Source organism: Hemitrygon akajei, chromosome 6 (genome assembly GCF_048418815.1).
Source record: "Hemitrygon akajei chromosome 6, sHemAka1.3, whole genome shotgun sequence".
In the NCBI taxonomy this organism is placed as follows: domain Eukaryota; kingdom Metazoa; phylum Chordata; class Chondrichthyes; order Myliobatiformes; family Dasyatidae; genus Hemitrygon; species Hemitrygon akajei.
In genome coordinates, this window is record NC_133129.1 from 91,787,284 (window position 1) to 92,044,254 (window position 256,971).

At 44.8% G+C, this 256,971-nt stretch overlaps 1 protein-coding gene across 2 annotated transcripts; it reads right to left on the bottom strand.

Moving 5' to 3' along the window:
• Positions 1–17,895: 17,895 nt before the first annotated feature.
• LOC140729269 (vigilin-like) lies at positions 17,896–229,746 on the bottom strand. Of its 2 annotated transcripts, none has more exons than XM_073048850.1 (28): positions 229,630–229,746; positions 158,729–158,810; positions 156,505–156,617; positions 153,589–153,737; positions 136,654–136,869; positions 123,235–123,441; positions 120,123–120,338; positions 111,109–111,315; positions 105,678–105,785; positions 103,729–103,833; positions 98,045–98,123; positions 91,767–91,906; positions 85,405–85,509; positions 77,510–77,623; positions 75,081–75,167; positions 74,213–74,344; positions 70,022–70,240; positions 64,139–64,360; positions 61,520–61,738; positions 57,976–58,114; positions 49,385–49,521; positions 47,376–47,480; positions 42,579–42,713; positions 38,867–39,010; positions 33,769–33,948; positions 31,537–31,653; positions 27,585–27,716; positions 17,896–23,800 (listed from the first exon to the last, which is right to left on the bottom strand). In XM_073048850.1, the coding sequence occupies exons 3-28, from the start codon at positions 156,578–156,580 to the stop codon at positions 23,708–23,710; spliced, it is 3,783 nt and encodes a 1,260-aa protein (XP_072904951.1). In that variant the 5' UTR covers positions 156,581–156,617; positions 158,729–158,810; positions 229,630–229,746; the 3' UTR covers positions 17,896–23,707. The 2 variants fall into 2 exon arrangements, with proteins under 2 accessions (XP_072904951.1, XP_072904952.1); XM_073048851.1 differs by lacking the exon at positions 229,630–229,746 and adding an exon at positions 205,172–205,192.
• Positions 229,747–256,971: the final 27,225 nt, after the last annotated feature.

Sequence of the window (256,971 nt, forward strand, 5' to 3'; positions counted from 1 at the left end):
GGGAGAGGTTCCGGAGGACTGGAGGGTTGCAGATGTTGTCCCTTGTTCAAGAATTGGAGTAGAGATGGCCCAGGAAATTATAGACCAGTGATTTTTACTTCAGTAGTGGGCAAGTTGTTGGAGAAGATCCTGAGAGGCAGGATTTATGAGCATTTAGAGAGACTTAACCTGATTAGGGATAGTTAGCACGGCTTTGTCAAGTGCCTTACGAGCCTGATTGAATTCTTTGAGGATGCAACAGAACACATTAATGAAGGTAGAGCAGTGGGTGTAGTGAACATGGATTTCAGTAAAGCATTTTATAAAGTTCCCCGTGCAAGGCTCATTCAGAAAGTAATGAGGCATGGGATCCAAGAAGACCTTGCTTTGTGGATCCAGAATTGGCTTGCCCACAGAAGGCAAAGGGTCATTGTAGTTGGGTCATATTCTGCATGGAGGTCGGTGACCAGTGGTGTTCTGAAGGGATCTGTTCTGGAACCATTCCTCTTCGTGATTTTAATAAATGACCTGAATGAGGAAGTAGAAGAGTGGGTTAGTAAGTTTGCTGACGACACAAAAGTTGGGGGTGTTGTGGATAGTCTGGAGGGTTGTTAGAGGTTACAAAGTGACATCGATAGGATGTAGAACTAGGCTGAGAAATGGCAGATGGAGTTCAACCCAGATAAGTGTGAAGTGGTTTAGTTTGGTAGGTCAAATTTGAAGACAGAATATAATATTAATGGCAGTGTCAAGGATCAGAGCGATCTTGGGGTCCATGTCCATAGGACACTCAAAGCTGCTGCGCAGGTTGTTGCTGCTAAGAAAGCGTATGGTGTGTTGGCCTTCATCATCTGTGGGATTGAGTGCAAGAGCTGTGAGGTAATGTTGATGCTATATAAGACCTTAATAAGACCTCACTTGGAGCACTGTGTTCAGGGCTGAGCAGTGGCAGATGGAGTTCAACCCAGAGAAGTGTGAGGTGGTACACTTTGGAAGGACAAACTGCAAGGCAGAGTACAAAGTAAATGGCAGGATACTTGGTAGTGTGGAGGAGCAGAAGGATCTGGGGGTACATGTCTACAGATTCCTGAAAGTTGCCTCACAGGTAGATAGGGTAACTAAGAAAGCTTATGGGGTGTTAGCTTTCATAAGTCGAGGGATAGAGTTTAAGAGACGTGATGTAATGATGCAGCTCTATAAAACTCTAGTTAGTCCACACTTGGAGTACTGTGTCCAGTTCTGGTCGCCTCACTATAGGAAGGATGTGGAAGCATTGGAAAGGGTACAGAGGAGATTTACCAGGATGCTGCCTGGTTTAGAGAGTATGGATTATGATCAGAGATTAAGGGAGCTAGGGCTTTACTCTTTGGAGAGAAGGAGGATGAGAGGAGATATGATAGAGGTGTACAAGATATTAAGAGGAATAGACAGAGTGGACAGCCAGCACCTCTTCCGCAGGGCACCACTGCTCAGTACAAGAGGACATGGCTTTAAGGTAAGGGGTGGGAAGTTCAAGGGGGATATTAGAGGAAGGTTTTTCACTCAGAGAGTGGTTGGTGCGTGGAATGCACTGCCTGAGTCAGTGGTAGAGGCAGATACACTAGTGAAGTTTAGGAGACTACTAGACAAGTATATGGAGGAATTTAAGGTGGGGGGTTATATGGGAAGCAGGGTTTGAGGGTCGGCACAACATTGTGGGCCGAAGGGGCTGTAACGTGCTGTACTGTTCTATGTTCTATGGTAAGAGGCAGCTCTTGGGGGTTCGTTGATGGCGTTGACTTCGGTATGTTAGAACCCTGCTTCTAAAAATGAGGAGCTGGACTTGGTGCTGGTTGTGCTGCTGCCTGCGTCACAGAAGCCTCGGGAGGAATCAGTGCAGGAAGGTGATAAGCAGTCTTACAGCGAGTGATCGCTAGATCCTGTTCCAGTGTTGTGTGCTGCAAGTCTGATTCGCTGATTTATTGGTGGGTAATGGGGGAGTTGCGTGGCCTTGGTCACAGCGAAGACTAGACCTTACGGCACGGTGTTGCATGTTTATAGTCACCCAGGAGAGAGGCACATCACCAGATGCAGGGTGGCACGGCTGGAGTCGGTGCTGCCCCCAGTATTCACTCTGCAGAAGACAAGCTGTAATATGTTTAACTACAGGCTGCTGCCACATTCATAGATCAGGGACTTGGACTCTATATCTTTCTATGTGAATGTACATGCTTGCTATCTTACACGTGCTTTGTGTGGTTGTTGATACTGTGGTTTGCACCTTGGCCCCAGAGGAAAGCTGCTTGTTTCACCGTACGCATGGGTGTTCATGTGACAATCAAACTTGAACTTGACCACGTAATCTCTTGCTAACCCACTGGTTTCTTGAACTCTGCCAGAAGCACATTCCAGTTGTTAAAAAGCAATTTAACACTTCTGTATTTGGCTTAGCATGAGAAATCTGGACTGAAGGTTTTGTGGTATTTCCGGGCCCATTATTGCCGCTCATTACTGCAGTACAGTGTTAGCGAGTACAATTTCCACTCTAATCACAATGCTTGTGAATTAGGGTATAGTGTTCACTCGGGGTGAAGTTCAGAATTTGCCCTTTTCAATTGTCTTAACCTAACTTTTCTTGCCCATGACCCAATTGCTGCCCCACTTTATGTACCTTCGGGCAGTCAGCTTTTACCAGAGTTATGATGAAGTCATGACTTTCTCCTTTATTTATTGCAGTGCTTGAGGTTGGACATAAACACTGTGTGGTTGACAGTGACATTAATCTGTAATGGAATGGCAGAAGCAGACACAAACAACAAAGTGTAGACAGTATAGTGTGAAGTATCTGAAATATTAATTTACACTGTTACGAAGGTGGAGCAACTCTGAGGGGCCGAAGGGTACAAAGTCGCCCCCTCCTTTTTGAGAATCGCAAGATCGCTATTAATTCGGGTCTGAGACCCAGGAAATGAGAGAGAGTGACATCCAGAATACACAAGGTTTGGAATGTGTCCTGACATCAGCGGAACGGAACCACTGATAAAATGCCATTGTCTCTTGGAGACGGAATTGTGTATTGAGTACTGTACTATTCATTGAAGCCCCTCACGGGACAACCAGCATGGGCTGGTTGAGGGATTGCATCATCCCAACCTGATTGACATCTGAGACCCCGTGAATAAGGATAAAAGAGGGGTCTGGGGAACAACCCCTTCAGACGCACCAGGAGAAACACTAGAAATCCCGTGGCAGCGTTTAATAGCGATAGCCGGTGAGAGCTCGTGTGCGTCCTCCCTTGCCAGGGTGGCGGGGCTCATCACGGAAGAACAGTTTAGCTAAAGGAGAGGTCACAATTGAACGGCCACGGCAACGAGACACCTGACGGATCGAAATCATAAAGGAAGGTTGGAAAAAAAACCCATAGCGGTAACTGTTCCCATCCTATCTCTCTCTCTCTCTCCAACCATTGCAACATAGCGGTCCCCAACGGCTGCAGCCTGCATGAACTGAGTGAACTTTATATTTCCATCGGACAATACATTATCCCCTAGACAACGATAGAGCTTATTTCTTATTGATTATTATTATACCCGCACTTTTAGATTTAGTATTGACGACGTATATTATCTGTATATTTGCATTGATATTATTTTTGTGTATTTTTACTAATAAATACTGTTAAAAATAGTATCCTCAGACTTAAACGACGTCTCTATCTTTGCTGGTAAGTGACCCAGTTACGGGGTTCGTAACAACACCAGTCCCAAGCAATTAACAGCAGTCAATGTGCCTGCTGTGTGAAAAAGTTTTTATCAAACGAGGCAATGAACCTGACCAGGCTCCTTAAACATTTGAAGAGAACACACTCTGATAAAGTACACAAGAACTTGGCTTGTTTTCAGTCACTCCGTCAAAACCTTCAGCAACGGAAAACACTTAAAAATATATTTGCCAACTCTTCACAACAAAGCAGTGATGGTTTGCGTGCTTCGTACAACATTTCACTGCTCATTGCTAAATCTGGAAAGCCCCGTACAATTGGAGAAGAACAGATTCTTCCAGGAATAAGGGAGGTTTGAGTACAGCTTTGCATAAGTCACCAGACTAAATAAAAAAGAGATTCCACTCAGTGAAATCTTCGTTCAAAAATGAACAGATGTAATGTGGACGATACATTGTGCAATATACTTAGGACAACAGAATTTGCTCTAGAATTGGATGAGTCGACTTTACCAGGCAATGAATCTTTCCTTCTTGGTTATGGTTGCCTCAAATAGATGAAAGCACGGTCCAAGAGTTATTTCAAGGGGAATAGAAACAGATACAAAAGGGGAGGCAATATTTCAGATTGTTGAGCAATTTTTCAAAGAGAACGACATTGAGGGAAAGTGAAGCAGTGGTAGCCAGGAGCTACAGGGAGGTAATCCCAAGGCTACAAAAGACAGATAAATGGGTGACTATCAGGAGAGGGAAGGGAAAATGTCAGATAGTGGAGAGCACCCCCGTGGCCGTCCCCCTCAACAATAAGTTCTGCATTTTGAATACTTACCTGGGGAAGTAACAGTGGCCGCGCCTCTGGCACTGAATCTGGCCCTGTGGCTCAGAAGGGTAGGGAACTGAAGAGGGTAACAGCAGTTATAGGGGACTCTACAGTCAGGGGGACAGATAGGTGATTCTGTGGGTGCAAAAAGGAAATACAGATGATAGTTTGCCTCCTAGGGGCCAGGGTCCAAGAAGTTTCTGGACTCATTCACAATATGAGATTCCTGCATGTGCCACACAATAGTGAGGATAGGAGTAGAATAAGATGGCAGATAAATGCATGGCTGAAGAATTGGAGCTGGGGCAGGGATTCAGATTTCTGGATAATTGGGACTTCTTCGGGGTAGATGGGTCCTGTACAAAAGGGACGGGATGTACTTGAATCCAAGAGGGACCAATATTCTTGCGGGCAGGTTTACTAGAGCTGTTGGGAGTGGTTTAAACTAATATGGCAGGGGGAAGGGAACCAGTAAGATAGAGCTGAGGATGAGTCAGCAGGTCTACAAGTAGATGATGGGTGTAACATGAATGTAAGGAAGGGCAAGGCAATGATTGGGTACAACTGCAATAGACAATAGACAATAGGGGCAGGAGTAAGCCATTCGGCCCTTCAAGCCAGCATCGCCATTCAATGTGATGATGGCTGATCATCCACAATCAGTACCCCATTCCTGCCTTCTCCCCATATCCCTTGACTCTGCTATCTTTAAGAGCTCGATCTAACTCTTTCTTGAAAGCATCCAGAGAATTGGCCTCCACTGCCTTCCGAGGCAGAGCATTCCATAGATCCACAACTCTCTGGGTGAAAAAGTTTTTCCTGAACTCCGTTCTAAATGGCCTACCCCTTATTCTTAAACTGTGGCCTCTGGTTCTGGACTCCCCCAACATCGGGAACATGTTTCCTGCCTCTAGCATGTTCAATCCCTTAAATAATCTTATATGTTTCAATCAGATCCCCTTTCATCCTTCTAACTTCCAGTGTATACAAGCCCAAGCAGAGGCAAAATTGAAAAGGGAAAAGAATGTAGGACTGAAAGTACTGTATTTAAATGCGAATAGCATTCAGAATAAGGTGGACAAACTTGTGACATAATTAGAGATTGGTTGGTAATGGCATTGTGGGTATTACAGAGTTGTGGCTGAAAGAAGGCCATAGTTGGGAGTTTAACATCAAAGCATAGGTGGTGGTGTGGTAAGAGATGGAATTGCATCTTTGGATTAGAGAATGTTGAATCTTTGTGGACGGAGTTAAGAAACGGCAAGTGCAAAAAAAATTCTGGGAATCATATATAGACCTCCAATTAGTTGCCGAGATATGGGGTTGAGATTGCAAAGGAAGCTGGAAAAGGGTAATGACACAATTGTAATGTGGATTGGGAAAATCGGGTTGCTGTCGGATCACAAGAGAGGGAGTTTGTTAAATGCCTACAAGATGACTTTTTGGAGCAGCTTGTGCTTGAGCCTACTCGGGGAAAGGCTGTCTTAGACTGGGTGTTGTGTCATAACCCAGATCTTATTAGGGAGCTTAACGTAAAGGAACCCTTTAGGAGACTGTAATCATAATATGATTGAATTCATACTGCAATTTGAAGGGGAGAAGCATCAAGTCAGATGTATCAGTATCCAATGGAACAAAAGGAGTTACAGAGGCATGAGGGAGGAACTTGCCCAGGTGGACTGGAGGAGGATACTGGTGGGGATGATGGAAGAGCAGAGATGGCTGAAGTTTCTGGGATTAGTTCACAAGGTGCAGGATAAACATGTCCCACCGCGGAAGAAGTTCTCAAACAGCAGGGGCAGGCAACCGTGGATGACAAGGGAAGTTAAGGACTGCATAAAAGCCAAAGAAAGGGCCTATAAGGTAGCAAAAGTGAGTGGGAAGTTGAATGATTGGGAGGCGTTTAAAATCCAATGAAAGGCTACTAAAAATGCTATAAGAAGGGAAAACATGAAATATGAGGACAGACTAACCAATAATATAAAACAGGACACCAGAAGTTTTTTCATTTACATAAGGAGTGAAAGAGAGGTGAGAGTTGAATATTGAACCACTGGAAAATGATGCTGGTGAGGTAGTAATCTGGGACAAAGAAATGGCTAATGAACTTAATGGGTACTTTGCATCAGTCTTAACTGTGCAAGACATTAGTAGTGTGATAGAGGTCCGTGAGTGACAGGGAGTAGGAATGAGTGCCATTGTTATTACAAAGGAAAATGTGCTTGGCATACTCAAAAGGTCTTAAAGTATTAAGTCACCTGGGCCAGATGGACTACATCCGAAGTCCTAAGAGAGGTTGCTGAAGAGATAATGCATGCATTGGTCATGATCCTTCAAGAATCACTTGATTCTGGCATGGTCCCAGAGGACTGGAAGATTTCAAATGTCACTCCACTCTTTAAGAAGGGAAGAAGGCAAAAGAAAGGAAATTAAAGGCCAGTTAGCCTAACTTCAGTGGGTGGGAATGTGTTGGACTCCATTATTAAGGATGAGGTTTCGGGGTACTTGGAGACTAATGATAAAATAAGTCAAAGTCAGCATGGCTTCTGTAAAGGGAAATCTTGTCTGACAAATCTGTTAGAGTTATTTGAGGAAGTAACAAGCAGGGTGGACAAAGGAGAGGCAGTGGATGTCATTTACTTGGATTTTCAGAAGGCATTTGATAAGGTGCCACACATGAGGCTGCTTAACAAGGTAAAATCCTGTGGTGTTACAGGAAAGATTCTGGCACGGATAGTGGAATGGCTGACATGAGGAGGCAGCAAGTGGGAATAAAAGGGGCCTTTTCTGGTTGGCTGCCGTGACTAGTGGTTTTTCTCAGTGGTCAGTATCGGGACTGCTACTTTTCACAGTGTCTGTCATTGATTTGGATAATGGAATTGATGGCTTTGTGGCAAAGTTTGTAGATGGTATGAAGATAGGTGGAGGGGTAGGTAGTGCTGATGAAGCAATGCGATTGCAGCAGGACTTAGACAAATGGGAAGAATGGGCAAAAAAATGGCAGATGGAATATAGTGTAGAGAAATGTATGACAATGCACTTTGGTCAAAGAAACAATAGTGTGGACTATTATCTAAGTGGGGAGAAGATTCAAACATCAGAGGTGCAGAGGGACTTAGGAGTCCTCGTGCAAAACTCCCAGAAGGTTAATTTATAAGTTGAGTCTGTGGTAAGGAAGGCAAATGCAATGTTGTTGTTTCTTTCAAGGGGAATCGAATGTAAAAGGAAGAAGATATTGCTGAGGCTTTAGAAGACACTAGTAAGGTCCCACTTGGAGTATTGTCAACAGTTTTGGGCCCCATATCTCAGAAAGCATGTGTTGTCATTGGAGAGAGACCAGAGGAGGTTCACGAGGATGATTCCAGGAATGAAGGGGTTGATATATGAGGAGCATTTGTCAGCTCTGGGCCTGTACTCACAGGAATTTAGAAGAATGCGTGGGGATTTCATTGAAACCTACTGAATGTTGAAAGGACTAGATAGGGTGGGTATGGAAAGCAAGTTTCCTATGGTGGAGGTATCCAGAACTAGAGGGTACAGCCTTAAAACTTAGGGGCGACTCTTTAGAACAGAGATAAAGAGGAATTTTTTTTCAGAGAGTAGTAAATCTATGGAATGCTCTGAATAGACTGTGGTGGAGGCTAAGTCCGTGGGTATATTTAAGGTGGAAATTGATAGTTTCCTGATTGGTCAGGGCTTCAAAGGATATGGTGAGAGGGCAGGTATATGGGGTTGAGTGGGATCCAGGATCAGCCATGCTGGGATGGCAGAACAGACTTGATGGGCTGAATGGCCTAATTTTGCTCCTATGTCTTATGGGCATTCTGCTCATCAACATTCTTGCTTATGCAACATGTGGGGCACCATCAATGACAGGACACCACCGTAAGGTTATTATGTTCTGGAAAAAATCTTTACCTAACATATTTACCATTCTCTGTGTAACTTACAGGCAGCGTCTCAGAAACTCGAGTGATTGGTTGCACAAATTATTAACTACTGATATCACAGCAGCAAATGAAACCAAGTCCCATGCTCTCAATTCTTGGCTATTTCAGGAGCTTTGCATGGAGAATGATGAACAGTTTGAATGTTTGCTGTTGCACACAGAGGTCAGGTGGCTCTCAATAGGAATCAGCCTGAGACACTTCCATGTGCCTTTTGAAACCATGATGAAATTATTTGAAGATCGAGTGTTTAATTTAGCAATCAACTCAAGAATATTAGGCATGACACTTTTATTTGTCAGAATTATTCACAAAGTTTCATGAAATCAGTCTACAATTACAAGGAAATGATGTAAGCCTCATCAAAGTCAAATCAATAGTCTCTACATTTCTGTCCAAGTGAAATGGGGACACCTCTTTTTCCCTTATTAGGGAGAGAGACAGCCCGTGCTATGTCAGATTACCGGGTGAACGAGTAGTCTTTGGGGTACTGCAAGTCTGCGTCTTTATTGATGCTTTGCTGCATGCTTGAGAGCTCGATGGAGGGTGCCAATGCTTTTGTGCCGGTGGGGGGGGGGGGGGGGGGTTGTTGCTTTGTTGCTGCTTATGCATGGGAGGGGGGAGCTGGGGTTCCAACATTTAATTGTCATTCATTCTTTGGGGCACTCCTCTGTTTTCGTGGATCTTTGTGAAGAAAAAGAATTTCGGGCAGTGTGTTGTATGCATTTCTCTGACATTAAATGCACCTATTGAAACCTGCTGAAGTTAACCCTGTTTAAGTGCAGCACTGGCTGTTGTAAAATTCTCCAATTTCTGAGCCTCTTTGAGTTGGAAGAGAAAGATGATGATCTTGAAGTTTACTGTGGGCTGCATGAAGACATGTCAGAGAGGCTGAGGATCTTCCGTCCATCCAAATTCCAGACTGGGTAATCAATCCATTCCTGGACCCTTGCCGATGAGGAGTTAACAGGAAGGATGGGGGAAGAACTGATCTTGTACAAAATGACTTCGAGCTGAAGCCATGGTTCAGAAATCATTTCAAGTTATTTAGTTCCAGAGAGAAATCTCTGAACACTATCCTACACTGTGGAAAAAGGTCAAAGTGTTCTTTATTGCCTTCCCAAAATCATATTTAGTGGAACACAGCTTACAGTTAATCAATGTATTTCAAAGCAACATAACAGACTGCAAAAGACTGAATGTGGGGATCTGAGACTCCTGAGTGACATTCAGCCTGATGCTGAGGAGTCGCTATCACTGCATCAAGCCCAACCATCTCATTGAAAGGAGGAAAAGCAATGAAGTATTGACTAATTGGACTATTAATGTACGCTCTAAAATTGTTGATGAGAATTGTTTTTACCGTAATCAAGTAAAGAATTAATTTTATTAGTGGCTTTAAATAAATTTGAGTATTTTTTGCAATTGTTTGCATCTGTTATTGAATTTGCAGTTCAGATTTTTTTCCACTGTGCATCGCAAATCAAAATTCCTTATGGTTTTTGTGTAATGGCTGGAAAGGGAGGGGGGGCACTGGGGACGTGGCCTGAGAGCTAGGGGGGTAGTAACCCAAAAAGGTTTGGGAACCACTGATTTAGACAGAGAGTTAAATAGTGATAGGCAAAGGTACAGGGAAATTTGGTATAGATGTACAGAAAGGGTGGTATGGATATGACGATTCAAAGCGTCTACGCTATACCACACTCTGTGGATAATGTTGCTTGCTGTGGCAGCTTCCTCTACACAGACCAGCCATGTTTTCCACAGAGATTACATTTAGAAGTTTTGTTTGGGGACCACTTTGGGATTCCTGGGATTTGTTTTTTAACTACTGTATTGACCTAGGTAATGCTATACTACTACAGACCTTCAGGGATCTTCCCCCAGGCTAGGGTAGATTAAAAAGTACCTGGCTTCATGCCTGGTTAATTGGTGCTGGAGTATGTGACATAAAAATAACAGGGTTGTTATCATGGGTGACTTTAACTTCCCTAATATTGATTGGCACTTGATTAGTTCCAAGGGTTTAGATGGGGCAGAGTTTGTTAAGTGTGTCCAGGATGGATTCCTGTCACAGAATGTTGACAGGCCGACTAGGGGGAATGCCATACTAGATCTAGTATTAGGTAACGAACCGGGTCAGGTCACAGATCTGTCAGTGGGTGAGCATCTGGGGGACAGTGATCACCGCTCCCTGGTCTTTAGCATTATCATGGAAAAGGATAGAATCAGAGAGGACAGGAAATTTTTTAATTGGGGAAGGGCAAATTATGAGGCTATAAGGCTAGAACTTGCTGGTGTGAATTGGGATGATGTTTTTGCAGGGAAATGTACTATGGACATGTGGTCGATGTTTAAGGATCTCTTGCAGGATGTTAGGGATAAATTTGTCCCGGTGAGGAAGATAAAGAATGGCAGGGTGAAGGAACCATGGATGACAAGTGAGGTTCTAGTCAGGTGGAAGAAGACAGCATACATGAGGTTTAGGAAGCAAGGATCAGATGGGTCTATTGAGGAATATAGGGTAGCAAGAAAGGAGCTTAAGAAGGGGCTGAGAAGAGCAAGAAGGGGTCATGACAAGGCCTTGGCGAGTAGGGTAAAGGAAAACCCCAAGGCATTCTTCAATTATGTGAAGAACAAAAGGTTGACAGGAGTGAAGATAGGACTGATTAGAGATAAAGGTGGGAAGATGTGCCTGGAGGCTGTGGAAGTGAGCAAGGTCCTCAATGAATACTTCTCTTCAGTATTCACCACTGAGAGGGAACTTGATGACAGTGAGGACAATATGAGTGAGGTTGATGTTCTGGAGCATGTTGATATTAAGGGAGAGGAGGTGTTGGAGTTGTTAAAATACATTAGGATGGATACGTCCCCGGGGCCTGACGGAATATTCCCCAGGCTGCTCCACGAGGCGAGGGAAGAGATTGCTGAGCCTCTGGCTAGGATCTTTATGTCCTCATTGTCCACAGGAATGGTACCGGAGGATTGGAGGGAGGCGAATGTTGTCCCCTTGTTCAAAAAAGGTAGTAGGGATAGTCCGGGTAATTATAGACCAGTGAGCCTTACGTCTGTGGTGGGAAAGCTGTTGGAAAAGATTCTTAGAGATAGGATCTATGGGCATTTAGAGAATCATGGTCTGATCAGGGACAGTCAGCATGGCTTTGTGAAGGGCAGATCATGCCTAACAAGCCTGATAGAGTTCATTGAGGAGGTGACCAGGCATATAGATTAGGGTAGTGCAGTGGATGTGATCTACATGGATTTTAGTAAGGCATTTGACAAGGTTCCACATGGTAGGCTTATCCAGGGAAGTTTGGCCAGGTGGATTCAGAATTGGCTTGCCTGCAGAAGGCAGAGGGTCATGGTGGAGGGAGTACATTCAGATTGGAGGGTTGTGACTAGTGGTGTCCCACAAGGATCTGTTCTAGGACCTCTACTTTTCGTGATTTTTATTAACGACCTGGATGTGGGGGTAGAAGGGTGGGTTGGCAAGTTTGCAAACAACACAAAGATTGGTGGTGTTGTAGATAGTGTAGAGGATTGTCAAAGATTGCAGAGAGACATTGATAGGATGCAGAAGTGGGCTGAGCAGTGGCAGATGGAGTTCAACCCGGAGAAGTGTGAAGTGGTACACTTTGGAAGGACAAACTCCAAGGCAGAGTGCAAAGTAAATGGCAGGATACTTGGTAGTGTGGAGGAGCAGAGGGATCTGGGGGTACATGTCCACGGATCCCTGAAAGTTGCCTCACAGGTAGATAGGGTAGTTAAGAAAGCTTATGGGGTGTTAACTTTCATAAGTCGAGGGATAGAGTTTAAGAGACGCGATGTAATGATGCAGCTCTATAAAACTCTGGTTAGTCCACACTTGGAGTACTGTGTCCAGTTCTGGTCGCCTCACTATAGGAAGGATGTGGAAGCATTGGAAAGGGTACAGAGGAGATTTACCAGGATGCTGCCTGGTTTAAAGAGTATGGATTATGATCAGAGATTAAGGGAGCTGGGGCTTTACTCTTTGGAGAGGAGGAGGATGAGAGGAGACATGATAGAGGTGTACAAGATATTAAGAAGAATAGACAGAGTGGACAGCCAGCGCCTCTTCCCCAGGGCACCACTGCTCAGTACAAGAGGACATGGCTTTAAGTTAAGGGGACGGAAGTTCAAGGGGGATATTAGAGGAAGGTTTTTCACTCAGAGAGTGGTTGGTGCGTGGAATGCACTGCCTGAGTCAGTGGTGGAGGCAGATACACTAGTGAAGTTTAAGTGACTACTAGACAAGTATATGGAGGAATTTAAAGGGGGGGGGGTTATATGGGAGACAGGGTTTGAGGGTCGGCACAACATTGTGGGCCAAAGGGCCTGTAATGTGCTGTACTGTTCTATGTTCTATGTAATGGAATCAGGTCCCTGCTTTACCTCTGCATTGGAACAGCCTGTATGCTGTCAGAGAGCAGGGTATTTAAACAGGTGCCACTCACCCTCTAGTGAGACACAAATTAACTCATGCTCAGGTGAGAAAAGAACTTCCTGTCCTAACAAAAATGTTAACATCTTTGGCCAATAGAGTGCAAGTGGAGATATGTACTGGCTCTTTGGAAATGCTCTGTGCATGGAGTTTGCATGTTCACCCTCTGGCTGCGTGGGTTCCCCCCCCCCCCCCCCCCCCCCACCCCCGGGTGCTCCAGTTTCCTCCCACATCTCACGGACCTGCAGGGTTGATGGGTTAACTGGTCGCCGCAAATTATTTCTAGTGCTACACCAGAGCGACCTCTGCTGTACGCAGACAACAAGCGCCACTGATCATAGCCACCACTTACACTTCTTTAAAACAAAACTATAAAAGTTTATTTACAACACATATACACAAAGGTTCAGATGATTAATATTTACAAGACAGTAAGTATACTCAAATTAAAATACGGCTACTATCACTGATAAAACAGTCAATACCACGGGGGGACCACCGCTCACGGAAGTCCCCCAACACCGCCGTGACCACATGCTTCCTCTCCAAGGATAGTCGGGCACAAACATATCCTCGGAAAAGGGGCCTGCAGTCGGCCCAGGCAGTGTCCTCCACCTTCCACTGCCTAGAGCCCTGAATGGCCATCTTAGGAGAACATCATACTCAACTCGAGTGATCACACCTCTACTCCCAGTGTGAGTAAGTGGTGGAGTCTGGGGGCTGGGGAGAGAGTAAAGTGTTAGATTAGAGTAAATGAGCGTTGAATGAGCGTAAAGACTAGGTGGGCTGAAGGGCCTGTTCCCTTGTAACCTAATGACTGTAACCAAAGGATGGAATGTCCGCTGGGTTGACTGGCATGCGAAGTTGACTGTTCTGCAGTGGTAACAGGCATGACCGCCTTCATCTGGGTGTCTGTCCTTTAACTCCTGTTCCCTCACAACCACATCTGTCTCAACGGGAATCCAGCTTTGGGCATGTCCCAAAGATGTGGATGTTTGTAAATCTGATTTATGCACAACTATGCTTTCACCATTGTTGGTAGAGGGTTGCAGGGAAAATGAAAGCAGGAGCTGCCTATTCATCCCCATTTCACCATGCTACCCCACTGTGCCAATGATACGTCTCGGGAGCCTGTTCCTGACTTCTCAGTACCTTAATTTCAAGTAAGGGACAGGACAGGAATGGAGGACTATGGGCTGAGTGTGGGACAGTGGGACTAGGTGAGAGTAAGCATTTGACATGGACTAGAAGGGCCGAGATGGCCTGTTTCCATGCTGTAATTGTTATATGGTTTAATAGGTTGGTAGGTTAATTGGTCATTGTAAACTGTTCTGTGATTAGATGAGTGTTAAATAGGTGGGCGAGGTGGAGATGCGTTTCTACCAAAGGAGGCATAAGGAGCTTCTTCTTCCACTCACCTGCTTAGACCTCAACCCCGCCCCCACCCCCCACCCCCAATCAGGGTCATGTGAAGTCATGGGAGCAGGTGGTGGATGGTCGTACGAGCAGCCAGTGCATATCACAAGTTCTGGTTATGTGACCACTGACACCAGGCAGACAATCTCTGAATAGCACTGATAATGGCTGGGGTGTCTTTTGCCATCCCTATTCTTCTTAAAGGTGGCAAAAGACACCTTTACTGACCAGCACTAAACTAGGCTTGACAACTAGCCTCAGAGTACTGCAATGTTACGTTTATCCAGTTATGTTATATGGCTTAGAATGTTGGACAATATCTAGTAACATGAGGAAACTAATAGAAGCAGCAGAGATGTGGTTTTTGAGGAGGATGCAAAGAATATCATGGATGAAATGAATATCGAACAAGGTTGTCATGAACAAAGCAAGCACAAAAAGAGAAATAATGTATGAGATTGTGAAAAGGCAACGTAACTTCATTGGACTTGTGATTAGGAAAGAGGAGTTAGAATGCACGGTAATTATGGGAAAGATTGAAGGGAAGAAAGCAAGAGGAAGGCAAAGACAAATGATGATGGAGAAAGCAGCCAGAGAACTGGAAATGAATACCAATGAATTGATCCACTTGACCCGAAACAGGAGTGTGTGGGCCATGGCAGCCAAAGCTCAAACTGGGCACGGCACCTGATGATGATGATGAATGGCTGAGGTCACATGTCTTGCGAAGCCATTACCCAGAAGAAGGCAATGGCAAACCACTTCTGTAGAAAAATTTGCCAAGAACAATCATGGTTATGGAAAGACGGTGATCGTCCACGTCATGCGACACAGCAAATAACGGTGATGATGATGATAGTGGGGACTGAGGCTCATTGGGCTGGAAGGGCCTGTTCCATGCTGTACTCTAAATAAAAAATAAGTAAATAAAAGACCTCCCTGGTGCCAACTTCCCTTCAAACAGCAGAGGGCTGGAGCCATTTGGCACCAAGACAAAAATACAAATAAAGGATTCAAGGTTGCATTTACTATTGTTCAATTCTTTACTAATTCTTAAGTCTTATTGGCGTTAACACAAAGATTCTATTGACCATCAACACCTGTATTATTATAGTGCAATAAAGACTTTGAACATACACAAGGTCATCAAGTTGATCAATAACTGCATTCAACTGGTCAATTCTGTATGAAAATGCCATCTCCCTGATCAGACTTCAGAACAGTTTGGTGACGGGGGCCACGCCATTCTCCTTGTGCACAAGTAAATAAAGTGCATTTGAGGAATGAGTTCAAGTTTTCAGAGTCCAGTTAATCGCAATGGCTGTACCCTGGAGGGAACCTGTCATCTTCACCAGGAGGTGACCCCAGACCTTTCAAAATGATCAACTGGGATCTGGTGTGTGGGAGAGGAGTAGAATCTGGGGGGAGGGGGAGGGGGGAAGGAAGTTGATGGGAATTTTTGATGAATAAAATGTGTGCTTGATAGCATGGACTTGGTAGGCCAAAGGCCCAGTTTCTGTATTCTATCTCTTTCTGATCACTGCTGTGGGCCCTGGGTACTAGTGTGGGGGGTAAGGCAGTGTTTGGACAATTTAAATACTGGCCCAGATAGACTGAAAAGGCTGTCAGGACCAGAGGCGAGGGCCGGATTGTTCCCTCTCCACGGTACTGAGACTGTGAGACTGCTCCAGGCTTCGTATCTGTGAGTTTCATGGCGATTTGCACAGCTGTGTGAGAACCGAGGCTGAGGCTTACGGGCCTGCTCTGGGCTTTGGGTCTACGAACTCAATTTCGTGCTGAATGCTGTTGTTTGCTTTTATTGTTTGGACAGTTTTTTTCTCTCTCTCTGTACATAGGGTATTGGTCTTTTTTTTAGAATTAGTGGCCACTTTATTAGGTACACTAGCTCTCAAATGCAAATATCTAATCAGTTAATCATATGGCAGCAATTCAATGCGTAAAAGCATGCAGACATGGTCAAGGGGTTCAGTTGTTCAGATCAAACATCAGAACGGGGAAGAAATGTGATCTAAGTGACTCTGACCACGGAATGATTGTTGGTGCCAGATGGGGTGGTTTGAGTATCTCAGAAACTGCCGATCTCCGGGGATTTTCTCTGTATAGTTTACAGGGAATAGTGAAAATAACAAAAATCATCCAGTGGGAGGGGTGGTTCTGTGGGCAAAAAAGCTTTGTTAATGAGAGGTCAGGGGAGAATGGCCAGACTGGTTCAGGTTGACAGGAAGGCGACACGTTACAACAGTGGTATGCAGAAGAGCATCGCTGAGCACATAACACACCATGGATGGGTGGGCTACAGCATCAGACCATGAACATACACTTAGTGGCCACTTTATTAGGTACAGGATGTACCCAATAAAGTGGCCACTGAGTATAGTTTTAAGGTTAGAGGTGAAGGTTAATACAAACCTGAGCAGCAAAATTTTACACAATGGGTGGTAGATATATGGAACCAGCTGCCAGAGGAAGTGGTTGAGGGAGCAACATTAGATACATTTAAGTATGTGGATGACAAGAGTTTATAGAGATACAGGCCAAGTGCCGGTGAAATGGGATTAGCTTGAAGACACATCATGCTGGGTCTTTCTCCATGCTGCTGGCCATGCAGTAATCAAAATATGGAAGAAAACATCGAACTGGATGGGTCAGGTCGGTGGATGCAAACAAACCAATTGTCTTTGTTCTTGCCATGAAGCTGAAGGAATGGAGGCTGCCATTTTGTGAAGCTGCTCTGCATCCTCCATTTTGTGAACTGGTTTTTGCTTGGCTGAATCAGTGTTTTAAAGTAGACACAATAGGCAATCTACTGGACTAGAGATAATATCAAAATAAGAAGTTATTTGTGAGGTGCTCTTTGGTATGATATAACATGCAGGTTTGTGAATGGTGGGCTCTGTGTCTGTCCTGAATGATTCGAGCTGGTGACTGGTTTGGTAACTGATTTAGAACAAAGAGCCATGAACTGCCAGTTGTCACTTGTGGAAGAAGGGGAATAAATGGATGCTGGTTTGGACCAGAGCCACTAAGAAGGTGACATAGATCAGTCAGATGACCTTAAGCCAACAGGAATGTAACAGATCATTTCAACTGGTAAGTGTTTAGAATAAGGAGCTTCAAATGCAAAGGCACAACTCCGGAGACTAATCATTGCAAGAAGGACCCTGATGCCAGGGTCTGGGAAAAGAAACGATCAATCGTCTGGCCAATGGAGATCCCCTATTTCGGTGTTATACATTGAACAAACTGAGTGAGTATTGGTACAGCGGAAAAGTAGAATTCATGTTTTAAGTTGTTGGCCCAGGATCAACATAGTTACGTTGTTGTTTGTGCAGAGACAATAAAATGTGAGCTTTGATTAATTACGAGTTACGTAGTGGATTTCCTAACCTAGTTCCACTGATGAATGGTTAATAGTGGTGCATAACTCAGAGAGGGAAGAGCAGGGAGGTGATTCTGGTTCAGGAGCTGGGGTGGGTGCAATTCTTTCGACACTCACTGTCTAGCACTAGGCAAGAACAACTTGAGCTGATTCCGATGCACAGACACACAAGAATGTTTCATCCCAATTTATTTAGAATTATAAAAGTCCATTGTCACCTTGTGACCTATACATTTGCATATTCTTCAATCATATTTAAGGCCAATAGTGTTTAATTTATTTCCATCCTCGCGCTGTTTCTTTTTAACCACCTCTCACAGCAGAATTCCCAGTTCAGGCCATGAGATGGTTGGCTTGTATGTTAACTTAAAACCTAGAAAGTATTGTTTTTTTCCTCTTTTTTTCCAAAATAATTTAAAACCAGCTTAAATTTAATATCATCTATAAAATAAAATAAAACTAGTTTTTTATTTGGGTTTCACTTTTGTTCAGTTGCAATAGGCTGATGAAAAAAGTGCAAAGAAGTGAATTAAATATTTTCAGAGAAATAAAGGGGAGGGAGGGCAGGATGAGGGATGGAGGGAGAGGGCAGGGTAGAAGAAAGGGAGGGAGAGAGGTGAAGGGATGACAGGGAATGGAGGGAGAGAAGCTTGAAGGACAGGATTAGGAGGATGGATGCATGATGAGGAGAAGGGAGGAAAGGATGAGAGATGGAGGAAGAGGAAGAAGGGAAAGGGAGAGGGGAAGGGAGGGAAGGATGAGAAGGGCATAGAGGGGACGGTAGCAAGATGAGACAGAGGGGAGGGAGTGGAAGGAGGAGGGCAGGATGAGGATGACAGAGGGGGAGGGTGTGGTAATAGGGGGTTGAATAAGAGAGAGTTAGGGCTGGGGGTTAGAAGACAGGAGGGAGAAAATAAGTCGAGGGGATTAAGGGAGAGTGGGGAAATGCTGGGGATTCAGCCCTGTGTAACCTGCAGCTACCCCCATCTCCTGCCAGGGGTGGGGGCAATGCGGGCAGGAGCCCCGCAGGGACAAGCACAATGCAGTTGGACCACAGTCCCACTGAATTACAATTGTACACGTTTACCTTTGTAGGGGTGGGGGTATGGTTGTGGCAGGGTGCAGACCCTGTACCATCAAAATGCTTTCACAGTCAATGTTAAATATTCCTTGGTCAATGCTGCTTTATGAAGAGCTTCACATTGTGGGGGGTGGAGGTGAGGTGGGGAGGGGTGGGGGGGGGGGGTCTGAGGTGGCGCATGCTGTACCAAGTAGGGACGAGACAAAGAACAGAAAACAGTATCCTTGTTCCGTCTCTCCAAACCTACTGGGAGGGGAGAATAACCCCTTTCTTTTGTGTAATACGTTTTTCTGTGTGCTCTCTCACACACACAGCAGGCAGTAACTTTGTTTTTATGCATATGAAAACACACTAACTTGTACACGAGACAGCTATCACTAGAAAGCTGACAATGTAACAGATTCCTGAGACCTTTGGCCCCGATCCAGAGCGTGGGAGCCGAGGAAGGGAGCCACACTCCTGAACGAGGCCTCTGCTGGGGATCAGTGTAAACGTTCCTGTGTGACAGTAGGTGGGGAATTGTAGTGGGATTACAGCAGAATGGGAATTAGGGTTGGAAAAGGGGCAGGGATGATGGTGAGGTGGGTGTGGGGATGACAGCGAGGTGTATCGTGTGTAGGAGTACAGAGGGACAGTGGAGAGTCTGGAGATCACAGTGGGTGAGGATTAGCGTGGTTCTAACAACGTTCCACAAGTACGTGCCTGAGGGTATCTGGTTGCCGGCAGGAGGCATTGTTTGGAGTTCCTTCTAACAAAATGAGCAGGGTGCAGGGGTTTAATTGAACTGGTCACTCACTAAAGGGGACGAGATGTAATCCAACAATTTTGCTTTGACAACGGGGACTATTCTCTCTGCAGTGAACAGTGCTTTTAACGCCTTTGGATAAAGTGCTGCAGACAGGGATGGAGTTAGAATTTGGGCCAGAGAGGGTTTCGCAGGCTCTGAAAAGGGGATGGCGGCGAACTCTGTTAGTAATTTAAAGTGGAGAATGTAGGAATATTTCCCCAAGGCTCTCAAGGCCACGGAAAAGAAGCTTGGGGACGAACCACAATCTACCTTTCAAAGGGACAAATGGCCTCCTCACTGGGAAGCCTCGACTATACATCTTTACTGGACTGCTCTGGCCCACACACTGACCCACACTTCCTCAGGCCATTGTTCTGGGGATCTCAGGCCTCAGACAGATTTGCCCGGAGTGTGACAGAGGCTGAGGGATGACCATACAGGGGTTTGTATAATGGGTGGGGGGTGGCAAATGTAAGGTAGATGGTTGCAGGCTTTTCTTCCCCCACCACCGAGAGTCGGGGAATCTAAAACGAGAGGATATAGGTGTCAGGTGAAAGGGTGAAGACTTAAAGGACAACTTTTACACACAGAAGTTGGTCAGTGTATGGAACGCACTGCCAGATGGAGTGGTAGAGGTGGGTATAATTACAATGTTTAAAAGGCATTTGGATAGGTACATGGATAGGAAAGGTTCAGAGCAGGGGTTCCCAAAATTTTTTATGCTATGGACCAATACCATTCACCAAGGGGTTCGTGGACCTCTGGCTTAGCTTGATATGGGCCAAATGAGACAGGCTCAGGAAGGCACCCTGGCCAGCATGGGCAAGCTGGGTCGAAGTGTCTGTTATTGTACTGCATTAACCCGATGACACCATCTACCCATGGAAACCGGGGACGCGAGGCTGCGGATGCCAGAATCTGGAGCCGAGGACAGACAACTGGAAGGAACTCTGCAGATCAACACGGAGGACGGCTGGTGCCTTGAGTCAGGGCCCTGTACCAGGGTGTAGAGAAAAGGGAGTCAGTGGAAAGAGGGAAGGGGGAGACAGGGGCTGCGAGGTGACAGGTGCTGGAGGGAGAGAGGGGAGAGTTGAGACCCAGACTGGTAGGTGATAAGGGGAAAAAATCTGGCAGATGGCACCAGCTGGGAGAATGGGGGGGGGGGGGGGGGGGGGAGAGAGAGGACCAGACAAGGGAGGGATGATGGCAGACAGAATGAAGGTAGGAGGGGATAGGAAAAGGCGAACAAGGGAGAAGAAATGCGTGGGGGTGTGGGCGACAGGAAGGTAGAGCTGGGTGGACAGGTTGATGGGTTTGCGGAACCAGGGGAGGGGAAAAGGGAGCAAAGGGAGAGGGTACCTATGTCGACTGGTGGGGATGTGGTGGCGAGCAGAGAGGGAGTGGGTTAATGCGCCCCCTTTCCCTTGTTCCTTTCCCCATCTCACCAGTCTGCACAGGTTGTCTCTCCCTTTGCTCACCGCTTCCATCAGTTCCCCCCTCCCATGTTCCCCAGACCCATCACCCTCCCCCCACATGGTTCTGCCCGCCCCACCTACATACCCAGCCTCCCTTGGTTCACCCTTTCTAACCCCTCCACCATCCCTCCTCCCCTATCTGGTTTCATCTGTCACCCTCCATCTCAATATCAGCCCCCCCAACTGCCTTTTATTCCCCCTACCATCTGGTTCCACCCATCACCTACCAGCTCCTGCCTCTCCCTCCCAATTGTCAACCATCCCTCTACCTCCACAGACCCCGCTCGACCACAAGTCCCTCCAGACAGCTCTGCGGAGGTGAGGGTCAATTGGCCCAGGAGCTTTGGGTAAACCCCAGTGGACTGAGTCAGAAGCCTTACAAAGTCGGGGGGAGGGGGGGCAGAAAATTGGCCAAATAAACCCAGGAAATGGTGCCTATAGTAAGCACCTTTACATGCATAGAAAACCTGAAGACTTGGATTCCTTTGGTAGCAAAGTGCAGTAGGAACCTGTTCCAACTCTGCCACTGACAGGCACAGCTTTGGTTAAAGGGAAATCAGACCTGTGATAAACAAGGACCCAGCCTCTTTGTATAACCTGGGTTCAGAGCATCTCCTAAACCAGTTCTGTTTATAGGTTAGGCTTGACCACTGTCACCTCCCTGTCTCTCGACTTTTTAAACTGTAGCGAGAGCACTTTGGTTCAATATCTGATCAGATTCCCTGGACCCAGCTGACCTCCGCAGCTTGCTGGCTGAGCTGGTTCCAGATTCCTGCCTGCGGGCGCAAAAACCCGGTGGATGATATGTCTTGTGTTTTAAGTGTTAACAGGACAGTGGCTCCAAGATCTGGACCATCCAGCTAGCGGGTGGGGGTGAGGGTGTGTGCACGTGTTGTAGGAGGCTGGATCCGGCTGTGAAACAGTTAACCCCAAATCCCACTCCTTGTAAAAATGCCTCGAGCTGGTCTAAGTTATCCCTGCTCTTGGGAGATTAACAACTATATGGGAAAGAGGGAGAGGGGAATTGAAGAGGGAAAAATAGGGAGAGAAAAAGACAGTGATAGAGAGAAAAAGAGTGAAAACTGCACACAACAGAAAGGGAAACTGAGAGAAAGACACATGGCTACAGAGAAATCAGTGAGAGGGAGAGGTGGGGGGGGAGAGAGGGAAGAGCGGGGGGAGAGAAGGGTGGGGAAGAGAGAGAAAAGGAGAGAGGACAGAGATACACACAGCGAAACACAGCCAGAGAGAATGCATTGAGGGCGAGACACACATACACAGAGGAACGTACTGTATATGTTGGGGGTTTGACAAAGAGCACGAGTGAATCGAGAATCAAAGACTTCCCCAGCAGTTCTTGTTGCTGTACGACACCCCAATGCTGCTTTCCCAAATGTCCCTCTGTGTTTGATCATTTCAGTTTAAGATGAAATTTAGGCTCTACGTGCCTTTAACGCTGAAATAGGAAATCGCCAAAAATAGCCAAGCTATGCGGATTTCAGACAACCTGAGTACCCTTCTTCAAGTTGACAAATTGAACAAGATGTGGTTAAAATGGAACAGGGGGAATAAACAGGACACTATCCAGGCAGGCCTGTGTCCCAAGATGCTCCCTGTAGTGACCATTCCACCTGCTGCCGATGGGGAGGATACAGGAGGGGCTGTGGGAGGCAGAGGAAACAACTGCTTTGCTCCAGTGGGAGTGGCCTCAGGCTGAACCCTTCAGCCCCTGTTAGGTGGGTCAAGATGCAGCTGGTGGAGAAGGGCAGATTCCTATCTCTGACCCATTCTGACCGGGCCTCAAGAGCTGACATGATTTTATCCTGATGCTGAGTGGAGGGAGGGAGGGTGATCAGGGCGGATCAGAGGCCTTGAGGGTGGCTCAGCCTCCATCCTGATGCTAGTCTCCCTTGAGTCCGTCTTGGCACCACTCCCCAGACCAAGGGCTCCACCAGCTTCTCTCTCCCTTTCCCCCCTTGACTTCCTTCTGTTTTTCAGTCCCCACTTGTTCCCCATTACAACATACCCTCCCTCCACCAGTCAGACAACCTTAGAGAAGGGAGACTGGAATCACTTTATTTGCTGATGCCAGGACCTCTCCTCATTGTGCCCTTGGATCCGTGTCAGCAAGCAGGAGGGGAGGGGTTGGGGAAGGGTTAAAGGCTCCCACGCCCAAGGTCAGCATGATTCCAGATTGATACCGGCCTGAGAAGGTGGCTTCTCCCGGGCAGTGGAGCCACGATACTCGGGGACTTAACAGGGGAAGGGTGACTTGACTGGCTCACCAGCAGTGGTGACCTTGTCTTCAGGCGAGCAGACTTCTCCCCACTTCTTGACCCACTCCTCTTATCTATCAAAAACACTGGAGATGAGAAGCGGAGGTATTGGTGGGCTGGGAGGGGCTTCTCCTGGCCCCGGGGAACAAACGCTCACACGCAGGAACGGACTGCGTCCCCTTCCCTTCTTCTCAACAGATTGTACACAGGACAGTGGTTCTGCAGCTAATACTCTGGACATTTCAATTTTTATAGAAAACTGTCATGTCAAAGCTTCAGGGTGAGGGGAGGGGAGGGCGAAAACAAAAAAAAAATCTCCAAACTGGACAGGAAACTTTTTTTTTCCTGAAGTCACCAACTGGGATCTAGACTTTCTTAGGACCCCAGGCTGAGGCCTGGCGTGGAGCGACGACTGTTCCAAACATTGGGAATTCTTCAGCACTGCTCACGTCCGGAGCCTGTGGAGAGAACAGACAAGACAATCTCAGCAACCAATGGTGAACCCACTCTTCTTTTTGTGCTGTTTCATACTCCTCGTTGTAATTTATAGACGTTCCATGTACTGCAGCAGCAAAGTAACACATTTCACAACATGCCAGTGTTAATTCTCCCTCCCGCCCCTGTGGGCTCACGGCCGCTTGTGTCTCCTGCCCTTCCTTCATACCATAGGCTATCAATCCAGTTTAACCTCTGATAAACAGCCCTCCCTCCGTAGACTCTGACTACCTCAGTAAAGAAACCAGCATAATCAGAGAGCTCCCCACCCACCCCCAAACATTCTCTCTTCCTGGCTGCAGCCCGATCTGTTCAGAAATGAACGAGCTTGGTATGTGGGAGAGGGTCACAAAAACAGCAAGGACAGGAGAAGGGGCAGTCGTGGGAAGAGCCTCACTGGCCCAGTGACTCTGAGTCCGCTCAGTGCTCCCAGAACCGCCTGGCTCTGCCCTGCTCCCGACCGCTGTGCCTCAGGAGTGGCCCGGGTCAAGGCCCTTTCCCACCCGGCAGAAAATGCCTGCAGCAGCCGATAACTCTGTCCCTGTCCATCCCACCAGTCTCCGTATGTACCGCGTGTCCGTAAGTCATGCTTTGTAACACTGTAAAGAGCAGCTGCAGTGGGGGACAGGGAGAGGATTATCCATCACTCTCAGTAATAAGTAGGCGCAGGAGGAGGCCACTTTAGCCTGAAGTAGCAGAGGCTGCCAGCTTTCCGCACGAGATCTGGGCTGGTCACTTCTGCCTGCCAGGTAGGATCGCTGCCTCACAGTTCCAAAGACCCTGGTTTGATCCCAACTTCCGGCACCATTCGTGATGGAGTTTACACGTTCATGCCATTTCCCCCAAACATCCTTCCACTTCCCAAAGATGCATGAGCGGATCAAGGGACTGATTTAAATTACTCCCAGCCTGGAGGTAAATTCATAGCTCAGAATCAGGTTCATTGTTACTGACATAAGACATAGGAGCAGAATTAGGCTGTTCGGCCCATCAAATCTGCTCTGCCGTTCCATCGTGGCTGATTTGTTATCACTCTCAACCCCATTCCCCGATTTGGTGCTTGGACAGGGTACATGGATAGACAGACTGGATGAGACTAGAATTGAGGTCATGGGTTAAGGGTGTAAAGTGAAATGATTAAGGGAAATGTGATGGGGAACTTCTTTGCTCAGAGGCTGGTGAGAGTGTGGAACGAGCTGCCAGTGGAAGTGGTGGATGTGGGTTCAGTTTTAAAATTTAAGAGAAATCTGTATAGGTACATGGATGGGAGGGGTATGGAGGGCTGTGGCCTGGGTGCAGGTTGATGGGATTAGGTAGATTAATAGTTCTAGATGGGCTTGTCCTTACGCTAAAGAGGTCTATGATTCTGTAGGAAGTGTTTAGAGGGATAATGGCCTAATGCTGGCATTTGGGACTGCTTAGATGGGAATCTTGGTCGGCATGGATTAGTTGGGCCGAAGGGCCGGTTTCCATGCTGCGTGATTCTGACTCTCTCTACGGTTCCGATCTCTCTTTGGAGGCTCTGGAACCAAACCCCTTCACTCCATGTGGCAGAACCTCTTAAGTGACCATAAGACCATAGGAGCAGAATCAGGCCATTCGGCCCCTCGGTCTTCCGCCATTCCATCATGGTTGATTTATTATCCCTCTAAACCCATTCTCTGCCTTCTTTCCGTAACCTTCAACTGCCTGACTAATCAAGAACCTATCAACCCTCACTTTAAACATGCCCAATAAGTTGCCTCCACAGCGACAAAGAGGTCCACAGATTCACCACCCTCTGGCTTAAGAAATTCCTCCTCATCTCTGTTCTAAATGGATGTCCTTCAATTTTGAGGTTGTGTCCTTTGGTCCTAGATACCCCCATTAGAGGAAAGATCCTCTTCATGTCCACTCTATCAAAGCCTTTCAATATTCAGTAGATTTTGATGCGATTTCACCCCCCCCATTCTTCTAAACTCCAGCAAGTACAAGCTCTACACTCGTGATATTTGTTGTCTTGTGGCAGCAGTAGACAGTGGAGGCATAATGAATTACTATAAACATACAGCACAGTCCAGGCCCTTTGGCCCACAATGTTCTGTCAGACTTTTAAGTTACAATAATCAATAAGCAGTGCAAAGGAGGAACAGTGAGTTGGTCTTCATGATCTCATGGACTGTGGGGAGGAACTGACGAGTGGGATGGGTTCGATGGGATTGCTCTGAGAGCTGGCCTGAGCCCAGAGGGGCAAATGGCCTCTTGTATGTCATAATAAAGTAATTCAGGGAAACTGTGTTGTTGCAAACCCATCTCTCCACATTGACTTCATATCCCTTAATACTTAAAGCTAACCTCTATTTTGATACATCTTTTCACCGCTCTCTCAATAAGCCATTTCCACTCCATCTCTCCTCAGCAATATCCCAATCACGCAGACTTGCCATCCTCCCCTTCCTCAACCATCATAACCAAACCCCACTCCCTAACGTCCCCAGTTCCTCAACATTCAACCTCTGCTCCCTGATACCCAGCTTTCAAGTCAGCCTAATTTCCCTACCAACCTTCACTCCCCAACCACCTCCATCACCCTATCACCTCACCAACCTCCTTACATTCACCCACTCAACCACTGTCCCATCTCCAATACACAACCGGCATCTTCCCCAATCACCCTCATCTCACTCAACCAGATACCCCATCCCCCAAAACTTTCCTCAACCTGTCACCCCGGTATCCCACTGCTTCATCAGAATCAGAATCAGAATCAGACTTTAATCGCCAAGTACCTATGCACATACAAGGAATTTACTTCCGGCAGATGTTGTCTGTCTGCTCATAACAATAATAATGATAAATATAAATGAAAATATAGATTATACATACAGGTAGTGCAATCCAAGTAATAGTTAGCCGACAGTTAACCGGCAGTTAACTGTTCAGCAAAGTGACTGCAGTAGGGAAAAAACTTCTCCAGTGCCTATTAGTCTTAGTCTGGAGGGATCTGAAGCGCCTACCAGACGGAAGCAGATCAAACAGTCCGTGCGCAGGATGGGAAAATCTCACCGATTTTCCAACTTCCCCGACTGCCTCACATCTCCCAATCCCTCCAACCAATTCAGCCAACCTCTCCAACTGCCCCCAACCAATTGTCCCATCCCTCCAATTACCTCTCAGCCTCTCTGATCAACCTCCCCAACACCCACAAGAGGCAGCAGAGAGGAGACGACTCCAGATTTTCACCACCCTTGGTGTGCAGGTCATGGAGGCCCTTCGACCCACCACATCCATGCTAACCTTTCGTCCACCTACACTAATCCCATCTTCACGGTTTCCTCTGTGCCTTTCCAATTTAGTTATCTGTCTACAGGCCTCAGAAATGTGGCAATTGTATCTGCTTCCATCACCTTCTCTATCAACCACTGTCCAAAACATAGCCCTCCAGTCCCTGTTAAAACTCCTTCCTCTCACCTTAAACCTATACCCTCTTTTCTCCAGAAACAGCCTGGCTCCATAAATATCCTCCCCTCTGTTCTGGATTTGCTCGTCCCACCTCCATCCACTCCCCAGCCAGGGGAAACAACCGTCTGTCCACCTGTCAGATTTTATGTTCACCCCAAGTAATCAATCAACTGATTAGTTCACCTCTTAAGCTGGTTAACTGGCCCCGGTGACCTCTCCTGTCTCCCCAAGGCAGCCTTACCTTTGTGGAACAGGGCACTTTGGGACACAGTCCCAGCCCTCCCAGTTCCTGGCCCAAGTGCTCACCTTGTTGCAGGGGGCATTCCAAGGGGCATCCCGGACGACAAACCCTTTCGCCGAGCCTCGGGGTTCCTCCTCCACCTTCGAGGGCGGCTTCATGTAGGCTGCCATCGTCTCCGACTCTACGATCGCCATCATCTGCACCGCCGCGCCAAAGAAAGCAAGAGACACCATTACCACTTCAAGATATCCTGAAGCCCCCTTTTATAGCTGCTGCCTCATGCCTCCAGAGACAAAAGTTCGAGTGTGTGTGTGTGTGTGTGTGAGTGAGTATATACACACACGTGTCTGTGTTCGCCTATGGGTTTGCATGTCCACCCCATTCCCTCCCACCCCCAAGTGACCATATGGGTTTCCCTCAAGGGCTCTGGTTCCATAAGACATTATGACACAGCAGCAGAATTAGACCATTTGGCCCATTGTGTCTACTTGCCATTCGATCACACTGATTTATTATCCCTCACAACCCCATTCTCTTACCTTTTCCCCGTAAATTTTGACGGCCATACTCATCAAAAACCTATCGCTCTCTACTTTAAATATACCCAATGTCTTGGCCTCCACAGCCGTCAGTGGGAATGAAATCCACAGATTCACCACCCTGTGGTTCATATACATGTTACATATATGTTAATATAAAATATATATGTAACCTATGTGACATATACAGTGGCCACTTTATTGGGTACAGGTGTGGAACCCAGTAGCCATTCACTTCAAGGTTTGACGTGTTGAGCATTCAGAGATGCTCTTCTGTACACTGCTCTCGTAAAGTGTGGTTCTTTGAGTTACTGCCACCTTGATTCAGTCTGGCCATTCCCCTCTGACCTCTCTTATTAACAAGGCGTTTTCGCCCACAGGACCGCTCTTCACTGGATGTTCTTTTTTTGTTTATCACACCATTCTCTGTAAACTCTGGAGACTGTTGGATGTGAAAATCCCAGGAGATCAGCAGTTTCTCAGATACTCAAACCACCCCATCTGGCACCAACAATCATTCCACAGTCAATGTCAGTCAGATCACATTTCTTCCCCATTCTGATATTTGGTCTGAACAAGAACTGCTGGACCATGTCTGCATGCTTTTATACATTGAGTTGCTGCCACATGATTGGCTGATTAGATATTTGCATTAACGAGCAGGTGTACCTAATAAAGCGGCCACTGAGTGTATATTTTACCTGTAAATAAGCTTGCCACTCCCTAAAGATGTGTGGTGTCAGTGAGTTAATTGCCCCCTGTAAGATGTCTAGGGTGTGGGTGAAGGGTAGAGTCTGGGGGGGAGGAGTTGATAGGAATGCAGCACGAATGGGTTACAGGGAAATGGGACTGCTATGAACGGCGGCAGAGTCTCACAGAGCTGGAGTCGCAGTGCACAGAAAAACTGATTCAGCCCATTGTTTTCATGCTAGCCCTTTTGCTCATTTACATTGATCTCATTTGCTGCATTAGGTCTATATCAAGTCAAGTTTATTGTCATTTAACTATATACATGGATACTGTCAAACGAGACAATGTTTCTCTGGATCAGGGAGTAAAGCATTAACACGCAATAATTTAGGAAAGTAAGAGTTCAATCTACAAATGAATTATGCATAAATAAAAAAGTAAAGAGTTGTAGGGTACAGAACAGATTAACTGGTGATACTTCACATGCAGGAAGTTCAGAGGCTAAGTGGCTTGAAGGAAGAAACTGTTTTCCATCCTGACCATTCTTGTCTTTATGCATCGTAATACTGAGGGCCTGAGAACACAGCGCTCCTGATAAATGTCCTTAATGGATGATAGGTAGGCCATTCTCACAGTCCTTTGTAGGGACTTCTGGTCCAACACTTGGCTGCTCTCATACCAGATGGAGATGCAGCTCGTCACTTTCAGTAGCGCTCCTGTAAAATTCAGTTAGATTGGGGGGTGGGTGGGGGGAGGGAGTCTCACTTGCCTCAACCTCCTCAGGAAGTGGAGGCACTGCTGTGCCTTCTTACACAAGGGAGGTGACATCCTTCTACACCCCACCTGGTTAAGTGTCTGCCTAAATGCCTCCTAAGCAAAGAGATTGTATCTCATGCTGACCTCTCTCTGGCAGCATGTTCCGGATAGCAACCTCTCTTCGTGTTAAAAAAAACCTTCCTCCTTCAAATCCCCTTTAAAAATCCCTCCTCTCATCTTAAACCTGTGCCCTCTTGCTTTGGAAAGGGCTTCAGTGTTGTGGAAATACATAGGCTGATGGGGAAGATATATCACAGCCAAACAAGTGGTGCCAGTAACTATATTCCATTTCAACCCTCTCTTTACCTCTCACTATCCTCTTTCAACCCTCTCTTTACCTCTCACTATCCTCTCTACTCTTCCTCTTTACTGACTCTCCTCACTTCAACACTGCTCATAATTAGTTTCACCAGAGCTTCTCTGGAATTATCAACCACCACACATTCATGGCCCTCTTCTCAGTACGAACACCAGGAAGGAGGTCGGAGACCACGGGAGCAGAATCCGCCAATCCATCATGGCTGACCCATTTCCCTCTCAACTTCAGTCTCCTGCCTTCTCCCCATAAACTTTCTAATCAAGAACCCACTAACCTCTAACTTAAATGCACCCAGTGATCTAGCCTCTAAAGCTGCCTGTGGCAACAAATTTCACAGATCCACCACTCTCTCCGTTCTAAATGGACGTCTCTCTATTCTGAGGCTGTACCCTCTGGTCCCAGATTCCTTCACTAAAGGAAACATCCTCTTCACATCCACTCTATCTGAGGCATGAGGACAGACACTCAATGTTTTAGGAACAGCTTCTCGTCCTCTGTCATCAGATTTCTGACTGGTCCATCAACACTGCCTCATTATTTTGCTCTCTTGCAGAATATTTTTATATACTTCTCTAACAGTAATATTTTAAGTATTGCTCTGTACTGCTGCCACAAGATACATCAATGATAACAAACCTGATTTTTTCTCTCTAATATGCCCCTTACGACCTTGCTCCTGGGTGGTTATCTAACCTAACCTCCATATGTTTGTGTGCACGCTTGTTTTGTGCAGTCCTTCTCAGGCTGAGGATGTGAATGTTACACAGAAATGTGCATGAGATGTTTGCCTTTAGTCCCATGTCACCAGGTTCAAGAACAGCCTCTTTCCCTTCAATGCTGGCTCTGGTCAGGGTCCAAAGGAAGTTTATGAGAATGATCCTGGGAATGAAAAGGTTAACGCGCGAGGAATATTTGACGATTCTGGGTGTGTATTTGATGGAGTTTAGAAAAATGAGGGGAGGACCTCATTGAAACCTCACGAATAATGAATGGTCTGAATAGAGTGGGTGTGGAGTGGGAGAGTCTAGGACTAGAGGGCACAACCTCAAAATAGAAGGACTTCCGTTTAGAGCAGATATGGGGAGGAATCTCTTTAGCCAAAGGGCGGTGAATGTGTGGAATTTATTTCCACAGACACTGTGGAGACCAAGTTATTGGGTATATTTAAAGCAGAAGTTAACAAGCTCTTGATTAGTTAGGGCAGCAAAGGTTATGGTGGGGGTGGGGAGTAAGGCAGTAGAATGGGGTTGAGAGGGAAAATATTTCAGCCATGGTGGAACAGACTCAGTGGGCCGAATGGCCTAAATCCGCTCCTACGTTCATCATATGGTCAACCATTTGCTTCTTGAACCAACCTACACCCTAATCACCGCCTCAGTATGGCAAGACTATGACCACTTCAAACTACACCGATGGCTTTCTTGCATAATTGTGTATAATTTATGTTGAATTTCAGTTTTTCTTGTGTATGTTGTGCCTGTGGTGCTGCTGCAAGTTGGGTTTTAATGTAACTGTGCACGTGCCAGGAAACGGGACTGTAACTACAATACCCGCATTCACAACTCATTTGCACACCCTCATGCCCCACCTCAGGGTTCTGGTCATAGGTCCTTGGTCTTACCAGGAAATCTCAGCGAGCAAGTGGGGACTTACATATTCTTCCTCCAGGTTGAGGAGGTGATCGATGGCGTTATCGACATTGTCAGGTAGCCCAGTCACCGTGACGCGGTTTGGGTCATCCGAGCCGGGCGGCGGGAACCGGATGTCCACCTGCAAGGAAACAGCGGGAGCATCGCCAATGAAGCGCTGGGTCAGGGGGTCGCGTGTTAAGGAGTGGGAAGCAGGGGTGGGTTGCACGGCCCAGTGAGTGTCATCCACAATTCAGCGAGACCATGGCTTGACCTTCCCCCCTCAGCTCCATTCGAAAGATCGGCAGCACAGATCAGCCACGGTCCTACAGATGGTGGGGCAGGCTTGAAGGGCCGAGTGTCCTACGCAGACTTCTTATTTTCACAGAGAGCACACAAGAGCAGACTAACAAACTGGATAAGCATTCCACTTTCGTCAACGTGCAGACCAGCTAAATGAACTGGGTGCCACGGTAGCAACACTATTCTAGCTCGGTGAGCTCCCGAGTTCAATCCTGGCACTGCTCTGGAGGGAGTCTCTCCCTCCTCCACATGGAATGTGTGGTTTTCCCCAGGCGCTCTGGTTTCCTACTACAGTCCAAAGACAAACTGGGTAGGTTAACCGGTTGTTGTAAATTGTCCCATGATTAGGTTGGGGTTAACTGGGTTTGACAGGCCGGCACGGCTCGAAGGACCGGAAGGGCCTACGCTGTGCTGAATAAACTACTACTCACTAAACAAAAATAAAAACTTAAATAGCTTAAAATGATTACTGATTAATATTAATGATGACTTTCAGTAACAATCTCTGGTTCAGATTGCCTGCCTCAGTAATGCAGGCAGCATAATCCACCCATACGGATATTCTCTTCTCACCCTCTCCTCTCGGGCAGGAGGTCCAGAAGCCTGAAAGCAGATACCAGTCTTCCCCTCCACCATCAGATTTCTGAATTGACGATGAACCCATGAACACCACCTCAAAGTTTCCCCCTCTCTTTTTGCACTATTTAATTTTTAATATATATTTCCTATTGTAATCTATAGTATGCACTGGACCATTGCTGTAAAACAACCAATTCCAAGTCATAAGCCAATGATATTAAACTTGATTTTGACTCTGAGACTCTTGAATGGACGTCTTGCATGATAAATTGGACTCTTGGCCTTAAAATTTACCTCGTTATGATCTTACACCGCATTGTCTGCCTGCACTGCACTCTCTCTGTAGCTGTTACACTTTATTCTGCATTTTACTGTTTTACCTTGTTCTACTTTAATGTACTGCGTAATGATCCGATCTGTAGGAAAAATATACAAGACAAGACTGTACCTCGGTAGATGAGATGAGATGAGATGAGGCCTCCGTTGGTCAGGGTCGACGTGAATGTTGTATCCTGGCTGTCTAGATACACAAGCCTGGGCAGTACGATATGAAGAGCAAGCTGTTGCCCATGTAAACAATGCAGAATAAAGCGTAACAACTACAGGGAAAGGGCAGTGCAGGTAGACAATAAGGTGCAAGATTGTAATGAGGGAAAGACTCCATTTTATTGTATTAGGGACCCTCCAAATTGACAGCATGAATATTGATTTCTCTTTCTGGTAAACAAAAATCTCCCTTTCCTCTATTCTCCACGCTAACCTTTTACTTCTCAGCTGTCTATTACTTTCCCCTGGGTCCCCTCCTCCTTCCCTTTCTCCTATGGTTCACTCTCCTTTCCTATCAGATCCTTTCTTTTCCAGACTTGACCTTTCCCACCCACCTGGTTTCACCTATCACCTTGCAGCTAGCCTCTTTCCCCTCCCACTAACCTTTTAATTCAGGCAACTCATCCCCTTCTCTCTCTGTCCTGAACAAGGGTCTCGGCCAGAAATGTCAACTGTTTACTCTTTTCCATAGATGCTGCCTGGCCTGCTAAGTTCCTTCAGCATTTTGTGTGGTGATGCTTTGGATTTCCAGTATCTCGTCTTTATAATTAACCACTTCCCTTCATCTGGTTCTTATTACAGAGGGATAGAAGCTGGCCTTGAGCCTGGTGTTACATGCTTTCAGACTTCTGTATCTTTTGTTCTTTATATTTCTCTGTAGATCCTTGTATTTTGCATCTTTTAAAGAAAAGATTTCCTTTTCCATAAACCCAAAATGTTTAAGTCTCAGAGTTTAAAACTCAATACTTAAACCTAAAATTCAGGGTCAGAGTCACAGAGAGCAGCTTGCAAGGGGCAGCCATCGCTCCCAGTGAACCGGGAATCTCACCTTGAACTCCTCCATGATTTTGCGGATGGCCTTGCCCCTGCCCCCGATGATGCGGGCGTGCACCCGGTGGTCGAGGTTCACGTCCTCACTGACCATCTCCTCCAGGTCGGCGACAATCTTCATGATGGCGTCCCGGGCAGACTCGGTGTTTCTCTCGTAGCCTGTGATGGTGATCAGCTCCTGCAGGGAGAGGAAACTTACTTGAGTCAGCTCAGTTGGGAACACATGGGCAATGTGTCCAGGAATCCAGTCAGGGTCAGAATTAGGCTTAACATCACTGACAAATGTGGAATCTGTTGTTTTGCGGTAGCAGGACTGTGCAATATATAAATCATACTAAAAATGACAGAAATCTAGGGAAAAATTAAATAAGTAGTGCAAAAAGAGTCAAAAATAGTGAGGCAGTGTTTGTGGGTCCATTGTCTGTTCAGAAACCTGATGGTGGAGGGGAAGAAGCTGATCCTGAACTGTTGAGTATGTGCCTTTAGGCTCCTGTACCTCCTCTTCAATGGTAGCAGCGAGAAGAGAGCATGTCCTGGGTGATGGGGTCAGGATGGCATAAACAGATTAGATTAGTTTATTGTCATATTCCATCGATTGCTTGTATGGGGGGTGGGGAAGAGGGACCTACTTCACAGGATCCAAAATAAGCTGCAGAGAGTTGTAAACTCAGTCAGCCCCATCATGGGCACTACCCTCTGTAGTATCCAGGACATCTTTAAGGAGCAATGCCTCAGAAAGGTGGCTTCCAACATTAAGGACCCCCATCACCCAGGTCATGCCCTATTCTCATTGCTACCTTCAGGAAGGAGGTACAGAAGCCTGAAGACACACACACTCAGTGATTCAGGAACAGCTTCTTCCCCTCGGCCATCTGATTTCTGAATGGACATTGAACCCATAAACACTACCTCACTACTTTTTAACTTCTATTTCTGCACTATTTATTTAATTTAACGATTTAATATATAGCATACATACCCACTCTAATTCACGCTTTTCCCTCTATTATTATGTATTGCATTGTACTGCTGCTGCAAGGAGAACAAATTTCACGACATATGCCGGTGACATTAAATCTGATTCAGATTCAGGAAACGACAGCTGGAATTTCTAGGACATGTACTGTGGAAAGAGAAGCTCAAACATCTTGCAAAAATGATAGAAGAAGAAGTCGGGGTCGACAGGGCATGGCATTCATGAGTTACAACGAGGTTTGGACAAAGGTTTTGAAGAGTTTATCAGAATTTCTCAGATTAAAGAGGGATGGAAGACCATGATCGGCCATGTCATACGACACAGCACGCGATGACGATGGTGATGGTTGTCAGTGAAATTTCTTGTGAAGCTCAGGGAGTAAACCATGTATGTAACAATAATGAATATAACAAACAGAAAACAATAAAACTACAACAATAAATACAAAAAAAGTGCTAAATAGCAGAGCTTGTAGTGGAGCCTGAGGTAGTGCAAAAGAAAATGGTAAATAACAACAACAGCATAAGTGTGAAAGATAGGGTTCAAAGAACAAGAACACGGCAGCATCCCTGGGAAGGAGACGTGAAAGGGGTAACTAGTTCAGGAGTCTGATGGCAGTCGAGAAGTTGTCCTTGAGTTTGGGACATCTGGGCTTTCAAGCTCCCATATCGTCTCCAGAAAGTAGGAAAGAAAAACCTGAATGGCCATTTTAATTCCGATTCCCATTCCCCATCCCGACATGCCGATCCACAGCCTCCTCTTGTGCCAGAATTAGGGTGGAGGAGCAACACCTTATATTCCGTCTGGGTAACCTCCAATCTGATGATATGAATATTGATTTCTTCTTCCGGTGAATAAACCCCCCCCCCCCCTTCCTCTATTCCCCACTCTGACCTCACCTGCCTATCACTTCCTCTTGGGCCTCTCTTCCTTCCCTTTTTCCTATGGTACACACTCATCTCCTATCAGATTCTTCCTCCTCCAGCCCTTGACCTTTCCCATCCACCTGGCTTCATCTATCACCTTTCAGCCAGTTTCCTTCCCCACCCCCACAGGCATCTCACCCCCTTCCCTCGCAGTCTCAGCCCAAAGGCCCCGTTTACTCTTTTCCTCAGATGCTGCCTGACCTTCTGAGCTCCTCCAGCACTTTCTGTGTGTTGCAAGGGAACGGTCAGGGTGGGAGGCATCCCTGATGATATTGTTTGCCTCCCTGAAGTAGCACATGGTGAAGCTGTACTGGGTGGAAGGAAATGATAAATCTGGGATGAATTGGGCAATGTTTGCCACTCTCTTTAGGTTCAGTCAAGAGCAGAGAGTTCCCATACCAGGTGGAGGTGCAGACCTTCAGAATACTTCTAGACTGTAGATGTTCGACAGAATCCTTGTGAACGTGCCAAACCTTCTCAGATGCCTAAGAAAGCGAATATTCTAATGTGCTTTCTTGATCACCACATCAGGAAAGGCTGCTGGTGACGTGATGCCAAGGAACTTGTCGCTGTCTAACAACTCTACAGCAACTCCACTGAGGAGAACAGGGCTGTGCCCTCCCTCACTACTTCCCACCTCCACCACTTCCTTAGCTCAACAACCAGCTCTTTTGTCCTGCCGAGGTCAAGGGAGGGGTTGCTGCTCTGGCTCTGCGCTCTCCTGGAGGAAGGTGAACCTGTGCGACCAGAGGTTGTAGAGGCACCCTCTGGACTAGGTCGGATGGGAGGTCTGCCCCTGTACATACCGACCCACTGAATGTACAGAATCAGAATTAGGTTTAATATCACTGGCATATGTGGTGACATTTGTCAACTTTGCAGCAATACAATGCTAGATAGAGATATAAACTAATTAACCGCAGTAAGTAGATATATATGTATATTAAATAGTTAAACTAAAAATAGTGCAAAAACAGAAAAAATAGTGAGGTTGTGCTCATGGGTTCAATGTCCATTTAGGAATCGGATGGCAGAGGGGTAGAAGCTGTTCATGAATCGCTGAGTGTGTGCCTTCAGGCTCCTGTACCTCCTTCCTGATGGTAAAAAATAGAAGAGGGCATGTCCTGGGTGACGGGGTCCCTAATGACATTGCCTTGCTGAGGCACCGCTCCTTGACAATGTCTTGGAGACTACAGAGGCTAGTGCCCATGATGGAGCTGACTAATTTTACAGCTTTCTGTAGCATCTTACGATTCTGTGCAGTAGTCCCACCCACCGCCACCCCACCCCCCAGCAGAGGGTGATGCAGCCTGTCAGAATGTTCTCCATGGTACATCTGTAGAAGTTTTTGAGTTTTTTAGGTGACAAACCAAATCTGCTCAAACTCCTAATAAATATAGCCTTTGTCTTGCCTTCTTTATAGTTACATTGATATGCTGGGTCCAGGTTAGATCCTCAGAGATACTGACATGCAGGAACTTGAAATTGCTCACTCTCTCCACTTCTGATCCCTTTGCGAGGAATGTCTACGTTTGTGTACGAGCTTTGCCTACATTTCTGATTTACGGTGGTCCATCTGCCTGGCCACTAACAGGCTATCTTTAAAAATGTTTGTTCTTATCTTTGACCCTCTGCTCCCTTGTTTCACTCACACAAGGCTGCTGTTCAGGCCTTGTTCGGGGACCCCTGACTGACCCCTTGTCACTTCTCTCCCTCTTCAAACCTCCCTCATGGTCCGAGGAGTGTCCCTGAAACATTTCTTCTCGTCTGCCTCAGATTTCTGAGTGATGTCCCTGTGCTGCTAGGTATCAAATTTTGTTTGCTAACACAGTGGCCTCTTATGACTTTCTCTTTTAAGAGTACCTTATAAAGTAGCTCAACACCAAAAATATCATCTGTATATAATCCTCATTTCTCAGCTCTGAGTATCTCTCTTGGGTCTAACATATTGGTGCAATCAAAATGGCAGAGACTATGCAACGCACACAAAATGCTGGTCAGGCAGCATCTAAGGATCTAGTTGACACTTCAGGCCGAGACCCTTCATCAGGACTGGAAAGGAAGAGAGAAGTCAGAAGATGGGGGCGACGGGAGGAAGAAGTACAAGGTGGCAGGTGATAGGTGGAACTGGGAGAGAGGGAGGGGTGAAGTAAAGAGCTGGGAAGTTGATTGATGAAAGGGATAAAGGGTTGGAGAAGGGGGAATCTGATAGGAGAGGGCAAAAGACCATGGAAGAAAGGGAAGGGTGAGGAGCACCACATGGAGGTGTTGGGCAGGTAAGGAGAAGAGCTGAGAAGGGGAAACTGGAATGGTGAATGGGGGCAATTACTAGAAGTTCAAGAAATCAATGTTCATGCCATTATGTTGGAGACTACCGCCAGTTCATGGCCTCCTCAACTACTACGATGAGGCCACACTCAGGTTGGAGGAGCACTACACTGCCCATCCATTGAGATGTTCCCACAACCAATGATTTCACTTTCAAGGACTCTTTTATCTCACAACATCATATTCTTGTTATGTATTGCTATTTATTTATATTTGCATTTACAGTTTATTGTCTTCTGCACTCTGGTTGATCTTTCATTGATCCTGTTATAGTTACCAAGCCCACAGGACAATGAATCTCAGGGCTGTATGGGGTGACGTATATGTACTTTGGTAATAAAATTTACATTTGAAATTCTACTTTGAACTTCGCAGTACAGTAGAAGCCCAATAATCTGGCTCAATACACAATAAACAATCTGCTAGAGGAACTCACTGGGGGTTGGGGTGGGGGGGGAAGGAGGAGTGGAGAAGGAATAGTTAACATTGTGGGCCGAAACCCTACACCAGGGCTGAGAGAGGAGAGGAGAGATGGGCAGTATAGGGGGGGAAAGAGGAGTGGTGAGACGGGGATTATGGACTAAAGAGGGGTGAAAGATGACAGTCAGGTTATGCCAGGGAGGGGAATGGGATGGACGACGGGTAGATTATAGACAGAGAGAGACATAAATAAGAGAAGCGAGGTAGAAGGTAACAGATCTTTCATAATTTTGTGCACTTTTATCCCCTTTTGCTCTGAGGATAACCAACACACCCTCCTCAAAGGTAAGATGTATCTGTATGCAAAAACTCATTCAATCAAGCCTCTGTACCGATGGAGAAGTGTTACCACCAGTCCAGGGTTACCTCCACCAGTCCAGGGTTACCTGACTTTCATCGCCTTTGTCGGGAAACTGGATGTTGACATCATGGTCTTTCCGAATCTGCGAAATGACAGCTCCTTTCCTTCCAATGATCTTTGGGTGGTACTTGGGATCGACTGAGATGGTCAGCTTAAAGCCCCGTAAAGCCTAGAGGAAATATCGCAATGTTACCAAGAGGGTGGGTGGGGGGGGGGGGGGGGTTTCAAGTCCCACTCTGGATTAACATACTAGACCCCCAAAATGTTTCATTATGGAACAAACTTAATCTGATTTTCATTAGAATGACCACCAGGCTCCTGAACAGGCACGGATAACTTCACTCACCTCAACACTAAGCTGACCTATGGACTCACTTTCAAGGATGCTGCAACATGTGCTCTTAGTTTTATTTAATATATTGAATTGTTTGTCTTCTTTTGCACATTGTCAATCTTTATGCATAGTTTTTCATTGATACTATTGTATTGCTTTGTTCTACTGTGAATGCCTGCAAGTAAATTAATCTCAGGGCAGCAACAGATCGATCTCTAATCTATCTTTCTGCATAGCGTGGAATCAGCTTTTCTGGCCCTTTGGGCTGCGCCACCTCAATTTAATCACAATTACAATGACCAATCAGATTCAGATTCATTTATTGATCACATGCACGTCGAAACAGACAGTGAGATGCATCATTTATGTTAACGACCAACACGACCTAATGATGCGATGGGAGCTGTCTGTGAGTGACGCCACATGTTCCGTTATTTCCTCAAAAGACATTGGAGGCAGAGACTTTGAATACTTCTGAGGCAGAGTTTGTTTGATAGGTGAGACAGGAAGCACTTAGACATAGCTGAACAGGCAAGGAATGGAGGGATTATAATCCATTCACAGGCACTTGTGCAGTTTAAATTGGCATCATACACAGCACAAATATGGTGGGCCAAAGGACCAGCTCCTATGCCGTATTATCTGATGTGAGGGATCTCCAGTTCCCTTTGAGCTGGATGACTGATTCTATGCCCACCATCTTCCCCGACAGCAAGGGAACACATAGCAGTAAAACCTTGAGCTACCAGATCCAGACATTATGGAATGCACCTCCCAAACCACTCCATGGGTGTCAGGGTGGAGATATGTCTCTAGCACCCCCGATAAGGGTCACGTGAAGCCATGGGATCAGGTGGTGGATGGTCGTATGAGCAGCCGGTGCAGATCACAAGTCCTGGTTATCTAACATCAGACAGGCAATCTCTGAAGAGTACTGATAATGGCTGGGGTCACCCGTTTTGTAAAGACACTGCCCAGATGAAAGCAAATGGCAAAGCACTTCTGTAGAAAAATTTGCCAAGTACTATCATGGTCACCGAAAGACCATAATCATCCACGTCACATACGACACCAGCACATAACGAACGAACAAAACCTCTTTACCTCCACCCCTCTCTTCTTCATAACACACATTTGAGGCTGATATTTGAACCAGTCCTTCAACATCTGTGATTCACTATTTATTTTTCCTGATACCAGCTCCTGCACTGCGGGGTTCCTGCTTACCTCAACATAGACAAATGTACAAATCGCAGACATCCCACCCTGCAAAAACTCATGTCAGGGAGGTAGCACCCCCACCCCCCGCAACCCCATACCCCTCCCCCGACGACCTCCAAGTGTGTATGTAATACTTTATTTACTGATTTTGTCTCATCTGTAAACTAAGTTGGGTATATGCAGAAAATATGACCTAAAATATGTATTTATATTATCATGGAATTTAAATAACGTTAGCTATGCTAATGAACGAGTGACACCTGTTAAACTCACCTCAACATGTCTTTTACATTTTAACCCACCGTGGGCAATAGAAAAGTCACTGTTGCAAACACTGCAGCAAGCAACACTGTCATTATTTTTGAGGTCGACTGTAAAGCCCGCCCACAGAGAAAACTGATAGGTCTACTTAGCACGAAGACAGACCAATCAGGATGCTCCCTCCCCCTCTCAAAAAAATCGATTTCTGGGATATTTTATATAACGTGGGCGTCAGGGAGCCGCTATCAATATGCAGGAGACTCCCAGAACTTCCGGGAGAGGTGGGATGTCTGACAAATCAGGGAGAGGAATCAACTATTCAGTTCGATCTTGGATAATCCAGCAGCAGCCTCTCCCACCCTTTACCCACTCTGTCCATCAAGAATCTATTGATCACTGCCTTAAAAAGATTCACAAAACTCTGCTTCCACCCGCTTCTGAGACGGAGAGTAAGACTGCAGCCATCCGAAAGATAGAAAATTCACGTCAGCTTTTTAAAATGGATGGCCCCTTATTTTCAAGGACCAAGGATCAAATTTATTTGTGGGTGACTCCCTTGGATGTTTCTCTAATGATCACAAGACCCTGTTGGACATTAATAACGTAAAATGCCTCAGGCCTGTTTCCCTTGTTTGGTGGTGCGACAGACAGTGTGGGGAGTTGCCTGGCTTCGATTGTAGTGAGTCCACTAGGCCCCAAGATGCAGGCTTGCCTACTGCTGCAGTCCAGGAGAGGAGATGCTGGAGACAGGGTAGCATGGTGACCGTGGTTGATTGGGGGCAGGCCACCCCTGTTGGTGCTGCCCTCCAGTGTTCAACTGATGGAATGACATGCTGGATTGTGTGCATACCATCAATTTGCCCGACATGTCGCTCAAGTCAAGTCACTTTTTATTGTCATTTCGACCATAACTGTTGGTGCAGTAAACAGTAAAATCGAGACAACGTTTTTCAGGACCATGATGCTACATGAAACAATACAAAAACTACACTGAACTACGTAAAACAACACAAAAACTACACTAGACTATAGTCCTACCCAAGACTGCATAAAGTGCACAAAACAGTGTAGGCATTACAATAAATAATAAACAAGACAATAGGCACAGTAGAGGGCAGTAAGTTGGTGTCAGTCCAGGCTCTGGGTATTGAGGAGTCTGATAGCTTGGGGGAAGAAACTGTTACATAGTCTGGTTGTGAGAGCCCAGATGCTTTGGTGCCTTTTCCCAGACGGCAGGAGGGAGAAGAGTTTGTATGAGGGGTGCGCGGGGTCTTTCATAATGCCGTTTGCTTTGCGGATGCAGCGTGTGGTGTAAATGTCCGTGATGGCGGGAAGAGAGACCCCGATGATCTTCTCAGCTGACCTCACTATCCGCTGCAGGGTCTTGCGATCCAAGATGGTGTAATTTCCGAACCAGGCAGTGATGCAGTTGCTCAGGATGCTCTCAGTACAACCTCTGTGTAGAATGTGGTGAGGATGCTCATATATATACATATATATATATTTTTTTTAACATGACTGTGTTTTTCAGCTTGCTACTTTGAATGTGCTGCATATGCTTTGCACCTTGGCCCCAGAAGAACACTGTTTCGATTGTGGTGGTGCGTTGGTACAAGAGGTTAAAATAGGGAATAAAATGTGAATACATAAGTACTGGCATGTATTTACAATATAAACAGCAATATTAAATGTGGTTTGATGTCTAGTTCTAGATTTTAAGGGGAAACTTCCTCTTCATATCCACCCATCGAGACCTCTCAGGACTTTTGAGAGGGAGTTGTTCATTTGGCAGTGACGGGCAGGGGCTTGTACATTGAATGATGACCAACATGTGGCAGAGTTTTATTTCGCACTACAAACCTGGTTAACCTGGAGCAGTCGCGGTTGCTTCTATGCGACAACTGGGGGCTTGGGGACTTACCCGGTCCTCCTGCTCCGCCTGCAGCTCTCTGACCCGCTCCAGGACCCCGGCCCGAGCTCGCTCCAGGTTGGCCGTCAAGCCGGTGATCTTGATGACATCGGACTGTTGGTCTGGAGGGGGTACTGCGATATTCACCTGCAAAAGGCAGGGGCAGAAGGTGTTTGCTAGATTATTGAGTAAATTTAGAGTAACTGAGTCACAATCAGGGAGTCACAGACCACTACCTTCATGGGCCTAAAGACCCACACTCAGTGCATTAGGAACAGCTTTATCCCCTCGGCTATCAGATTTCTCAACGGTCTACATCACTATTCTGCTTTTACACTATTTATTTTTGTAACTTATAGTAATTTTTATGCCTTGCAAGGTACTGCTGATGCACAACAACAAACTTCATGACACGTCAAACACAGTAAACCTGATTCAGATACAGTACAGCAGGTTTCTCGGACCACCACAACACCCATGCCAAACCCTCTCTGCCCATCCTATTCCGCATATTTGGTTTATTCTGCCCTTGAGGCAACTGATTGTTTCTGAGCTTTTATTTTGAGTTTCAGACCTGTATTAGGTCACTTCCTGTGCAGTCAGGAAGTAGGAAAGCATTTCGATTGGCAAAAAGCCAGAGGTTTGTGATAGGAGTTAAAGAAGTTTCTACCTGTTGTTTACCCAGCAAAAGCCTTGCTTGTAAGTGGTAACCACGAGGAAATCTGCAGATGCTGGAAATTCAAACAACAACACACACAAAATGCTGGTGGAACACAGCAGGCTAGGCAGCATCTATAGGGAGAAGCGCTGTCGACGTTTCGGTTAGTCCTGACGAAGGGTCTCGGCCCGAAACGTCGACATCGCTTCTCCCTATAGATGCTGCCTAGCCTGCTGTGTTCCACCAGCATTTTGTGCTTGTAAGTGGTGTTATGTTTAGAAGTTAATCTAAAAATATCAATAAGATTTTGCTAAATATTAGTTATTTTTGAGTTTACTAGACACTAACCTAGATGCTAATGGTTTACACATATTATTTAACTGTAGTACTTGTCAGAATCTTATAATATTTAGCTGGAGGAAACTTAACTACGTTCTTACTTATCTGTGTATATTTACTTGTGTAAATGGAAGAAGCGTCGTTGTTTTTCAGTTTCACCCCTTATTCACCAAGTCAGCAATAAAACCAAGGAGCACGGAGACTACATCCTGACTCTCATGTCATCTTCGAGTGGAGTTTGGCTTACTGTCTAGTTGATGTTACAACACCTCAGTGAGGGCAGTACCAACACAGCATCCTCCGGTGCGTAAGTGCCCATAAGTGGTGTCTAAATACTGCTTACATATTGTGATTGTATCTGATCCCATAGGTGGCACCTGCCTCATGTCAGCCACTTTCTTATCCCTCAGATCCCCTTTAGAACTCCTTCCTCCCACCTTAAACCCCTGTCCTCTTGTTTTAATATAGGTATTGGTTTATTATTGTCACATGTACAGTGCTGTGCAAGTCTTAGGCACATAGTACATAGGATGCCTAAGACTATTGCACAGTACTGTATTTGTAAATGTGGAGAGGAGAGCGAGTTTCTAAATCTGGCAGGAGCCAAGCTTGTTGGGAACGGTGAGGGTGGAGCGCCACGGGAGGGGTGTGGGACAGGTGGCAAAGGAGTCCCAAGGGCAGGGGATGGGGGTGCCGACACACCCAGCCTTGAGACACTAGGCAAGGTCATTTGATTCCAAACAAATGGTTTATTATTACAGAATGTCTCTCTAGTGCTTCCCGGCCCCTCTCTTCCCCCCTCCCCAACCATGAATCCCCTCTCCCTGCCCCCTTCCCACTCTCAGTCCATAACAGAAACCCATGTCAGAATCAGGTTCTTCATCACTCACATGTATCATGAAATTTGTTATTTTTGGGGGACAGCCGTACAGTGCAATACATAATCTTGTATCAAGATACAGTTAAAAGCTGGCCTTGCATACTGTTCATGCAGATCAAATCATTACACGTTGGATTGAGGTACAACAAGGTAAAACAACAATGGAATACAGAGTGAAGTGCACAAATTACTGACCAAGTATAGTGCAGGAGAACAATAAGGTGCAAGATTATAACCAGGTAGATTGTGAGGCCGAGAATCTATTTTATTGCACAAGAAGGCCATACAGAGTCTGATAACAGTGGGGTGGAAGCTGTCCTTGAGCCTGGTGGCATGGGCTTTCAGGCTTTTGTATCTTTTGCCCAGTGGGAGAGGGAAGAGAGAATGCCCAGGGTAGGTGGGGTCTTTGATCATGCTGGCTGCTTTAACGAGGCAGAGAGTCCACACTTCTATTGATCCAGTCGTTGCCTCTCCTAATCTTATACCCTTCAGGTCACCCCTTAGCCTCCTTCGCTCCAGGATAAACAAGCCCAGCATGTCCAATCAATCCCCATCACTAAAGTTTCTCCAGTCCAAACAAGACCCTGGTGCTATTATACTGCCTTGTCCTGACAGCACCACCAAGTGGCCTGCAGTCCAACCTGATGTTCAACTTAAAGTTATAGAGAGATATAACACAGAAACAGGCTCTTTGACCCACTGAGACTGTGCTGACCCATCAACCACATCTGTAACCTTTCAACCCTCACCACCTGGAACATACCCTTTTCTCATTACTACCTCAAGAGGGCTTTAAGGACCCTCCCCATCTGGGACATACTCTCTTCTCGTTACTACCATCAGGGAGGAGGAACAGAAGCATGAAACTGCACACTCAACAATTCAGTAACAGCTTCTTCCCCTCTGCCACTGGAACCCACGAACACCAACACATCACTCCATTTTTTGCACAATTTACTTTTACACCTTGCACTGTACTGCTATCAAAAAAAAAAACACCAACAGGTTTTGCGACACATGTCAGTGATAATAAACCTGATTCTGAGTCTTGGGCAGTGTGAGAAGGATCAGATCTGGAATATAAATGGCTGCAGAACGACCACCAGCCACTTGGCGGTGCTGCTGTGCAGGGCAAGTCAATACAATGGCAAACCTTGTGAGAAAGCACATCTTCTTATGATGATAGATAGATAGATACTTTATATAGATGCAGGCTATTCTGCCCATCAAATCCATGCCAGTTGTCAGCAAAGCAATCCCTCTTTTCTATCTTGGCACCCCTGGAAACCATGCTCCCTCAGATGTTTAAAATCCACTTTAGAGGATTTGTACACACATAACTGGGCCTGCATTTACTGCCCTTGGGAAGGTGGCAGTGAGCTGCCTTCCTGAACTGCTGCTGCACGTTCAGACATATTCTGGAATTTGGGTACAGAGTAAACATTAACTTCAGCAACCAATCTTTAGACCTGAATGTGGATTGATGATTAAATTTAAAATGCAGCCCTGTTTCCTGGAGCTGTGGATGCGAACGAGGAGGTGTGAAAGATGTATGAAGTTCAAAGGAAGCATTGTGGATATATTGTAACTATAGAATTGTCCTTTGATCTTCAAGCATATAAAATATCATGTAATATCGTATCAAACAGGCCTCTTCCTCTGAAAGGGTCTCAATATGATGCCTGTTGCTCAACATTGTTGAATAAAACACTTCTATATCCAATAGCTTCAGTGTCTCTCTGGTGACTCTGTTCACGTTACAACACCTAGAGTGTAATGGAAGAGACACTCCCACAGTAGGGATCAAGTTCCAGGATTTAGAACTAGCACCAACAAGTGATTCTCTTGAACTTCTACAGGTTTGCTATAGACGGGTTATACTTTGTAAACACGAGATTCTGCAGATGCTGGAAATCCAGAGCAACACACACAAAGTGCTGGAGGAACCCAGCAGGTCAGGCAGGATCTATGGAAATGAATAGACAGTCACTCGTTCAAGTTGAGACCCTTCAATAAGGGACCGATGCCAGAATAAAAAGGTAGGGGGAGGAGAAAGAGAACAAGCTAGGTGATAGGGTGAAGCCAGGTGGGTGGGAGAGGGGGGATGAAGTAAGAAGCTGGGAGGTCATGGGTGGAAAGCCTGCTGTGGTAACAGCTCTGACCGGCTGAACTTGTGGAGAATGGATTGCTCAGCCCATCACAGGTCATCACTTCCTTCCATCCAGTCTAAATACAGCGCTTCAAGTGTATTGGGTGCTAGACTCCTCGAGCCTTACTAATTTTTATCGATGTACCATAGAAAATATTCGGTCTGGGCAGATAATGGATTGGTATGACAACTGGTCTGCACATGACCGCAAGCAACTGCTGAGAGCTGAGGACCCAACTCAGCACATCACAGGGAACAACCTCCCCTCCATGGACTCAGTCTACAGGTCTCACCATCTCAGTGAAGCAGTAAGCATAATCAAAGACCCTCTACCCACTCTCCCATCACAGGAGATACAAAAGCCTGAAAGCACACACCAGCAGGCTCAAGGACAACTTTTAACTGGTTTAAGACTTATTATATATAGCTCACTTGCTCCATAAGATAGACTCTTGATGTCACATAGTTCAAAGTACATCTATCATCGACGTATGTATCCATTACACAACCTTGAGATTCATCTAACAGGCTGCCACAAAACAAAGAAACTCAAAAGAACTCATATAAAAAAAAGACCCACAAGCATTCAACGAACAGAGAGAGGGAGGTGCTGAGCTGTGTCCAAAACACACTGCAGTTTCTTGTGGTTATGTGCAGAGCAGTTGCCGTGATTTGATCTGTATGAAAAGTGTGCAGATAAGCTTTGCGCTCTATTTTGGTACATATATAAGTGACAATAATAGTTGGTTTACTGGTTTCCAACCTTGTGCATTCTGTACATACCTCGTATTCTTCCATCATTTTGCGAATGCCGCTGCCCTTCTGCCCGATGATGTACCGATGCAGGTCAAATGGAACTTCAAGATCCACAGTGACAGGGACCAGGGCCTGGGCAATACAACAGCTGCATCAGGCTCAGCCTAAAGGATTGTCCTTCACTCAAAAACACGCACTCCATATTACTTTGATGCTCAGCAGATAAGCAGTGACAGCCCTCGTTTCTCAAATCAAAACTTCACCCAGGGAAAGGATAGAATGGGTCAGACACAGATTGAAGCTCCCTCTACACTGTCCAATCACACACTCCCAGGGTCAGACACAGAGTGAAGCTCCCTCTAAACTCTCCCATCACACACTCCCAGGGTCAGACACAGAGTGAAGCTCCCTCTAAACTCTCCCATCACACACTCCCAGGGTCAGACACAGAGTGAAGCTCCCTCTACACTGTCCCATCACACACTCCCAGGGTCAGACGCAGAGTGAAGCTCCCTCCACACTGTCCCATCACACACTCCCAGGGTCAGACACAGAGTGAAGCTCCCTCCACACTGTCCCATCACACACTCCCAGGGTCAAACACAGAGTGAAGCTCCCTCTACACTGACCCATCACACACTCCCAGGGTCAGACACAGAGTGAAGCTCCCTCCACACTGTCCCATCACACACTCTCAGGGTCAGACACAGAGTGAAGCTCCCTCCACACTGTCCCATCACACACTCTCAGGGTCAGACACAGAGTGAAGCTCCCTCTACACTGTCCCATCACACACTCCCAGGGTCAGACACAGAGTGAAACTCCCTCTACACTGTCCCATCACACACTCCCAGGGTCAGACACAGAGTGAAGCTCCCTCTACACTGTCCCATCACACACTCCCAGGGTCAGACACAGAGTGAAGCTCCCTCTACACTGTCCTTTCACAGTCCCAGGGTCAGACACAGAGTGAAGCTCCCTCTACACTGTCCTTTCACAGTCCCAAAGCACAGTGTAGAGAGGTCTCTACACCCATCACACAACTAGCAAGAGGAGCTTTCAGAGATGATCGTTCTTTATAGGAGCCCTCCTCAGCAATTTTGACAACTGATTTTTGTTGGCTCATGTTGTCCTGGACCTTGATGAGTCTGTATTCCATGTACACAAAGAAGGCAAGAGATTACAGGCTCTCAGTGACTATTTTAGGGACCTACCCTCTAAGTGGCACACTTTACCTCTAAAGCTCCTGGTCTTTGGCACCTGTTATGGAGGGAGGATAGGTTTGGGAATCTCATCAGTCTGCTCTGAGCCTTGCTGAGTACGTCCTGTTTGAAAATGACCACATTTTCCAACCTTGTGCTCTGCCTGGGCATCTTCCAAGGTTACGGCCCCATATGGGTGTCCCTGGGGAATGAGTACAGGGCAGCACAATAGCATACGCTATTACAGCGCCAGTGATCCAGGTTCAATTCTTCTGCTGTCTGTAAGGAACTCGTACGTTTTCCCTGTGACCACCAGATTCCCATCAGGTGCTCTGGTTTCCTCCCACATTCCAAACACATAGGACGAGTGAGTTGCTGGCATTGGAAGGGTGATGACACTGGCAGGCTGCCCCTCACCCACCACCCCCATATTCAGCCTCAGACTATGGTGGTTATTGACACAAATTGTGCATTTCACTGCACGTTTTTATGTACATATGACAAATAAAACTAATCTTTATCTCTATTCGATCTTTACATGATGTTTACTGGATTACACAGCGCGCACACACACACACACACACACAGAGTTAGATGACAATAAACTTGAATTTGAAATTGTGGCTGGGTTGGAGGGACGTCGGGAGAGCTAGATTTCCTCTTTTCTGTCCTGGAAGTTCCCCTCCAGACTGGGCCATGATGGAAGACGGTACCCCAGGAATCTCAGTATAGCCTGAAAGGTGGCAGACGCCAGCCGTCTGACTCTCAAGCACTGGCGAGATACCGGGACCAGGACAGCAGGCCCTTGGTTGCCTGGCTGACGGTATGACCTACCAGCAATGCTTCACGAGCTGCCTCGCACTTCTCCTTCCGGCCTGAGATCACGATGACGTCACACTTCCTGGGAGGGTGCTCCGTCTCCCGAAGGTCGGAGCTCAGGTCACCGTTCTCCTGAGGGTGCAGGTCTGGACCTGTTCAACAGATACCAGCACTGGTCAGACTGCCCCCATCACATTAGGCAGAGAGAGACTGGCACGTTAGACTATCCCTGTCTTGGCAGCCTGTGCCTCTGTCTGATTATATGTCTCAGGCTCCTTAAGGTTGTTATAGCCAGGGGTGGGAATGGGATCAAGCTCCCCTACCTCTTAAATACTCCCAATGGCGTGCGCCTCAAATAGCCTCTGACAGCCAAGTCCAGCTCCTGGCTTTCACGTGTAGCTTAGCTACTAAGCCCGGTGATTTTATTTCTACTGACAGGAGAAGGGACAAAGGTGGGTTACTGACACCTTAAAACCAGTCACTTTGGGCAGATGGGGCTCATCAGCTGTGGCTGGCAACTCATCTAGGAGAAGGAAAACTCTGATCTCAAACGTCTGCTGCTTTGCGGCCATATCCACTCCTGGGGAAGGTTTCAGGAGTAAGCTCCGAGGGAAAAATCTGGAGCTGGAGTCCCTCAAGCAGTCCTATGTTGAGTTCAACACTGACTGGCAACCCCTGATGTCAAACTGTATCGGTATCCACTGTCCCTCTGGATTCAGCAGCTGCGTGGAGAGGGGAAGCTTGCTCTCCATATCGTACTGCCCAGGCTTGCTTATCTACACAGCTAGGACACAACATCCATAGATGACTCTGACTGACGGTGGCCTCACGTTTACATGCCTGCATGTCGTAAGCCCATCCCTAGGGCCAAAAACAGCCTTCCTCTCCCAGCATTCACAGCTCCCTGGTGCTGACCTGCTGAGTTCCTCCAGGTGGGTGGGTGTGGGTGTGTGTTTTAATCTGGTTTCCACTGTTTTTTTAATGATGCACCAAACAGCAATGAAGGAGGCCCTTTGGACACAACAACCATTCAACACCCATTTACATTGACAGATCCGACTCCTCACCTACACACTTGGAGGAAATGTACAACAAACAATTAACCCACCACCCTGCACATCTTTGGGAGGTAGGGGAAAAGCCAAACTGTCACAGGGAGAACATATAAACTTGATGTGTTCTCCCCACAGTGTCGGAGGCTGAGGGGAGACCTGTGGGAAAGGAACAGGCCATTTGGCCCAAATGTTTTGCCAAACCAGTGAAGCAAATCAAAAACACATAAACACTAACCCCTCCTACCTACAGCATGTCCACATCCCTCCCTCCAGCCTCCTCACATCCAGGAGCCTTTCCAAACATCTCTTAAAAGCCTCCAATGTATTTGCCTCTACCACCATACCAGGCAGAGCATTCCAGACATCCACCATTCTCCGAGTAAAACACTTACCCCTCACATCTCCTTTGAACCTACCCCCTCTCACCTTCAATGCATGCCCTCTGGTATTAGACATTTCAACCCTGGGAAACATATTCTCTGTCCACTCTATCGATAATCTTATAAACCTCTGTCAGATCTCCCCTCAGCCTCTGCTTCTCCAGAGAAAACAAATTTGTTCAGCCTCGCTGGGGTGAATGGCCTAAGTCTGCTTGTATGTCTTATGGTCCAAACATCTAATACTAGAGGACATGCATTTAAGGTGAGAGGGGTGTAGGAGCCATGAATTTATTCCGTCCGTTGGGGCCATGTATCTATTTTCTGACAGCATTGTAGTTTGTGGCGCGTTTATTATGGTAATCTGTCATGTGGGTTGGGGCGCGGTGGAAGCGAATAAGTATAGTTATGTATTCTCATTTTGTTAGTTGTCTAGTTTAATCTAGTGGAGAGTAAGCCAATGACATTGGTTTTTTTTCTTGACTGTTAATTGTAACTTATTAGACAGTTTAAATACACTAACTTCGTTACTTTGCTACCAGATTGCTAATTGGGAAGTTATTAGAATGCTTAGCTATGCTAATTTGAACTCTACACCACCAATTTAGTTTTCTTTAAATCGCTACAAGATTGTTCCTCTTTGCTGGTTTCCATGAGGACCATAAAATATAGAAGCATTAGGCTGTCTGCTGCACCATTTCATCCTGGCTGATCCATTTTCTGTCTCAGCCTTCTCTCCATATCCTTTCAAACCCTGACTAATCAAGGATCAATCAACCTCTACCTTAAATAACATAGAGACTGGGTTTCCTGTGGCAATGAATTCCACAGATTCACCACTGTCTGGTGAATTCCTTCTTATCTCTTTTCTAAATGGATGTCTCTCTATCCAGAGGCTGACCCTCTGCTCTTAGACTCCCCACCACAGGAAACACCCTCTCCGCCATGGTTTCACTATAAAGGATCGAACGTACTTTTTATCGATTTGGAAGTTCGTTATTTGGAAGTGGGTCATATAGAGCCGAGTACCCTGGCTCAGTCTCTCAGGTCTTTTTTTTTGTTTTCAAGTAACTACGACAAGGGGGAAAAGTTTAAAGGAGATGTGCGGGGATAGTGGTGGAAGTAGATATGACAGGTTTTAAGAGGCATGTGAATATGCAGGGAATGGAGGGATAGGGACTGTGTGCAGGCAGAAGCGATTTAGATCAACATGGTTTCACGTTTGGAACAGACGGGATGGTGCAAAAGGCCTGTTTCTATGATGAACTGTCTTGTGTTCCTTGCTCCCCCAAACCTCCACTGAGCAGACAACCAACAGACGACACAATCTCAACTAACCAGGCCTGATACCCATTTAACTACACACTCTCCCATCTCCAAAACTAGACCTGTCCCCAGTTAGCTCCAACCTTCCCCTGAACTACACCCTCCTCTCCCAATCAAAATCAGCATCAGGTTTCATATCACTGGCATATGTCATGAAGTTTGTTGTCTTTGCGGCAGCAGTACAATGCAATTCATAATGACACACAGAAAAAACCCGAATTACAGCAATTATATATATTAAATAGTTAAATTAAATAAGTAGTGCAAAATAAAAAGAAATTTAAAAGAAGTAGTGAGGTAGTGTTCACGGGTTCAATGTCCATTCAGAAATCGGATGGCAGAGGGGACGAAGCCGTTCCTGAACTGTCGAGTGTTTGCTCCTGTATCTCCTCCTCGATGGTAGCAATGAGAACAGAGCATGTCCTGGGTGATGGGGTGGTCCTTAATGACAGATGCCGCCTTTTTAAGGCACCGCTCCTTGAAGATGTCTTGAATACTACGGAAGCTATGTCCTGGATGAAGGGGGTTCTTAATGATGGAGCTAACTAAGTTTACAACTCTCTGCAGCTTACTTTGATCCTGTGCAGTAGCTCCCACCCCCCACCATTCCAGACAATGATGCAGCCAGTCAGAATGCTCTCCACAGTATATCTGTAGAAACTTGCTCGTGTTTTTGGTGACATACCAAATCGTCTCAAACTCCTATTGAACTATGGCTGCTGTCGTGCCTTTTTTGTGGCTGCATCGACGTGTTGGGTCCAGGTGAGATCCTCAGAGATGTTGCCACCCAGGAACTTGAAATTGCTCACTCTCTCCACCTCTGATAGCCTCTATGAGGACTGGTGTGTGTTCCCTTCTCTGCAACCTTCCACAACACTGGAGTGTAGGAGGATGAGGGTGCATCCACAGCGGTGTATAAAAACACAAGGGGCAAGAGCAGAGTGAATGCACACTGTTTTCTTCCCACAGTTAAGGGAATCACAAACAGGAGGGCGTAGGTTTAAAATGAGAAAGGAGAAATTTGAAAGGAATTTGAGGTGTCAATATTTTCCCCCAAAGGGTGGTCAGTGTGGACAGAGCTGCCAGAGGAAGTGGTTGAGACAGGTATTTTAACAATATTTAGAAGGTACTTGGACAGGTATGTGAATAGACAGGTTGGGCGAGACTAGAACTAGAGGTCCTGGGCTAAAGGTGAAAGGGGAACTTGAGAGGGACCTTCTTCAACCAAATGGTGAGGAGAGTGTTAAATGAGCTGCCAGCAAAAGTGTTAGATACAAGTTCAATTTTAACACAACAGTATTTGGAAAGGTACATGGATGGGAGGGGTATGGAGGGCAATGGTCTGGGTGCAGGTCAATGGAGATAGTTCAACACAGACTAGATGGGCCGAAGGGCCTGGTTCTGTGCTGTAGCAGTCTATGACGCTATGGGAAAGGTTTAAAAGGGTCATTGCAGGCAAATAGGACTGTCTAAAATGGGAATCTTGGTCAGCATGAACCAGTTGGGCTGAAGGGTCGGTTTCCATGCTGTGTGACTCTGACTCTAACCCTCTGTGGTTCAGATCTCTCTTTGGTCTGGAACCAAACCCCTTCACTCCATGGGGCAGAACCTCTCGTGACCTCTACCCCCCCCCCCCCCTTTACCCCATATCATAACACCACCCTCTCCACTTGGTCTCACCCCAGAGTAGAGGTATTAGACAAATGTTTGATGGTTTGTACTTTTGCCAGGAAGACAATCGCGCTTACTGAGTTAAAGGGTTTATATCAGAGTCTGGGTCCCCATGTGTTGTAATTATAAGAGTCAAGCAGCTAAACAAATATCAGCCCATGTAAATGAGGCCGATCGCCTCATTAACATGTTGAAACCACCCTCAGTGGAGTGCTGAGTCCCCTGCTGACAAGCTATTTATAGGGAGCTTTCAACCTTTCAGTCATGGGCAATTAGGTTTTCAACACAGGGAAAAGCACCAAGATGCCAGTGTGATACTGCAGCATCGACCAGCTGTTCGTATGTTGCCCAACTGTAACACAGTCAAAGGTGCCTGAACAGGGGCTCACAGCTCGGGGTTCAGAGATTCTGCGTTCCAAGTGCATTTAGCAGAGAAGGAGGCCATTCGGCCCCATACATATGTGCTCGTGTTTGTTTTCCACATGGCTACTTGTCGACTTGGAACACCGAACATTACAACACTGTACAGTCCCTTCGGCCCACAATGTTGTACCTGCCTTTTAACCTACTCTGAGATCAAACCAACCCTTCCTTCCCACAGAGCCCTCCAGTTTTCTAACATTCATGCTGCCGATCTAAGAGTCTCAGGAATCCGTTACCACGGACGGCTGTGGAGGCCAAGTTACTGGGTATATTTAAAGAAGAGGTTAACTGGTTCTTGATTAGTCAGGGCATCAAAGGTTACAGGGAGAAGGTAGAGGAATGGGGTTGAGAGGGATAATAAATCAGCCATGGTGGAGCAGGCTTGATGGACCGAATGGCCTAATTCTGCACCTAAGTCTTATGGTCTCCTAAATGTCCCTAATGTATCTGCCTTTACTACCACCCCTGGCAGGGTTTTCCAAACACCTAGTACGGTCTTTGTAAAAAAAATTACCCCCCCCCCCCCCCATATGTTCTTCTAATCTATTTATTTATTGACATACAACATGGAGTAGGCTTTTCCAGCCCTTTGAGCCCAGCAATCCCCCAATTTAATACCACAGGACAATTTACAATGACCTACCAGCTAGTACGTCTTTGGACTGTGGGAGGAAACCCATACAGTCACAGGGAGAATGTGCAAATTCCTTACAAACAGCACCAGCAATTAAACCCTGGAAAACTGGTGTTGTAAAGCATTGTGCTAGCTATAACCCTACTGTGCCACCTTGTATGTCCCACTCTACTTTCTCGCCCTGGGAAAGAGTCTCTGCCTGTCCTCTCGAACTTTGCCTCTTATCATCTTGTACACCTCTATCAAGTCACCAAAGGCAGCAGGAAGGGGAAGTTAGGAGGACGCACACCAATCCTCACCGAGTGGTCTGCAGTGGACAGGGTCAAGAAAGGGTAGCCCGTTCCAAGCGCTTGGGCATCAACATCCCACAGGATTTATCCTGACGTAATCATGAAGAAGGGACACTAGTGCCTCAGCTTTGTTAAGAGTTGAAGGACAATAGCACATTTCTACAGATGTAGGATGGTGAGCATTCTGACTGGGTGCATCCCAACCCCGTATGAAGGCTCCACTGCACAGGATCACAAGAGGCTGCAGAGGGTTGTCAATTCAGGCAGCTCCATCGTGGGCACTACCCTCCACACCATCAAGGACATCTTCAAAAGACTGCATCCATCATTAAGGACCCTAGCCATCCGAGACACGCTCTCTTCCTGTTACTACCGCCAGGAAGGAGGTGAAAACCCACACTCAGCACAAAGGAACAGCTTCTTCTCCTCTGCCATCTGATTTCTGAATGATCTTGCAATTCCTCTTCTGCACTATTTAATTTTATTGTAGTTTATTATGCCCGCACTGCCAAATAACTGATTTCATGACTGCTGTCAGTGGCGATAAACCTGATCCTGATTCATTCTTCCACTCCTGTTTTCTCAGCACGGATCCCCGCTGTCACTCCACACTTCCCCTTCCTTCTTCATCTCTTTCCCGAGCTCCCCACTCGCCTCCTGTTACACTCTCCTAAGCCCAGGCCTTGCCCCAGCTCCAACCCCGCCAGATCTTCACCACTGCCCCCTTGCCCCAACCTCCCCCTCTCTGATGCTGAGTGTTCTGTGTGCACGGAGCAAGAATGGAGTAGCATGATTAAACATTTTCACTGAGTCAGGTTAGTGCTGCCGCATGCTGGACAACCAGCAGTCAGCGTCCTCTGCTGAGGAAGCCATCGTCCCAGCAGGTGAACCAATGGACGCTTCATCAAGGGAAGAGAAGATTCCCAGTCCACTGACCTCGACATCAGCTAACCAGCAAGGCACAGAGACAGAAGCTACGCGCTCCCCCCCCCCCCCCCCCCCAACAAAGGAGCACCAGCCAGTTGGCTGGTACCAAGCTGATGCTGGAGAAGAGTCTGTGTGGCCTATTGCTGATGTCAGCTCGCTGTGCCTGGATTGTAGGCCTCTGCGTTCGCTTGGTGTCTCTCTCTTTTGATGATGCTGGAGGATGTTACCGAGGTTCTACGTTTATGGATTGGACCGTAGACATTTTCCAGTCTTATGATTTTTATATTTTGTTTCTGCCCGTTCTTTGTTGTTTGTTTAGTGTGGGTGGAGGAGGTTGGGGTGGGTTGATGATCAAGCTGCCACTTTTTTTTTTGTGTGTGGGGGGTGGGTTTGATGTTTCTCTTTGAACAACTTCCATGGTTTTTCCTTGTTTGGCGGCTATCTGGAGAAGACGAATCTCAGAGTTGTGTACGGCATACATACTTGGTAATAAATGAACCTTTGAGACAATTCATAACTTTTCTCAGATTACTCATTTATTTTCTTCCTCTGGGATCCCCATCTACAAGGGAGAGGTTTGAACTGTGTCGGATCAATCGGGCCTCCCGTGTGCGGAGGGCTCTCTCTAGGATTTTGAGTGTGCATGTTTTCTCGTCGTTGGGTCTGGTTTGTAGCTCCCGCACAGTGAATTGCACAGCATGTACCGTGGCTAACAGGATGCAGATAAATGTCAAATCATAACACTCTGTTGTCACCCTTGCTCCACACATATCTAACACTGCCAGCCTTTACTATGAGTTTCACAGGAGGAAGACATTTCATTACATCCTGATGTGCACAACAAGAAACTGAATCTGAACGTCAATTGCCTCAACTTCCTCCACACTCCTCTAATCCCCCCCCAACACTCAGCACTCTGTTCCAATCCCAACCCAGAGGGAGATGCTGCTCAACACATGGCCGAACGATCAGTATTTTTTAAAATTGTTTTTTAAATTAAAAAGACAACAACAAAAATATTGGCACAGTAGTGTAGTGGTTAGCGTAACGCCTGCGGTAACATTGGGGTATTATTTGTAAATTTCTATTTATTTATTGATTGGTTGATGGATTGTCTGAGTGACTGACATACAGTGTTGATATGGCCCTTCCAGCCCTTTGAGCCGTGCTCCTACCAACCCCCGAGTTTAATCCTAGTCCCATCACGGGACAATCTACAATGATCAATTAACCTACAACTGGTATGTCTTTGCGATGTGGGAGGAAACCAGTCATGGGGAGAACGTACAAGCTCCTTACAGGCAGCAGTGGGAAATGAACCCTGGTTGCTGGTACTGTAAAGCGTTGTACTAACCACTATACCACCGTCTCCTCTGGGTGCTCCGGTTTGCTCCGACAGTCCAAAGACATATGGGTGAGAATTCGAGTAAGTAGTGGGCATGCTACGTTGGCACCGGAAGTGAAGGCTTTGATGTGCAAGTGACAAATAAAACTGATTCTTATCTTTACCTCTCTCCAGCAGATCTAAAATAACAAGTGAGTCGAGTCAAAGTTCACAGAGACACAACTAGATGACGAAATCGCAACGGGTCAGGCAGCATCTGTTGTGTTAATGTTTGGGATCGAGACCCTTCATCTGGCCTTGACCCAAACGTTCACCGTCCACTCCCCTCCACACATGCTGCCTGACCTGTCGTGATCCTCAGCTGATTCGAACAACACACACAAAATGCTGGTGGAACACAGCAGGCCAGGCAGCATCGATAAGGAGAAGCACTGTCGACATTTTGGGCCCAGACTCTTTATCAGGACTCACTGAAAGGAAAGGTAGTATCAGCTGATTGTTGTGTTGCTCTGGGATGTGAATCATGCTGAGGCCGCCGGACAGCCATCGGAAACGTACCTTGGTTGTCATCTCGCTCAGGAAATTTGATCAGTACGTCGCAGTCCCTAGTGATCTGCTGCACCTTGGAGCCCTTCAGACCCATGACCGCTCGGTGGAATCGCTGTGGGATCACACACTCCAGGGTCACCTGTGCCTCCTGTGAAGACATGGTCAAAGAAAACACAGAAATCAGAACAAGTACAGGGCGATGATGAGGGGCTACATTCTGACGAAATGGCCTACATCGATTTTCCATAACGTTAAGCCTCAGCATCTGTGCCTAAGTTAAGAACCCTAGGTTTCCTAGGGTGGTTACAGCAGGAGGGGAGGGGATGGTGGTAAGGAAGATAAGCTCCCACTACCTATGAAATGCTCCCAATGGTGTGCATCTCAAATAGCCTCTGACAACCACGTAGCTACTAAGCCTGGAGGAACCATTTCTACTGACAGGAGAAGGGGAAAAGGTGGTTTACTGGTATTTTAAAACCAATCACTTTAGGCACACAGAGCTTGTCAGCCATGGTTGCCAGTTCACCTAGAAGGGAAACTCTGGTCTCAAAACTCACTTATGGGGAAAGCTTTGGGAGTAAACCTCAAGGAAAAATCTGGAGCTAGAGTCTCTAAGGCAGTCTTACGTCGATTTCAATGCTGACTGGCAACTCCAGCGAAGCCACAGGTGACAAACTGTATCGGTCTCTGCCATTCCTTTGGATTCATCACCTGCATGGAGAGGGGGAGCCTGCTGTATGGGTAACAGCTCACTCTCCATATCATACTGCCCTGGCTTGTTTATCAAGGAGACAGCTGGGACGCAACATCCTTGGTCAACTCCGACCCATGGAGGGCCTCTCTCACTTTTTTAAAATCCAAATTCAGTGGGACTAGGTTTTACATCACAACATATAGAAGCAGAATTAGGCCATTTTGGACCACTGAATCTGCTCTGCCATGTGATCATGGCTGATTCATTTCCATCTCAGCCCCAATCTCTCGCCTTCTCCAAGTATCCCTTCATGCCTTGACTAATCAAGAACCTATCAACATCTGCCTTAAATATACCCAATGATTTGGCCTCCACAGCTACCTGTGGCAACAAATTCCACCGATTTACCACTCTGTGGCTAAAGAAATTTTCTCCCTTTTCCAATAGATATCACACTCTTAAATCAGCTTGCACAACCCTAACATTACCTCAGCACCGGAACACTAGGGACTGTCATTGTCTTGTCTGTGATTGTATTTTTTTAACTAATGACTTATGCTGCTTTACAGTATTGTGTAATGTATGCATAATTTATGTGTAACATATTTACAGTGTGTTTTGTCTGTTTTTATGTGCCTGTGCTGCTGCTACAAACGAGTTTTGCATGGTACAGGTGGCCCCCGTTTTTCGAACGTTCGCTTTACGACAGCTTGCTGTTACGAAAGACCAACATTAGTGCCTATTTTTGCTAACCAAAGAGGATTTTCGCTTTTACGAAAAAAGACGCCCGCTTTATATGTGTGTTTACCCCTAAAAGACTACCATGACTGTGAAGCCTTGTGCGGGCAGTTGTTTGCGCATGCGTGTACGTGCCGATTTTTTTTCTCCAAATCAATTTTGGCCTGATTTTGATAAGTGAAACTACACCGTAAATTCAATATTTCTACTTTATATAGGCTGTATATTTATCATATCATTCTTGCTTTTACTATATGTTCATGTTATTTTAGATTTTATGTGTTATTTGGTTTGATTTGGTAGGTTATATTTTTGAGTCTGGGAACGCTCAAAAATTTTTCTCATATAAATTAATGGTAATTGCTTCTTTGCTTTACGACATTTCGGATTACAAACAGTTTCATAGGAACGCTCTACCTTCAGATAGCGGGGGAACCTGTATCTGTACCTCACTACTCATGCATATAACAATAAGCAACCACACACCCCCATATTCCATATCTGTATACACACTAGTCCTCACTGAGGGCTTAGCAGTGGAGAGTGAGCAGCTTCAAGCTCCTGGGTGCCAACATCTAAGGATCTGTCCTGGGCCCAACCCACTGATGCAATCATGAAGAAGGCAATGGCCCTACTTCGTTAGAGGATTGAGATTTTTGTCACCAAAGACTCTTGTAAGTTTCTAGAGATATTTTTTTGACTGTTTTTTGCCAGTTTTTTGACTGGCTGCATTATCACCTAATATAGGTGGGATGGCAGAGTGGAGAGATGTCTCTACCACAGGAGGATTAAGCTGCTCCTTTCCTCTACTAGCCTGTAGGTCACCCTTGGGCAAGGTGTGGCACCTGCTTAGCAACCCCCCCCTTTCTCCCATCTCCTTCACCCCCACCCCCGGATCAGTGTCATGTGAAGCCATGGGAGCAGGCGATGGGTGGTCGTATGAGCAGCTGGTGGATATCACAAGTCCTGGCTATGCAACCAGTGATGCCAGGTAGCCTATCTTGAAGATACTGGTAATGACTGGGGTCACCCATCTTGTAAAGACACTGCCCAGAAGAAAGCAACGGCAAACCACTTCTGTAGAAAAATCTGCCAAGAATGATCATGGTCATGGACAGACCGTGATCATCCATGTCATACAACACGGCACAAAACGATGATGACGACCATGATAGAGCCTACAATGCACAGTATTACAAAGACTGTAGAGGGCTCCATCACTGGCACAACTCTCCCTACCATCATCTTCAAGAGGCAGTACCTCAAGAAGTTAGCACCTCTAAAAGGCAACACCATTTGGAACATGCCTTCCTCTCATTACTCCCATTAGCAAGGAGGTGCAGGAGAATAAAATACACATTCATCGGTTCAGAAAGAACTCCTTGCCCACCCGCCATCAGATTCCTGAAAGCTTCATCAACATGTCATTTTTCCTTTAATTTTGTATTACTTAATTTGCCGTGGAGCGCTTTCTAATTAGCCGCATCACCATCTGGCATGGGTGGGGGGGGGGGCACCGCACTGGATCGAAATGAGCTGCATAGAGTTGTAAACTTAGTCAGCTCCGTCAAGGGTACTAGCCTCTCCAGCATCCAGGACTTCGGGGATCCCCATCACCCAGGACATGCCCTCTTCTCATTGCTACCATCAAGGAGGAGATATAGAAGCCTGAAGACACACACTCAGCAATTCGGGAACAACTTCTTTCCCTCTGCCATCTGATTTCTGAATGGACATTGAACTCAAGAACACTACCTCACTGCTTTTTTGCACTAATTATTGAACTTAACTTTTTAATACATATCTTAGTGATTCACAGTTTTATTATTTTTATTGCAATGTACTGCTGCTGCATAACAACAAATTTCATGACAAAAGCTGGTGATATTAAACCTGATTGTGATTTTTATAATTTTACACTGTACAGCAAATTCCATTATCATATACGACAGTGATAGTAAAACTGAGCCTGTTGTCTCAAATATTTTGGATGGTAATTTGTGAATTTCCACATGGGGTCTCAGTCATTGGGTTCTGCTGTGCACAGTGGTGACTATGACACAAGATAAACGAATGGGTGGGTGGTTGTGAGCGGTGGTACAGACTGTGCGACGTGCTCACCAGGTCCCCAATGATCTCCTGTATCCGGCGTTTGGCTGCCTCCACGCAATCCTTCGCTCCCTTCAGTGTCACCCTGTCACTCTGCACCCCGGTACGGGGGAAGCTGACGGTCACACCCCCGTACTCCTCGGCGATCTCCCGCAGCACCTGGCCCCGGCGTGCCACAAAGTGCCGGTGATACTTGGGGTCCACGATCATCAGGTCTTCAATGACGTTATCCTGCAGGGTGCGAAGGTGGGGGGAGAGAAGGATGATCAAGATATGAGCTCATCTCGTGTGTGTGCCTGATATTTGTGATACCTTCTCTTTCTATAAACCCCACCATCCAATTTCTGCCTCCCCCCCCCCAACTCACACCCACTCCCTTTCACACGTCACCGACCCTGTTCAGTCCAAGTTCAAGCTCAGTTTATGGTCATTCAACCGTACACGTGTACATCGCCAAATGAAACAATTTTCCTGCGGACCAAGGTGCACAACACAGTATATATAACTCACACACATAACACATAAGGTAATAAAATAAATTAACAAGTAATAAAACGTATTCCAGAAGATTTCTGCTTCAGACCTGAGACCCAATTTCAGAATAGTAAAACGCTGGAAAAATTCAGCGAGTCAGTGAGGGAAATGGACTGTCATTTGCATGACCTAAGTGCTGGACCAGACTGTAAAGGTCAGGGTGTTGGGGCTGGTTCAACTCATTGCTCTGCAAGGTTTACCCGTCTCTGCCCTGAACTGTGGCCTGCAACTAACGGGCTTTTGATTCGGCTGCAGTGATGACTGGCTTTGTGGCTGCGGACTCACTTTCCAGAACTTCAATCGCTAGTTTGCCTTTGATGATGGCACGATTTGTTCTTTTTCTGCACATTTGACAGTCTTCTTTTAAAATGGGTTCTATTAGGTTTCTTTGTTTCATGGCTGCCAGTAAGGAGATGAATTTCAAAGTTGTATGAAGTATACATTGATAATAAATGTACTTTGAACTATTGAACTTTGATACTGATTCTGATTCACGCATGGAGGGAAATAAACAGTTGACTTTTCAGACCAAGTCGTCCTGATGAAGGGTCTTGGCCCGTTTATTCGTCTCCGTGGATGATGCCTGACCTGCTGAGTTCCTCTAGCATTGTGTGTGTGTTGCTCCTTCCTATTTCTGTTAACTAGATTCCATGTAATATTATGCACCTCAATTATGTCTCCACTTAGCCTCCTCTGATCTAAAAGAAAAAAAAATCCAAGCTTAAGGGAGACTGCAGATGCTGAAAATCTGAGTAAATATGCTGGAGGAACTCAGCAGGTCAGGTAGCATCTGTGACTGAAATATACAGTCCAGAACCAACACCAGGACCAGTTCAGATGAATTTCACAGCCAAGCTTACCCTGCTGAGTGCCTCCAGCATTTTGTGTGTCATTTTGACTTTTCTCATAGCTATAATTTTCTAGCCCAGGCAGTGGCTTTGTATGGTGAGAGTCCTTTATGTTAGATGTTGCCTTTTGAAGGTACTATATTGTTGAGGCACTGCCTCTTGAAGATATCTTTATGGTAGGGAGGGTTATAGCAGCGATAGAGCCTTCTACAGTTTCTTATAATACAGTGCACTGGAGGCTTCATCATCATCACTCTGTGCCGTGTTGTATGGCATAGGCGATCATGGTCTTTGACTATGGTTGTTCTTGGCAAATGTTTCTGGAGAAGTGGTTTGCCATTGTCTTCTTCTGGGCAGTGTCTTTACAAGATGGGTGACTCCAGCAATTATCAATATTGTTCAGAGAATTGTCTGCCTGGTGCCAGTGGCCACATAACCAGGATTTGTGCATATTTGTGATACGCACCAGCTGCTCGTACGACCATCCACCACCTGCTCCCGTGGCTAAGCAAATGCCATGCCTTGCCCAAGGGTAACCAGCAGGTTAGCTGAGGGAAGGAGCATCTTGCACCTCCTTTGTGTTACTACCTGTTACACCACTGGCATTTAGGGCAGCAATGAAGCTCCTCCATCTCAGGTGGTGTTGGTAGCTCAGTTTTCACTACTGTGAGTCATTCAAGTCCCATGTGGAGACTCAGGAATACTGGTGCACTCAGATGTAGAAAGATTCTTTGATGCTGTTTCCACAACGGTTTTGTTTTACTAGCCCTGAGATGAAACCCCAAACGTGGAGGACTGGTGGACCACTCTGGCCTCTATCCTATGACCTATTTGGCATAAAGCCCTGACTCCAGCCAGCACAGCTCTCTGGATCATTGAGGCATCAAGCCTCCAAACCCTATGACATGGCTGTGGTCCTCTTGGAGACTTACACCTCTTTGGTAGAGACGTATCTTCAATTTGCTACTCGGAGGAAAAGGTACAGGAGCCTGAAGACCCACATTCAACAATTCAGGAACAGTTTGTTCCCTTCTGCAATCAGATTACTAAATAGTCCACAAACGCTACCTCATTATTCCCTTACTTTTTGCACTATTTGTAATTTATGGTAATTTTATACCTTTGCTTGGTACTGCTGCAAAACAACAAATGTCATGACAGGCAAGTCAGCAATAATAATCCTGAATCTGATACAAGATCTTTCTTGCAACACAGTGGAGAGAGGGGGTGAAATGATGAGGGTACTCACCAAGTTCTTGATGAGAATCTCTAGCTCTTTGTGTGCCTGCTTAATGGCTTCCTCTTTGCCGACAATGGTGATCAGCTCCTGGTCCCTGTCATCGGCTGCTGGGAAGATGATCCTGGCCCCGGTACGGTCGCGCACCTTGCGGATGTTGCCCCCGCCGCGGCCGATGAGGAACTTGTGGTACTCTGGTTTGGCGTGCAGCTCCACGGTGCAATTGTTGATTTGCTGTAGCGTTTGGGGGGTGGTGGGGAGAAGGGAATCTGTGAACAGAACTGGAGGTCATAGCTTAAGGGTGAAGGGTGAAATATTTAAGGGAACCTGAGGCGGAACTTCTTCACTCAGAGGGTGGTGCAAGTGTGGAATGAGGATTCAGATTTGATTATGACAAGTTTGGAGAAGTAAATAAGATGGCAGCGATGTGGAGGCAGCTATGGTCCAGGTGCATGGCAATGAGACTATGCAGAACATCATGCACAAAATGCTGGAGGAATTCCCATTCCCATTCCAACGTGTCGTTCCATGGCCTCCTCTTATGCCAAGATGAGGCCACCCTCAGGGTGGAGGAGCAACACCTTATATTTTGTCTGGGTGTACTCCAAAAAAAGATGGCATGGATATCTACTTCTCCTTCTGGTAAACAAATCCTCCCCCCTTCCTCTACTCCCTGCTCTGACCTTTTAAGTCCCCTCCTTCCCACTCTCCTATGGTCCACTCTCCTCACTTATCAGATCCCCTCTTCTCCAGTCCTTGACCTTTTCCACCTACCTGGCTTCACCTATCACCCTCCAGTTATCCCCCTTTCCCCCTCCCCACCTTTTTATTCTGGCATCTTCCCCCTTCCTTCTCAGTCCTGAAGAAGGGTCTTGGTCCAAATCGTCAACTATCTATTCATTTCCATAGATGCTGCCTGGCCTGCTGAGTTCCTCCAGCGTCTTGTGTGAGTTACTGTGGATTTCCAGAATCTGCAGACTTTCTCATGTTTATGGCAGCAGAATAAGTCTAGCATGGACTAGATGGGCCGAAGTGACTGCTTCAGTCCTGTATGTTGGTTGTCAATGCAAACAAGGCATTTCACTGTATGTTTCTATGTGCATGTGATAAATATCTGAATCTGAGTAGTGCTCTATGACTACTAACGTCGAAGCTCCCCCACCACCACCAAATATGGGACAGTGCAGGGGTAACACACACAAAATGCTGGAGGAACTCAATCAGCAGGTCAGGCAGCATCTACGGAAAAGAGTAAACAGTCGACGTTTCGGGCCAAGACTCTTCATCAGGACTTCTGATGAAGAGGTACATTATGTGAGGGGCTGTGGTGCGTCCAGTGTAAAGCAGATGGATCAAACCAGTCAGCCTTTCAGCCAAGTGCTCCAAGGAATCTCTTTGGTAGGACCATCCAAATTATTCCTTGTCTAGTTTCTCATCTATCTTAATACCTTTCATCCATTTTCTTAAAGTTACTATTTTAAAGTAGTGGATTTACAAAGCATAATAAGACATAGGAGCAGAATTAGGCCATTCATCCCATCCAGTTTGCACTGCCATTTGATCATGGCTGATTTATTATCTCTCTCAACCCCATTCTCCTGCCTTCTTCCCATAACCTATGACACACTTTCTAATCAAGAACTTCTCAACTTCATCCTCTGGCTGAAGAAATTCTTCCTCATCTCAGTTCTAAAGGCACCTAGTTCCATCCTGATGGCCCTGGACTTCCCCATAGAGCCCTTCAGCCCACCATATCTATGGCACCCGTCTATATGAATCTCATTAGCTAGCACTCAGCCTGCAGCCCTCTTTGCATTGGTGATACAACCTGCTCGTCTAGATAATCTTAAGTGTAGTGAGAATGTCTTCCTCCAACACCCCCTAGGGCTTAGGGGGCAGATTCCAACTACCCTCTGGGTAAATAAAAATTCCTCCTCAGATTCCATGTGAACCTCTTCCTCAAGATGGCGCCGGTGAACCACAGTGACATTCTGCAGCCTGCGGACAATACATCTTTCAAATTACTCTCAGTGCAATCTGCAGCATTTAATTTCCCTCTGAGCTTCTGCACACTGGTTGAATGCCCAAGTTGGGCAGCTTTTCATTAATCCTGTTACGGTTATTATTCCTTACACTTATTGAGTATGCCCATAAAATAATGAATCTAAAGGTTGTATATGGTGACATGTATGTACTGTTGAAATCAGTTGTTTTTTTGTACTTTTTGTAAGATATTATTTGAATTAATGCAAGATTTTTATAGTTTTAATTGTAGTTTCCTTTTTACTGACATAATTTGTACTTTTAACAATTTGTATCTTAACAAACTCATGTATTTTCAACAATATGTGGTGGCTTGCCTTCTTACTGGCAGAATTCGTTATAGCAGTTACATAATGATTTATTGCCCATTTTAATTTTTAATTGGCACATTACCTGCATGTTATAATTGTGCAACCGTTGATTGGGTTATTCTTATTTAATGAATTTCTATGATCTGGAGTATAAAGGTGGCAGATTTTTCAAAAGCACCTTATTGAAGCTATTGAATCTCTTTAATTTTTCATCTTTCATTTGCTCTCTATCACCAGGTTTTTGTTTGCTTAGTATCTGTTCTTTAAAATAAACTTTAAAATAAATGTTTGTGAAGAATTAAAGTTTATTGCTCATTCTTGAGCTCCTAAAAGAACCCAGGGATCAAAAATTACCAAGATCTGACAGTACTTTGATAATAAATTTACTTTTGAAATTTAGTTTGAACTAAACCTGTGCCATCATGTTTAGACACCCCTGCTTTGAGAAGAATTACCATTCCCCTATTTAATCCTCGTTATTTTCTCCACACAGATTGCACTGGAGGTCAGGATCAAACCATGACCCTGGGGCTATCAACTGAGTACAATACAAAAGAGGGAGATTCACTGGAATTACTGTAAAAGGTTTAGTCTAATTCCCTTGCCTTTGATCTGGCTCCTTATTAATAGATTCTTGAAATCAAATTTAACAGACCTTTCGGGGAGTCATGAAGAGCATATTTTATTTTATTTAGTGACGCAGCACGGCTCTTCGAGCAATCCCACAACTCCGATTAACCCTAACCTAATCACGGGATAATTTCCAATGACCAATGAACCTACTCAGTATATCTTTGGACTGTGGTAGAAAACCAGAGAACCACAGAAAACCCATGCATTTTACGGGGAGGACGTGCAGAGACTCCTTACAAAATGGCACCAGAATTGAAGTCCAAACTCTGGAACGCCGCAAGATGTAATAGCATTGCGTTACCGTGGCGCCCCACAGTGAGATTGTGAGATGTTGAGACTCTGGCAGATACACAAAAGAATTTCTGTGACACAGTCTCCGTTCTGTATGCACCTCAGCACTCCAAGCTCAAGGTCACTGAGGCGGAGGAGGCGATTTAAGTGCTTGTACAAAAAGTTTCTTTCTCATGCTCTGTAATTCAGTGAAGAACTAGGAATGTGAATGCTTTACGGTAGCATAGTGGCTTCAATGGCTTTACAGTGCCAGCCATTGGTGATCGGGGTTCAATTCCCACCATGGTCTGTAAGGAGTTAGCACGTTCTCCTTCTGACCGTGTGGGTTTTATGCTGGTGCTCCAGTTTCCTCCCATATTCCAAGGACATATAGGTTAGGGTTGATAAGCTACAAACATGCTATACTGGTGCTACAAGCATGGTGACAGTTGGGGGCTCCTCTCAGCTAATCATCAATGCAAATGGCTCAATTGCACCATATGTTTCCATGATTCAAACAACAGCAGTCTTTAGTATGCAGTAATGTCACGTATTGGTGTTGATATTAGGAGGTGGCACGGCAGCGTAGTGGTTAGCATAATGCTTTAACGCACTGTATCCAGAGATACTGGCCATGTGACAGACGCACTGCCACCTGGCTGGTTGGAGGACACACCACACGCCAATCAACATTTGGTTCCTCCCAACTAATCAATGCACACCTAAATTATTGGTCCGGATTATCTCGCCTAGCCGGATGCTATAAAAGGTGATACTTGGCCCTGGCTCGGTCTCTCTTACAGACCACCTCATTGAAGGTAAGTGCATTGATTTATGTTTGGGAAGGTCTATCATTTGTCCTGGTAAGAGAGCCGCAGCTATCCAAGGTCAAGAGGGATAGCTGTCGTAGTGCTTTTCCCTTGTTCTTTGTATGTGTAACCGCACCCTGTCCCCACACCGCTTCCTGTGTATTGTAGTTGCTTGTGTTGACCCGACTTCCCCTTGTAAATAAATTCCTTATTATTAAAACTGTGTGTGTCCAGGCCTCTACAGTTGAGACTCAAAGAAACAGTTATTTTCCATCACAACACGCACCAACTATTAAGAGTTGAGGTTCAATTTTCACCACTGTCTGTGAGAAGCTTGTACCGCGTGATATGCTTCAAGTGCTCCAGTTTGCACCCAGTCAAGTTTATTGTCATTTAACTATATACACGTATACAGTCAGCCCTCCTTATCCGCGAGTTCCACATGCGCGAATTCAACCAACCGTGAATCCAGAAAACCCAGAAGTGCTCTTCCAGCACTTGTTGTTCGAGCACGTACAGACTCTTTTTTCCTTGTCATTATTCCCTAAATAATGCAGTATAACAACCATTTTACATAGCATTTACATTATATTAGGTATTATAAGTAATCTAGAGATGATTTAAAGTATACGGGAGGATGTGCGTATTTTATTGTGGATCAGGATTGAAAAAATCGGAAGTTCTCTTACTATGTAAGTCAGAACAGGTACATCCAGTATCATTTAGCATCAGTTATTCAAACGTTTGTCTTAGTATATAGTATATATTTTACCTCTCTATGCACTTAAGAATGTATGTTTCAGCGCTGGGCTCAGGAAGTTCCAGAGTTTGATTCAGTGACAGACTACTTCCGAGCGCGCTCTCCTTCCATGCCGGGTTGATGCGGAGGATCCAAAACCCCATTGTAGCTTTCATCGGGGCAGGGCCTTTCTCACTTTATCCTTTAAAATTGTTGACCGACGTAGCCTAATGCTTTTCCAATGACCAATGGCGTTTCACCTTTCTGATTGCTTTATTATTTCCACTTTATTTTCAACCGTGATCGTGATTATTTTTGTGAACAGAAACACTGCAGATTCAGAGCTCGGCTGCCGGGTCCTAATGTCCACCACACTGAGACAGGTTAAATAAGGCCTGGGGTTCTGCTGGGCCCTAAGGTCCACCGCATTGAGACCCGTTGAATAAGGGACTTAAGCATCCGTGTTTTTTGGTATCCGCGAGGGGTCCCGGAACCAATCCCTCGCGGATAAGGAGGGCCGACTGTACTGTCAAATGAGACACTTCTTGGGACCAGGGTGTAAAACACTGTAGCACACATAACACACAATAATTTAGGGAAGTAAGGGTAAAATCTACAGTGTGCACAAGTTAAATATTGTACAGTACAGAACAGATTAACCGGTCTTACTTCGAATGCGATGCGGCTGGGAGTTCAGAAGCCTAATGGCCTGAGGGAAGGAACTGTTCCCCATGCTGACCGTTCTTGTTTTTATTCATCAGAGTCTCCTGCCTGATGGTAGAAAGTCGAAGAGGATGCTGGATGGATGGGTGGGATCCTTGATAATACTAAGGGCCCTGCGTATGCAGCACTCCTGATAAATGTCCCCATCGGATGGCAGGGAGACCAAAGATGAAAGGGTTAGGGTTAGTAAGTTGTGGACATGCTATGTTGGTGTCGCAAGCATGGCAATACTTGCAGCTGCCCCCAGCACATCCTTGGATTGTGTTAATCACTGACACAAACAATACATTTCGCTGTATATTTTGACGTAAGTGCGACAAATAAAGCTAATTTTTTTTAAAACGAAGATGGTTAGTGAAGTAAGTACCTTCTCCTCAGCCAGCTGAAGCAGCTGTTTCTTTGCCTTCTCCACTTCCTCCACAGGACCTCTGATGGTGACCTTGTCGCTGCCTGATCCTTCGGACGGAAAGTGAATGTGCACCCCTCCGCACTCCTCCATCAGCGATCGCACCAGACGTCCCTTGGCCCCGATCAGGGAGTTGTGCAGCTTGGCTGGGATCAAGACATCCATTTCCTTGATGTTTGCCTGAGGTAAATGCGGCAAGGGTTAAACAGAAGAAATCGAAACAGCTTTCACTTAACAAGCACAGGAGATTCTGGAGGTAATCTTCAGCAAGATACACAAAATGCGAGAGGAACACAACGAGTCAGACAGCATCCGTTGAGGGTGACACTTCAGTCGATGTTTTGGGCTGAAGCTTTCATCAGGACTGGAATGGAAGGAGGCAGAAGCCAGAATAAGAAGGTGGAGGGAGGGAAAGGACTGCAAGCTGACAGGTGAAAAGTGAGGGGATAGGTGGGTGACTGGGGGAAGAGGAGATGAAGTAAGAGGCTGGGAGGTGATAGGTGGAAGAGGTAAAGGACCGAAGAAGAAGGAATCTTATGGGAGAGGAGAGTGGACCATGGGAGATAGGGAAGAAGACGGGGCTCAAGAGAAGGTGATAGGCAGATGAGGAGAAGAGAAGAGGTAAAAGGGGAGCCAGAATGGGGAATGGAAAAAGGGGAGAAGGGGAGAAAAGACTTCACTTCCTTGGTAAGTGCACTGAATGTCCTCAGTACTGGAGATTCCTAAAATATACAGGTTAGAATGAGTTGTGAATTTACAATGATACCAAGTCAACAACTCCTAGGGTTACGGTTGGTCAGGATGGTGGAGGGAGGCGGAGTGCTAGAGGGGGAATAAAACTTAAACACAGGGAAAAATCTCAGTGACGTAATACATTCTACAGATGCTGGAAATCTGGAGCAAAACACAAAATTTGTGTGTGTGTATTGGACCATAAGACGTACAGTAGGAGAATTAGGCCATTCGGCCCATCAAGTCTGCACCATCATTTCTCTTTGGCTGATTTATTATCCCTCTCAACCCCATTCTCCTGCCTTCTCCCCTTAACCTTTCATACGCTTACTAATCAAGAACCCATCGACCTCCGCTTTAAATATACCCAATGATTTGGCCTCTACAGCTGTCTGTGGTAATGAATTCCACAGATTCACCACCCTCTGGCTAAAGAAATTCCTCCTCATCTCTGTTTTAAAGGTACTACTATTCTGAGGCCACTTTTAGAAGCATCCTCTCCACATCCACTTATCTAGGCCTTTCAATATTTGATAGGTTTCAAAGATCCCCAATCATTCTTCTAAATCCTAGGAAGGACAGACCCAGAGTCAGTGCTACATCAGCAGGGTGGCCCTGAGCCCAAGTTTGTGAAATGGCCCTGAATTACTTCTGTTGCTTTGTGGAGGCCAAAACCTTGTAAGTAATTAAAATATATTTCCGCAGCCTTGTTGTCAGTCAACCTAGGATTCAGTGACTGTACAGATTCTGTACATCTCTCGTGCATCACCAGTTCCAGCTGAAGAGTAATACAATGATCTGCAGCACCGAGGCTAATGTGAGAATATCCTCATACAGGGTATAAATCGTTGCTGATCAAAATGACCAACTTGTATAGGTGTGTAGTGGAGACTGTATTGACTGGCTGCATCATGGCCTGCAATGGAAACACCAATGCCTTTGAATGGAAAATCCAACAAAAGATAGTGGATTCAGCCCAGTACATCATGGGTAAAGCCCTTGAGCACATCTTATGAAATGCTACCATAGGAAAGCAGTACCAACATCAGAGATTCTCACCACCCAGGTCATGCTCTTTTCTCGTTGCTGCCATCAGGCAGAAGGTACAAGAGCCTCGGGATTCACTCCATCAGGTTCAAGAATAGTTGCTACCCTCAACCATCAGGCTCTTGAATAAAAGGGGATAACTACGCTCACTGTCCCCATCACTCCCCAGGCTGCTGGAGGCCTCTACACTCTCTCTCTCTCGATGGTGAGGGAGAGTTTGCTGCCAATTCTCAAGTCAGGGAACTTGAAATTAAAAAAGCGACCCTGCAGACTGTAACATCGGAATAGTGAGCTGTTGATTTCCCTTCTCGTTGTGGCAGGAGTGATACCTCTCTCTCCCTTGTCAGTCAGAGAGGGAGAGAGAGAGCCTGTGGTATGTCCAGCTGTCGGGTGAACAGTGATTTTGATGGACTGCAGATCATGGTCTCTTTGCTATTCCTTGCATGGTGGGTGAGGGGGAGGCTGATGATTTTTGTTGGAATAAGTGAGGGGAGGGGAGTGGGAGGGTTGATGATTTGCTGCTGCTTCTGCATGGGAGGGGTGGGGAGCTTTGGGGTTCTAACATTTTTCCTTTCACTCATTATTGAGTATGCCCACATGAAGATAACAATCAGGGTTGCATATATGTACTTCGATAATAAAATATACTCTGTACTTTGTAAAGAGTATTAGTATAAATACACTTTAAGACAGAAATCAGTTAGTCCAAGTATTCAGTTTTATATGATGCTGTCTTTCTGTGCTTCTTGTAATTACTTCCCATAAACTGCTCTCTTCTCTGAACTAGGCACTACTTAAATGACAGGATGAACTTCAACTAAACCGCAGCTGAGTTGCTGTTGAGACAGGTAAAGGCGAAGGAAAGTGATTATCAATTGAAAAAGATGCTTAAAACCTGAGATAAAAACAGAAAGTCATCAAAATACTCAGCAGGTCAGGCAACATCTGTGGAAAGAGAAACAGAGTTTACACTTCAGGGTCTGTTACCTAAAATATAAACCTAACTCTGAGAGGAATTCTAATTATTTATGAGGCTTCCACAAAGAAATGGAAATAGTTGACTTGGCAGCCATCACCACTTGATGCTGTCAATCAGAGGTCCAAATCAAACCCTGTCTGGAAGGCCGATTGGAAGCCCAGAGGTTAAGGAACTGTGCAGGAGCCTGGGTCTGCGAATCTCTGAGAGTCCGCTGGGGAAATTGGGGCCTAGTGCTTGCAAGAGTACGCTGGAGGCTGAAGACGGCCTCGTTCCTGCGGTTAGAAGACTGTGTGGGTGGGTGGGAGAAGGGGATGAACAAAGCTTGTTTTGTTGACGTTGCATCGTCACTTGATTATGTTCTGTTTTGTTGTGTTTGTGTTGTTCCTCCCAGCACTGCGGTGTCAGAATATGTGGTGACACTTGGTAGCTGTCCCAAACACAGCTTCAGGTATGTTCGTTGCTAATGCAAATGAAGCACTTGACTGTATGTTCCAACGTACCAGTGATAAATAAATCTTAATCTGTATTTTGTTCGCACTGCAGTGAAGTAATATTTATTTTAATCCATAATTTGCACATACCCAGTGCAGGAATAGTTGGGTCTGGTACCACACAAGACTTAAGAGCCACAGATAGAGAGGCAGGAATGTTGGTGATCAGCAGAGCTTATAAAACGTTGGTTAGGCCAAATCTGGAGTACTGCATACAGTTCTGGTCACCCTACTATAAAACAGATGTTGAGGCTTTGGAGAGGGTGCAGAAGAGGTTTACCAGGATGCTGCCTGGTTTAGAGGGCGTGTGCTCTCACGAGAGGCTGGATAAACTTGGGTTGTCTTCTCTGGAGCAGCAGAGGCTGAGGGGAGATCTGATGGAGGTTTACAAGAGTATGAGAGGCATAGAAAGAGTGCACAGGGGGTATCTGTTTTCTAGGGTAGGGGTGTATTATACCAGAGGGCATTCATTGAAGGTGAAAGGCAGCAAGTTCAATGAGTATGTGAGGGGTAAGTTTTTACTCAGAGTGGTGAATGGCTGGAATGTGCTGCCTGGTATGGTGGTAGAGGCAAATACAGAGATGTTTGGATAGGCACATGGATGTGAGGAAGATAGTATAGATAGGAAGGATTAGAGTTTGGGTGTTTATGATTTGCTTTTTATTTGTTTTGGTACAACATTGTGGGCTGAATAGCTTGTTCTTGTGCTGTACTGTTTAAAAGGCAGGATCGGTAGGTTGGATGACCCAGCTCTTCGCGGAAGAGGCTTGATGTTATACGGGTTGCTTATTTTTGTAGAATTATGAGTTACGGAGAGCTTGCTAAAGGTGCTAACTAGTTAAGTAAGGACACGAGTTGCAATGAAGCTTAAAGAGTGGACAGAAACCTCCCGGTGCGATGTACCAGTTCTCGCTGAATGGACAAGATTCGGTCTCGGGCAGCCTCACAGTTTGCTTTCTTCCCCGTGATGAGGATCACTTCCGAGTTGCTGTTCTCTGTGGGGAGGTCAATCTTTGTGTTTGTTTCCTCGCGAATCTGGCGAAGGAGAGCAGAGGACAGGTCAGAGGGAGGCAGGCTTGCAGCACACGTGGTCCAAACACAAAGGCAACAGACGCTTGACAACTGGAAGCCACAAAGGCAAAACTAACACCAGCATATATTACCATGTAGGAGAGGATAGAAGGACAGATTAGAGGTCAATGGGAGGGTGGGGGGAGGGAAAAGGACAGCAGTAGGGTTGAGGGGAGAGGTGGGGGGAGGGAGCAAGGGGGAGAGGGGAGAGGTGGGGGAAGGGAGCAAGGGGAGGGGGTGGTGTAGGAGGGTAAGGGGAGAGAGGAGAGGGGGATAATGATGGGGAGGGGTGGAAGGGGGTGGGAGGGGATAGAAGGAAAGCTATAGGGATAGGGGTAGAGAGAGAGAGAGAGACTATGTGAAAGATACAGAACAGATACAGATCCTTCTCCCCACTGTCCACCATGACCTCCCAACCCCATTTCATTCTTCCCACTTTCAAATGGAGGGACCTACGAGACCGTGTAAGTCTATCTGACAGGATAGATAGAGACACGCATTGTTTGAGAGACGCTTTGTCTGAAAGGTGATGGCCTTCAAAAGTGCAGCGCTGCCTCAGATTCAGCACCGACTGTCCGCCAGGGTGGTGTGCTATTGCCAAGCATGCAGTCTCCTGGCTCAGAGGCCAGACGACAACCCAGTGGTGCCCCAACTGACACAAACACAAACCTGGACAGTTACATTTCTCTCCAGCTTGTACCTTTTTGATGTTGGCCCCTCCTTTACCGATGATGTTCTTGTGGAACTGCTTGAAGATTGGGATGGAGACAGAGTAGCTGTTCTCAATCTGGGGAGAGCAAAGACCACAACAGCAGATCAGCGGTGGGCATTCAGTAATACCAGTGCTCAACACTTCACATGGCTCATCGTACTCATGGGAGTCAACATTACCAACAGCCTGCCCTGGCCAGGCCCTAATCTCGCTACAGAAGCCTTAGATCCCACACCACCAGGTTCAGGAACAGTCATTACCTGAAAACCACCATGCTCCTGAACCAGAGTGGATAACTTCACTCACCTTACTCTGAACAGTCTCCACTCACTTTCATGGACTCATTATTGAGAGATACAACGCAGAACTGCCCCTTCCGGCCTAACGAGCTACAGTGCCCAGTAACCCACCGATTTAATACTAGGCCAATTATAATCAAATCAAATCATCGGCATATGTAATGAGAATGTCGTCTTTGTGACAGCAGAACAAAGAAATACGTAATAGGAAAAAAATTGAATTGCAGTTCAGTGAATACATACACAACTGCTGGTGAGTCAGTACCCTGTCAAAAACTACACCATGAAGACAAAAGAACACTCTAAGTGACTTCGCAAAAAGGTTATTGAAAAGCACAAGTCAGGAGATGGATACAAGAAAATTTCCAAGTCACTGAATATCCCTTGAATTACAGGTAAGTCAATCATCAAGAAATGGAAAGAATTTGGCACAGCTGGAAATCTGCCCAGAGCAGGTCGTCATCAAAAACTGAGTGATTGTGCAAGAAGGGGACTAGTGAGGAAGGCCACCAAGAGACCGATGACAACTGTGGAAGGGTTACAAGTTTCAGTGGCTGAGATGGGAGAGACTGTGCATACAACAACTGTTGCCCGGGTGCTTCACCAGTCACAGCTTTATGGGAGAGTGGCAAAGAGAAAGCCATTGTTGAAAAAACTCACACAAAATCTCAGCTAGAGTTTGCCAAAAGGGATGTGGGAGACTCTGAAGTCAGCTGGAAGAAGGTTCTATGGTCTGATGAAACCAAAATTCAGCTTTTCGGCCATCAGACTAAACGCTATGTTTGGTGTAAGCCAAACACCACACATCATCAAAAACACACCATCCCTACTGGAAAGCATGGTGGAGGCTTCATTGTACTGTGGGGATGGTTCACTACAGCAGGCCCTGGAAGGCTTGTGAAAGTAGAGAGTAAAATGAATGCAGCAAAGTACAGGGAAATCCTGGAGGAAAACCTGATTAAGTTCGCAACAGTACTGTGACTTAGGAGAAGATTTGCTTTCCAGCAAGACATTGACCCCAAGCATAAAGCCAAAGCTACACTAGAATGGCTTAAAAACAACAAAGTTAATGTCCTGGAGTGGCCAAGTCATAGTCCAGACTTCAATCCAACTGAGAATTTGTGGCTGAACTTGAAAAGAGTTGTTCACTCACAATCCCCATGCAATCTGACAGAATTTGTGCTCTCCCACTCAATGGACCCCATTCCTGCGCTCCCTTCCACATGGCAAAATTCTGGTTCCCATGTTCTCTCTCACTTACTGAAAACCCAGTCCTCCAATGCTCCCTTCTGTCTCACCAGAGCTCCAGTTTCCCATACTCTCCCCTTCTCTTGTCAGGTCCCTGTATGTTCCCATGTTCTCTCTCACTCAGTAGCTCCCTAGATCTCACTCTCCCTTCCAACCCATCAGAGCTCCGGTTTAATTGCTCTTGTCCCGTTTCCTGGACCCGTTTCTCTGCTACCTTTCACTCACCTTGCTTCATGCACTCTTCAAACTGACCAGCGACCTGTTTCACCATGCTCCCTTTAAATGAATTAAATATGTGCTGGTGTATTACAACCAACAAATCTGACAGTCTAAGACCACCAAAGTCCCAAGTGTGACAGGTTTTTTCAGTTTTCTTTTATTTTGGGTTTCTGACGTCTGCGGAATTTGACCTCACCATTGTTATGCCATACAGGATGTTTCAATGTTCCCAAAGAACACTCTGGGAAAGCTGAGGAGCAGGCAGCGGTGGGAATACCTGATGAGGCCTTGGCCTGAAACAGCGACTGTTGAATCCTTTCCATAGACACTGCCTGACCTGCTGAGTTCCACCAGCACTTTGTGTGTGTTGGGGGTGGGAAGGAGATAACAGAATACAGAGGGTAAGGGCTGTAGACTAGGGATTTGGAAGATGCGATGGGGGCATGGTGAGGGAGATGTGGAGGAGGATGAAGGAGGTGAGGTCAAAGGGTTGGGCTATGATTATATAGAACTAGGGTGGGCAGAGGATGGCAAGGGAATGTGTTTGTAAGGGTTTGCACCACCGGGGAGACCCAGCAAATGGCTCCACGAGTCACTGCTTTAAGTTGCAATGGGATGTGGGAACTGTTCAGACTTAAGAGGGCCACTCACCAAATCTGCGATGACTTTCTGAAGGAACTTGCCACATTTCTCCACCTCATTCTTCGGACCACGCAGCTGCACGATGTCACTCTTCTGCGCAGGGTCCGGGAAGTTGATAATCACCTGAGTGGAAAACAGATGATTTTACTTGTTACAGAATAGAGGGGCAAAACCCTTGATTAACAAGAAAGGAACTAGAGGCCATTAAGCTGCTCGAGGGGGACTGAGGAATAGCTCAAAGTAAATTTTATTATCACAGTACATGTATCTCATCATATACAACCCTGAGATTCATTTTCCTGTGAGCATACTCAGCAAATCTATAGAATAGTAACTAAAACAGGATCAATGAAAGATCAACCAGAGTGCAGAAGACAACAAACTGTGCAAATGCGAATATAAATAAATAGCAATATATAAGTAGAACATCAAATAACAAGATAAAGAGTTCTTAAACTGAGATTATTGGTTGTGGGAACAATAGACAATAGGTGCAGGAGTAGGCCGTTCGGCCCAGCACTGCCATTCAATGTGATCATGGCTGATCATCCACAATCAGTACCCTGTTCCTGCCTTCTCCCCATTTCCCTTGACTCTGCTATCTTTAAGAGCTCTATCTAACTCTTTCTTGAAAGCATCCAGAGAATTGGCCCCTTTTGCCTTCTGAGGCAGAGCATTCCATAGATCTACAAATCTCAATGGATGGGCAAGTGAATGTAATTATCCCCTTTTATTCAAGGGCCTGAAGGATAGTAACTGTTCTTGAACCTGGTGATGTGAGTCCTGACACTCTTGTACCTTCTACCTGATGGCAGCAGCATGAAAAGAGTGTGACCTGGGTGGTGGAGATCTCTGATGATAGACGCTGCTTTCCTATGACTGCATTTCATGTAGATATGCTCAATGATTGGGAGGGCTGTACCCGTGATGTACTGGGCTGAACCTACTACCTTTTTAGGATATTCCGTTCAAAAATGTTGGAGTTCCCATACCAGGCTGTGAAGCACTCAGTTAATACACTCTTCCTCAACCCTTTGAGTCTGTTATAGAGGGAAGTTCTCACCTCACCTCATCCCTTGTAACAAAGGGTCCTGAACCTGAAACATTAGCTGGTTTGCTTTTTCAGAGGCCGCCCGACCTGCCAAGTATTTCCAGCATGTGCAGTTTTATTTTGGATTCATTCATCCCTGTCAGCTTGTTATTTTCATCTTGTAAGCCAATAGGCCCCATGTGTCTATACCAGTTCACATCAGCTCATTTCCCACCCCTTTTCCTTTAAGCTATTCCCTCTTATTTGCCCATCAGCTGCCCCCACCTCCCTGCAGCTCTCTGCTTCTCCTGCCACCATCTGCACTAGGGACAATTTACAGCAAACAATTAACCTGCTCACACATCATTGGGAACTGGAGTACTCGGGAGAAATCCTCGTGGTCACGGGGAGAACATGCAAACTTCACACAGACAGCACCGGAGCTTGGGATCGACCCTGGGTCACTGGAGTCACACAACACTGGTACTAACTGCTGCACCACTGTGCCACCCCATGTAGGTCTAGGAAGAGGCCACAGCACTCAGAATCAGGTTTAATACATAATTAAAAAAACTATAAATTACAGTAAGAAATGTATATTAAAATTAAATAAGTAGTGCTAAAAGAGAGTAAAACAGTGAGACAGTGTACTTTGGTTCATTGTCCATTCAAAAATCTGATGGTGGAGGGGAAGAAGCGGTTCCTGAAACATTGAGTGTGTGTCTTCAGGCTTCTGTATCTTCTCCTTGATGTCAGCAATGAGAAGAGGGTATGTCCTGGGTGATGGGGATCCTTAATGATGGATGCTGCCTTTTTGAGGTATCACCTTTTGAAGACGACCTTGATGCTGGGGAGGTTAGTGTCCATGATGGAGCTGGTTGAGTTTATCTCTATAGATATTGCTATAATCCAGGTGATCCAAGACCGAGTGGAGAGCCACTGAGATTGCATCTGCTAAAGACCTACTGTGGCGTGTCCCACCACCCAATGAAATCCTGGTTGATTTGTACTTTAATTTTCTCTGCCCATGTTGGTTCTGAAAACTTTACAATAAGCCAATATCAATATCCTTAAGGAGCTAGATATCCACCAGGAACTTGGTAAAAGAGTGTTCCCTGACTCATTTCCAATGGCTTGACCCTGAGTTAATGTCCTCCCATGTTTTGTATTCCTTCTAGCACCACAAGCCCAATCTAACTGGGTCAGAACTCAGCTGGTAGTTGTATTCACCTTATCTGAACCTGGATCCCTGGCACAGAAAGGTGGGCACCTGCTCCTGCTGCAAGGACTAACTTGAAGATCTGGGATTCCTGCCTCCAAAAGTGATTTGTGCGATCTGGAGAGAAGGATAAGCTTTAGCATTAGCTCAGTGCAGTGATCACACTAAATTTTAGTGCCATTACTAGAAACAGATTTAAAATAATTTGGCAAAGGAACTGCAGGGTGAAGGATGATTTGCCAGTGTAGGAAACAGGCTTACATTTTCATTCATGGATCACTGGATGGCACTTGGTGAAAGAAGACAGCCTGTCCTGTAGTTAGAAGACTATGTGCGTGGGTAGTTGGGTGTTAGAGAGGGAGGAATGGGGCTGTTACTTTGTTGCTTGTTGTGTTCTGTGTTGTCCAAGTTCCTGTCATTTAACCATATACGTGTATATCACCAAATGAAACCATGTTCCTCTGGACCGAGGTGTAGAACACAATACAAATAACTCACACACATAAATACCACAAATAAATAAACAAATAGTAAAATATATTCCTGAAGATTGAAGTACATTTATGACACAAGTTAAAAAGATCTTTTCCTCTCCTCCCCCCACCTTCTTACTCTGTCTTCTCCCCTTCCTTTCCAGTCCTGAAAAGGGGTCTCAGACTGAAGTGTCCATTGTTTACTCTTTTCCATAGATGCTGCCTTACCTGCTGAGTTCCTCCAGCATTTTGTGTGTGTTGCTTAAAAAATGTAGATGGCATCAGAGGGCGACTTCTCCCAGTCCATCAGTGGAACAGTTTAAATTCTTCTTCTAATGCCTCCTTTTTCCTTTCAAGGTGGTTGGGGTCCTGTTGGAGTCTGTGTTCTACAGCTGGACGCTAACTGCAGTTCTTCATGCTGGCAGCATGTTCCCATTCTAGGAACTCGCTGATCAGCTGCATATCTCCAGGAGCGGCCCGGAAAACAAAGCATTCAGCGCGCGACCTTGTGTGGCTCTGCGGACCCAGTTTCTAGTCAATATCGCAGACTGAAGTGTCATGGGGAACTGGAACATTGAGCCAGTAGGTGTGGATGTCGGAGACTTCTAATTCAAGCAATCACTCTCTCTCTCAATGGTGAGTGAGAGCTTGCTGCTGGTTCTCGAGTTGGGGAAAACGAAGTAGAAACAGCACGACAGGCTGTAACATCAAAATAGTGAGCTGTTCGTCCCCCTCTTGCTGTGGAAGGAGTGATATCTCTCTCCCTCATTCGTGAGACAGAGAGAGCCTGTGGGATGTTGAACAGTTGGAACAGTAGTTTTTGATGGACAATCTCTCTCTGGGTCTGTGATGTTGCTTGCATGGTGGGTGGTGGGAATGCTGATGCTCTCTGCTGGAATAAGTGAGGGGAGGGTTGATACTTTTACTGCTGCTTGTGCCTGGAAGTGGGGCAGGGAGCTTTGGGTTGTAATGTTTTTTTCTGTTATTCATTCTTTGGGTCTTTTCTTTTGTTTCGAGGATGTCTGCGGAGAGTAAGAGTTTCCGGTTGTATACTGTATACATGCTTTGTTAGTAAACGGAACCATTGAAGTAAATGGTATATTGCTACTGGCGTGGTGAGACCTGGGTAGTGGCAGGGAGTTCAATAGTCTCGCAACCTTTGGGGAAGAAGTGTTTCCCAACCTACAGTCCTTGTCCTAATGCTATGATACCTCCTACTTGATACTGGAGGTTCAAAGAGATTATAGCACGTGGGAGGGGCCCTTCACAATGCTGTGGTTCCTGCGTACGCAATGCCCCTGATAAATATTTCCGATGGGTGGAACAGAGACCTTGATGATCCTGTCAGTGGTCTCCGCAGTCCTTTGTAGGGTCTAGTGGTCAGGTGCAATTTCCCTACAGACGGTGATGCAGCTGGTACGGGCATTCTTAATGATGCTGTGGTAAAAAGTGGTTAGAATAACTCGCGTCAATCTCCTCAGGAAATGAAGACGCTGCTGTCTAAAGAGGCAACATTGAGGGATCAGGAGAGATCATCCATTATGTGCACTCTCAGAAACTTGGTGCTCCTAACTCTCCCTTTATGTGCAGCGAGGAGTGGTCTGTCCACACCTTCTGCCGAACATTGTGAGCTTGCCATGCTGGAGTATTTAGGAATACTTGTGGGCTGCCCCCAGTGCAGCTTCAGGTGTATTGGTTGTTAATGCAAATGACACATTTCACTGCAGGTTTTGATGTACGCATTACAAATTAACTTGAACTTTGACTCAAAGTTCTAAATTCATCTCCCATTCAAGGCACTCGAGTACAAGAATTTCATCTGACAGTCTTGGTGTCGTACTAGGGGTTTGCTGCAGTGCTGGAGATACCACCCCTTGGTTAATACTAGGCCCCATCAGTCTCACAAGTGGGCAAAGATACCACGGCCATGAGAAATTCTGCAGATGACGTAAATCTAAAGCAACACTCAAACTGCAGAAAGAACTCAACACATCAGGTAGCATCTATTGAAATGAACAAACAGTTGAGACGTTCTGGGCTGAGGCCCAACTTGGCACTATGCAAGCATCTTGATGGGTATTCTGGTCAGTTCTCACGAGTATCACTGAATAGTATATAATCTGGTCTTAAATATAGACACGAGAGATTCTGCAGATGTTAGAAATCCAGAGCAACACACGTAAAATGCTGGAGCAACTCAGCAGGTCAGGCAGCATCTATGGACAGTAATAAAGAGTTGATGTTTTGGGCTGAGACCCTTCATCAGGACTGGAAAGGAAGGGGAAAAGAAGCAAGAATAAGAAGCTGGGGAGAGGGACAGGAGAACGGGCTAGAAGATACAGAGAAGGCTGTACCAGGTACACTGGATAGAGTAGATGACCCTGACAGATTTGAAAGTGAAGTATTGCCTCACCTGGAAGGAATATTTGGGTCCCTAAATGGTGGTATGGGAGGAGGTGAATGGGCAGGTGTATCACTTGATCTACTTGCAAGGATATGTGCCAGGAGGGAAATCAATGGGAAGGGACAAGTGGACGAGGGTATCAGAGAGAGAGAGAGAGAGAGAGCAATCCCTGCAAAAAAATAGAGAGTGCGGTAAAGGTGTGTTTGGTGGTAGTATCCCAATGGAGTTGGCAGAAGTTGTGGAAAATGTTGAGCTGGTTGCAGAGGGTCATGGGGTGGTTGGTGAGGAGAAGAGGACTCTATCCCTATTAAGGCAGTGGGACGATGGGGTGAGGGCAGATGTCCAGGAAATGCAGGAGATGTAGGTGAGGTAGCATCAATGTTAGAGCAAGGGAAACCCCATTCTTTGAAGGACACCTCAGATGTTCTGTAAAGGAAGGCCTAGTGGTGGAGGGGAACTGGCCAGCTCTGCCATCTGAAAGGAAATGGAGAGATTTAAGGCCTTCTTGATGGGAGGGAATAGAAGTGTATAGGGATATCCATGGTGAAAATGAGGTGATTAGGGCCTGAGCACTGGAAGTTATTGAAGAGATCGAGAGCACGTGAAGTGCCACGGACGTAAGTGGCCTAATACATTGCATAGGTGTTGCGATGGTTGGCTTCTTGCAAGAGATGCATGTTAGGGTGGTCCAGTAGGATAGATCACATGGCTGAGTTAGTCAACGGGACACAAAATTGGCTTGGTGCCAGGAGGCGAGGGTGTTACTCACAAAATGCCAGAGGAACTCGGCAGTTAGGCTGAGGGGAACAACCGCTTGCCACCCTCAGGTTGGAGGAGCAACGCCTTATATTCCGTCTTGGTAGCCTCCAACCTGATGGCAGGACTCATGTTGTTGAGGGTGTTCCTGCAAGGTTGTTTCTCAGATTGAAAGTCTGTGACCAGTGCTGTGCCACAGGGATTGGTGCTGGGTCCATTGCATTGTATATTAATGATAGAGCATGACTACGAAAGTGGCATGATTAGGCACTTCGCAGATGACATCAAAATTGGTGGTGCGGTGGATGGTGAAGGAAGGTTGTCCAAGGTTACAACAGGATATTGATCAACCAGGAAAGTGGGCCAAAGAATGGGAGGTAGAATTTCCCATTCCTATTTGGTGCTGCCTTCCAGTGGTTGATCGGTGGGATGACAGGCTGGATTGCCAACGTCTGCTCACTGCCGGGAAAACGTACCATCAATTGAGGGACATGTTGCTCTGTCTTGGACTACATATGTTTTTGTTTTTTTTTGCGTGAATATGTTTCTTTGCTCGCTATTTTGATGGTGTTGTGTATGCTTTGCACCTTGGCCCCAAGGAACACTGTTTTGTTTGGCTGCATCTATGTATGGTTAAATGATAATTATACTTGATTTGATTTGAAAATTTGAATGTGAATGATGCATTAAACTGACAGACAGACATACTTTATTGATCCCGAAGGAAATTGGGTTTTGTTACAGCCACACCAACCAAGAATAGTGAAGAAATATAGCAATATAAAACCATAAGTAATTAATTAAAAATAAGTTAATCATGCCAAGCGAAAATAAGTCCAGGACCAGCCTATTGGCTCAGGGTGTCTGACACTCCGAGGGAGGAGTTGTAAAGTTTGATGGCCACAGGTAGGAATGACTTCCTATGACGCTCAGTGTTACATCTAGGTGGAATGAGTCTCTGGTTGAACGAACAAGAGTAGGGCATGCACAGTGAACAACAGGATAGTGTTGAACAGAGAGACTTGGGGGTAAAAGCACACCGTTCTCTGAAAGTGATGACACAAGTAAACAAGGTGGTCAAGAAGGTATATGGCGCTTCTGTTTTCACTGGGCAGAGGGCTGAGCTGGGACATTATGTTACAGATGACTAAGATGCTGCGAAACTGCACCCAAAATGTTACATTCACTCTGGGTAGTGATATTCTTGGAAGGATGTTATTGAGCTAGAGAATTGCAGAAAAGAGTCACAAGGATTTTGCTGGGTCTGAAGAACTTGAGTTACAATCAGAGATTGAATAAGCTGGGACTTTTCCCCGAAGTGAAAGAGTCTGTGAGGGGTTTATAAAACCACAAAGCAGATAAATAAAGTGATACTCACAGCCTTTTTCTCCCCAGAGTAGGGGAGTGTAAAACCACTTCTCCCCAGAGTAGGGGAGCGTAAAACGAAAGGGCGTAGAGTTAAGGCGAGAGGGGAGAGATTTAAAGGGGACCTAAGGGGCACATTTTTCCACACGGGTGGTGATGTATATATGGAACAAGCTGCCAGGAGAAGTGGTAGAGCTGAGTACAATTGCAATGTTTCGGACTGAGACCATTCCCCTCCACAGATGCTGCCTTACTTGTCAAGTTCTTCCAGTACTTTGTGTACATTACTCAATATTTCCAGCATCTGCAGAATTTCTTGTGTTTATAGTACAGTAAGCCATTTTGGGTGGAATGCTTGAAGGGCCTGTTTCAGTGCTGCTTCATTCTATGACCCTATGTTTGGCAATGATTCAGAAAGTACTTCATTGCCTGTAAGGTGCTGTCAAATGACTGAAAGGGATATAGAAAAATACTATAGGAACACATGCTTTTCTGGCTATTCAGCAGGCAATTACAACTTTGAAAAGGGAATTGGATAAATATTTGTAAGAGAAACTTGTATAAATGTGAGGATGGAGGAAAGGGAGAGTGGGATAAACAACAGAGATCTTCTAAGCAGTGTGCAGAGACACCTCCGTGTAGAATGAATGACCTCACCTCAGGAAACTTGTCACGGATCTCTTTGATCTTCTCTCCCTTCTGACCAATGATGGATCGGTGCAAACGCTGCTCGATGATCAGGTCCTTGGTCCGCTCGTTTTCCTAGTAATGAGGAAGGAGTTCAAACACAGAGTGGTAAGCCAGATGTACATTCCTGTTGGCATCTGCTTCTCCCCACTGGCCCTTTTAGAAACCCATTTTTATGTACCCAGATATATGTGTAGTTTCCCCATTTATTCATTCTGTAGGAAAAATGCCTGTGAAAAATCTAGCAGAGATTAGTACCCAAGCAGCCAAATCATTTGCAGTTCCTTCAGACTCAGAATCTGAGTTATTGTGTTATGTAGTCACATAAGACCTTAAGGTATAGGAGCAGAATTAGGTCATTTGGTCCATCGAGTCTGCTCTGCCATTTCATCATGGTTGATCCATTTCCCCCTCAGCCCCAGTCTCCTGCCTTCTCCCTGTAAGCCTTCATGCCCTGACAAATCAAGAATCTGTCAATCTCTGCCTTAAGTAAACCCAAACACTTGGCCACCACATCCGCCTGTGGAAACGAATTCCACAGATTCACCACTCACTGGCTAAAGATATTCCTCCGCATCTCCATTCTAAATGGTCAACCCTCTATTCTGAGGCCTCCCCCCACCGGAGGAGATATCCTTGCCTCATCCATGTCTGTGCCAGTGGTGTAGTGGTATCCACACCCAGACTTTGGAACAAGTGATCCTGGGTTCGAATCTGGCCTGCTCCTTGCACGTTTTTCATTCCTGCTGAGTTCAGTGTTGATCTAGCAACTCAGCCTTGTAAAACAGATAAACGCTAAAAGAAATGGCCAGGTTGCCACCAAGTGTGCTAAACAAGGTGCAGGGAGGAACTTCTCTCCACGTCCACTCCATCGAGGCCTTTCAACATTCAATAGGTTTCATATTAAAAGCAGAAGGAGTTGATCCAGCCCTTTGAGACTATTCTTCTGCTCAAATGCATCACACCTGACAAAATTCACAAATCACTTCTCCTTTCTATACATCCTATACCTGGCACCTTTATCTATAGATAATAGCTGATATTATAGCACAATAAAACTCTCATCTGATCCCTTGCCAGTATTTTGGGGGAGAGTATACCAGATTTATATGACCCATGGCTCCATTAGATCAGTTTATTGTCATATAACCAGGGTGCAATGAAATTGCTTGTTCGCGTGAAACTCGCAGAGTGAACAGGTTACATGGGAATAATAAATATAAGAAATACCACAATGAGTGTTAAACAGTAACATGGTACAAAGACTGGTGCAGAATAAAGTAATGCAAAACATCCAAAGTGGTTGTAATGTAGCCTCAGGATTCACACCACCAGGTCCAGTAATTGTCATTATTCCTCCATCACAGAATGGTTCTTGTCACATCAGTGAACTGTTGCCATTACCTATGAAGACTTTCAAGGACTCTTCATCTCATATTCTTGATATTTATTGATGATTTGTGTTGGCCAAAGTAAATTGGAAGGAGTTGCTAGCAGGGATGACAGCAGAACAGCAATAGCTTGAGTTTCAGGGTAAAATGGAGAAGGTACAGTATATATATATTTCAAAAACAAATAAATACTGAAATGGGAAAATAGTACAACCGTGGCTAACAAAGGAAGTCAAAGTTAATGCAAAAGCAAAAGGGAGGGCATACAACAAAGCAAACTTTAGCAGAAAGAAAGAGGACTGGGAAGATTTTAAAAACCTACAGCCTAAAAGAATCATTAGGAGGGAAAAGTTGAAATATGAAAGCAAGCTAGCAAACAATATCACAGTCGATGGAAAAAAAGCTTTCTCAAGCATATAAAAAGTAAAAGAGAGATGAGAGTGGAAATAGGACTGCTAGAAAACAAGGCAGGAGAAATAATAACAGGGGACAAGGAGCTGGCAGATGAACTAAATGAGTATTTTGCATCAGTCTTCACTGTGGAAGACACTAGCAGTGTGCCTGATGTTGAAGGGTGTGAGGGAAGAAAGTGAGTGCAGTTACTATTACAAGGGAGAAGGTGCTCAAAAAGCTGAAAGACCTAAGGATCATAAGTTACCCAGAACAGATGAACTGCACCCTAGGGTTCTGAAGGAGGTAGTCGTAGAGATTGTGGAGACATTAGTAAAGATCTTTCAAAGATCATTGGACTCTGGCCTCAGGTATGGGCATAAACAATAAATAACAAGATAAGAGTCCTTAAAGTAAGATCATTGATTGTGGAAATATCTCAATAGATGAGTGTAGTTTCCCCTTTTGTTCAAGAGCCTGATGGTTGAGGGGCAGTAACTGTTCTTGAACCTGGTGGTGCAAGTCCTGAGGCTCCTGTACCTCTTGCCATGGCAGCAGTGAGAAGAGAGCATGACTTGGGTGGTGGGGATCTCTGATGATGCTTTCTTATTACAGTGCTTCACGTAGATGTGCTCAATGGTTGGGACGGCTTTACCCGTGATGTATTGGGCAAAATCTACTATCCTTTGTAGGATTTTCTGCACAAAGGCATTGGTGTTCCCATACTATGTCATAATGCAGTCAGTCAATACACTTTCCACTGCACATTTATTGAAGTTTGCCCAGGCTTTTGATGTCGTGCCGAAGCTCTGCAGACTCCTGAGGAAGTAAAGGTGCTGTCTTGCTTTCGTTACAATTACATTTATATGATGGGTCCAGGACAGGTTCTCTGAGATGGTGACACCCAGGAATTTAAAGTTACTGACACTCTCCACCTCTGATGCTCCAACGAGGACTGGCTCATGGACCTCTGGTTTCCCTCTCATGAGGTCTATAATCAGTTCCTTATTCTTGCTGACACTGAGTGAGAGGACGTTGTCATGATGCCACAGCCAAATTTTCAATCTCCCTCCTGTATGCTGATTCATTACCACATTTGATATGACTCACAAAAGTGATGTTATCAGCAAACTTCAACATGGTGTTGGAACTGTGCTTAGCCACACAGTCATAGGTGGAAAATGAATAGAGCAGGGGACTAAGTACACATTTCTGTGGTGCTCCTGGAGATTGTGGAGGAGATGTTTTTACCAACCCAAATGGAGTGGTTTAGCAGGACATCTAGAATCATGCCCAGCTGGATGACATTGGAACAGCGGTCCTCATAAATAAACGGCTTTATTAATATTAAAGAATTAAAAGAAGCATTGCTTAAAAATTGGGATAAAAGGAGAGGGAAGGGAATTGTAGGGAAATATATAGAAGTGATAGAAGGACTTTATGGTGTTACGTACCCCGTAACTGGGTGTCAGACCAGCAAAGATAGAAGTATCCGTTGGAGTCTGGTGGTACCAAACTAAAGGTGTTTATTAGTAAACTACACAATACAATATCAAAAATGCAAATATACATATAAAACAAGTTAGCAGTAATAAACCTAAAAGTGTAGGAATAATAATAATCAATAAACAAGCTATCGATGTCTAGGGGTAAATGAATTGTCATAGAAAAGTATAAAGTTCAGTTCATAAATGCTGAAGTTGTTATGGTTGTTGTGTTGAAATCGTTGGAGAGAGAGAGAGAGTGAGGGAGAGGTAACAGCTACAGCAGCCAAACCTTCCTTTGCTTTCTTAATCCGTCGTATCGTTGTGGTCATTCAATTATGACCCCTCTGGTCTTCAGCTAGACTGTTCTTCTGTGGTGGACTCGTCACTCTGGCATGAGTGGACACACACACAAGTCCGCACCTGCCCTGCTGCAACACTGTGAGATTTACTGACTGATCTCCTGGTTCGGTCTTCAAAGCCCCCACCTTTCTGTGGGTTCCCAACACTCAGTCAGTGTCCACTGGTGTGTCTGAAGGGTGTCTCTCCAGACCTGTCTTTTATCCCCACTCACGGGGTCTCAGCTATCCATCAACTCTGAATGACCGTGTCCATCAAATCAGGCCACTCTTGCTATCTCCTGAGGAATGTTAACGAGCCAAGTACAGTCCTTGTAGTAGAAAGTAAATAATCCAGGAAGAGTCTTAATACAGTTAATCAACAGTCTCTCTCCCCCTCTTATCTGTAGCAAATGTTCTTGCCTGTGTTTTGTCTCTCTCTATCATGAGCAGCATAGCAACAGCAATAGTTCATGGTTCTCAGGGAGTGGGGTTGGGAATGGTTAACTCCGCACCCCATTGTCCATCAGGTCTGTTCATCACTCATAACAATGAAAAATTCAAATAATAGCACTGGAAAAAAATGAGCAAGGACATAGGAAAAAGACTATAATCAAGACTTCTAACCAAGGAGCAATGGGGGGGGGGGGGGTGGGTAACATGATTCCCAAATGTTCTATTAACACAAACTACAGTGGATAAACAACACATACAAAATGCTGGAGGAACTCAGTAGGTCCGGCAGCATCTATGGAAATTAGTAAACAGTCGACGTTTTGGGCTGAAACCCTTTTTCAGGAGTCAGAAGAAAATTATAAGCCTTAAGGATGATTATACTTCTTTCAAACTCTCCCACTGCAGTAATTTACAGACTTTAAATGCAAAGTTCAAAATAAATTTTATTATCAGAGTACATATATGTCACCGTATACAACCCTGAGATTCATTTTCCTGTGGGCATACTCAGCAAATCTACAGAGTAGTAACTATAAACAGGATCAATGAAAGATCAACTAAAGCATAGAAGACAATAAAAAGTACAAATGCAAATATAAATAATTAGCAATAAATAATAAGAATATGAAATAACAAGATAAAGAGTCCTTAAAGTGATATTATTGGTTATGGGAATATCTCAATAGATGAGTGTAGTTTCCCCTTTTGTTCAAGAGCCTGCTGTTTGAGGGGTTGTAACTGTTCATGAGCCTGGTGGTGTGAATCCTAACGCTCTTGTACCTTCTACCTGATAACAGCAGGGAGAAAAGAACATGGCCTGGGTGATGGGAGTCTCTGATGATGACTTCTGCTTTCCTGTGATAGCATTTCATGTAGATATGCTCAATGATTGGAAGGGCTTTACCCATGATGGACTGGGACAAATCCACTACCTTTTGTAGGATTTTCCATCCGGGGTAGGGGGAAGGTCACTTGTATACTAGAATTTCCAGAAGACATTCAATAAGGATGCATGTAGTTGGGGAAAATGTATTGACAGGATAGAGGATTGGTTAACCAACAGAAGGCAGAGAGTTGAAATAAATGGCTTTCCCTGGTTGGTAGTCAATGGCAAGTCAGTACTATATATCGTAAACCGCAGTTGTTCATGATACACATTAACGATTTGGAAGAGAGCACCAAGCCGACCAAGAGAAGTGTATCTAGGTTTGCTGATGAGACTAAAAAGTGTGGAAAAAGCAAATTGTACGGAAGATACAGAGAGTCTGCAGAGAGATATAGATAAGTTAAGTGATTGGGGAAGGGAGGACAATGTTGGTAAATGTGTGGTCATCACCTTCGGAAGGGAAAATAGAAGATCGTTATTATTTAAATGGCGAAAGATTGCTGCCTGCTATTGTACAGTGGGATTTGGCAGAGCTTCTGCATGAATTGCAAAAGATTAGTTTGCATGTAGGTGCAACAGGTTATCAAGACGACAAATAGGATGTTGGTATGTTGTTAGAGGGATTGAATTTAAGAGCAGGGAGATTATGTTGCAACTACATAGGATATTGAAGAGGCCACACCGGGACAACTGTGTGCAGTTCTGGTCTCCTTACTGCTATCAAGGGAACATGGATCGGGAAATTTATACCTTGAGATAACGACAGAGCAAAGGGGGTGTTGGATTTCTTTTTCTATTTGCACAATGTGTCTTCTTTTGCACATTGGTTGTTTGTCAGTCTTTATTTACGTTTAGTTTCCATAAATTCCGTTGTATTTTTTTTTTCTCCTCAGGGTAGTAGATGATGACATAGGTATATGTACTTTGACAGTAAATTTACTTTGACTTTTTTTTGTATTTGCACAGTTTGCCTTCTTTTGCACATCAGTTGTCAGTCTGTGTGTGCAGTTTTTTATTTATTCTACTGTATTTCTTTGTTCTATTGTGATTGTCCACAAGAAAATGAATCTCAGGAAAGTACATGGTGACATATGTGTACTTTGGTAAAAAATTTGCTTTGAACTTGGACTTGGAAGGAGGAAGAGCCGGCTTTCTGTCTCCTTCCAGGCACCAGGAAGTAGTTTGCTCAAAGAGGCGGTTGAGCCCAGGGAGCAGGGAAATTGAGTTCCTGTGAATTGAGTCAAGGATTTGTGGTGAGAGAGTGCCTGAGTGAAATGTCAAGAGAGTAAAACAGTTACAAAAAACGGAAGAAGTAATAGGGAAATCAGTAGTAGTAGGCTTGTGTGTGATATAAGTCAGATTGAAAGAAATAGAAAACCACAATTACCATTCTGACCACCATCTCAAGCAGTTCCTTCTTGGCCAGCTGGACGCCTTGTGGATCTCCCTCAATCCGAACCAAATTGCTCTTCTCGTTATCTGGTGGGATGCGCACGGACACCTTGTACTGCTCCTTGATACGATTTACTGTGAGAAAAATAGAGAGAGAGAGGTGGTGTGGTGTTAGGGCAGAGGAGTGAGGAAGATAAAAATCCAAGCCTTTTAACAAAAGTCTTAGGCAGACATATATAGCTAGGGTGCCTAAGACTTTTGCATAGTACTGTACTAATTTTATGGATTGCACTGTACTGCTGCCACAAAAAATCACAGTTCACGGCAAATGTGAGTCATGATAAACCTAATACTGATATAGGTCTCTATTGTGGACTGAGAGCGGGAAGGGGGCAGGGAAAGGGGAATCATGGTAGGGTAAAGGGGAAGTGAAAGGGGAGGGAGTGGGAAGCACCTGAGAGACATTATAGAAAATAGACAATAGACAATAGGTGCAGAAGTAGACCATTCGGCCCCTCGAGCCTGCACCGCCATTTTGAGATCATGGCTGATCAACTACTATCAATACCCGGTTCCTGCCTTGTCCCCATATCCCTTGATTCCCCTATCCATCCTTCTTGAAAGCATCCAGAGAATTGGCCTCCACTACCTTCCTAGGCAGTGCATTCCAGACCCCCACAACTCTCTGGAAGAAGAAGTTCTTCCTTAGCTCTGTCCTAAATGACCTACCCCTTATTCTCAAACCATGCCCTCTGGTACTGGACTCTCCCAGCATCTGAAACATATTTCCTGCCTCTATCTTGTCCAATCCCTTAATAATCTTATATGTTTCAATCAGATCCCCTCTCAATCTCCTTAATTCCAGCGTGTACAAGCCCAGTCTCTCTAACCTCTCTGTGTAAGACAGTCCAGACATCCCAGGAATTAACCTCGTGAATCTACGCTGCACTTCCTCTACAGCCAGGATGTCCTTCCTTAACCCTGGAGACCAAAACTGTACACAATACTCCAGGTGTGGTCTCACCAGGGCTCTGTACAAATGCACAATCCTATCACTGCTATCTAGATATGCCACTATTTCATCCTTAATAATGGACTCTAGCATCTTCCCCACCACCGATGTCAGGCTGACAGGTCGATAGTTCTCTGTTTTCTCCCTCCCTCCTTTCTTAAAAAGTGGGATAACATTAGCCATTCTCCAATCCTCAGGAACTGATCCTGAATCTAAGGAACATTGGAAAATGATTACCAATGCATCCGCAATTTCCAGGGCCACCTCCTTTATTACCCTAGGATGCAGACCATCTGGACCTGGGGATTTGTCAGCCTTCAGTCCCATCAGTCTTCTCATCACCGTTTCCTTCCTAATGTCAATCTGTTTCATTTCCTCTGTTATCCTATGTCCTTGGCCCATCCATACATCTGGGAGATTGCTTGTGTCTTCCTTAGTGAAAACAGATCTAAAGTACTCATTAAATTCTTCTGCCATTTCTCTGTTTCCCATAACATTTTCACCCAATTCATTCTTCAAGGGCCCAACATTGTTCTTAACTATCTTCTTTCTCTTCACATACCTAAAAAAGCTTTTGCTATCTTCCTTTATATTCCTGGCTAGCTTGCGTTTGTACCTCATTTTTTCTCCCCGTATTGTCTTTTTAGTTAAGTTCTGTTGTTCCTTAAAAACTTCCCAATCATCTGTCCTCCCACTCACCTTAGCTCTGTCATACTTTTTTTTAATGCTATGCAATCTCTGACTTCCTTTGTCAACCACTGTGGCCCCTTTCCCCCCTTTGAATCTTTCCTTCTCTGGGGGATGAACTGATTTTGCACCTTGTGCATTATTCCCAAGAATACCTGCCATTGCTGTTCCACTGTCTTTTCTGCTAGGCTATCCGTCCAGTCAACTTTGGCCAGCTCCTCCCTCATGGCTCCATAGTTTCCCCTGTTCAACTGCAACACTGCCACCTCCGAGCTGCCCTTATCCTTCTCAAATTGCAGATAAAAACATTCTGTAATGATCAATAAACCAATTGTTTGGAATCAGATGACCTTGCCTTGTGTCTCAGGGCTGGGTGTGTCTCCACCCCCCCGCCCAGCACTCCTTCTCTGCCACCTGTCCCACACCCATGCATAATGTTCCACCCTTGCCATTCCCAACATCTTTTGCTCCTGCTAGATCTACAAACTCGTTCTCTACTCCACATTGACAAGTACACTGCTGAAGTCTGAGAGACCCTAGTTATAAACATGTGCCTAAGGCTTTTGCACAGTACCGTGAGTTGTTACAAGTTTTTGTAACTCCACACAGACAGGGAGAACTCAACAGATATTTGAGGGGATTCCTGCCTAGGGAAGGCCCGGTAATTTGTAGGAAAATTAATTAAGAGGGAAAAGGTAAAAAAGTACAAAAGGTAGTTAAGTAAGTAGACCAGTCTCATTGTCATTCTACAGACAATTTATTTATTTATTGAGGTATGGTGCGGAAAAGACCCTACCCTGCCCTTTGAGCTGTGCTGCCCAGCAATTCCCCAATTTAATCCCAGTCTAATCACAGAACAACCGGTACATCTTTGGAATGTGGGATAACACTGGACCACCCAGAGGAAACATACAGTCACGGGGGGAAGAAAGTACAAACTCCTTACGAGCAGCAGCAGTACTTTAACCTGGATCACCGGTACTATAAAGCTTTGTGTTAACCACTGCAGTACCTTGCATGGAATAGAATGTTGTGAAGCAACTAAGAATATCAGATTTGGACAGAAAAACAATCTGAAACAAAATGGGCTGCTGAACCATAAGGACAATATAAAAAATGAAACAGGTCCTTTCCAAGACCTTTGCCTTATCTTTATCACTGGAAAGTGGGATTAATCTCTTAAAGACCTAATTTTCTAGGATTAGCTGGAAGCACCATCATCATGTACCATGTCCTATGGCATAGGTGTTCATGGTCTCATAACCGTGAGTATTATTGGCAAATTTTTTGACAGAAGTGGTTTGCCATTGCCTTCTTCTGGGCAGTGCTTTTACAAGATGGGAGATCCCAACCATTATCAATACTCTTCAGAGATTGTGGTCACATAATTGTGGTCTTGTAATCTGCCCCAGCGGCTCATAGGACCATCCACCCCCTGCTCCCATGGCTTCATGTGACCCTGAGTGGGTGGGGGGGGGGGGGGGTCTAAGCAGGTGCTACACCTCGCCCAAGGGTGACCTGCAGGATAGCGGAGGGAAGGAGTGTCTTACACCTCCTTTGGTAAAGGCATATCTCCACTCCACCACCCAGAGTTGGAAGTAGGGGCCTGTAAACCCATTAATCTGGCAGCAATTATTAATAAGATAAAGCTCAAGGGATCACAGGGTGGCCCTTTTCCTCATCAGGAGAGCAAAGGACCTCTTGAGGAAACTCAATGCAACGTCTGGCAAAGGAGGTCTCACAGTTTGCTGGAACCCCTTCCTGTGACAAAGTTGCAGTGCACTAGAGACCTGGATTCCAACCCAGCGTCTGGGAGAGAGAGAGAAAGCGAGAGAGAGAGAGAGAGAGAGCGAGAGAGAGAGAGAGAGAGAGAGAGAGAGAGAGAGAGAGGGAGGGAGGGAGAGAGGGAGAGAGGGAGAGAGGGAGAGAGGGAGAGAGAGAGAGTTCTCCCTGTCACCTTATGTCGTCACACATCACAAACCCATGTCAGTTGGGGGATAACTCACCATTGAGGGGGTGAGGGGTAGAATCTAAGGGATCTAAGGGTAATTAAGTGGTTCGTTAAGGTTCTTATAGCTGGGGGTGGTAATGGAGACAAGCTCCCACTATCTATTAAATGCTCCTGATGGTGTGAAACCAGGTCCAGCTCCTAGCCATTACACGTAACTTAGCTACTAAGCCCGGCGGAACTATTTCTACTGACTGAAGAGGGAAAAGTGGGTTACTGGTGCCTTAAAACCAGTCGCTTCAGGCAGATGGGGCTGGTCAGCTGTGGCTGGCAGCTCACCTAGGAGAAGGAAAACTCGGATCTCACACCTCCATTGCCTTACGGCTATACTCACTTATGGGGAAGGTTTCGGGAGTAAATCCTGAGGGAAAAATTCTACAGCCGGAGTCCTACATTGAGGACAACACTGCTACTGTTAAACTCTATCGGTCTCTGCTGTTCCACAGGGTTCATCAGATGCATTTGAGGGGCGAAGCTTGCTACGTGGGCAAGAGCTTGCTCTCCACACTTGACTGGACTGGCCTGTGTATCTAGACAACTAGGACTCCACACCCCTGCTTGACCATGACCACCAGAGGCCTACTAATGTAGATTAGTGTAGATGGGGGGGGGTGGGAGTGTTGATGGTCACTGCAGACTGTGGGCCAAAGGGCATGCTTCTGTCTCTCTCGAATGACTTTCTGAAATGAACTCTATTAGGCTAGTGGATGCCTAGCAGTTGGTGCAATCCTTTACAGTGCCAGTGTGCTTGTGATCATGTGGGTCTCCTCTGGCTGCTCCAGCTTCCCCCCACATTCCAAAGACGTACAGATTAGGGTTAGTGAGTTGTGCAGGCCCTGGAAGCATGGCGATACTTGTGGGCTGCCCCCAGCACATCCCCAGACCGTGTTAGTCGTTGATGCAAAATTTCACTGCACGTTTCAATGTATCTGAGAAAAATAAAGCTAACGTTTATTCTCTACACGGCCAAGGTATAAATGCCATGAAAGTGAGTTTTTTTTTTACAGCGGTAGCACAGCACATTACAAACATGCCAAACGCAAGTCAAAATAAATATAAAGGTAATCTTTATAATCTTAAAGCTTAAAGCAAAAACACTACCTTAAAACTATCCTCCCCCAGGCAAATAATCTGACCCCCCCCCCACACCTCCCTCTATCTATTGGATCCATAACTTTAGTGTAAACACTTTATAACGCTGTTTACATTGTAAATACATGTTGGCATTTTGCACATTTTATTTCACAACTGTATTTTAGCCTCTAGCTTTATTTTTTATATAATTATTTTATTCTATATAATTGTTGGAAATAGAAATTGTCAAAAGGGCATAAAAAAGAAAGACTGTTTAAATGAGTAACAAATTATGTATTTAAATGAAATACTGAACGGATTAGAACACTACCAATACATCTACAGTATTATAAAACAGTGTATTCGTTCCCAATAGTTATCGACAGAGGAACTGTGCACGCTGCCAGTTTCTATTGGTTTACTGTAAGTAAACAAAATCTGCGCTGACACCTAGTGCAGATAATAGACTGCTTTCAGACAATTATGTCCTCCAAACCTTTATTTTAGTTGTAAAATTCAAGGTGATTGTTGGTAGCTTAAAATTTTTCCACAGTTCCTAACTTGTTGAAGTTATGAGATAGTTTCAATTTCATTCATGTCTGTTTCTGGTATCTCCAAGTCTGAATGCTTGAAATTACAGTGAGCAAAGCAGTTCCGAGTTGTCTTATTGCTTATTTCTCGTCAACTGTCAGTGACAAAAATCACTGCTTTTTGAACGCAAACACACACAACTGGCGCTATTTAAGAACTGTTCACTCTATGCACGGTGTAGAGTCCAAATGCCACACAAGTGCACACAACTGGCACTAGTGCAAAACAGTTGAGTAATTCTCCTGCCCGAGTTCAGTGGCAGAGTGTCCCAAATAAGGGAGCTCTGGCTATCTTCTTGAAGGCCCAATTAACTAGAGTCCACTTTACATGTAAGTGTATATAAGGGGAATAAAGTTGACCCTTGATCCTTTATAATCTTTCAGTAAGGAACCACGTAACAGATTGTTCTGAAAGGCAGGATCTGTGATGTGAGTTGGAATTCCCTGCAACAGATGGTATTTCCATCAGGAAAAATGTTGCTGCTAACTATTTACGGATGCACTTGGAATTCACTCACCTAGGATCAGTGTATGCTGATTTTCCTTTCATTATATGACAGACATACAGGAGCACTGATGGGAGAGGCAGAGAGAACAGCCAGTTGGGAATTGGGGAGGGAGAAGGGCATCATCTCGCCAGAAGAGAGTGAGAGAGGTTAGGGGAAGTTTTGTTTGTGAATTTTGAGGACAGTCATGTAAAAGAAGGAAATGCCTGGTCAGAAGCAGAATCTTTTGAAAGGGAAGTGGATAAGTATTAGGGAACTATAAAGAGTGTACAAGGAGGCCAGGGCAAAACAATTAGGGAGAGTATAGATACTGGAGGAGCTCGCAACAATGGGCTAGACGGTGAAGTCCGCGTGCCCGCACTTTGACCAATGGCAAGGACCCATGAAAGGACTTACTGTTCGTTCCGTTCTTCCCAATCAGATGACGGTGGAACTTTTGGTCGACTGTGATCTCTGTGTAGTCCATTCGGCTCAGCTGGAACAGAAAAACAACACAACAGAGTGACTGCGAGCCTGGAGAACTGGCTCTGCTCAGGTCAGCCTTTGGGAAGGGAATAAGAGTTGGTGACTCCATGTCCAACTAGAAATGACTCCAGCGAAGAGGTGAACATTCTGACAGCCCCACTGAGCTTGGATTCTGTGACACTGAATGGACAGAGTGTGCCATGAGTCTTGGCACAGATATCTCACGTAGCTCTCAAGGGTGCCTATCCAATTCCAATGAGGGAAGGGTGTTTGAGGGAAGAAAGTGATAGCCCTCACAGGTTGGAGGTGGATTTCTCTTTGAAATCTACTGAATGTTGAAAGGACTTGATAGGGTAGATGTGGAGAGGATGTTTCCTATGGTGGGGGTATATAGAACTAGAGGGCACAGCCTCAAAATTGAGAGGCGACCTTTTAAAACAGAGGTAAGGAGGAATTTTTTAGCCAGAGTAGGGAATCTGTGGAATGCTCTGCCACAGGCTGCAGTGGAGGCCAAGTCCGTGGGTATATTTAAGGCGGAAGTTGATGGTTTCCTGATTGGTCAGGGCAACAAAGGATATGGTGAGAAGGCAGGTGTATGGGGTTGAGCAGGATCCAGGATCAGTCATGATGGGCTGAATGGCCTAATTCTGCTCCTGCGCCTTATGGTTAAAAAAGTGGGTGGTGTGACGTGGAAACATTAGAGATTGCTGGAATTTGGAATCACAAACATTCTGCTGGAAGAACTCAGCGGGTCAAGCAACATCTGTGGAAGGAAAAGTACTGTCACGGATTTGGGTCAAAACTCTGCATCAGAAGCTAACGGAACAAATATCCAATATCCATGACGGCACGAAGCAATAATTGACTGTGGAAGGTTGTTTGTCAGACCGGAAACCCAAGAAAGATGTGGTGTGTGGAAAATGCAACAGGAATTACATAGGCCAGACAGGACATAAACTCTAAACTCATTTATGGGAACATAAACTGGCAGTACGAAGACAGGATCCCTTACCGCTGTTCTCAGTACATGAAAACCAAGGATGATACCACTTGAACTGGGACACTGTGGAGGTTCTAGTGCAGGGAAACATGAAGCACTCATGGCAACTTTTAGAAGCGTGGTTCTTTTCTGATAACTCCATAAACAAACATATCAAAACAGACACCACCTACAAACCTCTAAGAGCCAAAGAAATGTGAGCCAATAGAATTCAAAGCCCAACTGAAGAGGTAGCCAATCAGGGCTGAGGAAAGCGAATGAGGGCCTATATAAACGCGAGGACTTCCCCAGGGAGAAACACCAACAACGGTGCACTGAGGATGTCACCTCGACCAGCGATGAAATGTCTGCAAGCTAATTGCCAAGCTCGGTGAACACTGCAACATCAGACAAGTGGTATTTCCTAGTGATCAGTTCTAGGCCCATTCCTGTTTGTCATCCATGTAAATGATTTGGATAAGAACACACAAGGCATGTTCAGTAACTTTTCAGATGACACTAAAATAGATAGTGTCATTGACAGGGAAGGTGGTCATCAGGATTTACGGAGACCTCGATAAGCTGAGTAAGTGGGTTGAGAAATGGAAAGTGGAGTTTAAGTTTTCAACATCTCCAAGAGCAGCTTGGAAGACATTGCCTTTGGGTGCGGCTCTGCGGCTGAACTGACTCTGTGCTGGTGTCACTAACTGAGGCAATGCGGGAGAAACGGAACATCGTGACAACAGATGCAGCTGTCGGAGGCCTCCGTAGCCGGGTGATCACTCTCCCTCTCGATGGTGCGGAAGAGTTTGCCACCAATTCTTGGGTCAAAGAAACTCAGAATAAAAGCGACGCTGCAGACCATGACATTGTAACAGCAAGCTATTTGTTGGTCTCCCCTCTCACTGTGGAAGGGGGCGACACCCCCTCTGTCCCATGTTAGTGAGAGAGAGTGAATGAGAGAGAGACACACACACACATTGTGGTGTCGCAGGTAGACAGGGTGGTGAAGAAGGCCTCTGGCAAGCTGACGTTCATCAGTCAGGGCACTGAGTATAGAAACTGGAATGTTACATATACTGCAGTTGTACAAGTTATTGGCAAGGCCTCTTTTGGAAATGTCGTGTTCAGTACTAGTCACTCTGCTATAGAGAAGATGCCATTAAATGTGTTGAAGGGACTGAACCCGACGTTTAGAAACGAGTTAAGCGCAGGGCCTAAACGGAAAGGTCAAATATAGGCCGGATTGAGGTGTCAGGGTTCTAGGTCCCAGAGTGCATCAAAGCAACTGAACCCAATGTTTGAATGACAACGTAAGCACTGAGCCTTTTTATATAACTGGTTTCACAAAAGGATTAGATATATAGCAGACTGTTTTGAAGGAGGTATATTAATGTCATTTGACCAATTAAAGAATAAATATAAAATATCACATAACACTCTTTTCTGTTATTTCCAATTAAGGGCTTATTTAAGAGATAAACTGGGTCAAACAATGTTATTGCCGAAACCTAATGAAATAGAAACTTTAATTCATAAAGGAAAAATTAAAAAAAATATTTCTGGTATGTATAATTTGATTCAAAAACAGGCAATTAAACAAGGAATTCATAAGTCAAGACAAAAATGGGAAACTGATTTGAATATTAAAATTGATGAAACAAGTTGGTCAAGATTATGTCTTGACAGTATGACAAATACAATAAATGTTTGACTAAGATTAGTACAATATAACTTTTTACATCAAATATATATTACATCACAAAAAATAAATAGATAAACTCAAATTTATCTGATCAATGTTTTCGATGTAATCAAGAAATTGGTACTTTTTTACACTGTACTTGGTCTTGTTCTAAAATTCAACCTTTTTGGACAAATTTAAGAGTTTTATTGGAACAAATTATTGGAATACAACTTCCACACAATCCAATATTATTTTTACCAGGCGATATTGAAGGGATAAAATTAAAATCCAAATTGAATAAATATCAGAAAGAATTCATAAAAATTGCATTGGCAGTAGCCAAAAAGGCTATTGCAGTTACTTGGAAATCAGATTCATACTTAAGTATAGAACATTGGAAGAATGAAATTTTTAGCTGCATTCCACTTGAAAAAATTACTTACAATTTAAGAGATAAATATGAAATATTTCTGAAAATTTGACGCCCTTATTTACAAAAGATATGATTAAATATATAGGTGCTCCGAAGATAAAAATTATTGGTTATCTGGGGAAATAAATAAATATACATATTAAAGCTATTATGAACTCCGTGGAGCATGTGGGGATCTTTCGAAATCCAGGCATTCTTTCTTTCTTCTTTTTTTCTACAGGGATATGTTGGGGGGAGGGGTTAAGGGGAGGGGGGAAGGGTCGACAATTTTCTTTTTTCTTTCTGTACCTATTTGAAAATTCATTAAAAAAAAATTTTTTTAAAGCACTGAGCCAGATTGAAACGGTCAGGGTGTTGGGGCTTGAGACGAGGGTCATGTTGGTTCAGCTCATTGCTCGGCTCTGCACTGAACTAAGGGTCTGTGGATGGACTCTTGGACTCCAGTTCGCAACGCTATTTGCTTGAGTTTATTGTTTGCATGGTTTGGTTTCCTCTCTCTGCACATTGGGTGTTCAACAGTCTTCTCTTTGTTTTAATAGCTTCTTTTGAGTGTCTTTGTTTCACGGCTCCCTGTTAGGAGACGAATCTCAAGGATGTATACTTTGATAATAAACACACTTTGAAAAGTGCAAAGGAGATTTACAAGGATATTGCTGGAGCTCAAGGGACTGAGTTATGGAGAGAGGCACAGCAGGTTGGGATTGCTTACACTACAGCATAGGAGAATGAGGGTGATCTTACAGAGGTGTATAAAATCATGAGGGGCATAGATGGGGTGAATGTTCAAGGATTTTTCCCTGGATTAGGGAATCAAGAACTAGAGGGCGTAGATTTGAGAATAGAGGGGGAGAGATTTAATAGGAAACTGAAGGGCAAGTTTTTTTTCACCCAGAGGGTAGTCAGTAGCCCAATGACCTGCACTTCACTATCCATGTACCTGAAAATAGTTGAGGCAGGTATAATAACAACACTTACAAGGCATTTGGACGGGTACATGGATAGGAAGGGCTTAGAGCAGGGGTTCCCAACCTGTCTTACGCCATGGACCAATACCATGAAGTAAAGGGTCTGTGGATCTGGCATTAAAATCAAAAAAAGTCAGGATGGGAAATTGTTTCTTCCCTGAACTCCCTGCCTCATCACATTTGAAATGTCACAGGTTAATCTGCTTCATACCTTACAATATTTAATTTATACACTTCAGTTTGTTATTCATGTGTGATCCATCTATAGGATTTTATTTTTACCTTCATAAGTTACCGCGTGTTATGTGTACTACTGTGCTTTGTATCCTGATTCGGAGAAACATAGTCTCATTTCTATATACATTATATGGTTAGATTTATTATATACATGTATATAGTTAAGTGACAAGAACTTGACTTGACTTGACCCCAGATTGGGAACCTCTGCTTTAGAGAGATATGCGCAAAATGCTTGTAAATGGGACCAGCTTAAACGGGAAGCTTGGTTGACATGGACCAGTCAGCTCGAAGGATCATCTGTGCTGCATGACGGTCACTGGTGTGCCATGCCTTGTCCTCAGTGCCAAGACAAAAGTGGGCAGGGTCAGACACACGAGACAGTGGAATGCTTGGAGCTGAGCTGTGGGAGAAAGTCTCAGTGCTTCTTGACCAAGATAGAAGTCCAAAGTACACAGTATATGTCACCATATACTACCCTGAGGTTTATCTTTCTGCAGGTATTCACAGTAGAAAAAAGAAATACAACAGAATCAATGAAAAATTACACAGACTGACAATTACAACAGACAAACTTGCAAATAAATAAATGAACAAACAAATGAATACACAGATAGGTAAATAAATAAATAATACTGAGGGCATGAATTGTAGAGTCCTCATAAGTGAGTCCATAGGTTGTGGAATCAGTTCAGTGTTGTGGTGAGTGAAGTTATCCATGCATGGTTCAGAAGCCTGATGATTGTAGGGTAATAACTGTTCCTGAACCTGGTGGTGTGGGGCCTGAGGCTCCTGTACCTCCTATCCAATGGCAACAGCTAGCAGAGAGCAAGGCCTGGTGGTGGAGATCCTTGATGATAGGAAGGGTATATTGGTGATGACAACTTAAGTGAGTATCAGGCATTAACAGAGAGGCAAGGGCTCCTTATTCTCTGGATAACACAATATGGTGTCAGCAGCCCAATTAACCAAGGTGGGAAGAGGGTTCTCTTTGTTACAAGTATTTTATAATCAGCATCTTCCCACTGGAAATGGCAACTGTCAAGTAACGATTGGAAGTGTTTTGCTATTGCCCCACCCTAATCACAGGGGCTAACGCATAATACAGCAGGCACCCTGGGGCTGGCACAGTTCTGCAACACACACACACACACCTACTGTGACATGAGAGGGGGCTACTCTGGAAGACACTGGGTTTTGTTCAATGAAAATCACAAGCCAACGTGGAAGGTGAGGTGTAGAGCGAGAGTTGATTGACAGGAGCTGGGAAGTGGCTCTGTTTTTAGGGGAAGAAGTGAAGAACAAATTACTGACCAGATCATCAATGATCTCCTGGATTTGGCTTTGAGCAATTTCCACCTCCTCTGTTGGACCCTCCAGTGTGATTTTCTCATCTCCATCAGTGAACTCAATGTGAACCTGCAGAGACAAGTCACATATATTGCAAAGACACAAGTTACTATTTCTGTATTTCATCACAACATCAACAGAGGGCACTTTGGCCCATCAAGTCCACACCAGTGAAACAGACAAAATGCTGGAGGAACTCAGCAGGTCAAGCAGCATCTACGGAAGAGAGTGAACAGTCGACATTTCGTGCTGAGACCCTTCATCAGGACTGGAAAGGATGGGGAGAAGTCATCAAATTGCCAGATTCTACTACTGTCTTTGGTAACCCATTCCAGGCATTTACCAGTCTCCTTGTGTAAAAATCTTGCCCCTCACATAACTTTAAGCTTCCCTCCTCTAACTTCAAAAGCATGCCCTCTGCTACTTTTCCTTTTCCTGGAGGTAAAGGTTCTGACTATTTATCACGTCTCTCCTCAGCCACCAACTTTCTACAGAGAGCAACTCAAGTTTGTCCAACCACACCTCTTGGCTCATACTCTCTAACCTGATGTAGCAGGTTCCAAGGATACAAATCAATAGGGAGCAGAAGGTGGCCGCTTGGCCTCTCTGGTCCACCCCAACATTCAATATGAACATAGCTGATCTATTGACCTCATGACCTCAATTCCCCTTGCGTGCCAGATCTCCAGTGTTCTTAATTCCACAATTTCCAAATGTTTTATCGAGGTCCACCACCAAATTTCATCACACCTCCCTTTTAAATGACTAGCCTCTTTTCTTCTAACTACGTTTCCTTGTACAGGACTCCCACTTGTGTAAAGATCCGTGCCCAAAGATGGTGCAGTGCATTGGCCGGAAAGAACTACAGTCTACAAATCAGTGAACGCAAATGAATTATGGGCTGTGGAAGTAGACAAACTATTCTTGCCACATGGTTGAAGGAGATGGAGGCAGCCCTTTTGTGAGACTGTCCTTGCACCTCCCCATTTTGTGAACTGTTTAATGAACTGATCCTTGCTCTGGGATAACTTAATCCGAACAACTGAATGTGGACACGGAGTTTCGGCTAATGACCTGCTAAACCTGAGACCATTCTCAGGCAAGTAGCTATGTATCACGTAAGGTGGCAGGCCTGCAGGAGGAGGCTCAGTGCCTGGCTCACTTGGTGTGACTACTCTAAACCAGTCAGAGCTGAGAAGAACAAAGGCACGAGGCTGAGAGCAGGAACCACAGAACAACACACACAAAAAAAATTGCTGGAGGAACTCAGCAGGCCAGGCAGCATCTATGGAAAAGTGTAAACAGTCAAGGTTTCGGGCTGAGACCCTTCATGAGTCCCATTGAAGGGCTTCAGCTCAAAAGGTTAACTGTTAACTCTTTTCCATAGATGCTGCCTGACCTGCTGATTTTCATCCAGTGTTTTGTGTGCGTTGCTTTGGATTTCCAGCATCTGCAGGTTTTTTCATGTTTCTGACACCATGGAACAATGCTGGTTGTAGCCCTGCACCAGAACCAATAAGGTGACACAAGCAGGTCAGGTGACCTTGAGCCAATGGGACAGAGATGCATCATTTGAACAGATGAGAAACACAAGAGGAGGAGCTTCAAATGCGGAGGAGCAACATCCTCAGAGACCCATCATCATGGATGTGGAGTACCCCACAGACTTTGAAGAGGGACCACGAGGAACACATGGCCAGCACAGACTCCTTCTCCGGGTATTATCATTTCTAATTTTTCATTGCTCATGGAGAGTCAGGAAACTTAATAGGTATGTACACAGGCATTCGGTTGTGTAAGTTTGTGTGCTTTTTAGTTGAGACAATAAAGGCACCTGCTGGTAAATTCAGATTCTGTCTGTGCCTCTCCGATCATTATTGCTAAGGAGTGAATCCTTATAACAAGGTGCTTACCTTGGGCAGCTGCTGGGTGATCCGCCCAATGTTTTGTCCTTTTTTGCCAATGATGAAACGGTGGAGCCAAGCCGGTGCGGTTACCTCAGCCACCATCACACTCTTTGCCTTAAAGTACACAGGGAAAGAGATCATAGACAAGTAAGTCACGGTACATGCTGTGTAGGGGCAGGACTAACAGAGGTGAAAAAGCACAAGGAGGGAAGACAATATCATTACCGTGAGAACCAATCTTGAACCCATGGGAATAATAGAAGACATGGCAACACACACAAAATGCTGGAGGAACTCAGCAGGTCAGGCAGCATCTATTGAAAAGAACAAACAGTCGATGCTTTGAGCTGTGACCCTTCTTCAGAACTGAGAAGGAAAAGGAAAGATGCCAGAATGCACTGGGGAGGGCCACTGAATTCTGAAAGAAATCTTAATCATAAGATGACCCTTTACATCATCTGGATAGCAAAGCAGCGCAAACTTAGCAGAGCCACAGAGAAATACAGCACATTGTGGGCATGCTATGTTGGCGCCGGAACATGTGATCACACTTGCAGGCTGCCCCTTGCACATCCATAGGTTACACACACAAAATGCTGGAGGAACTCAGAAGGTCAGGCAGCATCTACGGAAAAGAATAAACAGTCGACGTTTCGGTCGAGACCCTTATTCAGATTGTGTTGGTTATTAGCATAAATGATGTATGTTACTCTATACTGTGATGCACGTGTGATAAATAAATAAATTTGAATCTGAGAATCAGACCCCTCGACCACCAAGTCCACACCAACAACACTGGACAACAAAGATTTTGCTTCCTGAATACTCTTGGGTGTATTTTACAGATTTTGTGCTGTTGATCATAAAAAGCACATCAAAATTTCCCTATCATGCACCATTTTTTTGAAATCATATTTGTTATTTCAATTCATAATTCAAGTCAGAATAACTGATGCCAAAATTAAGGAAGGCATTTTTGTTGGTCTACAAATCGAACAGGTCATCAATGACCAGCAATTTGAAGAAGTTCTGGTGGGACCAGAGAGAATCACAAGGAAGGTATTCAAGAATGTTGTTGAAAATTTTCTTGGCAACTACAGAACGACAAACTATGCGCAGCTAGTTGACAATATGCTTTAAGCATACAAAACCATGAGATGCAATATGGCACTAAGGTTTCACTTTCTGCAACCCCATTTAGACTTCTTTCCTGCAAAACTTGGCACTGTCAGTGACGAGCTTGGTGAAAGGTTTCACCAGGACACTGTCATCATGTTGAAACGGTATCAGGGCAACTGGAATCCATCAATGCTGGCTGATTATCATTGGACGCTTAGGCGAGAAGCCTCAGACATTGAGTGCAAATGAAAATCATCAGTTTAGTTGAACTATTGCAAAGCGTCAGCACTGTTATGCAATTAAACACACTATATTCAATAAAAAGTTATCTTGTTTCTCAAAATTCCTACGTGATAAAAATAGTCTGAAATTATTTTTGTGTTCAGCTTCAAGCAGTCTATCATAAACAAAAAAAAATTCCGAGGAAGCAACGCTTTTGAAAAAATTTGTTGTCCAGTATAATAAATGCCACTCGCATTATTCTGGCATTAGTCCCATTTTAATCTCCCACATCCTCATTAACAGCTCCCCGAGATACTACCACTCACCTATTCACAGAGTCAGAGTGTTATGCAGGCCCTTCTGCCCATTTGGGCCATGCCGACCATTTGCTGGCATTTGGCCTTGAACCTGCTAAACCTTTCCTATCCAAGTACCGACACTCTTTACTGTCTTAAAAATTGTTATTGTACCTGCCTCAACCACTTCCTCTGGTGGTTCATTCTACTTCGTGCCGAGCTGCCCCCGAAGTTCCTATTAAATCTTTTCCCTCTTTCTTTAAACTTGTAACCACCAGCTCTTGATTTCTACCAACTCTGTGTGCATTGAATTTTAGTCTAACAAACTCCACAATTCCATGGAAGTGCTGTCACAGGTAGCTTGGATCATAAGACAGCTTTTAGCACATTGTCCTTCATAATTCAAAATACTGAGTACAGGAGATGGGATGTTATGTTGAAATTGTATAAGATGTTGGCAAGACGTAATTTGGAGTAATGTGTACAGTTCCAGTAAATAAGGTTGAAAGAGTACAGAGAAAATTTACAAGGTTGTTGGCAGGACTGGAAGATCTAAGTTAGGAGGAAAGATTGAACTGGCTGGGACTTTATTCCTTGCAACACAGAAGATTTGACAGAGGTATACACAATCATGAGGGGTATAGATAGGTAAATACAAATAGGCTTTTTCCACTGACCTTGGGTGAGACTAGAACTAGCTGTAATAGGTTTAGGGTGAAAGGTGAAATATTTAAGGAAACCTGAGGGGGAACTTCTTCACTCAGAAGGTGGTGCGAGTGTGGAATGAGCTGCCAGCTGAAGTGGTGAATGCAGGGTTGATTCACTCATTCATTTATTTATTTATTGAGATACAGTGCAGAATAGCCACAGCCACACTGGGCAGCAATCCCCCGCTTTAATCCTAGCCTAAGCAAGGGACAATTTACAGTGACCAATTAACTTACCAACCAGAACGTGCAAACTCCTGACAGGCAGCGGCAGGAATTGAACCCGGGTTGCTGGTAGTGTAAAGCATTGTGTAGAGACTGACTATTGTCACAACCAATCTCACACACTTAATTCACTAATGTCTCACCTTGGCTTTGCTTCTAATGCTTGTAATGGCTGACTGATTACCCTCTAAGCCCCATTCTCCTGCCTTCTCCCATAACACTTCATGTCCTGACTTATCAAGAATCTATCAAGCTCTTCGGGTGGCAGGATGGAGATATGCCTCTACCAAAGAAGGTGCTCCTTCCCTCCACAGGCCACCATTGGGCAAGGGATAGCATCTGCTTACCCCTCCACCCCCCCCACCTCCGATTAGGGGGATCAGGGTGACGTGAAGCCATGGGGGCAGGTGGTGGATGGTCGAATGAGCAGCTGGTGCATATCACAAGTCTCTGAAGAGTATTGATAACGGCTGAGGTCACCCGTCTTGTAAAGACACTGCCCAGAAGAAGGCAACAGCAAACCACTTCTGTAGAAAAATTTGCCAAGAAAAGTCGCGATCACGGAAAGAGCATGATCGCCTATGTCATATAACAGCATATTACAAATTAAACGAGTTAAGAAGGTGTATGATGTGTTGGACTTCATTAGTCAGGGGATGGAACTCAAGAACTGTGAGGTAATGTCGCAGCTCTCTGTGGTTAGACCACACCTGGAATAGGGTGGTTAAGAAGGCATATGGTGTGTTGGCTTTTATTAGTTAGGGGATTGAGTTCAAGGGCTAGGAAGTACTGTTGCAGCTCTATAAAACCCTGGCAAGACCACACTTGAAGTATTGTGTTCAGTTTTAGGCACCACATTATAGAAAGGATGTGGAAGCTTTAGAGACGGTGCAGAGGAGATTTAACAGGATGCTGCCTGGATTAGCAAGCATGTCTTAAGAGGAAAGGCTGAGCAGGCTGGGGCTTTTCCCTTTGGAGCAAAGGAGGATGTGAGGTGATTTCATAGAGGTGATAAGAGGCAGCCGGTGACTTTTTACCAAGGCGGAAATGCATAATACAAGAGGGTGTAATTTTAATGTGATTAGAGGAAAGTATAGGGGACGTCAGAGGTGGGTGAGTGGAATGCGCTGCTAGGGGTGGTGGAAGAGGCAGATACTGTACATTAGGGTCATTTATATGACTTTCAGATAGGCACATGGATGAAAGAAAAACTGAAGGCTATGTGCGAGGGATGGATTAGATTGATCTTGGAGCAGGTTAAAAGGTCAGCACGACACTGGGTCAAAGCAGAGGATCAGAGGTGGAGAGGGTCAGCAACTTTAAATTTCTCGATGTTATTATTTTGGAGGATCGGTCCTGGGCCCAGCACGAAAGTGCAATTGAAAAGGAAGCATGGCAGCATCTCTACTTTCTTAAAGAGTTTACAGAGACTTGGCATGACATTTATAACTTTGATAAACTTCTATAGATGTGTAGTGGAGAATATATTGACTGGCTGCATCACAGCCTGCTAAGGGAACACCAATCCTCTTGAACAGAATATCCTACAAAAAGAAGTGGATATGGCCTAATCTAACAGGGCTAAAGCCCTTCCCAGCATTGAGCACATCTACTGTAATAGGAAAGCAGCATCTATCATCAGGGACCCACAGCACTCAGGACATGCTCTCTTCTCAATGCTGCCAACAGGAAGAGGTAGAAGAGCCTCAGGACTCACACTACCAGGTTTAGGAACAATTATTACCTCTCAACCATCAGGCTCTTGAACCAAAAGGGATATCTTCACTCATCCTTACTTGCCCGATCATTGAAATGTTCCCACAACCTATGGATTCATTTTCAAGGACTCTCATCTCATGTTCTTGATATCTATGTATTTATTTATTATTACTACTACTTCTTCCCATACTCCTATGAGCAAGTTGCATTTCTATCCATGGCATGAGCTGGTAACTGAGCTCCTTTAGAATGGCTGGTGCTGCACACAGCCAAGCATTAAGCTTTCTTTGTAGATTCGGTGAGTCAAGGGTCAGTGGCTTAGCCCAGGAGAACCTTTCTTTGACCCATTAAATAGAGTCATCGTGTCACAGAGCACAGAAACATGCCTTTCGGCCCTTCTAGCCTGTGCCAATCATAAATGACCAATTTTACACTCATCCTGCATAATTCCTCTTACACTCTCCCCACGTCTTCATCAACCCCCCCTCACCACCAGATTCTGCCACTCACCCACAGCCGAGGGGCTAGTGATAGTGACCAATTATCCCATCGAGCATCTCTTTGAAAACCAGAGCACCCAGGGGAAACCCACACAGTCACAAGGAGAAAGTTCAAAGTACATTTATTATCCAAGTGTGTATGTGTAATATAACATTGAGATTCATCTCCTTACAGGCAGCCGCAAAACAAAGAGACCCTGAAGAACCCATTAAAAAAAAGACCGTCAAACACCCAATGTGCTGAGAGAAAAAAAAACAACACATTTTGCAAGCAATAAAAGTAAAGAAATAGCTTTCAGAACACAAGTGAGTCCAGACACGAAACCTGGAGCAGGCCAAATCCCCAGCCTCAGTTCAGTGCAGAGTCGAGTAAACATCGCGGTGCAGCGAGCAAAACTGGCCCGACGCTCGTCTCTAGTCCCAACACCTTGCCTTTTCAACCACACACCGAATCTTCAACTGAATACACACAGACACAAGATCAATACACAAGATCAGAGGTCAGGGCTGAACCCGTGTCCCTGGCGCAATGAGACAGTGCTGCTACCAGCTGCACCACTATGCCACCCATTCTTGAAAGCCCGGCATTTACACTCATGGATCCACAGGTGACACAATAATTTCTGTGCAGTCAGAGACCTTAGCTTACCTTAGCATAGACCTGAGTCAGAGCTGGGCCGAGTTTGTCAGGTTCACCTCGGAGAATGATGGTCTCAGAGCTGCTCTCCAGTGATGGCATTTCCACAGAAACTCCAGTCATGTCCAGTATCTCCTGCAGGGTGTTGCCTTTCGGACCTATGATGTACTTATGCTGAGATTTCTTTACCTCCACTGATATCGTTGTGGTCTTGCGTTTCTGTTGAGAAAAAAAAATACCGCTGAGATTCTTCCCAGTTGTTGGACCTCAATGCTGAGCAAAGTTGTAACCAAACAACAGAGAACATTTCAGTCTCTTCTTTTCCTTCTTATCTTGAGACTACTAGGTTCCTCTAGGCTAAGAGTTTAAATTATCTTTCTTTAGAGAACTATCATCAATGCATGGCCACCTACCTACAGGAAAGATGGAAACAGGGTTGAAAGAGTATAGAGAAAATATACAAGGATGTTGCCGGGTCAGGAGGAAATGAGTTATATGGAAAGACTGAACAGTTTAGAACTTTATTCCTTGGAATGTAGAAGATTGAGGGGAGATTTGATAGAGGTATACAAAATTATGAGGGGTATAGGTAGGGTAAATTCAAGCAGGCTTTTTCCACTGAGGTTGGGTGGGACGACAACTTGAGGTCATGATTTAAGGGTGAAAGGTGAAAAGTTTAAGGGGAACATGAGGCGAAACTTCTTCACTCAAAGAGTTATAAGAGTGTGCACCGAGCTGCCAGAGCAAATGGTGCATGCGAGCTTGATATCAACGTTTGAGAGAAGTTTGGATAGGTATGTGAATAGTAGGGACATGGAGGGCTGTGGTACCAGTGCAGGTCGATGGGAGTAGGCTGTTTAAATGACTCAGCACAAACTAGATGGGCTGAAGGGCCTGTTTCTGTGCTGTACTTATCTATGACTTTGTGATGATGAGCCTATAGAGTGGAAAAGCGTCACTGGCTATTTAACAGCAAGAAGCATCACAATACAACTTACGTTTATTTTATTTCTCTCATCATCACCCCTCCCCAGTCCACCTTCCCCCTCAGCTGGTCTCACATATCACCTGCCGGTTTATACTCCTCTCCCTCCCCCCAACCTTCTTACTCAGGATTCTTCCCCCTTCCTTTGCAGCCCTAATGAAGCTCTTGGCCCAAAGTACAGACTGCTTATTTCCCTTCGTAGATACTACTTAATGTGCTGAGTCCCTCCAGCACTTTGTGTGTGTTGCTCAGCCCTTGAAATGTTACCATTGATTCTGCTTCCACCAACCCTATTTATTGATTGATTGATTGAGAAACAGCATAGAATAGGGCCTTCCAGCTCTTTAGCCACACCACACAACATTCCTCCGATTTAACCTCAGTTTAATCACAGGACAACTTACAATGACCAATTAACCTACCAACCGGTACATCGTTGGACTGTGGGGGGAAACCAGAGCACCCGGAGGAAACCCAAGGGGAGAATGCACAAACACCTTACAGGCAGTGATGGGAATTGAACCCAGGTTACCTGTACTGTAAAATGTTGTGTTAACCATTATGCTGCATATTCCAGATCACAATTAAACTGTACTTCAAGAAAAACTGTACACTTTGTCAGTTATTTCAAGATTTAAAATTGATTAGCATAATTTGTCACATCTACTTCAAAACATTACAGTGATTTCCATCAAATCAAGTCACGAAGGATTTTGCTGGGGAATGCTCGCAACTATCAGCACATTTCTGGTGCCAACATAGCATGGCTACAACTTACTAACCCTGACACAAGAAGATGGAAGGAAGTTGAAGCACCCAGAGGAACCCCACGTGGATTGTGTTCTGCATTCTGTTATTGCTTTCCCTTGTACTACCTCAATCTACTGATGTAATGAAATCATCTGTATGGATGACATGTAAAACAAAGATTTTCACTGTACGTCTGTCCATGTGACAATAATAAACCTATTTACTAAGTACCTATTTATCCAATTAGCTGCACGGTTCCCAGGAGCATAACACTATTTAAATAGATTTAGACGGCGAACGATTACGGCAGTAATGTGTCACAGGGGAGATGACTACGTGTATGAGAGAGGAGGGGGGTGAGGGAGAGGAGGGGGGTGAGGGAGAGGAGGAGGGGGGGAGGGAGAGGGGGAGGGAGGGGGGGAGGGAGAGGGGGAGGGAGGGGGGGAGAGTGGGGAGTGGAGGGGGGGAGAGTGGGGAGTGGGGAGGGGGAGAGTGGGGAGTGGGGGGGAGGGGAGGGGAGGTGGGAGTGGGGGGGAGGGGGGGGAGGGGAGGGGAGGGGGGAGGTGGGAGTGGGGGGGAGGGGAGGGGGGAGGGGAGGGGGAGTGGGGGGGAGAGGGGAGTTGAGGAGAGTGGGGGGAGAGAGTGTGGGGTGGAGAGTGTGAGTGAGAGTGGGAGAGAGCACGGGGAGAGAGAGGGGAGAGAGGGGAGAGTGAGGGGGAGGGAGTGGGGAGGAGTGGGGAGTGGGGGAGAGTGGGGGAGGGGAGGGGGGAGTGGGGAGTCGGGGAGAGTGGGGGGAGAGTATGAGTGAGAGTGGGGGAGAGCACAGGGAGAGAGGGGGAGTGAGGGGGAGGGGAGGGGGGAGTGAGGGGGAGGGGAGGGGGGAGTGGGGGGAGGGGAGTGGGGGAGAGTGGGAGAGGGGAGGGGGGAGGTGGGAGTGGGAGTGGGGGGGAGGGGGAGAGAGGGGGGAGAGGGGGGAGAGGGGAGAGATATAGAGCAGAGAGAAAGCAGGGAAAAGGGTGGGAGAGGGGAGAGGGAAATGGGAACGAGAGGGTTGAGAGAGAGGGGTAATGAAGGAGAGGGTAAAGGGGGAGAGGGAGAAGAGGAGAGCAGGAGAGAGACAAGGGGAAGGGGAGGAGAGGTGCGAGGGGCAAGAAGGGGAGGGAGAAGTTGCGGAGAGGGGAAAGGATGGAAAGGAGGGGGAGAGTGGAATCTCGCTAATCTATAGAAGAGTAACTGTTATCTGCTTTTATTCAAGAATCTAATGGCTGAGAGGGGTAGTAACTGTTCACGAACCTAGTGGTACTAGTCCTGAGGCTCTAGTACCTTCTACCTGATGGCAGCAACGAGAAAAGAGCATTGGTGGTGAGGATCTTTGATGATGGATTCTGCTTTTCTTTGGCAATATTTCATTGTCTGAAGGAAATTTCTATCACAGAGATATCCCTGTGGATCAGTGGGTTCTGTCACAAACACTTTATTCATACTAAGTCTGAGTTAGACCTAGATCTGTTGTCAGAGCACAACAGACAAAACTGCTGGTTTGGTTAAACTCAATTTACATGGTGACAAGAGGCATTTCTTTCCATTGTGCAGCCTTGCGACATGGGACTACGGGACTGAGAATGGCTGTCTGCATGTCACTGGGTTGCCGTATCACCTCGGAAAATTGAGTAAATAGTGCAGGCTGGCCCGTAACTCACTGGAGGGCCGTTCAAACTTTCTGAGCAGGTTAGAGGCACATTGACACTGACTGTATGTTACTTTATAATTTTATGAGTACTGTAGTCTTCTGTTGTTAGTCTGTGCTGTGGGATCTGAAATCAGAATTCCAGTCATGTTGATGGTGATTGGAATGTTTGTTGAGGAGACATATTAGGCCCATATTAACTGAGTTGGATTTGGGCTGGGAAAATATCCTCTCTGGTACTCTGGAGCTGACACTTAGACCACAAGATCATATGATATAGGATTAGAATTAGGCCATTTGGCCCATTGTCTGCTCTACCATTTCATCATGGCTGATTTATTCTCTCTCTTAAACCCATTCTCCTGTCTTCTCACCGTTTACACCCTTTACTAATCAAGAACCTATCAACCTCCGGTTTAAATACACTCCACAGCCGTCTGTGGCAATGAGCTCAGCAAATTGAGCTCACACTCTGACAAAAGAAATCCTCATCTCTGATATTCTGAAGCTGTGCCCTCTGGTCTTACACTCCCCTGACAACTGGAAACATCGTCTCCATGCCCACCCAATCCAGGCCTTTCAATATTTCAGTACGTTCCTTGAGATCTCTCCACTCTGCTCATTCTTCAGCACGTACAGGCAAAGGGCCAAACGCATCTCATAGGCTAGCGATTTCATTCATGGGATAATTCTCGTGGACATCCTCTGGATCCTCTCCAATGTCACATGTAGAATTAACAATTCAATTATCAATTGACATCTATGGAAAACAGGTTATACAACAGTGCATAAAAAACCACCTGGAACATCTGATTCTCATTTTCAGACAGTGCCCCAAACTCCAGGATTCCCAGAACAGCAGCGATAGCTTACCTCTGCCAATCTGATCAGACCTCCTTAATATTTAGAAATTCAAAAATCACCTCATAAGCTAAATTCAAGGCAACACGATCTTAATTTGTTCAATAGTAACTGAAGCCTTGGAATCTAAGTATCGTTCTGTTAAATCTGCTAGGGACTCCTGCCAAAGGCAGTTTATCCTCCCTAAGCTGTATTGCGAAAGGCATCCAAGCTCTGACAGGGAGGGCAAGGGATTGATGTGACTGGAGACAGGGCTTGGAGGTGGGTGAAAACAGGGGTCAGACTGGACTGAAGATGGAGGGGGGGGGGTGGAAGTGACTGTTGGAGGTGATGGGAGATGGGGGTGGGGGTCAGAGGTGAGCGGGGATGGAGGGGGGTTCGGAGGTGACAGGAGGCGGGGGTTGGAGCTGACGGGAGACAGAGGTCGGAGGTGGGTGGAGATGGGAGTCAGAAAAGACCAGAGTTTTGAGGGGAGGTGGAAGTGCCCAGAAATGGGAGGCGGAGGTGACTGGAGATAGGGGTCAGAGCTGACAGAAGACAGGGGTCGAAGGTGACCAGAGGTCAGGGGTGGGTTGAGTCAGGGGTTGGAGGTGACTTGAGATAGGCATCAGAGATGACAGGAGACAGGAGTCGGATGGGACCGGAGATAGGGGTCGGAAGCAACTGGAGGTGAAGGGGGGAAAATATTGTATAATGTATAACCATCGGACTAACAGACACACCACAGGTGGAAAGTTAGAAGGAACCAGTAGGGTGGTTATTTAGAGTCAGTGAGCAGGTAACAGCAGTTGATGTGGGATGGGGTGTCAGAGGAACAAGGGGAAGCTATCACATCATATTCCGGGGACACGACTGGGAAATTGTGGGAGAGGTTTGTGACTTTTTAATTAGCAAGAGTTTGCAAAAACCAGCTGGCACGTTGATCTCTGCAGGGAAAATTGGTTAAATTACATAAGCACAAAAGTTTCTGCAGATGCTGGAAACACAGAAAATATAGAAACACAGAAAACCTACAGCACAATACAGGCCCTTCGGCCCACAAAGCTGTGCTGAACATCTCCCTACCTTAGAACTACCTAAGCTTTACCCATAGCCCTCAATTTTTCTAAGCTCCATGTATCCATCCAGGAGTCTCTTAAAAGCTATCGTTTCTGCCTCCACCACTGCCACCGGCAGCCCATTCCACACACTCACCACTCTGCGTAAAAAACTTACCCCTGACATCTCCTCTGTACCTACTTCCAGGCACCTTAAAACTATGCCCTCTCGTGCTAGTCATTTTAGCCCTGGAGAAAAGCCTCTGACTATCCACACGATCAATACCCCTCATTATCTTGTACACCTCTATCAGGTCACCTCTCATCCTCCGTCGCTCCAAGGAGAAAAGGCCAAGTTCACTCAACCTATTCTCATAAGGCATGCTCCCCAATCCAGGCAACATCCTTGTAAATCTCCTCTGCACCCTTTCTATGGTTTCCACATCCTTCCTGTAGTGAGGCGACCAGAATTGAGCACAGTACTCCAAGTGGGGTCTGACCAGGGTCCTATATAGCTGCAACATTACCTCTCGGTTCTTAAACTCAATCCCACGATTGATGAAGGCCGATGTACCATACGCCTTCTTAACCACAGAGTCAACCTGCATAGCAGCTTAGATTGACCTATGGACTTGAACCCCAAGATCTCTCTGATCCTCCAAACTGCCAAGTTACCATTAACACTATATTCTGCCATCATATTTGACCTACCAAAATGAATTACCTCACACTTATCTGGGTTGAACTCCATCTGCCACTTCTCAGCCCAGTTTTGCATCCTATCAATGTTCCATTGTAACCTCTGACAGCCCTCCACACTATCCACAACACACCCAACCTTTGTGTCATCAGCAATTTACTAACCCAACCTTTCACTTTCTCATCCAGGTCATTTATAAAAATCACAAAGAGTAGGGGTCCCAGAACAGATCCCTTAAGGCACACCACTGGTCACCGGCCTCCATGCAGAATATACAACCTGTCTACAACCACTCTTTGCCTTCTGTGGGCAAGCCAATTCTGGATCCACAAAGCAAGATCCACTTGGATCCCATGCCTCCTTACTTTCTATGACCTGCCTCTGACAAAGCCATGCTGACTACTCATTCACCTGGTAATTTGACATACCATCATGTGTATGTGTCTCTCTCCCCCTCTCTCTCTCCCCTTACTTTCTCAATAAGCCTTGCATGGGGTACCTTGTCAAATGCCTTGCTGAAATCCATATACACTACATCTACTGCTCTAGCTTCATCAATGTGCTTAGTCACATCCTCAAAAAATTCACTCAGGCTCGTAAGGTACGACCTGCCTCTGACAAAGCCATGCTGACTATTCCTAATCATATTATACCTCTCCAAATGTTCGTAAATCCTGCCTCTCAGGATCTTCTCCATCAATTTACCAACCACTGAAGTAAGACTTACTGGTCTATAATTTCCTGGGATATCCCTACTCCCTTTCTTGAATAAGGGAACAACATCTGCAACCCTCCAATCTTCCGGAACCTCTCCCATCCTCATTGATGATGCAAAGATCTTTGCCAGAGGCTCAGCAATCTCCTCCATCACTTCCCACAGTGGCCTAGGGTACATCCCGTCTGGTCCCAGTGACTTATCCAACTTGATGCTTTCAAAAAGTTCCAGCACATCCTTTTTCTTAATATCTGCATGCTCAAGGTTTTCTGTCCACTGCAAGTCATCCCAACAATTGCCAAGATCCTTTTCCGTAGTGAATACTGAAGCAAAGTATTCATTAAGTACTTCTGCTATTTCCTCTGGTTCCATACACACTTTTCCATTGCACACTTGATTGGTCCTATTCTCTCATGTCTTATCCTCTTGCTCTTGACATACTTGTAGAATGCCTTGGGGTTTTCTTTAATCCTGTCCACCAAGGCCTTCTCATGGCCCCTTCTAGCTCTCCTAATTACATTCTTAAGCTCCTTCCTGCTAGCTTTATAATCTTCCAGATTCATATCATTATCTAGTGTTTTGAACCTTTCGTAAGCTCTTCTTTTCTTCTTGACTAGATTTACACCAGCCTTTGTGCACCAAAGATCTTGTACACTACCATTCTTTCCATGTCTCACTGGAACGTACCTACGCAGAACCCCTCGCAAATATCCCCTGAACATTTGCCACATTTCTTCGGTACATTTCCCTGAGAACATCTGTTTCCAATTTATGCTTCCAAGTTTCTGCCTGATAGTTCCCCTTATTCCAATTAAACGTTTCCCCAACTTGTCTGTTCCTATCCCCCTCCAATGCTATCTATGATAAAGGAGATAGAATTGTGATCACTATCTCCAAAATGCTCTCCCACTGAGAGACCTGACACCTGACCAGGTTCATTTCCCAATACCAGATCAAGTTCAGCCTCTCCTCTTATAGGAAACCCAAAGCCACACACACACACACAAAATGTTGGAGGAACCCAGCAGGTCAGGAAGCATCTATTGAGGGGATTAACAGTCAACATTTTGGGCTGTGTTACTTGGGTTACATTACATTGCACTTCCATGTGCAGCTGCAAAGAAAGTAAAGCAGCAGTTCTACTTCCTTAGCAGATGCAGAGACTGGCATGACATCTAAAACCCTGACAAGTGTCCATAGATGTGCAGTAGACAGTAAATTGACTGGCTGCATCACGGCCTGGTATAGAAACCCCGAGGGCTTTGAACAGAAAATCCTACAAAAGGTCATGGATTCAGTTTGGTATGACACAGGTAAAGCCCTTCAAACCATTGAGCACATCTACATGAAGTGCTGTCGTAAGAAAGCAACATCCATCATCAGAGACACCCACCACCCAGGCTGTGCTCTCTTCTCACTGCTGCTTCTGTGGTAAAAGGCACAATGTGTCGTCTCACCAATGCCCTGCACAACTGCAGTAATACTGGACAACAAAGATTTTGAGCTACTGATCATGAAAATCATCATGAAATTTCTCTATTACACACCACTTTTTGAAATTGCTTATAATTGTTATTTCAATTCATAATTCAAATCAGAATAACTGATACCAAGACTAAGGAAGGCAGTTTTGTTGGTCCACAAATCAAACAGGTCATCAATGACAGGTAACTTGAAGAAGTTCTAGTGGGATCAGAGCAGGCATACAAAGATGTTGCTGAAAAATTTCTGGGAACTACAGAGCATCAAACTACATGCAGCTGATTGACAACATGCTTCAAGCATACAGAAGCATAAAGTGTGACATGTCACTAAAGATTCATTGTCTGCATTCCGATTTAGAGTTCTTCTCCGCAAATCTTGGCACTGTCAGTGACAAGTACGGTGAAAGGTTTCACCAGGACATTGCGGTCATGGAAAAACAGTATCAGGGTAACTGGAATCCATCAATGCTGGCTGATTATTGTTGGACACTTGAGCGTGAAGCCTCAGACACTGAGTACAAATGAAATATTTATGTAATTAAATGCATTATATTCAATAAAAGTTAACTTCTTGTTTCTTCAAATTCCTACATGATACAAGTCGTCTGAAATTATTTTTGTGTTCAGCTTCAAGTGGTCTAATAATCAAAATAAAATTCTGAGGAAGTAACACTTTTGGAAAACATTTGTTGCCCAGTGTAAGCAAACCTATGAAATTGCAACTGAAGTGTTGAGGAATCTGAGTAGTGTGTTGAGGTGTGGTATAAATGCAAGGCTTTCGTTGTGATGTAAGGATGCAGGACTAACCTTCTCCTCGTAGATCTTTCTGATGCGGATCCCCGCCTGGGCCACGGGCTCTTTCTCACCGGTGATGAAGATCTCATCCTTATTGATGCTAGGCGGCGGGATGTTAATGCGAGCGCCAGTCTCCTGCATGATCTCCTGGACCAGCTTGTTGTAGGCACCAGCAATGAAGGGATGGAAGACTTTCTCGAGATTTATTCTCTCCACGGCCCGCTTGTCCTAGGATCAGGGCCAGAACACTTCCGTTAATCTGAGGACAGCCTCTGCACCACTCCCTTCCCAGCCCCTCCAAAACATTCTCCATAAACACAATAGAATAGTTCGGTTAAAGGTGGATAATGAGTGGTTGAGTAAATGCCATTTGTTACTGTCAGATGTGCATACTACATATTGGCAATAAATTCAGTGTATGACTTCATCCTCCTCCTCGACCCATTTCCCTTCCCCTCACCTGGCTTCACCCATCACCTTCTAGCTTCCATACTCCTTCCCCATGCCCCGCCTTCTTATTCTGACTTCTTCCCACTCCCTTTCCAATCCTGATGAAGGACCTCAGCACAAAATGTCAATTTCCATAGATGCAACCTGACCTGCTGAGTTCCCCGGCCATTTTGGATGACACATTTTCACATAGTCAAAGAAAAGAACAACACAGAAACAGGCCCTTCAGCCCATTTATTCCGCACTTAACTATTTAAACTGCCTACGCCCATCAGCCTGCATTGGGTCCATATCCCTCCATACTTCTACCATGCATGTATCTATCCAAACTTCTCTTTAACCTTGAAATCGGGCTCACATGCACCACTTGCGCTGGAATCTTGTTCCACACTCTCACGACCCTCTGAGTAAAGAAGTTTCCCCTAATTTTCCCCTTAAACTTTTCATCTCTCACCCTTAACCCATGACCTCTGGTTGCAGTTCCACACAAACTCAGTGGAAAAAGCTTGTCTGTATTAATCCTACCTATATCCCTCAAAATTTTGTATACCTCCATCAAATCTCCTCTTAACCTTCTACATTCCAAAGAATAAAGTCCTAGCCTATTCAATCTTTCCTTATAACTCAGGTCCTCCAGACCTTTCAACATCTTTGTAAAGTTTCTCTGTACTCTTTCAACCTTATTAACCTCTTTCCTGTAGTTGGGTGACCAAAACTGCATACAATACTCTAAATTAGGCCTCACCAATGTCTTATACAACTTCAACATAACATCCCATCTCCTATACTCAATACTTTTCATCTGTTAAATAGACTTTACAGAGCCATTTTATACCATTGCTTCTATGAGAAAATTCTCTAAGGACAAACATTTGCAAATCAAATCCCACCAAACTTCAGTGGATGAATCCTAGCCAGAAATACCAGCCACAGAGGCATCAGAGAGCCACAAAACAGCCTCTGGACCACCAGGTCCATGCCACTCATCAAATACTGAGGCCTCTGTCGGTTTGGGTTGACCATGGATGCTGTGTCCTAGCTGTCTAGATAGAATGGCCAGAGCAGTACAATATGGACAGCAAGTTGTTGCTCCACGCGTCTGATGAACCCAAAGGAATGGCAGGGACTGATACAGTTTGGCCACCAGCAGCACTCCAGGAGTTGAACTAAACACAGGACTGCCTTTGGAACTCTGACTCTGGATCTTTGCCTCAGTTTTTAATCCCGAAGCCTTCCCCATGATTGGCAATAGCCGCCAGGCAGCAGAGGTTTGAGATGAGAGTTTTCCTTCTCCTAGATGAGCTGCCAAGCATAGCTAATGAGCCTCATCTGCCCGAAACGACTGATTTCAAGGCCTTCTTCAAATACCCATCTATATTCATCCCAATTGCCAACTCTTAGTTTACAGCCTTCTGTGCCTTGATTCTAGTGCTTGCCTGGGTAATTTTTTAATACTGGGAGAGCACTTGCCTTCATTTGCCCCTAAGTTAGTGTTGTTTTTAAACACTCACACAAACAGCATCTTTGGCCTGACTCATCCATGCTGCTGAAAGAGACTTCCTGAGGTAATCCCATTTGCCTGGATTTTTGCTACACCTCTCTAAACCTTCCCTATCAGTCAACCAGTCTAAATGTCTTAAACATTGAAATCGCACCTGCCTCTACTAGTTCCTCTGACAGCTCATTCTATATACCCACCATTCTGAGAAACTTCCCTCTCAGGTCCCCTTTGAATCTTTCCACTCTCACCTAAAACCTGTGCCCACTTCTTTTTAGACTCCCCTGCACTGGGGGAAAAATACTGTGACAATCCATTATCAGCCTTGTCCATTTTATCTTATCAGCCTTGTCCATTTGTGTGTTCACTTTAGTAAAATTTTCATCCCTGAAATAACCTTGTGAATCTTTCTGCACCCTTTCCAGCTTAATCCCATCTTCTTTGTCGAATGGCAGCCAGACTGTGCACGATATTCCAGGTACAGTCTTGCTTATATCTTGTACGGCTGTAACATGAAATCCCAGCTCTTGTGCTCAAGGAAAGAGTGCAACTACTGGCTTATATTCATCATGTTCAGCTGAGGCTTTCTAAGGCACTGGTGAGGCCTCACTTGGAGCATTGTGAGCAGTTTTCGGCCTCTTATCTAAGAAAGGATGTGCTGATTTTGAAGAGGGTTCAGAGGAGGTTCACAAAAATTATTCCAGGAATGAAAGGGTACCATATGAGGAGCGTTTGATGGCTCTGGGTATGTACTCTTTCAAATTTAGAAGAATGGTGGGGGGGTTAAGGGAAACCTATCGAATGTTAAAAGGCTTCGATAGAGTAGCTGTGGAGAAGACATTTCCTATGATGGGGAGACAAAGACCAGAGAACGCAGGCTCACTGAACCTGTTTTAGTTACTATTCTAGAGATTTGTTGAGTATGCCTGCAGGAAAATGAATCTCAGGATTGTATATGGTGACATATATGTACTTCGATAATAAAATTTAATTTGAGCAATCTTTTCCTGGTGCTTATATGGAGGAAACTCCTCCCCCCTTCCCATTCTATAATGGATGCCAGAAGGATAGTGTATCAGTACCTTAGGAGAATAGCAGCGACAGTTCAGTCCATGAAGAAGAACAGAAAGTGTCAGAACAGACATGAAATATAGTAATCCAACAGGAAATGTGTACCTGCTCTGCAGAGATAAGCAGAATCTCGTGCCGAGACTTCTCAATACCCTCCTTCGTTCCTGTGATCTTGATTTGGTTGCTGGGGTCGTCCGGCCGAGGGATGTTGATTTTGGTTGCTGTCTTCAGTTCTAGCTCCTGCAGCTTTTCGCCGTTCTTGCCGATGACAAACCGATGGTGTTCTTTTGGTATGATAACAGTAGCTGAAGCCTGAAGAGATACAAGACAGCAGTGATGCAGCGAGCAGCAGCTAAATCCTCTCGTCAGAAGACTGTGCTGGTGCAGAAACATTATTTCACTTGCTTTCCACTGAGACATTGGTACTGATAAGATAGCAATTCTAATGGGAAACCCATCTACCAGCTACAGATACATTGCCTGAACTACAGTGCACAGCTCACATCACCCTCGTTTAAGGAAATGTATCTCACGGTAGAGTGTACTGACATATAAACACTTTGATAACGCTGGACAACAAACATTTTGCTTCCTGAATACCTTTAGGAGTAGCTTATAGAGCTGAGGCTGCTGAACATGAAATTTCCATATCGTACACCTTTTTTTTGTAATTGCCTATATTTCTTATTTCAATTTATAATTCAAGTCAATTAAAATGTTGCCCAATGTAAACTGAAGTTTTCCATCTTGTGCAGGCATGCTTGGGCAGGATAGTTTCTAGAAAGATTATATCATGCACACACTGTTTATGCATGATGTTTACATGTATATTGGTTTGCCAACACATTGATGCATATGCCCTAAGTGCATAGCATATTGTGTGTACAGTCAGCCCTCCTCATCCGCGGATTCCGCATGCGCGAATTCAACCAACCGCAAAAACCCGGAAGTGCTCTTCCAGCACTTGTTGTTCGAGCATGTACAGACTTTTTTTTGTTATAATTCCCTAAACAATGCAGTATAACAACTATTTTACATAGCATTTACATTGTATTAGGTATTATAAGTAATCTAGAGATGATTTAAAGTATATGGGAGGATGTGCGTAGGTTACCGTGGATTGGGATAGAAAAAAAATCAAAAGTTCTTTTACTAAGTAAGTCAGAACAGGTACATCCGGTATTATTTGGCGTCAGTTAGTCAAATGTTTGTCTTAGTATATAGTATACATTTTACCTTTCTATGCATATAAAACACTTAAGAACATATGTTTCAGCACCGGGCTCCGGAAGATCCCGAGTTCGATCTAGTAACAGACCACTTTCGAGTGCACTCTCCACCATGCCGGGTTGATGTGGAGGATCAAAGGCCCGAAACCCCAAAACCCAATAATTAAACCACTGTGTTGCTTAGTAATAATTGTAGCTTTCATCGGGGCAGGGCCTTTCTCACTTTATCCTTTAAAGTTGTTCCGATCATTCTCATTTCCACTGTCTTGATAGCACCAAGTTCCAAGTTGTTACAAGCACAACCTGCTGCAAGATGGGCCTACCTCTCTTTGACAGCAAGTCCCGTCATTATTAGAGATGAGACCAACTACAGTTGAGTCATGTATAGACTATAGAATTTTCATGGATTTGTCTGTGGAGGTACAGTTTATGCGAAATGTTAACCAGAGTTACAATTGAATAATCAAATCCCAAGGTTACTGATATAATGAGAAATTCAACGTAAAACCCTTTCCAGAAGAGACTGCTTTTTCACAGTTAATACTGTACAACAGTTTTAAAGTTGTAGAGGATCGTGCCAATAAAGTGAGCTGTTAAGTATGTCAATTCTTTGGAGGGTTTTTATTGTATAGAACTAATTGTGGTTTCAGTTTGTTTCACACTAAATTTTCTATAGATTAAAAACTAATTGATCTTAACTTGGCTCCATTGTAATTATGTAATCTTATACTTAAAAATGAGATATTTTAGCAGGTGCAAAGGAAATTATACTTAGTTTTTCTAATGTTTTGATGAATATTCAGTACATGGCCAAACAAAATCTGGAAAAAAATCGTTCCGATCGTTGACTGACGTAGCCTAACACTTTTCCAATGACCAATGGCGTTTCACCTCTTTCCGATCGCTTTATTATTTCCATTTTATTTTCAATCATGATCGTGATTACTTTCGTGAACATAAACACTGCGGATTCAGATCTCTGCTGCCGGGTCCTAATGTCCATCGCACTGAGACAGGTCAAATAAGGTCTGGGGTTCCACTGAGTCCTAAGTTCCACCACATTGAGACAGGTTGAATAAGGGACTTGAGTATCCGCGAGGGGTCCCGGAACCAACCCCTGCGGATAAAGAGGGCTGACTGTACTCATTATAATGAAGTACTTTCAGAACTATTTGTAATATCAAAATGTCTCAACAATGTTGTAAATAGCCAGGATACTTTCTGTTATATTTGTAGCAAATATCTGCTTAAATGTCAAAGACAGAGCAGGACTCCTTTCATTTAAAACAACTATGGGCTCTATTTTGGGTGTAAAATTGGTGACCAAGACAAAGCCTAGGCTCCTTAAATTTGTTGCATGCCTATTTAGACTTCTTCCCTACAAATCTTGGCGTTGTCAGTGACGAGCATAGCAAAAGCTTTCACCAGGACATGGAGAAACAGTATCAGGGCAACTGGAATCCATCAATGCTGGCGATTATTGTTGGACACTTAAGCAAGAAGCCTCAGACACTGAGTACAAAAGTAAATCATCAACAAAACATTTTAGCTTAGTTGGAATATTGCAAAGCGTCAGCACCATTATGCAATTAAATGCATTGTATTCAATAGAAGTCAATTTCTTGTTCCTCTAAACTGCGAAGTGTTACAAGTTGTCCGATATTATATGTGATGAAGCACTCTCATAGCTAAAAAAAATCTGAGAAAGTAACATTTTCCAAAAAAATTGTTGTCCAGACCAATAAATTTACTTTGACCTTTGAAATCTCTTACCTCCCAGATGTTCACAATCGCTCTAAATGAGTAGGATGAGAGAAGTGAATTCTGCACTAAGTTTGTAAACATTACAGAGCCGGGTGGGAGTGTGAGCAGTGAGGTGGATGCAGAGAAGCTCCAGTGTGGTTTATTTATTTGTTTAGAGATCAGGCGCAGAACAGGCCCTTCCAGCCCAACGAGCTGCGCCGCCCAGCAAATCACCTGTTTAACCCTAGCCTAATCGCAGGATACCTCTCAAAGTCCACCCCTACGTTTTTGTCGTGAGAGGTGGAAATGGGTAAGCCCGGCCAACAGGGCTCTGGTGAAGCTGTAAAGGCCAATTGCCTGTACAGGGATACACTGGAAACATCGATGAACTCCAACCATACCATCGACTTTGGACGATGGAGACGCGAGGTCATCAACAGCCGATGCTCCATCGAAGCTAAAGGACCCAAGAAGAAGAATCACGGGACAATTTACAATGATCAATGACCAATTAATTGGGAGGAAAACCAAGTCTTCATGGAGAGAACATGCAAACCCTTTACAGAGAGTGCTGGAATTGTACTCCAACCTCTGATGCTCCAAGCTGGAGTAGTGTCTCATTAACCAGCTGCAAAATACGGTGGATAAACATGAGGTTTATCTACTTCAGCAATTTGCTTGATGACACTTTATCTGAAAGGTGTTAGATTGGAACTGGGATGTTGTTGGACACCAGTAAGTAAGTAAACTCCAAGTTCAGCAGGCAGTTCAAAAGGCAGATGGATGGTCCCCTTCACAGCAAGGAGTCCTGAAGATAGGAGCAGAGGTTGCTGCAGTCATACTGGAGCTTGGTGGGACCACATCTTCAGAACTGTGTGCTGTTTTGGTTTCCTTATCCAAGGAAGCATGTTCTTTAAAACAGAAGTTGACAGGTTCTTGATTAGTAAGGGTTATGGGGAGCAGGCAGGAGAATGGGGTTGAGAGGGATAATAAATCACCCAAGATGGAATGGCGGAGCAGACTCAATGGGCCGAACATCTTTCTGCTCCTATCACAAACGTGAGAAAATCTGCAGATGCTGGAAATCCAAAGCAATACCACACAAAATGATGGAGGGACTCAGCAGGCCAGACAGCAGTCTGTGTATCGGGCCGTCCTGATGAAGGCTGTCTTATGGAAGGAAATATTAGTGTATGAGGTGATCCAGAAGAGATTAATAAGGCCAATTTCTGGAATGACAGGGGACACAGAAGGCTGCAATCTGGAAAAATTCAGCAAGTTGAGCAGTAAGTGTGTGGGGGGGGGGGGGGGTTGGGGGAGTGCACGGAATAGGCAGAGTTTGTTTGAGGCCCTGCAATTACTTTGTCCCCACAGTCGCTGCTCATCCTGCTGAGTTTCTCTAGATCAAGAGCCGAGACCCTTCTTCAGGACGGCCCGATACATAGACTGCTGTCTGGCCTGCTGAGTCCCTCCAGTATTTTGTGCGGTGTTGCTTTGGATTTCCAGCATTTACAGAGCTTCTCACATTTGTAATAGATCAAGGGTTCTTAACCTGATGTATGTGGATAGATTCCAGGGGGTCCGTGAACTTGAATGGGAAGAAATGTACATCTTTATTTTCACTCGCCTCTAACTGAAATGTAGAATTTCCTTCAATGATGAACGTAGACAACAAACCACAGCAGTATCAGCAGTACCTGCAACTTTGTCACCAACAGAAATCACAGATATTTTCATATCACATCGCAGTTGTTACAAATATCTCAAAATATTATTTACTGCACAGTCATCACTTGTTAATGTGTCATAAAAAGCACATATAGTACTATATCTCAAACTTGTTTTAATATTTTGAAAACTATTTCAATATATTTGGTTTCTCTTGTAATCTTGTGTATTTTATTTTCTATATTTAAATACATTATTCTGAGAAGGGGTCCATAGGCTTCACTAGACTGCCAAAGGGGTCCATGGTATAACAAACCCTGCCCTAGACCATTTGCTGCTCTGGGATAAGGGGGTTGTCCTGTCACCAATGGCTACAGAAGTTTGATATGTATTGTTTGGAGTTTGGAAGAGAGTTTTAATATCACCGGCATATGTTGTGAAATTTGTTAACTTTGCAGCAGCAGTACAATGCATTACGTGATAAATACAGAAAAAAATGTAAATTACAGTAAGCATATATCTATATTAGTTAAAATAAAATAAGTAGTGTAAAAAACAGAATTTTTAAAAAAAGTAATGAGATAGCATTCATGGTTTCAATGTCCATTTAGAAATCAATGGCAGAGGGGAAGAAGCTGTTCCTGAATTGTTAAGTATGTGTCGTTAGGCTTCTGTACCTCCTTCCTGATTGTAGCAATGAGAAGAGGGCATGTCCTAGGTGAAAGGGGTCCTTAATGATAGACACCACTTTCCTGAGGCACCGTTCCTTGAAGACATCTTGGACACTACGGATCACAACAAGGTAGTTGCTGCAATGGTTTCAATGGCAGGAGAGTCTCACATGAGAGGACATATTTACAAGATAAAGGGATCATTGAAGCCTGATGGCTGAAGGGTCTATGAATCTGAGAGACCGCTGGAGAAGCCAGAGGCTCATTGTCTGAAAAATCGCTGGAGAACTGTTCTTGGGGTTGGAGGGGTGGGTGTGTGTGTGTGCATGCATGTGTGTGTGTGTGTGTGGGAATGAAAGGGGCTTGTTTTGCTGTTGTTGTTTTGTTGTTTGTTGTTTATTTATTTATTGAACACAGTGCAGAATAGGCCCTTCCGGCCCTTTGAACCATGCCATCCTGATTTAATCTGAGCCTAATCACGGGATAATTTACAATGACCAATTATCCTACTGACCTGTCCATCTTTGGACTGTGGGAGGAAATAGGAGCACCCGGAGGAAACCCATGTGATCACAGAGAGAACGTACAAACTCTTTCCAGGCAGTGGTGGGAATCGAACCCGGGTAACCCCTACTGTAGAGCGTTATGTTCTGTGTTGTCAGGCTGAGCATTGTGGGCATGCTGTATTGGTGCTGGAATGTGTGATGACACTTGCAGACTGCCCCCAGCACATCTTTAAGTGTTGGCTGTTAATGCAAAAGACACATTTCACCATATGTTTCAATGTACCTCTGATAAAGAAATGAATCTGAATCTAGTCATTTATAACTAAGGTACCATGGAACAACTTCTCATGGATGTTGGTGAATTTTTTGAATTCCCTGTTCTATAAAGTTATAGATTCCATTTGATATCAGAGAATGTGTACAACATACAGCCTGAAATTCTTACTCTCTGCACACATCCACAAGACAGAAGAAAACCTCAAAGAATATAAGACCATAAGACATAGGAACAGAATTGGGCCATTTGGCTCGTCAAGTCTGTTCCGCCATTTTATCAGGGCTGATCCTTTTCTCCCTCCTCATCCTCACTTTCCGGCCTTCTCCCCATAACCTTTGATGCCATGTTCAATCAAGAACCTATCAATCTATGCCTTAAATACATCATAAGACCTGCCACAACAGCTGTCTGTGATAATAAGTTCCACAAATTCAGCACCCTCTGGCTAAAGAAAGTTCTTGGCATCTCTGTTTTAAATGGACGCTCCTCTATCCTGAGGCTGAGGATAGACTCCCCCACCATGGGAAAAATCTTTTCCACATCTACTCTGTCTTGGCCTTTCAACGTTCCAAAGGTTTCAATGAGATTCCCCCTCATCCTTCTAAACTCCAGCAAGTACAGACCTAGAGCTATCAAATGTTTCTCATATGATGACCCTTTCCTTCCTGGAATCAACCTTGTGAACCTCCTCTGAACCCTCTCCAATGTCAGCACACCTTTTCTTAGCTGAGAAGCCCAAAGCTGCTGACAATATTCAAGATGAGGCCTCACTAGTGCCTTATAAAGCTTCAGCATCACATCCCTCTTGAAATGAATGCTAACATTGTATTTGCCTTCCTCACCACTGACACTGCCTGCAAGTTAACTCTTAGGTTGTTCTGCACAAGGACTCCCAAGTCCCTTTACATCCCAGATTTTTGGATTTTCTCCCTGTTTAGAAAATAGTCTGCACATTTATTTCTACTGCCAAAGTGCATGACCATGTATTTTCTAACATTGAATTTCATTTGCCACTTTCTTGCCCATTCTCCTAATCTGTCTAAGTCCTTCTGCAGCCTACATGTTTCCTAAACATTACCTGCCCCTCTATGAATGAATGACAGGAAAACGTCAGAACCCCAAAGCCCCCTCTCCACCCTCCCCCCTACCTGCTTCAACAAAAGCATCAGCCCCCCCCACCATGCAAGGGACATCAAATCCCCCAAAGAGACCATGATCTAGAGTCCATCAAAAACCAATGTTCATCCCAACACTTCGACATGCCACAGTCTCTCTCTCTCTCTCTAACGAGGGAGGGAGGTATCATTCTTGCTGCAGAGAGAGGGAAGACCAGCGGCTCATGTATCGATGTTAGACGACTGAAGGTATCTCAAAGGAGGGAGAATTTTTTTTCCCAAAACATTGGGAAATTGAGGACCGTGAGGAGATGTCTCAGGAGTGGAGGGCTTGAGCACATCAGTTACAATCATATTGAATGTTGGGGAAGATTTGTGGGACTGAGAGCTCTTATATTTAGTTCTCTTTTACTCCTTTTACAGCCAAGTGCACCCAGTTGGGATTTAAATTCTAAACGTTTACAACCTGCAGTTGTATAAGAAGCATAGAAAACCACAGCCCTTCAGACCATGCTGAACCATTAAACCTGCATAGCCCCATTGACCTGTACCAGGACCATAGCCTTCCATATCCCTCCGATCTCTGTACCAATCCAAACTTCTCTTGAAATTTGAAATCAAAATCGCATCCACCACTTTGTGCTGGCAGCTCGTTCCACACTCTCAATACTCTCTGAGTGAAGAAGTTACCCTTTGCGTTCCCCTTAAATGTCTCACTTTTCACCCTTAACACTCCAGTTGTAGTCTGACCCCTCGGTGGAAAAAGACTACTTACAGGTATGACAGCAGTTGGTGTATTGTGTGTGGTTGTGGTTGCTCAGCTACAAGGATCTCATAAAGCTAGAAAGTGCAGAAAAGGTTCAGTGCATCTTGCCAGAATCAAACTAGGGTTATTTTCCCAGGCACTCCTCAGTGAGCGACTTCATAGACGGACACAAAATCACGAAAGTTCTCAGTCTCCTCCCCAGATAGGGGACTCTAAAACCAGAGGGCATAGAGTGACAGGACTCTAAGGGGGCAGGTTTTCCCCACACAGAGGTGAGATTTCAGGACGATCGGGCAATTTGGCACTTTGCTGTCTCCAGGAATGTTTCATGAGGTTGCGCCCAAAGTGTGCAGCATAGTGGCCAAGAAGCCAGGAGACAGGGTGCGAGCCCGTGATCGATTCCATCTTTCGCCGATTAAAGTACCCAGGAAGATTGAAATCATTGAAATGAGTGTGAAGAGCGAGATGACTGCTCCTGAGGGAAGATCCTTGCATTTGAGTGATCTCTCTCTCTCTCCCTCGATGCTGTGGGCAAATGGTGCTGGTGCAAGGTTTAATTGATGTGGACTGTAGCTTTACACTCTAATTCAGGATTGTGATATGTTCTGGTCACTCCTTTTTGTTTCTTTCTGGACAATTTTTCCAATTGGGGTGGCCTGCAGATAATGAACACAGAACTGTAATGAATTGAAATAACGTCTTTTGATTTTGAGTCCTATACTCTGTGTTTCTGCTAATTATGTTTGTTGCTGTTTGCACATTGGGTGGGGGGGGTTGATAATTGATGTTTTTCTTTGAACGGGTTAGTCCATGGTTCTTTGTGACTGTCTGTGGGGAAGACGAATTTCAGGGTTGTATGCCGCATACATACTTCGATAATAAATGTACTTTAAGGATTCAGATTCATTTATTTATCACGTGTGCATCGAAACACACAGTGAAATGTGTTAACAAGCAACACACACAAAATGCTGGTGGAACACAGCAGGTCAGGCAGCATCTATAGAGAGAAGCGCTGTCGATGTTTCGGGCCGAGACCCTTAACAAACCAACACAACCTGAGGATATGCTGGGGCAGCCCACAATTGTCACCTCAAATTCTGGCACCAACGTAGCACGCCCCTAATGCTCAAAATTCAAAGTAAACTTATTATCAAAGTGGATATATACCACCATATCACTGAACAACACAGAACGCAACAAAACTGAACACAACTAACAAAGCAACAGCAATCAAGAGCTGTTCTTCCCTCCCACCCACTCACACACACAGACTGTCCTCCAGCCTCAGAAGATATTTTATTTTACTGAGATACTCCAGATCTTTGAGCCACACCACCCAGCAATCCCCCAATTTAATCCAAGCTTAAACACAGGACAATTTTCAATGACCAAATGGTAGGTCTTTAGGAGGAAACTGGAGCCACACAGTCGGGGAAGAACGGACAAAGTCCTTACAGGCTGCTGTGGGATTTGAACCTGGGTCCACTGGTACTGCAAAGCGTTGTGCTAACCTGATATGTGCTGCCTGATATGTCCAACCCAGGAATATGTGGAACGAGCTGCCAGAAACAGAGGTGGGTACAAGTACAACATTTGAAAGATATTGGATGGGAAAGGTTTAGGGTAGTTGTCACCAACCTTTTTAAGCCCAAGATCCCCTACCTTGGCCATAGTCAAAGGTGAGATCGACCCCCAGATCGATTAGTTACACGCATGTGCACTGGGGCAGAAGAGACCTGAAGTAAAACCCCGGAACCCAGAAGCAGAAATAATGTATAAACACCAGGGGTACCCACCCTTTTTTTGCACCGCGGACCAGTTTAATATTGACAATATTCTTGCCAACCGGCCGACGGGGGGTGGGGGAGGTGTTAAACACGACCGGAATATAGCGATACTTGAAGCAGGTTCCTTATGCCCAGTCTGTTCCGCAATGTAGTTTTAGCGGCTCTTGGCACTTAGCTTCTGTCCTGCTTGCCTACGTTTTTTCCGCTCAAAAAACTCAGCGGGTTTGTCTTTAAGTGCAGGGTGCTTGGACCCAGGGTACTGAAGCAGTTTTGAGAGATTAATTGCCTCATTAGACAGCCTCTGCCCGCCCGCCGTCAGATGCCCTGGCCAGGTGCGGCTGGTCGTGGGTGGAGTGAGAGGACAAGGTCAGGCCGAAGGTCCCTGTGCCGGAGCCGCGGCGGTTCCGGTCTGGACAGAGGTACCGAGCGAGGAATGCGACAGGGCACCCACCCACCCCCCTTGTAGAGTTTATCAGCCGACAAAAGTTTATTTCAGTAGATCGCAGCGCAGTAGCTGCTCTGATACTTATGGAACCCTGAGCCCTAATTAGATTGTCTGCGAATATTTTAACACCGGGTTCCCCACAAACATTCGGTGTGGTGAACAGGTTTAGAGGCGGCGCCCATCTGTCTGCGCTCCGGGCCAGTAGAAACGGCACTTCCCGCTGGCCGCACTCTAGGCCAGTAGCATTGGCGGTTCTTGCCGGCCACCTGAGGCGAACCAGTGATTCCTGGCGCGAGGGTATCACCGCGTTTAGGCGACTGATGACCTCGCGTGCGTTCAAGTTCAACAGTGGGCAAGACAGGAATGAGGAAAGGTGAAGCTCACTCATTTTGTTTCCTCGCAGCCCAGTGGTTGGGGACCACTGAATTACACTGTGTAAACACAAAGTACACTTCAGATGCTGTGGTCAAATCAACACGTACAAACAAGCTGGAGGAACTCAGCAGTCAGCAGGTTGACTGCTCCTTTCAACGGATGCTGTCCGACCTGCTGAGTTCATCCAGCTTGTTTGTACATGTTGAATTACACCGTGTAGTGCGGGGAGCTACACACACGCACACTGGGCAGAAAGAACGGAACTAAAAAAAACCCCGCAACCCGGAAACAATCTCTCAACAGTATTTGTGTATTTATTTTTGATTTTTTTTCGGGATCTACTGGGGAAGTCTCAAAGATCGACCAGTCGATCGCGATCGACGGGTTGGCGACCACTAGTGTAGAGGGATATGGGCCAAATGCAGGCAAACGGGATGAGCTCAGGTAAGCACCTCGGTTGGCATGGATGAGTTGGGCTGAAGGGCCTGTTTCTGCACTGTGTAACTCTATGACACTCTCAATTTTACTTCTTGATGTATTTATTGACATACAGTGCGGATTAGTCCCTCTGCCGTCTGGTGTTTCGTTATCTCCAGGTGCAGGCTGGAAGCAAGCCCCCCCCTCTCTATTTTTTTTCTGTTTTGTGGACGCTGCAAAGAGTAAGAATATCAGGTTGTATACTGAATACATTTCCTGATGTTAAATTGAACCACTGAAGCATTAACCTACCAAATGGTAGGTCTTTAGGCTGTGGGAGGAACCGCAGCACCCGGAGGAAATCCAGTCGGTTACGGGGAGAACATACAAACTTAATACCGGCAGCAGCGGGACTTGAACCCCGATTGGCGGCACTAAAGCATTGTGCTAACAACTACACTACCGTGCTGCCCCAAATGTTGAATGTTGACACCGAGGGGATAAAAATTACTTCAGCAAAGACTTATGAAGGAGATTATTTATTTATTTGTGCATGAACGATAATCTTGTGCAGATAGCTGGGAGGGGAATCAGAATGGAATAACAGGCATGTGAATAGCAGTGAGCCCAGCTGACACACAAGGATTGATGTCAGCTTCATCCTAATGACTGACTGTTGCTGAAACCTATTTATCTTCGCTGGCTGCCTCATGTTCCAACCCACTGGCTTTTACTTGCCAATAATCATAATTAATAATATTCTTCTCCTGAGATGGTAATGGGAATTAATAGCAAGGATCAGTTGTCAGATAAGACACCCGAGTGATATTACTGCAGGAAGCAAGTGAGTTAGTGAACGGGTTTAAAGGTATGTCAGAGGTAGTGGAGTTTTTAGTCAATCTGAACAGGAATAGGTTACTAACACGATACAAGAAATACTGCATCATACACAAAACACTGGAGGAACTTAGCAGGTCTATGGAAATGAATAATCAGTTGATGTTTCGGGCCAAGACCCTTCTTCAGGACAGGAAAGGAAGGAGGAAGACGCCAGAATAAAAAGGCAGGGAGAGGGGAAGGAGGATAGCTAGAAGGTGATTGGTGAACCCAGGTCAGTGGGAAAGGTAAAGGGCTAGAGAGGAACATATCGATGCAGGTACTAAAAAGGCAACACAGTAGGAATTTGAAGAGATTTGGTATGTTAGCAAATACACTCAAAAACTTCTATAGCTGTACCGTGGAAAACATTCTGACAGGCTGGATCATTGCCTGGTATGGAGGGGCTACTGCACAGGACCGACTGAAGCTACAGAGGGTTGTAAATTTAGTCAGCTCCATCTTGAGTATTAGCCTACAAAGTACTCAGGACATCTTCAGGAGTGGTGTCTCAGAAAGGCAGCTTCCATTATTGAGGACTTCCAGCACCCAGGGCATGACCTTTTCTCACTGTTACCATCAGGTAGAAGGTGCAGCAGACTGAAGGCACACACTCAGCGATTCAGGAACAGCTTCTTCCCCTCTGCCATCTGATTCCTAAATGGACATTGAACCCTTGAACACTATCTCACTTTTTAATATACATTATTTGTTTTTTGCATGATTTTTAATCAATTCAATATACGCATACTGTAGTTGAATATTTATTTATTATTACTTTATTTTTACTTTTTATTTATTTTTTCTTCTTCTATATTATGTATTGCATTGAACTGCTGCTGCTAAGTTAACAAATTTCACGACACATGCTGCTGATAGTAAACCCGATTCTGATTCTTTCTTGAATTACTTTGCGTAATTTACGTGTTTTTTTGTGAATGTTATGTTACTGATGCTGTGTGACATTACTGGAAGGAAGTTTATCATTGCATTTGGTGTGCTTGTGCATGTGACAATAAACTTGCCTTTGACTTTGACAGAGAGGGAGGGATCTTTGCATTGCTCGGAAATGCAACGACTGGAGATGTTGGAACCCACTTTTTTTTTAAAATAATACTTTTTTTAGATAAGATTTCAATTTTTTTAACAAACATGTAAGTTTCACATGAGTTTGTGGTGGTTTATCACCATTTACTGGCAGAAAACGGTATAGTAGTTAATGGTTTATCACCTTTATCATTTTTCATTGGCTAAGTAACCTGAAACCCATTTCATGCTGAGACCCTTCATCAGCACTGGAAAGGAAGAGGGCACAAGCCACGGGATATAATTGTTTTAATTATGTACCCTATTAACTAGTTTATTTCTATCCAAGGAATTTTCCTTATCTTAACTGTAAAATTGATGGCTTTTCAGAGGCACCATCTTTTTTCTTCACATTCTTTCCCATTCATTTCCTCTTAGCATCGTTTCTCAGCTCTTTATTTAGTTGGCTTAGTATTTGTATGTTTGTTTCTGCATTAAAATAAACGATCATTAGAATTAGAATTAAGATTACAGAATCAGGAAAATAAACAAAGATCAGAGATCACCAATAAAATGTGAGCTTCTTCTTCATGGGCATCTGGTAGCAACTTTCAACTGACCTGGGTCTGAAGCCGAGCCACGATTTCCTTCCGTGCTTTCATGACAGAGTCGAGTTTGCCAGTCACCATGATGGAGAGGCCCTGATCCTTGGCTAACGAAAGCTCAATGTGGGCTCCTGTTTTCTGCATGATGTCCAGGCACACCTTCGCCTCTTCACCTTCACCAAACTGACTGTTGTCTTTGTACCTGCGCTCCTCCAGAGGGACGTGAAATACCTAGGCAGAGAAGAGACAATAAGTCAGAAATGTTAGGTTGTAGATGCTGGAACTCAAAGCAACAATAATCTGCTGGGGGTACTCATCCGGTCAAGTAACATCCATGGGAAGAATGGAATTGTCGGCGGTGCACATTGAAACCCTGAGTCAAGACTGAGGTCAGTCAGATGCTGCTCGATCCCTAAGTTCCTCCAAAGTCATGAAACACATGTAATACCTGATGTACCTATTGTCCTGGCTGGGGACAATGAGCTAATGTGAGAGGAAGAGAGTTAGAAGTTTTCTAAGGGGAGGGGGGATTTATTTTCAACAAGACAGTGGCTAAAATCTGGAACTGACTGCCAGAGGAGATGGCAGAGGTGGAGACTCACACAACTTTTTAAGATCCACTAGAATCAGTAAAGAAGACTGCAGATCAAATATGGGTACATAGAATTAACATGGAAAAGTACAAAGTTGAGTAGAGACACAGCGAACCCAAGGACCCTTCACTGAGCTTGATGACTCTGCATAGTTATGCTAGCTGACCACTTTATTAGGCACTCCAGTACATCTGGAGTGTACTGGCCTTCATAACACGGGGAGTTGAGTATAGGAGCAAAGAGGTCCTTCTGCAGTTGTACAGGGCCCTGGTGAGACCACACCTGGAGTATTGTGTTCAGTTTTTGTCTCCAAATTTGAAGAAGGACATTCTTGCTATTGAGGAAGTGCAGCGTAGGTTTACGAGGTTGATTCCCGGGATGGTGGGACAGTCATATGTTGAAAGATTGGAGCGACTGGGCTTGTATACACTGGAATTTAGAAGGATGAAAGGGGATCTGATTGAAACATATAAGATTATTAAGGAATTGGACACGCTAGAGGCAGGAAACATGTTCCCGATGTTGGGGGTGTCCAGATCCAGAGGCCACAGTTTAAGAATAAGTGGTAGCCCATTTAGAATGGAATTCAGGAAAAACTTTTTTACCCAGCTAATTGTGGATCTATGGAATGCTCTGCCTCAGAAGGCAGTGGAGGCCAGTTCTCTGGATGCCTTCAAGAAAGAGTTAGATAGAGCTCTTAAAGACAGCGGAGTCAAGAGATATGGGGAGAAGGCAAGAACGGGATACTGATTGTGGATGATCAGTCATGATTACATTGAATGGCGGTGCTGGCTCAAAGGGCCGAATGGCCTACTCCTGCACCTATAGTCTATTTGCTCATTAATGGCAATATCTACTCATGTGGCAGAAGCTCAATGCAGACATGGTTCAGAGGTTCAGTTGTTGGGTTTAGACCAAACATCAGAATAAAGAATAAATGTATTCTAAATGACATTGACTGTGGAATGATTGATGGTGCCAGATGGGGTGCTTTGAGTATCTCAGGAACTGCATATCTCCTGGGATTTTCCGTCTCCAGACTTTACACAGAATGGCATGAAAACAAAAAGTATCAACTGGAAGGAAGTTCCGTGGGTGAAAACACCTTATTAATGAGGAGAACAGCCAGATTGTTTCAGGCTGAAAAGAAGGCAAAAGTAATTCAAATAACCACGTGTGCAGGAATGCATCTCTGAATGCACAACATGTCGAACCATGAAGTGGATGGGTTGCAGCAACATTAAGACCATACTGGGTTTCAGTTCTGCATATTACTAAATTCGTTCATTCACTATGTGTCGTGTCTTATGATGTAGGCGATAGTGGTCTTTTCTCGACCACAATCGTTCTTGGATTGTTCTCATTGAACTAAAAATTACAGGGCTCGGTGACGTTTTAGCTATGTTACTTATCTGGAATAGAGACAGGAAGTGGAACAGCTGGTGGTTTGGTTCGCAAAGAACAACCTAAGCCTGAAGGTGGAGAGGACAAAGCTTGCAGACTTCCAGAAGGTGCAGACAAACCATCCCCCTCGGTAAATACATGGCTTCTCTGTAGAGAGAGTTAAGTGCACCAAGATCCTGGGAGTTCACATCGTGGATGACCTCACCTGGTCCCTTCATATCATCTCCCTGGACAAGAAGGCACAGCAAGTGCTTGCACTTCCTAAGACGGCTGAGGCAAGCAAGCCTCCCCTCCCCAATCTTAACTGCATTTTACAGGAGCACCATTGAGAGTGTCTTGACAAGTTGCATCTTCATCTGGTATGGGAACAGTCAAGCATCGGACTGGCAGTCCTTACAGAGGCCAGTGAGAACAGCTGAGAGGATCATAGGGGTCTCCCTACCATCCATCAGGGACATTTATCAGGAATGCTGAGTACTGTTATGATCCCAGCCCCCTCCTTACTGAGAATCGCAAGATCGCTATTAATTCGGGTCTTGGACCCAGGAAATGAGAGAGAGACAACGCAACGGATTTGACCATTGTTTCTTGGAGACACCTTTGTGGATTGCGATTCTAGGCTACGTGCCAGCTATCAGGACTACGTGTACCCCCTCGGGCAATGTGGGTGGGGATTGCATCACCCCACCTTGATTGACGTCTGCAACCCTGCAGGTCAGGATAAAAGAGGGGGTTGCAGGGGGCAGTGCCCAGCGACGCACCAGAAGGAGACATCATCGCTCAATGCTCCCGTGATGACGGGAAGCTATTCGGAAGCCACGTGTGGTTCGTTTCCCCTAGCCTGGGGAGCGAGTGGCTGATAACACCGAAAAGGACTTCGAACTGACAACGGGGAACCCACGTTCCCGATTCAACGATTTGAGTCCAAAAGGCTGGCAAGTTTATTTTATTACCAAAAATCTTCCTCTCTCCAACACGTGAAACCCAGCGGTCCCCAAAAAGGCAAAAAGCCTGCATGAACTTGAGAGACTTTGATATTTCCATTGGACAATATTTTTACCCCTAGACAAACGATAGAGCTACTTCTTATTGTTGATTATTACTATACCCGCGCTTTAGATTGAGAACTGACGACGTATATTATCTGAATGTTTGTATTAACCTTACTTTTGTGCCCCTTTATAAATAAAAACATTTAAAAATAGTACCATCAGACTTCAATGGACCTCTCTATCTTTGCTGGTAAGTGACCCAGTTACGGGGTTCATAACAGTACACAGAGCCTTTCTTCTTATCAAGGATCCCACCCATCCATCTAGTATCCTCTTTGACTTTTTACCATCAGGCAGGAGATTACAATGCATAGAAACAAGAATGGTCAGGATGAGAAACAGGTTCTTCCCCCAGGCCATTAGGCTTCTGAACACCCAGTCGCATCGTATTCGAAGTGCCTTTGGTTAATCTGTTCCATACTTCACAATATTTAACATTAATGCACTTTAGTTTGCTATTTACATGTGATTCATCTGTAGATTTTATCCTCACCTTCATGTTATTGTGTGTTATGTGTACTTCTGTGCTTTACTCCCTGGTCTGGAGAACTGTTGTTTTGTTTCTATATACATTATATGGTTATATACGTTACATACCTGTATATAGTTAAATGACAATAAACTTGTCTTGACTTGGAAGCCAGAAACTGGGACCATGGAATGAGACACAAGTGATCAAATTCTACCATGATGCAGGGGAAGTTAAATTTATAATTGAATAAATCTGGAATTAACAGAAGCAAGCAACCAAATTGTCATAAAATCAATGCAGCTCATTGGTTCTTCAGGGAAGGAAATTTCCCATTTTTATCAAGCTTAGCCAAACTACAGCCCTAAAACAGCGAATATTGTTCACTATTTTCAGAAGTCCTTTGACAAGGTGCCGAACATGAGGCTGCTTAGGAAGATAAGAGCCCATGGAATTACAGGGAAGTTATTAGCATGGGTGGAGCATTGGCTGATCGGCAGAAAACAGAGAGTGGGAATAAAGGGATCCTATTCTGGTTGGCTGCCGGTTACCAATGGAGTTCCACTGGTGTTGGGACTGCTGCTTTTTAAGATGTATATTAATGATTTGGACTATGGGGTTAATGGATTTGTGGCTAAATTTGCCAATGATACAAAGATTGGTGAAGGAGCGGGTAGTGTTGAGGAAACAGAGACCCTGCACAGAGACTTAGATAGCTTTGGGGAATGGACAAAAAGTGGCAAATGAAATACAATGATGGAAAGTGTATGGTGTTTAGTGGAAGAAATAAACGGGCAGACTATTATTTAGATGGGGAGAGAATTCAAAATGCAGAGATGCAAAGGGACTTGGGAGTCCTTGTGCAAGATACCCTTAAGTTTAACCTCCAGGTTGAATCAGTTGTGAAGAAGGTGAGTGCAATGTTGGCATTTATTTCTAGAGGTATCGAATATAAGAGCAGGGATTTGATGTTGAGGCTCTATAAGGCACTTGTAAGACCACACTTGGAGTATTGTGTGCAGTTTTGGGCTCCTTATTTTAGAAAGGATATACTGACATTGGAGAGGGTTCAGAGAAGATTTACGAGAATGATTCTAGGAATGAAAGAGTTACCATATGAGGAACATCTGGCAGTTCTTGGGCTGTATTCCTGAGTTCAGGAGAATGAGGGGGGATCTCATAGAAACATTCCAAATGTTAAAAGGCCTGAACAGATTAGATATGGCAAAGTTATTTCCCATGGTAGGGGAGTCTAGGACAAAAGGGCACAACTTCAGGATTGAAGGACGTCCATTTTTAACAGAGATGCAGAGAAATTACTTTAGTCAGAGGGTGGTAAATCTGTGGAATTTGTTGCCATGAGCGGCTCTGAAGGCAGAGATAGATAGATTCTTGATTAGCCATAGCATCAAAGATGGTGAGAAGGCAGGGGAGTGGAGATGACTGGAAGAATTGGATCAGCAGAGCAGACTTGATGGGCTGAATGGCCAACTTCTGCTCCTGTATCTTATGGTCTATGAGCAATCTTCCCAATCAGAAAATAGAGCATAGAACTGTACAGCACAGGAACAGGCCCTTCAGCCCACAATGTTGTGATGAACGAGTTAAAAGGCAAATCAAAACCCCCAAACACTAATCCCTCCTACCTACACAATGTCCATATCCCGCCATCTTCCTCACATCCATGTGCCTATCTAAATATCTCTTAAAAGAGAGATGCCTCTGCCACCATACCAGGCAGCACATTCCAGGCATCCACCACTTGCCCCTCACATCCCCTTTGAACCCACCTCCTCTCACCTTCAATGCATGCCCTCTGGTATTAGACATTTCTCCCCGGGGAAACAGATATTCTCTGCCTACTCTATCTATGCCTATCATAATCTTGTAAACCTCTAACAGATCTCCCCCCAGCCTCTACTGCTTCAAAGTAAATAACCCAAGTTTGTCCAGCCTCTCATGACAGCACACGCCCTCTAAACCAGGCAGCGTCCTGGTAAACCTCTTTTGTACCCTCTCCAAAGCCTCAACATCCTATAGTGGGATGACCAGAACTGTTTGCAATACTCCAGGTGTGGCCTAACCAGAGTTTTATAAAGTTGCAACATAACCTCCTGACTTTTGAACTCAATGCCTCGACTAATAAAAGCAAGCATTCCATAAGCCTTCTTATCCACCCTAGCGAACTGTGTAGCCACTTACAAGGAGCTATGAACTTGGATCTCAAAATCTCTCTGCTCAGCAACATTTAAGGATTTTGCCCTTATCAGTGTACTGTCTCCTTGCATCTGCCCTACCGAGGTGTATCACTCACATTTACCTAGGTTAAATTCCATCTGCCATTTCTCTGGCAATTTGTGACAATTCGTAAACGCTGTCACCTTTAGCCTCGTCTGCAGCCCATAAACAAATAAAATCCATGGGGAAAGTGGGCTCAAACAGTTCTGCAGAGAGCAACACAGCAGAGAGCAGGCTCTTTGCTCCAACTCAACAAAGATGTCTATGTTGAGGTTACTTGAAAACAAACAGAAACTGCTGAGAGAATGAGTACGGGAAACAACACTGTATGAGACGCTTCCAAATGACCTAATACCAAGTCGAAAAAGGTACATACGATCCTTCATTACGAAACCAGCAAAGACGAAGAATCTTAGAGCGATATTAGAAATTAGCATAACAACCCTATCAACTAAACCAAACTAACTAGGACAAAGCATGAATACGTGACTATACTCATTTGCTTGTAACCCATAATAAACACGCAACAGAAAATATGACACAAAAAGAAAGTAGATACACAGCTGCTACAGTCTACTTGAGTTATTTTCGTTTTCCTGTGCTTTGGCCCATAGACCTCCAAAAACTTTCTATCAATGTACTTATCCAAGTATTTTAAATGTGGGGATTTTTCCCACCAGACTACCTCTTCCTATGACAACTCACTCCATGTACCCACCATCGTCTATGTGGAAAAACTTGCCCTTCAGATCCATGGTTGCGGCACAGTTAGCACAACGCTCTATTGCAAAGGCAACCAGGTCCAATTCCCACCACTACCTGTAAGGAGTTTGTACGTTCTCCCTATGACAGTGTGGGTTTCCTCCAGTTGCCCTGGTTTCCTCTTACATTCCAAAGACTTACTGGTTGGTAGGTTAATTAGTCACTGTAAGTTCTCCCATGATTTGGCTAGGGTTAAATCTGGGGATTGCTGGGCGGCGTGGCTTGATTGGCCAGTAAGGCCTACTTTGCGCACATCCCAATAAATATATAATAAATTTTAAACCTTTCCCCTCTTAACTAAACCCTGTATCTTCTAATCATAAAAGCTGCAGAAGATTGTAAGCTCAGCCAGCTCCATCATAAACACTAGCCTCCCCAGCACTGAGGACCTCTTCAAAAGGCGACGTATCAAAGAAGGGTGGCATCCAACATTAAGGAGCTTCACTACCCAGGACATTTCCTTTCCACGTTGCTACCATCAGGAAGGAGGTACAGGACCCTGAAGAAGCACACTCAATAAGTCAAGAACACCTTTCCTTCCACCATTAGATTTCTGAACAGACAATGAACTAACCCCTGAACATTAACTCACTATTTTTGTTCTCTTTATGCACTACTTATTTAATTTGGGTGGTGGAGTGGACATACATCTCTACCAAAGAAGGTGGAAGGTGCTCCTTCCCTCCACTAGCCTGCAGGTCACGCTTGGACAAGGAGTAGCTCCTGCTTAGTCCTCTGATCAGGGTCATGTGAAGCCCTGGGAGCAGGTGGTGGATGGTCGTATGAGCAGCCAATGCAGATCACAAGTCCTGGTTATGTGACCACTGGAGTCAGGCAGATAATCTCTGAAGAGTATTGATAATGGCTGGGGTCACCCATCTTGTAAAGACACTGCCCAGAAGGCGGCAATGGCAAACCACTTCTGCAGAAAAATTTGCCAAGGTAAATGGAAAGCCCGTGATCAGCCACATCTTACGACATGGCCCATACAAGCAAACAAACTAGATAGAGTAAATGCAAGCAGGCTTTTCCTCACTGAGATTGGCTGAAACCAGAACTAGAGGTCATAGGTTTAGGGTGAAAGTTTAAGATGTTACGTACCTGTGGGTATCTTGTGACTGTCACATGACCATGATGTAACTGAGGCTCTGCTGGGCATGATGTAATGGTCTTATGACGGTGGAGTGATGAAATTTTCCCACCAGTGTGAGGTCATGTGTTGGTTTTATTCAACAGGGTATAAAAGGAGAACCCCTCCCTGTGACGCAGGTCAGTTCGTGGTTTAATCCGTCAGTGACTCCGTTCTGCGGCGTATTTGATTTTATGATGCAGTTTCATTTTAATAGTGGAGTTTTAATTCCTACTGTAAGGATTGTTGCGCTGGCAGTTCTGAAAATCGCTGCCAGTTAAAGTCCAGTCGGAGAGTGAAGAATTACAGAAGCTCGGAAAACCCGAAAGATCGAGAAAAGTTGGTGTTGTCAGCGGTGAAACAGGTTCTACCTTATTTGATCCTCATTCGGAAGGAATTAGTAACCTGCAATCCAAGATAGCTCCTGCATTACAGAAAGAGCTGGATGCAGAGTTTCACCAAGGAAAGATCAGTGCCTTTAAGCTGTTTTATTTCCTTCATCATAAATCCTTTGGGCAAGGCATACTTCGGCTGGGATCAGCGGTAACGTCAGGAAAGAGAATTTATTACTTCAAGGAAAGTCTCTCCTAAATGACTGTAAATCGTTTTGGACTTTTGCAATACTACTTTAAAGAACTGAGTTCGCATTTCTCATTTTAAGAACTGTTCGAGCTGCTGTAAAGTTAGTCGTTTGTTTACTTATGGATTTTTTTTTAGCAGTGTTTAATAAATGTTTTATTTTTTATAAAAAACCTTCTCAATTCTATATTCATTGTTGCCATATCGTAACAAAGAGAAAGCCAAGGGGAAACGTCTTCACTCAGAGGGTGATGGGGGTGAGTAGAATGAGCTGCCAGTGGAAGTGGTGAATACAGATCCCTTTGCAATGTTTAAGAGAAGTTTTGATAGGCAGATAATTGGGAGTGGTATGTAGGCCAATGGAACAGGTGTGAGTCAATGGGGCTGGGCAGAATAACAGTTCAGCATGGGCTCAATGTGAGTTGCGTGGCCAAGTGGTTAAGGAGTTGGACTAGCGATCTGAAGGTCATGAGTTTGAGCCCCAACCAAGGCAGCGTGTTGTGTCCTCGAGCAAGGCATTTAACCACACATTGCTCCAGTCCACCCAGCTGAAAATGGGTACCTACAAAACGCTGGGGGTTAATCTCACGATAGACTGGCGTCCTATCCAGGGGGAGGGGGGGGGTCTCATACTCTCAGTTGCTTCATGCCACGGAAACCGGCATAAGCACCAGCCTGATGAGCCTATAAGGCTCGAGACAGACTAATTTTTAACTTTATGGGCTCAATGGGCTGAAGGGCTTGTTTCTATGCTGTAGTGCCCTTTAAGTTAAAATCAGAGGGTAATGATCATAACTCTGGATTCAATGCAGCCAAGTTTTCTGTCAGATGGGAAGTGATAAAAATTAATGAGAATAAAGGTGGTAGCAACTCCAGAAATATAACTGACCATCCTTCCCATAGTCCCAAAGTAGACTGCTTCTAAGTGTCCCAATATGTTTGTAAGTGTCACAGCACAGTTCAACGGGAAAAACAAAACAAGCTTTTATTAATACAACATGATTAAATTAGGATTATTAATCCTCATTAATAGAAAGGACTTCCATCATCTGGGTCATGCTCTCTTTTTCTTGCATCTGTCGGGCAGGCAGTGGGTACAGAAGCCTGAAGTCACATGCCATCAGGTTGTGACAGGTCGGGCAGCATCTGTGAGGGAAACTCCTTACTTGTGATCTAACTTAGACTGGCAAACCAGTAAACCTCTTAGCTCTCATTGAAAATGATTAAGACTAAAGCAACAGCAACTTTTTAATTTCAACAGAAAGAGAATGCAGATTAGAGGAAGGTTGCATCCAACACTATTCAGGGAATCAAGTAAAGTCAAGAGAGGAAATTTCAGCCATTAGAAATGGAGGAAAAATGAAAAAAAATTCTTAGAGCTTTATACACACGAAGTGCTGGAGGAACTCAGCAGGTCAGGCAGCAACTACGGGAGAAGAATAAACAGTTGAGGTTTCAGGCCAAGACCCTTCATCAGGACAGGAAAGGAAGGGAGAAGAAACCAGAATAAGGTGGTGGGTGGAGGGGAAGGAGTGCAGGGGAAGCTAGCAGGTGATTAGTGACACCAGGTGAGGGGGAAGGTGGGAAGGTGTGTGGGGGAGGAAGCGAAAGGCTGGGAGGAGATTGGTGAAGCACTGAAGAAAGAGAAATCTGATAGGAGAGGAGTGTGGACCATGGGAGAAAGGGAAGTAGGAGAGGCACCAGGGGAAGGTGATAGGCAGGTGAGGATAAGAGAAAGAGAAACAATGGGAGCCAGAGCAGGCAATGGAAGAAGAGGGAAGGGGGAAGAGGAAAAATTACCAGAAGTCAGAGAAATTGAACCTTTGTACCAGGGGGCACAGTGAGCTATTCTGCTACTGAGGAGAATGGAAAACTCACTCTTGCTTACTCCTTCCTCATTACTGTTATCACCCAGACTACTGATGCATCACTAACAGAGCTGAATTTGTACAATAAACAGATCTTCCTGCTCATAAGCGGATTGTTTATGAGAATCCTGCCAATTCTGCAACAGCAGTGAAACCAGATGTAGTGTCTGTCAGTATCTATTGCGAGATGATTAACCTGTTTTTCTCCCCCGCAGCAACTCACAATTTCCAAACAGCTGTAGCCCTGAACTGAGACGACTACAACAATAGCTGCTCACATCATGCTAGGGTCTTTATTGGCAGATTCGCTATGAATCCAGGGACAACAAGGGACAGCTTAGTCTCTCCTTAAGGTCCGTAAGATTAGCTAACTTTGGCTCTTTGAATTAGAGCTGTTCTTACACTCAGTGGCCACTTTATTAAGTGAAAATATCTAATCAGCCAATCATGTGGCAGCAACTCAGTGCTTAAAAACATGCAGACATAGTGAAGACCTTCAGTGGTTGTTCAGACCAAACATCTGAATGGGGAAGAAATATGGTCTCAGTGACTTTGACTGTGGAATGATTGTAAGTGCCAGATGAGGTGGTTAGAGTATTAATTTATTTATTTATTACTGAGACAATAAATTCAGGGTGGAGCAAAGTTAAGATGGTACTAAACGGCAACTCCTTTGCTTGCATCTTCAGAAACAACTTTATTCCAACTTTGATAACTCTTTTTTTCTTCTTGTCAGGGTGTGCAGGGTTCTTCTGAAGACCCTGACCTAGAGTTACACACTGAGTTTGGTTCTTTGCGGGAATGGGACCCGCTCTCAGGGCCTCTCGACCGGCTGCTTTTTGATATCCCAAGAATGTGGCCTGGAAAACGAGCATGGAACATTGGGAGCAGAATGTTAGCTGCCGGGGGTTGTGTGCCCGAAGAGCTGCGCCTTTCTGGTGCCAACTCTCCAGGCGCAGAGTTCAGAAAAAGCGATGCAACAGACTTCTAACATCATATGGAGAGGTATAATATGATTAGGAATAGTCAGCATGGCTTTGTCAAGGGCAGGTCGTGCCTTACGAGCCTGACTGAATTTTTTGAGGATGTGTCTAAACACATTGATGAAGAAAGAGCAGTAGATGTAGCGTATATGGATTTCAGCAAAGCATTTGACAAGGTACCCCATGCAAGGCTTATTGAGAAAGTAAGGGGAGAGAGAGGGGGAGAGAGAGACACACACACACACACACACGATGGTATGTCGAATTACCGGGTGAACGAGTAGTTTTGGGGTACTGCAAGTCTGTGTCTTTGCTGATGCTTTGCTATATGCTTGAGTGCTCGGTGGAGGGTGCCGATGCTTTTCTGCTGGTAGGGGGTTGGGGGGATCGTCGCCTTGCTGCTGCTTGTGCGTGGGAGGGGGAGTTGGGGGGGCGTTGGGGTTCTAAGTTTTAACTGTTATTCATTCTTTGGGGCACTCCTTTGTTTTTGTAGATGTCTGCGAAGAAAACGAATTTCAGGGTGTATATTGTATACATTTCTCTGATGTTAAATGCACCTATTGAGGTACAGCATGGAATAAGCCCTTTGAGCCACACCACCCAGCAATTCCTAGCCTAATCATGGGACAAGTTACAACATCCAATTACCCTACAAACTGGTATGCCCCTGGACTGTGGGCAGAAACCAGAGCACCCGGAGGACACCCACGCGATCATATGAAGAACATACAAACTCCTTACAGGCAACAGCAGGAATTGAACCTGGGCTGTCTGTACTGTAAAGCGTTGTGCCAACCACTATGCTGACTTGCCACCCTCAGTATCTCCAAAACTGCTGATCTGCTGGGATTTTTGCTAGATTGTCGCTAGAGTTTACAGAGAATAGTGCAAGAAACAAAAAAAAGTGAGTGAAAATGTCTTGTTAATGAGAGATGTCAGAGAATGACCAGACTGGTTCAAACTGACAGGAAGGTGACGGTAATTCCAATAACCATGCGTTGCTACAGTGGTGTGCATCTCTGAATGCACATGTTGAACCTTGCAGTGGATGGGCTACAGCAGCAGAAGACCACACTGGGATACACTCCTGCCCCTAATAGTGGCCACAGAGTGTAAATCTTGCTCACTTCTGTTTCTGTCTTTGATTTTAAAGAAAAGCCTGTTTTGTGCTATAAGGAGTGTGACTGTAGTAGTGAATGAAAGAATATGCACCCTGATAATCGTATGATGTGTAATGTGATGAATTATCATATCCTCTGCTTCCAAGAGAGACCTTGTGACCTATGGTCAGATCTTGCTTTGTGCTAACCTCTGTACTTCAGTTAGAAAAGTGCACAAGTTTCAAGAAGTTTGACATAGATAGGTCATGAAGCGTAACAACTGGAGATTGAAGAATACAGAATTCTTGCCTCAGCAAGGACCTGGACCCACTGCAATTTGCCTGTCACCACAATAAGTCATCAGGAGATATAATCTCAAGGGCTCTTCACACGGCCTTAGACCACCTGGACAACACAAACACTTATGTCAGGATGTTGTTCACTGACTACAGCTGAGCATTTACTAGCATTATTCCCACAATTGTGGTTAAGAAGTTGCAGAACCTGGACCTCTGTACATCCCTCTGCAATTGGATCCTCGACTTCCTAACCAGAAGATCACAATCTGTGCGGATTGCTGATAACATCTCCTCCTCGCTGATGGTCAACACTGGTGCACCTCTGGGGTGTGTGCTTAATCCACTGCTCTACTCTCTCTACACCCATGACTGTGTGGCTAGGCACAGCTCAAATACCACCTATAAATCTGCTGATGATACAACCATTGTTGGTAGAATCTCAGGTGGTGATGAGAGGGTGTACAGGAGTGAGATATACCAACTAGTGGAGTGGTGCCGCAGCAACAACCTGGCACTCAACGTCATTAAGACAAAAGAGCTGATTGTGGACTTCAGGAAGGGTAAGACAAAGGAACACATACCAATCCTTATAGAGGGACCAGAAGTGGAGAGAGTGAGTAGTTTCAAGTTCCTGGGTGTTAAGAGCCCTGAGGACTTAACTTGGTCCCAACATATCGATGCAGCTATAAAGAAGGGAAGACAGCGACTATACTTCATTAGGAGTTTGAAGAGATTGGCATGTCAACAAATACACTCAAAAACTTCTACAGATGTACCATGGAGAGCATTCTGACAGGCTACATCACTGTTTGGTATGGGGGTGCTACTGCAAAGGCCCGAAAGAAGCTGTGGATGTATCTGTGGATAAAGTCAGCAAGACAAAGGTAGACTGGGCCTTAGTTTAACCTTCATGTGTGAGTTGGGGCCTTGACCAATGCAACACTCTTTCATCACTGTACTGGACTGTCAGCCCAACTTGCTCTGAACTAAAAAAAGCAGAACAATATTATGACTTCTCAACAAATGTACTTGCAGGCTGCCCTGCACAATGCACGTTGATATGATTTAACAGAAATGACACATTTCACTGTTTGCTTTGATGTACATATGATAAATAAAGCTAATCTTTCTTTTAACCACTAGCAACTCAGTCACATCTGATGCTTATGGCCTGAGGCATTGGTGGATGATAATGTGGTCATTTCTGCCTGCAGAGAAGAGCTAGTGCTGGACAACACATTGGTGCAATTACAAAGAAAGCATGGTAGCAAATATACTTCATTAGGATTATAAGGAGACTTGCTATGTCACTAAAGACACTCAGAAATTTCTTCAGATGTTCCAACTGGTTGCATCAACATCTGATATGGAGGGGCCACTGCACAGGATCAGAAAAAACTGCTGGAAGTTGTAAGCTCAGCCAGGTCCACGGACACTAGTTTCCCCAGTGTTGAGGATACTTTAAAAAGGCAGTATCCTTCTTCAAGGACCTCACCAGCCAGGACATGCCCACTTCTCATCGTTACCACTAAGGATGTACTGGAGCCTGAAGACATACACTCAACGTTTCAGGAACAGCTTAGAACATAGAACAGTACCACACAGGCACAGATCATTCAGCCCACAATATTGTATTGTACTGGCTAAAAAGCAAATCAAAAACACCCAAACACTAATCCCTCCTACCTGCACCATGTCCATATCCCTCCATCTTCCTCACATCCATGTGCCTGTCTAAACGTCTCTTAAAAGCCTCTGATGTTTTTGCCTCTACCACTATACCAGGTATCTACCACTCTCTGAGTAAAAAACTTATCCCTTTGAACCTACCCCCTCCCACTTTCAATGCATGGCCTCTGGTATTAGACTTTGCAGCCCTGGGAAACAGATGCTTCCTGTCTACTCTATCTATACATCAGATAGTCTTGTAAACCTCTATCAGATCTCCCCTCAGCCTCCAGCACTTCAGAGAAAACAGCCCAAGTTTATCCAGCCTCTCATGAGAGCACATGCCCTCTAAACCAGGCAGCATCCTGGTAAACCTCTTCTGCACCCTATACACATAAATGTAATATATAGATTTTTTTAGAAAATTATATTATTTCTGGTTTTCTTCCTATATTATCATGTATTGCATTGTACTACTGCTGCTAAGTTAACAAATTTCACACCATGTGCCAGTGATAATAAACTTGATTCTGATTCTGCCATGTACTGCTGTCACAAAAACAACAGATCTTACAACGTATGCCAGTGATATAAAACCCGATTCTGATGGTGATTGTAACATTGCTTGGAACTTGAGTAGAGCTGCATTGGTTCTGTGAATGAAAACTGAATGGAAATATCAGGGGATACAAATTGACAATAAACTGGACTGGTCAAAGAACACTGAGGCTGTCTACAAGAAGGGTCACAGCCGTCTCTACTTCCTGAGGAGACTGAGGTCCTTTAACATCTGCTGAGGATGCTCTACGAGTCTGTTGTAGCCAGTGCTATTATGTTTGCTGTTGTGTGCTGGGGCAGCAGGCTGAAGGTAGCAGACACCAACAGAATCAACAAACTAATTCGTAAGGCCAGTAATGTTGTGGGGGTGGAACTTGACTCTCTGATGGTGGTGTCTGAAAAGAGGATGCTGTCCAAGTTGCATGCCATCTTGTACAATGACTCCTATCCACTCCATAATGTACTGGTTAGGCACAGGAGTACATTCAGCCAGAGACTCATTCCACCGAGATTCAACACTGAGCGTCATAGGAAGTCATTCCTACCTGTGGCCATCAAACTTTACAAATCCTCCCTCGGAGTGTCAGACACCCTGAGCCAATAGGCTGGTCCTGGACTTATTTCCACTTGGCATGATTTACTTATTATTATTTAATTACTTATGGTTTTATATTGCTATATTTCTACACTATTCTTGGTTGGTGCGACTGTAACGAAACTCAATTTCCTTGGGTTCAATAAAGTATGTCTGTCTGAGTGTCTGAAAACACAGTTCAGTAGGAGATACTCCTCCCTTTGAATATGGTCAGAGCTCTAATCCCTTTCCAGTCTTGAGCATGTAATCCAGGTTGACAGTTCCGGTGAGGGAACGCCATGCTGATGGGAGATGCCTAATTCAATTACCTTATGAAAGCAACACTATTTTGTCACTCAGCCAAAGAGTTAATTGTTGACTACAGGAGGAAGGTCCATGTGCCAGATCTAATTAGAGAACTGGAGATAGATAGGGTCAGTAACTTTAAATTCCTTGGCACTTTTTGTATCAGAAGATCAATTCTGGGACCAGCATCAATGCCATCACATAAAAAGTGCCTCTGCTTTCTTAGAAGTTTTCATAAATTTAGTATTTCACAACAAACTTTGACAAACCTTTATAGATGCAGGGTGCAATTCTTCCGACGGAACTGTCGTTCACTTGATGTCTTTTGTTTCTCACTCCATTCTCTATAAACTCTAGAGACTGTTGTGTGAAAATCCCAGGAGTTCAGCAGTTTCTGAGACAGTCAAACCACCCCATCTGGCACCAACAACCGTTCCATGATCATAGTCACTTAGATCACATTTCTTCTCCATTCTAACGTTTGGTCTGAACAACAACTGAAGCTCGTCAGCATGTCTGCATGTTTTTATGCATTGAGTTGTTGCCCTGCGATTGGCTGATTAGATATTTACATTATGGTGTACCTAATAAAGTGGGTATTAAGTGTATGAACTTTGATAATAAATTTACTTAGACTTTTGTGTAAAATCTCCATGAAATCCATGGTGTCTTGGTCAATGCTTATCAATAGCATTGCTTAATGATGCTTAATTAATAGCAACAGAGACAGGCAATCTAGTCATTAACTGCTTGCGAGACTGCTGTGTGCAATTTTTTAGTTATGTTTTACACTTTACAGATATTTGCAGTCCTTAAATATCATAAGTTTTCTACAATAGTTCATGATTCAACTTAATATCAGAGAATTATAGAGTATACAACCTGGATTCCTTACACTTCACAGACATCCACAAAAAGAGACAAAAAAACCCAAAGAATGAATGACAGAAAAAGGTTAGGACCCCAAAGCTCCCATTACCCCCTCCCATGGGAAACACAGCAAAACCATCAACCCTCCCCACAACTGTTCCAGCAAAAAGCACCAGCCCCAACCACCCACCATGCAAGTAACAGCATACCAACAGACACTATGATCTGGAGTCCATCAAAAATCACTGTCTATCCCAACACTTCGACATCCTCAATAGGCTCTCTCTCTGACTCTGGAGGGAGAGAGAGATATTGCTCCTGCCGCAGTGAGGGGGGAGGCTAACAGCTCGCTGTTTCAATGTTACAATCTGCCGCATCACTTGTCGGAGTTCCCTGACTCGAAAAGCAGCAGACTCCCTCTCACCATCGAGAAAGACAGAGATTGCTCGAGTGCAGAGGCCTTCTTTAAGGAAGAAAAATTCCAAACCTGTTGCATACCTGTGTAATTACCGAGGACTTGATTGGTCGGATTTTGCTCCATGCTCCAACAGGCTCACCGGACTTGTCCCCTGGCGCTCCCTTCTCAGGGAGGGGAGGGAAGGCTTCCAGATACGTCGGGATATAAGCTTCATCCTCTGGCACTCCACCTGCAAACAGACAGGTGACAACCATCAACGGGCATGAGCAACGCAGACAGGCACTGCACTTAAGAGGGAAGCGAAGGGCGTGGGGACCTTTCTATCTAAAGTGCTCTCCCCACCCTCCGTTGTGTGAGTGTGAATTTAAAACTCCTACTTCATTCACACTTGGTGCCTCAATATTCCACACCCTTCTCACAAAGGCCCAACTTGAGTTGAGAATTGGAAGCATGCAACTCAGCTTGTTGAGGCTTTGGAGAGGCTGCAGAAGAGGTTTACCAGGATGCTGCCTGGTTTAGAGGGCAAGTGCTGTCATGAGAGGCTGGATAAACTTGGATTGTTATCGCTGGAGAGGCAGAAACTGAGGGGAGATATATTAGAGGTCTTTAAGATTATAAAAGGCATAGATAGAGTAGACAGACAGTAATCTTTTTCCCAGGATTGAAATGTCTAATACTAGAGGCATACATTTAAGGTGAGAGGGGGCTAGTTTAAAGTGAATGTGAGGGGTGAGGTTTTTTTTTAAACACAGAGAGTGCCGGGTGTCTGGAATGTGCTGCCTGGGGTAGAGGCAGATACATTAGGGACTTTTAAGAAATGTTTAGATAGGCACAGGAAAATGAAAGAATATGGACATTGTGTAGGCAGAAGGGATTGGTTTAGTTGGCCATTAGATTACTAATTTAATTGGTTCGACACAGCATTGTGGGCTGAATGGCCTGTTCCTGTGCTGTACCGGCAAATCTTCCCAAGGACAGGTATAAGAGCACTCCAGGACTGCCCACATTCTCACCATATCTCCTTCACTCCAGAGATAAAGCGGTTCTTTTGGAATTGAGTTTTGAGATCAGAGCGACACACACAGATGCTACTTTACTGCATGTTTGACATGACTGATGTGAATTCAAATTTAAAAGGTGATTGTACAGAAACAGTACAGCCAGTGCAGATTTTGATGTGCTCTGATCCCATACACATTACAGTGGGATCAGGACCTGTGAGCTGGTATTTATTAGCCATCACTTAGAAGAACTCTAAAGAGATGGAGTCCAGGGCTATGCTGTCAGGATTCACCGGTCAGAAGGTTATGGATATAAAACGACACACACAAGATGCTGGAGGAACTCATCAATCCAGACAGCATCTATGGAAAAGACTGAACAGATGACGTTTTGGGCCATTACCCTTAATCGGGACTGGAAAGGATGACAGAAGTCAGCATAAGGTGGGGGGAGGGGAGGAAGAAGTACAAGGGGGTAGGTGATAGGTGAAACTGGGAGGGGGGAGGGGTGAAGCAAAGAGCTGGGAAGTTAATTGGTGAAAGAGATAAAAAGGCTGGAGAAGGGGGCATCTGATAGGAGAGGACAGAAAGCCATGAAAGGGAGAGGAGCACCAGAGGGAAATGATAGGCAGGTAAGGAGATAAGATGAGAGAGGGAAAAAAAGAATCAGATTCTCCCCCTTCTCCAGCCCTTTATCTCTCTCACCAATCAACATCCCAGCTTTTCACTTCACCCCCTCCCCCCATTACATGCCACCTCGTACAATCTGTCAACTAACATCACTTGAAAAGTCATCAATACATTGTTTTCCATGGGGCTTTCTATGCACAAACAACGGCATTACTTCTAATACTGCAGACCACACATTAGAATTACTTAGTGGCTTCAAAGGTACTTTAGGACATCCCAAAGATCCACAGGTCTGTAAAGCCCATCCCACACCACTCTGAAGCTCAGGGCCCCATCACCCAGAACATGCTCTCTTCTCATTGTTATCATCAGGGGTGAGGTACAGCAGCATGAAGATCCACACTCAAAGTTTTAGCAAGCTACTTCCTCTCTGCCATCAGATTTCTGATTAGTCCGTGAACACTAGCTCATTATTTTTGCTCTCTTATTACTTATTATTTTGTTACTGCTTATTAGAAAGATAAATATGTATAAATAGATATCTGTGTGTATTTGTGTATTTCTTATTATAATTTATAGAATATTTTATGTATTGCACTGTACTGATTCTGCAAAACAACAAATTCCATGACAACACATAAAAAATGCTAGAGGAACTCAGCAGGTCAGGCAGCATCTATGGAAATGAGTAAACACTCGACGTTTCAGGCCGAGACCCTTCTTCAGGACTGGAAAGGAAGGGGGAAGACACCAGAATAAAAGGTGGGGGTAGGGGAAAGAGGAAAAGGGGGGAAGGTAATAGATGAAGCCAGGTAGGTGTGGAAGGTAAAGGGCTGGAGAGGAAGGAATCTGATTGGAGAGGAGAGGAGAGTGGGCCATCGGAGAAAGGAGGAGGGATCCGGGGGAGATGATAGGCAGGTGAAAGAGGTAAGAGCCCAAAGTGGGGAATAGAAGAAGAGGGGAGGAGGAGGGATTTTTTTTAACTGACAGGAGAAATCAATATTCATGCCATCAGGTTGGAGGCCACCCAGATGGAATATATGGTGCTACTCCTCCACCCTGAGGACTGGCCTCATCATTGCACAAGAGGAGGCTGTGGGCCGACATGACACATGTCAGTGATGTTAAATCTGACTCTGGTCCTGAATCCAGTCACTAGCCCACACATGGAGCTCCCAACAATATATAAATGATGCTTCATCATGAATGTATTTGTAACGTAAAGCCTTTAAGCATACTTCAGCAGTGGAAGATCCACGCGATCTTCAGCCTCCCTTTCACTTGAAAGCACTGGGGATGAGAATGAGGATGGTGATCAAGTACCAATGTTGCTCATTTTCTTTCTAAAGAGTCCCAGCCACTTACCTCTGGTCTCCTGGTCTCCCAATCCACTACGATGCTCAGCAAAGCTCTCTGGTGTAAGCACAGCGACCGAGCTCATGGTTCCAAACCCAGATTTGACAGATTCCGATATTCCACTGAAATGGCAATTGAAGACCATGGCATCAGCACAGGCCCAGCAGTATCTCACCACTGGAAACAGAACTAAGAAACAATCATTTTCTAACGGTTGGGGAATCGTACGTTAGACCGAAATGGTTTAAGATGACAGCGGAGATTTTCAGTAGGAATCAGGGGGAACTTCTTCACTCAGAGGATGGTCTAGTAAAGGAACAAGCTGCCAGAGGAAATGGATGAGAAGGCTACATTAATAACAACTTGTGACAGCTGCCTTCCTTACCTTCCTCCCATGGTCCTCTTTCCCCTCCATCAGCTTCCTCCTTCTTCAGCCCTGCTTCTTTTCCCCCTATCCCACCACTGTAGGAATTTGTATGCCCTCCCTGTGACTGTGTAGGTTTCCTTTGGGTGCTCTGGTTTCCTCCCACCGTCCAAATATGTACTGGTTGGTGGGTTAATTGGTCATTGTAAATTATCCCATAATTAGGCTGGGATTAAATGGGGGAGGGGGTTGCTGGGTCACAAGGCTCGAAGGGCGGGAATGCCCAATTCCGCGCTGTCTCTCTTTAAATAAAATAACAAGCTTCTCACTTCATCTCTCTCCCCCAGCAACCTACCTTCACCCCACCCACCCACCTGGCTCACTTTTCACCTTCTATCTCATACCCCTTCCCCACCCCCCCACCTCCTCTTCTTCTCCCTTCCTTTCCAGTCCTGATGAATAGTCTCAGTCTGAAATGTCGACTCTTTCTTCTCTTCCATCGACGCTGACTGACCTGCTGTGTTCCTCCAACACTTTGTGTATGTTTAAAGACAGTTGGAGAGGTATAAGGATAGGAACTGTTTAGAGCAGGGGTTCCCAGCCTAGTGTCCACAGACCCCTTGCTTAATGGTACTAAAATGGTTGGGTACCCCTGATTTAGAGGGATATGGACCAAATGGGACCAGCTTAGATGGGTTTTCTGGTTGGCATGGATCAGATGGGCAGAAGGGCCTGTTTCCATGCTGTATGACTCCACAGGCAGTATCAATTCTACAGACGTTGGAAATCCAGAGAAACGCATACAAAATGCTGGAGCTCAGCAGGTTAGGCAGCATCTATGGAGGGGAACAAACAGTTAGAAATTGCATGTTGAAACTCTAAATCAGGACTGGAAAGGAAGGAGAAAGAAGACCACAATCGCCTACGTCATATGTAGCAGGCACCCTTCGATCCCAGGGAATCATGGGTTTGCACCTCTGGTGGACTGTGTCCTCTCCAGGGCACAAGCCTGGGTGGGAAGATTTGAAGAACCGGCTGTTGCCCATGCAGTGGGCTCCCCCTCTCCACGTCACTGATGTAGTCCAAGGGAAGGGCAAGCGCTGATACAGCTTGGCATCAGTGTCATCGCAGAGGTTGCCAGAGTGAAGCTGTAAACAACATCAAACTGCCTTAGGGGCCCTGGCTCTGGATTTCTTCCTCAGGGTTTACTCCCGAAGCCTTTCCCATGGGTGGGTATGGCCACAAGGCAGCGGAGGGTTAAAACCAGAGTTTTCCTTCTCTCAGGCAGGCTGCTGTCCAAGGCTGACGAGCCCCACTTGCCCGAATACGTCATATGACACAACGTGTAATGGTGATGATCTTATTAACTGTGAGAGAGGGATGTTAGGTATTGCCAAATCTTGTGTGTGCATGGTGGGGGAGAATGGTCAGGGGGTTTGAGGTTGGGGATTTACTTAGAATTATATGCGTGGGAATGCATGTGTGGTAGAAGTGGAGGGGCTACGAGTTAGGGGTGTTGCTTAGTGTTAGGACGTGTTTAGTGGGGGTTAAGTAGGGTTAATGGGGTATTGCTCAGGGCTACAGGGTGTTGCTTAGTGTAAGGGGATTTGTTTAGGATTAGGAGGTGGGTTTAGGATTGGGGCAGTGTTTGGGGCCAGCAGTGTGTGTGTGGCCGGGGGGGGGGAACATGTTTGAGGCTAGGTTAGGTTTACGTAGCTATTAAATGCGCACTCTCTACATTACAAGTGGTTGCGATCCTCTTTAGGACGAACTGAGTTTGGTGAAGTCACCAGGTACTCCTTTCTGTCACCAGTTCACCTTCCCAATCATTTTTGCTCTGACTCACTCAATCAACCACACTAAACTTACCTGCAAAATGGTCTAAAGCCAGATAAGTCCGTCCTGAACAAGGCTACCGGTGTCGCTTCAGTGTGACTCTATGTCTTTGGTCCTGCAAGTAGCAAAAAAAAAAGGGTGTCAGTGCCGTAACTCTTCCTCGCTCATAACACGGCTGTGTGGACATATTAAACACTCCTGGCAGATATCTGTGGGGAAAAAAGTAGTCAGGCAGTTCCTACCCCAATAAAATCTGCAGCTTATGTACTGCCTTCAATGTGGTGAGCAAATGTGTTCTGTTCTCAAGGAAGGTATTACATCGCTATTAAATTGTCCAGCCAATATTTTACAAGAGCAGGCAGTAATCAGCAGCTGAAGCTTCTATGCAGGTTACTAATGGCAACTTGGATTCTGAATTTCCTCCACCTCCTGCTACCACTTGATTTACTGGCCCTACAAATGACTACGAGCAAAGTGAGCCTGTGATCATTTGCTGTGGATCTCAGTGCAGAACATCACAGATTATAGGTGAGAATGACATTCTGCTCTCAAGAGAACATCACCCTTCAACCAGATCATGGCATCCCCCAAACCCATTTATCCTCCACAGTCTCATTTCTTCTAATGCCCCTATACTAATACATCAGGTGGTGGGGTGTAAGGAGGTGTAAGGCATTCCTTTTCTCCGCTATCCTGCAGGTCACCTTTGGGCAAGGTGTAGCACCTGCTTAGCCCCGTGATCAGGGTCACATTAAACCATGGGGGCAGTCGGTGGATGGTTGTATGAGCAGCTGATGCATATCACAAGTCCTGGTTATGCAACCACTGACGCCAGGCAGACAATCTCTGAAGAGTATTGATAATGGCTGAGGATGGGCTCAGCCATCTTATAAAGACACTGCCTGGAAGAAGGAAATGGCAAACCACTTCTGTAAAAGAAAATTGCCAAGAACAATCACGGTCATGGAAAGACCATGATTACCCACATCATATGACACAGCACACCACAAACGGACAATACTAATACAAAGCTGCAACTCAGAACCAACTATGGCCTATCACGACAGTTACTTGAGAAGCTGCTTATCACTCTAGCAATCCCTACCTCCGAGGCTGCACGTGACGAGTTTGGGGGGGCAGGACAGTGCTTCTGCTAGTGTAAGTGGGGGAATGGTAGGCTTTGGAGGTTTGATGTTTCTATCATTCATTCTTTGAGGTTTCTGTCTTGTGGTTGCCTGTGAAGAGTTAAGAATTTCAGGTTGTATACTGTATACCTTCTCTGATATTAAATTGAACCACCTGATCCATTTTTGAACCCACATCGAAAGCCATGTGCAGCAGTAGGCTGCTGGGAAGTGCCCCTGGTGTGTAGATGTATGTTAGCATCTGGGGAGAGTTGATGAGAAAATGGGGGGTACAGGGAACAGGGAAAATTACTGGGGAATGGGATTGCTCTATGAGTTTGAATAAACAAGGTTGGCTGAAATGACACATCTTTGGTTATCTCAGGATGATTTTTGAGCATTTGCTAGGTGATCTGCCATTAAGGCATATGGAAAGACTCATTCACGATAGTGATATAATGCTCTAAATAAGCCTCCTTCTCAGCTGATATTTCAGGACTACAGCTCCGCCTTAACTCCAAACAAACTCATCACTGAACTGCAGACCCTGGGAGCCAACACCTCCCTCTGCAACTGGATCTTTGACTTCCTGACTGACAATACGCAGTCAGTAAAGGACAGGCAGTAACACCCCTGCCACAATTATTCCAAACACTGGTGTTCCATCAGATTGTGTCCTCAGCCCCGGCTCTACTCCCCGCACATTCACAACTGCGCGGCCAAATTCTGCTCTAACTATCTACGAGTTTGCAGATCACACCACTGTAGTGGACTACATCTCAAATAATGAAGAGTTGGAGTACAGGAAGGAATTAGAGGACGTAGTAACATTGCAATAACAACAACCTTTCCCTCAATGAGGAGATTTGGTATGTCACCAAAGAGACTCGCAAATTTCTACAGATGTACCATGGAGAGCTTTCTAACTGTCTGCATTACCGTCTGGTATGTGGGTGGGGTGGGGGAGACACTGCACAGGATCAAAGTAAGCTGCAGGGAGTTGTAAACTTAGATCCATCAAGCGCATTAGCCTCCGTAGCACCCAGGACATCTTTAAGGAGCAGTGCCTCAAAAAGGCAGCATCCATCATTAAGGACCCCCATCACCCAGGTCATACTTGTTCTCATCATTACCACCAGGAAGGAGGTACAGAAGCCTGAAGGCACACGCTCAACGATTCAGGAACAACTTCTTCCCCTCTGCCATCCAATTTCTGAATGGACATTGAACCATGAACAGTACTTTACTACTTTTTTATTACTATTTTTGTACTACTTATTTAACTATTCTATATATATATATATCTACTGTCATTTCATATTGCTGTCATAAAGACAACAAATTTCATGACATGCGTGGATACATTAAACCTGATTCTGATTGTGAATGTCCACAAAAGGACTGGTCACTAATTTCACAAGGGTGCATATGCTCCTGTCTACATTCGTAGTCTTGAAGTTTAACAGTTTCAAATCTAAGGCGTGAACATCACCAATAACCTGTCCTGGTCCAACCATGCAGAGGTGATATCTCTACTTCCTCAGGAGCCTAAAGAAAGTCAGCATGTCCCCATGACCACGCAACCATTTTTAGGTATTGCCTCATAGAAAGCATCCTATCTGGATGTGTAACAGCTTGGGATGGCAATTGCTCTGCACACAATTGCAAGAAACTGCAGAGAGTTGTGGACACAGCTTAGCACATCACAGGAACCAGCCTCCCCTCTATGGACCCTGTCTACAGTTTGCTGCTTCTGTAAAGCAGCCAGCATAATTAAAAACCCCACCCACCCTGACATTCGCTCTCCTCCCCTCTTCCACTGGGCAGAGGACATAAAAGCCTGAAAACATGTATCACCCACCAGGCTTAAGGACAGTGTCTACCCCAATGTTACAGAAGACGATTAAACCTTGACCATACTATCTACCTCGTTATGATCTTGCACCCTATTGCCTGCCTGCACTGCACTTTCTCTGTAGCTGTTATACTTTATTCTGTTATTGTTTTAACTTGCTCCACCTCAATGCACTGTATAATGATCTGATCTGTAAATAAGATGTGAATAAGGTTGAAAGTGTGTAGAGAAAATTTACAAGGATGTTGCTGGATGTGAAGGACCTGAGTTATAAAGGAAGACTGAATAGGTTAGAACTTTATTCCTTAGAACATAGAAGATTGAGGGGAGATTTGTTACAGGTATACAAAATTATGAGGGGTATAGATAGGGTAAACGCAAGCATGCTTTCCCCACTGAGGTCGGGTGGGACTACAACCAGAAGTCATGAGTTAAGAGCTAAAGGTACAAAGTTTAATGGGGATCTGAAGGAAAACTTCCTTCACTCAGAGTATGAGTGCGTGGAACGAACTGCCAGTGTAAATGGTCCATGCAAGCTCGATTTCAATGTTTAAGAGAAGTTTGAATAGGTACATGGATGGTCCAGGTGCAGGTCAATGACAGTAGGAAGTGTGAATGGTTTTGGCATGGACTAGATGGGCCAAAGGCCTGCTTCTGTGCTGTACTTCTATATGACTCTTGTGAACAATATGCAAGACAAACTTCTGACTGTCTCTTAGTACATGTGACAATAATAAAACAATTCCAGTTTTCTATCTCATCTTATTAATAAACCCTTCTTCTTGTTTACTGAGCTTAGAACGTTACCATAAGTAAATCCAATACTGCTCTTTTGGTCATACCAACCCTATTGTGAAGTATTCAAATTTCTGTTACACTCAACAAACTATATCTCATACGAGGAAATCTGCAGATGCTGGAAATTCAAGCCACACACACCTAGCTCAAATCATCTACCTGCCTTAGTCCTTTCACTCTTAAAAATTTTGCCTATCATTCACATCTTGATGAAAAGTTCAATTGTACCCCCAGCTTCCACACAACCCCTCCACGGTTTGCCGTAGGGTTTGGAGGCTTGCGTTCCTCAATGACCCAGAGAACTATATTGGCTGGAGTCAGGGCTTTATGCTTTGGCTCTTGGTAGGGTCACCATGGCAAACAGGTCAAAGGGTAGAGGCCAGACTAAGAGTGGTTCACCGGTCCTCCAGGTTCAGGGGTTCAGTTCAGGGCTGACAACCCTGACAGGTGAAACAAAACTGTTACAGAAACAGCAATGAAGAATACATCTACATCTGAGTGCGACGGTATTCCTGAGTCTGTACCTGAAACCTGTGTGACTGACAGTAGAGAAAACTAAGTAAAAGCTACTGACACGATGAAGGAAGCCCTGAACACCACCAGACATGGAGGAGCTTCATTGCTGCCCTAAATGCCAGTGGTGTAACAGGCAGTAAGCAAGTATCCCCACAACCATAGAAGACATCTAGAAGCCATCTTTTCCAGATGCATCAAGAAACCGCAGATAGCTATGGACACAGATCGGCATATCACAAAAACCCGCCAACATGTTAAACGGAGGCTGCTTGCACCGCTCGCTGCTCTGGGAAAGTCGCCAACGTAATCAAGGACCTCCCATTGTGGACGTTCTCTCTTCTTCCCTCTCCCCCCAGATCAGGGAGAAACTCAAAGCTCAAAGTACATTTATTATCATTATCCATACTACAGTTGGCCCTCCTTATCCGCGGGGGATTGGTTCCGGGACCCCTTGCGGATACCAAAATTCGCAGATGCTCAAGTCCCTTATTCAACCTGTCTCAGTGCGGTGGACAATAGAACCCCGGCGGCAGTACTCTGAATCTGCAGTGTTTCTGTTCACGAAAATAATCACGATCACGATTGAAAATAAAGTGGAAATAATGAAGCGGTCGGAAAGAGGTGAAACGCCATTGGTCATTGGAAAAGTGTTAGGCTACGTCGGTCAACGATCAGAATAAAGGATAAAGTGAAAAAGGCTCTGTCCCAATGGAAGCTACAATTATTACTAAGCAACGCAGTGATTTAATTGTTGGATTTTGGGTTTTTGATCCTCCACGTCAACCCAGCACAGTGGAGAGCACACTTGGGAGCGGTCTGTCACTCGATCGAACTCGGGAAATTCTGTTCCCGAGCCCGGCGCTGAAACATACGTTCTTAAGTGTTTTATATGCATAGAAAGGTAAAATATATACTATATACTAAGACAAACATTTGACTAACTGACGCTAAATAATACTGCATGTACCTGTTCCGACTTACATGAGAATGTGAAGAGGGTAAGGGGTATGTGTAGAAGGGGTGGGCGAGGGGTAAGTGTAGCAAAATATGTAGACAGGACCAGGGAGAGGATACGTCATTGGGGAAGTGTAGGAGGACAGGGAAGAGGTAGCTAAAATAAGATGCCAGACAGCATGTGGCAACCACAAAGAAGAGGAACCTTGCGACCACAAGACAATGTGTTCGGCAAAGTATTTTGAGCTATATACCTATTTCGAGTGTTTTGCTTGTGTCCATACTTGGTAACCATATTTGCGAATGTAGTACCCTGCTTTGGGGTATAAGTATGGCCTTTGTAAACCGACAAATTGGGAGTTGGCTACCGTACACCAGAAGTGCGTGGGGCTGCAAACTCCTCTCTGAATAAAAACCGTTTCAGAGGTAATTTCGTGTCTCTGGTGTTTTTCCTCAACTTAGCAGGTTAATAATTTCAGGTTGACATACATAGTAAGAGAACTTCCCGATCCACAGTAAAATACGCATATCCTCCCGTATACTTTAAATCATCTCTAGATTAATTATAATAACTAATACAATGTAAATGCTATGTAGAATGGTTGTTATACTGCATTGTTTAGGGAATAATGACAAGGAAAAAAAGTCTGTACATGCTCGAACAACAAGTGCTGGAAGAGCACTTCCGGGTTTTCACGATTCGCGGTTGGTGGAATTCGCGAATAAGACTGTATATACGACCTTCAGATTCATCCACTTGCAGGCAGCCACAAAACTGTGGCTGGCACAGTAGTACAGTGCTTAGCACAATGCTTTACAGTACCAGCAACCCAGGTTCAATTCCCGCCGCTGCCTGTAAGGAGTTTGTACGTCCTCCCCTTGATCACGTGGGTTTCCTCCAGGTGCTCCGGTTTCCTCCCACAGTCCAAAGATGTACCGGTTGGTTGGTAAATTGCCCCGTGATTAGGCTGGGATTAAGTTAGGGGACTGCTGGATGGCGCAACTCGAAGCGCCTGAAGGGCATACTCCACACTGCATGTTGATAGATAGGTAGGCAGACAAATAAATAAAATGAAGAAACCCAATAGAAACCATTAAAACAAAACACTGTCGAACAGCCAATGTGCAGAGGGAAAAAAATGGTGCAAACAATAAAAGAAAGCAAAGAGCATTTAGAACTGAAGTTCACAAAAGTGAATCCACAGACACGAAGCCAGCAGCCGATTCAGGGGCCCGTTGGTTGCAGGCCACATCCTCAGATCAGCGCCAAGACGAGTAGTGCTGAACCACCTCCAGCCCTGACACCCTGACCTTTTCAATCACTTGAGAATGGATACCACCAGGCTCAAGAGCAGTTTCATTCTGCTGCCGAGCAGACATAGGATAAAGATGAACTCCTGATCTCTCAATCCACCTCATTGTGGCCCTTTCACTTTGCGTGTCTGCCTGCACCATACTTTCGCAGTAACAGTAACTCTATGTCCCGTGCATTGTGTACCTCGATGTACTCATGTACACAACGCTCTATGTGGATGGCATGCAAACAGGAGCTTTTCACTGTATCTCGAGTAATAAACCAATCTATTTTGACATAAGACTCTGAAATGCTCTTGAGCCCACAGCTTTCCCCCTTCTGTCCCTGGTCAGAACTGGTGTCTAATGCTAAGCTGGTTCTTTCTACGGCAGTGCAGGACATCTGGTCTTGCGAATGGGAAGGTGAGGGGTGAAATCTGCCTTCGTGTCCCCTCCGATATCTGCTCCGAGGCTTGAGTAGGCACTGACACAGGTTATGGTAGCCTTGCCTCACCTCACCTTTGCACCGACAGCACACTTACATAACCTGAAGCTGGCTAATGGAGAAGGGGCTTCCTGACAAAGCAGACAATACCCGTAGGAAACAAACTCATTCCCAGTGTCAAGAGCGAGGAGGACAAAATCAGCACCATGCAAATGTACTAACCATGAATTGTCTCAGCCACCCAAAGTATTCATCAAGTAAGTCTTTTCCAAAAAGCTCATACACTTGTGAGGTCACCTATGACAAGGAGAGAGTCATTGTTACATCCTTCTATTTTCCTGTGTCTCTGTGACCTCAACTGAGAGAGACTGGACTTACATAGGGAAAAGGACAAACACAGTAATGGATGAACGAGAAAGCTTTCAAACCAGGGGGCTTCAGGAGCATGTGATACCAACAGTATTTGTTCCACAGTTTTATAAAACATTGGCTAAATCCACCTTCCTGTTCATAAATACACATGTATGAATACAGACAATCAATTCATTATAGTTATAACTGGCAGCATCAGTCTTAAAGACAAGACATGAGAAATTTACACCATTTGGGCCATTGAGTTTGCTCTGCTATTCCATCATGGATGATTTATTTTCCATCTCAATCCTATTTTCCTGCCTTCTCCCTGTGACCTTTGACACCCTTACTAATCAAGAACCTATCAATGTCTGCTTTAAATACACCCAATGACTTGGCTTCCACCGATTCACCACCCTCTGGCTAAGGAAATTCCTCCTCATCTCTGTTCTAAAGGTATGTCCTTCAACTCTGAGTCTGTGCCCTCTGGTCCTAGACTCATCCACTCAGGGAAGCATCTCCACGCTCATTCTATCTAGGCCTTTCAGTATTCAGTAAGTTTCAATGAGATTCTCCCCTGCAGCTCATTCTTCTAAACACCCATGAATACAGGCCTAGAACCATCAAGTGTGCCTCGTAAATTAACCCTTTCATTTCTGGGACCATTCTCATGAACTTTCTCTGGACCCTCTCCAGTGCCAGCACACCCTTTTGCAGATAAGAGGCCCAAAACTGCTCTGAGTTAGAGGCCGTGGGTTCAACCCTGACTGCAGAAACTTAAGTGTTAAAAATTCAATCTAACAGTACAGAGGGACGGCAATACTATCAGAGACATGTTAGACCATCTCCTATTCGACTGTTGCAAACTATCGAATAAAGCAGCCAGCTTTATCTAAGGCCGCACCCTCTCCAGACATTCTCTCTTCTCCCGTCAGAGAGAAGTTACAAAGGCCAAAAAGCGTGTACCATTAGACTCAAAGACAGCTTCTATCCCACTGTTATAAGACAGTTGAACAGACCTTTTGTATAAGATGGACTTTGGACTTCACAATCTACATAAACATAGACTTGCACCTTATTGCCTGCCTCCACTGCACTTCCTCTGTGACCGTAACATTAGCCTCAAAATTTGGGGGAGTAAATTTGGGACCGACTTGCTTTTCCCAAAGAGTGATGAATCTGTGGAATTCTCTGCCCAATAAGTAAATGTATTTAAGACAAGCTTGAATAGATTTCTGCATAGTAGGGGAATTAAGGGTTATGGGGAAGAGGCAGGTAGGTGGAGATGAGACTGTGGCCAGATCAGCCATCCGCTTATTGAATGGCGGAGCAGGCTCAATGGGCCAGATGGCCGACTCCTGCTCCTATTTCTTATGTTCTTATACAGTACTGTGCAAAAGTCTCAGAGTGAGAGATACTTTGTGTGTGTGTATGTGAGAGAGAGAGAGAGTGAGAGAGCACACGAGCGAGCACCAGGATGCCTCCTATGACTTTTACACAGTACTGTATTTGTCAACGTGGAGTGGACAGCAAGCTTGTAAATCTGGCAGTACCAAAGGACTTTTGGAATGGTGAAAGAGGTGCGTCATGGGAGGGGTGTGGGACAGGTGTCAGAGGAGTGCCAGGGAATGGTGCGGGTGTAGACACACCCAGCCCTGAAACACCAAGCAAGCTCATTTTAGATGAAGATGAAAAGCCATCTTCTTTTCATCTTCAGTTTTTTTTACAGACAGTGTGATGTTTGCTTCCAGAATTTGCTGGTATTTAATAGAATTCATTCTTCCCTCTACCAGTGAAATGTTCCCCGTGCCACTGGCTGCAACACAAGCCCAATGCATGATCAATCCATCCCTGTGCTTAACATTTGTAGAGGTGTTCTTTCCATGAAATTCTGCACCCTTTTTCCTCCAAACATACCTTTGCTCATTGTGGCCAAAAAGTTCTATTTTAAATTCATCAGTCCACAGGACTTGTTTCCAAAATGTATCAGGCTTGTTTAGATGTACCTTTGCAAACTTCTGACGCTGAATTTTGTGGTGAGGACACAGGAAAGGTTTTCTTCTGATGACTCTTCCATGAAGGTCATATTTGTGCAGGTGTCGCTGCACAGTAGAACAGTGCACCACCACTCCAGAGTTTGTTAAATCTTCCTGAAGGTCTTTTGCAGTCAAACAAAGGCTTTGATTTGCCTTTCTAGCAATCCTATGAGCAGTTCTCTCAGAAAGTTTTCTTGGTCTTCCAGACCTCAACTTGACCTCCACCATTCCTGTTAACTGCCATTTCTTAATTACATTACGAACTGAGGAAATGGCTACCTGAAAACGCTTTGCTATCTTCTTACAGCCTTTTCCTGCTTTGTGGGCATCATTTATTTTAATTTTCAGAGTGCTAGGCAGCTGCTTAGAGAAGCCCATGGCTGCTAATTTTTGGGACAAGGTTTGAGGAGTCAGGGTATTTTATTTACAAAGCTTTGAAATTTGCATCACTTGGCCTTTCCTAACGATGACTGTGAACAAGCCATAGCCTTAACAAGCTAATTAATGTCTGAGACCTTGGTAAAAGTTATCTGAGAGCTCAAATCTCTTGGGGTGCCCAAACTTTTGCATGGTGCTCCTTTCCTTTTCTCACTCTAAAACTGTACAAAACAAAAATAATACACTAATCTTGCTTAAAATGTTTAAAAGAATGTTTCATCCTTAACTTTATGACTTTTGGAGATCAGTTCATCTTCTACTCACTAACTATTCACAGTAACAGAAATTTTGACCGGGGTGCCCAAACTTTTTTTTCTTTCGACAATACTTTTATTGATCTTTTTAAATAAAGAGAACATAGTGTAAAGGAGAATTGTGCAGTGCATAACAAATGTACAATTCACATTCATTAAAGAGATGCACCCATAGTACAAACATTATCACCCCTTCCCCAGTCCCCAACTCCAAGCCATCAATGCATTGGCAAAAAGGGTTAAACAGAACCTTTGTCCCCACAGAGCTGCATTGGTATAGAGAAGGTGTATTTTTCTAATACATAGGCTGTTGTATGATAACAAATATGAGTCTGAAGAGTTTTACCAAAAAATGCTAGTGGTCAGGGATTTATAGACTGAGGAAAGGGAGAAAGAATGGACCTTTAGTCTGTCTAGGAGTTTTGAAAATATTCAAGGAAGGGTCCCCACACCTTTTGGAACTTTACTTCCGAATTTTTGCATGCCACTGTATACACATTTGTGCATAAAACTTCTGAACAACAATGTATTAAGCATTCTATTATTGACACTACCTCAATGTACTGATGTGATGGAATGAACTGTCTGAAAGACAGGCAGAACAAAGTTTTTCACTCCTACTCAGGGGCTTTAGCTCTGTACATGTGACAATAATAAAACAAGTTATAATTTTGTTCCCCAGGTGTACAAAGGCAATAATTATACCTGAACATTTATAAGGCATAAAAGTGATTATGTGGTGGGTATTCCATTGCTCTGTACACTGTAAGATTTCTTGAAGGCCATCAAAATGCTCATTGATACCCCGAGATAATAAATACCACCACACAAAGCAAGTCTATTTTTATCTGGTGAGATAGATGGCATGATAGCATAACGGACAGCCGCTGTCTGTAAAAAGTTTGTACGTTTTCCCCATGAGTGAATGGGCTTTTCCAGGTGCTCCAGTTTCCAAAGACGTATGGGTTAGGGTATATTGATGCAGTAAGCAAGCTTCCCCCACACATGCTCGAACTGTGTTGGACATTGACAAAAACAACATATTTCATTGTATTTTGATGTATATGTGACAAAAATGGCCATCTTTAATCTAATCTTTTGAAACTTTCTACATTAGGTCAGAAGGAACTGCATGTAAGGTCTAGACCAGGGATTCCCAACCTGGGGTCCACAGACCCTTCAGTTAATGGTTGGGGTCCATGGTATAAAAAAGGTTGAGAACTTCTGGTATAGACTGTGATAAATCAGGACTATGCACTTAGAAATTAAAGTCAAAGTAAATTTATTATCAAAGTAAAAAGATAATAAATACAACTCTCCATATACAACTCTGAGATTAATTTTCTTGTGGGCATACTCAGCAAATCTATAGAAGAGTAACTTCAACAAGATCAATGAAAGATCAACCGGAGTACAAAAGACAACAAACCATGCAGTTGCAAATATAAATAAATAGCAATAAATAACGAGAGCATAAAATAATGAGATAGAGTCATTAAAGTGAGATACACACGCAGATACAAACACAGTGAAGGTGTGCCAGCATCTTTACTTTCTTAGGAGGTTAAGAAATTTCTGCTTGTCATCAAACACTCAACTTCTACGGAAGTCCTGTTGAAAGTATCCTATGTGGTTGCATTTCTAATGTGCAGAACCATAAGAATCTGGATTGTACTCAGCCTAACACATCCCTCCCCACCACCGGTAGTATCCATAGGAGGTAATGCCTCAAGAATGCAACATCCATCATCAAAGATCCTCACCATCTCGGCCATGTCATCTTTTTACAGCTACCATCTGCCAGGAGGTACAGAAGTCCAAAGTCCCACAACACCAGGTTTGAAAACAGCTACGCAAAACCTTCAACTATTTGGGTTCTTGAACCAACCTAATCACTAATCCTAATCGCTAACTCACAATTGCAACTCTGTGATCACTTTGCACACCAATTTTTTTTGTTCTAATTGTATTCTTACTTGTAAAACTTTTGCACTAATGTTGCATATTTAATGCTATATGCATGTGGTGTATGGGGTGTCCGGGTAGGGGTAGCACCTCTGGTAATGGAGCTTGTCTTGTCCATTCTGGGGCAGTTCACTCATCTTTGGTCCCCACTAGACAATCAGCTCTCACCTATGGCTCCAAGTAGCTGTTCGCACGTGACAGTGGCACCACCCTGTACACCACTTTGACAGATAGGCTAAACCAAGTGAGGGTAAATGGTGGGTCTCATACCCCGGTGAGATATGGACATGCATGCCCTAGCAGGCAAAGTCAGCTCTAGTGGACTGGGCGGATGAGATCTACAGTGAGATCCAATGACCAGGAAGGTGGTACCAGCAACGTGCCATGGAGAGTCACGGGCACACAAGACATCATGGTCATCCACTGCAACCAAGGATGACCCCAGCTTGTGATGCTTGTTTACATCACTAGACCTGGACTTTCGAGGTCAAGAGAGAGTAACTACTCCAGTGCAATGGCTTTTCCCACTTTAAAAGCTCTCAGGCCCAGGTTTCCTGTCATCATCAGACACGATGGACAACCACAACTGTGGTGCTGCTTCAAGTAAACTTTTCATTACACTTATGCATATGACAATAAACTTGATTTCAGTTTTTCACCAGAAGGTTGTGAATCTGTGGAGTTCATTCCCATAGACAGCAGTGGAGGCCAAGCCAATGGGTATACTTAAAGCGGAGGCTGATAGGTTCTTGATTAGTCGGGGTGTCAAAAGCTATGGGAAGAAGGCAAGAGAATGGGAGTAAATAAATCAGCCATGATAGAATAGCAGAGCAGGCTCGACGGATTGAATTACCTAATTCCGCTCCTATGTCTTATGATCTTACATCCAAAGTCACCGAATACTGCCCTTCTTTTGCTATTCCCCAAGTTACTCAGCCACGTTACTAACAAGTGTATTCCATAATATACTTCTCAGTAATACAAACATTGTTGGCAGAGTCTCAGATGGAGACAAAAGGATATACAGGAATGAGATATATCAGCCAGTTGAGTGGTGTTGCAGCAACAACCTTGCACTCAACATCAGTAACACCAAAGAACTGATTGTGGACTTCAGAAAGAGTAAGATGAAGTCACAGACACCAGTCCAATAGAGGGGTCAGAAGTGGAAAGAGTGAGCAATTCCAAGTTCCTGGGTTCAATATATCTGAGGATCTATCCTGGACCCAACATATCCATACTGCTACAGAGGCAGCATGACAGTGGCTATATTTCATTGGGAGTTTGAGATTTGGTACGTCACCACTGATAGTCACAACATGGAGAGCATTCTAACTGGCTGCATTACTGTCTGGTACGGGGGGAGGGTGCGGGGAGAGATCACAGCACAGAATCAAAATAAGCTGTGAAGAGTTGTAAACTTAGTCAGCTCCATCATAGACACTAGCCTCCATAGTATTCAAGACATCTTCAAGGAACGGTGCCTCAAAAAGGCAGCATCTATCATTGAGGACTCCCATCACCCAGGACATGTCTTGTTCTCATTGCTACCATCAAGGAGGAGGTACAGAAGCCTGAAGGCACACACTCAACAATTCAGGAACAGCTTCTTCCTCTCTGCCATCCGATTTCTGAATGAACATCGAACCCATGATGCACAACTTATTTAACTATTTCATATATATATCCATATACGAGGGGTGATTGATAAGTTCATGGCCTAAGGAGGAAGGAGTCAACTTTAGAAAACCTAGCACATTTATCTTTCAACATAGTCCTCTCCTACATTTACACACTTAGTCTAGCAGATGTGGAGTATACGGATCTTGGACCTCCAGAAAGTGTCCACAGATGGGTGATTGATAAGTTCGTGGCCTAAGGTAGAAGGAGATGAGTTATACAGCTCTCGTTACATGCACATGCAGTTCAACTCTTTGAGTGATTATGCAGAAAGTTTGAAGTTAATAACTCATCGGGGTAATTGATGTTCAGGGCCTAAGGTAGAAAGAAATGAGTTATTAACTTCAAACTTTCTGCATAATCACTCAAAGAGTTGAACTGCATGTGCATGTAATGAGAGCTGTATAACTCATCTCCTTCTACCTTAGGCCACGAATTTATCAATCACACACGCTGTGGACACTTTCTGGAGGTCCAAGATCCGCATGCTCCACCACCGCTGGACTAAGTGTGTAAATGTAGGAGGGGACTGTGTTGAAAAATAAATGTGCTATGTTTTCTAAAATTGACTCTTTCTACCTTGGGGGGGGGGGGGGGAGAGAGAGAGAGAGAGAGTGTGTGTGTGTGTGTGTGTGTGTGTGTGTGAGATTCATGTTTTTTCTATTATATATTACATTGTGCTGCTGCCACAAAGACAATGAATTTCACAACATATGCCAGTGATATTACACCTGATTCTGATTCTAACATACTCACCAGTGAGTGTTATTGATCAGGAGTGACAACAGTTGCCTGTAGTTTAGGATATTAATAACACAGTTTTGTTGATGTAACAACAATAAAAACTAGGCTTTCAAGTCTTTGAGGGTGATTTCTGCTTTTGATGATTAAAACTGAAAAATACAGGCCTTATGTATATTTTGATGTTAGTTTGGCCTGTTCATTCCATACCAGGCATCGTGGTTTACTATGGAAACACCAATGCCCAGGAATGGATACAGCCCAGTCCATCTCAGGAAACATCCTCTTCACTTATGAGCACACTTGCAAGGAGTGCTGCCACAAGAAAGTTCAAAGCACATTTATTATCAAAGTAGGTGTGCATTAAGGTCGTTATAGCTGTGGGTGGTAATGGGGACAAGTTCCTACTACCTATTAAATACTCCCAATGGCATGCGCCTCAAATAGCCTTTGACAACTAAGTCCCACTCCTGGCCTTCACGTTTGGCTTAGCTACTTAGCACACAGAACCGTTTCTACTGACAGGAGAAGGGTCAAAGGGAGTTACCGGTGCCTTAAAACCAGTCGCTTCGGGCAGATGGGGCTCATCAGCCATGGGTGGCAGCTCATCTAGGAGAAGGAAAACTCTGCTCTCAAACTTCCACTGCCTTGTGGCTATACCCACTCATGGGGAAAGCTTCGGGAGTAAACACCGAGAGAAATATTTGGAGCTGGAGTCCCTAAGGCACTCCTACATTGAGTTCAATGTTTTTAAGTTCAACTCCTGCAATGCTGCTGGTACCAAACTGTATCGGTCTTTGTTGCTCCTCTGGGTTCATCAGATGCTTGGAGATGGGGACCTTGCTACATGGGCAACAGCTTGTCTCCACTTGGCATGATTAACTTGTTATTTAATTATTTATTTACGGTTTTATATTGCTATATTTCTTCGCTATTCTTGGTTGGTGTGGCTGTAATGAAACCCAATTTCCCTCAGGATCAATAAAGTATGTCTGTCTGTCCTTATCCCAAACAACGAGGAAGCAATATCCATGGTCAACTCTGAGACAGAGACCTCAAACAGATGTGCACATTATACAACCTTGAGATCTGTCTCACAACCAGCAGCCACTAAACAAAGAAACCCCAAAGAGCCCGTAAAAAAAAAGTCAAACACCCCAACAAGCGGAGAAAATAAACAAACCATGCAAACAATAAACCCAAACAAATAGCGTTCCGAACTGAAGTCCACAGGGAGTTCGTCCATAAATCTTTAGTTCAGCACAGAGCGGAGATGTGAACTGAACTGGCACGTCCCTCACCTTGGACCCTGACACCCTGACCTTCTCAATCTGGCGCTGTGCCTAAATCACCGTCCAAACATCATATTCAGTTGCATCGATACGCTTTGAAAGCAGCTTCCATCATCAAGGACCCCCAATATCCAGGACCTGCTCTCTTCTTGCTGCTGCCATCACGAAGGAGGGAGAGAAGCCTTGGATTCCACACCACCAGGTTCAAGAACAGTTATTACCCCTCAACCATCAGGTTCCTGAAGCAGAGCGGATAACTTCACGCGCCTCGACTCTGAACTGATTCTGTAACCTACGGACTAATTTTCAAGGACTCTACAATTCCTGTTCTTGGATTATTTATTAATTTATTTTAAATTATTACTATTTGTGTTTTTATTTTGTATTTGCAGTTTGTCTTCTTTTGCACATTGGGCAGTCTTTGTGTGTAGTTTTTCATTGATTCTATGGTATTTGTTCTACTGTGAATGCCTGCAAGAAAATGAATCTCAGTGTAATATATGGTACAGTACATTGATAAATTCACTTTGAATTTTGGTCCAGTCTATTTTCATGGCGCGTTGCTTCAGGAAGGCTAATGGTAGCACCAAGGATGCCTGCCATCTTGGTCATTCCTCGTCTCTCTACCGCTCTCTCTAGGAGAAAATACAGCAGCCTGAAAGCCTGGATATCTAGACAAAGAACAGCTTCTTCCCCAAAGCCATCAGACTTCTGAGCCAATCATTTCTTCCCAATGGTGCTGCCATGGTCACTGACTCCTAATTCTACCTCTCGGTTATTCAGCTCCGCTCAGATTCGTTTATTTATGACACGTACATCGAAGCACACAGTGAAATACGTTGTTTGTGTTAACAACCTAAAGATGGGTCTAGGCAGAATAATAGTTCAGCATGGACTAGATGAGTCAAAGGACCTCTTCCATCATGGGCACTAGCTCCTGTAGTATCCAGGACAACTTCAAGGAGCGATGCCTCGAAAAGGCGGCATCCATCATTAAGGACCCCCATCATCTAGGGCAGCCCTCTTCTCATTGCTATCAGGAGTTACAGAAGCATGAAGGCACACTATATTTATTTACTGTAATTCATATTTCTTTCTAATATTCTGTATCACATTGTACTGCTGCCGCAAAGACAACAAATTTCACGATGTATGCTGATAATATTAAACCTGATTCCAATTCCTGTGTCATGTCCTATAACTCTATGTATTGGGGGCAGCCCACAAGTGTCACCACACATTCTGGTACTGACATAGCATACCCACCACTTTACTGTAACAACAGATCAAACACCTTACCACTCCTTGTCGAGTCCGGTGGTACTTATACCCCCAATGCCCGTCCCAATCAGCCAGAAGGGATGCACGGTGGAAACCCGCATCAAGAAGCACAGAAGGGAATCCATTTGGGTTACCCAGAGAAATCAGCGGTAGCAGAACATTGCATTCACAATGGCCGTAGGACTGACTTCAATGGCACAAAACTACTGTGCCGTGCTAATGGCTTTTGGGACCGCCTGATAAAGGAAGCCATTGAAATAAAACTAGAGGAAAAGAATTTTAACAAAGATGACGGTCTCGGTCTAAGATCTGGAATTCAATTGTAAACAAAGTGGGAGAGCGAAACCCTGATTGGATAACCAATCAGGAGGGATGGACAACGGTGGTATAAATACCACCAGACTGGGCATGCCAGGCATCATCCCTAATGAAGATGGCAGAGTTTGTTATCAAAACGCATCTATAATCAATATCTGTTGTCGGCTGGAAGCCCAAGAAGAATTTATTCCTCCTCAAGCTCCTAATGGAATATAGCCACTGCCGTGCTTTCTTTGTAACGTTAGGCACAGGATAGATCCTCAGAGATGCTGAAACCCAGGAACTTGAAATTGCTCACCGTTTCCACTTCTGATCCCTCTAAGAGGACTGGTGTGTGTTCCGTCGTCTTACTCTTTCTGAAGTCTACATTCGGTTCTTTGGTCTTACTGACACTGAGTGAGTTAGACGGTTACATGCTCAAAGTCGCGTACATGATGACACATGTTCAAAGTCACATACCTGGTGAACTGTCTGCAAACCATGTCCTTGGTCACTGCACCACCCTCAGATCCAGGTATGCACATGCCAGATCATTTGCAGCCTATGTTCTCTTTCTATATATGTGCACTGTTTGCCCGGTGAGCTTCATGTGAGCAAGGAATTTAATTGCACTAGTGTGTATGACAATAAACTAATCTGAACCTGCATCAGAATGATAAATAATTGCTCAAATTCTTCTCAGACACTCTCTAGGGATTGATGGTTTGCTTCACTGGTTTTGTATGTCTGAGGTAGCAGATGAAACCATTCTCAAATAGAGCAGGAGGAGGTCCTATGGTTTCTTAGACGGTTTACTAATTTTGCTGCTGACACAGGGTTTTCTGTGTGCTCCTGATGCCCAGCCTTGAGGTTCTTAGTTCCATTCCTTCTCCACTATGGGCCCTCAGGAGTCAGTGGGAGTTGTTCCATGAGTGTTGAGCACAATCTTGATTCTTTCCTTCTGCCCACCTCGTAACAGCTCAGCACTGATTGTCTGTTTCAGAAGTCTACCATGCAAGGAACTGGCCTATACAGCATAGCTTAATAAAAACAGCTAGACACTCAGTGCTGGCATACCAGAGGACACTGAAAACATTAGTCCTTACAGATTCACTTCATGGAGTGAATCTGGAGAGCCACTTACAAGGAGCTTAGGAGACAAGGGCACCTAAAGGCACATCCTTTGCTTGCATCTTCAGAAAAATCTATCTTTAATATCTCTATTTTTTTGTTGTTTGTTATGTCTCCCCTCTTGCTGTGAAACGAAGACGCCTCTTTTTCCCTTATTGGGGGGGGAGAGGGAGAGAGAGAGGGGAGGGAGAGGGGGAGGGGAGGGGGAGAGAGGGAGAGAGGGAGCGAGGGAGGGAGAGGGAGAGAGGGAGGGAGAGGGAGGGAGGGAGAGAGAGACGGAGAGAGAGAGAGAGAGAGAGAGAGAGCACGTGCGCGCCTGTGGTATGGCGGATTACCGGGTGAACGAGTAGTCTTTGGGGTACTGCAAGTCTGCGTCTTTGTTGATGCTTTGCTGCATGCTTGAGAGCTCGGTGGGGGTCGCCGATTTTTTTGCTGGTGAGGGAGGAGGGATCATTGCTTTGCTGCTGTTTATGCATGGGGGGCTTTAGGGTTCTAACATTTAACTGTCACTCATTCTTTGGAGGCACTCCTCTGTTTTCATGGATGGTTACGAAGAAAAAGCATTTCAGGATGTATATTATATACATTTCTCTGACATTAAACGTACCTTTGAAACTTTTGACATCCAAGATCTACAAGATCATTATCTACGAAGGGCGATGTCTCAGGGAGGTGACGCCCATCAAAGAAACGGCACCATCTGGGCTACGCCCTTTCCTTGATGGTGCCATCAAGCAGGAGGTACAGGAGTCGGAAGACCCACACTTCAAGGTTCAGCCTCACTGCCATCAGTTTCTTGAACTGACCTGAAAAACCCTAATGCTAGCTCAAACTATATCACTTTCACTCTCAACTTGTACTGTTTGTTCGCTCTGTTTCAAAGTAAATTTATTATCAAAGTACATGTATGTCACCTTATACAACCCTGAGATTCTCAGTAAATCCAAGAAGCGTAACAGAATCAATGAATGACTACATCCAAAGGACTGTCAAGCAAGCAATGTGCAAAAAACAAAAATTATGCAAATACAAAAGAAAAAAATAACAATAATAAATCAATAAGCAGTAAATATTGAGAACCTGAGATGAAGAGGCCTTGAAAGTGAGTCCATAAGGTGTGCAAACAGTTCAGTGATGGGGCAAGTGAAGTTATCCCCTTTGGATCAACAGCTTGATGGTTGAGGGCTAATAACTGTTCCTGAATCTGGTGATTGTGCATCCTGAGGCTCCTGTACCTTCTTCCTGATGACAGCAGCAAGCAGACAGCATGACCTGGATGGTGGGGGTCCCTGACGATGGATGCTGCTTTCCTGCCACAACGTTTTGTGCAGATGTGCTCAATGGTGGGAGGACTTTACCCGCGATGGACTGGGTTGTATCCACTGCCTTGGATATTGTGTTCAAGGCACCAGGCCGTCATTCAAACAGTGAAGATATTCCCCACCACACATCAATAGAAGTTTGTCAAAGCTTTAGAGTCATCAAAGTTAATATATTATCAATGTACATATATGTTACCATATACAACCCCAAGATTCATTTTCTTGTGTGCAGACACAATAAATCCAATAACCATAATGGAATCATGCCGAATCTTTTCAAATTTCTAAGGAAATAGGGGCGCTGCCCTGCTTTCTTTGTAATTGCACTTGTGTGCTGGGCCAGGACAGTTCCTCTGAAATTATAACACCAAACGATTTAAAGTCGCTAATCATCTCTACCTCTGATCCCCTGATAAGGACTGGCTCATGGACCTCCAGTTTCCCCCTCCTCAAGTAAATAATCAGCTCCTTGCTCTTGCAGACGTTAAGTGAGAGGTTGTTGCTCCGGCACCAACTCAGCCAGATTTTCAATCTCCCTCTTATATGCTGATTCATCACCACCTTTCATTCGGCCAATGACAGTGGCGTCATCATCATACTGAAATATGGTATTGGACCTCTGCTTAACCACACAGCAAATAGTGCAGAGGGCTAAGCACACAGCCTTGGGGAGAAGTGGAGAACACAGTGGAGAAGATGTCGTTGCCAATCTGAACTGACTGGGGCCTGCAAGTGAGGAGACTGAGGGTCCAACTGCACAAGGAGATATTAAGGCCAAGGACTTGAAGCGTATTGATTAGTTTTGAGGATATGGCAGTACTGAATGCCAAGATGTAGTCGATAAAGAGCATCCTGGTGTTTGCATCTTTGCTGTCCAGATGTTCCAGGGTTGAGTGAAGAGGAAATAAAATGGGATCTGCTGTGGACCTGTAGGCAAATTGGAGCAGATACAAGTCACTTCTCAGGCAGGAATTGTATGTTTCACTACCACCTCTCAAAGCACTTCATCACAGTGGAAGTAGTGCTACTGGATATTAGTCATTGAGGCAGGCACCAGTATAACTGAAACCTGTTTAAAGCAGGTGGGTACCTCAGACAGCCGAAGCAAGAGGTTAAAGATGTCAGTGAACACTCCAGCCAGCTGATCAGCTCAAATTTTTGATATTCAGCCAGGCGCCCCAACCAGTCAGACACTTTCTGTGGGTTCACCATCCTGAAGGATGGTCTCACAACAGCCACAGCGACTGAAATCACGGGGTTATCGGGGGCAGTGGGAGTTTGTGAAGCGAGTAAAGAAGGCAATTTAGCTAATCTGGGAGCAAAGACCTGCTATCATCAATGTATGCTGCTTGATTTCACTTTGTAAGGGGTATCAGCATTCAAGCCCTGCCACCACTGTTCAGCATGCTTTAGTGATTAAAGTTTGGCCCAGAATTGCTACTTCGCTATAAGATGTCTTTCCGGAGATCATACCTGGGCCTCTTGTATTTACTTGGTTGCCAAACCTGCTTGCATCTGATCTGGCCCTCAGCAGACTGTGGAACTCGTGATTTATCCAGGGCTTTTGGTTAGGGAACACTGAATGATTTTGTGGGAACTCATCCATGACTATTTTTATAAAGTCCATGACAACCATGATGTTCATTCAGATCCTCTCATGAGTCTTTGAACACGGCCTAGATTTACCAACTTGAAGCAAACCCATAGCTGCTCCTTTGCCTCCCACGACCACCTCTGTTGTCCTTATCAAAAACAAGAGAAAATCTGCAATGCCTGAAATGTGTGTCTGTTGTCCTCATCTCTGGAGCCTTGCTCTTTAAGTACCTGCCCACATGCAGGGAGGAGAAGGGTAGTCAGGTGATCAGATTTTCTGAAATGCGCTCTGGACAAGGCATTCCTTATCGTAGTATAGCAGTAGTCTTGTGTTTAGGGATCTATGGTGCTACAGGTGACTGGGCAGAGATTTCTTCAAGCAAGCCTGATTGAAGTGCCCGATTATGATTTGAAATGCCCAAGGGTGGACTGTTCCTTGTTTGGTGATGGAAGCATGCAGTGTCTCAAGTGAATGATTACAGTTAGCCAATGGTAGTCAGGATCACAGTGGAGGACTTTTTTGGTAAATAGAACAGTCATCACTTTATCAGTAGGTGTCCTAGGTCAGGGTAACAGGAGTATGACAGAATCGCCACATCGGAACATCACAGGCAGTTTATCATGGAACATACACCCCCCATCTTCTGCCTTTTCCAAGTTAGAAGTTTGGTCCATCCTGTGAATCGAGAAGCCTTTGAGTGTGATCACTGAAGCTGGCATGCTCGGAGTAGGCCATGTCTCAGTAAAACACAGCGCATAGCAATAACTCAATTCCCTTCAATACAGCAGTCTTACCCTTAGCTCCAAAATAGCCCTTTGGTTATTTTGCATCACCTGGTATGGGGGATGGGGAGGGGTGCTACTGCACAGGATCGAAATAAGCTGCAGAAAGTTGTAAACTTAAGTCAGCTCCATCGTGGGTAATGGCCTCCATAGCATCCAGGACATCTTCAAGGATCAATGCCTCAAAAAGGTGAAGTCCATCGAGGATCACCATCACCCAGATCATGCCCTCTTCTCATTACTCCCATCAGGGAGGAGGTACAGAAGCATGAAGGCACACACTCAACAATCCAGGAACAGCTTCCTCCCCTTTGCCACTGGATTTTTGAACCCATAAACACTACCTCACTACCTTTTTATTTTCATTTTTTCAGTACTTATTTAACTATTTAGTATAAATACTTTCTGTAATTAATGTTTTTTTCTATTATTATGTATTGCATTTTACTACTGCTGCAAAGTCAACAAATATCATGATATATGCCGGTGATATTAAACCTGATTCTGATTCTAAATTTATGTATAATATGTTAATCTAAGTTTAGCTTGTATACATTTGCCATTCTGTGCTGCTGCTGCAAAAAGCTAGTTTTCATGAACTTCGCGCACGACAATATGAACTAGGATGGCACCATAATGTAGTGGTTAACGCAATCACATTACAGCCCCAACGATCAGCGATCAGGGTTTGATTCCCACCACTGTCTGAAAAGAGTTTCTATGTTCTCTTCATGACCATGTGGGTTTCCTCCCATATTCCATACGAGTTTGGGATAGTGAATTGCCATTCTTTGTTAGCACCAGACAGATGCAGGCTGTTCCTAGCACAACCCCTCAGAGTGTGGTGTTCATTAAAACAGACAACAAATTTCACTGCGTATTCTGATGTACTTGTCAAATAAAACTAATTTTAAAAATTAATAAAATATAGGAGCAGAATTAGGCCATTTGACACATCAAATCTGCAACGGATTCATTACCATCTCAGACTCAATCTCCTATGAACCTATGGGACAAACTTAGAGTTGTCCTAACCTCGAGGCAGGAGGTGTGGCTGTTGGAGGCATCTGCACTTGAGTGGTCGCTGTTTCTCTCTTGATGGTGAGAGTGAATTCAAGTAGGAGAAATAAAGTGATGCTGCAAAATGTAACACTGGATCAACGAGCTGTTGAGTCTCCGTTCTTGCTGTGAAAGGGGAGGGAAAGAGGGGGAGAGGGATGGGGAGGGGGAGGGAGAGGGAGAGGGAGACAGACCATGTAGTTTTTGATGGTCTCCAGATCATGGGCTCTTTTGGGACTTTGCTATTGCTCTTGGTGGGTGGTGGGAGGGCCAATGCTTCCTGCTGGAACAAGTAGGGGCAGAGAGGGGGGGGGATGATGTTTTGCTGCTGCTTGCGCATGGGAGGGGGTAGGGGAGCTTTGGGGTTCTAATGCCTTTCTCTCATTCACTCTTTGGGGTTTATCTTCTGTTTTGCGGATGTCTTTGAAGAGCAAGAATTTCAGGTTGTAAACTGTAAACATTCTGATATTAAATGGAACCATTGAACTGATTGAACTTTTCTACACTCTCCTCAGGAATTTACATGCAAGTTAACACTAGTGTATGCAGTCCTACCTCATACTGCACTGCAATCTTTCATTGTGCTGCTGTGTGTTTGTTGCTGTATTTATTGATGGGTCAAATAGGTGGCATGAGTCAGCAATTTCAAAGTTCAAACCTGCCTCTCAGGTTGATAATTCCAGTATCAGCACTGGAGGACTTTCACACTGTCTGAGGAGCCCTCCGTCAAATGGGAGATAAACGGAGACTTAGATCTTCTCTCTGTGCTCCTACAGAGGGCAGGGAGTTCATCCACAGTATTCTGAGCAAATGATTGTCCTGACTCATTGTTATGTGCTGTGTCGTATGACATAGGCGATCATAGTGGCCATGACGGCTCTAGGCAAATTTTGCTACAGAGGCTTCATAAGATGGGTGACCCCAGCCATTATCAATACTCTTCAGAGATTGTCTGCTTAGCATCAGTGGACGCATAACCGGGACTTGTGATCTGCACCGGCTGCTCGTACGACCATCCACCACCTGCTCCCATAGCTTCACATGGCCCTGATCATGGGGAGCGGAGGGGGCTAAGCAGGTGCTACACCTTGTCCAAGGGTGACCTGCAGGCTAGTAGAGGGAAGGAGCACCTTACACCTCCTTTGGTAGACGCGTATCTCCACCCCACCACCCATGTATCAACTAACATCTTTGAAAACTGGGGTACCTAGTTATTTATTTCACTGCTATTTTTTGGGATACCACTGAAGATTAGAAGAATGAGGGGAAATCACACTGAAAGCTATCAAATATTGAAAGACCTAGATGTGGAGAGGACATTGAAAGGACGTGGAGAGAGTCTAGGACTAGATGGCATAACCTCAGAATAGGAGAGCCTTTTAGAACAGACATGAGGAGCAATTTATTTAGACAGAGGGTAGTGAATCTGTGGAATTCATTGCCACAGAAAGCTATGCAGACCAAATCATTGTGTATCTTTAATGTGAAGGTTGACAGATTCTTGATTAGTAAGGACATCAAAAGTTACAGGGAGAAGGCAGGAGAATGGAGTTTAAAGGCATAATAAATCAATCATGATGGAATGTCAGAGCACACTCGATGGGCCAAATGGCTGAACTCTGCTCTTATGTCTGTGGTCTAAATTGGTTGGTTCGCTCAGTTATTGACTTCAGAGGAAACCAGATGTCCATGAGCCAGTCCTTTTTGGAGGACCAGAGTGGCAAAGGTCAGCAACTTTAAGTTCCTTGGTGCTATTATTTCTGTGGTCCTGTCCTGCACCCAGCACGAAAGTGAAATACAAAGAAAACATAGCATCGCCTCTACTTCCTTAGCAGTTTGCAAAGATTCAGCGTGACATCTGAAATGTTGGCAAAGTTCTATAGATGTGCAGTGGAGATATATTGGCTGGCATAAATTGCTTTGTATGGAAACACCAATGTCCTTGAAAGGAAATTCCTACAGAAGACAGGAAAGGCCCATCCATCTCAGGTAGAGCCCTCCCCACCATTAAACACATCCACGTGGAGCACTGCCGAAGGAAAGCAGCATCCATCATCAGGGACCCTCGCCACGCAGGACATGCTCTCTTCTCGCTGCCCTTGATAATTCACTCGCTCTATCACTGAGCTGTTTCTACAGCCTATGGACTCCCTTTCAACGACTCTTCATCTCATATTCTCGATATTTATTGCTCATTGATTTATTATTATTTATTTCTTTTTGTATTTGCACAATTGTCTCGTTCACACTGGTTGAACGTCCAAGTTGCTTCAGTCTTTCATTGATTCTATTAAGGTTATAACTCTGCTACGAATTTACTGAGTACGCCTGCAAAAAAATAAATCTCAGAGTAGTAACTATTCCTGAACCTGGTAGCATGCGTCCTGAGGCTCTTGTACCTTCTTCCTGATGGCACTACTCTTTGTAGGATTTTCCGTTCAAGGGCATTTGTATTTCCATCGCTGGCCATGATTCAGCCAGTCAATATACTCTCCAATACACATCTACAGAAGTTTGTCAAAAGCTTTGGATGTTATACCAAACCCTAAAAGATAATGTTTAATTGGGGTAGTGGAGAAACACAAGCAGCTTCCCTAACTCTATAAGGGTTCCTTTCTGGAAGCATGCTGAGACTCGGCGGGAGCGCCTGGCTGCGCTGACAACAACAGCAACTCGAGGGCCAGGTACAAAGCAGGTGCCTGCACAATCACACATTGCAGCGTAAACCCTCAGGAGATCCGTAGACACCTGGCCAGAAATAAACATCTTCACATTTATATAGCATCTCTAATTTGGGAAAAACATCCCAAAGCTCTTCACGGCAGAGATTATTAAACAAAAAATTTAGATCACATTGCAGAAACAGAACTTAGCTAAAAAAAAATGCAGCTTATAAGGACTGATAACCTAGAGGTTGAAAGAAGTTTAGAAAAGTGAAATGAGAAGCTTATGTTCAGTGACATAAATACGATTACTATACAGTTAATCATTTCTGTTGAGAACCATCAAACTATTTAAAGTAGCTGGTAAGGTATGAATCAGAGTCAGGTTTAATATCACCAACATACATCCTGAAATTTGCTGGCTTTATAGCAGCAGTACAATGCAATACATAATAACAGAAAAAAATGAATTACAGTAAATATATATATTAAACAGTTAAATCAGTAGTGAAAAAATAGAAATACAGAAGTAGTGAGATAGTGTTCGTGGGTTCAATGTCCATTCAGAAACTGGATAGTAGAGGGGAAGAAGCTGTTCCTGAAACGTTGAGTGTGTGTCTTCACAGTTGTGTACCTCCTTCCTGATGGTAGCAAGGAGAACAAGGCACGACCTGGGTGATGGATAATGATGGATGGCAGCTTTTTGAGGCATCTTTCCTTGAAGATGTCCTGGATACTACGGAGACTAGTGCTCATGATGGAGCTGACTGAGATTACAGCTCTATGTAATGACCAGACAATGATGCAGCTAGTTAGAAGGCTCTCCACGGCACATCTGTGGAAGTTTTTGATGTTTTAGATGGCACACTGAATCTCCTCAAATTCCAAATTAAATATTGCTGCCGCTGTACTTTCTTTGTAGCTGCATCAATATGTTGGACCCTCAGAGATGTTGACACCCAGGAACTTGAAATTGCTCACTCTTTGCACTCCTGATCCTTCTATGAGGATTGATTTGTGTCCCCTTGTCTTTCCCTTTCTGAAGTCCACAATCTGATCTTTGACCTTATGGACGTTGAGTGCAAGGTTGATACTGTGACACCACTCAACTAGCTGATATTGATCCTGCAGTTTTAATGTGCAAGAGTATGACGCAGATTTGCTTCAGTCATTACAATGCAAAAGGACATTTGGCTAATTATGCCAAATGTCATGAAGATGCCACCCAATTAATCCTGCATCCCTCCTCTTGCCCCTTAGCCTTGTAAATCTCCTTTCAAACATATATCAACTGCGTTTTGCACTACTGAACCCACCTTCATCATCTTTTCAGGGCAGTGCATTCCACACCTCAACAATCTCTGATTATTTTTTTTGCCCTAAACCTGAATCTTCTGGTAGTCACTCATTCTATCATTTTCTCCTTCAATATTCTATCAATTTTGAAATAATTCATTAGATTTGTAGCTCGGATAGTTGGGTTGAGTTGTTCTTCGATCTTGGCAATTCACTTGAATTTAACAATTCGTCACCATCAGAGGAGACATTGTCGGTGCACTATAAATTGCCAAGATCGGAGAACAACTCAACCCAACTACTTGCTTATTTATTTAGACAGACCTTTCCATCCAAACGAGCTACGCATCCAGCAAACTCTAGCCTAATCACAGAACAAATTACAATGACCAATTAACCTACTAACCAGTATGGGAGGAAGCCTTTACCATTTAGTAAGCTTACTTTAAAATCCCCCTTAAGCTTTGTTGCACTAACAGGAGTTATTGTGTGTCCCTTCACACATTCCAGGTTTCTGAAGAACAAAGCCAATCAAGTTAAAGCAGTATTGGGCAATTCGGTGGGTTATATTTTCACTGCCAATTGCCAGTCAGCATTTAACACAGAACCGCAGAAATGGACCTCAAGATACCATATTGACAATAAATTTACTTTGAATTCTGACGGTGCCCAGGTTGAGCACAAGAGCTCTAATATTACTCCAGAGTGATACCAATGAGGAAGGCAAATGCAAAATCAGCATTCATTTCGAGAGGACTAGAACGTAAAAGCAAGGAAGCAATTCTGAGGTTTTATAAGGTATCGGTCAGAGTGCACGGAGCATTGCAAGCAGTTTTGGTATCTAAGGAAGGATGTGCTGGCAGTGGAGAGGGTTCAGAGGTGGTTCATGAGAATAATCCTAGGAATAAAGGGTTAACATATTAGGAGGGTTTGTTCAAAGTACACTTATAATCAAAGTGTGTATAACATATACTCCTTACAGGCGGCCACAAAAGAAACCCAGTTGAACCCATTTTAAAAAGAGATTGTCAATCACCCAATGTAGAGAAACAAAAATAGTGCAAACAATAAAAGTAAGCAAATAACATTCAGAACTGAAGTTCACAAAAGTGAGTTCACAGCCACGAAGCCAATAATCAGTGCAGTCGTTTCAGGAGGGCGACTCTCATTGAAACCTATCAAATACTGAAAGCCCTAGATAGAGTGTATGTGAAGAGGATGTTACCTATAATGGGAGTGTCTAGGACCAGAGGGCACAGCCTCAGAATACAAGGACATCCCTTTAGAACAGAGATGAGGAGGAATTTCTTTAGCCAGAGGGCTGTGAATATATGGAACCCATTGCCACAGACAGTTGTGTAGGCCAGGTCATTGGGTATATAAAACAAAGGTTGATAAGTTCTTGATTAGTAAGGGTGTCAATGGTTGCAGAGAACAGGCAGGAGAATGGGGTTGAGAGCGATAATAAATCAGCCACTATGGGCCAACTGTCATAATCCTGCTCCTATGTCTTATGGTCAATAAAGCACTTTTTCGAATGAGGCACAGCTCAAACCAGAACAACCCACCCTTGCACTGCGAAGTTTACCTCTTGATGGTGCTGTGGAATATTCTGCCATGAATTGAGCAGACATGGATCATTAAAGATTAGTTTTATTTGTTACATGTACATCGAAGCTTATAGCATTATTATGCGTCAACGAACAAAGCACAGTGCTGGGGGCAGCCCGCAAGAGGCGCCATGCTTCCGGCACCAACACAGGTAGCACGCCCACAACTCACTAACACTAATCTGTCTTTGGAATGTGGGAAGAAACTGAGCACCCAGAGGAAACCCACCTGGTCATGGGGAGAATGTAAAAACTCCTGACAGACAGCAGCATTATGAAGTGTTATACTTGCCCCTTGGCTGCATGGATGCCATCTTACTTCGAGAGCCTTGGGCATTGGTTGCTGTACCTTTGTTCAGACTTTTCTACAGAAGTGGTTTGCCATTGCCTTCTTCTGAGCAGTGTCTTTACAAGACAGGTGACCCCAGCCGTTATCAATACTCCTCAGAAACTGCCTGGCGTCAGTGGTCGCATAACTAGGTCTTGTGATATGCATCAGCTGCTCATACGACCATCCACCACCTGCTTGTGACCCTGAACGGGGCTGGGGGGAGGGGGGGTGCTAAGCAAGTGCTACACTTTGCCCAAGGGTGACCTGCAGACTAACAGAAGGAAGGAGCACCTTACTCCTTTAGTAGAGATACAGCTCAACCCTGCCATCCAGCCCTTCAATACAAATTTTAAGAAGTGCAGATACTGAAAATTTTTTTAAAAACTGAAAAATGCAGAGGAAAAACACCAGTAGATCAAGTAATAACCATGAAAGGAGTCATCGTTAACATTTCAGGTTGAAGATGCTTTAAAACTTTCCAGCATTTTCTGGTTTTATTACATCCCCTTAAATAGTATTTTAAATGCCAACTTCCTGGCAAAAAATGCCCCAACTGCATTGATATCAAATACATAAATCTAACTCAAAGAACAACTTCTTTTGTGCAATCAGCAGTTTAATATTTCCAAACTAATCTGAACAGTTCCACCTGTCTGCAGTTAAAATCTTAGGCTAAAAATTGAACCCACAAGCACAAAAGAATCATAGGTGACTAAATTCTAACTGTTCAGATTATTTCAAGGAGAGATTCTGTAAAGTACTGAATACAGGAGATGGGATGTAATGTTGAACATGTATAAGACATTAGTGAGGCCTAATTATGTGCAGTTTTGGTCATCTAACTATGGGAAAGATGTAAATAAGGTTGAAAGAGTACAGAGAAAATTTACAAGAACGTTGCGAGTTTCAGAGGACCTGAGTTATAAGGAAAGATTGAATAGGTTAGGATTTTATTCCTTGGAATGTAGAAAACTGAGGTGAGATTTGATAAAGGTATACAAAATTATGAGGGCTATAGATAGGGTAAATGCAAACAGGCTTATTCCACTTTGGTCATGGGTTAAGGATGATAGGCGAAAAGTTTAAAAGGAACATGAGGGGAAACTTCTTCAATTCAAAGGGTCATGAGACTGTGGAACGAGCTGCCAGCGCAAGTGGTGCGTGCAAGCTCAATTTCAATGTTTAAGTGAAGTTTGGATAGGTACATGGATAGGAGCGGTATGAAGAGCTATTGTCCAGGTGCAGGTTGATGCCAGCCGGCAGTTTAAATGGCTTGGCACAGACTAGATGGGCTAAAGAGCCTGTTTCTATGTTAAAATAATAAATACAAAAAGTATAGTTTTATTTTCTGGATAGTGATACAACCTAATAATCAGAGGAAGAAGCAGGCCTGTATACACCCATTTACATTGAAACTACCTAGATAACATTGTATTCTTATCAAATACTTCCAGATTCTACTCACCCGCACACCGGCTGTGACCAACAATGGCCAGCTAATCTACCGACCTGCACATCAATGTGGGAGGAAACTGGAGAACTCTCAAGTCACAGGGATGACTTACAAACTCCATACAGAGGTCAGGGGTGAACCTGGGTGTCGGGCATTTGTGAAGCACTGGTACTGACAGCCGTGCCACTGTGCCACCAGTCAACTTAATTAGCTGACTTTCTTTTGTTTGCTTCATAAATTTATTTATTTATTTATTTATTCGTTCATTCATTCATTGACATACTGCACAGAATAGTCCCTTCTGACCCTTTAAGCCACACCAAACAGTAATTCCCTGATTTAACCCTAGCCTAATCATGGGACAATTTACAATGACCAATTAACCTACCAACTGGTACCTCTTTGGACTGTGGGAGGAAAGCAGAGCACCCGGAGGAAATCCACGCAATCACGGGGAGAATGCACAGACTCCTTACAGGCAGTGGCAGGGATTGAACCCATGACATCTGTACTGTCAAGTGTTATGCTAACCACTAAACTACCATGCTGCCCAAATATCCAAAACTCAAAAGAAACCCAAAAGAACTCATTTTTTAAAAAGAACATCAAACACCCATTGTGCAGAGAAAATAACAACAAATCATGCAAACAATAAACACAGGCATCACAACTGAGGTTGACAAAGAGAGTCCATTTCCCCCAGACCCTTACTTCAGTGCAGAGTGTCGCAGCAAACTGTGTCCTTCACTCGAGACCCAACTCTCTGACCTTTTCAATTTGGCCCGGCACCTAAATCATCATGTAAACACTGGGTTCAGTTGCTTCAGTAGCCACACAGTCATGGGTATAGAGAGAGTTGGGCAGTGGGATACGCACACACCCCAGGGATGACTGTTAACAAGGTGGAGATGTTACTTCAAATCCGCACAGATTGTGGTCTTCCAGTTAGGAAGTTGGGGATCTGGTTGCAAAAGGGTGGTACAGAGGCCTGGGTGCTGTAGCTTTTCAATCAGGACTGTAGGAGTGATGGTGTAGAGCTATGGTCAATAAACGGCATCCTGACATAGCTATTTGTATTGTCCAGGTGACCCAAGGCCGCGTGGAGAGCCAATGAGATCATGTCTGCTATAGACCTATTGTGGTGATAGGCAAATTGCAAAGGGTCAAGGTCCTTACTAAGACAGGAGTTGATTCTAGCCATGACTAACCTCTCAAAGCAAACATCTCAGAGATGTTCTATGTACAAGAGTTTGAATGCCTTCATTGATAGATGACCAGTTACCAATCTATATTACGGCTTTAAACCATATTGTCTGCCTGAACTGCACTTTCCTTGCAACACTCTTATTCTGTGAAACCATTGTGGATAACTTCGATCACCACTGTTAGGGATTATTCTGGAGTTATGCAATATAGCAACTGGTCTTCAGACCTGAATGTGCACTGTAAATTGAATTTAAAATGCAGGTCTTGCTGCTGCTATAGACTGGGGTTCACTGCAAGGCCATTCACCTGCGAAGTCTCCATATGCATGAATGCAGCTAGAGAAACAGAGATGATTAAGACTCATTTTGGGTGTGGCGTGAAGGTCTTGGGATTTGAAATTATGTCCAACTCAAAGGAAGCATTATGAATGCACGAAAAACTATAGGAATTGTCCTGGTGTTACCTTTGTTCTTTAACATATAAAACGTGATGTAATATTGGGTCGGGTGGCCTCTTCTTCCAAGAGAGTCTCCAGAATGATGCCTGCTTGCTTTGCTGAATAAAGGCCACCAGCTTCGGTGCCTATCCGGTGTCGTTTTTCACAGTCACAACAACCACTACTCTGAACTGATTCTACAAGTTACAGGCTCACTTTCAAGGGCACCTTACAAATCATGTTGTCAGTATTATTTTCTATTTGCAGTTTGTCTTCTTACATGTACTGGTTGCTTGTTCATCTTTGTTTCATTATAGTTCTTTTGTAAATTCTATTGTATTTCTCTTTCTCCCCCTGCAAAGGTCTGCAAGAAAATTAATCTCAAGGTAGTATGCGGTAACAGATTTACTTTGAACTTTGAGATTCTGCAGATGCTGGAAATCTTGACCAACACACACAGTAGGTCTGATGAAAGGTCTCAGCCTGAAAACACCAACTGTTTAATATATTACCTACACAGTAATATAGTGATCAGCGTAAGGCCATTACAGCACCAGCAACCCGGGTTCAGTTCCCACTGCTGTCTAATGACTTTGTACCTTCTCTCCGTGACCGTGTGGGATTCCTTCTGGTTCTCTGGTTTCCTTCCAAAGGCGTACGGGGTCAGTAGGTTAATTGGTCACATGGGTATAAATGGGCAGCACAGGCATGTTGGGCTGAAGGGCGGGTTACCATTCTGTATCTCTAATTTAAAAATAAATATAACACTTCCCTTCGTAGATGCTAGATGACGTGCAAGTACAATTATGAAGAAAGTACGAGGGGTGATTGATAAGTTCATGGCCTAGGTGGAAGGAGTCAATTTTAGAAAAGCTAGCACATTTATTTTTCAACATAGTCCCCTCCTACATTTACACACTTAATCCAGTGGTCGTGGAGCATACGGATCCCTTCTTTGCAGAAGTCGGCGTTTTGGACCTCCAGAAAGTGTCCACTGCAGGGGTGATTGATAAGTTTGTGGCCTAAGGTAGAAGGAGATGAGTTATACAGCTCTTGTTAAATGCACATGCAGTTCAACTCTTTGAGCGATTATGCAGAAAGTTTGAAGTTAATAACTAATCTCCTTCTACCTTAGGCCACAAACATCAATCACCCCTTGCTGTGGACCATTTTCTGGAGGTCCAAGACTCTGACTTCTACATAGAAGGGATTTGCATGCTCCACAACCACTGGACTAAGTGTGTAAATGTAGGAGGGGACTATGTTGAAAAATAAATGTGCTAGGTTTTCTAAAATTGACTCCTTCTACCTTAGGCCACAAACTTAGCAATAACCCCGGTACAGCAGCGCCTCTACGTCCTTAGGAGTTTACAAAGATTCATCATGATATCTAAAACTCTGACAAACTTGTATAGATGTGTAGTGGAGAGTATATTGACTGGCTGCATCACAGCCTGGTATGGAAACAGCAATGCTCATGAACAGAAAATCTTACAAAAAGCTGTGGATATGGCCCAGTCCATTATGGGTAAAGCCCTCCCCACCATTGAAACACTGTCACAAGAAAGCAGCATCCATCATCAAAGACCCCCATCACCCAGGACATGTTCACTTCTCACCCCTGCCATCAGGTAGAAAGTACAGGTGTGTCAGGTCTTACATCACCAGGTTAAGTGACACTTACTACCCCTCAACCATCAGGCTCTTGAACCAAAAAGAGTAACTTCACTCGCCCCATCATTGTAATGTTCCCACAACCAATAGACTCACTTTCAAGGATTCATCATGTTCTCAATATGTATTGCTTATGTACTTATTGTTCCTTTCTTTTTGTACTTGCACAGTTTGTTGTCTTTTGCACGCTGGTTGAACACCGAAATTGGTGTGGTCTTTCATTGAACTGCTATGGTTATTAATTAATGGAGTTATTGAGAATGCTTGCAAGCAAGTGAATCTCAGGTTTGTTTATGGTGACATATATGTAACTTTGATAATAAATTTACTTTGAACTTTAAAATTTGAGCCTGATTTCCTGAGTTCCTCCAGCATTTTCTGTGTGTTGCTCACACTGTTCAACAGTCTCGTTTTTGTCGTGGTCTCCCTCAATGCTCCATTGTAATGATTCTGTACAGACACAATGCAAAATAGATTTTTCCCACTGTACCTGTGACAATAATAAACCAATGTACCATAGTGGTATTTCACCTAGAGTATCATGTGCGGTTTGGGTCAGCTTTTTTAAGGAAAACCTATGGTTTTCGTGGAGGATTCTTGCTCTCGGACTCGCCAAGCAGCCTGGCATTTTGATATCCCCAGGTGTACCTTCGGGTTGCGGCCATGTGGATGACCCGATTCCTCGCTACTGAAGTGTCACGAGAGATTTAAACACCGAGACAACAGGCAATGTAAGCTGCTGCCGTAAGAAGGCCCCTGCACTCAAGCGGTCTATTTCTCCCTCTCCCTCGATGGTGAGCGCCTGTTGGTCCTCAAGTTGGGGAACTTGGACAAGCAACTCGTCAGACTGCAACATCGAAGCTGCAAGCCGTCGGTCTCCTTTCTCGCTTGTTACAGGAGCAACATCTCTCCCTCCCTCGTTAGTGACAGAAAGAGCCTGTCTGAGATGTTGAAGTGTTGGGATGGACAGTAGTTTTTGATGGACTCTGGGGGCTTTGCTATTGCCCGCGTTGTGGGTGATGGGGGTTGATGTTTTTTCTGAAGCAAGTGGAGGGAGGGAAGGGGTGATGATTGATGTCTTTGTTGCTGCTTATGCGTGGAAGTGGGAGGGGTGGCTTAGGGGTTCTAACATATTCTGTCATTCATTCTTTGCTTTTTTTCTGTTTTGTTAATGTCTGCAAAGAGTAAGAATTTCAGTTGCAGACTGCATATATTCTTTGATTTTAAATGAAAGGATATATTTCCACAGAGGGAAGACTATCTTTTCTCGGGTAAGGTGACCAAAAACAAAAACAAAATGTCACCAGACTGTCATGAGGAGATAGTGGGATTGTACTAGAGAGAAATACAACACAAAGACAGGCCAGTTGTCCTAATGAATCCACACCAAATATAAACCACACATGTACACTAATCCTACACTAACCCATGTTATTTTCCCCACAGTCCCTCAACACCCACCAGATTCTAGAATGTACAGCAGTCAATCAACATACAAGCAACCAGCACATTGTTGGGATGTGTGAGGGAACTGGAGAAAGATTAAAGATTTGCTAGATTTCTCACATGTACATTGAAACATACTGTGAATTCCAACCATCAACCCTTCAACTATCAGGCTCCATTACTAGCATGGACAACTTCACTCACCTCACCTGACCACTGAAGACAACCTACAGACTCATTTCAAGAACTTTATGACTTATGTTCTCAGTATTATATATATATTTATTTATCTGTCTGTTTATTTGTTTGTTTGTTTATTTATTTATATTTATCATTATTAGTTTTGTATTTGCATATTTTGTCTTCTTGTGCATTTTAGTTATTCATCAGTCTCTGTGTGTAGTTTTTCATTGATTCTATTGTATTTCTTTGTCCTACTCTGAATGCCCACAACAAAATGAATCTCGGGGTAGTATTTGATGATATACACATACTTTGATACTAAATTTATTTTGAACCTGACCTTTGAAGTGCATTGTTTGCATCAAATCAAATCAGCGAGGGTTGTGCTGGGCAGGTGGGAGAACCTGGGTGAACGCCACATAATCACAAGGAGAATGTGCAAACTCCACATAAATAACAACCAAGGCAACAAATCTACTAACTGTGCCATATTTACTCAAACTTGAAATATGAAATATGAAAGGATTTCTCAATGAAAATTCTACAGCCTTCTGACAGACTAGACGTAGACAAATCTGCAACTGGGACAACATCTCAAGATATCCTAGGTACCCATTTCATTAGGTACTTGAGAAAAGCTGGAAATGGAAGCAGCACACACAAACTGCTAGAGGAACCCAGCAGACCAGGCAGCATCTATGGAAAAAAAATACAGTCGACGTTTCGGGCCTAGGCACTTCAGCAGGACTGGAGAAAAAAAGATTTAAAAGGTGGAGCGAGGGGTGAGAGAAACAAAGGTGAGGTGAAATCAGGAGGTGGGGGGGGTGGAGTTGAAGTAAAGAGCTGTGAAGTTGATTGGTGAAAGAGATACGGAGTTGGAGGAGGATAGGATAAGACAGAAAGCCAAGGAAGAAAGAGAGGAGCACTAGAGGGAGGCAATGGGCAAGAAAGGAGACAAGATGAAAGAGGGAAAGGGATGGGGAATGGTGAATGAGGGGGGGAATTGCCAGAAGTTTGAGAAATCAATGTTCATGCAATCAGGTTGGAGGCTATCTGGATGAAATGTAAGATGTTGTTTATCCAACCTGAGTGAGGCCTCATCGCGACAGTAAAGGAGGCCATGGAGTGACAACTCTCAGACATCTCCCCTAACTTACCCTCGAACAGGATCCCACTAAAGAGCACCAGGCCATTGTCTCCCACACCATCACTGACCTTTTTAGCTCTGGGGATCTCCCATCCACTATCACCAACTTCAGAATTCCCGCACTCCTCACCACCCATTTCTATCTCCTACCCAAGATCCACAAACTCAATTGTCCAGGTAGACCCACTGTTTCAGCTTGTCCCTGCCCCACTGAACTCATATCTGCATACCTCAACTCAGTTTTATCCCCCTAGTTCAGTCCCTTCCTACCTACATCCGTGACACTTCACACACTCTGGATCTTTTCAATGACTTCAAGTTCCCTGGCCCCCATCATCTTATTTTCACTATGTCCATCGCTCACCAGGAAGGCCTCAAAGCTTTCTGGACACCAATCTCAACCAGTTCTCCTCCACCACCACTCTCCTCTGTCTAGTGGAACTTGTCCTCACTCTTAATAATTTCTCCTTTGACTCCCCCCACTTTCTTCCAAAAAAAGGCGAAGCCATGAGTATTCACATGGGTCCCAGCTATCCCTGCCTTTCTTTCAGCTACATGGAACAGTCTTTGTTCCAAGCCTACACTGGTGTCCGTCTCCTTACGCTACATCAATGACTGCATTGGTGCTGCTTCCTGCACCCATGTGAAGCTTGTCGACTTCATCAATTTTGCCTCCAACTTCCATCCTGCCCTTAAATCTACCTGGTCCATTTCCAACACCTCCCTCCCCTTTCTCAATCTTACTGTCTCTATCTCTGGAGACAGCTTATCTATTGATGTCTATTATAAACGCCCAGACTCTCACAGCTACTACACTATACCTCTTCCCACCCTGTTACTTGTGAAAACGCCATCCCCTTCTCTCAATTCTCCTGTCTCTACCGAATCTGCTGTCTGGAAGAGGCTTTTCATTCTAGAACGAAGATGTCCTCCTTTTTCAAAGGGGTTTCCCTTCCTCTGCCATCAATACTGCCCTCAACCACACGTCAGCTCTTACCCTATCTTCCCGCCACTCTACCAGGGATAGGGTTCCTCTTGTCCTCTCCTACCACCCCACCAGCCTCCACATCCAGCACATGATTCTCCAGAACTTCAGTCATCACCCACAGGATCCCACCTCCACCATCTTTCCCTCACCCTGCAGGCTTTCCACAGGGATCGTTCCTAACTCGACTGTTTTCCATTCATCCCTCTCCACTAATCTCCCTCCTGGCATTTAACCTTGCAAGCAGAATACGTGTTACACCTGCCCCTACACTTCCTCCCTCAGTACCATTCAGGGCCCCAAACAGTCCTTCCAGGTGAGTTGACACTGCACCTGTGAGTCTGCTGGGGTCATATACTGTGTCTAATGCTCCTGGTGTGGCCTCCTATATATAGGAGAGACCAGAGGCAGATTGGGAGACCGCTTCACCGAGCACCTACACTCCATCCGCCAGAAGAAGTGGGCCATCCATTTTAATTCTAATTCCCATCTTGGTTTGTCAATCCATGGCCTCCTCTACTGTCGCAATGAGGCCACACTCAGGTTAGAGGAACAACACCGTCTAGGTAGCCTCCAACCTGATGGCATGAACATCAATTTCTCAAGCTTCCGGTAATCCTCTCCCCACCCTCCCCCTCACCATTCTCTATCCGTTTTTCCCTCTTTCACCTTATCTCCTTGCCTGCCCATCATCTCCCTCTGATGCTCCTCCCCCTCCCCCCTTTTCTTTCTTCCAACGCCTTCTTTCCTCTCCTATCAGACTCCTGCTTCTCCAGTCCTCTACCTCTTTCACCAATCAACTTCCCAGCTCTTTAATCCATCCCTCCACCTCCCGGTTTTACTTTGTGTTTTTCTCTCCCCTCCCCCAGATTTTAAACCTTCTCATCATCTTTTATCTCCAGTCCTGCCGAAGGGTCTAGGCCCAAAACATCGAATGCACTTTTTTCCATAGATGTTGCCTGCCCTGCTGAGTTCCTCCAGCATTTTGTTTGTGTTACTGAGTGTATATCCCTGGTCTTCTGCTGCTGTAGCCATCCATTTCAAGGTTTGATGTGCTGTGCATTCAGAGATGTTCCCCTGCACACCACAGTTGTAACGTGTGGTTATCTGAGTTACTGTCACCTTCCTGTCAGCTTGAACCAGTCTGGCCATTCTCCTCTGACCTCTCTCATTAACAAAGTGTTTTTGCCCACAGAACTGCTGCTCACTGGATGTTTTTTTTTGTTTTTCTAATCATTCTCTGTAAACTCTAGAGACTCATGTTTGAAAATCTCAAGAGATTAGCAGTTTCTGAGATATTCCAACCAGCCCATCTGGTACCAGCACTCATTCCACGGTCAAAGTCACTTAGTTCACATTTCTTCCCCATTCTGATGTTTAGTCTGAAAAACAACAACCTCTTGATCATGTCTGCATGCTTTTTTGCATTGAGTTGCTACCAAATGATTGCCCGATTAGATATTTGCATTAACATGTATTCCCAGTAAAGTGGCCACTCAGTGTAGACAGCAAGACATTTAGAACTGAGATGAGGAGCAAAGTCTTCATTTAGAAGATGCTGAATCTGTGTATTTTCCTACCACAGTAAGAAATAACCAGATTCCTGGACACATAAAGCACTAGGAGTATGGGGAGAGTAAAGGAATACTATATTAAGATGCAGGGGTTCCCAACCTGAGGTCCACAGACCCCTTTGCTTAATTGTATTGGTCCATGGTATAAAAAAAGGTTGGGAAACCCTGAAAAAAAGGATCAGCCTTAATCGTACTGGAAAGCAACACTGTCTCAAAGGACCAAATGGTTTATTTCTTCTCCTATTTTTCTAACTTTTATGTTCTAAGTTTCCATTCTTCAAGGTAGCTTTGACTACACTAGATCTTTTCCTCTGTTGATCTGGCAATCTTTTCCCTAGACAGAGCTCAGAGTTCAGTAATAAACAATCTGCTAGAAGAACACAACCGGTTGAGCAACATCTCTGGTAAAAAAAAAAAGGAACTGTTGACATTTTGGGTTGAAATCCTTCATCGGATCTTTAGACCCAAAACATGGACAGTCCAAAAGATTCAAAGTACATTTACTATCAAATAACGTATAAATTATACACCTTGAGATTTGTTTGCTTACAGGCAGCCACAAAGCAAGAGACCCAAAGAACACAGTTAGAAAGTGACCATAACCGCTGCACTGAAGAAGAGCAGAAGAACACACACACACGTGCGTTATGCAAACAAGAGGAACAAATGCCAGCATTCCAAACCAGATCGAGTCCTTCGATCCGCACCCGGAGTAGGCCCAAGCCTCGACCTCAGTTCAGCATATTAGCGGACAAAAACGCCACAAAACTCACAGAGAAGATAGCCGCAGCCTCGCAGTTCACCGCCTCAGCACCGCAGAGAGAGGAATCAACATCGCAGGAGAGTGAGCGAGATCAGCCCAACCCTCGCCTCTGGTCCCGACACTCAGGCTTTCCTCTGTCTGGGACTCTCACACAGATGCTGCTCAAACCACCGAGTTCCTCCAGCAAATCGCTCAATCTCATTGAAACCTATCGAATATAGGATGATTCCATTCAGGGAGGAGTCTAGGAGCACAGGGCACTGCCCCAGAATGGACATCTCTTTGGAACAGAGATGAGGAGGAATTTCTTTAGCCAGAGTTTGTAGAATTCAGTGTCACAGATGGCTGTGGAGGCCAGATCATTAGGTACCTGTAATGTGGAGGTTGATAGCTTCTTGATTAGACAGGGCATCAAAGGTTATAAAGAAAAAGTAGGAGAATGGGGTTGAGAGTGATAATAAATCAGTCATGATGGAAAGGCGGAACAGACTTGATGGGCTGAATGGCCTGATTCTGCTTCTATATTTTATGGTTGTTGCTTGAGGCTCCAGCGTCTGCAGTCTCTTGTGGTTCAGAATAGACTGTTGGTTTCAGGAGTCCATTACGCAAAGGGCATGGAGCCATGAGATGACACCCAGGCTGTCATCTCCAACAGTTAATTAGGTATAACTATGTTGTCTCTGCTAGAGATGTCAGCCTGGGTGAAGACACTGATGTTGCCTCATTTATTCTTCCTGTGGATTTGAAGCAATTTTTGGAAGCAGCATTGGTTATATCTATCCTTGTTTCGAGGTGCCTGGTGCAGGTCATGTCCCTGAAACATACAAGAGGGCTTTCCCCGAGGATCATTACCTTGTGGTGGTAGAGGGGCTTGTGAGCTCCCCAACAAGTAGGCTGACCCACGATGGTAAGGTCAAAGGGGAGGTTCCTGACAAAGAGCGATCCAACCAAGATCTCAAGGGTGGAGCTGGCGGAAGGCGATGACACAACACCGGGTCAGTCAAGGCAGGCGAAAGCTGCAGCAATGAAATTGTCTTGCATTCTATGCCACTGGATCCTGATCCTGACCTGTCAAGGACCACGTGATGGCTGCCCATGCATCAGCCTTCCCACTTTAAACAAAGCCATGCGTAGGTATCCTCCATTACAGGAATAGCATCATACTAGACTTGAGTGACTACACTACTATGGATTACTGCAGACTGGTAGACCATGAGTGTTGTACCAGCTTTGAAGGGTTGACACAGTCAGTATGCACAGCCAGCTCCACATCACCATTTTGCTCACCCTCTGTTGGATTGGACTGTAGAACTGTTATTTTTCTTGTAGCTTAACTTTCTTATGCATCTTTGTATTTTAATATAATTAAATTTAGTGTAATATAGATTTAGATTAATTCAATATAGTTAAATATAATAATATTTAATACGATTGTTCGATGCGTATTTCAGTGGTTACAGTTGCTTCTGTATTTTCCGGAAGCTTCTTGATTTCTGGGGCAGGTGTCATTTTACTTGAATCTGGCTATCTGATTGGTTAACTGTTAACAATGGAATTTCTGGTATTTCAGTCTAGTATGTAAAGACCAGGACTACATTTCAGTCTTTGCTTTCCTTTGACCCTCTCGACGCTTCATCTTCTTTGCACTTGTATCATTTAATAAAATTACTGTAAGCAGCAAATTTAACACCTCATTCTTGATTTCCGAAGGGCCTTTGGATGCCAGAAGTATCAGGATCCAACAATACCTACAGTCCGCCCATCTTCATATCTCTCCATAGCATCACTTACTTGCACTTTGTGTAGCCTCCAGCTCTGCAAAGGTACAGCACTACAGAGCTATAGAATGGACAAACACACACAAATTGCTGGAGGAACTCAGCAAGTCAAGTGACATCGATGGAGGGGAATAAATAGACAATATTTCAGGCCAAGGTCTGGAAAGGAAAGTGGAGGGGACAGAAGGTGGGGGACTGGGAAGGAGTACAAGATAACAAATTATAGGTGAGTCCAGGTGACAGAGAAGGTGTGTGAGGATGGGGAAATGAAGAAGCAGGGAGGGAATAGATGGGCAATGACTGAATGCTAGAGCAGGTTCAACGGGCCAAATAGCTGAGCACGAAGGAATCTATTAGGAGAGGACAGTGGACCGTGGAAGAAGGGAAACCAGAGGGAGGTGATGGGCAGGTGAGAAGGGATGAGAAGGCTGAGAGGGTAACCAGAATGGAAACGGGGGGGGGGGGGGTTGAAATTACCAGAAATTAGAGAAGTCAATGCTCATGCCATCAGGTTGGAGCCAAGACAAAGAAGGCTAGCCCATCAAGGAGGTAACAAGGCAAGTGAAGGCGCTGTGAAGCATAGCCTTCGAGACAGCTGAAAGCAATTGTAGGCAGTATGTGGAAAAAGACAAGTGGGCATAACCTTTTACATAGTGAAACACTGCAAGATGTTTCAGAGGAACAGTAAAGAATGCACGATGCCAAATTTCTTACACTTGGATGAGTGAACCTTAAGGGAGAAGAGAGAGGTGAAAGTTTGCAGTCAATAGGTGGAAATCCAGGCATTGGGCCCTTGGCAGCTGAAATGACAGCATAGTTATAAACAAGGGCTGGAGAGCCACAAATATCCTGATGGCTTATACAGATGGAGGAAATTGAAGGGAACTAGGCATAGAACTATGGAACAATTTTGTATCAAAGTTGAGAATGTTAAAATTGAGTCAGTGCCTAACCAGAAGCCACTATGAAATTCAAAGTACATTTATTATCAAAGTATGTATACTGTATAGAACCTTGAGATTCTAAAACAAAGAAATCCAATGGAACCCATTAGAAAAAACAGTCAAACGCCGAATGTGCAGAAAAAACAAACCATGCAAACAATAAAAGTAAGCAAGTAACATTCAGAACTGAAATTCAGAAAAGCGAGTCCACAGCCACAAAACCAGTCATCACTGCAAACAATTCAGGAGTCAATTAGTTTGTATGTCACAGCCTCAGTTCAATGCAGGGATGAGTAAATTCTGTGGAACAGAGCACCCTGACCTTTTCAATCTGGCATGGCATCTAAATGGTTCAAACATCATCAGGTCTTTCCTCACTCTATTGTGTGATGGATAAATGCAGTTTTGGATGAGTCATTTTATAGAGATGTAAGTCCCTTAGTCTTGTCACAGCTAAGTGTTAAAAACCAAATGACTGAGAGGAAGGGCAACCACACGGACGATAACCGGCATTCTAGATCTATTGGTTTAATCACCCGGAGTTCAAAACCCAGTTTATCTGCTAATCGGAAGATTGACAGCAGACAATCTGATCACCAGAGTTGCTGGATTTAGACACACTCTTTCTGGCAAACAATCATCGCAAGTAATAGTCTGTAATGTCCCTTTGGTCTGGGAGACAATTTGATGTGGTGGATCTGAGGCGAGGTGGCAGGCCTGTCATCGAGACCGAGGAAGACTGGAGGTCTGATCAATTTAAGCACTGGGTCAAATTGGAAAGGTTGGCTACAGGCTGAATTGAGGCAGCGGGGTCCACACAGGGCATCTCAAGGCAATTGAACCTGATGTTTAAACATCGATTTAGGTGCCAGGCCAGATTTAAAAGGTCAGGGTTTCAGGCCCAAGACAAGGGACAGGCCGGTTCAACTTGTTGCTCTGTGACGTTTACTCAGCTCTGCGCTGAACGATGAATCTCGGACTCTCTTTGTGGGCTTCAGCTCAGAATGCTATTCACTTGTGGTTATTGTTAGTATGACTTGTTTTTTTTCCTTTCTGGACGTAGAGTGTTCGACGGTCTTCGTTTTCTTTAATGGATTCATTTGGGTTTCTTTGTTTCGTGGCTGCCTGTTAGGAGACAAATCTCAAGGTGTATAATGTATACATACTTTGATAACAAATGTACTTTGAACTTTCATTAGCTCCCAACTAATGTTCCTAAGGTACAAATCTGCATATAAGAGGGGGACTGAAAATCTGGCTGAGAGGTGTCACAACAGCAATCTCTTACTCAATGTCAGCAAGAACAAGGAGCTGAATATTGATTTCAAGAGGAGGAAATCACAGGTCAATGAGCCAGCCCTCATCGGAGACCAGGGGTGCCCGGGTTAGCAACTTTAAAATCCTCAGTGTTATCATTTCAGAGGACCTGTCCTGGGCCCAGTATGTAAGTGCTGTTGCAAAGAAAGCACAGCAGCACCTCTAATTCCTTAGAAGTTCGCAGAGATCTGCATGACACATAAAAACTCCTGACAAACTTCTATAGATGTGTGTGCAGAGTATATTGACTGCATCATAGCCTGGTCTGGAAACACCAATGCCCTTTGAATGGAAAATTCTACCAGAAGTGGTGGATACAGCTCTGTCCATCACAGGAAAAGCCCTTCCCACATGAAGCATTGTCACCGGAAAGCAGCATCCACCATCAGGGACCCCCACCACTCAGGCCATGCTCTCTTCTCACTGCTGCTGTCAGGAAGAAGGTACAAGAGCCTGAGGACTCGTACCACTAGGTTCATTAACAGTTACTACCATGTCAATTATCAAACTCTTGAACCAGAAGGGGTAACTTCACTTGCCCCATTACTGAACTGTTCCCACAACCTATAGACAAACGTTCAAAAGCACTCCATCTTATTTTCTCAATATTTATTGCTTTTTTTCCTCTTTTTTGTTTGCATAGCTTGTTGTCTTTTGCATATTGTTTGTCGATCCTGTTGACTGCAGTCTTTCTATTGTGTTTCTTGGATTTGCTGTATATGCCAGCAAGAAAACAAATCTCAGGATTGTAAATGGTGACATATAAGTACTTTGACTGACTTTACTTGAATGCTCACAAAGCAGCCTACTAACTCCTACTAAGTTAGTTCTCTAACTCAGATCAACAGAGAGTATACGTCACGCTACTTGGAAAGGTCCGCAGACCAGTCAATTATAAAGAAAAAATTACAGAGTAAAAACACCTGTGACAGTAACACCCCAAGTTTTAAGTGGTGCAATATACTTAGTTGCCACTCGGGTACAGGAGTGGAACTAGGAGTGGTCTTCTGCTGTTGTAACCCATCCACTTTAAGGTTCAATGTGTTGTGCTCTTCAGCACACCACTGCTGTGACGCGTGAATATTTGAGTTATTGTTACTCTCCTGTCAGCTCGACCCAGTCTGGCTATTTCCCTCTGACATCTCATTCCCACAGAACTGTCATTCACTGGATGTGTTTTTTTTGTATCTCGCACCATTCTCTGTAACTCTAGAGACTGTTGTGCGTGAAAATCCCAAGGAGATCAGCAGTTTTTGAGACCTCAAACAACCCTGCCTGGCACCAACAATCATTCCATGGTCAAAGTCACTTCGATCACATTTCTTCCCCATTCTGACGTTTGGTCTGAACAACAACTGAACCTCTTGACCATGTCTGCATGCTTTTATGCACTGAGTTGCTGCCACATGACTGGCTGATCAGATATTTGGATTAACAAGCAGGTGTTCATGTGCACCTAATAAACTGGCCATTGCGTAGGTCTAGTTCAATGGTTCCCGACCTTTTTTTTAATGCCATGGACTCCTACCATTTACCAAGGGGTCCGTGGATTCCCAGGTTGGAAACCCCAAGTCTAACTGTACCTGATATTAAACTAACCTTTCAGAGTCTGGGAGTTCAAAACCCAGCTTACCTGCTTATCTGCTAGGCTGCGGACCGACAGCAGACAACTTGATCATGAACACTGATGGACTAAATTAGCTCCCAACTAATCTTCACAGAGTCACACTACGTGGAAAGGTCTACAGATCAGTCAGTTATACAGCAAAAAAATTAGCTAGTGAACACAACGGTGACAAGTAACACAGTTAAAACAGTGCAGTATTTCTTTCCCATTCCAGGACGATCTGAGCCATTGGGTCTCAACTTGGGTCCACGGACCCCTCATTTAATGGTACAGGTCCTTGGCACAAAAAAAAAGATTGGGAGCCTTTTTTATGCCGTGGACCTCTACCATTAACCATCAGGGAGGTACAGAAGCCTGAAGACCCACACTCAATGATTCTGGAACAACTTCTTCCCCTCTGCCATCTGATTTTTGAATGGGCATTGAACCTATAAACACTACCTCACTACTTTTTATTTCTATTGTTGTATTACTTACTTAATTTAAATAGTTAATATACACAGTATATACTTAATGCAATCACGGCTTATTTTCTATTATTATGTAATGCCTCATGCTGCTGCTGCAAAGACAACAAATTTCACGACATATGCCAGTCATATTAAACCTGATTCTGATCCGGAACTGCTGGCCTAAAGCACAGGAAATCATCTCACAGAATGTGGGTGTACAAGAGATGACAGTTGCTAGAATCTGGAGCAAAAAACAACTACTGGAAGGACTTAGTGGGTCAGGCAGCATCTACGGTGGGAAAAGGACAGTTGTTTCAGGCTGAGACACTTCATGTGGACTGAGAGAAAAAGGGGAGACAAAGTATAGATTGAGTACATACGGAGGATGTCAAAGCCAGGATGAATAAGGCCAGAGTAGATCGCAACATCTTGAAGAAAGTGAGGACATCCCAACTAATATCAAGGAAAACCAAAATCAATATTGTCATCTCAACTGTTAACATAGTGCTCCTCTATATGACTCTAAAATTGGAGAACAACAAAGAAGACACTACAAAAACTGGTTGCCTTTCATCAATCAGTGTCTGAGAAGAATCCTAAACATCAGATGACCGAGTAACCAAACAGACACTGTGGCAAAACACCAACCAGGAATTCATAGAAATACAAATACGCAAACAGAAATGGAGGTGGATTGGCCACACCTTGAGGAAGCCAATCTTCCACAGCATCACCAGGCAGGCATTAAAATGCAATCCCCAAGGAAAGAGGAAAAAGGGCCGTGCGAAGAACACCTGGACGGGAGACATCAAGGCCAAAGCTAGATGATGAGGATACTCCTAGCCCACCCTTAAGAAACTGGCTCAGAACAGATGTCAATAGACGGGAGGTTATTGATTACCTCTGCTCCACTGGAGCTAAGGGCCACAAAAAGACAAGAAGAATGTATAAGGTGATATTTGGGTAGTCTAGGCAAGGCTAGCTTTTATAATTGATCCCCATGTCCAAGTTCTGGCTCCATCCCTTCTCCCCAACTCTGGCTACCTCCCCTCTATCTGTCAGTCCAAATGAAGGGTATCGATCTGAAATGTCAACCGTCCATTTCCCTTCCACAGATGCTGCCTGACCTGCTGAGTTCCTCCATCATTTTATCTTTTTTCTTACGGAATGTAGAACTTGGTATCAGGCGTAACTGTTGAAATGTGGATACCTTTAAGGAGAAGCTGGATAAATCTAGAAAGGGGAAAAGGTTGAGCTCAGGTGAGAGGAACCTTGTGTGAAGCATTAATGCCAGCACACTGGGCAATTCCCTCTGGGGTGTGAAATCAATGCAAAGTTCTTTACTCATATCTGAAAATAAAATTCAAAGCATTGCTTTTGAAGTATTTCCAATTTAGTTTAGCCACCATCAGTAATTTTGTTTAAAATTTGTTTAAAAATTTTTATTGACTGATAATACCTTAGGTGATTGAAGGAAAAACTGGTTGGTAAAGATTGCAAATCTTTCAGCAAAGAAATGAGAATAAACAAAATAATCTGCTGGAGGATCTCAGCAGGTTGAGCAGCATTAAAGTTCAAAGTACATATATTATCAAAGTATGAATACTTCAAACAACCGTGAGATCAGTGTTCTTACAGGCAGCCACGAAACAAAGAAACCCAATAGCACTTAGTAAAAAGAAAACATCGTCAAACACCCGGGGGAGGGGGAGCAGAATTCGTGCAAACAATAATATAAGCAATCAGCATTCAGAACTGAAGATCACAACGCCAAGCATCACAGAAGCTAATTGAGAAGGCCTCTGTACTGAGCCGAACAAACCCCACAGAGCTGTGAGCCAAACTGGTCTGTCTCTTCCTCTGATCCCGACACCCCATCCACTTCAATTTGGCCTGGTGCTTAAATCATCCAAACCTCGGGTCATTTCTCACTCTTGGACTCAGTCACCTCAATACGGCTAGTACACAAACTTTCCAATTCAGGTCAGCTGATCAAACCTTGGATCTCTCCTCGTTTCGTCTTGCCTCTGCCTCAATGAATTACCTGACCTTTCCAATTCGGCTTGGCTCTTAAGTCGATCAAACCTCGGATCTTTCCATGCCCTCATCTCCGAATCATTGAATTACCTCCAAGTTCACTCCAGCAACTCCAGCCCAGAGTTCTGCAAGTGACCTGCCTCAGTAAGACTCCAGTCACACCACAAAAATGTCAGATTGTACAGGCGATTCCACTCAACTCCGACAGGAAAGCCACCGGCCACTGTTTGCAGCGAGCATTTACTAGGAAAAGTGTGAATAACAAAGTACTTAGTTTTTTTTTGTTTCACTGGCCACCAGCAAGTTGTCACTCAAACCAGTAAAGAGTGCCATCTTAAACCAGATCATCCAATTGTTCACTTTTTGGTCAACCCAAATCATTGATAATTCCTTTCCTTCCCCCACACGTTGTTCGACCCACTGAGTTCTTCCAATGGATGTTTGTTGCTCTGGATTTCAGCATCTGCAGCCTCTCGGATCTCTAGAGAAATTGAGTAAGTGTCAGAGAATCTCCTGGGACCCCCAGATCATTAGCATAGCACTGACAAGCAGAATTTATGACATTCTCTCCAAGAAAAAAGGGGAAACCTTAAATGGACACCCATTCCTGCCATGTCACAACTCCTCTCTATCTGACAGGTGTATCAGCTGAAGTCATTCCACATAGTGAGATAAAACTGCGAATCATTAGAGGAGTGAGAGCAAATGACAATCTTCCACGGACAGACTGAACAACAATGAATCATAGACTGGTATGAGAAGATCAACCTAAGTCTGAACATGGAGAAGACCAAGGAAGTCATTATGGTCTTCGGGAAGGTGCAGACGAATACATGACTCATCCATAGAGAGAGTTAAGTTCCTGTGAGTTCACATGCCATTGACCTCATCTGGTTACCTTAATATCTCCTCCCTGAATAAGAAGGCACAGCAACGCCTCCACTTCCTGAGGAGATTGAGGAAAGCAAGACTCCCCCCTACCCATCTTAACTATGTTTTACAAAACTCATGGGGGTCTCCCTACCATCCATCCGGGATATGTGCTGCATACATAGGACCCTTAGTATCATCAAGGATCCCACCCATCCATTCCTCTGACTTTCTACCGTCAGACAGAACACTCCGAACAAGAACGGTCAGGATGGGTAACAGTTTTCACAAAGGCCATTAGGCTTCTGAACTCCCTGCCACATTGCATTTGAAGTGTCACCAGTTAATCTGTTTCGTACCTTACAATATTTAATTTACACACTTTAGTTTGTTATTTATGACCAATTCATCTGCAGATTTGATCCTTACTTTCACACATTATCGTGTATTATGTGTGTTATATGTACTACTGTGCTTTACACCCTGGTCAGGAGAAACATTTCATTTTTATATACATTATATGGATATATATGTTAAATACATGGATATAGTTAAATGACAATAAACTTGACTTGAGATTAATTAACTGAACTGCAGTTACAATTACCAGTTACCAGTGTTAGTACAGCGTCAAATGCTTCCAGGCTGAGTAATCGCCGAACCAGCTACTGACTGTGCATCAGAACTACCTCTGGTTAAAAGTGGCATCCAGTCGCTGAGATGATGTAATACTACAGTGCACTGACACTCCAGAATACTGCAGCACAGATCGGCAGGATACGGGTCTGCAACACTGCCAAGAATGCCTCACCTCCTGACTGCCCCAAGCCTTTCCACCACCTCAGAAGCACTGCCAGGAATCTGCAGCTACATTTTTTACCTGCTTGAGACGTGGGGATTCTTGGACAGGCTGGCGCCATTAGATTCTTCAGAGTTCAAAGTAAATTTATTATCAAAGAGCTTATACTGAGAGTAACTGTGGGAAAACAGTGAATGTAAAAGCACATATGTGACGTTGAGGCTTTATAAAGCACTGGTGAGGTCTCACTTGGAGTATAGTGAGCAGTTTTGTGCCTCTTATCTTATAAAGGATGTACTGACACCGAAGAATGTTCGAAGGATGGTCACGATTCTTGTATTGAAAATCTGATGGTTCTGACCCTGCATTCATCGGAATTCAGAAGGATAAGGGGTGACTTCATTGAAATCTATCGTATGTTGAAATGCCTCAATATAGTGGACGTGGAGAGGATGCTTCCTATAGTGGGGGAGTCTAGGAACAGGACACAGCCTCAGAATAGAGGGGGAGCCCTTTCAGAAAGGAGATGAGGTGGAATTTCTTTAGTCAGAGTGTGTTGCACAGGCGGCTGTGGAAATTAAGTTATTAAGTATATTTAAGACAGATGTTGATATATTCTTGATTGGTCAGGGCATGAAGGGGCACAGGGAGAAGGCAGAAAATTGGAGCTGAGAGGAAAAATGGATCAGCCATGATGAAATGGTAAAATGGCCTAATTCTGCTCCTATACCTGATGATCTTATGGAAAACACCAACCAGGAATTCATAGAAATACAAATATGCAAATGGAATGCAGGTGAATTGGCCACACCTTGAGGAAGCCAACCAACAACATCACTGGCCAAGCATTAAAATGGAATCCCCAAGGAAAGAGAGAAAAGGGACGGCCAAAGGACACATGGAGGCTGAAATTAGATGATAGGGACACTCCTGGTCCACCCTCAAAAAACTGACTCAGAACAGAAGACAATGGAGACAGCTGTGGGGGGGGGGGGGTGTCATCTATGGCCAATGCTCCACTGGGAGCTAAGGACAAAAGATGAAGAAGACAGTGTGAATATGTCACCATCTACTACCCTGAGATTCATTTCCTTGCAGGCATTCAAAGTAGAACAAAGAAATACGAAAGGATCAATGAAAGGTTACACACAAAGTGTGACAGAAGTGTAAAAGATATATACACACATACACAAAATTATACAAATTTATGTATTATTGCATACAGATTATATAAATACAAAATTATATGTTATTGTTTACTTTAATATACTTAACAATTGCTCAATCAATGTTGTTGTATTTTTGTTGTTTGTCACACCCTGACATGCAACAAAAATTCCTTCAGGAGAAGGAAATTGGAGGTCCATGAGCCTGACCTCATCAGGGGATCCGAGGTCCCTCAGTCCCTCAGTAACTTTAAATTTCTCGCAACTGCAAATATGAAGAAAGCACGGCAGCACCTCAACTCCCTTAGAAGCTTGTGCAGATTCTGCATGACATCTAAAACTGTGACAAACTTCTATAGATGTGTGGTTAAGAGTATATTGACTGGCTGCATCACAGCCTGGTAATGGAAACACCAATGCCTTTGAACAGAAAATCCTACAAAAAGTTATGGATATGGCCCAGTACATCATAGGTAAAGCCTCTCCAACTTCGAGCACATCTACATGAAGAGTTTGCACAGGAAGGCAACATCCATAATCAGGGACCCCCCCCCCCCCCCCCAAGGTCATACTACAGGAGCCTCAGGACTCATGCCACATTCAGGAACAGTTATCACCCCTCAACCACCAGGCTCTTGAATCAGAGGGGTTTCTATTATGGTTATTGAATTTGAATATGCCTGCAAGAAAATTATTTATATAGTGACATATCTGTACTTTGATAATACATTCACTTTGAACTCACCACAAAATTACTAATATATGTAAAGTGTAATCCTAGAACCTTTGTGTTACTGGTCAAAGATTAAGATTAGCTTTTATCACATGTACAGCAAAACATAAGATGAAAAGCATCGTTTGTGTCAACATGCCCACAAGTAATTAACCCAATTCGTACTACTTTGGAATGTGGGAAGAAATGTACACTCTCCTGACAGACAGCAGTGGGAATTAAACCTTAACTGGCACTATTTCTGCTTCCTAAATACTTTTGGGTGTCTGAAATATTGTGGAATATTGGTAGCACGGGTTAGCTATTTTGAAGTTTGGTTGATCACTGAGCTTCGCAAAATGTTGGCAGATGCTTCAGCTCCAATCGAGAAGCCATCATCAGAGTTCAGTTGAGGGTGTTGCCTCTTCACAATGCCGGGTTTATACTCCTCCGGGGTCTGCGTGTATACTGATTAGATGTTGTGATCTTGTTGGCTGGTTCAAAACACTGTAAACAGTTTAGCAATAGAAGATTCTGATCTGCTAGCTTCGAGGGAGATCCATTTTGGGTGTATTTTAAGGATTTTGGGTTGCTGATCATGAAAACCACCATGAAATTTCCCTATCGCGCACCATTTTTTGAAATCGCCTATACTTGTTATTTCAGTTCATAATTCAATTCAGAATGCCAAAGTTAAGGAGGGCATTCAAGAATTTTGTTGAAAATTTAATTGGCAACTACAGAGCACAAAACGATATGCATCTGCTTGACGACATTCTTCAAGCATACAAAACCAAGAAATACATGTTACTAAAGATTCATTTTCTACATTCTCATTTAGACTTCTGCCCTGCTAATCCTGATGCTGTCGTGACGAGCACGCTGAAAGGTTTCACCAGGACATTGCGGTCACAGAGAAACAGTATCAGGGCAACTAGAATCCATCAATGCTGGCTGATTATTGTTGGGCACAAGTGAGAAGCGTCAGACACCAGTACAAAAATCATCAACAAAATATTTTCAGTTTAGTTGAACTATCGCAAAGTATCAGCACCGCTACGCAATTGAACACATTATATTCAATAAAAATCTTTTTTTCTCCAAATTCCTACGTGATACAAGTAGTCTGAAATTATATTTGTGTTCAACTTCAAGCAGTCCATCACTAAAAATATCCGAGGAAGCAGCACTTCCACAAAAATTTGTTGTTCACCGTAAACGTTATGTTAACCACGATGCTACCATGCCACCCTGCAGTACAACAAATAGATGGCGCACACTGACACTACTATGCACTGGTGGGAAAGGAGATTCATTTTTAGGGTGCTCGATGGGTGACCACTGAAGTAGGTTGCTATGTCCTGGATAGTACGGAGTTTCTCGAGTGTTGTTTGAACTGTATATATCCAGGCAAACGGAGGGTGTTCCATCACTGGATTGTAGAAAGGTAGTCAGGGATGATTCACTCAGCTCAGGATACCCAGCCTCTTGTAGCCGTTGTAGTCCTGTGGTCGATGGTAATGACACCACCATTAAACAACAGGGTAGGTGATTAGAAGCTCTTGTATTGGTGCCAGGTGCAGCTACAAAGGCAGGACAATAGCAGCTCTATTTCATTAGGAGTTTGAGGAGACTTGGCATGTCATCTGAGACACTCACAAATTTCTACAGGTGTACTGCGGAGAGCATTCTAACTGGCTACATCACCATCTGGTATGGGGGTCGGGGAGAGGGGGCTACTGCACAGGATCAAAATAAGCTACAGAGAGTAGAAAACTTAGTCAGCTCCATTATGGGCACTAGCCTCTGTAGTATCCAGAACATCTTCAAGGAGCAGTGGCTCAAGAAGACAGTGCCCATCTTCAGGACCCCCATCACCCAGGACATGCCTTGTTTTCATTGCTACCATCAGGGAGGAGGTACAGAAGCCTGAAGGCACACACTTAATGATTCAGGAACAGCTTCTTTCTCTCTGCTAGCAGGTTTCTAAATGGACATTGAACCCATGAACATTACCTCACTACTTATTTAATTTAATATTTTATATACCTATTGTAATTCAGTTTTTTCTATTGTGTACATTCAGCCCTCTCTATCGGCGGGAAAACCCGGAAATTGATCATTTCTCACCTTGCGTCTCGCTCGTTCGCTACTGGTGAGCGAGAGGAAGGCGTTTAAGGCTAGTAAGGGATGGCTGGCTAGCTATGTAAAGAGCTCCAGCCTCAAGAACTTAAAGATCACAGGACAGTCGGGATCGGCTGCAGGGTTCCCAGAAGAGCTACGATAGCTGCGTCTGTACTGAACATGTACAGACTTTTTTTCTTGTCATTATTCTCTAAACAATACAGTATAACAACTACAGCATTTTACATTATATTAGGTATTATAAATAATCTACAGATGATTTAAAGTATACGGGAGGATGTGCGTAGGTTATATGCAAATACTACGCCATTTTATATAAGGGACTTGAGCATCCGCGTTTTTTGGTATCCACAGGGGGTCCTGGAACCAATCCCCTGCGGATAAGGAGGGCCGACTGTATAGTATCATGCTGCTGCTGCAAAGACAACATATTTCATGATATATGCTGGTGATATTAAACCCGATTCTGAAAACACATACTTTACACTCAATGGGCGAGGAATGAAATAACCAACAGTTCACATGCCCACCATCAGAGATGAAGCACATTGGCGGAAAAAATGATCGGTTGAAAAAGAATTACTGTGGCAAAATGGCAACCTACTCTGACTAATTAATTTCACTGCTAATAGACAGTCCTTGTCAAAATTTATTTACTAAGATACATCAAAATTCTATCTCCTTTACCATAGCATTGGAGAGGGATAGGAATAAACAAGTTAGAGAAACGTTTAATTGGAGTAAGGGGAAATATGAGGCTATCAGGCAGGAACTTGGAAGCATAAATTGGAAACAAGACGTTCTCAGGGAAAGGTATGGAAGAAATGTGGCAAATGTTCAGGGGATATTTGCGTGGGGTCTGGGTACATAAATTCCAATGTGACATGGAAAGGATGGTAGGGTACAAGATCCATGGTGTATAACGGCTGTTGTAAATCTAGTTAGTCAAGAAGAAGAGTTTACCAAAGGTTCAAAAAACTAGGTAATGATAGGAATCTAGAAGATTATAAGGCTAGCAGGAAGGAGCTTAAGAATGAAATTAGGAGAGCCAGAAGAGGCCATGAGAATGTCTTGGCGGACAGGATTAAGGAAACCTCCAAGGGATTCTACAAGTATGTGAAGAGCAAGAGGATAAGACGTGAGAGAACAGGACTAATCAAGTGTGACAGTGGAGAAGTGCGTATGGAACAGGAGGCGATAGTGGAGGTACTTAATGAATACTTTGCTTCAGTATTCACTATGGAAAAGGATCTTGGTGATTATAGGGACGACTTGCAATGGACTGAAAAGCTTGAGCATGTAGATATTAAGGAAGAGGATGTGCTGGAGTTTTTGGAAAGCATCAGGTAAGTCACCAGGACTGGATGGGATGTACCCCAGGCTACTGTGGGGAGGAGATTGCTGAGCCTCTGGCAATGCTCTTTGCATCATCAATGAGGACAGGAGAGGCTCTGGAGGATTGGAGGGTTGCAGATGTTGTTCCCTTATTCAAGAAAGGGAGTAGGGATAGCCCAGGAAATTATAGGCTAGTGAGTCTTACTTCAGTGGTTGGTAAGTTGATGGAGAAGATCCTGAGAGGCAGGGTTTATGAACATTTGGAGAGGCATAATATGATTAGGAATAGTCAGCATGGCTTTGTGAAAGGCAGGTCGTGACTTATCAGCCTGATAGAATTTTTTGAGGATGTGACTAAACACATTGATGAAGGTAGAACTGTAGATGGAGTGCATATGGATTTCATCAGGGTATTTGATAAGGTACCCCATGCAAGGCTTATTGAGAAAGTAAGGAGGCATGGGATCCAAGGGGACATTGCTTTGTGGATCCAGAACTGGCTTGCCCACAGAAGGCAAAGAGTGGTTGTAGACGGGTCATATTCTGCATGGAGGTCAGTGACCAGTGATGTTCGGAAGGGATCTGTTCTGGAACCCTTAATCTTCGTGATTTTTATAAATGACCTGGATGAGGAAGTGGAGGGATGGGTTAGTAAGTTTGCTGATGACACAAAAGTTGGGGGTGTCATGGATAGTGTGGAGGGCTGTCAGAGGTTACAACAGGACATTGATAGGATGCAAAACTGGGCTGAGAAGTGGCAGATGGAGTTCAACCCAGATAAGTGTGAGGTGGTTCATTTTGGTAGATCAAATATTATGGCAGAATATAGTATTAATGGTAAGACTCTTGGCAGTGTGGAGGATCAGAGGGATCTTGAGGTCCGAGTCCATAGGATACTCAAAGCTGCTATGCAGGTGGACTGTGTGGTTATGGTGTATTGGTCTTCATCAATTGTGGGATTGAGTTTAAGAGCCGAGAGGTAATGTTGCAGCTATACAGGACCCTTGTCAGACCCCACTTGGAGTACTGCACTCAATTCTAGTCGCCTCACTACAGGAAGGACGTGGAAACCATAGGAAAGGTGTAGAGGAGATTGCCTTGTTTGGGGAGCATGCCTTATGAGAATAGGTTGAGTGAACTCGGCCTTTTCTCCTTGGAGCGACAGAGGATGAGAGGTGACCTGATGGAGGTGTACAAGATAATGAGAGGCATTGATCGTGTGGATAGTCAGAGGCTTTTTCCCAGGGCTGAAATGGCTAGCACGAGAGGACATAGTCTTAAGGTGCCTGGAAGTAGGTACAGAGGCTTTGTGGGCAGAAGGGCCTGCATTGTGCTGTTGGTTGTTCTATTTTTCTATACATCATGGAGTTCTAGCCACGCCATCCAGAGACCCCTGATTTAACCCTCGCCTCATTACAGGACAACTTACAGTGACCAATTAACCTACCAACCGATATGTCTTTGGACCGTGGGAGGAAACCCACAGTCACAGGGAGAATGTGTAAACTCCGTATAGACAGCAGCAGCAATTACTTGAGCGCTCGCTTAAAGTACGTGTAACTGAACGAAGTCTAATGCAAAACAATAAACAATCCAAGCACAAGAGAGGAAAATGTACATTGTACCAGCAAACTACACTAAAAAGACTTTAATTTTTGTCAAATCTTACACACCAGGTGAAGCAGTAAGTGGTTCATTCCAATCACAACTTGTGTCTTTAATGCGGCAATCATCCCAGGAGCTCTTACCAAACACAATTTGACACTAAGTCACATAAGGAGATATTGGACAGGTGAGCCCAAGCTTAACAAAGAGATAGGTTTAAAGGACGTCTTACAGGAGAGCTACAAGGTGTGGAGGCACAGAGTTCAGGGAGGGAATACCAGAGAGATTAGGGCTCAGGTGCGTGAAAGCACGTACACTCTTGGTGGAGAGTTTAAATTTAGGGTGAGCCAGCGGCCAGAATAAGAGTATCAGAATCATCATACCAGCAGGTTTATTATCACTGACATCTGTCGTGAGATTTGTTGTTTTGAGGCAGCAGTACATTGCAATGCATAAAATACACTATAACACATTTTAAAAGACAGCAAAAATATTGAAGTAGTGTACATGGATGATTCAGAAATCTGATGGCGGAAGGGAAGAAGCTGTTCCTGAAACATTGAGTATGGGTCTTCAGGTTCCTGTAACGCTTCCTTATTGATAGCAATGAGAAGAGTGTATGCCCTGGGTGGTGAGAATGCTTAATGAGGATGCCACCTTTTTGAAGATGTCCTTGAAAGTGGGGAGGTAGTGCCCACGATAAAGCTGGTTGAGTTTACAATCCACTGCCTCCTGTGCACTGGCCTCTCCATACCAGCTGGTGATGCAACCAAAGGAATGTTCTCCACAGTACATCCGTAGGAATCTGGTGACATATTGGGCAGAAGGTTGTAAGACTAGGAACAGTTATGGAAATAGGGAGGGGTAGATATGGAGGTGATCAGAACATTAAAAGTGAGTCTTTGCTGGATCCAACGTAAGACAGCGAGCAGCAGGAGAACAGGAACAGACGCTGCAGGAATGGGAAACAGAGCTTTGAGAAACAGAAGCTTACCAAAAGTAGGAGATTGGCCAGGACAACATTAAAACGGTCAGGTCTGCAAATAATAAGGGTAAGGATGAGGGTGTAGGCAGTCAAAGTCCTGAGGCAAGAGACCATTCAACATTACATCAGTGGGGGTAAACCGGTTCTGATTATAGGCGAAGGTTCAGGGTTTAAGGTTCAACTAGGGTTAAATGTCATTGGTCTGCCTCAATATTCAGGGCACTTTGTGAGCCTAAAAACTAATGTAATTGCTTCACATTATTTCCATCAGAGTGTTAGATCACAGTACAGGCCCTTTGGCCCACGATGCTATGCCGACCACTTAACCTACTCTAACCCTCCCTCCTACACAGCCCTCCATTTTTCTTCCATCCATGTGCCTATCCAAGAGTCTCGTAATTGTTCCCAATGTATCTGCCTCTACCATCACCCCTGACAGTACATTCCATGTACTCAAAGTTCAAAGTAAATTTATTATCGAAGCATATATATATCACCATATATTATCCTTAAGATATTCCCTCTCCTATACTTTCCTTCAATCAACTTAAAAATGTCCCTTCCTATTAGCTATTTATAAAAGACACTAGCTGCTCTACCTCATATGGTACAACCTCTGGGGTGTACCTCTATCATCTTTCACATCTCTATCACGCCTCTCATCCTCCTTTGCTCCAAATAAGAAAGTCCTAGCTTACTGAAACTATTTCCATAAGAAATTTAATTATTTTTATTTATTTATTGAGATATAGTACAGAATAGGCCCTTCCAGCCCTTCAAGCTGTGCTGCTCTGCAGTCTCCCAATTTAATACCAGCCTCATGAGAACATAAGAAATAGGGACGGGACAAGGGACAATTTACAATGAACAATTAGCCTACCAACTGGTACGTCTTTGGACTGTGGAAGGAAATCCACGCGGTCATGGGGAGAAAGTACAGACTCCTGACAGGCAGTAGCGGGAATTGAACCCGGGTTGCTGGTACCATAAAGCGTTGTGCTAAACACTACACAGCTGTGCTGCTCCTCACTTCCAGGCAGCAGCCTGGTAAATCTCCTCTGCACCTTCTCTAATGCTTCCACATTCTTCCTATAATGAGGCAACCAGAATCTGTTCATATATGTTACCCCAAGAAGTCAGTCAGTTCACATATCGTTCACTGCCATACCTAAACCATCCTACTGGTCATTAATAGCTTGGGCCAGGGTCACACGTCCAGTTCACAGCTGCTTCTGGGGCCTTGTTCTGTACAAGATAATTAACTGAATGCTAAGAGATTCAGAACCAGACGTGGAAGAGATCATTCCAGCCACACCACCAGTAACACTCGATTTAACACTAGCCAAATCACAGGACAAATTACAATGACCCATTAAATTATAACTGGTTAAGTCACTGGACTGTGGGAGCACCTATGCATTCCATGGAGAGGAGGCACAAACTCCTTACAAAAGATACCGGGACTGAACTCCAAACTCTGTAATAGCCTCGCGCTAACTGCTATGCTACCATGGTGCCCCAACGATTTAGAAAGTGCTGACTGAAAGGATGGAAACTAAAGTAATGTTTGCTCCATTTATTATGTGCACAGCGTATGACGTGGGCGATCACGGTCTTTCCATGACCACGATTGTCCTTGCCAAATTTTTCTACAGAAGTGGTATGCCATTGCCTTATTCTGGGCAGTGTCTTTACAAGACAGGTGGCCCCAGCCATTATCAATACTTTTCGAAGTCTGAGTGCCTGGTGTCAGTGGTCACATAACCAGTTCTTGTGATATGCACCAGCTGCCCATACGATCATCCACCACCTGCTCCCCATGGCTTCACATGACCCTGATCGGGAGGGAGGGGGGGGGGCTAAGCAGGTGATACACCTTGCCCAAGAGTGACCCGCAGACTAGCGGAGGCAAGGAGAGCCTAACACTTCCCTTAGCAGAGAGGTACCTCCACCCTGCCTCCAATACAATGTTTGGCATTGCATGCAAAAAGCGAAATCACATAGGAGAGTGGGGTTGAACTTAGCAGGGCAACTTTCAAAGGCCCGTTGTGTCACAGTGGCTGCATAGCCTCATTCACTGCTGTGTGATCCCTTGGATTTCTCATGTACTCTAGTGTTATGACTTTAATTGGTCTCTCCTTATTGCTTATCCTTCCACACCACTGCCCAAACTATAAGCCATAGGCAAAGCCTCTGCAAATATTGCTCTGCTTTCAATCTTTCCACATGAAAAATCCCATAACCTGTGAGTTATACGTGCCTTACGAGGGTAAACAAATCATAAACACAAGAAAATCTGCAGATACTGGAAATCCAAAGTAACACACACAAATTGCTGGAGGAACTCAGCAAGTCGGGCAGCATCTGTGGAAGTGAATAGACAGTTGCCGTTTTGGGCCGAGACCTTCTTCAAGAACCAGTCCTGAAGAAGAGTGCAGAGATTAGAACAATGCTTTACAGTACACAGGTGACCTGGGTTCAACATCTGCCACTGCCTGTAAGGAGTATGCACATTCCCCTGTGACCATGTGGGCTTCCTCCTGATGCTCCAGTTTCCTCCTACAGCCGGTAGGTTGATTAGTCATTGTAAATTGTCCTGTGATTAGGCTCGAATTAAATCAAAGTTTTGAGGGGGCGGCGCAACTCGAAGGGCTGCAAGGATCTATTTCATGCTGCATCTTAAGAAATAAATAAATAATGAGGGTCTTGGCCCGAAACGTCAACTGTTTACTCATTTCTATAGATGCTGCCTGACCTGCTGAGTTCCTCCACCATTTTGTGTGTGATGCTTATAAGGATAGGTTGAGTGAGCTGGGGCATTTCTCTTTGGAGTGAAGTAAGATGAGAGGTGACTTGATAGAGGTGGACAAGATAAGAGGCCTTGGCCACGTAGGCAGCCAGAGTAATTTCCCCAAGGCATAAGAGGCTAATACCAGGGGGCATAATTGTAAGGTATTTAGAGGAAAGTATAGGGGGCATGCCAGAGTAAGTTCTTATACACAGAGTGATGAGTGCTTAGAACATCCTACCAAGGGTGGTGGTAGTGTTAAATGCATTCAGAACATTTAAGAAACTGGTATATAGGTACGTGGATGGTAGAAAAATGGAGGGCTATGGTTAAGAGGTTGGTACAACATTGTGGGTCGCAGGGTCTGTAGTGTGCTATTGTATTCCATGTATGCAAATGACTGATTGCCTGCAATGCAGTCAAATTTCCAAATCCACGGCTTAGGATTGGGGGAATCACTTAGTGTCCAGAGCTGCACATTATTCCGGAGAATCCAACATCATTTGGGAGGCATCCGCTTCCTCGTCGAGCTGACGGGCTTGAGCTTGCAAAGTGCCTTCCTCAGAGGCAGCAATATGTAGCTAATGCAGTGTGTCAGAAATACCACCTCCCTCACTGTATGCTTGGGAAACTCTCTCCTGAATCCCGCTCGGGGCTGGCTGACAAGCCATGCAGCAGTTGCACCGTGCCGATACAAAGCAGGAGCAATGCTTTTCAATTCATCCTGCCTACTGCACTGCGTGTACAAACAGACTGGAGGAATATAAAGGATTCAAACACTTTCACAATCTCAGTGGCCCTGAAAATAATACTATCTGTTAATTTCATAAGAGCATCGAAATACTCCCTGATATTTGCAAGGGGAGAAAAGATGATAATTCAGCCCCTCTAACTCTGGCCTACCACTCAGTTTATCATAAATAATCTGCATCTTGCATTCAGTCATCTGAAACTACTTGGAGGTTAAAAACATTCACTTTATCCAGTTTCCCCTCAAAGCCCAACTGATGGCCAATACACACACTGGAGGTCACAGGATCAAACCGTCAGTACGAGCAATATAATTACTGAATCCCTGGATTAGGTGCCTACGTGTTGTTTCAACTCCAAAAACCTAGCCATTAAGACCATAAGACATCAGAGCTCAATTATGTTAATTAAGCTCAATTAATTAATTTATTTGTTTGTTAATAAATATTTATTAATGCAGAATTAGGCTATTTGCCCCATTAAGTCTGCTTGTCATTCCATCACGGCTGATTTATTTCCCTCTGAACCCCATTCTCCTGCCTTCACCCCATAGGCTTTGACGTTCTTACCAATCAAGAACCTATCAACCTCTGCAAAGGACGTAGGAGGTTAATTTGCAGATTGAGTTGGTGGTGAGGAAGGCTCAAAGGTAAAAGCATAGATGTAATGTTGAGGCTTTATAAGGCACTGGTAAGGCCTCACCTGGAGTTATGAGAGCAATTTTACGCCCCTTATTTAAGAAAGGGCATGCTGACATTCAAGAGGGTTCAGAAGAGAATCAAGAGAATGATTCTGGGAATGAAAGCGGTACCATATGTGGACCATTTGATAGTTCTGGCCTGTACTCACTGGAATTCAGAAGGACAAAAGGGGGGGGGATTCATTAAAATCTATCGAATGTTTAAAAGCCTCAATTGAGTGGATGTGAAGAGAATGTTTCCTATGGTGGGAGAGTTTAAGATCAGAGGACACAAGCCTCAGAGTAGAGGGATGTCCATTTCAAGTGGAGATGAGGAGGAATTTCTTTAGGCAGGGGGTGGTGAATCTATGGAATTCATTGCCACAGGCAGCTGTGGAGGCCAAGTACAATTAAAGCAGAGGTTCAATCATCAGGGCATGAAGGAATACAGTGAGAAGGCAGGAGGTTGTGGCTGAAAGGGAAACGTGAAATGGCAGAGCAGACTCTGGGCCAAATGGCCTTATTGTGTTCCTATACCTTATGCTCTTATGGTCTTAAATACACTCAATGACGTGGCCTCCACAGCCATCCATGGCAATGAATTCCACAGATTTGCCATCTTCTAGTTAAAGGAATTACTCCTCATCTCTGTTCTAAAGGGACGTCTTTCTATTCCGAAACTGTGACCTCTGGTCTTGGACTTCCCCGCTATAGGAAACACCATCACCGTGTCCACTTTATCTAGGTCAGGGGTTCCCAACCTTTCATAAGGCATGGAACCCTACCATTAACCCGAGAGGTGCATCAACCCCAGGTTGGGAAGCCTGGATCTTAGTTCTCCAATACTCAGTAGGTTGATATCTGGTAATTCAGCTGGAAACATAGTTTACGCGGCCTCTGTTTGCAGAGAAGGTCTAGTGATACCTATCAGGGGCAAAAATGTGTATGAGTAGCCAGGGAGAAAGCACCTGCAATTTCCAGCATCGGGGGTCCACAGTCCAAAGCCTCTGTGTTTGTAATAAGGGAGGCACAAGAACCAACTTCATTTGCCACACATGTATGTGTGTTTGTACACCATTCAGCCATTATAAACACAAGTGATTCTGCAGATGCTGGAAATCCAGAACAACACACACAAAATGCTGGAAGAACTCAGCAGGTCAGACAGCATCAGTGGAAATGAACAAACAGTCGACATTTCGGGCCAAGGCACTTCTTCAGGACTGGAAAGGAAGAGGGAAAGATGCCAGAATAAAAAGCTGGTGGGGGGGAGGAGGATAGCTGAAAACTACCATTTCTACAATTATAAAGAATAATGGATTATAAAGAAATAAAACTGGTTAAGTACAGATAAAGATTGAAGTGTGCATAAATCCCAGCATATACTTGCAATGTAAACAATTATCAACAGTGGCTTAAAGTGTTTGTAGTGCAGTGATTGGGGAGGTTTGGGGGCAAATTAGAAAGGCTGATCAGATTAAGTACCTGGGGGTAGAAACTTTTAGGATGGTGTTTAAGTTTTTGATTTAATAGCCCTACAACATTTTCCAACAACTTCTGTCATTCATTCTTTGGAGTTCCCACCTGTTATCGTGGATTTCTGTGAAGAGTAAGAATTTCAGGTTGTAGATAGATAGATAGATACTTTATTCATCCCCATGGGGAAATTCAACTTTTTTTCCAATGTCCCATACACTTGTTGTAGCAAAACTAATTACATACAATACTTAACTCAGTAAAAAATATGATATGCATCTAAATCACTATCTCAAAAAGCATTAATAATAGCTTTTAAAAAGTTCTTAAGTCCTGGCGGTAGAATTGTAAAGCCTAATGGCATTGGGGAGTATTGACCTCTTCATCCTGTCTGAGGAGCATACTGTATACTGTATACATTCTCTGATTAAATGGAACCATGGAACTCTGCCATGGATGACTGTGAAAGGAAGAGGGTTAGGCATGGTACTAGCAACCCCGTCCTGTAAAAACCTAGAGTTACAGGAGCTCCAGAGTTTTATCCTCAGGAGGGGAAGGATCTTCGCCTAGAAGACATATAGATGGGTCACACCTGGGACAACTTGAAAGACTGGCCCAAGACAGAGGGCTCTGGAGAGCTGCTGTTGGCAGCCTAGGCACCAGTAGGGATCGATGGGCTTATAAAGAAGACAGTGTTTTCCATAGGGGAGCTTTTGGAAAAGGTAGGCTGTGAGGTGTGCAGTGTCCGCGATGATTTTTCCTGCCTGCTTCATTGTCCTGGACATACAAGTCCTGCATTGATGGTAGACAGCAGCCAGTGACCTTTTCTGCAGATCTGACAGTACACTTAAGAAGATAGAAGGTCGGAATAATAATTATGGCTTGCAGAATACAGAACGTGAAAATTCTACTTGTCAGCCATGGCTCAGTAAGCAACCCTTTAACTTCAGATTGCGCTTATATATTGAAAAGATTTTAAATTGAGTCCTCACAAATGATATAAAAGACTCTGATGACAAAACTTCATGAAGCTGTGGCAGTGTGAGGTGGTGCTGAGGGAGGAAACCTTCTCCATGATTAGAAAGCACAGTGGCACTGTAACAGCAGCTTTAGTATGTTACCAAACGCTCTTGCAAATTTCTATAGATGTATGGAGGAGAGCATTCTTGCTGGCTACATCACTGCCTGATATGAATTGGAAAATTCCTGCACAGGATTGGAAAAAGCTGCAGGGAATTGTAGACACAAGAAAGTGCACAGATGTTGGAAATCCAAAGTAATACACACAAAATGCTGGAGGAACTCAGCTGCACAGGCAGCTTCTATGGAAGGGCTGGAAAGACAGCAGAATAAAAATGCAGGGGAGGGGAGATGCATGACGAAGCGGAGCTCCTATATACAACGGGTCTCACCAATGTAGAGGAGGCCACATTCGCAGAAGATGACCCCAGCAGGTTCACAGGTATGGTGGTGCTTCATCTGTAAAGACTGTTTGGAGCCCTGAATGCAGGTGAGGGAGGAGATGAATGGACAGGTGAATCACTTTGGCCACTTGCAGGGACAGGTGCTGGAGGGAAGGGATGAATGGTCAAGGGAATCACAGAGGGAGTGATAGACTCAGCCAGCTCCATCACGGACACTAGACCACCCTACTCCTCCCAACCATAAAGACATCTTCAAAAGGTTGTGCCCCAAAGGCGGCAGCATCCATCACTGGGGACCCACACCATTCAGGATATGCCCTCTTTCCGCTTCTACCATCAGGGGCCTGAAAACACACGCTCTATGTTTTTGGAATAGATTCTTCCCCTCTGCCATCAGATTTCTGAACGGCCCATGAATCCATGAACACCACCTCACTATTTTGCTATCCATTTGCACTATTTTTTAAAAAATATTCTCATTCTAACTTATATTTTTAATGTATTGTACTGTTACGGTGCCACAAAGGAACAAATTTCACAACACATGTCAATGGTAATAAACCTATCTAAACTGTCTCTCAGGTTCAAGTGTGACCCTAGGTTTACAAGGATATTGCCGGGACTTGAGAAACTGAGTTACAGAGAAAGGTTGAATAGGTTAGGACTTTATTCCCTGGAGCGTAGAAGAATGAGGGGAGATTTGATAGAGGTATATAAAATTATGATAGGAATAGATAGAGTGAATGCAAACAGGCTTTTTCCACTGAGGCCAGGGGAGAAAAAAACCAGAGGACATGGGTTAAGGGTGAAGGGGGAAAAGTTTAAAGGGAACATTGGGGGGGCTTCTTCACGCAGAGAGTGGTGGGAGTGTGGGATGAATGAGCTGCCAGATGAAGTGGTAACTGCAGGCTCACTTTTAACATTTAAGAAAAACTTGGGACAGGTACATGGATGAGAGGGGTATGGAGGGATATGGGTCAGGTGCAGGTTAGTGGGACTAGGCAGAAAAATGGTTTGGTACAGCCAAGAAGGGCCAAAAGGCCTGTTTTTGTGCTGTAATGTTCTATGGTCCTAGGTACTGTCTGTTGTTTAAGACTGAAAGGTCTCAGCGGTCAAGCAATGTCTGTGGGGGCAAATGGACAGTCGATGCTTTGGGTCAAGATGCTCCAAACGGACTGAAAGGTAGAGGGGAGATAGGACAGAGAATTCAGGAGGAGTGGGACAGGAGACAATTCTTATGCTCTTATTGTTTGGTTCTTGGTTAGTCTAGGCATGAAAGCTTACAGGGAGAAGGCAGGAGAATGGGGTTGAGGGGGAAATGGACCAGCTATGATGAACGAGCGTAACAGACTCGATGGGCTGAATGGCTTAATTCTGCTCCTATGTCTCATGGTCAAGGTCAGGGGTTCCCAACCTGGGGTCCAGTGACCCCTTGGTTAATGGTAGGGGTCCACGGCATATAAAAGATTGGGAACCCCCAGTCTAAGTAACAGGCGGATCTAGGTGGGGAAGGGTGACAGGCAGGTGGAGGATGGGGGTAGGTGGGTAAAAGCAACAGGCAGAGGCAGCCAAGGGCCACAGACGGTAGGATCTGATAGGAGAGGAAGATGGAACAAACTGAGGGAGGGAGGACACAGTGAGAGGGGTGAGCGAGTGATAAGCAGATGGAGGTTGTAGTAGAAGGGACTGAGTAGACCAGGAAAAGAGAGGAAAAAGGTTAGGGGGGAGCAGATTACTTAAAATTGTAGAATTCTGTTTAATAGAACCCTCAGCGGGAATATGAGGCGTTTTTTCTCTAGTTAGCTCTGACAGTGGAGGAGGCCGAAGACAGACAGGTTGGTGTGGGGGGGGGGGGGGGGCGATGAGGAGGAGAATTCAAATGGCCAGCAGGCACAGCCCAGGTTCTCAGCAAAGTAGTCACCGAGTCTGCATTTGGTCGACATGGCTACATTGAAAGCACAGAATGGAACAGAGGAGGTTGGGGGATGAACGTGTGACTCTCTGCCTTCACACCTGGAAGGGCTGGATAGTGGGGAGGTAGATGTAAGGACAGACGTTACATCTCCTGTGGTTACAGAAGAAAGTACCTGTGGGACTGGAAAGCTGCAGGATGAGCAAAGAGAGTTAGAGAGGCCCCTGTCGAAAGGGGTTGGGAGGCAGACTCAGGTAGAGTGGCCCCTGTCGAAAGGGGTTGGGAGGCAGACTCAGGTAGAGTGGCCCCTGTCGAAAGGGGTTGGGAGGCAGACTCAGGTAGAGTGGCCCCTGTCGAAAGGGGTTGGGAGGCAGACTCAGGTAGAGTGGCCCCTGTCGAAAGGGGTCGGGAGGCAGACTCAGGTAGAGTGGCCCCTGTCGAAAGGGGTTGGGAGGCAGACTCAGGTAGAGTGGCCCCTGTCGAAAGGGGTTGGGAGGCAGACTCAGGTAGAGTGGCCCCTGTCGAAAGGGGTCGGGAGGCAGACTCAGGTAGAGTGGCCCCTGTCGAAAGGGGTTAAGAGGGGAAAATGTGGCTGTTGTTAGGGTCACGTTAAAGTTCGATGTCAACGGACTGAACATATATATATATAGTGGGAGTGTATGGGGTGTCCAGAAGGGGTAGCACCTCTAGTGAAGGGGCTTGTCATGTCCATTCTGTGGCAGCTCACTCACCTTTGGTCCTCACCAGACACTCAACTCTCACCTGTGGCTCTAAGCAATTGTTTGTATGCGACACACCCCAGCACAACACCAAGTGAGGGTAGATGAGGGTAGCCGGCGGCCTCATACCCTGGTGAGATAAGGACATGCCTGTCCTAGTGTGCAAAGTCAGCTCCGGCAGACAGGCCAGATGAGATCCACAGTGACATCCAACAGCTAGGAAGGTGGTTCTACAACATTCCGCGGAGAGCGAAAGGCACGACAAGGCACAGAAGGTCATCCACTGCAACCAAGGAAGACCCCAGTTTGTGACGCTTGCTCGTACCACTGGACCGGACTTCTCAGTTGGAGTGTGAGGAGCTGCCCCAATGCAATGGCTTTTCTACTTTAAACACTCTTCCGCACAGGACTCCCGTCACGTCGGCCATAATGGACAACCACCATATCCAACCAAATAAAGCCAAGTCCAGACCACAGTGCACCCACAAAACACAGACCACACGCAGCACATAAACAAAATATTACCATAAATAACTGAATAAAGTATCATTTAAAATGCATGCAGTGCACAGCGCAGGTAAACAGTAAACAACTCACTGTCCCAGTGATGAGAACTCAGTGGTGGCAGGGTATTCATTAGTCTCACAGCCTGAGGGAAGAAGCTGTTATCTAGTCTGATAGTCCTAGCCCTGATGCTTCTGTACCTCCTTCCTGACAGTAGTGGGTCAAAGAGATTGTGGGACGGGTGGTAGGGATCGTAGCTAATGCTTCGTCTGAAATGCTCTGGGTAAATGTCACAAATACAGAAGAGATACCCCAATGATCCTCTTGTCATCTGTAGGGTCTTATCAAAAATGATGTGCTGGAAGCATAAGCTAGTTGAGTGAAATATACGGATCTAGGGAATTCCATCCCCAGTCTGCCTGGTGGGGAGGTGGGCTGTCAGTAAAAGTGAGGGAAATGGAGGAGGTGCGACCAAGAGCTCCGATAACCTCTGCTGTCCTTGTGACCGCGTGGGTTTTCATTTGGTGCTTCAGTGTCCTCCAAATTCCCAAAGATTTACATGCTTTTAGTTAAACTGCACCTCCAGCATAGGTGGAAGTTGGAGAGGGGGGGCAGAGAGAATTGATAAATGGGGAAACACATTTGACAGAATTGCTGAGGGTTAGTACAGGTGCTTACATTATAACAAGATGAGAGAGATAAGCCTGTATATACCTTTAACAGCAATTTAAAAAAAAAATCTGGTCACTCTCATATTGCTGACTGTAAATGCTCGATGAGCACACACTGGTGTGATGGGGGGGGGGGGCGGAGTCCAGGAGGGAAGGTGGGGAAGAGAGAAAGAGTCCGGAGGCAAGTGGGTGGGGGAGATGAAGAGTCCAGGACGTGGCGCGGAAGAGTCTGGAAGGGAAAGTGGTGGGGGGGCCAGAGAGAGTCCGGGAGGGAAGGGAGTGGGGGAGAAAGTCCAAGGGGGAGAGAGTCCGGGGGGGGAAGGGAGGGGGAGAGAGTCCCTGGGGGGGGTTGAAGGGAGGGGGAGAGAGTCCGGGGGGGGGAGGAAGGGAGGGGGAGAGAGTCTGGGGGGGGGAGGAAGGGAGGGGGAGAGAGTCCGGGGGGGGGGAGGAAGGGAGGGGGAGAGAGTCGGGGGGGGAGGAAGAGAGGGGGAGAGAGTCGGGGGGGGAGGAAGAGAGGGGGAGAGAGTCGTGGGGGAGGAAGAGAGGGGGAGAGTGTCCGGGGGGGGGGAGGAAGAGAGGGGGAGAGAGTCCGGGGGGAAGGGAGGAAGGGAGGGGGAGAGAGTCCGGGGGGAAGGGAGGAAGAGAGGGGGAGAGAGTCCGGGGGGGGGGAGGAAGAGAGGGGGAGAGAGTCCGGGGGGAAGGGAGGAAGAGAGGGGGAGAGTGTCCGGGGGGGGGGGAGGAAGAGAGGGGGAGAGAGTCCGGGGGGAAGGGAGGAAGAGAGGGGGAGAGTGTCCGGGGGGGGGGAGGAAGAGAGGGGGAGAGAGTCCGGGGGGAAGGGAGGAAGAGAGGGGGAGAGTGTCCGGGGGGGGGGAGGAAGAGAGGGGGAGAGTGTCCGGGGGGGGGGAGGAAGAGAGGGGGAGAGAGTCCGGGGGGAAGGGAGGAAGAGAGGGGGAGAGTGTCCGGGGGGGGGGAGGAAGAGAGGGGGAGAGAGTCCGGGGGGAAGGGAGGAAGGGAGGGGGAGAGAGTCCGGGGGGGGGAGGAAGAGAGGGGGAGAGAGTCGGGGGGGGAGGAAGAGAGGGGGAGAGAGTCGTGGGGGAGGAAGAGAGGGGGAGAGTGTCCGGGGGGGGGGAGGAAGAGAGGGGGAGAGTGTCCGGGGGGGGGGGGAGGAAGAGAGGGGGAGAGAGTCCGGGGGGAAGGGAGGAAGGGAGGGGGAGAGAGTCTGGGGGGGGGGGAGGAAGAGAGGGGGAAAGAGTCCGGGGGGGGGGAGGAAGAGAGGGGGAGAGAGTCCGGGGGGGGGGGAAGGAAGGGAGGGGGAGAGAGTCCGGGGGAGGAAGAGAGGGGGAGAGTGTCCGGGGGGGGGGGAGGAAGAGAGGGGGAAAGAGTCCGGGGGGGGGGGGGGAGGAAGAGAGGGGGAGAGAGTCCGGGGGGGGGGGGGGAAGGAAGGGAGGGGGAGAGAGTCCGGGGGAAGGGAGGGGGCAGAGAGAGTCCTGGAGGGAAAGGGGGAGGAAGAGGAAAAGGAGAAAGACATACACACAAACACATTCGGGTTTCCCTGTGATATCAACTTCAACGCCAGAGCGTGCCCTGAGGCACTGCACCTACTGCCGACACTCATACTCATTTCGATTGTTGCAGCCTCCAGGCTGACAATCACTGTCACCAATCACCGGCTCTGCGTTAACCAACAACATTTTCCGAGAGAGCCAGCCTGTCAGTGGGACCAGCGACATTCTGGCACTGCAGCAGGCGAAGAGATCATAAATAACAGTGAAAATTAAAATCCCCACGGTCAAATAAATGGCTGCCATGCAAAAATAAAGAAGAGCTGATGTCCAGAGGGGCATGAGGGAGGGTTAGCCCGCTGCACAGGCTGCAGGTAGTGGGAGTGAGGGTGTGGAGGGGGAACCCCAGGCCACCTCGACCCTCTGCCCTTCTTCCCCAGGGCCCGAGCTCAGGCTCCGGGGGAGGCCACAACTCGAGGCCCGCCACCTCCAACATTCATTCCCCCTCGTTCCCCTTTCCCATCCCACTCCGTGAAAAATAAAGGCTAGAAAATGCTGATCACCAGTTAATCCAACCAGGTTAGCGCTGACTAGCACCTAACCAGCATAATTATTATTAACCAGCCAGCCACCTTCAGGTTGGACTGACAGCCACAGTTAAATGCACCCCTCCCCTGTCCCGACGCACCTATCTCACTGGTTATGCTAGTTGTGATGGGGTTAACGAGTTAACTAGCGCTCGCCCCCGGTTTAACTCACCGAACACCTCGAGCTGGGGATAAACATCAGCCGCAGAGTCGGGTCGCTCCGCACGCCCGCCGGCACGCTGCCGCTGCGTCGCCACGCACGGTGTGACGTTACACGCAAGGACCCGCCCCCTCCACTCCACCCGGCCACCGATCGTGTGCACACGCGCAGTGCGTTCAAGGTGGTGAGATGTGCATTCACCTAGCGCCTGTACCCCGTTTGCTAAAACATTCTTAGGACTTTTTTTTTTGCAGCACTCATCCTGATCGTAAAGCAGGAAGATTTATAAATGCTGAAACCCACCCAAGTCCTATAAGCAGATGATAATAAGTCCTTCTCAGCGATGACTATAACAACACTAGACAACAGTTTTTTTCCGAAAGCGTTGCTTCCTCAGAATTTGTTTTGTTTATGATAGCCCGCTTGAAGCTGAACACAAATATAATTTCAGACCACTTATAGGAATTTGGAGAAATAAGAAATTAACTTTTATTATGTATATGTTTAATTGAATAACACTGCTGGCACTTTACAATAGTTCAATTCAACTAAAATATTTTGTTGATGATTTTCATTTGTACTCAGTGTCTGAGGCTTCTTGCTTAAGTGTCCAACAATAATCAGCCAGCATTGGTGGATTCCTGTTGCCCCAATACCCTTTCTACATGACCACAATGTCCTTGTGAAACTTTTCACTGTGCTGGTCACTGACAGCACTAAGATTTGCAGGGAAGTGCTGAAAGTGAATCTTTAGTGACACATTGCACTTCATGGTTCTGTAGACTTGAAGCATGTTGTCATCCAGCTCCGTGTAGTTTGGTGCTCTGTAGTTGCCAAGAAAACTCCCAACAACATCCTTGAATGCCTTCCATGTGATTTTCTCTGGTCCCAATAGAAGTTCTTTGAATTGCCTGTCATTGATGACCTGTTTGAATTGTGGACCAACAAAAATGCCTTCCTTAATTTCAGCATCATTTATTCTGACTTGAACTATTCTGAATTGAAATAGCCAATACAGGCAATTTTTTTAAAAAGGTGCATGATAAGGAAATTTCATGGTGACTTTCATGATCAGCAGCCCAAAATCCATAAGATACACCCAAAAGTATTGGGGAAGCCAAATCTTTGTTGTCCAGAGTTACTTGTTCTTTTTTGTAAAAACTGTGATTAATTTCTGCTTTCTGGTGAATGCAATTTATCTGATGCTCTGAGCCTGTGATGCTGCTGCAAATAAGATTTTCATTGCACCTGTGCATACATGTACTTATGCAGACGACAATAAACCTGAGTTTAACTGTAATGCCATAAGACATACGATCATAATTAGGCCATTTGACCCTCTGAGTTTGCCTTGTATTTTTCTGTTATCTTGCCTTATATCTGAATGGAAAATCCTACAAAAGGTAATGGATCTGGTTCGGTACATCAAAGGTAAAGGCCCCCCAACCACTGAGCACATCTACATGAAATGTTGTCACGGGAAAGCAGCATCAATCCTCACCACCCAGGCCATGCTCTTTACTCACTGCTGCCATCAGGTACAAGGTACAAAAGTTTCAAGACTTGCACGAACAGGTTCAAGAATAGTTACTGTCCCTCAGCCATGAGGCTTTTAAACAAAATGGGAGAACTACACTCAACATCACTTGCCCTATCATTGAGATGTTCCCGCAACCAATAATCGCATTTTAAGCACTCTTTATCTTGTTTCTCATGGTCTCATTATTTATCGCTATTTATTTATTTTTTCATTTGCACAGTTTGTTGGTTTCTGCACTCTGGTTGATCTTGCATTGACCCTGTTACAGTTACTATTCTATAGATTTGCTGAGTATGCCCACAGGAAAGTGAATCTCAGGGTTTTATACGCTGACATATATGTACTTTGATAATAAGATTTTCTTTGAACTTTGCATAAGATGAAACATAAACATGAGATTCCACTGGTGCTATAATTCCAGAGTAACACACTCAAAATGCTGGAGGAACTCAGCGGATCAGGCAGCATCTATGGAGAGGAGTAAAGAGTCGACATTCCAGCCTTCATCAGAACTGGAAAGGAAGAGAGTAGAAGGTGAAAGGTCGGAGGTTGAGACGGGATGTGAGGAGGAATCTTTTTTCCCCATATAAAGAATGGATCTCAGGGTTGTATGTGGTGACATATACGTACTTTGATAATAAAATTTATTTTGAACTTCGAACAGTGGGTTGAGCAGCATCTGTGGGAGGGAAGAGGAGAAAAGAATTGTCAATGTTTCGGGCTGAAGCTGCTCAACACGCTGAGATCTTCCAGTAGTTTGTTCATTGCTCTTTCTCAATGAAGATAGTGAAGAAGTTCAGAATCCGGTTTAACGTCACCGGCGTAAGTCATGAAATGGCAGCGGTACAGTCCAGGCGTAACAAATCACTATAAGCTACAATTAACAGAAATAAATAAATTTGCTGAAGAGGAACAGTGAGGTCACGTTCACACATGGACTGATCAGAAATCTAATAGATTAACTTTACTGAAACATGCATGAAATTCTTTTTTATTGAAGCAGCAACCAAACAGCCTGAGGATCTGAACCAGAATTATGTTTAATATCACTGGCATATATCGTGAAATCTGTTGTTTTGCAGCAGCAGTACATTGCAACACGAAAGATAGAAAAAAACTCTGAATTATCGTATATGTATGTAGTAGTAGTAGGCCTCCATTAGTCTCGATAGACCATGGATTCGCACCTTGGAAACTTTCCAGGGCGCAGGCCTGGGCAGGGTTGTATGGGAGACCGGCAGTTGCCCAAGCTGCAAGCCTTCCCCTCTCCACGCCACCGATGTTGTCCAAGGGAAGGGCATTAGGACCCATACAGCTTGGCACCGGTGTCGTCGCAGAGCAATGTGTGGTTAAGTGCCTTGCTCAAGGACACACATGCAGCCTCAGCCAAGGCTCGAACTAGTGACCTTCAGATCACTAGACGAACGCCACTTGGTAACACACACACACACACACACACACACACACACACACACACACACACACACACACACACACACACACACACACACACACACACACACACACACACACACACACACACACACACATATATATATATATATATATATATACACACACACTAAATAGTTAAATTAAGTAAGTAGAAATTAAAAATACCTGCCTGATGGTAGCAATGAGAACAAGGCATTACCTGGGTGTTGGGGGTCCATAATGTTGGATGCCACCTTTTTAAGGCATCACTCCTTGAAGATGTCCTGGATACTACGGAGGCTAGTGCCCCTGATGGAGCTGACTGAGTTTACAACTCTCTGCAGCTTATTTCAATCCTGTGCAGTAACCACCCACCCCCGCTCCCCCCGTCCATACCAGATGGCGATATAGCCAGTTAGAATGCTCTTCACGGCCCACCTATAGAAATTTGTGAGTGTCTTTGGTGACATACCAAATCTCCTCAAACTCCAATGAAATATAGTCGCTGTCGTGCCTTCTTTGTAACTGCATTGTGAGGATTGTGCTGGAGGCAGCCCGCAAATGTCTCCCCGCTTTCAGTGATAGCATGCAGACAATTCACTAACCCCAACCCTAAACGGAACATTTTTGGAGTGTGGGAGAAAACCAGAGCACCTTAGGGAAACCCACACAGTCACTCAGAGAACATACAAGCTCCTTACAGACAGAAAGAATCTCGATCCTCCGATTCCTGGCACTGTAAAGCAATTGTGATAACTGCTACATGATCATGCCGCCCAGATGGTAGAGGGGAAGAAGCTGTTAGCCCAACACAAGCAAGGACAAGTCCAACACCCCATTCAGTATCTTTTTTAAAATAATATTCAATGTTGTGGGCCAAATACTAGAAAATAGAAATTTGTATTAATAGTTATATAGCACATCCTTTCTTAGACAAGGGGCTCAGAACTGCTCACAATACTCCAAGTGAGGTCTCACCGGTGCTTTGTAAAGTCTCAACGTTACATCTGTGCTTTTATATTCCACTCCTCCCAAAATGAATGCCACCATTTCATTTGCCTTCCTTGCCACCGACTCAGCCTACGTGTCAACCTCCAGGGAATCCGGCACAAGGACACACAAATCTGTCTCCTGTGTTGCGGGCCGAAGTGCTTTACGGGTCTGTGAGTTTTCTCTTTAACAGAAACCAGAGGTATCTTCAAATAGCAGTTTGTAAAAGCCTACGTTCCTATAAAAAACATAGAATACATTTCAACAGGCACGAAATGTCTCTGCTCCCAAGGTGAGGCTTTCCTTTCCAGAGTGTCAGTGATATCTTCCTTCTTCAAAGAATGGGATTTGCCTTCCCCCACCATCGATGCTGCCCTCACCCACATCTCCTCTATTTCCCAAATATCCATTCTCACCCTAAATTGCTGCTTTCTTAACAGGGATGGGGATCCTCTTGTCCTTACCTACCACCCCATGAGCCTCTGCACCCAACACATCATTTTCCGCAACCTCCGCTAGCTTCAACAGGATCCTACCGCCAAACACATTTTTACCTCCCCCCTCACCCCCATTCACTGCTTCTGGAGATCACTCCCTCCATTATTCCCTTGCCATTCATCCCTCCTCACTATCTCCCTCCTGACACTTACCCCTGCAAGCGGCAGTGGGCCTATACCTGCCCATTCATTTCCTCCCTTACCTCCATTCAGGGTTCCAAACAGACCTTCCAGGTGAGGCAACACTTCGTTGTGTCTGGGTAGTCTCCAACCTGATGATGGCCTGAGCATCAATTTCTCCTTCTGATAATTTTTCCCCTCCCCCTTTCCCTCTTCTTCTATTCCCCACTTTGGCCTCTTAACCTCTTCTCCTTACTTGCCTATCACCCCTTCTTCCCTCCCACAGATGCTGATCTCCCTTCAGATTCCTTCCTCTCCAGCCTTTGACCTTCCCCACCCACCTGGCTTCACCTATCACTTTCTAGCTAGCCTCTTTCCCCTCACCCCCAGCTTTTTATTCTGGCATCTTCCCCCTTCCTTCTCAGTCCTGAAGAAGGGTCTTGGCCAGAAACATCAATTGTTTATTCATTTCCATAGATGCTGCCTGACCTTCTGAGTTCCTCCAGTGTTTTGTGTGGGTGGCTCTGGATTCCCAGCATTGGCAGAATCTCTTGTGTTTAGATTTTATCAGTACCTTTCTTGATAAATACATTTCAATGCCTGATCTACTGAATGAGGCTATGTATGCAAGGCTTCCTTACTTGTCTATCTCACTTTAGCTTCCCTTTTTTGTCGGGCTTCTTGGAACTTAAGTACTACTCTAATCTCACCACCACACTTCTGAAGAAAAGGAAGATTAGAGGTCACGAGGTAATTCATATCACAACCACAAGAAAATCTGCAGAGCCAACGGTGTCTGTAGCCAGGCTGAGATCCTGAAGTTTCTCAGGAGTTTCTGGAGTTTGGCATCCTACCTTTAACTTGTCGAACTCCAGCTTCTTTGCTACGTGAATCATCTCTTCCATTTGCTTCATTATCCCAACTTCCCTGCTGCAGTCTTCAATGATCTAGGAGGGGAAAAGCAAAGGGATAGCGTTAACTTGAGGAAGTCTGCATTATGAAGGATCCCATGCACCCCTCATACAATCTCTTCTCCCTCCTGCTGTCTGGGAAAAGGCTCCAAAGCATTTGGGCTCTCATGACCAGACTATGTAACAGTTTCCTCCCCCAAGCTATCAGACTCCTCAATACCCAGAGCCTGGACTGACATCTTACTTCCCTATTGTCTTGTTTATTATTTATTGTAATGCCTGCACTATTTTGTGCACTTTATGCAGTCCTGGGTAGGTCTATAGTCTAGTGTAGTTTTTTTTCTGTGTTGTATTTTACTCGGTTCAGTCTAGTTTTTGTACTGTGTCATGTAACACCATGGTCCTGAAAAGCATTGTCTTGTTTTTACTATGTACTGTACCAGCATTTACGGTCAAACTGACAATAAAAAGTGACTTGACTTGACTTGATGTTGGAAGTCCAAAGCAACTCACACAAAATGCTGGAGGAAATTAGCAGGTCAGGCAGTTTCTGCGGAAGTCGATATTTCTGGGTGAGACCCTTCTTCAGGACTGAGGAGGAAGGGGGAAGACACCAGAATAAAAAGGTGGGGGTGGGGGGGAACTGAAGGAAGCATATTGGAAAGTGATAGGTGAAGCCAGGCAGGTGGGAAAAGTCAAGGGCTGGCGAGGAAGGAATCTGACAGGAGAGCAGAGTGGACCACAGGAGAAAGGAAAAAAAGGAGGGGACCCAGAAGGAGGTGATAGGCAGGTGAGAAGAAGTGAAAAGTCCGAGTGGGGAATGGGGAGGGGGCACAGATTTCGTTCACCAGAAGGAGAAATCGATGTTCCTTCCCTCAGGCTGGAGGGCACCCGGATTGAACATAAGGTGCTCCTCCACACCACCCTGAAGGTGGTCTCCGCACCACAGCTCGTGCGTAAACTTGCTGGGGTCATCTACAGTGTCCGGTGCTCCCAGTGCCGCCTCCTCTACATTGGTGAGACCCATCATAAATGGGTCAAGCACCTCCACATCATCTGCCATAGGGGGGACTTCCTGGTGGCCAATCACTTCAATTCCCATTCCCATTCCTGTTCCGACGTGTCGATCCACGGCCATTGTTCTCTTTTCCATAGACGCTGCCTGACCTGCTGAGTTCCTCCAGCATTTTGGGTGTGGTAATTCATATCACATTTTGGAGTGAGCATCTTAATGTGTTACAGGTTCTAATGCCTGATTTCATATTCAGAATCAGAATCAGGTTTAATATCACTGGCATATGTCGTGGAAATTGTTAACATTATACCAGCAGTACAATGCAATACACGATAAATAAATACAGAGGAAAAGAACTGAGTTACATTAAGTATGTATTTGTCCATTAAATAGTTAAGTTAAAATAAGTAATGAAAAAAAAGCAGAAATACAAAAGTAGTGAGGTGGTGTTCACTGGTTCAATGTCGGTTTAGAAATCAAATGGCAGAGGAGAAGAAGCTGTTCCTGAATCACTGAGTCTGTACCTTCATGCTTCTGAACCTCCTCCCTGACAGTAACAGTGTGAAGAGGGCATGTCCTGGGTGTTGGGGTTCCTTAATGATGGTCACCATTTTCCCAAGGCACCGCTCCTTGAAGATGTCTTTGATACTTTGGAGGCTGGGTACCCGTGACGGAGCTGACTAATTCTACAAGTTTCTGCAACTTACTTCGATCTTGTGAGGTTACCCCCCCCCCCCCACCACCCCCAACCCCACACCAGACAGTGATGCAACCGGTCAGAATGCTCTTCAAGATACCTTCATAAAAGTTTTCAAGTGTTTTAGTTGTCAAGCCAAGTCTCCTCAAACTCCTAATGAAATAAAGCCACTGTCTCGCCTTCTTTGTAGCTGCATCAATATCTTGCATCCCGGCTAGGTCCTCAGAGATATCGACACCCAGGAACTTGAAATTGCTCACTCTCTCCGCTTCTGATCCCTCTATGAGGACTGGTGTGTGTTCCCTGGTCAGACCTTTCCTGAAGTCCACAATCAGCTCTTTGGTCTTACTGATGTTGAGTGCCAGGTTGTAGCTGTGACTCCACTCATCTAGCTGATTTATCTCACTCTTGTATGCCCTTTCATCGCCATCTGAAATTCTCCCAACAATGGTTGTATCATCAAAAAATGTATAGATAGCATTTGAGCTGTACTAGCCACACAGTGCTAGGTTTTAATGCAGTATTCTTGGGCATTCCCCCAGGACTGAAGGTGCCTTACTTCCAGTCTGTTTCTATTGATTCTGAAGTGGCTGACGAGACCATTGTGGCAACCACAGATCCTTATCCAGATAAGGCAGGAGCTGACTGAGGGATGGGCAGACATGTTGCTCGACATCTGGTAGGTCACAGAGCCACACAGCTCGGAAACAGACCCTTTGGCCCATCTCATCAATGCTGACCACATCTCAGCAGCGCCAGTGATCAGAAGATCAGGGGTTAATTCCCGCCGGCATCTATAAGGAGTTGCACGTTCTCTCCTGTGATCGCACGGTTTTCCTCCGGATGTTCTGGTCTTGACCCACATTCCAAACATGTATGGGTTAGGATTAGTGAGTTGTGGGCAGACAATGTTGGTGCCAGAAGTGTAGCAACACTTGTGTGCTGCCCCCTGACAAACCATTGCACTGTGTTGGCCATGAATGCATTTCCTTGTACATTTGAAGTTTCGACTTACACATGACAAATAAAGCTAATATTTAGCCCCATTTGCTAGCATTTTGCACATATTGCTCAAAACCTTTCCTCTCTTTGTATTTGGCCAAAAACCTTTAGTTAATGTGCCTGCCTCAACCACTTCCTCTGCCAGCTCGCTCCATTTACTGACCATACTCTGTAAACTCGAGAGAAAGTTGAAAATCCCAGGAGATCAGCAGATACTCTATCTGGCACTAAGTCATTCAGAGGTCAAAGTCAGTTAAATCATATTTCTTCCCCATTCTGATGTTTGGTCTGAGGAACAACTGAACCTCTTGACCATGTCTGCATGCTTTTATGCATGGAGTTGCTGCCACATGATTAGCTGATTCGATACATGCATGAACAAGCAGGTGTACTGTGGCCACTAAGCATATAATAAGCATTCCAAAGCACTCCACATGGCATCAGAACGAATCCTGCCTTTTTGCCTTAATCCTTGAATGTCTTTGGATAACAAAATTCTAACAGCTTCAGATTTAAAATTGATGATTAACCTTGTCCCCTGTGACCACATAGTTTTCGTCTGGGTCTTCTGGTCTTGTCTGCTGCCTTCTCTATGCGTAAGTGATTCCGATCTCCATAAAATTATTTCAAAAGTACACTCAGTATCTCTACTTTCTCAGAAGGTGAATGAGGGTTGCAGAGTCACCAAACACTCTTAACAAAGTCTTACTCAACTACACACACCACTGCAAATTCCTAATATATGTAAATGTGTATGGAGAATAAAGAATAAAGTTAATCCTTGATCATTGATCCTCAAGATTGTACAGGAAGTATCCTGGCTGGTTGTATCATGGTCTGGATTTTGCTTAGACCTCTGTTGGGTTGGGTCAACCATGGACTTTGCATCCTAGCTATCAAGGTATGCAAGCCGGGGTGGTACGTTATGGAGAGCAAGCCATTGTCCATGTAGCAAGCTCCCCATCTCCACGTAAAGGAACGGCAGAAACCAATACAGTTTGGCACCAGCAGCGTCACAGGAGTTGCCAGTCAACGTTGAACTCAACATGGAACTGTCTTAGGGAATCCAGATCCGGATTCTTCCTTCGGGGGTTAAAACCGGAACTTTCTCCGTGAGTCAGTATAGCCGCAAGGAAGCGGAGGTTTGAGATCAGAGTTTTTCCTCTCCTGGATGAGCCACCAACCGTGGCTGATGAGCCCCATCTGCCCGATGCATATGGTTTTAAGGTGCCAGTAACCCGGCATCGCCCCTTCTGTCAACAGAAGTGGTTCCGCTGGGCTTAGTAGCTAAGTCACACATGCAGGTCAGGAGCTGGACCTGGTTGTCAGAGGCTATTTAAGATGCACGCCATTGGGAGCATTTAATAGGTAGTGGGAGCTGGTCCCCATTACCACCCCCAGCTTGAACAACGTTGATGGTCTGTAAGGCAATTCGAATGCACAGGAATGTAAGAAGCTGCAGAGAATAGTGGACTCTGCCCAATAAGTCAGAGGCACATCCCACCCACCGTCGGTCGTATCTACAGGAGGTCTTGCCTCAAGAAGGCAACATCCATCAATAAAAATCCCCACCATCTGAGCCATGCCATCTTCTCACAGCTACCATCAGGCAGGAGGTACAGAAGCCAGATGCCCTACCCCACCAGGTTCAAGAACAGCTTCTTCAAGAACAAATTATTCTGCTCTTTGGCGGAAGGAATAAAGGCGTGGACTGTTTTGTAAATGGGGAGAAAATTCAAAAGTCAAAGGTGCCAAGAGACTTAGGAGTCCTCATGCAGGATTCGCTGAAGGTTAACTTGCAGGTTGAGTTGGTGGTGTCACGTACCCCGTAACTGGGTCACTTACCAGCAAAGATAGAGAGGTCCGTTGAAGTCTGATGGTACTATTTTTAAAAGTCTTTATTTATAAAGGGGCACAAAAATAAGATTAATACAAACATTCAGATAATATATGTCGTCAATACTCAATCTAAAAGCGCGGGTATAATCATAATCATCAATAAGAAATAACTCTATCGTTTGTCTAGGGGTTACTGTATTGTCCGATGAAGAAATAAAAGTCAATTGTCATTAAAGATGCAGCTCTTTTGGGTTGTAGAGAGAGACAGTCTTAAACTTGCCCGTGTCTTTTATGAGGCCGATCCATTGAATCAGGGGAGTTAGTTCCCCGTTATTAGTTCAAAAATCGTTGTCCGTGGTACCAGCCACCGGTCCCCAGGCAAGGGAACCGAACGCACGTGGCTTTCTTCAAATGGCTTCCCGCTATTACGGGATCGCTAGCGTTTCTTCTGGTGTGTCTGAGGGGCCGTCTCTACAGCCCCTCTTTTATCTTGACTCGCAGGGTAGTAGATGTCAATCAGGTTGGGGGTGATGCAATCTCTCTCGCAACCAGCCCACTTTGCCCGAGGGCTTGCACGTAGCATAGTCCCCAATCCACAAATGTGTCTCCAAGAGACAATGGCCAATGTCGCGTCATTTTGCATCGCCGGGGAACGAGGCATTCGGCACGTCTCTCTCCCATTTCCTGGGTCCGCTGACCCAACCCACTAGTGCCCTTGCGATTCTCACAAAGGAGGGGGCTGCGGGCATAACAGTGGTGATGAAGAATATTGCAATGTTAGAACACAAAAGCAATGCCTGGGTTTTATGAGCATTGGTCAGAACATGCAGAGTATTATGAGCAGTTTTGGGCCCTTTATCTAAGAATGGGTGTGCTTGCGTTATAGAAAATCCAGAGGGCTTAGGACTAACATAAGGAAGCACTTTGGTCTGCATAGATGAGTTGGGCTGAAGGGTCTCTTTTGCTAATGTATGAATTTATGACACTATTCATGTTCTTACTTTCTGCCCAATTACACCACTGGCGTTTGGGGCAGCAGTGAAGGTCCTCCATCTCTGGTGGTGTTCAGGGCTTCCTTCATCACTTCAGTAGCTTCCTCTCAGTTTTCACTACAGTCAGTCACACAAGTCTTGGGTGAAGACTCAGGAATCCTGTTGCACTCAGATGTAGAATGTTTCTTCATTGCTGTTTCTGTAAGTTTTGTTTTACCAGTCAGGGTTGTTAGCCCCAAGCTGAACCTGGAGGACCAGGAGACCACTCTTAATCTGACCTCTACCCTTTGACCTGTCTGGCCTGGGCGACCCTACCAAGAGCCAAAGCATCACACCTTGGCTCCAGCCAACATAGCTCTCTGGGTCATTGAGGCATGCAAGTCTCTAAACCGCGACAAGACTGTGGTCCTCTTGGAGAACTCATCTTCTGGGTGGAGGAATTTCTTCACACCTGAGCCCTTTGTTTTGAGACCATCACTACAGGTTCAGGGTACCCCAACCAGGGGAAACATTATCCCCGCACCTACCCATATCAGACTTCTAGAAAACTTTGCACAAGGTCACTTCTTATTCTTTTAAACTCCTGAGAGAATGGACATAGCTTGTGTAATCTCTCTGTACAAGACTGCCATCAATCTGGTCAAACTCACCACGTACCCCAACTCCCAAATATAACTTCCAGTGGGGTTAGGGTTTGATGACCTCCCAACTCCATCGTCCAAAGTCAATGGTTTGGTTGGAGTTCATCAACGCTTCTGCAGTCCATTGTGTCCACTGTACAGAGGATTGGCCTTTCCAGCTTCACCCTGTTGGCTGGCCTTACCCGTTTCCACCTCTCACAACACTTTCTTAGCCACACACATAAAATGCTGGAGGAATTCAACAGGTTAGGCACCGTCTGTGGAGGGGAAAAACAGTTGTTGTTTTGGACCGAGACTCATAAATCTTGATGAAGGATCTCAGCCCAAAATGTCTCCACTTATTCGCCTCCATAGACGCTGCCTGACCTGCTGCATCCCTCCAGCATTTTGTGTCTGTTGCTCTGGATTTCCAGCATCTTGAGAATCTCTCGTATTTATATCACAGATATGCCAGACAGTCCACATCTGATCTCACCAGGACTCTATGTAATCACATCGGGATCTCTTGCATTTGAATTCATTTGCAATAAAGATCTATGCTTACCTTCCTTATCGCCTGCTCTATCTAAATGCTAACTTCCTGTAATCCATCTACAATACCTTTCCAAACACAATATCTTTCAGTCTCTCAAAATTTATGAAATACCCTCATGAATTTCCACAATAAATTTTATTTTTCACCTTTCCTCCATTCGCTTTAGCCTGCCAGGATTCCCCCAAAATCTCCTCTGCACGTTCCTCAACTTCCTCTCAGCTTACTCCTCTGGAACCTCTCTAATTTCAGCACATCCATTCATAGATCATCATCACCATTATGTGCCGTGTCATGTGACGTGGGTGATCATGGTCTTTCCATGGCAATGATTGTTCTTGGCAATTTTCTTTTACAGAAGTGTTTTGCTATTGCCTTCTTCTTCTGGGCAGTGTCTTTACAAGACGGGTGACCCCAGTCATTATCAATACTCTTCAGAGATTGTCCACCTGGCGTCAGTGGTCGCATAACCCGGACTTGTGATCTGCACTGGCTACTCATACGACCATCCACCACCTGCTCCCATGGCTTCATGTGACCCTGATCGGTTTGGGGGGGGAGGGGGCTAAGCAGGTGCTACACCTTGCCCAAGGGTGATCTGCAGGATAGCAGAGGAAAGGAGCACCTTACACCTTCTTTGGTAGAGATGTATCTCCACCCCGCTACTCCTTGATTGGTTAAGGGCTTAACACGGCTTACGGTACTCCAAGTGCAGTCTGACCAATGCCTTATAAAACCTCAACATTACATCCTTACTTCGATAATCAACTCTTCTCAAACCCACTTACACAAATTTTACATCAATCCTATTTATTCCACATTAAACCTACAATCTCCTCAGCTCGTCTCCCAGAATCACCCACACACTGGCCGATTAACCCAGCGAACTGCACTCCTTTGGGATGTGGCAGGGAACTGGAGCACCCAGGAGCAACCCAGCTGGTCACAGGGACAGGTAAGCATTCAGACATCCTCATGCCAACCAAAACTCCAACAACCTTCAGTATTTCTCGGATTCCAAACTCCACAAAGACAGGTCCGGTGGGCAGGATTGAACCAAGGTCATTACTTTCACACTTAACAAGATACTTCGGTTTTGCATGCCATCCAGACAGATTAATGCATAGATAAAGAGTTTAATTTCAAACTTCAAAGTAAATTTTATTATAAAGTACATATATGTCACCATATACAACCCTGAGATTCATTTTCTTATGGGTATACTCAGCAAATCTAGAGAAATAATAACTGTAACAGAATCAATGAAAGGCCGCCCAACTAGGATGTTCAACCAGAGGGCAGAAGACAATAAACTGTGCAAACAAGAAAAGCAATAGTAATAATAATAATAAATATTGAGGGCATGAGTTGAAGGATCTTTAAAAGTCAGCCCACTGGTTGTGGGAACATTTCATGTACTTTGATAATGAATTTTCCTTTGATATTTGCCCATTAGGAACGGTCCCTCTCTAGTTTCACTGATCTCCCAACTATAGGAAGGATGTCATTAAGCTGAAAAGGATGCAAAGAAGATTCACGGGGACATCACCAAGACTGGAAGGCTTGAGTTATAATGCTGGGGCATTTCCCTTGGAGCAGAGGAGGCTGAGGGGTCACCTTAAAGAGGTTTGTAAAATCATGAGGGGTGTTGTTGACGTTAATAGTTATGATATTTTTCCCAGGGTAGGGATAATCTTAAACTGGGGGACATAGTTTTAAGGTGAGGGGGGAAAGAGGGGCAAGTTTTTCATTCAAAATGGGGTGTGTATGTGCTGCCAGAGGAAGTCGTGGAGGTGGATCCAATTATAAAATTTGAAAGAAGTTCGGACAAGTATGCTACTGTTGAAAAGTCTGGAGCTCATACTGTATATATAGCTGGGGTGCCTAAGACTTTTGCACAGCACTGTGTTTGTCAATGTGGAGTAGGGAGTGAGTTTGTAAATCTGACAGGAACAAAGTATGTTGGGAATGGTGAGGGTGGAGTGCTGTGGGAGAGTTGTGGCAGAGAAAGAGTGCCGGGGCAGGTGTGGAGGGTGGTGCAGGTACAGACACACCCAGCCAGGCAAGGTATTCGATTCCAAACAATTGGTTTATTGATCATTACAGAATGTCCCTCTGGTGCTTCCTACTCCCTCCCCTCTCCCTTCTCCTTTTCCCAACCATGATTCCCCTCTCCCATCTCCTTTTCCCAACCATGATTCCCCTCTCCCTTCCCCTTTTCCCAACCATGATTCCCCTCTCCCTGCCCCCTTCCCACTCTCAGTCCACAATAGAGACCCATGTCAGAATCAGGTTTATCATCACTCACATGTCATGAAATTTATTATTTTTTGCGGCAGCAGTTCAGGGCAATTCATGAAATTATTACAGTACTGTGCAAAACTCTGACACATCCTAGCTACATATACGTGCCTAAGACTTTTGCATAGTACTGCACATGGATGGGAAAGGTTTAGAGGGAGATGGATCAAACACAGTCAGATGGGATGAGCATAGATGGGCATATTGGTCAGCATGGGCCAATTGGGCCAAAGGGCCTGTTTCAATGCTGTATGACTCAATGGGTAGTTCAGTGCAGATGCACATTACTTTATCTCCCAACAATTCACCAGTTTAATCAGAATCAGCTTTAATGTCACTGGCATATGTCATGAAATTTGTTGTCTTTGTAGCAGCAGTATAATGCGATAAGTAATAATTTTTAAAATCTGTGAATTACAGGAAGAGTATATAAATTAAATAAGTAGCGTAAAACAACATTTTTAAAAAAGGTAGTGTTCATGGGTTCAACCTCCATTTAGAAATCAGATGGCAGAGGGGAAGAAGCTGTTCCTGAATCATTGAGTGTGTGTCTCCAGGCTCCTGTACCTCCTTCCTGATGGTAGCAATGAGAAGTGGGCATGTCCTGGGTGATGGAGGACCTCAATGCTGGATGCCACCTTTCTGAGGCCTCGTTCCGTTGAGATGTCCTGGATACTATGGTGGCTCACCCTGATGATGGAGCTAACTGAGTTCACAATTCTCTGCAGCTTACTTTAAGAAAACCAGTGCAGTAAAGCTCCAGTAATCTGCTGTTGGTCTAGTCAAACCCCCAACGGTTCAGCATCTGACAGGCAATGTTTACTCTGTTCCAACTCCACTCACTGGGCCCCAGTTCCCACAGTCCCCCTCCATTCACTGTGACCCTGGTTACCATATCCCTTTGAACTTACCTGCTTCACTGGTAAACTTAATTCACTGGAAAAATAAATTAAAATGTGTTCAAGACAAAGTCAAGTTCATTGTCGCCTGCACAAGTCCATTGATGCACGGAAGCAGTGAAGAACTTGCTTGCATCACAGGAACATGGAATCAGGTAAGCTGCGTTCACAGGGCTGGGTGCTTATGGCCGCGTGGCTAAGCACAGCTCCAATGCCATAGTCAACATTTCTGATGACACCTCCAACACTGGCCAAATCAAAGGTGGTGATGAATCAGCATATCGGACGGAGATTGAAAATCTGGTTGAGTGTTGCCATAACAACAATCTCTCGCTCAATGTCAGCAAGATCAAGGAGCTGGTTACTGACTTCAGGAGGAGGAAACCAGAGGTCCCTGAGCCAGTCCTCATCAGGGGGTCAGAGGTGGAGAGGGTCAGTAACTTTAAATTCCTCAGGAGTTATCGTTTCAGAGGACCTGTCCTGGGCCCAACAGGTAAGTGTAATTACAGAGAAAGCAGAGCAACGACTCTACTTCTTTAGGACTTGGCAGGATATCTGAAACTTTGATAAACTTCTACAGATGTGTAGTGGAATGTATACTGATGTGCTATATCACAGCCTAGTATGGGAACAGCAATGCCCTTCAGAAGAATGCCCAGTCCATCATGCGCAGAGCCCTCCCCACCATGAAGCTTTATTGTTGTAGGAAAGCAGCATCCATCATCAGGGACCCCACACCCAAGACATGTTCTCGTCTCACTGCTGCCATCAGGAAGAAGGTACAGGAGCCTCAGGGCTCTCACCCCCAAATTCAGGACAGTTATTAGCCCTCAACCATACGGCTCTTGAACCAAGGGGATAACTTCACTCGCCCCCATCACTGAACTGTTCCCACAACTAATGGATTCATTTACAAGGACTCTTCATCTCATTTTCTCAATACTTGTTGCTTATTTACTTATTATTATTGCTTTCTTTTCTATTTGTATGGTTTATTGTTGTTTTTGGACACTGACTGAACACACAAGATTGGTGTAGTCTTTTATTGATTCTATTATGGAGTTATTGAGCATGCCCACAAGAAAATGAATCTCAGGGTTGTATATGGTGACCCTGATAATAAAATTTATTTTGAACTTTGAACTCCACAAGATAAACAAAATTATACACAATTTTTACAATATGGAGCACAGTTAAACAAAAAAGTCAGTTTCAGTGCAAAGTGACAAAATTGTCATAGTGTTTCCAAACTGTAGTAATTAGGATTGTAACACACACAAAATGCTGTAGGAACTCAGCAGGTCAGGCAGCGTCTATGGAGAGGAATAAAGTTCGAAGATTCAAAGTATGATCAAATTCTTCTTCCCCACAGACAGTCATGAAACAAAGAAATGCCGTGGGACCTGTTCAAAGAAAAACATCAAACCCGCTTCCCCCACGTGCAAAAAAAAATTCCACAAATGGCAACAAAAGAAGAGCGGACATACAGAAGGTAAAACAGAAAATCAAAAGGCATATTTCAGTTCAGTTCAGCTCAGTGTTCATTATCTGCAGCCTGCCCTGATTCAAAATTCACCCAAAAGTAGTAACAAAAAGTAACTGACCAGAACTAGAACACATCATTAAAAACCGAATTAGAGTCCAAATCTACAATCTGCGTCAATTAAACCTGGTTCCAGCCACATTCGTCAACAGCACTGAGGGAGGGGGGGGGGGAAGAGGGAGGGAGTGAGAGAGAGAGGGGGAAAGAGAGAGAGAGAGGAGAGGGGGAGAGAGAGAGGGGTGGGGGAGAGAGAGAGGGGAGGGAGAGAGGAGGGGAGAGGGAGAAGAGAGAGGAAGAGAGAGAGGGGAGAGAGGAGCGAGGGGGAGAAAGAGAGAGGAGGGGAGAGGGAGAAGAGGGAGAGAGAGGAGAGAGAGAGAGGAGGGGGAGAGGGAGAAGAGGGAGAGAGAGAGAGGGGAGGGGGAGTGATATAGAAACATAGAAAATAGATGCAGGAGTAGGCCATTCTGCCCTTTGAGCCTGCACCGCCATTCAGTATGATCATGGCTGATCATCCAACTCAGAACCCTGTACCTGCTTTCTCTCCATACCCCTGATCCCTTTAGCCACAAGGGCCATATCTAACTTCTTCTTAAATATAGCCAATGAACCGGCCTCAACTGTTTCCTGTGGCAGAGAATTCCACACAATTCCACATATCACTCCAACTCAAGGTCTTTTCCTCAGGAGTAGTAGGTGAGAGACCGCCACACACAGACACCCTCTCCGGCAGCAGCGAGCGAGAGGCTAGTAGACAGTGTTGAACACTCACTTGCTCTCTGCACCCGGTTTCAGGCTGAGTACCCCCATCAGGACCCAGGAAAGGAAACGGGGGAAACCAGGGAGAACATGAAAACTCCACAGAGACACACTCAACACAGCGCCGGAGGCTGGGATCGAACCGGTGTCTCTAGAACTGTGAGGCAGCGGCTCCACCAGCTAAACCATCAGAGTTAAGCAGAACTCTAAGAGACTGGCTGCTTTTCCTGTCTCTGACAGCAATGAAACAGAACATCCTGCCGAGTAGAGATAGTGCCTGTCACTACTGTGACAGGGAGAACGTTCCACAAACAAGAGCAAGTCCAAAACACCGCTGGCTCCTTATCGAACTTGCAAACAGTCCGAGCGACATGAGATGCTGGGATCTGGAGCAGAAAGACGATCTGCCGCAGGAACTCAGCGGGTCACGCAGCATCTGTGACACTAAATATTTCAGGTCGAGACCCCACTGTTGCAAGACAGCCAGTATAAAGAGGTGAGGGGGAGGGTTGCAGCAGGAGCTGGCAGGTGATAGGTGGATCCAGGTAATGGGGGTAATTGGCAGCTGGTTCTATTGGCGTATAAAAGTATAAATTTACCAAAACTATGAAGTCAGTTTTGAAACTTGCTATTTGCTATGCATGTATCCTAAAAATGTAGAAGACAATGATGTGTTAATGAGAAGTAGCTAAGAGATATAGATTAGAACATAATTAAGTCACATAATCCTAGGACTATTATTTGCTATGCATGTACCCAATTTGGTAGGAGACTGAAATCTTAAAAATGTAGAAGACAATGGTATGTTAATGAGGGGTAGCTAAGAGATGTAGATTAGAACATGATTAAGTCAATTGATAGAAACAATAGGGACATGATGTACGTGTAATACGCAACTATAGATCGATTACATATGCTAATACAATTGGACCAGGAGATTGCTATAAAAAATGTTGTGTCCGGGGGTCGGGGGGCAATCAGCGACTAGCTCAATGACTGTCTCAGCTTTGATTTGCAAATTAAAGTTTAACCCTTCTTGAAGAATCTTCTGCGTCTCTTGGTCATTTGTGAGGCACGAAAAACCACGACAGTTCCAGGCGTGGCAAGGAGGGGGGAGAGGCTTGGAGGTAGGAAGTGGAGCAACATAGAGTTGTAGGGGAGGGGACGGTGGGAGAGGGAGATGGTGAGAGGAACAGAACAAGGGAGGGGAGGCAGGCAGAGTGAGATGAATTGCAAACAAGAGGAACTGCACCTCATGTTCTGATCAGCTGGTTTCCCACCCTCCTTGTCTGCTCAGCGTCCCACCCTCAATGAGGGCAGTGAGAGAGAGGAAGAGAGAGAGGGAAGGGGGAGAGAGAGAGCGATACCTCTGTTAGGTCATCCCCGCTGACAGTATACAAAGTAATGTACCTGTTGTTGAGGGGGTTAGCCACAGGGATACTCTGCCACAGGCTCTTTAACCCCTTTCCCCTTCCTGACTGTCACCCAGTTTCCTATGTACTGCACTTTGGACGTAACTACCTCTCTAAATGCCCTGTCTATCAGCCTTTCAGCCTCCCAAATGATCTAGAGTTCATCCAGTTCCAGCTCTAGCTCTCCAACGTGGTTTATTAGAAGTTGCAGCTGGATGCACCTCGAGTTGTGGTTGTCATGGTCACCGGAGGTCTCCCTGCCTTCCCCGCCCTGCCAAGAGGAGCCTTTCACTTTCCTGCCTGACACCTCTACTGTCCTAGCTGTGCAGATATCAAGAGAAAGAAAATACTTGAGCTTTTCTTTGCTTTCTCTGAGTGAAGCTTCTCCTCAAGGAAGCCTCGAAGAGCTAAAGCTTTAAGATCACCACTCTGACTACGCCCACTCGGACAACAGCCACTGTGCTTGCCCAGGCCTTCCCTTAATCTGCTCTTACTAATCAATTCCAAACATCGATTGGTCCCTGGTCAAAGTTCTATTATGCTGCTGTGATCCACTCCTGCCTTTTGGAGTCCCCTCCCCTCCAAGCTTCCGATGTCCAGATTGGCTGCTGGTCAAAGCTCAATACACATCTACAGTATATCCTCCAGCTTCAGTGTCTCTCTGGCGACTTCATTCAGTCACAACAGTAGTAGTGGGGATAAGCTCCTACTACCTATCAAATGTTCCCAATGGCGTAGGTCTCCAACAGCACCTGACAACCAGGCCCAGCTCCTGGCCTTCGCACGTGGCTTAGCTACCAAGCCCAGCGGTATCATTTCTACTAGCAGGAGACGGGGCAAAGGTGGGTTACAGGTGCCTTAAAACCAGTCACTTCAGGCAAATGTCACTCGTCAGCTGTGGTTGGCAGCTCATGCAGGAAAAGGAAAACTCTGATCTCAAACCTCTGCTGCTTTGCGGCTATACCCACTCGTGGGAAGGCTTTGGGAGTAAACCCCGAGGGAGAAACCTAGAGCTGAATTCCTTATGTTGAGTTCAACACTGACTGGCAACTCCTGTATCGGTCTCTGCCATTCCTTTGGGTTCATCAGATGCACGGAGAGAGGGAGCTTGCTACAAGCGACAGCCTGCTGCTCTCCATATCGTACAGCCGAAGCCTGTGTATCTAGACAGCAAGGAGGCAAAATCCATGGTCGACTCTGACTGACGGAGGCCTCATATAGAAATTAATTTTCACAGAGGTCATGGACCTCTGGGACTCTCTGCCACTGAGGATGAAGGAAGCTGGATCAGCAAATGTATTCAAATGGAGGTGAGCACATATTTGACAGATTGAGGAATAGGGAGGTACAGGGAACTGGCAGAGAAGAGGATTCGAGAACATCATAGATCAGCTGCGATCATGTTCGGCACCAAAGGGCGTCAAGGTGCACAGGGAGTCTGCAGAAGGACTTGGACCAATTTGGGATTGGGCAAAGTGGCAGATGGGATACAGTGTAGAGAAGTATACGGTCATGCACTTTGGTAGAAGGAATAAAGGCACGGACTATTTTCTAAATAGGGTAAAATACCAGAAATCAGAGCTGCAAATGGATTTGGGAGTCCTTGTGCAGGATTCCCTAAAAGTCAACTTGCAGATTGAGTCTGTAGTAAGGAAGGAAGGAAAACGTATTGGTGGTGTTCATTTTAGAGGATTAGAATATAAAAGCAAAGATGTAATTCTGAGACTTCATAAGGCATTGGTTAAACCGCACTCGGAATATCGTGAGTGGCTTTGGGATGTGCTGGCATTGGAGAGGGTTCAGAGAAAGTTCATGAGAAGGATCCTGGGAATGAAGGGGACATATGAGGAGTGCTTGATGGCTCTGAGTCTGTACTCACCAGAGTTTAGAAGAACAGGAGGGGGATCTCATTGAAACCTAACGAATATTGAAAGGCCCTGACAGAGTGGAAGGGCAGTTGGTGTTTCCAATGGTGCAAGAGCCTAGTTTAAGAGAGCACGGCCTCAGAACTAAAGGATGTCCCTTTAAAACAGAGATGAGGAGGTGGTGAATCTGTGGAATTCACTGCTACAGACAGCTGTGGAGGCCAAGTCATTGGGTATACTTATGGTGGAAGTTGATAGGTTCTTGATTAGTAAGGGCGACAAATGTTACAAGGAGAAGGCAGAAGAATGGGGTTGAGAGGAAAAACCTATCCACCATCCATCCAGACGGTGCTCTCTTCTCTCTGCTAACATCAAACAGCAGTTACAGGATCAGCAGGCTCCTGAACCAGTGTGGAGAACTTCGCTCAGCACACCTCTGAACTGGTTCCACCGCCAATGGACTCACTTTCAAAGATTCTACAACTCTAGGTCGTATTAATGTTGTTAAAATGTATGTTCTCCCCAAATTTTTATACTTATTTCAATCTATCCCAATTTTTATTCCTAAATCTTTTTTTGATTCCTTAGACTCTATTATTTTGTCATATTTGTGGCAGAATAAGCATTCTAGAATTAATAAAATACATCTCCAAAAATCTAAAAAAGAGGGTGGCATGGCTTTACCTAACTTTCGCTTATATTATTGGGCAGCTAATATACGTTGTGCTACCTTTTGGTCTTTCTTCCTCGGCCAACCCAAGTGCCCTAACTGGGTGGCAATGGAGTTGAGCTCCACTAAAGAATTATCTATCTCTGCACTTCTTGGCTCTGCACTCCCTAGTAGTCTGCCCAGATCAATAGCTAATCCTCTCGTTAGACACACTTTGCATATATGGGCTCAGTTCAGGAAATGCTATGGCTTCCAGGGGTTTTCCGTTTCCAGCCCTGTCGCACATAATCACCTTTTTTTTACCTACTACTTACGATTCAGCATTCCATGTTTGGTATAGGAAGGGCATTAGACATTTTGAAGATCTTTTCATTGATAATCGCTTCGCCTCTTTTCAGCAGCTCTCTGTTAAGTTCAATCTGCCTAACGCTCATTTTTTTCAGATATCTCCAAATCTGACACTTTATTGCTCCTTTAATTCCTAACTTTCCTGAAATGCCTGCGAAAAATGCTATGGACCTATTTCTTTCCATCAATCCACTAGGTAAAGGTTTAATATCAATTATCCGAGATAAACTAGCAGCCTTACGACGGGCCCCTGTGGATAAAATTTAAATGGCCTGGGAACAGGATTTAAATATATCCTTATCCGAGGAGAGCTGGGACTCAGTTCTCAAATCAGTTAACTCAACCTCTCTTTGTGCTCGCCATTGTCTCTTACAGTTTAAGATTGTTCATAGAGCCCATATGTCTAAATCTAAACTATCTCGATTCTACCCTAGCGTTAGTCCGCTCTGTGATAAATGCAAGAGGGGCGTGGCCTCTCTCATTCATATGTACTGGTTCTGTGCTAGTTTGGAGAAATTCTGGAAAGATGTCTTCACTACGTTATCGTGTATTCTGAATCAGCACCTAGAACCAAACCCCTTAATTGCTCTGTTCGGTTTCTGGGGCGAGACAAATTTATGTCTGGGTCCGACCAAATGCCGAATATTATCCTTTGCCTCTCTCCTGGCTAGACGCTTGATCCTCCTTAGATGGAGAGATGTTGCCCCGCCCACTCATGCGCAATGGCTTAACGACATTATGGCCTGCTTGGACCTCGAAAAAATTCATTATTCAGTTCTCAATTCGAATCTAAAGTTCCATAAGGTCTGGGGACCTTTTATCGAGTACTTTCATAACCTTCCTCTTGACTAGGGTTTTTGTTTTTTTTTCTTCTTCTTTTCGGTCCCTTGCTTTCAGCTCCCTTTTTTTTCTGGTAGTAGGCATTATTATCCTCTGTTGCTAAGTGTATTCACAGTCTGGGAGTTTGACTGTCCAGACTTATACTCTCTATATTGTGTTGTGGTTGGTCTGGAGTTGTTGTTTTTTCTTGTGTTGTGGGGCTTGGGGAGGATACTAAGCTTACTTGTCTTTAATTTAGGTGTTTTTTTGTTAATTCTCTTCCTTTGTAGCATATTGTTATTGTATGCTTAATTTTGCACTGTATTAATGTTCCTCATTGGGATTTGGGGTTTTTAATTTGTAAAATGTTTTGAAAACTAATTTAAAAAAAAGATTCTACAACTCCTATTCTCAGAGTTATTTACTTTTTATTTGTGTAATTTATTGTCTTTTGCACATTGGTTGTTTGTCAGTCTATGTTTACGTATAGTTTTTCAAAAATTCTATCATATTTCTTTACCTTCCTGTAAGTGCCTACTTAAAAATGAGTCTCAATGTAAAATATGTAAAAAATGTGTACTTTGATAATAAATTTATTTTGACTTTAACTTTGAAATGATTGAATGGTGGAGACTCGATGGGCCAAATGGCCTAATTCTGCTGCTATGTCTTATGGGCTTATTTTTTTAAATCTTTTTGTATTTAGAGGTACAGCATGGAACAGGCCCTTCTGGCATAATGAGCGGCACTGCCTAGCAACACACCTATTTAACCAACCATAATCCAGGTCAATTTACAAAGACCAATTGTCCAGTACGTCTTTGGACTGTGGGAGGAAACCAGAGCACATGGAAGAAACCCATGCGGTCACGGGGAGCCATATAAACTCCTTACAGCTGGAGCCAGAAGCAAACCCTGATGCCCCAATCTGCAATAGCATCACGCTGTCTGCTACACTACCATTGAATGTTGTAGCAGGCTTGAGGGGCCGAATGGCCTTCTCCGTGACACTTTGTTGTAATGTAAACGATGTCACCAGAGAGACACTGAAGCTAGTGGATACAGAAGTGTTCTAGACAACAAAATGAGACACTGCCTGAGGAAGAGGCCTCTTCGACCCAGTATTACATGACAGTATTACATGACAACCTTTAGCACATTTTATATGCTAAAGATCAAAGGTAACAGCAGGACAATTCTATAGTTACAATGTCTCTACAATGCTTCCTTTGAATTACATATAGTTTTCACATCTCCTTCTTCTTTGCACCCACACTCCAGACACCCAAAGTGAATGTTAATCAACACTGTCTAGTTTTCAACCAACTGGTGTCCTCAGCCCCAGGAATACTGTTTCTCAGAGCTGCGTTCTTAAATTGAATCTACAATCCATGACTAAGACAGCTGCGCTGCTCCAAAGAGCACTATATGAAATCAATCTTACCCTCAGCCACTAGGCTCTATAATGAGTCAACCTATAGCCAGGGAAGTGACGATCCACTCCTGTTAGAGTCTTGGTGGTAACTTATTTATTCTTCTTTCTTCTAATCTAATATTGTACTTGCAATCATCATCACAGCTTGTTACACCAGACAGCCAGCCACTCTGGTGTTGTTTGGTTCACGTTGGGCAGGTCAGTGTCAGCTGAATCGGGTGAGAGGGGGCAGTTGCGCAGAACGTGTCCAATGTTGGGCACCCTTTCGCCACACTCACAGGATTCGCTGGTCTTTAAACTCCACTTCACCATATTGTCTCCCATCCTACAAACTCCCGCTCTCGCTCTGTTGAGAGTGCACCACTTCCATCTGTCAAGCAGTGCCCCCGGGGGTCTGGCAACGTTTCTGCGGGGTCTTGCACTGTATTGTTTGGTGGGGTTCTGGCTTCTGTTTGTTGCCAGAGGTCAATCCTGTATGTTTGCGGGGACGTTCCATGCGGTAGTTGCTCCATGTAATGCTACTGTGACACTGGGATTTCCTTTGGGATCAATGAAGTATCTATGTTCATGTCTGAAGAATGGCTGTTGTTGAATTTAATTATTGGTTATATATCCTAACTCCAGAATATGGCCCAACACACACAAGAACAAAGCTCCTGCTTTCTTTGCTCATCTGTGTGTTGTTTTCACAGGTACGTCATAGAGGGATCAGAAGTGGAGAGAGTGAGCAATTGCAAGACCTCTGAGGATCTAACATGGTACTGACATGCAACTACAAAGAAGGCAAGATGGTGGCTATATTTCATTAGGAGCTTGAGGAAATTTTGGTTCGTCATGTAACTACAGATGCATGTACAACTACAGAATCATATGTAACTACATATGATTCATTTTAGTAGATGTAACTACTGCGGGATTGTTCTGACAAGTTGCATTACTGTCTGGAGTGGGGGGGAGGCGCTGCTGCACAGCATTGAAAGCAGCGACAGAAAGTTGTAAAATCAGTCAGCTCTGTCATAGTATCCAAGATATCTTCAAGTAGCTGTGCCTCAGAAAGGCGGTGTCCATTATTAAAGATCCCCCACCACCCAGGACATGCCCTCTTCTCATTGTTACCAGGAGGTGGTACAGGAGCCTGAAGGGACACACTCAATGACTCAGAACAGCTTCTTCCCCTCTGCTATCCGATTTCTGAATGGACATTGAACCCATGAACACCACCTCACTTTTTTTAAATCACTTCTGAGATAAAAATTATTATTGATTTAACTATTTAATATACATATAACCACTTAATGTAATTGTATTATTGATTTAACTGTTTAATATACATATAACCACTTAATGTAATTGATTAATTTATTTTTTCTATATTATCATGTATTGTACTGTTGCCTCTGAGTTAACAAATGTCACAACTTATGCCAATGATAGTAAACCTGATTCAGATTCTGAAGCATGACACAATTATGAAGCAAATTGCATTCAGTACAAGGTAGTAATGCCTTACAGAGTTATTAGTCACATCTTTCCTTGGAAATCTCAGATAAGCTGTGACATGTTTCCTCTTACTGTGCGGATGCTCCACCTCCTTGACACATTTACTCTCTTCCTCTCTACACATTGATCATACCTGCTGTCAAATCCCAAACAGCCTCACACCCATTCCCATCAAAAACAAATATGATTCATTTTAGTTAGATCAGGTGCTGGGAAATGAGGTTAGCAGAGATGGGTCCTTAATATTTGGCATGGACACAACAGAGCAAAGAATCTATTTCCATACTGTGCACTGTTCCTCTTCCCTAATGGAGGATATCAGAATTGAAATCAGCTTTATTATCACTGACACGTCATGAAATTTGTGGTAACAGTACTGCGTAAGATATCTAAAAAATTACTAACACAAGATTCCCATTTCTCTCTCTCACCTGATCTCCTTACCTGCCCATCACCTCTCTCTGGTCCTCCTCTCTCTTCCTTTTCTTCCATGGTCTTCTATCCTCTCCTATCAGAATCTCCCTTCTGCATCCCTTCATCTCTTTCAGCAATCAACTTCCCAGCTCTTTACTTCACCCTCCCCCTTTCCCAGTTCCACCTATCTTCTACCCCTCCCTCCCCCGCCTTCTTGCTCTAAAGGGTTTTGGTCCAAAATGTCAACTGTTTACTTTTTTCCATAGACTCTGCCTGGCCTGCTGAGTTCCTCCAGCATTTTGCGTGTGTTGCTTTGGATTTCCAGCATCTGCAGATTTCCTTGTGTTTGGGTTATTTTCGGAGAGTCAATACTGCAAGGAACAGACCCTCAGGCCAATCAAACTTGACCAAGACTCCACACTTATCCCATTTGCTCGCCTGTATTTGACCATCTCTCTCTGAACCTTTCCATCCATGCATCTGTCTAAACATCTTTTAATTGTATCTGCGAACCAAAAATATTTTCTTAGCCTTTAGCCGTGTGTTTTTATTGATCAAAAGGAATTAAGAGCAAAGAGATAAATTGGTCTTTAATTGGCTGGTGGGTTTACAAGAGATTCTGCAGACGCTGGACGTCTAGAGTAACACTCACAACTTGCAGGAGGAACTCAGAAGATCTATCGTTCTGTCTACACTTATTTATCTATTTATTGTAACTTTACATAATTTTATACACAATGCTAGAGGAACTCAACAGATCAGGCGGAATCCATGATGAGGAATAAATAGTCAACGTTTCAGACCAAGGGTCTCCAGCAAGTTGTGTGTGTTGCTCTGGATTTCCAGCATCTGCAGAATCTCTTGTGTCAGTACAAAGACGAGAAAATCTGCAGACGCTGGACATCCAAAGCAACACTCACAAAATGCTGGAGGAACTCAGCAGGCCAGGCAGCATCTTTGGAAAAGAGTAAACAGTCGATGTGTCTGGCCCAAGACCCTTCTTCAGGACTGGAAAGGAGGGTAGGAATGTGAGGGAGGGTTGGAAGAAGTACAAGGTGGCAGATGATAGGTGAAAACGGGAGAGGTGAACTGAAGAGCTGGGAAGTCGATTGGTGAAAGCAATAAAGGGCTGGAGAAGGGGGAATCTGACAGGAGAGGACAGAAGACCTTGGAAGAAAGGGA

Excerpts from the sequence above, each read along its gene's own strand:
- LOC140729269 (XM_073048850.1), bottom strand. The coding sequence starts at position 156,580 with ATGAGCTCGGTCGCTGTGCTTACACCAGAGAGCTTTGCTGAGCATCGT. Across the intron at positions 153,738-156,504 it reads GGGAGACCAGGAGACCAGAG|GTGGAGTGCCAGAGGATGAA; the intron begins GTAAGTGGCTGG and ends GTCTGTTTGCAG. Across the intron at positions 136,870-153,588 it reads AGTCCTCGGTAATTACACAG|GTATTTCACGTCCCTCTGGA; the intron begins GTATGCAACAGG and ends TTCTCTGCCTAG.